The sequence below is a fragment of the Mobula birostris genome, chromosome 2 (assembly GCF_030028105.1).
Source record: "Mobula birostris isolate sMobBir1 chromosome 2, sMobBir1.hap1, whole genome shotgun sequence".
Taxonomy (NCBI): domain Eukaryota; kingdom Metazoa; phylum Chordata; class Chondrichthyes; order Myliobatiformes; family Myliobatidae; genus Mobula; species Mobula birostris.
In genome coordinates this window covers 239,623,054-239,881,650 of record NC_092371.1, presented here as the reverse complement: position 1 = coordinate 239,881,650, position 258,597 = coordinate 239,623,054, and the positions used below count along the sequence as shown (strand labels likewise).

Genomic DNA, 258,597 nt, shown 5'->3' with positions numbered 1-258,597 from the left:
AGTATTTGTTGTTGAGGGGGATGGCCACAGGAGTGCTCTCCTCTGTCTGACATTCTCCCTTTCCTCTCCTGACAGTCACCCTTTTATCTGTCTGCTGTAGGCTTGGGGTACTACCTCCCTGTAGCTTTTGTCTATCACTTCTTTACTTTCCCTAACAAGCCCAAGATCATCAAACTGCAGCTCCAGTTCCCTTACACGGTCTCTGAGGAGTTGCATCTCGATGCACCTGGTGTAGATGTGGTCATCGGGGAGGCTGGGAGTCTCCCGGAAATCCCACATCTGACACCCAGAACAGAACACTGGTCCTGTAGACATACCCTCTATTCTCTCAAGATGTAAATAAGAAAAAAGAAATAAGGAATGAACTTACCTACTTACCTTGCCTCCACCTGCTGAGCCAAAACCTTACCCCTCCTACTCAGACCACTCCCATGATGACCGCTTTGCTGGACGGTACCCCTCTTTTATGGAGACTGCATTTCTAAAGCTCTTCGCCCAGCTTGCACAGGAACACTTCTACTGCACCTGCGCTGTACTCCAATCAAATATTCTATTGTATTTCTTTGTTCTACTGTGAATATCTCCAAGGAAAATAATCAGGTAATCTACATACTGACATACTGACAAAGGGATGAGGTCCTGAAAGGAGAATATAGGGAGCTAGGAAGGGAGTTGAGAAAAAGGACCACAAAGGTAGTAATCTCGGGATTACTGCCTGTGCCACGCGACAGTGAGAGTAGGAATGCGATGAGGTGGAGGATAAATGCGTGGCTGAGAGATTGGAGCAGGGGGCAGGGATTCAAGTTTTTGGATCATTGGGACCTCTTTTGGCGCAGGCGTGACCTGTACAAAAAGGACGGGTTACACTTGAATCCTAGGGGGACCAATATCCTGGCAGGGAGATTAGCGAGGGCTACTGAGGTGACTTTAAACTAGAATGGTTGGGGGGTGGGAATCAAATTAAAGAGGCTAGGCGAGAGGAGGTTAGTTCACAATAGGGGGATGGGAACCAGTGCAGAGAGACAGAGAGGTGTAAAGTGAGGGTAGAAGCAAAAAGTAGTAAGGAGAAAAGTAAAAGTGGCAGGCCGACAAATCCAGGGCAAGCGTTAAAAAGGGCCACTTTTCAACATAATTGTATAAGGGCTAAGAGAGTTGTAAAAGAGCGCCTGAAGGCTTTGTGTGTCAATGCAAGGAGCATTCGTAACAAGGTGGATGAATTGAAAGTGCAGATTGTTATTAATGATTATGATATAGTTGGGATCACAGAGACATGGCTCCAGGGTGACCAAGGATGGGAGCTCAACGTTCAGGAATATTCAATATTCAGGAGGGATAGACATGAAGGAAGGGGAGGTGGGGTGGCGTTGCTGGTTAAAGAGGAGATTAACGCAATAGAAAGGAAGGACATAAACCGGGAGGATGTGGAATCGATATGGGTAGAGCTGCGTAACACTAAGGGGCAGAAAACGCTGGTGGGAGTTGTGTACAGGCCACCTAACAGTAGTAGTGAGGTCGGAGATGGTATTAAACAGGAAATTAGAAATGTGTGCAATAAAGGAACAGCAGTTATAATGGGTGACTTCAATCTACATGTAGATTGGGTGAACCAAATTGGTAAAGGTGCTGAGGAAGAGGATTTCTTGGAATGTATGCGGGATGGTTTTTTGAACCAACATGTCGAGGAACCAACTAGAGAGCAGGCTATTCTGGACTGGGTTTTGAGCAATGAGGAAGGGTTAATTAGCAATCTTGTCGTGAGAGGCCCCTTGGGTAAGAGTGACCATAATATGGTGGAATTCTTCATTAAGATGGAGAGTGACATAGTTAATTCAGAAACAAAGGTTCTGAACTTAAAGACGGGTAACTTTGAAGGTATGAGACGTGAATTAGCTAAGATAGACTGGCAAATGACACTTAAAGGATTGACGGTGGATATGCAATGGCAAGCATTTAAAGATTGCATGGATGAACTACAACAATTGTTCATCCCAGTTTGGCAAAAGAATAAATCAAGGAAGGTAGTGCACCCGTGGCTGACAAGAGAAATTAGGGATAGTATCAATTCCAAAGAAGAAGCATACAAATTAGCCAGAAAAAGTGGCTCACCTGAGGACTGGGAGAAATTCAGAGTTCAGCAGAGGAGGACAAAGGGCTTAATTAGGAAGGGGAAAAAAGATTATGAGAGAAAACTGGCAGGGAACATAAAAACTGACTGTAAAAGCTTTTATAGATATGTAAAAAGGAAAAGACTGGTAAAGACAAATGTAGGTCCCCTACAGACAGAAACAGGTGAATTGATTATGGGGAGCAAGGACATGGCAGACCAATTGAATAACTACTTTGGTTCTGTCTTCACTAAGGAGGACATAAATAATCTTCCAGAAGTAGTAGGGGACAGAGGGTCCAGTGAGATGGAGGAACTGAGCGAAATACATGTTAGTAGGGAAGTGGTGTTGGGTAAATTGAAGGGATTAAAGGCAGATAAATCCCCAGGGCCAGATGGTCTGCATCCCAGAGTGCTTAAGAAAGTAGCCCAAGAAATAGTGGATGCATTAGTGATAATTTTTCAAAACTCGTTAGATTCTGGACTAGTTCCTGAGGATTGGAGGGTGGCTAATGTAACCCCACTTTTTAAAAAAGGAGGGAGAGAGAAACTGGGGAATTATAGACCGGTTAGCCTAACGTCGGTGGTGGGGAAACTGCTGGAGTCAGTTATCAAAGATGTGATAACAGCACATTTGGAAAGCGGTGAAATCATCAGACAAAGTCAGCATGGATTTGTGACAGGAAAATCATGCCTGACGAATCTCATAGAATTTTTTGAGGATGTAACTAGCAGAGTGGATAGGGGAGAACCAGTGGATGTGGTATATTTGGATTTTCAAAAGGCTTTTGACAAGGTCCCACACAGGAGATTAGTGTGCAAACTTAAAGCACACGGTATTGGGGGTAAGGTATTGATGTGGATAGAGAATTGGTTAGCAGACAGGAAGCAAAGAGTGGGAATAAACGGGACCTTTTCAGAATGGCAGGCAGTGACTAGTGGGGTACCGCAAGGCTCAGTGCTGGGACCCCAGTTGTTTACAATGTATATTAATGACTTGGATGAGGGAATTAAATGCAGCATCTCCAAGTTTGCGGATGACACGAAGCTGGGTGGCAGTGTTAGCTGTGAGGAGGATGCTAAGAGGATGCAGAGTGACTTGGATAGGTTGGGTGAGTGGGCAAATTCATGGCAGATGCAATTTAATGTGGATAAATGTGAAGTTATCCACTTTGGTGGCAAAAATAGGAAAACAGATTATTATCTGAATGGTGGCCGATTAGGGAAAGGGGAGGTGCAACGAGACCTGGGTGTCATTATACACCAGTCATTGAAAGTGGGCATGCAGGTACAGCAGGCGGTGAAAAAGGCGAATGGTATGCTGGCATTTATAGCGAGAGGATTCGAGTACAGGAGCAGGGAGGTACTACTGCAGTTGTACAGGGCCTTGGTGAGACCACACCTGGAGTATTGTGTGCAGTTTTGGTCCCCTAATCTGAGGAAAGACATCCTTGCCATAGAGGGAGTACAAAGAAGGTTCATCAGATTGATTCCTGGGATGGCAGGACTTTCATATGAAGAAAGACTGGATGAACTGGGCTTGTACTCACTGGAATTTAGAAGATTGAGGGGGGATCTGATTGAAACGTATAAAATCCTAAAGGGATTGGGCAGGCTAGATGCAGGAAGATTGTTCCCGATGTTGGGGAAGTCCAGAACAAGGGGTCACAGTTTGAGGATAAAGGGGAAGCCTTTTAGGACCGAGATGAGGAAAAACTTCTTCACACTGAGAGTGGTGAATCTGTGGAATTCTCTGCCACAGGAAACAGTTGAGGCCAGTTCATTGGCTATATTTAAGAGGGAGTTAGATATGGCCCTTGTGGCTACGGGGATCAGGGGGTATGGAGGGAAGGCTGGTGCAGGGTTCTGAGTTGGATGATCAGCCATGATCATAATAAATGGCGGTGCAGGCTCGAAGGGCCGAATGGCCTACTCCTGCACCTATTTTCTATGTTTCTATATACATACTTCGATAATAAATTTACTAAGAAATTTGAACTTCGAACTTTGATTTACCCACTGCAGCATTCAAGGCCTGTGCATTGTCAATGGGATTGTCCATCTGAGACATATGGCCAGCCAGGAAGATATCTCCAATCGCTCCATGTGTAATGTGGATGATTCACGTGGCTGCTCACATCCTCAGGTCACTGGCAAAATCTGTCAACACCTGAGCTGAAATGATCTCTCTTCAACAGACAGTTTTGCAAATCCAAGGCTCTCTGCCTTTTCAGCATCTGCAGACTCACACTGTCTGCCCCGTGTTAATTTTATTCTAAAATCTGGTGTGCAGGGATTGCAAGACCGAGCATCAGTGTCAGGTGAAAAAAATACAGCTGCCTGATGTTAACCTGACACAGAGAGCCCCTGGACGAGGGGATGAATATTCACAGTCTACTTTCTGCTGTTTTTTTGCAGCCATGGCATTTCAAAGTTCAAAACAAATTTATAATCAAAGTACATATATGTCACCACATACAACCCAGAGATTCATTTTCCTGCAGGCAAAATCAGCAAATCTATAGAATAGTAATGTTAACAGGATCAACCTGAGTGCAGAAGATGACAAAATGTGCAAATGCAAATGTAAGTAAATAGCAATAAAAAACGAGAACATGAAATGACAAGACAAAGAGTCCTTAAGGTGAGATCATTGGTTGTGGGAACATCTCAATCATGGGGCAAGTGAAGTTTAATGTAGTTATGCTCTTTTGTTCAAGAGCCTGATGGTTGAGGGGTAGTAACAGTTCCTGAACCTGGTGGTGAGAGTCCTGAGGCTCCTGTGCCTTCTTCCCGATGGCAGCAGTGAGAAGAGAGCGAGGCCTGGGTGGTGGGGATCGTGCTGAAGGATGCTGCTTTCTTCCAATGCTGTTTTATGCATTTCACACACACACACAAGTTAAGAAAGTTTCTCTTAAAAGCACAACACTGATTTGAAAAATTCTAATTCTTAACAGATTTTGCATCGAAACCAAACAAATATTGAAAGCCCTAGATAGAGAGGATGTGAAGAGGATGGTTCCAGTAGTGGGAGAGTTTAGGACCAGAGGGCACAGCCTCAGAAGGGCAGCCCTTTAGAACAGGGTTGAGCAGGAATTTCTTTTGCCTGAGAGTGGTGAATATGTGGAATTCTTTGCTGTGGATGACAAGTCATTGGGTATACGTAAAGTGGAGGTTGATTGTTCTTTGATTAGTCAAGGCATCAAAGGTTACTAGAAACATAGGAACATAGAAAACCTACAGCACAATACAGGCCCTTCGGCCCACAAAGTTGTGCCAAATATGTCCCTACCTTAGAAATTACTAGGCTTACCCATAGCCCCCTATTTTTCTAAGCTCCATGTAACTATCCAAAAGTCTCTTAAAAGACCCTATCGTATCCGCCTCCACCACTGTCGCCAGCAGCCCATTCCACACACTCACCACTCTGCGTAAAAAAACTTACCCCTGACATCCCCTCTGTACCTACTCCCCAGCACCTTAAACCTGTGTCCTCTTGTAGCAATCATTTCAGCCCTGGGAAAAAGCCTCTGACTATCCACACGAACAATGCCTCTCATCATCTTATACACCTCTATCAGATTACCTCTCATCCTCCATCGCTCCAAGGAGAAAAGGCCGAGTTCACTCAACCCGTTTTCATAAGACATGCTCCGCAATCCAGACAACATCCTTGTAGATCTCCTCTGCACCCTTTCTATGGCTTCCACATCCTTCCTGTAGTGAGGCAACCAGAACTGAGCACAGTATTCCAAGTGTGGTCTGGCCAGGGTCCTATACAGCTGCAACATTACCTCTCAGCTCCCAAACTCAATCCCACGATTGATGAAGGCCAGTACACCGTATGCCTTCTTAACCACAGAGTCAACCTGCACAGCTGCTTTGAGCGTCCTATGGACTCAGACCCTAAGATCCCTCTGATCCTCCACACTGCCAAGAGTCTTACCATTAATACTATATTCTGCCATCTTATTTGACCTACAAAAATGAACCACCTCACACTTATCTGGGTTGAACTCCATCTGCCACTTCTCAGCCTAGTTTTGCATCCTATCAATGTCCCGCTGTAACCTCTGACAGCCCTCCACACTATCCACAACACCTCCAACATTTGTGTCATCAGCAAATTTACTAACCCATCCCTCCATTTCCTCATCCAGGTCATTTATAAAAATCACAAAGAGTAAGGGTCCTAGAACAGATCCCTGAGGCACACTACTGGTCTCAGACCTCCATGCAGAAAATGACCCATTCTTTGCCTTCTGTGGGCAAGCCAGTTCTGGGTCCACAAAGCTTTTTGGAATCCATATACACTACAGCTACAGCTCTTCCTTCATCAATGTGTTACTGGGAGAAGGCAGGAGAATGGGGTTTGGAGGGATAATAAATCAGCTATGATAGAATGACAGAGCTGACACAATGGGCTGAATGGCCTAATTCTGTGCCTATGTGTTATGGTCTTATGGTCTTGTATCTTAAGGAGGGCTTGGTCACTTTAGGTTCTACTTACAATGACAAAACCAGGACACAAACATTTCCAAGGGAGGGGGGGGTTAATTCTAAACCTCTTCATTTTAGGCCGTCTCTGGGATTGAGGGCGATTTCCCTGGCTGTGAGACGGCTCTATCTCAGCAGTTCAGAGAAGGGTTAGCTACTGAGATACGGTTTTCACAGAATGACAGACTGATTCTGTGCAAAATGTACTGTATGTAGACCAGGCTGTTCCACACAAAATTAGTTCACGCACATATGTAGACACACCCACAGATACACTCGAGTACACACACACACACACACACACACACACACACACACACACACACACACACATGCAAAGTGCACAAGCTCACCCACACACAGGAGCTATTTGACTACACACCAGTGAGTACTGACACACGATGCCCTCTCAGTGGGTTATGAAATTCATTTTGCAATTTGTTTCTATACTGTAACTCACGTTATATTTCTCCTTGACAAATTACCTTTGCAGCCCCAGTCTGATCCCTTCCCTCCATCTGTTCTCCTCGCCTCTGTCTTCTTCACCAACTACCTCTGACTCCCTGTCTCTCTGTCCTGCTCCATCTCAGCTCCCTCTCCCTTCCACGGTTCCCCCCACTACCTCGGCTCCCCCCTCCCTTGCTCAGCTTCCTCTCCCTTCCTCGGTCACTTCCCACTTAGCTCCCTCGTTCAATCTCCTGCTGCTGTTCTGAGCAACAAATAAGTCACACACTGGCCTGTATCACTCCCCAAGCCATAATTCACATACCTTCTCCAGTAAAGCTCTGCAGAAGTTTCCACCAGCTGCCTGGTACAGTGCGATGTTGACATGATCACGGATTTCTGACACTCGGCGGGCTGGTGGGGAACTCCTGACACATAATGTCCTCTCCAACATGGAGAGGTTCATCCTGGGGTGGTAGGAGGATTTCACTCAGCTAATCACGTCCCTCAGCATATACATTGACTTTAAACTCGTGGGCCTCCACTTCATGCTCAAAGACAAGCAACATGGACAGGAAAGTGACTTGCTTTCGAGCGCAAAGTGATGGCCCATGAGTTTAAAGTCATTACATATTCTCCTGACCAGCCCTCATATCTCTTTCTGCCTCCTGCTCTCATGGACATCCTGTTGATCATTTGTCAACAGAACTAGGTTAGGAAACTCACTTAGCAACTCGTAATTAATCAAAGCTCACAATTTATTATCTCCGTACAAACAACAACGTAACTATGTGGACCTTGAGCCAACAACTTAGAACATAAACCTTATGGTTCCCTCTGTACTAATACTCACTCAGACCACTTCTCCAATTTATAACACCAGAATAGGGGATTTCCATTCGCCAGATGATTTAGTCTTTCTTCACCAGCCCCTGGCATGGGGGTTCTTCCTTGCGATAGTGGGTCTCTATCGCTGATAACATACTCAAAGTGTCCACTTTTATACTCGTTCCTTACCAATTCAAATATTGTACTCCAGTGTCATTGGCTGTAGGTCATCTGATTGACCTTTAACACCTTTTTATTAACTCTGATCCAGAAGCAACAACTAGTAATTTATGGCTCTTTGTTCTCTTCAGTAACCAGCTCAAATCACCCCAGGCAGGCACTGACCCCCAAAGTTCACAAACCTGCATGTTATGTTCTATCAAAAGACACGTCACAAACAACTTCTTTGGAAACAATCTCTAGTTCAGCAGATTATCTGAAGTATCATTGTGTCTACTTTAAAACACAGAAAGCAAAGCAACTCCATCTTACAAAATGGAGGATGTAAAACAGTTCCACGAAATGGCAGCCTCCATCTCCAAGCACATGGCAGGAACAAAGACAGTTGATCTGTCTGCTTCCACTGTCCTTGACCCATTCGAGTTCAATGTTTTCTTCCATATTTTAAATCCGCCATGGCCAACAATCTGATCCCAATCCCAGGATCCACTGACCTGAGATAGCCCAACATCCACACTATCCTTTGCCACCTATCCACGTTGCTTGCTTTTGAGCATGAAGTGGAGGCCCACGAGTTTAAAGTCAATGCATACACTGAGGGAGGCGAGCAGCTGAGTGAGATTCTCTACCAGCACAGGATGAACATCCCTACATTGGAGAGGACATTGTGTGCCTGGGTTGTGATAGCCCAGATGAAGAGTCTCAACTCCAGACATTGATAGTCCCTTTCTTTGGTGTGGGGGCCCGAAGACACAGGATTGAACGAGAATGCGGTGGAGAGAGATAATAAATCAGTCATGATGGAATCTCATAGCAGATTTGCAGGGCTGCACGGCCTAATTATGCTCCTATATCTTATGCTCTAATGGTCTTAAGTTGTAAACCCGGTAAACTCTGTCATAGGCACAAACCTCCCCACCGTTGAGGGCATCTTCACAAGGCAGAGCCTCAAGAAGGCAGCATCCGCCTTGAAGGAGCCCCTCACCCAGGACATGGCCCCTTCTCAATGCTACTATCAGGTGGGAGGTACAGGAGCCTGAAGATGCACACTCAGTGATTCAGGAACAGCTTCTTCCCCTCTGCCATCTGCTTTCTGAACAGACATTGAACCCATCAACACTTCCCCACTATTCCTATTTTGCACTATTTTTAAAAATTGTAATTTGGAGTAAATTGTATGCAACCGGGTAACTGTCGGATCTTATTCAGTATTGTTAAAAGTGTACTTAGGCATCCATCCAGGTAATGCTAGAATAGTTGTCTGTGCCTTTAAGGGGAGACGGTGATGTCATTATGCACATGCGGGATAGTGGGAAGACCATTTTGCTTTCTGCTGAAGATGTGGTAGGGCGTTGGAATTGGGTTCCTCCCAGAGTGTGCTGGGCATGGTGAGGAAAGATGTTCTCAAGTAAATAACTCAATGCTGGATCGCGTGGCTTGGGCAAAGTTCCTCGCTATCCAAGCAAAATTGCCACTACCGTATTATTACCGTATTAGTTCTGGTATTTTTTATACTGCATATGCAGTTCTGTCCATACACAAGGGTGTGGATCGAAAGTTAAACTGAGATTGTAACGGCAAGAACTGGTTGCAAATTCTTTCGTTTTGTTTTGCGACCCTTAAACATGGAAAACCGATAAAGGAATTAAAACCCAAAAAGGTATTTGTTGTCCTGAGCGAGTACTTTTCCCCAGGCTACAAAATGTAATGTGGAGTGTACTGATGCCACAAAAGCAACACATTTCATAAAATGTCAGTGATAATAAAGCTGATTTTGATTCTGATTTTCCGCAGACGCTGCCTGATCACTAACTACTTCCAGCATTTTGCAATAAATATCACCACGATCCTACACCAGGTACGGCAACATCATTAACTCCTGCTTCTACCTACATCACTTCTGCTTACAGCTCCAGACCTGCTCCACATCAAACTGGGCAGTGATAATCCAAGGAAAAAGGACAAGTTCACACACATCGCACACACTTCCCCACTCATATTTAGACATTCAGTGTACAGGAGGTACCTAATTCCGTTGGCCAAAACAACAGAGGAAGCAGCTCACATCGAGAAGGATTCTCGCAGGTCAGCAGCATTTGTTTAAACAGAGAGCTTCACGTGCATTTGGCATCATTCCGGCAGCCCAATCAGCGGTGGGAGCAGTGCAGAGAGGTGTAAATAAAAGTACAGAAGTGACAAGAGGAGAGGCCATTGCTGGGACTGAGCCAGTGGTGAGAGTGGGAGAGTCAGGCTTTGGCTCAAAGGAGGCTTCAGTGCGGAAGAGGTATTGGCTCTGGGTAAGTTGTCCGGATAAGTTTCTATTAAGTTTCCCTTTTTTCCTTACTGTGTCAGGGGTACTTAGTGTAGTTCATGCCGGATGTTGGAGTCCTGGGAGACCCAGCGTCTTCCAGGGAACTACATCTGCGTGAAACGCATCCAGCTGTAGCTCCTGGAAGACCGTGTTAGGGATCTGGAGCAGCAGCTGGATGACATTTGGCTTGTACTGGAGAGTGAGGAGATCATCGACCAGAGTCACAGGGAAGTAGTCACCCCGAGGTTGCAGGAGGCGAGTAGCTGGGTGAATAGGCAGTTAGCGCAGTGCACCCCTGTGGCTGTTCCCCTCAATAATAAGTATATCAGTTTGGATACTGTCGTGGCAGAAAGCCTCCCAGGGGAATGTCACAAAGACCGTGTTACTGGCACTGAGCATAGGTCCATGGTGCAGAAGGGAAAGAGGGAGAAGAGGGGAGCGGTAGTGATAGGGGACTCAATAGTCAGAGGAACAAAAGGAGATTCTGTGAAGGTGAACAGGATACCCGATTGGTATGTTGACTCCCAAGTGCCAGCGTCAGGGGCTTTTCGGATTATGTCCACAGCATTTTGGAGTGGGAGGGAGAGCAGCCGGATGTCTTGGTACATGTTGGTACCAATGACACAGGAAGGAAAAACAAAGAGGTCCTGAAGAAAGAATTTAGAGAGCTAGGTAGAAAGCTGAGAAGCAGGTCATCCAGGGTAGTAATTTCTGGATTCCTACCAGTGTCAGTGAGGATAGAAACAGGATGATTTGGCAGATTAATGTGTGGCTGAGAAGCTGGTGCAGGGGGCAGAGGAAGGGTCTCGGATCATTGGGATCTCTTCTGGAGGGAGGTATGACCTGTACAAAAGAGATGGGTTGTACCTAAGCTAGAGGGGGTCCAATATTCTCACAGGCAGGTTTGTTAGAGCTATGGGGGAGGGTGGGTTTCAACTAATTTGGCGGGGGGGGGGTGGAAACCAGAGTGAAGGGTGTCAGAATAGAATGGATGTTAAAAAAGCAAAGACAGCATGCAGTCAGACTGTCAGAAAGAGCAGGCAGAGGATAAGATAAAATTGCAGTCAGCCCGGTGAGTATCAGTGCATTAGGGATACAGAATCAAAAACGGTAGAAAATACAGAACTCAAAGTGCCATATCTCAACACATGGAGTGTAAGAAAGAAGGCGAATGATCTTGTTGCACTTCTACAGATTGTCAGGTATAATGCTGCGGCCATCGCTGAATCGTGAGGAAGGATGGTCGTAGTTAAGAGCTGGATGTCCAAGTTTACTATAGAGATAATACATAAGGTTACTATGTGGATACTATGGAGAGAGTGCAGAGGAGATTTACAAGGATGTTGCCTGGATTGGAGGGCGTACCTTATGAGAATAGAACATAGAACATAAAACATAGAATAGTACCGCGCAGTACAGGCCCTTCAGCCCATAATGTTGTGCCAACCCTTAAACCCTGCCTCCCATATAACCCCCCACCTTAAATTCCTCCATATACCTGTCTAGTAGTCTCTTAAATTTCACTAGTGTATCTGCCTCCACCACTGACTCAGGCAGTGCATTCCACGCACCAACCACTCTCTGAGTGAAAAACCTTCCTCCAATATCCCCCTTGAACTTCCCACCCCTTACCTTAAAGCCATGTCCTCTTGTATTGAGCAGTGGTGCCCTGGGCAGAGGCGCTGGCTGTCCACTCTATCTATTCCTCTTAATATCTTATATACCTCTATCATGTGTCCTCTCAGCCTCCTTCTCTCCAAAGAGTAAAGCCCTAGCTCCCTTAATCTCTGATCATAATGCATACTCTCTAAATCAGGCAGCATCCTGGTAGATCTCCTCTGTACCCTTTCCAATGCTTCCACATCCTTCCTATAGTGAGGCGACCAGAACTGAACACAATACTCCAAGTGTGGCCTAACCAGAGTTTTATAGAGCTGCATCATTACCTCATGACTCTTAAACACTATCCCTCCACTTATGAAAGCTAACACCCCATAAGCTTTCTTAACTACACTATCTACCTGTGAGGCAACTTTCAGGGATATGTGGACATGTACCCCCAGATCCCTCTGCTCCTCCACACTACCAAGTATCCAACCACTTATTTTGTACTCTGCCTTGGAGTTTGTCCTTCCAAAGTGTACCACCTCACATGTCTCCAGGTTGAACTCCATCTGCCACTTCTCAGCCCACTCCTGCATCCTATCAATGTCTCTCTGCAATCTTCAACAATCCTCTACACTATCCACGACATCACCAACCTCTGTGTCGTCTGCAAACTTGCCAAACCACCCTTTTACCCCCACATCCAGGTCATTAATAAAAATCACGAAAAGTAGAGGTCCCAGAACTGATCCTTGTGGGACACCACTAGTCACAACCCTCCAATCCGAATGTATTCCCTCCACCATGACCCTTTGCTTTCTGCAGGCAAGCCAATTTTGAATCCACCTGGCCAAACTTCCCTGGATCCCATGCCTTCTGACTTTCTGAATAAGCCTACCACGTGGAACCTTGTCAACCGCATTACTAAATTCCATATAGATCACATCCACTGCACTACCCTCATCTCCTAGTCACCTTTGAGTCACCTCCTCAAAGAACTCTATCAGGCTTGTTAGACATGATCTGCCCTTCACAAAGCCATGCTGACTGTCCCTGATCAGACCATGTTTCTCAACATGCCCATAGAACCTAGATCTAAGAATCTTTTCCAACAGCTTTCCCACCACAGACATAAGGCTCACTGGTCTATAATTACCCGGACTATCCCTGCTATCTTTGTTGAAGACAAGCTTGCTGGCTTGTCCAGGTGGGCGTAGACACGGTTCAGCAGGAAGACGATGGCATTCTCAACTCTTAGTCGGGGCTGGTAGGCGAACTGGAGGGGATCTAAGTGTGGCCTGACCATAGGCCGGAGCAGCTGCAGAACAAGTCTCTCCAGGGTCTTCATAATGTGGTAGGTCAATGCCACCGGTCTGTAGTCATTGAGGCCGCTGGGGCGTGGCGTCTTCAGCACAGGGACGAGGCAGGACGTCTTCCACAGTACATTGGTAGGAGGCAGCGATAGGGAGTACAAGGATCCTTTTCCGGTTGGCTGCCAGAGACTAGCAGTGTTCCGCAGAGGCTGGTGTTGGGACCATTCCTTTTTATGCTGTATATAAATGATGAAGATGATGGAATAGATGGCTTTCTTCCCAAGTTTGTAGACGATACAAAGATTGGCGGAGGGGCAGGTAGAGTTGAGGCAATAGGAAGGCTGCGGAAGGACTTAGACAGATTAGGAGAATTGGCAAGAAAATGGCAAATGAAATATAATGTTGGAAAACGCATGGTCATGCACTTTAGTAGTAGAAATAAATGTGCAGACTATTTTCTATATGGGGAGAAAATCCAAAAATATGAGATAGAAAGGGACTTGAGAGTCCTAGTGCAGAAGACCCTGAATGTTAACTTGTAGATTATGTTGGTGGGAAGGAAGGCAAATGCAATGCTAGCATTCATTTCAAGAGGTCTAGAATACAAGAGCAGGGATGTGATGCTAAGGCTTTATAAGGCACTGGTGAGGCCTCACCTTGAGTATTGTGAACAGTTTTGGGATTCTCATCTGAGAAGAGATGTGTGGTATTGGAGTGGGTCTGGAGGAGGTTCAGAAGGATGATACTTGGAATGAAAGGGTTATCATATGAGGAACAGTTGCTGGCTCTGGGTCTGTACTCGCTGGAATTTAGAAGGATGAGGGGGGATTTCATTGAAACCTTTTGAATGTTGAAAGGCCTAGACAGAGTAGATGTGGAAAGGATGTTTCCCATGGTGGGGGATTCCAGGACAAAAGGGCACAGTCTCAGGATAGAGGGGCATCCATTTAAAACAGAGATACGGAGAAATTTCCTTAGCCAGAGGGTGGTGAATTTGTGGAATTTGTTACCACAGGCAGATGTGGAGGTCAAATCATTGTGTGTATTTAAGGCGGAGATTGATAGGCTCTTGATTGGCAATGGCATCAAAGGTTATGGGAAGAAAGCCAGAGTGGGGCTGAGGAAGGGGAACTAAAAGATGGTGTCCCAGGACGGGTTCTCCGGGCCTGTGCAAGCGAGCTAGCTGGAGTGTTTGCTGACATCTTCAACTGCTCCTTGCTTCAGTCTAAGTTCCCCTCGTGTTTTAAGAAGGCAACGATAATCCCAGTGCCAAAGAAGAGCAAGGTGGCATGCCTGAATGACTATCAACCTGTGGCTCTGACATCAATTGCTATGAAGTGCTTCGAGAGATTGGTTATGGCACACATCAACCACAGCCTACCGGTCAACCTTGACGCTTTGCAATTCGCCTACCGGAGCAACAGGTCAACGGCAGATGCCATCTCTCTGGCCCTACATTCCTCCTTAGAACACCTGGAGAATAAAGACGCACATGTAAGGCTCCTTTTCATTGACTACAGCTCTGCCTTTAATATCATCATTCCGAATAAACTGATTCCTAAGCTCCAGAACCTGGGCCTTAGCACTCAGATCTGCAGCTGGATCTTCAACTTCCGCACAGACAGGACCCAGGCTGTAAAATTAGGGGACGAGCTCTCCTCTACAATCACTCTGAGCACCGATGCTCCACAAGGCTGTGTACTCAGCCCCCTGCTGTACTCACTGTACACCCATGATTGTGTAGCCAAGTTTCCATCAAACTCAATATATAAGTTTGCTGATGACACAACAATTGTAGGCCGTATCTCGGGTAATGATGAGTTTGAGTACAGAGAGGAAATTAAGAACCCGGTGGCATGGTGCGAAGACAATAACGTATCCCTCAACGTCAGCAAGACGAAAGAATTGGTTGTTGACTTCAAAAGGAGTAGCTGACCGCACGACCCAATTTACATCAGTGGTGCACAAATGGAACAGGACAAAAGCTTTAAGTTCCTCGGGGTCAATATCACAAATGACCTGACTTGGTCCAACCAAGCAGAGTTCACTGCCAAGAAGGCCCACCAGCGCCTTTACTTCCTGAGAAAACTAAAGAAATTTGGCCTGTCCCCTAAAACCCACACTAATTTTTATAGATGCACCGTAGAAAGCATTCTTCTAGGGTGCATCACAACCTGATATGGAAGTTGTCCTGTCGAAGACCGGAAGAAGCTGCAGAAGATCGTGAACTCGGCGCAGCACATCACACAAACCAATCTTCCGTCCGTGGATTCACTTTACACCACACGCTGTCGGAGCAGTGCTGCCAGGATAATCAAGGACACGACCCACCCAGCCAACACACTTTTCATCCCTCTTCCCTCCGGGAGAAGGCTCAGGAGCTTGAAGACTCGTACGGCCAGATTTGGGAACAGCTTCTTTCCAAATGTGATAAGACTGCTGAACGGATCCTGACCCGGATCTGGGCCGTACCCTCCAAATATCCGGACCTGCCTCTCAGTTTTTTTGCACTTCCTTACTTTCCATTTTTCTATTTTCTAGTTATGATTTATAATTTAAATTTTTAATATTTACTAATTTTACTATTTTTAATGTTTTTAATATTTAATATTTGTAATCCAGGGAGTGGGAAGCGCAGAATCAAATATCGCTGTGATGATTGTACGCTCTAGTACCAATTTTTTGGCGACAATAAAGTATAAAGTAAAGTATAAAGTATAAATCTAACTGTGTTCCTTTCTGTCTCATCTGCTCACCTGGACTACTGTTCCCTCTGAGCTGTGTGGGTGTGCAGCCGCACAGTAACTAAAATGCTCCCGTGCTCATAGCCTTTGTTGCCGCATAGCGAGAAAATGTTTACCAAATGTGAAAGATTTTGTTTGTTGTTCTGTATTTCATTATACCCTTCAATTAATAAGTAAAATTAAAAGTGTGTGAGTTTTCATTTTTCATCCTGTGTTCATAACATGTATATAACAAATGAAAATCATTTGAAGTGCTGTGCCATGCCGTTTTCAGGCCGTGTAAAAATATCCTGCTCAGAGCAAAGGCTGGTCTGTGCAGCTGTAAAAAAATAGAGGAAATGTTAGTCTGAACTCCCCTTGAGTTTAACTGTACATATATCAATCACTCCCTGTCTTCGTGAGTTCTACATTTTCACCACTCTTTGGGTAATGAATGATTGTTGTTGTTAAATCCCCATTACAGTGATTCCCATCAGCACAACAGATTCTGCAGATGCTGGAAATCCAGAACAACACACATAAAATGCTAGATTTACTCAGCAGGTCAGGAGGCATCGATGAAAATGAATAAGGAGTCTATGTTTTGTGCCGAGACCCTTCATCAAGATTTACCCCTTTTGAGTGAGTCTCACCCATTCTCACTCAATAACAAATATGCCCACACCTCATTAATGCCTGAGAATTTGCTAAGGTGTGGACTCTCCTGGCAATTACTAGGAACTGCTAGCAGCACAATGGCCAGGGTAGTTAGTGAGCCAGATATAAAGGCATCAGTTAGTCTTGCGAGACAATAGATCTGCACCTGGAAAGTCTTCACTCTCCAGGGCGCAGGCCTGGACGAGGTTGTATGGAAGAGCAGCAGTTGCCCATGCTGCAAGTCTCCCTTCTCCACGAGACCAATGTTGTCCAAGGGAAGGGCATTAGGACCCGTACAGCTTGGCACCAGTGTCGTCGCAGAGCAATGTGTGATTAAGTGCCTTGCTCAAGGATACAACACGTTCCCTCGGCTGGGGCTCAGTTCCCTCAGGTCGCTAGTCCAATGCCTTAACCACTTGGCCACGTGCCCACTGAGCCAAATGTATTTTTATTTATTTATATAACTTTTATGACTTTCTAATTAAATTACATCAAGTTCCACTCCCTATCTGCCCTCTACTGATTAATTACTGCTTATCAGACCGCTGGAAAACAGTGCTGGCGAGGTAGTAATAGTGGACGACGAAATAACGGACAAACTGAATAAGAATTTTGCATCAGTCTCCACTGTCGAAAACACTAGCAGCATGGTGGAAGTTCCAGCTGTCAGGAGTCATGAAGGGTGTGAAGTTACCATAACTAGAGAGAAGGTTCTTGGGAAACTGAAAGGTTTGAAGGTAGCTAAGTCAACTGGACCAGATGGTATACACCCCCAGAGTTCTGAAAGAGGTGGCTGAAGACATTGTGGAGACATTAGTAATGATCTTTCAAGAACCAATAGATTCTGGAATGGTTCTGGAAGATTGGAAAATTGCAAATGTTACTCCACTCTTCAAGAAGGTAGAGAGGCAGAAGAAAAGAAACTACAGGCCAGTTTGTCTGACTCAGTCGTTGGGCAGATGTTGGAGTCGATTATTAAGGATGGGGTCTCAGGGTACTTGGAGGCACATGATAAAGTAGGCCATAGTCAGCATAGTTTCCTCAAGGGAAAACCTTGCCTGACAAATCTGCTGGAATTCTTTGAAGAAATAACAAGCAGGATAAACAAAGGAAAATCAGTTGATGTTGTGTACTTACATTTTCAGAAGCCCTTTGACAAGGTGCCACCCATGAGACAGCTTAGCAAGCTACGAGCCCATGGTTTTACAGGAAAGATTCTAGTATGGATAAAGCAGTGGCTGATTGGCTACAGGCAAATATTGGGAATGAAGGGAGCCTTTCCTGGTTGGCTGCTGATGACTAGTGGTGTTTCACATGGGTTGGTGTTGGGACCAATTCTTTTTACATTATATGTCAATGATTTGGATGATGGAATTGATGGCTTGGTTGCAAAGTTCACAGATGACATGAAGATAGGTGGTGGGACAGGTAGTTTTGAGAAGAGAGGCTTCAGAAGACTTGGACAGATTAGGAGATTGAGCAAAGAATTAGCAGATGGAATTCAGTGTTGGGAAGTGTATGGTCATGCACTTTGGTAGATGAAATGAAAAGGTTAAGTATTTTCTAAATAGAGAGAAAACACAAAAACCTGAGGTGCAAAGGGACTTGGGAGTCCTCATGCAGGATTCCTAAAGGATAATTTGCAGGTTGAGTTTGTGGTGGGGAAGCCAAATGTAACGTTGACATTCATTCCAAGAGGACTAGAATATAAAAGCAAGGATGTAATGTTGAGACTTTGTAAAGCACTTGGAGTATTGTGAGCAGTTTTGGGCAATCTTAGAATGGATGTGCTGAAACTGGAGAGGGTTCAAAACATGTTCACAAAAATGATTCCAGGATTGAATGGCTTGTCATATGAAGAGCGTTTGATGTTTCTGGGCCTGTATTGACTGGAATTCAGAAGAATGAGGGGTGACCTCATTGAAACTTATCAAGTGGTGAAAGGCTTTGATAGAATGGATGTGGAGAGTATGTTTCCTGTGGTGAGCGAGTCTAAGACCAGAGGACATTGCCTCAAAACAGAGGGGCTTTCGTTTAGAACAGAGATGAGGAAGAATTTCTTTAGGGAAAGAGTGGTGAATCTGTGGAATTCTTTGCCATCAACAACTGCTGAGGCCAAATCTTTGTGGATATTTAATGCAGAAGTTGATAGATTTTTAATTGGTCAGTGCATAAAGAGATATGGGGAGAAGGCAGGAGATTGGGACTGAGAAGATCAGCCATGATGGAATGGCAGAGGAGACTCACTGGGCCAAATGGCCTAATTCTGCTCCTATATCTCATACTCCTATGCTCTTATACACAATAATAAGGGGTATTTGATAAGGTAAATGCAAAGCAGGCTCTTTCCACTGAGGTTGGGTGAGACAGCAACCAGAGGTCATGGGTTAAGGGTGAAAGGTGAAAAGTTTAAGAGGAACATCAGGGGAAACTTCTTCATTCAGAGGGTCATGAGAGTGTAGATGAGCTCCCAGCACAAGGTGTATAGGTGGGTTCGATTTCAATGTTTAAGAGAAATTTGGAAAGGTGCATGGATGGGAAGGGTATGGAGGACTATGGTTCTGATGCCGGTCAAAGGGACTAGGCAGAATAACAGTTTGGCATGGACTAGATGCGCCAAAGGGCCTGTTTCTCTGCTGTAGTGTTCTATGATTCTATGACTCAATACATTTTTATTTCATAATCAGAAATAAATGAACATATTGACAAATGCAGTGTGCAATCTAGTAAAATAATAAAGTGCAATAAAATCATAAAACAGAAGAGCAGAATTAGGATATTCAGCCCATCAAATCTGCTCTATCATTCCATCATGGCTGATTTATTATCCCCCTCAACCCCATTCTCCTGCCTTCTCCCCTTAACGTTTGATGCCCTGACTAACCAAGAACCAACCAACCTCTCTGCATTAAAGTTATATTTATTAAAGTACAATAAATAAAAATCAATGAAATACAATAACTAAAACAATGCTAAAATTAGTTGATTCCTATTTTTGGTAAAGTTTTCACTAAATAGTCACTTGATGCCCTAATGGCTTTCATATAATAGTTCTCAAGTCTATGACAAATAATATACTTTTCAAAAAATAACTGCACCGATATAGAGATGAAAGTGAAGCAAACAGGCATGGGTTGAAAGAAACATAGAAACATAGAAAGCCTACAGCACAATACAGGCCCTTCAGCCCACAAAACTGTGCTGAACATGTCCTTAACTTAGAAATTACCTGGGTTACCCATAGCCCTCTATTTTTCTGAGCTCCATGAACCTGTCCAGGAGTCTCTTAAAAGACCCTATCGTATCCACCTTCACCACCATCGCCGGCAGCCCATTCCACGCACTCACCACTCTACATAAAAAACCTACCCCTGACATCTCTTCTGCATCTAGTGCCAAGCACCTTAAAACTGTGCCCTCATGTGCTAGCTGTTTCAGTCCTGGGAAAAAGCCTCTGATTATCAACATGATCAATGCCTCTCATCATCTTATACACCTCTATCAGGTCACTTCTCATCCTCCATCACTCCAAGGAGAAAAGGCTGAGTTCACTCAACCTTTTCTCATAAGGCATGCTCCCCAATCCAGGCAACATCATTGTAAATCTTCTCTGCACCCTTTCTATTGCTTCCACATCCTTCCTCTAGTGAGGTGACCAGAACTGAGTGCAGTACTCCAAGTGGGGTCTGACCAGGGTCCTATATAGCTGCAACATTACCTCTCAGCTCCCAAACTCAATCCCACAATTGATGAAGGCCAGTACACCGTATACCTTCTTAACCACAGAGTCAACCTGCGCAGCAGCTTTGAGTGTCCTACGGACTCAAACCTCCAGATCCCTCTGATCCTCCACTCTGCCAAGAGTCTTACCCTTAATACTATATTCTGCCATCATATTTGACCTACCAAAATGAACCACTTCACTGGTTGAACTCCGTCTGCCACTTCTCAGTCCAGTTTTGCATCCTATCAATGTCCCGTTGTAACCTCTGACAGCCCTCCACATTATCCACAACACCCCCAATCTTTTGTGACATCAGCAAATTTACTAACCTATCCCTCCACTTCCTCATCCAGGTCATTTATAAAAATCACGAAGAGTAGGGAGTCCCAGAATAGATCCTTGAGGCACACCACTGGTCACAGACCTCCATGCAGAATATGACCCATCTACAACCACTCTTTGCCTTCTGTGAGCATGCCAATTCTGGATCCACAAAGCAATGTCCCCTTGGATCCCATGCATTGGATACATTTTCAAATACTTTACTGAAATCCATATACACTATACTTATTGCTCAACTTTCATCAATGTATTTAGTCACATCCTCAAAAGATTCAATCAGGCTCATAAGGCACGACCTGCCTTTCACAAAGCCATGCTGACTATTCCTAATCATATTATGCCTCTCCAAATGTTCATAAATCCTGCCCCTCAGGATCTTCTCCATCAACTTACCAACCACTGAAGTAAGACTCACTGGTCTATAATTTCCTGGTCTATCTCTACTCCCTTTCTTGTATAAGGGAACAACATTCGCCACCCTCCAATCTTCCAGAACCTCTCCTGTCCCCATTGATGATGCAAAGATCATTGCCAGAGGCTCAGCAATCTCCTCCCTCATCTCCCATATTAGCCTGGGGTACATCTTGCGCGGTCCAGGTGACTTATCCAACTTGATGCTTTCCAAAAGCTCCAGCACATCCTCTTTCTTAATATCTATATGTTCAAGATTTCCAGTCCACTGAGTCATCCCTACAATCACCGCTGTCACACTTGATTAGTCCTATTCTCTCACTCCTCTCATGTCTTATCTTCTTGCTCTTCACATACTTGTAGAATGCCTTGGGGTTTTCCTTAATCCTGTCTGCTAAGGCCCTTTCATGTCCCCTTCTGGCTCTCCTAATTTCTTTCTTAAACTCCTTCCTGCTAGCCTTATATTCTTCTAGATCTTTATCATTACCTAGTTTTTTGAACCTTTTGTAAGCCCTTCTTTTCTTCTTCACAACTTCTTTTGTAGACCACGGATCTTGTACCCTACCATCCTTTTCCTGTCTCATTGGATTGTACCTATGCAGAACTCCACACAATTATCCCCTGAACATTTGCCACATTTCTTCCATACATTTTCCTGAGAACATTTGTTTCCAATTTATGCTTCCAAGTTCCTGCCTGATAGCCTCATATTTCCCCTTACTCCAATTAAACACTTTCCTAACTTGTCTGTTCCTAACCTTCTCCAATGCTATGGTAAAGGAGATAGAATTGTGATCACTATCTCCAAAATGCTCTCCCACTAAGAGACCTGACACCTGACCAGGTTCATTTCCCAATACCAAATCAAGTACAGACTCTCCTCTTGTAGGCTTATCTACATATTGTGTCGAGAAACCTTCCTGAACACACCTAACAAACTCCACCCCATCTAAACCCCTCGATCTATGGACATGCCAATCGATATTTGGGAAATTTAAATTTCCCACCGCAACAACTCTGTTATTATTAAAATTTCCAGAATCTGCCTCACTATCTGCTCCTTGATGTCCCTGCTACTATTGGGTGGTCTATAAAAAAACATCCAGTAGAGTTATTGACTCCTTCCTGTTCCTAACTTCCACCCACAGAGACTCCGTAGACAATCCCTCCATGTCTTCCTCCTTTTCTGCAGCCATGACACTATCTCTGATCAACAATGCCACACCCCCACCTCTCTTGCCTCCCTCCTTGTCCTTTCTGAAACATCTAAAGCCTGGCACTCGAAGTAACCATTCCTGCCCTGAGCCATCCAAGTCTCTGTAATGGCCACAACATCATAGCAATGATCATCCAGATAATTGATATAGATAACAAACAATAACAAACCAGCACTAATCCCTGTGGCATACCACTAGTCACGGGCCTTCAGTCAGAGAGGCAACCATCTAAAACCACTCTCTGGCTTCTCCCACAAAGCCAATGTCTAATCCAATTTGCTACCTCATCTGGAATGCCAAGCGATTGAACATTCTTGACCAACTTCCCACGTGTTGCTAAGGTCCATGTAGACAACATCCACCGCCTTGCCTTCATCCACTTTCCTGCAACTTGCTTGAAAAATCTATGAGTTTGATTAGACATGACCTACCACATACAAAGCCATGCTGACTATTCTTAATCAGTCCATGTCTATTCAAATACTCGTATATCCAGTCCTTTAGAATACCTTCCAATAACTTTCCCACAACTGATGTCAGACTCACTGGCCTATAATTTCCTGCTCTACATTTACAGCCTTTCCTAAACAGTGGAGCAACATTGGTTATCCTCAAATTGTATGGTCCTTCCCCTGTCGCTAAGGGTGATTTAAATATCTCTGCTCAGGCCCCGGCAGCTTCTGCATTTGTCTCCCATAGGGTCTAAAGGAACACCTTGTCAGGCCCTGGGGATTTATCCACCCTGATCTGCCTTCGGATGGCAAACACCGTCTCCTCTGTAAGCTGTCCTGGAAGTCGATGCCTCTTTGCACCACTTCAATAGAACACTATTTAAAATCTCCCCTATCCATTTTTTTTCTCCACACATCCTGATTTCCCAGAGGACCAATCTTTTTTGCTCTTACCATATCTGTAGAATCCCTTAGGATTCTCCTTCACCTTATCTGCTAGAGCAACCGTATGCCTTCTTAAGTGTTCTTTTGCATTTCTTGTACTCCATAAGCACCTCATTTTTGTTCCTACCTGCCTATACCTGCTGTGCGCCTCCTTTTTTTCTCTTAACAGGGCTTCAATTTCTCTTGAAAACCAAGGTTCCCTGTACTGAAGAGCCCTGCTGAAGGGTCTCAGCCTCAAATGTCGGCTGTACTCTTTTCTACAGATACTGCCTGGCCTGCTGAATTCCTCCAGCATTTTGTGTGTGTTGCTTGGATTTCCAGCATCTGCAGATTTTCTCTTGTTCCCTATCCTTGTTCTCTTGACCTTTAATTTAGACAGGCTTTTATTTGTCAAAATAAATTTTCAATGCTGAGGTTCAGTCATATTGATGTTTTGAAGTATTCTTCTTCTGCCAATATACAGTATATCTCTGAGTAAATAATAATTTCAGCAAATCCCGGATCCAGAGGATTTATTCCTTATTGAAATACATAACTAGATAATCGGCACTCAATTGAATGAATTCCTGGATGATGGTTTTAATCAATGTCACTGTGGACTCATGCATTCCTTGCCATACAAAGCAACTACTGTATTGTTATTTACGAATCATATGAAATCGGTGAGAATAGATGCCATGTGGCACAGTTGTTTAACTAGGTATTTGAAACTACTCAGTCTCATGATGTTTTTTTAATTAATGTAACTAGATACAGTGGGAGAAGCTAACCTGCTTACATGTTGTCCATTATGTCACAGGCATTTAGGGCAGGAATGAAGGTTCTCCATCTCTGGTGGTGTTCAGGGCTTCCTTCATCATGTCAGTAGCTTCCTCTTGCTTTTCACTCCTGTCAGTCATGCAAGTCCCGGGTGGAGACTCAGGAATACCTTCACACTCAGATGTAGATGGATTCTTCATTACTGTTTCCGTAACAGTTTTATTTTACCAGCGAGGGTTGTTAGCCCCGAGCTGAACCCCTGAACCTGGAGGACCGGTGGACTACTCTTAGTCTGGCCTGTTTGTCATGGGTGGCCCAAGAGCCAAAGAATACAGTCCTCACTCCAGCCGACGCGGCTCTCCAGGTCATTGAGGCACGCAAGCCTTCAAACCACGACAAGGTTGAGTCCATGGTAAAGAAGGCAAATGCAATTTTGGTATTCATTTCAAGAGGAATAGAATATAAAAACAAGGAGATAATGCTGAGGTTTTATGAGACCATACCAGGGGTGATTGATAAGTTCACGGCCTAAGGTAGAAGAAGTCAATATTAGAAAACCTAGCACATTTATTTTTCCTACATTTACACACTTAGTCCAGCGTTCGTGGAGCATACGGGTCCCTTCTTTGTAGAAATCGGTGTCTTGGACCTCCAGAGGTGGTCCATAGCAGGGGTGATTGATAAGTTTGTGGCCTAAGGTAGAAGGAGATGAGTTATTAACTTCAAACTTTCTGCATAATCGCACAAAGCGTTGAACTGCACGTGCATGTAACGAGAGCTGTATAACTCATCTCCTTCTACCTTCGGCCTCGAACTTATCAATCACCCCTGCTGTGGACATTTTCTGGAGGTCCAAGATCCGTATGCTCCACGACCGCTGGACTAAGTGTGTACATGTAGGAGGTGACTATGTTGAAAAATAAATATGCTAGGTTTTCTAAAATTGACTCCTTCTATCTTAGGTCACGAACTTATCAATCACCCCTCGTACTTCTATTGTCAACAGTTTTGGGTCCCATATCTCAGAAAAGATGTGTTGTCTTTGGAGAGAGTCCAGAGGAGGCTCACGAAGATGATTCTAGGAATGAAGGGGTTAACATATGAGGAGCATTTGGCAGCTTTGGGCCTGTATTCACTGGAATTTAGAAGAATGCGGAGGGGATCTCATTGAAACCTACTGAATGTTGAAAGGGCCAGATAAGGTGGATGTGGAGAGAATGTTTCCTATGGTGGGGGTGTCCAGAAATAGAGGCATAGCCTCAAGACTGAGGAGCAACCCTTCAGAACGGAGGGAAGGAGGAATTTGTTTTAGTCAGGAAGTGGTGTATCTGCGGGATGTTGTGCCCACTGACAGCTTTGGAGGCCAAATCCGTGGTTATATTTAAAGCAAAAGTTGATCATCTCAATTGACAAATCAGTCAGGGCACCAAAGGTTATGGTAAGAAGGCAGGTGTATGGGGTTGAGTGAGATCCGGGATCAGCCATGATCTTTGAAAGTGCACTTCCATACACAAGGAAGACCCTTAAATAAAGAAGCCAGGGATATTGAGGAGGAAGACAACATAAGCAAACAAGAGGTTAGATTAGAAAAAAAATATTAATACTTTGGTATGAAAGAAATGAGAGGGGAAAAAACTGAGTACCTTGCAAGAATTTGCAGTACATATTACAAATGCAAACAAAATCAATCTGTTTACAGGGAGTTAGGAAGGAAGTTGAGAAGCAAGACGACAAATGTAGTAATCTCGGGATTACTGCCTGTGCCACGCAATAGTGAGTATAGGAATAGACTGAGGTGGAGAATAAATGTGTGGCTGAGGGATTGGAGCAGGGGGCAGGGATTCAGATTTCTGGATCATTGAGACCTATTTTGCGGCAAGAATGACATGTACAAAAAGGACAGGTTGCACTTGAATCCCAGGGGGACCTATATCCTGGCGGGGAGGTTTGCTAAGGCTATTGGGGAGAGCTTAAACCAGGATTGCTGGGGGGTGGGAACCAAACTGAAGAGACAGAGGAAGAGGCAGTTGACTCACAAACGGAAAGCTTGGAGACAATGCGAGAGGGAGGATAGGCAGGTGATCAAGAAGGGACACGCTCAGACTGCTGGTTTGAGATGTGTCTATTTTAACGCAAGGAGTATTATGAACAAAGCAGATGAGCTTGGAGCGTGGATCAGTACTTGGAGCTATGATATTGTGGCCATTACAGAGACTTAGATGGCTCAGGAGCAGGAGTGGTTACTTAGATCTCCAGGCTTTAGATGTTTCAGAAAGGACAGGGAGGGAAGCAAAAGAGGTGGGGGCGTGGCACTGTTGAACAGAGATAGTGTCACGGCTGCAGAAATAGAAAAAGTCATGGAGGGGATGTCTATGGAGTCTCTGTGGGTAGAAGTTAGGAACAGGAGGGGGTCATTACCTCCAGTGAGTGTTTTTTATAGTAACAAGGGCATCGAGGAGCATACAGGGAGACAGATTCTGAAAAGATGTAATAATAACACGGTTGTCATGGTAGGAGATTTTAATTTCCCAAATATCAATTGGCATGTCCCTAGAGTAAGGGACTTAGATGGGGTAGAGTTTGTTAGGTGTACTCAAGAAGGTTTCTTGACACAATAAGGCTACAAGAGGAGAGGCTGTACTTGATCTGGTATTGCGAAATGAACCTGGTCGGGTGTCAGATCTCTCAGTGGGAGAGTATTTTGGAGATGGTGATCACAACTCTATCTCCTTTACAAACAACAGGAATTCTGCAGATGCTGGAAATTCCAGCAACACACATAAAAGTTGCTGGTGAACGCAGCAGGCCAGGCAGCATCTCTAGGAAGAGGTGCAGTCGACGTTGGAAGGGTCTCGGCCTGAAACGTTGACTGCACCTCTTCCTAGAGATGCTGCCTGGCCTGCTGCGTTCACCAGCAACTTTTATGTGTGTTGCTTCTATCTCCTTTACCATAGCATTGGAGAGGGTTAGGAACAGACAAGTTAGGAAAGCATTTAATTGGAGTAAGGGGAAATATGAGGCTATCAGGCAAGAAGTTGGAAGCATAAATTAGGAACAGATGTTCTCAGGGAATTGTACGGAAGAAATGTGGGAAACGTTCAGGGGATATTTGCGTGGAGTTCTGCATAGATACGTTCCAATGAGACAGGGAAAGGATGGTAGGGTACAGGAACCGTGGTGCACAAAGTCTGTTGTAAATCTAGTCAAGAAGAAAAGAAGAGCTTTCTAAAGGTTCAAAAAACTAGGTAATGATAGAGAGTAGAAGATTATAAGGCTAGCAGGAAGGAGCTCAAGAAAGAAATTAGGAGAGCCAGAAGGGGCCATGAGAAGGCCTTGGCAGACAGGATTAAAGAAAACCCCAAGGCATTCTACAAGAATGTCAGGAGCAAGAGGATGAGATGTGAGAGAATAGGACCAATCAAGTGTGACAGTGGAAAAGTGTGTATGGAACCAGAGGAGATAGCAGAGATACTTAATGAGTACTTTGCTTCAGAATTCACTACGGAAAAGGATCTCGGCGATTGTAGGGATGATTTACAGTGGACTGAAAATCTTGAACATGTAGATATTAAGAAAGAGGATGTGCAGAAGCATTTGAAAAGCATCAAGTTGGATAAGTGACCGGGACCGGACAAGATGTACCCCAGGTTACTGTGGAAGGTGAACGATGAGATTGCCTCTGGCCTCTGGCAATGATCTTTCCGGAGGATTGGAGGGTTGCAGATGTTGTTCTATTATTCAAGAAAGAGAGTAGAGATAGTCCAGGAAATTATAGACCAGTGTGTCTTACTTCAGTGGTTGGTAAGTTGATGGAGAAGATCCTGAGAGGCAGGACTTAAGAACATTTGGAGAGGCATAATATGATTAGGAATAGTCAGCATGGCTTTGTCAAGGGCAGGTCATGCCTTCTGAGCCTGATTGAATTTTTTGAGGATGTGACTAAACACATTGATGAAGGTAGAGCAGTAGATGTAGTGTATATGGATTTCAGCAAAGCATTTGATGAGGTACCCCATGCAAGGCTTATTGAGAAAGTAAGGAGGCATGGGATCCAAGGGGACATTGCTTTGTGGAACCGGAACTGGCTTGCCTACAAAAGGCAAAGAGTGGTTGTAGACGGGTCATATTCTGCGTGGAGGCCGGTCACCAGTGGTGTGCCTTCGGGATCTGTTCTGGGACCACAACTCTTCGTGATTTTTATAAATGACCTGGATGAAGAAGTGGAGGGATGGGTTAGTAAGTTTTCTGATGGCACAAAGGTTTGAGGTGTTGTGGATAGTGTGGAGGGCTGTCAGAGGTTATAGCGGGACATTGATAGGCTGCAAAACTGGGCTGAGAAGTGGCAGATGGAGTTCAACCCAGATAAGTGTGAGGTGGTTCATTTTGGTAGGTCAAATATAATGACAGAATATAATATTAATGGTGAGACTCTTGGCAGTGTGGAGGATCTGAGGGATCTTGGGGTCCGAGTCCATAGGACACTCAAGGCTGCTGCACGGGTTGACTCTGTGGTTAAGAAAGCATATGGTGCATTGGCCTTCATCAGTCATGTGATTGAATTTAGGATCTGAGAGGTAATGTTGCAGCTATATAGGACCCTGATCAGACCCCAGTTGAAGTACTGTGCTCAGTTCTGGTTGCCTCACTATAGGAAGGATGTGGAAACCATAGAAAGGGTCAGAAGAGATTTAAAAGGATGCTGCCTGGATTGGGGAGCATGCCTTATGAGAATAGGTTGAGTGAACTCGGCCTTTTCTCCTTGGAGCGACAGAGGATGAGAGGTGACCTGATAGAGGTGTATAAGATGATGAGAGGCATTGGTCCTGTGGATAGTCAGAGGCTTTTTCCCAGGGCTGAAATGGCTAGCACGAGAGGGCACAGTTTTAAGGTGCTTGCAAGTAGGTACAGAGGAGATGTCAGGGGTAAGTTTTTTTACACAGAGAGTGGTGAGAGCGTGGAATGGGCTGCCGGCGACAGTGGTGGAGGCGGATACGATAGGATCTTTTAAGAGACTCCTGCACAGGTATATGGAGCTCAGAAAAATAGAGGGCTATGGGTAACCCTAGGTAAATTCTCAGGCAAGGACATGTTCAGCACAGCTTTGTGGGCCGAAGGGCCTGTATTATGCTGCAGGTTTTCTGTGTTCTATGTTTCTATGAGTTATAGAGTCATAGAAAAGTACAGCACAGAAACAGGCCCATGTAATCAGCGCCAAACCTTCTAAACTGCCTACTCCCATCAACCAGCCCCCAATACCTCTGCTATCCATGTACCTATCCAGACTTCACTTAAACATTGAAATTGAGCTTACATGGACCACTTGTGCTGGCAGATTGTTCTACACTCTCACGACCCTCCAACTGAAGAAGTTACCTCTCATGTTCCCCTTAAACCTTTCACCTTTTTTCCTTAACCCATGACCTCCGGTTGTAATCCCTCCTTACTTCAGTGGTAGAAAGTCTGCGTACATCTACCCTATCTATACCCTTCATCATTTTGTATACCTCTATCAAATCTCTCCACAATCTTCTACAATGGACTCAAATGGACTGAATCAGGGTTAACAGCAAGTTAATAATGATAGTCATAATAACTTATCTATAGGGCACTTTTCACACACATAAATTAGCTCAAAGTGCTTTACAATGGGATAAAGTGCAAATATGAAAATAAAATCAAAAATAAAAATAAAAGACAAGAAGATGTTAGTTAAAATCAAGGGTAAGTAAATTGGTTAAGTTGGGAAATTTAAGGATAATGTGCCCACAAAGAAAAGTAGAAAGATCGACTATTTCTTAGATAATTGACAAATGTCTAAGAAAGGGAGGTACCTGTGCAAATATTTGCAAATCATTTCACGTGAGTATTCCAAAGAAAGAATGACAAATGATTTTATTTCTGCAGGCTTTTTATAAACTGTTCATTAGTTGCCTTTGTGAAAATGTGCTTTTTTGGGAATGATTTGAGGTCTTCAGTATAAAGGACAAAAGGGAGTGGGAAATAACAGACATCTGATCGCTGTGGAGAATCCCTCCCTCCACCCTTTCTGAAACAGGCACACTGGCTTAGAATGGAATGTCTTCACTGCTTGTGGCAGAGGCACATTATTGGGTTTGCGCATGTGAAACCTTACTCAGCAAGTAATAAGTCGAGACATTGCTTTGTTAGCAGGAGCCTTCCCCTTTGATAAGCACAAAATATATTTACAACATGTATCTGCTTGCTTACCGAGATCCATTCTTGATTATGCAGTGCTGATCCTGCTAACTCAAAGGGGTTTAATAATTGCTTATTACAATAACTATTCCTGCCTGAGATCTTTTACAATCCTCTTAATGTTTGCCAAAACTCCATTTTCGAATCGTCAGCAAATTTGTATCTCTGCAGAACGACATTACTAATCCTTCTCTAATGCAAACAATATTAAATAGTCCCATTTTTCTCTAGAAAGACCTCATTCAGTCTTTTTAGAAAACACCCTGCAGGACATCTATTGAATATCTGTATAAGAAACATATTTACTGCATTCCTTCCCTCTAGCTATCTAAACTCTCATTTCTTCAAAGCTTCTATTAACTTTGACAAATGTGACTTGGTTTTGTCAATTTTATGCAGCTCGAGCTAATCTTTGCTATGCTAATTTAATATCACATTCTGCATACTAAGTGGATAGCTTTAAACCTCAGGAACAAGTGAACTGGACCACACAGGCAGTCGACTGTGTTTGTCTCTCATTCATATTGGGGCTGGGGAAGGGGTTGGTGGAGCTGGGGGGAAAAAAGCAGGGAATTCAGTCACTTAAAGAGACTAAATCTCCATTTCTGTTTTCATTCTTGAGAAATATTTGCTGAGTATTCCAGGGTTTAGGAATCCCAAAAGTAAAAGGGAGATGAAGAGGAACAGATCCTGGTACATTGCCTCTGGAGCAAGGTGAGCAAGGAACACAATGGTTGCTCCCTTGCCCTAACAAGCACAATTTCCACCATCTCCATTGCTAAAGGGGAGTTTAGATTTTTCTTGACAAGCCAACTTTATATAGCAAGTTTGGTATACCATGCAAAAGCAAATTCAGACAGGTAGATGGTGAGAAGGTGTTTTACAAAGCTGGTGTTACAGTGACAGGAATGCATTGACTTTTGGATGTTGGCTTCCAATCACTTATCTAGCCTGTATCTGAATGCACGAGATTCTGAGGAGGCTGGAAACCCCCAAAATGCTGGAGGAACTAAGCAGGTCAGGCAGCATCTATGGACAGGAATAAACAGTCAATATTTCAGGCTGAGGACCTTCACCAGTCCTGATGAAGGGTCTCTGTCTGAAACTTAAATGGTTTATTTCTTTCCAGAGATTCGGCCTGACCCACCCTTAAATCCTGCCCTTATCTGAAGCTACTTTGTCAGTTACATGGAGATAGCGAGATGTGTCTAACTTCACTGTTAAATGTTTGCAGGAAAGCCAAATGCGTTGCTGCCATCGGAGAGGAGGTACAAGAACCTGAAGGTCCACACTCAACCTGGTCCATCATGTCCATCACGACATCTTCAAAAGGCGATGCCCCAAAAAGGCGGCATCCACCCTTAAGGACCCTCATCACCCAGGACATGCCCCACCAACAAGCAGGAGGTAGAGGAGCCTGAAGGCACACACTCAAAGCTTCAGGATCAACTTCTTCCCCTCCACCATCAGATTTCTGAATGAACTAAATTCATGAATACACCTCACTATTATGTCCTCTCTATTTGCACTACTTGTTTAATTTTGTTTATATATTTTTAATGTAATTTATAGTTTTATTATTATGTATTGCAATGCACTGCTGCTGCAAAAGAACAAATCTATCATCAGGGACCCCCAGCACCCAGGACATGACCCCTTCTCATTACTACGAGGTACAGGAGCCTGGGGAGGGGGTGACACACACTCAAAATGTTAGAAATGGCTTTTTTCCCCTGCACCATCAGAATTCTGAATGGTCCATGAATCCACGAACACTACCTCACCGGGCAGTCCTGATGAAGGGTCTCGGCCCAAAGCATTGACTGTGTGTTCATTTGCCTGACCTGCTGAGTTCCTCCAGCATTTTGTGTGTGTTTACCTCTTTCACACCGTTTATTTATTTCTGTGGCTTATCATATTTTTATGCTTTATGGTGTACTGCTGCTGCCAAGCAACAAACCTCACAACATATGTCAGGACAATGAGCCCACTTCTGCTTCATATCTGCTCCTTGCAAATGTGGCTTGTATCAAATGGTCTCCGAGGCTGGACCCTGGAATCGATTTAGGTCATTAAGATGCCACATTAGCACAAATTCTTGCTGTTTTGAGGCCCGCGGAGAAGCCACTGTGCAGATTAAAAGAGAAAAAGAAAATCACAGCCAAAATAATTCATTGACGGGTTGACAAAAGCTTCGGAAGAAAACATAACTGACATACTACTGAAAGATGATGATCAATTATAAGCGACCACAGATGTGCTCCTGTGGTAAACGAACATTTCTGAGGAACACGTGGCTGCCAGAAGCTGCAACCACCTACCCACGTTCGAAAACATTGCATGATTTCCAGGCAAGAGAAAGACTTAACAGCACCACCATGTGATGGTATGGAAAATTAATCTCTTCAAGTCTGTACTGTGGTTTCAACATCAGCTACTATCTGTCGAGAATGTGACATTGGCCACCGGAGAGATATTGAAGCTAGTGATATTAAAGTCTGCACGCATCACAAGAAGACGTTCTCCTGGAAGGTGGGTAGGGTTCTATACTTAATATTTCAATAATATTTCAGTAATCATGCATATATTGGCTGATTAAGCCTTCTCTTTCATTTAAACAAATGAGAATGGGGCAGCACAGTAACGCACCAGTTAGCACAATGCACCATCAACCCGCAATCCCGCTGCCTGTAAGGAGTTTGTTTGTCTTCCCGGTGACCACGTGGGTTTCCTCCAGGTGCTTCATTTTCCTCCCACAGTCCAAAGACGTGCTGGTTGGTAGGTTAAAAGCAAAAACAACAGGAATTCTGCAGATGCTGGAAATTCAAGCAACACACATCAAAGTTGCTGGTGAACGCAGCAGGCCAGGCAGCATCTGTAGGAAGAGGTGCAGTCGACGTTTCAGGCCGAGACCCTTCGTCAGGACTAACTGAAGGAAGATTGAGTAAGGGATTTGAAAGTTGGAGGGGGAGATCCAAAATGATAGGAGAAGACAGGAGGGGGAGGGATGGAGCCAAGAGCTGGACAGGTGATTGGCAAAAGGGGATACGAGAGGATCATGGGACAGGAGGTCTGGGAAGAAAGACAAGGAGGGGGGGACCCAGAGGATGGGTAAGGGGTATATTCAGAGGGACAGAGGGAGAAAAAGGAGAGTGAGAGAAAGAATGTGTGTATAAAAATAAGTAACAGATGGGGTACGAGGGGGAGGTGGGGCCTTAGCGGAAGTTAGAGAAGTCGATGTTCATGCCATCAGGTTGGAGGCTACCCAGAGGGAATATAAGGTGTTGTTCCTCCAACCTGAGTGTGGCTTCATCTTTACAGTAGAGGAGGCCATGGATAGACATGTCAGAATGGGAATGGGATGTGGAATTAAAATGTGTGGCCACTGGGAGATCCTGCTTTCTCTGGCAGACAGAGCGTAGATGTTCAGCAAAGCGGTCTCCCAGTCTGCGTCGGGTCTCGCCAATATATAAAAGGCCACATTGGGAGCACCGGACGCAGTATATCACCCCAGCCGACTCACAGGTGAAGTGTCGCCTCACCTGGAAGGACTGTTTGGGGCTTTTCATGGATGAGGCTTTTCATTTTAGGACGGGGGAGATGTCTTCCTTTTTTAAAGAAAGGGGCTTCCCTTCCTCCACTATCAACTCTGCTCTTAAACGCATCTCCCCCATTTCACGTACATCTGCTCTCACTCCATCCTCCCGCCACCTCACTAGGAATAAGGTTCCCCTGGTCCTCACCTACCACCCCACCAGCCTCCGGGTCCAACATATTATTCTCCGTAACTTCCGTCACCTCCAACGGGATCCCACCACTAAGCACACCTTTCCCTCCCCACCTCTCTCTGCATTCCGCAGGGATCGCTCCGTACGCAACTCCCTTGTCCATTCGTCCCCCCCATCCCTCCCCACTGATCTCCCTCCTGGCACTTATCCGTGTAAGCGGAACAAGTGCTACACATGCCCTTACACTTCCTCCCTTACCACCATTCAGGGCCCCAAACAGTCCTTCCAGGTGAGGCAACACTTCACCTGTGAGTCGACTGGGGTGATATACTGCGTCCGGTGCTCCCGATGTGGCCTTTTATATATTGGCGAGACCCGACGCAGACTGGGAGACCGCTTTGCTGAACATCTACGCTCTGTCCGCCAGAGAAAGCAGGATCTCCCAGTGGCCACACATTTTAATTCCACATCCCATTCCCATTCTGACATGTCTATCCACGGCCTCCTCTACTGTAAAGATGAAGCCAAACTCAGGTTGGAGGAACAACACCTTATATTCCCTCTGGGTAGCCTCCAACTTGATGGCATGAACATCGACTTCTCTAACTTCCGCTAAGGCCCCACCTCCCCCTCGTACCCCATCTGTTACTTATTTTTATACACACATTCTTTCTCTCACTCTCCTTTTTCTCCCTCTGTCCCTCTGAATATACCTCTTGCCCATCCTCTGGGTCCCCCACCCCTGTCTTTCTTCCCGAACCTCCTGTCCCATGATCCTCTCGTATCCCCTTTTGCCAATCACCTGTCCAGCTCTTGGCTTCATCCCTCCCCCTCCTGTCTTCTCCTATCATTTTGGATCTCCCTCTCCCCCTCCAACTTTCAAATCCCTTACTCACTCTTCCATCAGTTCATCCTGACGAAGGGTCTCGGCCTGAAACGTCGACTGTACCTCTTCCTAGAGATGCTGCCTGGCCTGCTGCGTTCACCAGCAACTTTGATGTGTGCTGGTTGGTAGGTTAATTGGCCATTGTAGATGGTCCTGTGATTAGGCTAGGATTAAATCGGGGGATTACTGGGCAGCAGGACGCCAAAGGTCTGGGAGAGCCTATTCCACGCTGCATGTCGATAAAATAAATAAATGCTAGTAATATCTAACAATACGCTAATTGCATATGTCATCACGCTATCGTACGGTACATGCACACCTCGTTTAAAGTAAAGACGAAGCCAGACCTGCATTTTGGACTCTTGTGACCTCCTTGGAATTAGCGTAATGTTTTGAAGTTACAAAATATAAAAAGTAGGTAGGGGTGGAGGGAATGAAGTGAGAAACTGGGAGAGGACGCACGCACGTACACGCAGACGCACACGCACATGCAGCCACACATGCACAGACTCGCACGCACGCAGGCACACGCAAAAAAGAAAAGAAACTGGGAGGGGATGGGCAGAAGAGCTAAAGGGCTGAAGAAGACCATAAGACGATAAGACATAGGAGCAGAATTAGGCTATTTGGCCCATCGAGTCCACTCCACCATTTCATCATGGCTGATCCAATTTTCCTCTCAGCCCAATCTCCTGCCTTCTCCCCGAATCCTTTCATGCCCTGACCAATCAAGAATCTATCAACCTCTGTCTTAAATATACAGTGCCTATAAAAAATATTCACCCCATCCCTTCCGGAAGTTTTCATGTTTTATTGTTTTACAACATTGAATAACAGTGGGTTTAATTTGGCTTTTTTGACACTAATCAACAGAAAAAGACTCTTTTGTGCCAAAGTGAAAACAGATCTCTACAAAGTGATCTAAATTAATTACAAATATAAAACACAAAATAATTGATTGCACAAGTATTCACCCCCTTCAAGTCAGTATTTAGTAGATGCACCTTTGGCAGCAATTACAGTCTGTGTGGATAGGTCTCTATCAGCTTTGCACATCTGGACACTCACTGCAATTTTTCCCCATTCTTCTTTACAAAACTGCTCAAACTCTGTTGGATTGCATGGGGATTGTGAGTGAACAGCATTTTTCAAGTCCAGCCACAAGTTCTCAATTGGATTGAGGTCTGGACTCTGACTTGGAGAGTCCAGGACATTACTTTTGTTGTTTTTAAACCATTCCTGTGTAGCTTTGGCTTTATGCTTGGGGTCATTGTCTTGCTGGAAAACAAATCTCCCAAGTTGCAATTCTCTTGCAGACTGCATCAGGTTTTCCTCCAGGAGTTCCCTGTATTTTGCTGCATTCATTTTACCCTCTACCTTTACAAGGCCTACTGCAGTGAAGCATCCCCACAGCATGATGCAGCCACTACCATGCTTCACAGTAGGGATGGTGAGTTTTTGATGATGTGTGGTGTTTGGTTTCTGCCAACCATAGCATTTAGTCTGATGGCCAAAAAGTTCAATTTTGGTTTCATCAGGCCATAGAAACTTCTTCCAGCTGACTTAAGAGTCTCCCACGTGCCTTCTTGTAAAGTCTAGCTCAGATTTCATGTGAGTTTCTTTCAACAGTGGCTTTCTCTTGGCCACTCTCCCATAAAGCTGCGACTGGTAAAGCACCTGGGCAACAGTTGTTGTATGCGCAGTCTCTCCCATCTCAGCCACTGAAGCTTGTAACTCCACCAGAGTTGTCCTAGGTCTCTTGGTGGCCTCCCTCACGAGCCCCCTTCTTGCACGGTCACTCAGTTTTTGAGGACGGCCTCCTTTAGGCCATATCTTTCCATTTCTTGATGATTGACTTAACTGTACTCCACGAGATATTCAGTGACTTGGAAATTTTCTTGAATCTATCCTCTGACTTGTGCTTTTCAGTAACCCTTTTGTGGAGTTGCTTGGAGCGTTCTTTTGACTTACAATGTAGTTTTTGCCAGGATACTGACTCACCAGCAGTTGGACCTTCCAGAAACAGGTGTATTTTTACTACAATCAATTGAAACACCTTGACTGCACACAGGTCTCCAAAAACAGATCTCCATTTAACTAATTATGTAACTTCTAAAACCAATTAGCTGTACCAATGACACTTTGGTGTGTCATATTAAAGGGGGTGAATACTTATGCAATAAATTATTTTGTGTTTTATATTTCTAATTAATTTAGATCACTTTGAGGAGATCTGTTTTCACTTTAACATGGAAGAGTCTTTTACTGTTGATCAGTGTCAAAAAAGCCAAATTGAATCCACTGTGATTTGATGTTGTAAAACAATAGAACATAGAACATAGAACATAGAATAGTACAGCACAGTACAGGCCCTTCGGCCCACAATGTTGTGCCGACCCTCAAACCCTGCCTCCCATATAAGCCCCCACCTTAAATTCCTCCATATACCTGTCTAGTAGTCTCTTAAACTTCACTAGTGTATCTGCCTCCACCACTGACTCAGGCAGTGCATTCCACGCACCAACCACTCTCTGAGTAAAAAACCTTCCTCTAATATCCCCCTTGAACTTCCCACCCCTTACCTTAAAGCCATGTCCTCTTGTATTGAGCAGTGGTACCCTGGGGAAGAGGCACTGGCTATCCACTCTATCTATTCCTCTTATTATCTTGTACACCTCTATCATGTCTCCTCTCATCCTCCTTCTCTCCAAAGAGTAAAACCCTAGCTCCCTTAATCTCTGATCATAATGCAAACTTTCTAAACCAGGCAGTATCCTGGTAAATCTCCTCTGTACCCTTTCCAATGCTTCCAATAAAACATGAAAACTTCCAAGGGGAGGGTGAATATTTTTTTTAGGCACTGTACATACAGACTTGGGCTCCACAGCTACCTGTGACAAAAAATTTCATAGATTCACCACTCTCTGGCTAAAGAAATTCCTCCTCATCTCCATCCTAAAAGGACACCCCTCAATTCTGAGGCTGTGTTTTCTGGTCTTTGACTCTCCCACCATAGGAAACATTCTCTCTACATCCACTCTATCGAGGCCTTCCACCATTCGATAGGTTTCAATGTGGTCACCACTCATTCTTCTGAATTCCAGTGAATACAGACCCAGAGGCATCAATGCTCTTCATACTACAAGCCATTCAATACTTTATTTTCGTGCACCTCCTTCGAACCGTCTCCAGTTTCAGCGCATCATTTCTAAGATAGGGGCCCAAACCTGCTCACGATACTCCAAGCCAGGCCTCATTGGTGCTTTATACAGTTTCAACATTACATCCTTGCTTTTATATTCTAGTCCTATTGAAATAAATGCTAACATTGTATTTGCCTTACTCACCACAGACTCGACCTACAAATTAACCTTTAGAGAATCCTGCACAAGGATTCCTAAGTCCCCTTGTATCTCAGATTTTTTGTACTTTCTCTCCATTTAGGAAATAGTCAACCCTTTCATTTCTTCTACCATAGTGTATGACCATACACTTCCCGACACTGCATTCCAACTGCCCATTCTCCTAATATGTCTAAGTCTTTCTGTAGCCTCTCTACTGCTTCAAAACTACCTGTCCCTCCATCTATCTTCATATCATCTGCAAACTTTGAAACAAAGCCATCAATTCCATCATCCAAATCATTGATATATAACATAAAAAGGATCAGTCCCAATGCAGACCCCTGTGAAACACCACTAGTCATCGGCAGCCAGCCAGAAAAGACTCCATTTATTCCCACTCTTTGCCTCCTGCCAATCAGCCACTGCTTTATCCATGCTAGAATCTTTCCTGTAATGCCATGGGTTTGTAGCTTGTTAAACAGCCTTAAGTGTGGCATCTTATCAAAGGCTTCTAAAAATCCAAATACACATCAATCAATTCTTTGTCTATCCTGCATGTTATTTCTGCAAAGAATTCCAACAGATTTGTCAGGCAAGATTTTCCCTTGAGAAAATTATGCTGACTATGGCCTATTTTATCATATGCCTCCAAGTACCCTGATTCCAACATCTCCTCAACCACTAATGTCAGACTAACCGGCCTATTGTTTCCTTTCTTCTGCCTCTCTCTCTTCTTGAAGAGTGGGATGACATTTGCAATGTTCCAGTCTTCCAGAACCAATCCAGAATCTGCTGATTCTTGAAAGATTGTTACTAATGCCCCACGATCTCTTCAGCCATCTCTTTTCAGAACTCTGGTGTATACGCCATCTGGTCCAGATGACTTATCTACCTTCAGGGCTTTCAGTTTTCCAAGAACTTACCCCTTCCCACCCCTTACCTTAAAGCCATATTCCCTTATATTGAGCAGTGGTGCCCTGGGGAAGAGGTGCTGGCTATCCATTCTATCTATTCCTCTTAATATCTTGTACACCTCTATCATGTCTCCTCTCATCCTCCTTCTCTCCAAAGAGTAAAGCCCTAGCTCCCATAATCTCTGAAGCTTGCTGTACTCTCAGATAGGTACTCTAACCCAGAGCTTAAGTTTGCATTCCAAATCCCACCAAGCATTCCAGTACAACCCTGTCCACTCATCACTCTCCACTGATCTCCCTCCTGTCATTTATCCCTACAAGTAGGACAAAGCTGTGTCTCTATTTTCTTCTCCCGCGAAGTCAGAACTCAGGATGTTCGCTGGTGATTGGTGTTCTATGGTATTTATGAGCCCTCTGAATATGAAGCAGTCCTGCATGCAGCAAGATGTGAACAATATTCAGAAATGTTATGGAGAGGAGGGAAGGCAAATAACAAGAAATGATTATCCCTAACTGAGAGAGCAACTCTCCTGCACTATCTGCATCAGGAAACTCAGTGGGTTCCACATCGGGACCAGTACATTTTGGTCCAGTTAAGCAGCTGCCCAACTAGCTAAAGTTTCATGGAGATAGATAAAAAGATTAAGAAGATAAACTCTAGTTTAACTGACAAATAAACTCTTCTTGGGGTTCCAGCCGGGTACAGGTATTGATTTTAACAAAGTGTCTCAATGACCAACTCCACCATCTTTGTCAGGGATGATGCCTGGGCATATCTAGTCTGGTGGTATTTATACCCTCGTCATCCATCCCTCCCGATTGATCAGTCCTCATCCAATCAGGTTTCTGCTATCCCACCTTGCTTACAATTGAATTCCAGTTCTTACTTAGAGCGAGATCTTTGTCTTTGTTAAAATTCTGTTCCTCTCATTTTATTTCAATGGCCTCCTTCACCAAACAGTCCCAAAAGCCATTGGAGCAACACAGTAGTTTTGTGCTGTCAATCCTATGGCCATTGCGAATGTAATGTTCTGCCGCCTCCAATTTCTCCGGGTAACCAAAACGAATACATCTCCTGTGCTTGTTGGTACGGGTTTCCACCGTGCATCCCATTTGACTGATAAACGCTGCCATGCGTTCACAGGGAATCCGGTAATCGCCAGCCGTCCTGAGTCCCAGGTCATCTTTGACCCGCATCAGCTGTGATTTGTGCTTCCTTGCGGGTTTGTGGACAGTATTAATCCAGTGTTTCTTCAGGATCCTTCCAGAAACCGTGGAAATATAGGGAAGACAGGCAATAGCGACGGATTCCTCCACCGGACCAGGCATCATCCCTGATGAAGATGGCAGAGTTTGTCATTGAAACATTGGTTAAAATCAATACTGTACCCAGCTGGAAGCCCGAGAAGAGTTTATTCATCACATACACCAGGAAAGCACTAGATCCTTCTTTATAGTTTAACTGAGAAACAAATTCTGTATTTCAACAAAATGCAGAACAAATCAGAACATTATCAATACTACTAAAACACTCCACTGAGTAAAAAAACTCTTCTCATCTTGGTCGTAATGGTCGAAGTGCTGGGTGACAGCCTCCTTTGGGAATCACTCAGGATCTTAGTTGTGCACGAAGCAAATGGACTGCATCACAGAAACATAGAAAATAGGTGCAGGAATAGGCCATTTGGCCCTTTGAGCCTGCACCGCCATTCAGTATGATCACGGCTGATCATCCAACTCAGAACCCTGTACCAGCCTTCCCTCCATACCCACTGATCCCTTTAGCCACAAGGGCCATATCTAACTCCCTCTTAAATATAGCCAATGAACTGGCCTCAACTGTTTCCTGTGGCAGAGACTTTCACAGATTCACCACTCGCTGTGTGAAGAAGTTTTTCCTCATTTCGGTCCTAAAAGGTTCCCCTTTATCCTTAAACTGTGACCCCTCGTTCTGGACTTCCCCAACATCGGGAACAATCTTCTTGCATCTCACCTGTCCAATCCCTTTAGAATTTTATACGTTTCAATAAGATCCCCCCTCAATCTTCTAAATTCCAACAAATATAAGCCTAGTCGATCCAGTCTTTCATCATATGAAAGTCCTGCCATCCCAGGAATCAATCTGGTGAACCTTCTTTGTACTCCCTCTATGGCAAGAATGTCTTTCCTCAGATTAGGGGACCAAAACTGCACACAATACTCCAGGTGTGGTCTCACCAAGGCCTTGTACAACTGCAATAGTACCTCCCTGCTCCTGTACTCAAATCCTCTTGCAATAAATGCCAGCATACCATTCGCCTTTTCACCGCCTGCTGTACCTGCATGCCCACTTTCAATGACCGGTGTACAATGACACCCAGGTCTCGTTTCACCTCCCCTTTTCCTAATCGGCCACCATTCAGATAATAAGCAACACACATCAAAGTTGCTGGTGAACACAGCAGGCCAGGCAGCATCTCTAGGAAGAGGTACAGTCAACATTTCGGGCCAAGACCCTTCAAGTTTTCCTGTTCTTGCCACCAAAGTGGATAACCTCACATTTATCCACATTAAATTGCATCTGCCATGAAATTGCCCACTCACCTAACCTATCCAAGTCACCCTGCATCCTCTTAGCATCCTCCTCACAGCTAACACTGCCACCCAGCTTCGTGCCATCCGCAAACTTGGAGATGCTGCATTTAATTCCCTCGTCTAAGTCATTAATATATATTGTTAAAAACTGGGGTTGTTTACAATATACATTACAAGGCACTGAGCCTTGCGGTACCCCGCTAGTCACTGCCTGCCATTCTGAAAAGGTCCTGTTTATTCCCACTCTTTGCTTCCTGTCTGCCAACCAATTCTCTATCCACATCAATACCATACCCCCAATACTGTGTGCTTTAAGTTTGCACACTAATCTCCTGTGTGGGACCTTGTCAAAAGCCTTTTGAAAATCCAAATATACCACATCCACTGGTTCTCCCCTATCCACTCTACTAGTTACATCCTCAAAAAATTCTATGAGATTCGTCAGACATGACTTTCCTTTCACAAATCCATGCTGACTTTGTCCGATGATTTCACTGCTTTCCAAATGTGCTGTTATCACATCCTTGATAACTGACTCTAGCATTTTCCCCACCACTGATGTCAGGCTAACCGGTCTATAATTCCCCAGTTTCTCTCTCCCTCCTTTTTTAAAAAGTGGGGTTACATTAGCCACCCTCCAATCCTCAGGAACTAATCCAGAATCTAACGAGTTTTGAAAAATTATCACTAATGCATCCACTATTTCTTGAGCTACTCCCTTAAGCACTCTGGGATGCAGCCCATCTGGCCCTGGGGATTAATCCCTTCAATTTACCTAATATCACTTCCCTACTAACATGTATTTCCCTCAGTTCCTCCATCTCACTAGACCTTCAGTCCCCTATATTTCCAGAAGATTATTAATGTCCTCCTTAGTGAAGACAGAACCAAAGTAGTTATTCAATTGGTCTGCCATATCCTTGTTCCCCATGATCAATTCACCTGTTTCTGACTGTAAGGGACCTACATTTGTCTTAACCAATCTTTTTCTTTTCACATATCTCTAAAAGCTTTTACAGTCAGTTTTTATGTTCCCTGCCAGTTTTCTCTCATAATCTTTTTTTCCCCTTCCTAATTAAGCCCTTTGTCCTCCTCTGCTGGACTCTGAATTTCTCCCAGTCCTCAGGTGAGCCGCTTTTTCTGGCTAATTTATACGTTTCTTCTTTGGAATTGATACTATCCCTAATTTCCCTTGTCAGCCATGGGTGCACTACCTTCCCTGGTTTATTCTTTTGCCAAACTGGGATGAACACTTGTTGTAGTTCATCCATGCGATCTTTAAATGCTTGCCATTGCACATCCACCGTCAATCCTTTAAGTGTCATTTGCCAGTCTATCTTAGCTAATTCACGTCTCATACCTTCAAAGTTACCCTCCTTTAAGTATCATTCACAATGGGCTGAAAGGCCAGTTCCTGAGCTGAATAACTCTGTGATCTGAAAACTAGTGTTAGCACAGCTGAGAAATAGTACCACCAAATAGAACTTCTTGGCCAAATAACCAGAGAAGTTGTGGTTACTAATGATATATTTAATTTGTAATACTTTTCGAGTTTTATCTGGATTTTAAATCATAAAAAAAGAAACGGCATGAGTTTATTCCTTGCTAAAAAGGGTTAAGTCTTTGCCAGCAGGTGGCACCATTGCAAAGACATGGAGTACCCCTGATATTAATCACAAAAGACTAGGGTTGTCCTATAAAACTTTAAGATATAGGAGCAGAATTATGCCATTCAGCCCATCAAGTCTGTTCCACCATGATGGCTAATTTATTATCCCTTTCAACCTCATCCTCATGCCTTAATTCTGTAATCTTTGATGCATTTATTAATCAAGAACCTTTGCTTTAAATATACCCGATGACTTGATCTCCACAGCTGTGTGTGGCAATGAATTCCACAGATTCACCACCCTCTGGCTAAAGAAATTCCTCTTCGTCCCTGTTCTAATGGTACACCCTTTATTCTGAGACAGTTGGCTTTGGTTCTAGACTCATTCACTATTGCAAACATCCTCCCCACATCCACTCTATCTAGTTCAAGTTTAAGTCTATTGTCATTCAACATATACATGTATACCGCCAAATGAAACAACGTTCCTCCAGACCAAGGTGCACAACATTAGATTATGAAGACACGCAGTCCTCTTTTATTGTCATTTAGTAATGCATGCATTAAGAAATGATACAATATTTCCTCCGGTGTGATATCACAAAACACAGGACAGACCAAGACTGAAAAAACTAACAAAACCACATAATTATAACATATAGTTACAACAGTGCAACAATACCATAACTTGATGAAGAAGTCCATGAGCACAGTAAAAAGTTCAAAGTCTCTCAAATGTCCCACATCTCACACAGATGGGAGAAGGAAGAAAAACTCTCCCTGCTATGCCGACCACAATCCGACTCTGAGTCATCCGAGAATTTCAAGTCTCCGATCAGCTCTCCGACACCAAGTACTGAGCGCCATCTCTGTCCGAACGATTCTACCTCAGTCTCGGTCACCAACACCAGGCAAAGCCGGGGATTTTGAGGCCTTCCCTCCGAAAGATTCCCGATCGCACAGTAACAACAGCAGCGAACTAGCATTTCAGAAATTTCTCCAGATGTTCCTCTGTACTTTCACGTCCCTCTCCATCAAATCAGAATCGTCCACAGCCCCTATTTAACAGATACGATATCAGTTTTCACCAGAGGGCTGCGCATGCGTGGCGCACTGCTCTCTCTCCTCTCGCCTTAGTACATATAACTTACATACATAACACATAAAGTAATATTACCACAAATACATTAAAGAATAATAAAACTTATTCTAAAAGATTGACATTTAGTATAAGATGCATTTACAACGAGTCAAGAAGTAAACAGTTTAACACTGAAGTTCAAGAGAGTTTAATTTTAGTTTACATCAAAGTTATTGTTCATTCGTTATGTGCTGTGTTGCATGATGTGGGGAAGCACAGTCTTTCCATGACCATGATTGTTCTGGGCAAATTTTTCTACAGAAGTGGTTTGCCATTGTCTTCTTCTGGGCAGTGTCGCCAGCCATTATCAATACTCTTCAGATGTTGTCTGCCTGGCATCAGTGGGTGCATAATCAGGACTTGTGACCTGGCTGCTCATACCACCATCCACTCCCATGGGTTCACATGACCCTGATCGGGGAGACGAAGCAGGTGCTACACCTTGTCCAAGGGTGACCTGCAGGCTAATGGGGAAGGGACCCTTACACCTCCTTTGATAGAGATGTATCTCCATCCCACCACCCAAATGAACTTATAAAACATGCAAAAAAAACATTTTCAAGAATTTTCTAAAACACAGCAGAGTAAACCTCCAAATTTTTAATACAGGACATTCTGCAGATGCTGAAAATCTTGAGCAACACACACAAGTGCTGGAGTTGCTCAGCAGATCGTGCAGCATCAATGGAAAGGAATAGAGTCGATGCTTCAGCCAAGACCCTTTAACAAGATTTACTCCTTTTGAGTGAGTCTTATCCATTCTCACTCAATTACAAATATGCTCACATCTCATTCATGTCTGCGGATCTCATGAGGTGTCAACTCTCCTGGGGGTTACCAGGAACTGCTAGCAGCATGAAGTCCAGGGTAGTTAGTGTACTGAATATAAAGTTATTCATTTATATAACTTTTATGAACTTTCTAATTAAATTATATCAAGTTCCACTCCCTATCTGTCCTCTACTAATTAATTACTGCTTAGCCAAGTTCAAAGTTCAAAGTATATTTATTGTCAAAGGATGTATACTTTATGCAACCTTGAGATTCATCTCCACAAAGCAAAGAAACCCATTTTAAAAAGACCGTCAAACACCCAGTGCGCAGAGAAAAAGGAACATTGTGGAAACTACTAATGTAAGCAATCAGCATTTAGAACTGAAGTTTACGAAAGTGATTGCATAGATGTGAAGCCAGGCATCTCTGCAGCTGATCCAGGAACATGTTAGTTACGGGCCACAACCTCAGTTCTGAGCGCGAGCTGAACCAGCCTGTCCCTCCCCTTTGCCCCGACACCCTGACTGCTTCAATTCCGTCCAGCGCCTAAATCGATCAAACCCTGGGTCTTTCCTCACTCTCAGGCCCGGGCTTCACCACGACTCTGCCTCGCCTCGCCTCAGTTCCCACACATCGAATTGCCTCCAAGTCTGCTCCAACAATGGAACCCAGTTATGAGGGGTATAAGATCAAGGTTTCGGGACAAGATCTTTCTTCGGGACCAGGAATGAAGGGAAAAAGCTGGGTGAATGGAAGGAGTGTTAGCTGACGGGTGCTAAGTGAGCCCAGGAGAGAGGGTAGGTGGGTGGATGGGGCAAGAGGGTATTTGAAGTAAGAAGCCATGAGGAATCCTCTATTTCCTGAGGAGACTGAAGTCCTTTAACATCTGCCGGACGATGCTGAGGATGTTCTACGAGTCTGTGGTGGCCAGTGCTATCATGCTTGCTGTCGTGTGCTGGGGCAGCAGGCTGAGGGTAGCAGACACCAACAGAATCAACAAACTCATTCATAAGGCCAGTGATGTTGTGGGGATGGAACTGGACTCTCTGACGGTGGTGTCTGAAAAGAGGATGCTGTCCAAGTTGCATGCCATCTTGGTCAATGTCTCCCATCCACTACATAATGTACTGGTTGGGCACAGGAGTACATTCAGCCAGAGACTCATTCCACCGAGATGCAACACAGAGCGTCATAGGAAGTCATTCCTGCCTGTGGCCATCAAGCTTTACAACTCCTCCCTTGGAGGGTCAGACATCCTGAGTCAATAGGCTGGTCCTGGACTTATTTCCATCTGGCATAATTTACATATTATTATTTAACTGCTTATGGTTTTATTACTATTTATTATTTATGGTGCAACTGTAACAAAAACCAATTTCCCCGGGGATCAATAAAGTATGACTATGACTATGACTAGGAATCATCCCAGAGCACCAGGGTCACCAGTGTAGGCTTTCACAAATAAAACAAAGTGAGGCATTTTCTGCTTAGCGAAACCCATAACACATTTTATTGAACTCCAAAACTTACAACAAAAACGCACTAAAAGTCCTTATGTAACAATATCATCATATCAGACCAGCCTCTTGAAGCAAAACCCAAATTAAATTACCCTGCACAGCTCCCCGACCCCCAGAATTCACAACAACCGCATTGTGAGTCTGTCTGGAGCTGGGACGAGCCGCCTGGCTTGGGTCCTGTGTTCCATGGCTGGAAGAACAGCAGGAGTCTCTGGCTTGTCCAGAGGTGCATTGACACACTCATGGTCACGTTGTGACACCAGGGGCATGGCAGCAGAATACTCCAAATCTTGGTGGGCCAGTCTATGGCAATCTACCAAAATATCTTCAGGTTTACCCCTCTTTTCGTGTGGGCACGTGGCCAAGTGGTTAAGGCATTCGACTAGCGATCTGAAGGTCGTGAGTTTGAGCCCCAGCCGAAAGAACATGTTGTGTCCTTGAGCAAGGCACTTAATCACACAGTGCTCTGCGATGACACTGGTGCCAAGATGTATGGGTCTTAATGCCCTTCCCTTGGACAACATTGGTGTCGTGGAGAGGGGAGACTTGCAGCATGGGCAACTGCTGGTCTTCCATACAACCTCGCCCAGGTCTGCGCCCTGGAGAGTGAAGACTTTCCAGGCACAGATCCACGGTCTCTCAAGACTAACAGATGCCTTACCTTACCTACCCCTCTTTTCTATGATCAAAGTCTTTTCTCTCCATTTCAAAATGTGGAACAGACCATTGTAAGTAGGCCTAAGGGGATGCTGGTGTGCATCATGGCAGAGAAAAATAAATGAGACAGAATGTAGGTCAACAGGAACCCAAGAGTGCTGTATGCCATAACGGGAGGTAGGAATAGGTGAAAACGAATTGAATTGCCTTTAAGCATATGATATGGGCATAAGTTCAGCAGCTCGCGGAATGAAGTGGTGATAGAAATTCACCACGCCTATAAACTCCTGCAGTGTTTTAGTAGTGCAGGGTGGTGGGAAATCCATAATAGCAGCTACTTTTGATGGGAGGGGTTTCACACCTTCTGTGGAGATGCAATGGAGATTCTGTGGAAATGCAATTGCATCTTCAAGAGTCTGTAAGAGGTGAGCTTTCAGTGATCGGTATCTATCATGATCAGGCGGGTGTTCAAGCAGACTCACCACTCTCACAGCCATGGAACTGCTGAGCGACGTTACCACGTCGCTGAATTTGGTGTCGTCGCTGGTGATTCCTCACAGAGTGAATTGGGCTTCAGCTGGTACAAACCAAGCAATGCCATTTTGCTCCCAAAACTCTGGCTGTTTCAAAGCCAACATGTTCATCAACTCTGGAACGGCCCCAGAGCATCAGGGTCTCCAATGTAGGTTTTCACAGATAAAATGATGTGAAGCATTCTATGTTTTATGAAACTTGTATCACATTTTATTGAACTCCAAAACCTAAACTGTCATGGTCCGGTCCGTGAAATCTGCATTCCGGTTCACAGTCTGGTCCATGCTCCTTATTCCAGGTTTTCCGGTTTTCCCCAGTTTCTGTTGCTGCAGCTGATTCTCGTTTGTGCTGGCTTCATAAATAGCTTCAGGATGCAGCCTTGGGTTGTGGAGTGGGAGTGGGAGTGGGAGTGGGAGTGGGAGTGGGAGTGGGAGTGGGAGTGGGAGTGGGAGTGGGAGTGGGAGTGGGAGTGGGAGTGGGAGTGGGAGTGGGAGTGGGAGTGGGAGTGGGAGTGGGAGTGGGAGTGGGAGGGACGGGACATCAAGAGCCAAGCTGTTGAAGGAAGTTTTTGGTGAGAGTGGAAGTGAACTAGAGATGGAGGTTGGTGGGAAAGAGGAATGGAATGGAAAGAGGAAGAAAAGAAAGCAGAGGTATGGGATATCAAACTCTGAGGAGGCAGTGGATGATCAAAACAGGACAGCAAAACAATGGAAAGAAGATGAGATTAAAGCAATTATAAAACTAAGTGAAGACGGGGCATCTTTTGGTGATTGGAACCTGATTTGTTTGGTGAAGATGCTCAACAAAATTATAGGTGAGATTAAAGGAGAAAAGGTTTTATGAAATGGATTGCTATTAGTGATTTGTTGGGATAGTGCTCAGCAAGGTAAAGTGATAAGATTATGTAAAATAGACAGCAAAGAAGTACAATGCTCAATACCCAACAATAGAAAGCAGACTAGAGGAGTTATTTTGAGGATACCAACAAAAGTTACTATGGATGAGATTAAACAGAACATAAAAGGAGCAAAAATTATTGAGGCAAATGTTTGAAAGTTACAAGAAATGGGAAAAATTGTGATAGTTTATTGGTAATGATTAACTTTGATGAGGAGAGATTGCTGACTAATGTTTACTTAGGGTATATGTGTTTATGCGGTTAGCATATACATACCACTGCCTTTAAGATGCTATAAATGTCAGAAATTTGAGCACATTGTGGTGGTCTGCAAAGGAAAACGGATGTGGGAGATGTGCTGGAGAACATGAATATGGGAAATGTGAAGTGGGAGCTAGGCTGAAATGCTGCAATTGTGGTGAGGAACACATGCAGCTTATCGAGGGTGCATTTATAGCAAGAAGACAGCTGAGATTCAATATGTAAAAGTAACTCAAGGAATCAGTTATGCAGAGGCAGTGAAAGAATTTTTTAAAAAAGGCTGTCAAGCAAACAAATACAGGGAATAATAAACTGGTGAATTGTGAGAAATAAGTAATATGAAAAATAAGGATACACTTAATGAGTAGAAAGGATTTTGTGCTTTTTATGGGGATGCAATTAATTGTTCAGCACAAACAAGCAAAAGAACTGAGAAAATTAAAATTATCGTCAAGTCTGCAGAAGAGTATCTTGGTATTAAAGGGATGAGGTGGGAAGAAGTCAAAGAAACGCTGAATGGAGGATCCAACAGTTCACAGGCAGGGGAGATGGAATCTTAATGGCAGTATATTTATCGCAAATGGTCAAGAATTTAAGAAATGTTTCAGAACTTAAGGAAAATCCTCAGATTTTATGGTTGAAGCCCAGGGTAAATGTCCAGAACTCCAACAACAAATAGAAGTACCTGACAAGAACAACGGTGAGTTGGAAAGAGATCAGAAAATGGAGGAAATTATTACAAGAATACAAAAGAAAAAAAGAATTTGTTGCAAAGTGAATTATCTACATTCAGATTATAAAATGAAAACATGGAAGCAAATGAAGAAGAACTCCGAGGTCTCAGTAAACAGCTGCAGGCTGCGATCCAAGAAAAGGAAAACCTGAAAAAGCAGATAGATTTGGAAAAGCAGCAATTTTAAGAGTATAACGTGCGATAATTACTATTCTTTAACAAGACGATTTTAGTTTTACAAGTGATGTAGATGAAATCAATGTAATTGAGGTAATGCAACTACACGAAAACATGTGACGAAGTTAGGGAAGAATAGCAGTTTGTGGCATTATCTAATGAGCTTATTAAGCATTCACGAGGAATTGCAACTACAGAGTGATGCTAATAGAGAACTGCAGGCTGAACTAGATTGTCTAAAGTAGAGAACCCCAGGACATATTTGGTTGGAACACCAGAAGTCTAGCAGGTGGCAGTAATGCACTGAAAAACTGGTTGCCAACCGCCATAAAACAAAAAAGAAGAAGAAGAAGCATTAGGTTGCTGGATCGTTCCTGTCCATGCTCCCCTGTCTGAATCCTTTCTGTTCCCCTGTCTTCTGCTGCCTTGTCTGAAGTCTTGCCTTGCCTGTAAGATAAGGAACTGTCTATTGTTGCTTTGAACTGTGTCCATGCTTCACTAGGTAGGTCTGGCCATTTGCTGCTACCTAGTGTTGGGAACTGTCTGTGTCCATGCCTTTGCTAGGTAGGTCTGACCATCTGCTGCTGCCTTGTGCTGGGAAGCATCTTGTCGTATTCTGCATTCTGTGTAATGAGTCCTGGCCCTATGTCCTGTTTCCAAGAAGGGGTCCCGGCCCTGTGTTCCATGTTCCTGTCTCTCCTCCAACCAAGGCTCTGTTCTGCGTTCCTGTCCGCCCCAACACCAAGGCCCTGTGTTCTGCATTCCTGTCATCCCAAGTCCAAGGCTCCGAGGTCCCTGTCATCCCAAGTCCAAGGCTTGGCTGTTCCTGAGTACCAAGTCAAGGCTTCGTGTTCTCGTTGTGTCCATGTGCCTCGTCGTGTTCATGTGCCGGAGTTCCCTCGTCTAGTCCTGTCTCCCTAAACCACGTCACGTCTTCACCTAGTTCCGGAGTCCGAGTCAAGACCCAGGTTCTGGGTCTTTGTCCAGTCTCTGGCTCTGAGTCCGAACACAAGCCTCGTCATATCCTCGCCTCGAAGAACCCAAGCCTCGTCATGTCCTCACCTAGTTCCAGGGTCCAAGCCCGAGTCAAGACCCAGGTTCTGGGTCCTTGTCCAGTTTCTGGCTCGGAGTCCAAGCCCAGGCTCCTAGTTCCCAGTTCCTCGTCCAGGTCCCGCTTTCCTAGTCAAGTCCTAGCCCAGGTCTGTGTTCTTGTCCCAGCTCTCTAACCAAGTCCTGTTCCTTGTTCTTCAGTGTCTGTGTCTTGCATTTGGGTCTGCCACCAATGCCCCCTTATGACATAAATGGAAAAACATAGTAAAAATCCTTGCGTATCAATGTCATTGTGTCAGTCAAGCCTCTTAAAGTGAAACCCCAACTCCATGGTGGTGGTTGTGAATTATGTACATTTCCAGCAATACGTTGACCTGCTGAAGGAATCCAATAGGAGAGGAGAGTGGGCCATGTAAAGCAAAGGGAACCAGATGGACGTGATGAGCAGGTGGGTAGAAAAGGAGTGAGAGGAACCAGAATGGGGAATGGGAAAAAGAAGGTGGGAGGGATGAGACCAGAAGTTGAAGAAATTGATGTTCATACTGTCAGCTTGGAGGCTATGTGCGGGCACGTGGCTAAGTGGTTAAGGCATTCGACTAGCGATTTGAAGGTTGTGAGTTCGAGCCCCAGCCGAGGCAACGTGTTGTGTCCTTGAGCAAGGCACTTAATCACACATTGCTCTACGATGACACTGGTGCCAAGCTGTATGGGTCCTAATGCCCTTCCCTTGGACAACATCGGTGTCATGGAGAGGGGAGACATGCAGCATGGGCAACTGCTGGTCTTCCACACAACCTTACCCAGGCCTGCGCCCTGGAGAGTGAAGACTTTCCAGGCACAGATCCATGGTCTTGCAAGACTAATGGATGCCTTTGGAGGCTACTCACAATGAGGTGTTGCTCCTCCAGCCTGCGTTTGGCCTCATCATGGAGGAGGCCATGGATAAACATATCGATGTGGAAACAGAAAGCGGAATTGAAATGAGTGGCCACCGGGAGATCCTGACTGTTGTGACAGACAGAGCAAAGGTGCTCAACAAAGCAGTCCCCTCATCTACTTCGGGTCTCGCCGATGTAGAGGAGGCCGTGGCGAGAGAGACCAGATACACTAGATGACCTCACCTCCGATGGACTCACAGGTGAAGTGTCACTTCACCAGCAAGGACAGTTTGAAGCCCTGAATGGTGGTGAGTGAACAGCTTTAGGGGCAGGTGTACACCATACTTGCAGAAATAAGTGCTAGGAGGAAGATCCATTGGGGGAACCAGCAGACAAGGTTGCATTAGCATGGCCGGTGGGATTTAGAATACAATCACTTAATTGAGAGCTTGTTGGAACTCCCCACAGATATTATTTCAAGGGGTGAAACTTGGCTACAGGAGGGGCAGGACAGGCAGCTTAATGTTCCAGGGTTCTGATGTTTCAGACGTGATAGAGGCAGAGAGATGAAGGGTGAGGTGGCATTGCTAGTCAGGGAAAATGTTACAGCAGTGCTCAGGCAGGACAGATTAGAGGCCTTGTCTACTGAGGCCATATGGGTGGAGCTCAGAAACAGGAAAGGTATGACCACATTAATGGGGTTGTATTATAGACCACCCAATAGTCAGCAAGAATTGGAGGAGCAAATCTGCAGAGAGATAGCATACAACTGCAGGAAACATAAAGTTGTGATAGTTGGGGATTTTAATTTTCCACATATTGATTGGGATTCCCATACTGTTAAAGGTCTAGACAGGTTAGAGTTTGTAAAATGTGTTCAGGAAAGTTTTCTAAATCAATATATAGAGGTACCAACTAGAGAGGATGCAATATTAGATCTCCTATTAGGAAACCAGTTAGGACAGGTGACAGAAGTGTGTGTAGGGGAACACTTTGGTTCCAGTGATTATAACACCATTAGTTTCAACTTGATAATGGATAAAGATAGATCTGGTCGTCCAGTTGAGGTTCTAAACTGGAAAAAGGCAATAAAATGAGAAAGGATCTAAGAAGTGTGGATTGGGACAGGTGGTTCTCTAGCAAGGATGTGTGGTAAGTGGGAAGCCTTCAAAGGAGAGATTTTGAGAGTGTAGAGTTTGTATTTTCCTGTCAGGATTAAAGGCAAAGTGAATAAGAATAACGAGTCTTGGTTCTCAAGGGATATTGGCACTCTGATTATTTAAAAAAAAAGAAAAGAGATGTATGATATGTGTAGGAAAATGGGGAGCAAATAAGGTGCTTGAGGAGTATAAAAAGTGTATAATAAAAAAAAACGAAAGAAATCGGGAGGGCTAAAAGAAGACATGAGGTTGCTTTGGCAGTCAAGGTGAAGGATAATCCAAAGAGCTTCTACAGGTATATTAAGAGCAAAATGATAGTAAGGAATAAAATTGGTCCTCTTGAAGATCAGAGTGGTTGGCTATGTATGAAACCAAAATAAATAGAGGAGAATTTAACTGGGTTTTTGTCTGTATTTACTAAGGAAATTGGCATGGTGTCGATGGAAATAAGGCAAACAAGTAGTGAGGTCATGGAACCTATACAGACTGAAGAGGAGGAGGTGCTTGCTATCTTGAGGAAAATCAGAGTAAATAAATCCCCAGGACCTGACAGGGTATGCCTTCAGACCTTGAAGGAGACTAGTGTTGAAATTGCAGGGGCCCTGGCAGATGTATTTAAAATGTCAGTATCTACGGGTGAAGTGCCGGAGTATTGGAGGATAGCTCATGTTGTTCTGTTGTTTAAAAAAGGCTGTAAATCCCAGAGTGTTTAAGGAAGTAGCCCAAGAAATAGTGGCTGCATTAGCGATAATTTTTCAAAACTCTTTAGATTCTGGACTAGTTCCTGAGGATTGGAAGGTGGCTAATGTAACCCCACTTTTTAAAAAAGGAGGAAGAGAGAAACCAGGGAATTATAGACCGGTTAGCCTAACGTTGGTGGTGGAGAAACTGCTAGAGTCAGTTATCAAAGATGTGATAACAGCACATTTGGAAAGCGGTGAAATCATCGGACAAAGTCAGCATGGATTTGTGAAAGGAAAATCATGTCTGACGAATCTCATAGAATTTTTTGAGGATGTAACTAGTAGAGTGGATAGGGGAGAACCAGTGGATGTGGTATATTTGGATTTTCAAAAGGCTTTTGACAAGGTCCCACACAGGAGATTAGTGTGCAAACTTAAAGCACACGGTATTGGGGGTAAGGTATTGATGTGGATAGAGAATTGGTTGGTAGACAGGAAGCAAAGAGCGGGAATAAACGGGACCTTTTCAGAATGGCAGGCAGTGACTAGTGGGGTACTGCAAGGCTCAGTGCTGGGACCCCAGTTGTTTACAATATATATTAATGACTTGGATGAGGGAATTAAATGCAGCATCTCCAAGTTTGCGGATGACACGAAGCTGGGCGGCAGTGTTAGCTGTGAGGAGGATGCTAAGAGGATGCAGGGTGACTTGGATAGGTTAGGTGAGTGGGGAAATGCATGGCAGATGCAATTTAATGTGGATAAATGTGAGGTTATCCACTTTGGTGGCAAAAACAGGAAAACAGATTATTATCTGAATGGTGGCCGATTAGGAAAAAGGGAGGTGCAACGAGACCTGGGTGTCATTATACACCAGTCATTGAAAGTGGGCATGCAGGTACAGCAGGCGGTGAAAAAGGTGAATGGTATGCTGGCATTTATAGCAAGAGGATTTGAGTACAGGAGCAGGGAGGTACTACTGCAGTTGTACAAGGCCTTGGTGAGACCAAACCTGGAGCATTGTGTGCAGTTTTGGTCCCCTAATCTGAGGAAAGACATCCTTGCCATAGAGGGAGTACAAAGAAAGTTCACCAGATTGATTCCTGGGATGGCAGGACTTTCAAATGATGAAGGACTGGATGAACTAGGCTTATACTTATTGGAATTTAGAAGATTGAGGGGGGATCTGATTGAAACGTATAAAATCCTAAAGGGATTGGACAGGCTAGATGCAGGAAGATTGTTCCCGATGTTGGGGAAGTCCAGAACGAGGGGTCACAGTTTGAGGATAAAGGGGAAGCCTTTTAGGACCGAGATTAGGAGAAACTTCTTCACACAGAGAGTGGTGAATCCGTGGAATTCTCTGTCACAGGAAACAGTTGAAGCCAGTTCATTGGTTATATTTAAGAGGGAGTTAGATATGGCCCTTGTGGCTAAAGGGATCAAGGGGTATGGAGGGAAGGCTGGTGCAGGGTTCTGAGTTGGATGATCAGCCATGATCATACTGAATGGCAGTACAGGCTCGAAGGGCTGAATGGCCTACTCCTGCACCTATTTTCTATGTTTCTATGTTAAAAGTAACCTGGGAAATTATAGGCCGGTAAGTTTGACGTTGGTAGTAGGTAAATTATTGGAAGGAGTACTAAGAGATAGGATCAACAAGTATTTGGATGGATAGGGACTTATTAGGGAGAGTCAATATGGCTTTGTGTGTGGTAGGTCATGTTTAACAAATCTAATGGAGTTTTTTGAGGAGGTTACCAGGAAAGTGGATGAAGGGAAGGCAGTGGATGTTGTCTACATAGATTTCAGTAAGACCTTTGACAAGGTCCCGCATGGGAGGTTAGTTAGGAAGATTCAGTTGCTAGGTATACATGGAGAGGTAGTAAATTGGATTAGACATTGGCTCAATGGAAGAAGCCAGAGAGTGGTAGTGGAGGATTGCTTCTCAGAGTGGAGGCCTGTGACTAGTGGTGTGCCACAGGGATCAGTGTTGGGTCCATTGTTATTTGTCATCTATATCAATGATCTGGATCAGCAAATTTGCTGATCATACAAAGACTGGAGGTGTAGTGGACAGTGAGGATGGTTTTCAAAGCTTGCAGAGGGATCTGGACCAGCTGGAAAAATGGGCTGAAAAATGGCAGATGGCGCTTAATACAGACAAGTGTGAGGTATTGCACTTTGGAAGGACAAACCAAGGTAGAACATACAAGGCAAATGGTAGGGCACTGAGGAGTGCAGTAGAACAGAGGGATCTGGGAATACAGATACAAAATTCCCTAAAAGTGGCGTCACAGGAAGATAGTTGTAAGGAAAGCTTTTGCTACGTTGGCCTTTATAAATCAAAATATTGTGTATAAGAGTTGGAATGTTATGACAAGGTTGTATAAGGCATTGGTGAGGCCAGATTTGGAGTATTGTGTGCAGTTTTGGTCACCAAATTACAGGAAGGATATTAATAAGGTTGAAAGAGTGCTGAGAAGGTTTACAAGGATGTTGCCAAGACTTGAGAAACTGAGTTACAGAGAAAGGTTGAATAGGTTAGGACTTTATTCCCTGGAGAATGAGGGGAGATTTGATAGAGGTATATAAAATTATGATGGGTATAGATAAAGTGAATGCAAGCAGGCTTTTTCCACTGAGGCTGAGAGAGAAAAAAATCAGAGGATGTGGGTTAAGGGTGAAGGGAGAAAAGTTTAAAGAGAACATTGGGTGGGGGGCTTCTTCACACAGAGTGGTGGGAGTGTGGAATGAGCTGCCAAATGAAGTGGTAAGTGCGGGCTCACTTAACATTTAAGAAAAACTTGGATGAGAGGTGTATGGCGGGATATGGTCCCGGTGCAGGTCAGTGGGACTAGGCAGAAAATGGTTTGGCACAGCCAAGAGGGGCCAAAAGGCCTGTTTCTGTGCTGTAATGTTCTATGGTTCTATGGGTGGAAGCCCAAGTTAGTTATTTATACTCATTTTAATTCTTCTAGATAATCAAGCATGAATTTACATTTATAAAGCAGCTCTTGCATAAAACAATTCACTTTATCTCCTGATTACATATACTTTTCTAAGTTTTCACCTCTGTAGTCACTGGAATTTGGAGTAATGGGGGTGGGGTGGGGGGAGTCCATTCGTACCTATGGAATGTTGGAAGGTCCTGACAGTAGATGTGGAGAGGATGTTTCCTATGGTGGGGGAGTCTGGGACCAGAGGGGAAGTCTCAGAATAGAGGAACTGCCATTAGAATGGAGGTTAGGAGGAATTTCTTTCACCAGAAGGTGGTGAAACTGTGGAATTCATTGCCACAGACAGCTGTGGAGGCCAAATCATTGAGTATATTCAAAGCAGAGGTTGATAGATTCTCGATTAGTCGGGGCATGAAGGGTTATCGGGAGAAGGCAGGAGAGTGGGACTAAGAGGGAAAATGGATCTGCCATGGTTGAATGGTAGAGCAGACTTGATGGGCTGAATGGCCTAATTCTGCTCCTATATCTTACACTCATAATTTAACAATTTATCTGACATTTCAAACATGCTATGCCTTCTTCTCATTTGAGTAATAGTATAATATTTCCAATTAATTTTATGCTGTTAATTGTTTTGTAATGAAAATCATCATCTTCCTGGCCCTACCTTTATCTGTGGAACGTCTGGACAGTAAAGACACCAACTTAGACTATTGTTTATGGACAACAGCTCCATTTTCAATACCATAATTCAAAGCAAACTCATCTCAATCCTGGATTTGGGATTGAGCACCACTTTTTGCAACTGGATCCTTGACTTCTGACCAAAAGACCACAATCTGTAAGGATAGGCAGCAAGCACCTCCACCATGACATATTTCGTTTGGAGTATATTGCATTAGAGGCTATCTTTCATCAGGAAGTTTGAGGAGATTTGGTATGTCACGGAAGACACACACAAATTGCTACAGATGTACTGTGAAGAGTATTCTAACTGGCTGAATCACCGTATGGCATGGCGGGGGGAGGGGAGCTAATGCACAGATAAAGGTCCGGAGGAGAGGGAATCCGATAGGAGGGAGCAGGAGACCATGGGAGAAAGGGAAGAGGAGGGGGAGAACTAGAGGGAAGTGATGGGCAGGTGAGAACGAAGTTGAGAGAAGGAAATAAGAATAGGGAAGCGTGAACAGTATTGGAGGGGGGCAATTACGGGAAGTTAGAGAAATCGAAGTTCGTGCCATCAAGCTGGAGGCTACCCAGACAGAATATAAGATGTTGCTCCTCCAACCTGAGAATGGGCTCATTGCGGCAGAAGAGGAGGCATGGACCGACATGTCGGAATGGGAACGGGAACAGAATTAAAATGGGTGGCTATCGGGAATTCCCGCCTTCTGTGGTGGACGGAAGGAAGGTTTTCTGTGAGTAGCCTTACCTTTTTATAACATTCTGTACAATGTACTCGGCCAGCAGCTCACAAAATCTATTTACCATGACAGCATCTGAACAGATCTGAATTAGTTGCCGCTGTTGAAGAACAGTGATTGATTACTAATTATCTTGGCACATGTTTTCCGATGAGTCTAACCAGCTGCCGAGACGTGATGCACATCTCTACTGGAGACTAATTACTCGGGAGTGGGATGCGTGATTAGCAGCCGGGAATCTATTTATGCGGTCCACTCCGGTGTGTGGTGCGAGCTGAGGGACAGTGAAGATGATTCGCGCCCTAGCAGGCCAGATGAAAATAAATTCGGTGCTGTGCGGGCTGTACCGGACCACAATAGGCAGGCAGGCTCCGCTCGTTAAAAGTCTGGGGACTCTTGGAAAGACTTTCACGCCTAATTTACAGATCATGACTCTGAGAGGAATTCGCACCGGTAAGTATAGTTTAATATCTACCCTACTGAGAATCTGTGCATAATCCAATCCATTTCGCTTATCAGTTTCTTGTCCACTGACATTTTTTCCACACCATAGCAGTCCGTTCTAAATGACTCAAATCTTTTCCTTCAAAATGTTTTAAAAGTTTCGAAGTTTTTCACTTCGCGCACGAAATGTTCTCTTGCACGCCGGCTGATTTCAGCCAGTTTCAACTCGGGGAAAAGTAAAAGGATTAAAAATTGAAGTTGGGTGAAACGCGTTTCGGCGAAGGTTTCGCGGGGCAGCGGAGTTTGGGAGGGGGGTGTATTTGGACAGGGTAAGATACACCGTCTGATTTAACTTGGTTGAAATGCCCAGAGAGTTGTTTATACACTCCGGGTACATTTACAGACCGATTTTGAATTAATTTAATATGTAATTCCTTGACTAATCCGAATGTTTGCTACAGACGTTAAGCATTCACTGAAAGAAAGTACCCTGCACTCCGCTATCCGCGAAGTTGGAAGGATTTTCTGAAGAAGTGCTGAAGTTTGAGACAGTAGAGTCCAGCGCCACTGGGATAGGAACGAATTTTAAACCCATTCCCTCGCCCAATGATTATCAATCCTACATTTATGGACAGAATATTACAATATAGAAATGGGCCAAAGAGAACAAAACATGGGTTTTTTTTAAATGTTTTCTTATCTTGCTCTCTTCTACGAAATAACTACACGCAGCAAAAGCATTTCGTAAAACAATTTGCAACTTTAAAATAATTACCCATAGGCGATGTTGTATCTTCTGCCCATTACGTAAGCAACGTTACAACTTGGAGGAATACGGCAATGAGAGACCTTTCAACCCAGCCAGTCCGCGCCGACCGCGGTGCCCACCCAACCTGTCCCATTTTCATGCCTTGGGCGTCTCAGCCCCGTTCCTTCATGCACTTAATGAAGTGCTTTTGAAATGATGCTGTTCTACCTCCCTGGGCATTCATCTCTGTCCACAAAGAACAGAAATGTGGTTTTAATCTAAAAAGAATTCTTGTATATTTGTTCATCTAAATTACTGGAATATTTAGTTGGCTATGAACTACTGTAAATGGTAATACCTGATATATTATTAGTGGTAATATTTTTCAGTATGCACGTGTATGGTCGAATGACAGGGTGGAGGTGTAAGGTGCTCCTACTCTCTGCCAGCCTGCAGGTCACCCTTGGGCAAGGAGTAGCACCTGCTTAGCCCCCGATCAGGGTCATGTGAAGCCATGGGAGCAGGTGGTGGATGGTCGTATGAACAGCTGCTGCATATCACAAGTCCTAGTTATACAACCACTGACACCAGACAGACAATCTCTGAAGAGTACTGATAATGACTGGGAGCACCGGTCTTGTAAAGACCCTGCCCAGAAGAAGGCAATGGCAAACCTCTTCTTTGGAAAAATTTGCTAAGAATAATCATGGTCATGGAAAGACCATGAATGCTCATGTCATACAACACAGCACATCATGATCAAATGAAGTAGTGGTAAAAATAAATTTTGTAAACTAGAGGCATTGATTCAAAATTTGCAGTTAAAGTAAATTTATTATCAAAGGCACCATATACAACCCTGGGACTCATTCTCCAAGAGGCATTCACAGTAGAACAAAGAAATATAACCACATCCATGCAAAACTGCACCTAATCACTGAGAAGCAACCAAAGAACAAAAGGTGTACTATGCAAATATAAAAAAGATTATAATAGTAAATAATTAAATAAATAATACAGAGAGTTGCAGATCCTTCAAGGTGTCAGCAGCAAGAGGACAAATACACAAATAAGCAAATAACTAAATAAGTGATACTGACAACATGTGTTGTAGAGACCTTGAAAGTGAATCCATGGGTTCTGGAATCAGGTCAGTGCTGAGGTGAGTGAAGTTATCCCTGACAGTTCAGGAGACTGATGGTCGAAAGGTAATAACTGTCCCTGAACCTTCTGGTGTGGGACCTAAGGTTCTTGTACCTTAATGGCCAGCAGATAGTCAATTGATTAATGACATGGAACAAATGATTTTAAAATTTCCATTTCATATCAAAAATTAGAATTCAGTAACTTATATTTACTTTTTAAAACTCTTAAGGTGATTGGAGGCTGCTAGAAAAAGTATTTCAGTGTGTTTAATAACCAGTACCAACTTTATCCTTTAATTTGGATCTTAAGTTAGGTTGTGAATCTGCAGATGAGGTCTGACTGTTGATGTTGCCCTGCACATTGAATCGCAGGGATAGGAAGGTAGACAGAGGGAGTGGTGTGGCTCTGCTGATAAAGAATGGCATCAAATCAGTAGAAAGATGTGACATAGGACCAGAAGATGTTGAATCCTTCTGGTTGAGTTAAGAAACTGCAAGGGTAAAAGGACCCTGATGGCAGTTATATACAGACCTCCCAACAGTAGCTGGCATATGGACTACAGATTACAGTAGGAAATAGAAAAGACGTGTCAAAAGGGAAATGATATAGTCATGGGAGATTTCAACATTCACATCGATTGGGGAAAATCAGGTTGGTAGCGGATCTCAAAAGTGAGTTTGTTGAATGTCTACAAGATTGCTTTTTAGAGCAGTTTGTCATTGAGCCCAGTTGGGGATCAGTTATACTGGGTTGGGTGTTATATAATGAACTGGAGGCAATTAGGGAGCTTAAGGTAAAAGAACCCTTGGGAGTCAGTGATCACAATATGATTGAATTCAGCTTGAAATTTGATAGGGAAAAAGTAAAGGTTGACATAGCAGAGTTTCAGTGGAGTAAAGGAAATTGTAGTGGTGTGAAAGAGGAGTTGACCAAAGTAAATTTGAAGGAGAGGCTGGAAGGGATGACAAATACACAAATAAGCAGTTTTGGTCCCCTAACCTGAGGAAAGACATTCTTACTATAGAGGGGGTACAAAGAAGGTTCACCAGATTGATTCCTGGGGTGGCAGAACTTTCATATGATGAAAGACTGGATCGACTAGGCTTATACTCTGAAATTTAGAAGATTGAAGGGGGGATCTTATTGAAACGTATAAAATTCTAAAGGGATTGGACAGGCTAGATGCAGGAAGATTGTTCCTGATGTTGGGGAAGTCCAGAACAAGGGATCATAGTTTGAGGATAAAGGGGAAGCCTTTTAGGACCGAGATGAGGAAAAACTTCTTCACACAGAGTGGTGAATCTGTGGAATTCTCTGCCACAGAAAACAGTTGAGGCCAGTTCATTGGCTATATTTAAAAGAGGGTTAGATAAGGCCCTTGTGGCTAAAGGAATCAGGGGGTACGAAGAGAAGGCAGGTACAGGGTTCTGAGTTGGATGATCAGCCTTGATCGTAATGAATGGCGGTGCAGGCTCGAAGGGTCGAATGGCCTACTCCTGAACCTAGTTTCTATGTTCCTAAGCAAATAACTAAATAAGTAAAACTGACAACATGTGTTGTAGTGACCTTGAAATTGAATCCATGGGTTCTAGAATCAGGTCAGTGCTGAGGTGATTCAGAGCAGAGCAGCAATGGGTTGAGTTTTTGGGAAAAATGCAGGATAGATGTATTCCAAAAATGAAGAAATACTCAAATGGCAAAATAGTACAGCAGTGGCTGACAAGGGAAGTCAGAGCTAATGTAAGAGCAAAAGAGCGGGCATACGACAAAGCAAAAATTCGTGGGAAGACAAAGGAATGGGAAGCTTTTTAAAAACCTATAGAGAGCAACAAGAGTCATTAAGAGGGAAAAGACGAAATACAAGAGAAAGGGTGTGAGGGAAGAGAAGTCAATGCAGTTACTATTACAAGGGAGAAGGTGCTCAGTAAGCAGAAAGACCTAAGGGTTGTGAACCCTAGGGTTCTGTAAGAGGTAGTGGTAGAGATTATGGATGCAATAGCAAAGATCTTTCAAAAATCATTGGACTCTGGCATAGTGCCAGAGAACTGGAAAATTGCAAATTTTTTTTTGTTCTACTGTTTAGGAAAGGAGGAAGGCATCATTATTTTTTTAAGTAGATTTTTATGTCATTGCTGCCACAATGTAAGTTGGTGATAATAAATCTGATTCTGATGCCTGAGACATTTGTTTTCTTTGAAAATATCACACTTACACACTACGCTTTGTTCTTTAGCAGAGGTTCGTGCAACCCAGGAAATTCCAGGCCACAGACCCTCAAAATTTGACAGAATGATTCTTCTCTGGTCTGGCCGGTTCAAGAAAGAGGAGGACATTCCTGCCGTAGTTTCGTATGTTCTTCTATTTCAATGGTTAAAATTTTGAATATTGAAACCGAATCTCTAGCAATATTTTTCACAATTAACTGTGCCATCACTGAAACAGCAATGAAACATCTATTGCTTAGGGCTCATACCAGTATACTGACAGGTATGATGCATGATACCAGAAACCCTGTCATATAATGAACTAGATACTTAAACAGTGAACAACCTGCTTCAGTCCTTAATATTGCCAACCTTCCTCTCAACTTCAGCTCTTTCTTCAGGAATTAGACCACAAGACATAGGAACAGAATTAGATGATTTGCCCATCGAGTCCGTTCCACCATTTCATCACGGCTGATCCATTTTCCCCCTCAGCCCCTATCCCCTCCCATCTCTCTTCCCTCTCATCTCCTCCCCTCATGCCCCGTCTTATCAATAATCTATCAACCTCTGCCTTCAGTACACCCAATGACTTGGCCTGCACAACCATCTGTGGCAATGAATTCCACAGACTCACCACTCTCGGGCTAAAGAAGTTCCTCCTCATCTACATTCTAAGGATACATCCCTCTATTCTCTGCTCCTAGACTCCCCCACCAAAGAAAACATCCACTCTATTGAGGCCTTTCAACATTCGATAGGTTTCAGCGAGATCCTCGCCCCCCTCATTCCTCTGAATTTCAGTAAGGAGAGGCCCAGAGCCATCAAGCACTCCTCATGTGACAAGCCTTTCGATCCTGGAATCATTTTTGTCCGAACCCGCTCCAATGTCAGCGTATCCTCTCGTAGACAGAACTCAATCTTCACACCTCCCTTAAGTATCTGGTATCCAAATGATTGCTTAATTTAATTGGGTTGGTGGGAGAGGAAGAGGCAGAAATTAACTCTCAGTGGATCCATCTTCTGGTATTCATGTATAATGTTATTAATTAACTTATAATTAAAATGTGTAGGCAACAAATAATAAACAAATAAATCTTATTCAATATACTTTATACAGTGTATGTATGTTGAATAGATACAAAATCGTGCAAAAAAAAAAAATACTATATATTTAAAAAAAAAAAAAAAAAAAAAAAAGTGAGGTGGTGTCCAAGGGTTCAATCTCCATTTAGGAATCAGATGGCAGAGGGGAAAAAGCTGGTCCTGAATCGCTGAGTGTGTGTCTTCAGGCTTCTGTACCTCCTACCTGATGGTAACAGTGAGAAAAGTGTTCTACAATCCAATATTATTCATTTACCTCTATTTTAGTATTTGTACGATTCATCTTCTCTTGCACATTGGTTTTTTTGTCCGCCTTTGTTATTTGTAGTTTTTCTTAAATTCTATTGTATTGCCTGCAAGAAAATGAATCTCAGTATAGTATTTAGTGAAAGATATGTACTTTGATAAAACATTTGCTTTGAACTTTGAACATTGAGCATGAAAGATAATTTACTCCCTTGCAGGGTCAGACACCCTGAGCCAATAGGCTGGTCCTGGACTTACTTCATAATTTACTGGCATAATTTACATATTACTATTTAACTATTTTATTATTTATGGTGCAACTGTAACGAAAAACAGTTTCCCCCGGGATCAGTAAAGTATGACTATTTAAGCTAGACTGTGGCACTTCCATCAATACTCTCTGATAAAGTCTTCCAATAAAACCCCTTACTCTTCTCTTAGAATCCTAATTGGAAATTATATTGCTCCTATCTGCACCCAAGGTTACTTAACAAAGTCAAAGCAAGCCTGAGCCCTAGGACATAGCATCCTTCAATATTTTGTATGTCCCAAGCATTAGTATCTGGACACTGACTCCAGTCGATGCAGGCAGAATATGACACACTTCAATTCAGTATCATGAGGGAAGGGCCTCAAATGGCTTCCACTGTTAAGTAGTGGTACATTTTTTTAGACCCTCTGTGGGCACTTCATTAGGTATCTCCTGTACTTAATCAAGAGATCACTGCGTGTATGTTTGTGGTCTTCTGCTGCTGTAGCCCATCCACTTCAAGGTTCAATGTGTTGCGTGTTCAGAGATGCTCTTCTGCACACCACTATTGTTTTTCATACCATTCCCTGTAAACTCTAGAGTCTATTGTGTGTGAAAATCTTAAGAGATCACCGGTTTCTGAGGTACTCAAACCACCTTGTCTGGCACCAACAATCGTTCCACGGTCAGTCACTTAGATCACATTTCTTCCCCATTCTGATATTTGGTCTAAACAACATCTGAACCTCTTGCCCATGCCTGCATGCTTTTATGCAATAAGCTGCTGCCATGTGATTGGATGATTATATACTTGCATTAATGAGCAGGTGTACCTAATAAAGTGGCCACTGAATGTAAAGTCTAGAGCATTCGCACATATAATATACACTGCCTGGCCTGACCTGAGCCAAGCATGAGAACGGAACTTTCGTAAACCTAGTCACCATGCAGCCTCTGCCCTGCATCTAGTATTCCTCTGTAAGAAAGGGGTCCCATCTAGAATACGGTATTAATACTCATCTAATGATGTACAAATAGTCAAAGTGCATCTGTAGGGTTACAAGAACCCAGAATCACTCTTTGAAATTCCTGGGTCAATTTTTTTTGTATTGTGAGATCACCATCCAAATTTAATTTAATCTGGAGATCAGGCATGGTAACAGTCTCATCTGGGCCAATGCACTGGTGTCATCCCATGAAATGGATTTACCTGCTAACCCGTACGAGACCAAGCAACTTTATATTTTAACAGCAATGTCTTGCATTATAATTCACGTAAACTTGTGTTACTTGTGCCCATATAAAATGATTGGAATACTTCGACAGAGTCGGACCATTTTAATGTTGCAGGTTGCAGCCCCTGCTTGAGTATGTGAAGGGGCTGCCCCTCAGGTTTTGGTCGAACTTCAGCCCCGCGCTCCTGATACCTGGTATGAGAGCAGCGGGTCACTTGAAGGATCAACCGCTGGGTTTGCTCCTAGGCCTAGCCAAGATGGCCATTCATGGCTCCAGGTGGCGGGCGGTCGAGGGCTCTGCCCGAGCCAAGTGCCTGCCCCTCTTCCAGGGCTACCTTCGCACCCAGGCATCCTTAGAGAGGGAGCATGTGGTTACTCTGGGGGATTTCTGGGATGATGACCCCACCCTGTGGAATTGAGTGATTTGTAGATATTTTAATTTGTAAGTAAATTTGAAATAATTTGAAAGTTTGTACGTTCTTCGTGGTGTGCGTGTGGATTGTCTCTGGATTCCTGTTGCAGTTCAAAGATGTGCCGGTTAGTAGGTTAATTGGTCATTGTAAATTGTCCTGTGATTAGGCTGGGGTTAAATCGGTGAGATGCTGGGTGCTGCGGCTTGTTGGACTGGAAAGGCCTGTTCTGCACTATCTCTAAATACTGTAAAATAAAAATTATTAACAGTTTGTAAATCCCTGATGTTTGGATTTTGTGAGTGAATAAACCTCTAGTTATGTTTATCAAAAAAAATTCAGCTGGCTGGCAAAATGAGTGGATTGAATTAGCATAGGAATAGATCTATTACTCATACTCATTTAAAAGTTTACTTCACATTAAAATGTGTCATTTGTGTCTTTGGATTGTTGGCTACGTGACCCTGTATCTGTGCAGCAGATGTTCCAATATTGTATTTTCTATCAGCTTGACGTTGACATTTTTCACTGGAAATGATCGGAGATTGTCAAAAGCAATGTTCCCAAGAACGTCTTAGTTACTAAATGCATCTTTCCACGTCCTGTGGTTGAATCTGACCTTGGACAATGCCTAGGGCAGTTGGATTAGTTTTGGATTGCTTTGCAAAGATCCAGCAGAGACACAGTGAATCCCATGTCTCCTTTCTGTGGTACAGAAGTCCAGGACCCTAGATTTTAAATCATTTTTTTGTCTATTAACCTTGACTTTTAGAAATATTTTGAAGTTTTTCTCATGGTTTGTCTTGCAAACTGATGGCTACCAGAGATCCTGGATACTATTAACCAGCTATTTATTTATTACAATAGTATTCATTGAGGGCGCCTTGTTGGGCCAGAAGCATCTGTTCCATGTTGTAACCCTAAATAAATAAACAAATAAAATAAATAAATACATACATTTCTTCATTCTGTATACTTAGTAGGAATTGGAAAATAATCTTTTATTGTATTACCTGTATTTCCCTTCACACACTTGCAACTGTAACTGACTCTGACACCTAGAGTCAGAGAGAAATAAAGCACAAACAAGCCCTTCAGCCCATCTAGTCTATGCCAAACCATTTAAACTGCCTACTCTATTGACATGCAAATAAGCCATAGCCCTCCGTACTCCAACCATCCATGTACCTACCCAAACTTCTCAAACATTGAAATCAGTCTCACTTGCACCACTTGGCTGGCAGCTCGTTCCACACTCTCACTGCCCTCTGACAGAAGAGTTTCCCTTCATGTTCCCCTTACACTTTTCACCTTCCACCCTCAAGCCATGACCTCTAGTTGTAGTCCTGCCCAACCTCAGTGAGCAAAGCCTACTTGCATTTAACCGATCTTTAAATCTCATAATTTTGTGCACCTCAGTCAAATCTCCTCTCAGTGTTCTACGTTCCAAGGAATGAAGTCCTAACCTATTCAATCAGGTCCTCCAAACCCACAACATCCTTCTCAACTTTGTCTGTACTCTTTCAACCATATCTACATCTTTCCTGTTCGGTGGGTGACCAAAACAGCACACAATTTCAACATAACATCCCATCTGCTGTATTCAATACTTTGATTTATGAAGGCCATTGTGCCAAAAGCTTTCTTCACGACCCTATCTACCTGTGATGACATTTTCAATGAGTTTTCCTCAGATCTGTTAATGTCCATATTCAAAATTAATATGGATATTCAATTATGAATTTGATCCATATGACTTGCACAGGGCATTATTTAGGGTATGTGTGACTATTCATACTTTAAGACCACTTTATTTCATTGGACAGTAAGGATAATATATACAGGATTTACTAATCAATACATTAATAATTACGGTTATGTTGTTCGGATGAAAGACGAGCATCTGCCGAAACAAATCTTCTACTCCCAGCTTAGAGAAAGTAAACATAAAAGAGGCGGACAACAGAAGAGATTCAAAGATGTCTTGAAAGCCAACATGAAGAAATGTAATATCGACATCAACAATTGGGAAACCAATGCCAAGGACAGGAAGCTCTGGTAAGCCATCATCTGAGACGGAGCAACAACAGATGCGCAGAATTAGAAGTAAAGAGAAGAAAATGGAAAGAGAGGCAGCAACAGCCAAAGCCCGATCTGCCATCTGGAACTACCTGTCCTGAATGTGGAAGAACTTTCAAAGCCAAGATTGGACTCATAAGCTACTTGAGAGCCCATAAGTAGATCAACAGAACGAAGACCATCATCCTCGCACCCGAGGGATAGCCATGACGATGATGATTAATCAATTATATTTAATCAGTATTAATAGTGATAATATTAAATATTATGAAATACTTAACAACAATGTGCAGTACTGTAGTATTAATACTTTATTATCAGAATCATTTAGTATATTGACATGCAAATTGAAATTTGCTGTTTTATGGCAGCAGTACATTGCGATAAGTAGTAATAAAATTTATAAATTACAATGAGATTATAAAATATATATATTGAAATAAGACATGCAAAAGGAGAGAATAAAAAGTAGTGAGGTAGTGCTCATGGGTTCAATGTCCATTCAGAACTCTGATGGCAGAAGGGAAGGAGCTGTTCCTGAATCGTTGAGAGTGTGTCCTTAGGCTCCTGTACCTCCTTCCTGATGGTAGCAATGAGAAGAGGACATGTCCTGGGTGATGGGGGTCCTTTAATCAATACTTTGTTAATTAATAATACTGTCAATTAATAATTGATAATATTAGCTAATAACATATTGCTTATTCAATCCTGGGTTAAGCTAAGTTCAAGAATTGCTAATAGGCCTCCCAAATGCATGAGCTCTACCACGTGAAGATAAAGACAACAGGTGTGTGGAAAAACCACCCACTGTGGCATTTCTGGCACAGATCAGATGGGCCAAAGGTAATACAGGGCACATAGACCAGTACAGCACAGGTACAGGCCCTTTGGCCCACAACGTTGTGCTGAACCAATTAAGTTATTCAAATGGCCAACTACACTCCTCCTATCTGCTTACACAATATCCATTTGTAGTGCTCTCTGACTCTCTGGATCTCCCTCCCTAATTGTACACCACTCTGATTTGAAACTATGTTACTGGTTCCCATTGGGTCCAAATCCTGAAACTCCCTCCCCAACAGAATTACAGGAACATCTCTACTGGAAGAATAGCAGGAATTCTAAAATATTTCTCACCGTCACCTCCTCAAGCGTAATAGGGATGGCCAACAGATGATGGCCTTGCCAGCAATCCCCAGATCCAGGAAAAATGGGCACAGTGGTACTGAATAGGAACAAAAGCCGGTTTGGCCTTTGACATTGATAACGCAGGTGCCAGTTGGTTCTACGAGAACAGGATTTGCTATAATAGCCTCAAAGCATGATTAACTTGCCAGCGCTTGCAGTCTAAAACAAAACACAAAGGATGGACAACTACTGGGGCTGAAGGAATGGCCATAGAGGCCTGGAATCACTTGTGATATATACTGTATGAGCCAGTGTTTTGTAGAGAACAGCTGAAAAAAAAATTCAGTATAAACAAACAAAAAGTTCTGAGAATTATAAAAGAACCATAAAGAGATAAAAGGTAACAAAAATCGTAAACTGCAAATGACATTTCAAATGTGACTGTTAAGATTATTTGAGCATATCAGATTAATAAGCAATCAGTGTGTTTGAAGCATGTGTTTATATTATACTTCACAATATAAATTTATAATATTGACTCCTGCTTATTGACTTCCATCCACTCCCAACGGGGGATGCCATGTGGCATCACGCCAGGATCACCAGACTGAAAAATTTACTTTTCCCAAGCAGTAAGGCTGAACAACACCTCCACCTACTAATCCAGCCCACAACAATACCTTCATTATTTCCTGTTAGAGTCATCTTATGTACAGATACTCTTGAGCCTAGTGTTATTTTATGGACAAATAATCTATATATATATATATATATATATATATATATATATATATATCTTATGTATTTAGACATAGAATAGTACAGTACAGGCCCTTCAGCCCACAATGTTGTGCCGACCCTTAAACCCTGCCTCCCATATAACCCCCCACCTTAGATTCCTCCATATACCTGTCTAGTAGCCTCTTAAATTTCACTAGTGTATCTGCCTCCACCACTGACTCAGGCAGTGCATTCCATGCACCAACCACTTGCTGAGTAAAATACTTCCTCTAATATCCCCCTTGAACTTCCCACCCCTTACCTTAAAGCCATGTCCTCTTGTACTGAGCAGTGGTGACCTGGGGAAGAGGTGCTGGCTATCCACTCTATCTATTCCTCTTATTATCTTGTACACCTCTATCATGTCTCCTCTCATCCTCCTTCTCTCCAGAGAGTAAAGCCCTAGCTCCCTTAATCTCTGATCATAATGCATGCTCTCTAAACCAGGCAGCATCCTGGTAAATCTCCTCTGTTCCCTTTCCAATGCTTCCACATCCTTCCTATAGTGAGGGAACCAGAACTGGACATAGTACTCCAAGTGTGGCCTAACCAGAGTTTTATAGAGCTGCATCACTACCTCGCGACTCTTAAACTCTATCCCTCGACTTATGAAAGCTAACACCCCATAAGCTTTCTTAACTACCCTATCTACCTGTGAGGTAACTTTCAGGGATCTGTGGACATGTACCCTGAGATCCCTCTGCTCCTCCACACTACCAAGTATCCTGCCATTTAGTTTGTACTCTGCCTTGGAGTTTGTCCTTCCAAAGTGTACCACCTCACACTTTTCCAGGTTGATTTATATTTATTGTATTTATTTATCATTGTGTCCTTTATCTTACTGGGTTATTTTGCACTGCATGTATCAGGAGTAACAATTATTTCATGCTCCTTTACACTTGTGTACTGGAAATGATATTAAACAATCTTGAATCAGAAATCTTGAATTAAAATGATGAACTTTCTGTACCCGTAGTCTGTGACATCAGTAATGCTTGCCCTAGGCAAGTCATTAATTTCTGAACTCACTGTTCTGCAAAGGCCATTAATCACAACTACATTTTTTTTAACCAATTAGAGTCTGTAATTTGACAAGATTATCTTTATTACAAAAAACCTGCTGTTATAAGAAGCACTAATATTCCTTCAGTAAATCAACTACTCAAAAATAATATCTTCCTGCCAAGACTGTCTATCACAAAATACAATTTCAGAGGTTTAAGGCTTTGATGTGATTTCACTTAAAAGCATTTTGAGGTGATAATGGGTGGATTGTGCATTAAGCTAGGATTGCTGGCTGGTGAATAGAAATCTGTTTTCTTGTTTAAATTGCTTTGAACAGAGAAAAATGTAATTATTTATACAGTACTAAAACAGAGATTGCTGTCTGATTCTTTCCTAACTCTAATCACCAAATCAAATTGTGCATAAGTGCAAGATACAAAATACACGCTGTGGCCACTTTATTCGGCACCTCCTGTACCTAATGAAGTGGCCACTGAGTATGGCTGTGCTTGTGGTTTTCTGCTGCTGTGGCTCACCAGCTTCAAAGTTTGATGTGTTGTGTGTTCGTGCTGTAAAGCATAACTATTTGAGTTACGGTCGCCTTCCTGTAAGCGTGAAATGGTCTGGCCATTCTCCTCTGATCTCTCACTGACAAGCTTTTTTGGCTACCGAAGTGCTGGATGCTTTTTGTTTCTCGCATGATTTTCGGTAAACTCCAGAGACCGTTGAGCGTGAAAGCTCCAGGACGTCAGCAGTTTCTATGATACTCCATCTGGCACTGGCCATCATTTCCACAGTCAACGTCACTTAGATCATGTTTCTTTTCCATTCTGATGTTTGGTCAACTGAACCTTTTAGGATTTCTTCACCTAAGTTACAGAGAAAGGTTGAACAAGTTGGGTTTTTATTCTTTGGAGTGCAGAAGGTTGAGGGGGGACTTGATAGAGGTGTTTAAAATTATGAGGGGATAGATAGAGTTGACGTGGATAGGCTTTTTCCATTGAGAGTGGGGGAGATTCAAACAAGAGGACATGAGTTGAGAGTTAAAGGGCAAAAGTTTAGGAGTAACATAAGGGGGAACTTCTTTACTCAGAGAGTGGTAGCTGTGTGGAACGAGCTTCCAGCAGAAGTGGTTGAGGCAAGTTCTATGTCATTTGAAGTTAAATTAGACAGCTATACGGACAGGAAAGGAATGGAGGGTTATGGGCTGAGTGCAGGTCGGTGGGACTAGGTGAGAGTAAGCCTTCGGCACGGACTAGGAGGGCTGAGATGGCCTGTTTCTGTGCTGTAATTGTTATATGGTTACATGGTTATATATGATTTTATGTACTGTTGCTACCACACTGCTGATGATTGGGTATTTGCATTAATGAGGACAGATGCGCAGGTGTACCTAAGAAAGCAACCACTAAGTGTACTTATTTTCAAGAGTGTAAACTGTATCCTCAAGTGGTTGGCCACCATTAAAATGTCCTGATCAGTAGAATGTTAATAAAAGGGCCAAACTAAGAACGTTAGCATGGTCAGTAAAATCAAATCAAAGTTGAGTTTATTGTCATCTGCACAAGTACAGGTAAACACAGATGCAATAAAAAAAAAACTTGCAAATGAATCACGTAGCATCAGATACACAATATTCATGAGAAAAGCATAAATTAAATATAAATTATGAACAAGTTTTACAAGAATGAACACATTTAGAGCTAAAATTTTAAAAATGTAATGGCTAGAACAACTCTTTCTGGTAGCCTGCTGTAAGAATCAGAATCGGGTTTAGTATGTGCCATGAAATTTGGTAACTTTGTGACAGTCGTACAATGCGATACATAACAATAGAGAAAAAAATCTATATGCCAGGTAGTTTGGGAAAATCAGGTTGGTTCTGGGTTACAGGAGGGGGGATTCCTATAGCACCTATGAGATGGCTTTTTAGAACAGCTCGTGGTTGAGCCCACTGGAGAACCAACTATTCTGGATTGGATGTTGTACAATAAGCCAGATTTGATCAGAGAGCTTACGGTAAAGGACCAGTAGGAGTGAGTGATCATAATGTGATTGAATTCAGCCGGAAATCTGAGAAGGAGAAGCTAAAGCCAGATGTATCAATATTACAGTGAAGTAAAGGGAATTAGAGATACGGGGGGGGGGGAGGAGAGGGGGAGTTGGCTAGAATTGATTGGAAAAGAACACTGGCAGGGATGATGGCAGAGCAACAATGGCTGGAATTCCTGGAAGCAGTTAGGAAGGCTCTAGGTATATATATCCCAAAGAGGAAGAAGTATTCTAAAGGAAACGTGACACAACCCTGGCTAACAAGAGAAGTCAAAGCCAACATAAAAGCCACATATAACAGAGCAAAGATTAGTGGGAAGTTAGAGGATTGGGACCAACAGAAGGCAACTAAAGTCATTAAGAGGGTAAAGATGGAATATGAAAGTAAGCTAGCTAATAATATTAAAAGAGGATACCAGAAGTTTCTTTGCATATGTTGTTCGTCCATCAATGACGTCGATGAGGACCTCGACACCATATGATGGTGTCGAGACTAGCGCGTGATTTGGATTTAAGTGAGGGAGAGGTGCGCAGCGTCAGCCTCACTCTCTCTTCCCAATTCCCATCTGGGTCCAGTGGCAAGACAGAGTATATTGTAAAGGAGAGGCGAGAGTAGATATTGAAAATGATGCTGGAGATGTAGTAATGAGGGACAACGAAAGAGCAGATGAACTGAATAAGTATTTTATATCAGTCTTCACACACTTCATAACCCCTGAGACATGGAAATTCCACCATACTGCTAGTGTTTTCCACTAGTTACCATAAATAGATAGAAGGTTCTTGCGAAACTGAAAGGTACTCTGGGTACTTGGAGTGACATGATAAAATAGGCCGTAGTCAGCATGGTTTCCTCAAGGGAAAGTCTTGCCTGACAAATCTGTTGGAATTCTGAAAGAACTAACAAGCAGGATCGACAAAGGAAAATCAGTTGATGTGTATTTGGATTTTCAGAAGGCCTTTGACAAGGTGCAACATATGAGGCTGTTCAACAAGCTATGAGCCCATGATATTACTGGAAAGATTCTAACATGGATAAAGCAGTGGCTGATTGACAGGAGATACAGTGGGAATAAAGGGAGCTTTTTCTGGTTGGCTGCCGGTGACTAGTGGTGTTCCACAGGGGTCTGTGTTGGGACCGATCCTTTTCACGTTATACATCAATGATTTGGATGATGGAATTGATGGCTTTGTTGCAAAGTTTGCAGACAATATGAAGATAGGTGGAGGGGTAGGTAGTTTTGAGGAAGTAGAGAGGCTACAGATGGAATTAAACAGATTATCAAAATGGGCAAAGAAATGGCAGATGGAATATAGTATTGGAAAGTGTACGGTCATGAACTTTGGTAGAAGAAATAAAAGGGTTGACTATTTTCTAAATGGAGAGAAAATTAAAAAAAAAAACTGAGTCGCAAAGGATCTTGGGAGCCCACGATAAGATTTGGGTTCTATTCCCACTGATGACTGTTAGTAGTTTGTACGTTCTCCTTGTGATCACATGGGTTTCTTCCGGTGGCTCCAGTTTCCTTCCACATCCCAAGGACAACGTCAACCAATCTTTTCCACGGATGCTGCCCGACCTGCTGAGTTCCTCCAGCGTGTTGTGAGACATACTAGAGTTAGTGAGTTGGGGACATCCAGTGTTGTCACCAGAAGTGTGGCAGTAATTGTGGGCAGCCCCTGGATAATCCTTGAAGACTTGATTTGATATGAAGACTCATTTCAGTGAATTTTTGATGTACATGTAACATATAAAGCTAATCTTTAATCTCTGAAAAAGAAATCTATTTTAGTGCAGAGTGGTCAATGTGGTCAGACTCTTGCTATAGTGAGGTACTTGGGGTTGTGTAAGTTGGTTTTAGAACTAAATAAGACCATAAGACAAAGGAGCAGAAGTAGGCCATTTGGCCCATCGAGTCTGCTCTGCCATTTTATCATGAGCTGATCCATTTTCTCCTATTTAGTTCCACTCCCCTGCCTTCTCACCATAACCTTTGATGCCCTGGCTACTCAGATACCTTTCAATCAGATACCTATCAATCTCTGCCTTAAATACACCCAATGACTTGGCCTCCACTGCTGCCTGTGGCAACAAATTCCATAGATTCACCACCCCGACTAAAAAAATTTCTTTGCATTTCTGTTCTGAAAGGGCACCCTTCAATCCTTAAGTCATGCCCTCTCGTACTAGACTCCCCCATCATGGGAAACAACTTGGGAAGTAACTATTCTGGAATCTGCTGGTGTTGGACTCCAGTTTGAACTTTTCAAGTTTTTGGGGATGAACTTGACCGAGGAACTCCCTTGGTCCATCAGCACAACCTTGATAGTTGGAAAGGCACAACAGTGATTATGCTACCTGAGATGCTTAAGGAGAGCTAATCTGCCCCAAAAATAACTGGCCAACTTTTGTTGATGTGCAATAGAGAACACTGACGTACGTAATGACAGTGTGGTACTTCAGCAGCAGCAAGACAGATCACAAAGTTCTCCAAACAGGAGATTAGGATGGTTCAGCGCATCATTGGCACTCAACTACCGGACTGGGAGACAATCTACAGATCTCAATGCCTGTCGTGCCTGCCGATGGAAAAGGTAAAGGGTTGAAAATGAAGGAATTTAATAGGAGAGAACATAGAAGAAAAGGAAGGAAGACAGGAACCAGAGGGAGGGGTGAAGCCACCGGAGCAGATGGTGGATGGTCGTGTGAGCAGCCGGTGTATATCACAAATCCTGGTTATGTGACCACTGACACCAGGCAGACAGTCTGAAGAGTATTGGTAATGGCTGGGGTCACCCGTCTTGTAAAGACACTGCCCAGAAGAAGGCAATGGCAAACCACTTCTGCAGAAAAATTTACCAAGAGCAATCATGGTCATGGAAAGAGAAAAGACAGATGGGAGACCATGATTGCCCACATCATCCAACATGGCACATCATGATGGTGATGATGATTGTCTTTGCTCAGTTTGTCATCTTTTATACATTGTTTGCTTGTCAGTCTTTGTGTGTAGTTTTTCATTGATTCTATTTTATTTCTTTGTTCTACTGTGAGTGCCTGCAAGAAAATGAAATATATGTACTTTGATAATGAATTTACATTGAACTTTGACATTACAAGGGGAATTGGTCATTAGTTATACAGTGCATCAGAAAGATAGGTTAGTAGGCAGAGGGGGTGGTGTTGCTCTGTACATAAGAAATAATATTAAATCATTGGAAAGTGATGACGTAGGATTGGAAGGTGTAGAATCTCTATGGGTTGAGTTAAGGAATGGCAAGGGTAAAATGACCCTAATGGCAGTTGTATACAGGCCTCCAAACAGCAGCAGGGATGTGGATTACAAATTACAGCAGGAGATAGAAAAGGTGTGGCAGAAGGGCAATGTCATGATAATCATTGGGGATTTTAACATGAAAGTGGATTGGGAAAACCAGGTCAGAACTGGACCTCAAGAGAGAGAACTTGTAGAATGTCTAAGGGATGACTTTTTAGAACAGCTAGTTGTTGAGCCCACTAGGGGATTGGATGTGTTGGATTGAGTGTTGTACAATGATCCGGAGGTTATAGTAGAGCTTGAGGTTAAGGAACCCGTAGGGAACAGTGATCACAATAAGATTGAGTTCACCTTGAAATTTAAGAGGGGAAAAAATAAAATACAATGTGTCAGTATTTCAGTGGTATAAAGGAAATAACAATGGCATGAGAGGGGAACTGGCCGGAGTTGACTGGAAAGGGGCATTTGCAGGAAGGACAGCAGAGCAGCAATGGCTGGAGTTTCTACGAAAAATGAGGGAAGTGCAAGATAGATATATTCCAAACAAGAAGAAATTTCCAATGGGAAGAAGGACACTACCATGGCTGACAAGTGAAGTAAGAGCCAAAGTAAAAGCAAAGGAGAGGACATACAAGGAAGCCAGAACTAGTGGGAAGATGGAGGATTGGGAAGCTTTTAAAAACTTTCAGGAGGAAACTAAGAAGGTCATCAGGAAGGAAAAGATGAATTATGAGCAGAAGCTGGTGACTAATATCAAAGAAGATACTGAAAGCTTTTAAAGTATATAAAGGATAAAAGAGAGTTGAGGATAGATATAGAACCAATACAAAATGATGCTGGAGGTATTATAATGAGAGACACAGAGATGGCAGAGGAACTGAATGCATATTTTGCTTCAGTCTTCACAATGGAAGACATCTGCAGTATACCGGACATTCAAGAGTGTCAGGGAAGTGAAGTTTGTGCAGTGAAAATTACGACTGAGAAGGTGCTCAGGGAGCTTAATGATCTGGTGGATAAATCTCCTGGACCTGATGGAATGCACCCTTGGGTTCTGAAGGAAGTAACTGGAGAGATTGCGGAGTCAGTAACGATGATCTTTCAAGAATCGATAGATTCTGGCATTGTACCAGAAGACTGGAAAAATGCAAATGTTACTCCACTATTTAAGAAAGGTGGGAGGCAGCAGAAAGGAAACTATAGACCTGTATGCCTGACATCAGTGATTGGGAAGTTGTTGGAATCGATTGTTAGGGATGAGATTACACAGGCACGTGACAAGGTCGGCAAAAGCCAGCATGGTTTCCTGAAATAAAAATCCTGCCTGACAAATCTACTGCAATTCTTTTAGGAAATTACAAGCAGGGTGAAAAAAAGAGATGCAGTAGACATGGTGTACTTGGATTTTCAGAAGCCCTTTGATAAGGTGCCAAACATGAGGCTAATTAACAAGACAGAAACAGGTGAATTGATTATGGGGAGCAAGGACATGGCAGACCAATTGAATAACTACTTTGGTTCTGTCTTCACTAAGCAGGACATAAATAATCTTCCGGAAATAGTAGGGGACAGAGGGTCCCGTGAGATGGAGGAACTGAGGGAAATACATGTTAGTAGGGAAGTGGTGTTAGGTAAATTGAAGGGATTAAAGGCAGATAAATCCCCAGGGCCAGATGGTCTGCATCCCAGAGTGCTTAAGGAAGTAGCCCAAGAAATAATGGATGCATTAGTGATAATTTTTCAAAACTCGTTAGATTCTGGACTAGTTCCTGAGGATTGGAGAGTGGCTAATGTAACCCCACTTTTTAAAAAAGGAGGGAGAGAGAAACCAGGGAATTATAGACTGGTTAGCCTAACGTCGGTGGTAGGGAAAATGCCAGAGTCAGTTATCAAAGATGTGATAACAGCACATTTGGAAAGCAGTGAAATCATCGGACAAAGTCAGCATGGATTTGTGAAAGGAAAATCATATCTGACGAATCTCATAGAATTTTTTTGAGGATGTAACTAGTAGAGTGGATAGGGGAGAACCAGTGGATGTGGTATATTTGGATTTTCAAAAGGCTTTTGACAAGGTCCCACACAGGAGATTAGTGTGTAAACTTAAAGCACACGGTATTGGGGGTAAGGTATTGATGTGGATAGAGAATTGGTTGGCAGACAGGAAGCAAAGACTGGGAATAAACAGGACTTTTTCAGAATGGCAGGCAGTGACTCGTGGGGTACCGCAAGGCTCAGTGCTGGGATCCCATTTGTTTACAATATATATTAATGACTTGGATGAGAGAATTAAATGCAGCATCTCCAAGTTTGCGGATGACATGAAGCTGGGCGGCAGTGTTAGCTGTGAGGAGGATGCTAAGAGGATGCAGGGTGACTTGGATAGGTTAGGTGAGTGGGAAAATTCATGGCAGATGCAATTTAATGTGGATAAATGTGAGGTTATCCACTTTGGTGGCAAGAACAGGAAAAAATCATTATCTGAATGGTGGCCGATTAGGAAAAGGGGAGGTGCAATGAGACCTGGGTGTCATTATACACCAGTCATTGAAAGTGGGCATGCAGGTACAGCAGGCGGTGAAAAAGGCGAATGGTATGCTGGCATTTATAGCGAGAGGATTCAAGTACAGGAGCAGGGAGGTACTACTGCAGTTGTACAAGGCCTTGGTGAGACCACACCTGAAGTATTGTGTGCAGTTTTGGTCCCCTAATCTGAGGAAAGCCATCCTTGCCATAGAGGGAGTACAAAGAAGGTTCACCAGATTGATTCCTGGGATGGCAGGACTTTCATATGATGAAAGACTGGATCGACTAGGCTTATATTCGTTGAAATTTAGAAGATTGAGGGGGGATCTTATGGAAACATATAAAATCCTAAAGGGATTGGACAGGCTAGATGCAGGAAGATTGTTCCTGATGTTGGGGAAGTCCAGAATGAGGGGTCACAGTTTGAGGATAAAGGGGAAGCCTTTTAGGACTGAGATGAGGAAAAACTTCTTCACACAGAAGTGGCGAATCTGTGGAATTCTCTGCCACAGGAAACAGTTGAGGCCAGTTCATTGGCTATATTTAAGAGGGAGCTAGATATGGCTCTTGTGGCTAAAGGGATCAGGGGGTATGGGGGGAAGGCTGGTACAGGGTTCTGAGTTGGATGATCAGCCATGATCATACTGAATGGTGGTGCAGGCTTGAAGGGCCGAATGGCCTACTCCTGCACCTATTTTCTATGTTTTCTATAAGAGCCCATGAAATTACAGGGAAGTTACTAGTGTAGGTGAAGCATTAGCTGGTCAGCAGAAAGCAGAGAGTAGGAATAAAGGGATCCTATTCTGGCTAGCTGCTGGTCCCACAGGGGTCGGTGTTGGGGACCACTGCTTTTTACGATGCACGTCAATGATTTGGAATATGGTATTAATGGATTTGTGGCTAAATTTGCCGATGATACAAAGATAGGTGGCGGAGCGGGTAGTGTTGAGGAAACAGAGAGCCTACAGAGAGACTTAAATAGTTTAGAGGAATGGGCAAAGAAGTGGCAAATGAAACACAATGTCGGAAAGTGTATGGTCATGCATTTTGGTGGAAGAAATAAATGGGCAGACTATTATTTAGATGGGGAGAGAATTCAAAATGCAGAGATGCAAAGGGACTTGGGAGTCCTTGTGCACAATGCCCTAAAGGCTAACCTCCAGGTTGAGTTGGTGGTGCAGAAGGCGAATGCAATGTTGGCATTCATTTCTAGGGATATAGAATATAAGAACAGGGATGTGATGTTGAGGCTCTGTCAGGCACTCGTGAGACCACACTTGGAGTATCGTGTGCAGTTTTGGGCTCCTTATTTTAGCAAGGATATACTGACATTGGAGAGGGTTCAGAGAAGATTCACGAGAATGATTCCAGGAATGAAAGGGTTATCTAATGAAGAAAGTCTGGCAGCTCTTGGGCTGTATTCCCTGGAGTTCAGGAGAATGAGGGGGGGATCTCATAGAAACATTCCGAGTGTTAAAAGGCCTGAAAAGATTAAATAAGGCAAAGTTATTTCCCATGGTATGGAAGTCCAGGGCATGACTTCAGGATTAAAGGACATCCACTTAGAACAGAGATGCGGAGACATTACTTTAGTCAGAGGGTGGTAAATCTGTGGAATTTGTTGCCATGAGTGGCTGTGGAGGCCAAGTCATTGGGTGCATTTAAGGCAGAGATACCTGTAGATAGGTTCTTGATTAGCCAGGGCATCAAAGGGTATGGGGTGAAAGTAGGGGAATGGGGATGACTGGAGGAATTGTATCAGCCCATGATTGAATGGTGGAGCAGACTCAATGGGCCAAATGGCCTACTTCTGCTCCTATATCTTATGTTCTTTATGGTCTTATATGGAAAGGCTGGGAGATCTGGTGGTGTTTGTGTAACAGTAAGTTTTAAGGGAGATTTAATGGAAGGCTCCAAAATTATGAATGCCTTTGAAAGTAGAGATAAATGGAAAATTCCTGTTATGGAGCAGGGTCGGGAACACAGATGTAACAAATTCAGTAAAAGGTTCACAAAGAAGATGAGGGAAGGTGCTTTTGCCCTGAGCTGCTGGATATGAAAGTTGATAGACAGAAATGCAGGTGTAAATAGCTGGTTCCAGACTGCTGGTATTTCCATGTATAAGAGTTAGTAAATCTGGGATTTCCATGCACATAACTAGACTTGCCACAGAGTGCTCTTTACCACTGAAATAAGCGGCTACAAGGAATTCTGGAACAGTGATTTAAGTTTTTGTCGTAGTCATAGAGAAGTCAGGAGAGGGAAGGGCAAGAGTACGTTACTAGGGAGTACCCCTGTGGCTGTCCCCCTTAACAATAAGTACTCCTGTTTGAATACTGTTGGGGGGGACAGCCTACCTGGGGTAAGCAGCAGTGGCCACATCTCTGGCACAGGGTCTGGCCCTGTGGCTCTGAAGGGTAGAGAAAGGAAGAGGATGGCAGCTGTAATAGGGGACTCTATAGTTAGGGGGTCAGACAGGTGATTCTGTGGACGCAGGAAAAAAACGCGGATGGTAGTTTGTCTCCCAGGTGCTAGGGTCCTGGATGTTTCTGGTCACATACATGATATCCTGAAGTGGGAAGGTGAATGGCCAGAGGTCGTTGTACATATTGGTACCAACTACATAGGTAGAAAAAGAGAGAAGGTCCTGAAATCAGACTACAGGGATTTAGGAAGGAAGTTGAGAAGCAGGACCTCAAAGGTAGTAATCTTGAGATTACTGCCTGTGCCACGTGACAGTGAGTATAGGAATAGAGTGAGGTACAGGATAAATGCGTGGCTGAGGGATTGGAGCAAGGGGCAGGGATTCAGATTTCTGGATCATTGGGACCTCTCTTGGGGCAGGCGTGACCTGTACAAAAAGGATGGGTTGCACTTGAATCCGAGGGGTCCAATATCCTGGCAGGGAGGTTTGCAAAGGCTATTGGGGAGAGTTTAAACTAGAATTGCTGGAGGATAGGAACCAAACTGAAGAGATGGAGGAAGGGGTGGTTGGCTCACAAGTAGAGAAAGCTTGAAGACCGTGCAAGGAGGAGGATAGGCAGGTGATAGAGAAGGGAGGTGCTCAGACCGATGGTTTGAGATGTGTCTATTTTAATGTGAGGAGTATTATGAACAAAGCGGATGAGCTTAGAGCGTGAATCAGTACTTGGAGCTATGATGTTGTGGCCATTACAGAGACTAGGATGGCTCAGGGGCAGGAATGGTTACTTAGAGTGCCAAGCTTTAGATGTTTCAGAAAGGATAGGGAGGGAGGCAAAAGAGTTGGGGGCATGGCACTGCTGCTCAGAGATAGTGTCACGGCTGCAGAAAAGGAGGAATTCATGGAGGGATTGTCTATGGAGTCTCTGTGGGTTGACGTTAAAAAGAGGAAGGGGTCAATAACTCTACTGGGTGTTTTTTGTAGACCACCGAATAGTAACAGGGACATCGAAGAGCAGATAGACAGACAGATTCTTGAATGGTGCAATAATAACAGGGTTGTCATGGTGGGAGATTTTAATTGTCCAAATATTGATCGGCTTCTCCCTAGAGCAAGGGGTTTAGATGGCGTGAAGGTTGTTAGGTGCGTTCAGGAAGGTTTCTTGACACAATATGTAGATAAGCCTACAAGATTAGAGACCGTACTTGATCTGGTATTGGGAAATGAACCTGGTCAGGTGTCAAGATGGCACCTTTGTTGTGGATGTGACTAAAGACGTTGATGAAGGTAGAGCTGTAGATGTAGTGTATGTGGATTTCAGCAAGGTATTTGATAAGGTACCCCATGCAAGGCTTATTGAGAAAGTAAGGAGGCATAGGATCCAAGGGGACCTTGCTTTGTGGATCCAGAACTGGCTTGTCACAGAAGGCAAAGAGTGGTTGTAGAAGGATCATATTCTGCATGGAGGTCGGTGACCAGTGGTGTGCCTCAGGGATCTGTTCTGGGACCCCTACTCTTTGTGATTTTTATAAATGATCTGGATGAGGAAGTGGAGGGATGGGTTAGTAAATTTGCTGATGACACAAAGGTTGGGGGTGTTGTGGATGGTGTGGAGGGCTGTCAGAGGTTACAATGGGACATTGATAGGATGCAAAACTGGGCTGAGAAGTGGCAGATGGGTTCAACCCAGTGAAGTGGTTCATTTTGGTAGGTCAAGTATGATGGCAGAATATAGTATTAATGGTAAGACTCTTGGCAGTGTGGAGGAACAGAGGGATCTTGGGGTTCGAGTCCATAGGACACTCAAAGCTGCTGCGCAGGTTGACTCTGTGGTGAAGAAGGCATATGGTGCATTGGCCTTCATCAACCATGTGATTGAGTTTAAGAACCGAGAAGTAATGTTACAGCTATATAGGAGCCTGGTCAGACCCCACTTGGAGTACTGCACTCATTTCTGGTCACCTCACTACAGGAAGGGTATGGAAACTATAGAAAGGGTGCAGAGGAGATTTACAAGGATGTTGCCTGGATTGGGGAGCATGCCTTATGTGAATAGGTTGAGTGAACTCGGCCTTTTCTCCTTGGAGCAGCGGAGGATGAGAGGTGACCAGATAGAGATGTATAAGATAGAGGCATTGATCATGTGGATGGTCAGAGGCTTTTTCCCAGGGCTGAAATGACTAACACAAGAGGGCAATTTTTAAGGTGCTTGGAAGTAGGTCACAGAGGAGATGTCTGGGGTAAGTTTTTTTACACAGAGAGTTGATGGTGGAGGCAGATACGATAGGATCTTTTAAGAGGTTCCTGGATAGGTAAATGGAACTTGGAAAAATAGAGGGCAATGGGTAACCCTAGGTAATTTCTAAAGTAAGTACATGTTCGGCCCTGTATTGTGCTCTCTGTTTTCTATGTTTCTAAGTACAGCACAGAAACAGGCCCCTTGGCCCATCTAGTCCATCATCATCATCATCATCATCAGGTGCCATGCCTAGTTTGAGCTTTGACTGCCATGGCCCACACACTCCTGTTTCGGGTCAAGTGGATCAATTCATTGGTATTCATTTCCAGTTCTCTGGCTGCTGTCTCCATCATCATTTGTCTTTGTCTTCCTCTTGCTTTCTTCCCTTCAAACTTTCCCATAATTACTGTGCATTCTAACTCCTCTTTCCTAATCACATGTCCAATGAAGTTACATTGCCTTTTCATGATCTCATACATTATTTCTCTTTTTGTGTTTGTTCTGTTTATGATATCCTTGTTAGATATTAATTTCATTTATGATATTCTTTGCATCTTCTTCAAAAACCACATCTCTGCTGCTACAATTCATTTCCTCATGCCACTAGATATTGTCCAGCATTCTGAGCCATATAACATAACTGGATAAACGTAACATTTCTGTACTCTGAGGCGGGTTGTCATGTCTAGTTTGGTATTGGTCAGTATACTCTTCATTCTCGTAAAGGTGTCTTTTGCCATCCCTATTCTTCTTTTGATGTCCAAGTCGCACCTGCCATCTGATGTCACCCAGCTTCCTAAGTAGCAAAAGTTCTGTACTTGTTTTATGTCTTCCTCATTTATTCTCAGCCTGCAGATAGGATTCTCCTCCTTTTTGGATATCACCATACATTCTGTCCTTTTGCAAATGATAGATAGACCCATTTTTGCACTTTCTTCAACAATTATATCAATTAGGTTTTGTGGTTCTAGTCCATACCAAAGCCATTTAAACTGCCTACTCCCACTGACCTGCACTGGGACCATAGCCCTCCATATCCCTACCATCCGTGTACCTATCCAGACGACTTTTAAACGTTGATATCATGCTTGCATGCACCATTTGTGCTGGCAGCTCGTTCCACACTCTCACCACCTTCTGAGTGAATTGTCCCCTTTTGTTCCCTTTGGATATGTCACTTTCACCCTTAACTCATGACCGCTGGTCATAGTCCCACCCAACCTCAGTGGAAAAAGCCTGCTTGCAGTTACCCTACTAATGTCCCTCATTATTTTGTATAACTCTATCAACTCTCCACTCAGTATTCTACACCCTAAGGAATACAGACCTAACCTATTGCAACTTATAACTCAGATTCTCCAGTCCCAGCAACATCCTTGTAAATTTTCTCTGCACTCTTTCACCCTTATTTACATCTTTTCTGTGGGCAAGTGACCAACATTGCACACAATACTCAAAATTAGGCCTCACCAATGTCTTATACATTTTCAACATAACATCTCATGTCCTGTAATCAATACTTCGATTTGTGAAGGCAATGTGACAAAGCTTTCTTTACAGCCTTGTTTACCTGTGACACCACTTTCAATGAATTATGTACCTGTGTTCCCAGATCCCTTTTCTCTACCACACTCCTCAATGCCCTACCGTTCACTGTGTAACACCTACCCTGGTTGGTCCTATCAAAGTGCGACAAAGTCCCTCTTGTCTGCATTAAAATCCATCTGCCATTTTTCAGCCCATTTTTTCAGTGATGCAGATCCCTCTGCAAGCCATGATGGCCTTCCTCACTGTCCACTACAACCCAATCTTGGTGTCATCCACAAATTTGCTGATCCAGTTAACCACATTATCCTCCAGATCATCAATATAGATGACAAACAAAGGACCCAGCAATGATCCCTGTGACTCTCCACTAGTCACAGGCCTCCATTCAGAGAGGCAACCATCTGCTACCCTCCCTGGCTTCTTCCCCAAAGCCAATGTTTAATCCAATTTACTATCTCATCCTGCATGCCGAGCGATTGGACCTTCTTCACCAGCCTACCAAGCGGGACCTTGTCAAATGCCTTACTAAAGTCCATGTAGACAAAATCCATTGCCTTGCCTTCATCCACTTTCCTGGTAACTTCCTCAGAAAACTCTATAAGATTGGTTAGACATGACCTACCAAGCACAAAGCCACGTTGACTATCCTTAATCAGTCCATGTCTCTACAAATGTACATATATCTGGTCCCTTAAAATACCTTCCAATAACTTTCCCAGAACACATGTTGACTCACTGGTGTATAATGTCCTGGTTTACATTTAGAGCCTTTTTTAAACAGTAGAAGAACATTGGCTAGTTTCCAATCCTCTGGTACTTCACCTACCACTAAGGATGTTTAAATATCTCTGCTAGGGCCCCAGCAATTTCTGCACCTGCCTTCCACAGGGTCCGAGGGAACACCTTGTCAGTCCCTGGGGATTTATCCACCCTGATTTGCCTCAGGGTAGCAAACACCTCTTCCTCTGTAATCTGTACAGGGTCCAAGAAATTGATGCCACTTTGCCTCACTTCTGCAGACTCCGTATCTGTCATTTGAGTAAATGACATCTAAGATCTTCCCATCTGTTTTGGCTCCACATGATTGCCATTCTTGTCTTCCAGAGGACCAATTTTGTCCCTTGCAATCCTTTTGCTCTTAATATATCTGTAGAGTTCCTTAGGATTCTCCTTCACCTTGTCTGCTAAAGCAACCTCATGCTGCCTTTTAGTCCTCCTGATTTCTTAGGTGTTCTCTTGCATTTCTTGTACTCCATTAGTACCTTATTTGTTCCTACCTGCCTAGATCTGCTATGCACCTTTTTTTCTGTTAACCAGGGCCTCAATATCTCTTGAAAACCAAGGTTCTCTACACTTGCTATCTTTCCCTTTTATTCTGACAGGCACGTACAGGCTATGTACTCTCAAAAGGCCTTCCACTTTCCAAGTACACCTTTGCCAGAAAACAACCTGTCCCAATCCACACTTGCCAGATCCTTTCTGATACCATCAAAACTGGCCTTTCTCCAATTTAGAATCTCAACCTGCAGACCAAACCTATCTGTATTTTGTATCTGATTCTGTCTGACTTTACACAATTTTATCCATTTAGTATTTCTTAAAAGACTAATTTAAATAACATATACAGTAAATGATTATCAGAAATATTCAAAGAGTTGGAGGTGGTTGTTTGCCCATTTTGTTGTACACATTTTTTATTGATTCTGTTGTGTTTCTTTGTAGATACTAATGATGCCCACAAGAAAATGAATCTCAGGCTTCTACATAGTGACAGCGCTCCTTGGAGGGGAAGGGGGTCTTTGTATATTTGAATATGTACTTTGATAACAAATTTGCTTTAACTTTTGAACTTTTGGTGACAAGGCCTGAAACCTGACACAGTTTCAGTTTTGTTTTTTCACAATGTGGCTTGTTCTAAACAATTGTCCCTCCTCATTCCCCCTCCCTCTACCATATCCACAGGAAGTTTGCACTGTAGAAGGATTTTCTGCCATGCAAGGTTCTTCTCTCAACCTGTTCCCAGTAGTACTGAAGGCTCATCATTTGACTTTGATCCTTCATTTTGTAAAGGAGGCTTAACTAATGGCCAATTCTGGGACAATTACCTGGAGCAAAGGAGGATGAGAGAGAACGTGATAGATGTTATAAGATTATAAAAGATATAGATAGGCACTGGCTGTCTACTCTTTCTCCCAGGGTGGAAATAGCCAATATGAGAGAACATAATTTTAAGGCCTAATTTTGTACCAAGATGAGGCCACCCTTAGCATGGAGGAGCAAAGCCTTATTCCATCTGGGTAGCCTCCATCCTGGTGGCATGAATATTGATTTCTCCTTCCAGTAACCAAGCTCTCCCCTGCCCCCTCCCCTATTCCACACTCTGACCTTTCACTCCTTCTCACCTGCCTGTTACTTCCCCTGGACCCCCTCCTAGGTTCCCTTTCTCCCATGGTCCACTCTGCTCACCGATCAGATTCCTTCCTCTCCAGCCATTGACCTTTCCCACCCACCTGGCTTCACCTATCACCTTCCAGCTAGCCTCCAGCTAGCCTCCTTCCCCTCCCCCCACCTTCTAATTCTGGCATCCCCCCTCTTCCTTCTCAGTTGTAAAGAAAGGTCTTGGCCCAAAACATTGACTGTTCATTCATTTCCAAAGCTGCTACCTGCCAGCATTTTGTGTGTGTTGCTTTGGATTTCCAACATCTGCAGAATCTCTTGTGTTTATAAATTATAAGGGTGACTGGAGGAGAGTACTGGGGGGGGGGGGGACGTCAAAGGTCATTTTTCTTTACACCGAGAGTGGTGGGTGTGTGGAACGTGTTGCCAGTGGGTAGTGGTAGAGACAGATACTTTATGGATGTTTAAATGACTCCTAGGTAAGACAAATACATGGATAAAAGAAAAATGGAGGGTGTTAGCTTGATATTGGAGTAAGTTAAAAGGTTAGCAGAACATTGTGGGACGAATAACCTGTACTGTACAGTTCTATGTAAAACAGAATGAGGTAAACAGCTGCAAGAATATTGGGAAATGATAAATTAGGTGGATCTTTCAAATAGCCAATATGGATTTGATGGGCCAAATGTGCTGTACTATTATTTCTATAATATTAGTATGTGCTGAAGAATATCTTGAAACTTCTGCGGGGCAGTTAGCACGTGCTTTACAGCAGTGGTCCCCAACCACCGGGCCGCGGAGCATGCGCTACCGGGCCGCGAGGAAGCCATATGATTTGGCGATAGGAGTCAGCTGCACCTTTCCTCATTCCCTGTCACGTGCACTGATCAGCCATTACGCACGTGAGGTCATGACCCGCGCGTCATCCGTGTCAGGGCGGGAAGGAGATCAACTCCTCGAGCTTGTAAATGACGACGGGCTGAAAAGTATGTTTGACATAACATCTCTGCCGGCATTCCGGATCAAAGTCAAGGCTAAGTATCCTGCGATAGCCACGAAAGCACTGAAAACGTTGCTTCCATTTCCAACATTTTTCTGCAATGAAGGCAACGAAACTTGAATTGCGGAATAGACTGGACATGAGGAACCCCCTTCGAGTATCGCTGTCTCCCGTCACCCCTCGATGGCACCGTCTTGTTGCAGGGAAACAAGCCCAGGGCTCCCACTGATTCAGCGATATTGGGTGTGTTGCAATGATTTTATATAATTATACGGGGAAAATATGTGCTGTGTGTTTAATATCCAAATGTTACTTAAAATGTTATGATGCTATTGACTTACTTATATAACCATATAAGAATTACAGCACGGAAACAGGCCATCTCGGCCCTTCTAGTCTGTGTCAAAGGCTTACTCTCACCTAGTCCCACCGCCCTGCTCTCAGCCCATAACCCTCCATTCCTTTCCTGTCCATATACCGATCCAATTTTTCTTTAAATGATAATATCGAACCTGCTTCTACCACTTCTACTGGAAGTTCGTTCAACATTTCAAGCGCTTCAAGGGAAGGGGGAAGAAATCGGCAGGTCATGACGCGCATGCGCACTAGTGCCCGCGCAAGGCTTCATGGTCATTGTAGTCTCTGGGTAAAGGTATTTGACTGCTACTCTTGTCCGTTGGCAACCCTACCCCCCCCCCCCCCCCCCCGGTCGGCCGGTCGGCAAGAATATTGTCCATATTAAACCGGTCCGCAATGCAAAAAAGGTTGGGGACCCCTGCTTTATAGTACCAGTGACGGGTGTTCAATTCCCACTGTTGCCTGTGAGGAGTTTGTACGTTCTCCCTGTGACCGTGTGGGTTTCCTCCGGACGTTCCAGTTTCCTCCCACAGTCGAAAGGCTACCGGTTGGTAGGTTAATTGGTCATTGCAAATTGTCCCATGATTAGGCTAGGGTAAAATCGGGGGTTGCTGGGAGGTGTGGCTCAAAAATGCCGAGAGTGCGTATTCCGCGCTGTACCTCAATAAATAAATATAGAGCGATGTCCCAGCAACAACCTTCCACTCAACATCAGTAAGACCACAAACACGAGGAGATCTGCAGATGCTGGAAATTCAAGCAACACACATAAAAGTTGCTGGTGAACGCAGCAGGCCAGGAAGCATCTCTAGGAAGAGGTACAGTCGACGTTTCGGGCCGAGACCCTTCGTCAGGACTAACTGAAAGAAGAGCTGGTAAGAGATTTGAGAGGGGGAGGGAGAGGGGAAGATTCAAAATGATAGGAGAAGACAGGAGGGGGAGGGATGGAGCCAAGAGCTAGACAGGTGATTGACAAAAGGGATATGAGAGGATCATGGGACAGGAGGCCCATGGAGAAGGAAGGGGGAAAGCCCAGAGGATGGGCAAGGGGAAAGGTGAGAGGGACAGAGGAGAAAAAGGAGAGAGCGAGAGAAAGAATGTGTGTGTATATGAATAAATAAATAACAGATGGGGTACGAGGGGGAGGTGGGGCATTAGCAGAAGTTTGAGAAGTCAATGTTCAGTAAGACCAAGGAGCTGATTGTGGACTTCAGAAAGGGTAAGACAAGGGAACATGAGCCAGTCCTCATCAAGGGATCAGAAGTGGAGAGAGTGAGCAATTTCAAGTTCTGGGTGTCAAGATCTCTGAGGATCTAACCTGGTCCCAACATATCAATGCAGCTATAAAGAAGGCAAGACAGTGGCTATAGTTTATTAGGAGTTTGAAGAGATTTGGTTTGTCAACCAAAGCACTCAAACTTCTACAGATGTACTGTGGAGAGCATTCGGACAGTCTGCATCACCATCTGGTGGGGGGAGACTACTGCATAGGACCGAAAGAAGCTACAGAAAGTTGTAAAATTAGTCAGCTCCATCTTGGGTACTAACCTCCGTAGTATCCAAAACACCTTCAAGGAGTGATGCGTCAAAAAGGTAGCATCATTAAAGACCCCCATCACCAAGGATATGTGCCCTCTTGTCATTGTTACCATCAGGGAGGAGGTACAGGAACCTGAAGGAACAAATTCTTCCCCTCTGACACCCAGTTTCTGAATGGACATTGAGCCCATGAACACTACCTTATTTTTTAAAAACTATTATTTCTGTTTTTGCACTTTTTAATTTAACTATCCAATATACATTAATTGATTTACTTGTTTTTCTCTATATTATCAAGTATTGCATTGTATTGCTGCCGTTAAGTTAACAAATTTCATGACATAGACCTGTGATATTAAAGCTGATTCTGATTTTGAATAAATAAATATTCTTCTCCGTCAGTGCACAACTCAACTTCAAGTATTTCTAGTAACACATTAAAACTGCATCTGTCAGTGTCATGATATTCCATATTTTTAATCGAGCCAGTCGCGAGTGTCCCACCTCGAGTCCATGCTCTTGTGCATTTTAGTTTCCATTAGATCACTGTCAGCTGGAGTGCAGTCGAAACAAGGGATTTGGAAACTATTGTCATGACACTGAGTTCACATCTGTATTTATAATTAAAATTTCCTTTGAGAGTTTAGGGAAGATTCACATGTTATTTATTAAAACTGTTTGTGTGTGGTAACTATTAGAGGCCACAATAATCATCTTCCAACTTCTGTCATAATACATTCAGTGGTCACTTTATATTCAGAACTGTTCAAAAGTCACAGGCATGTATATATGTGACTAGGGTGCCGAAGACCCTTGCACAGTACTGTACATCGGTTAAATTAGAAAGGTGGTTGGGAAACAGAAGTAAGAGTATTTAGCTTTGTATTAGCTCAGTAGTATTAAGTGTTAGTAACTGGAAAGACATAGTATACAGTATTGTTCAAAGCTCTTAGGCACCCTAGCTACATATATGTGCCTGTCTTGTCCACAGTACTGTACATCCTACACTTAATATTTAAGTGGCCGCAGAGTGTATGTTTGTTGTTTTCTGCTGTAACCCATCCTCTCCAAGGTTCGATGTGCTGTGTGTTCAGAGATGCTCTTCTGCACACCACTGTTGTTAGGTTATTGAGTTATTGTCACCTTCCCATCAGCTTGCCCTAGTCTGGCCATTCTCCACTGACCTCTGTCATCAACAAGGTGCCTTTTCCCACAGAACAGCCACTCACTGGATGATTTTTGTACCATTCTCTGTAAACTCTAGAGACTGCTGTGTGTGAAAAGCCCAGGAGATCAGCAGTTTCTGAGATACTCAAACCACCCTGTCTGGCACTAGCAGACTTTCCACACTGAAAGGCACTTAGATTACACTTCTTCCCCATTCTGATGTTTGGTCTGAAGAACAACTGGACCATGTCTGCATGTTTTTATGCATTGAGTTGCTGCCAATGATTGGCTGATTAGATATTTGCATTAACGAGCATGTGTACAGGTGTACCTAATAAAGTGGCCACTGAGTGTAGGTGTGATTTCCAATGGGCTCTCTTGTTCGGTCATACTTACGTCAGATAGTCCTGGTCTTATTAGAAGCTTTGAAATGATCGAGTGTGATAATAACACACACAAAATGCTGGAGGAACTCAGCAGACCAGACAGCGTCTATGGACAAGAGTACAGTCAATGTTTCTACCACAACCCCCAGTGTGTCCGGTTTGACTCCTATAACAGAGCCTGCCTTTCTAATCAGTCTATTGAGCCTGTTGGCATCACCTGTGTTATTGTCCCAGCACACTACCACACAGGAGATTATACTGGCGACAACAAACTGGTGGAACATGTGAGAGAGAGGCCTGCATACTCCAAAGGATCTCAGTCTCCTCAGGAAGCAGAGGAGACTCTGGCCGTTCTTGTACACAGCCTCTGTGTTAGTGCTTCACTCAAGTCTGTTGTCCAGGTGCACCCCCAGGTACTTGTAGATCCTCACCACATCCACATCCTCACCATCAATAGTAACAGGGATCAGTGCTGGTTTAGTCTTCATAAAGTCCGTCACCATCTCACTTGTCTTACTGATGTTGAGCTGCAGATGATTCAGCTTGCACCTTTTGACCAAGTCCTCCAACAGGGCCCTGTATTCATCCTCCCGCCCTCCTTTTATACACCCAACAATTGATGAGTCATCAGAGAAATTCTACAGATGACATGACTCAGTGTTGTATATAAAGTCCAAGGTATACCGGGGAAACAGGTAGGGAGCCAATACAGTTCTCCGTGGGGCCTCACGTCTGACACACAGCTATGAAGGCATAACTTATGAAGATCCTTTCCCTTTAGGTAACAATCAAGCTCCCTTTTGAACAACAACTTGAATCTACCTCTGCTTTTACCCTAGAAGCCATTGCAACGACTATTCTCTCACTGTGTAAACAAATACTTTCCTCCTGGCAGATTAGATTTGTTTCATCTTAATTAATAGCTTATTTATTGTTATTTATTTAGAGATACAGCGCTGAGTAGCCCTTCTGGCCCTTCGAGCTGTGCTGCCCCAGCAACCCCCAACAAACCATATTAACCCTAACCTAATCACGGGACAACTTACAGTGACCAGTTAACCTACCTGGTACATCTTTGGACCGTGGATGGAAACTGGAGCACCCGGAGGAAACCCATGCATTCCACGGAGGGGACGTACAGAACGGAGCCGGAAATGAACTCCGAACTCCGGAACACACCCAACTTGTAACAGCGTCACGCTAAACTCTGTGCTACCCTGGCTCTTGAATAACTTGATTTCCGTAAGACCATAAGACATAGGTGCAGAATTAGGCCATTCAGCCCATTGAGTCTGCTCCGCCATTCTATCATAGCTGATTTATTATTGCTTTCAACTGCAACTTCCTCTCTTCTCCCAAAACCTTTCACACCTTAATAATCAAGAACCTATCATCCTCTTTAAATATACACAATGACAATTGGGTTAATGGCAATGAATTCCACAGTTTCACCAACTCTGTGTAAAGAAATTCCTCTTCTTTTCTGTTCTAAATAGAATACCTCTATTCTGAGGCTGTGCCCTCTGGTCCGAGACTCATCCATTACATTAACCCTTTCATGCCCAGGATCATTCTCGTGAACCTTCTCTGGACCCTCTCAAATCTTAATTCATACAGTTAATCTTCAAGTATCATACACAACTGGATACATTTCTTCAGTTGTAATCCTTAAGGTTGGGGCAGGTATTGGGGTCAAGCTCCCACCACCTATTAAAGCTATTAAAGCTATTAAATGCTCCCAATGACATGTTCCTCAATTAGCCTCTGACAAGCAAGTCAGGCTCCTGGCCTTCATATGTGGCTTAGCTACTAATCCCGGTGGAACAATTTCTACTGACAGGAGAAGGGGCAAAGGTGGGTTACTGGTACCTTAAAACCAGTTGCTTCGGGCAGATGGGGCTCGTCAGCCATGGTTGGCAGCTCATCTAGGAGAAGGAACTCTGACCTCAAACCTTGTGGCTAAACCCACTGATGGGGAAGGCTTCAAAAGTAAATTCCAAGGGTAAAATCCTGAACTGGAGTCCTTGAGGCAGTTCTGCATTGAGTTCAATGCTGACTGGCAACTCCTGCGATGCTGCTCATACCAAATTGTGTCGGTCTCAGCCATTCCTTTGGATTTATCAGATGCATGGAGAGGGGAATCTTTCTGCACGGGCTTCCTCTCCATAATCATACTGCCCAGGCTCGCGTATCCGGGCAGCTAGGATGCAATATCCCTGGTCACCTCTAACTGATGGAGGCCAGAGAATCACACCAGCATTTTATAAAGGTTCATCATGATGTCCTTGCTCCTGTACGTCAGCTGGGATCCTATATCAGGTACATCTTACACCAGAGTGTAGCTAGCGGTTAGCACCACACTATGACATCTCGGGGCATCAGAGCTCAGAGTTCATTGCCAGCGTCATCTGAAAGGAGTTTGCACGTTCTCTCTGTGAATGTCTGGCTTTCCATCAGATAGTGGTCAGTGTAACGCTGTTACGGGGTAGTGGTTGGGGAAGGGGAGACTTGTACAGATTGGATGGGTCGCACCTGAACTCGAGGGGGAGCAATATCCTTGCAGGTAGGTTTGCTAGCGTGGTTCGGGAGGGTTTAAACTAATTTGTGAGGGGGATGGGACCCAGAGCGATAGAGCAGTGAAAAAAGTGCATGGAGTAAAGCCAGATCTAACATACAGAGAGGCTTTGAGGAAAGAGAAGCAGAATAAATGGTGTAAAGACAGTAAGGTAGAAGGGCTGAAATGTGTGTACGTCAATGAAAGAAGCATCAGGAACAAAGGTGATGAACTGAGAGCTTGGATACATAGATGGAATTATGATGTAGTGGCTTTACAGAGACTTGGCTGGCACCAGGACAGGAATGGATTCTCAATATTCCAGGATTTCAGTGCTTTAACAGGGATAGAGAGGGGGGAAAAGGGGAGGAGGGGTGGCATTACTGGTCAGGGATACTATTACAGCTACAGAAAGGGTGGGTAATGTAGCAGGATCCTCTTTTGAGTCAATATGGGTGGAAGTCAGGAATAGGAAGGGAGCAGTTACTCTATTGGGGGTATTCTATAGGCCCCCTGGTAGCAGCAGAGATACAGAGGAGCAGATTGGGAGGCAGATTTTGGAAAGGTGCAAAAATAACAGGGTTGTTATCATGGGTGACTTTAACTTCCCTAATATTGATTGGCACCTGATTAGTTCCAAGGGTTTAGATGGGGCAGAGTTTGTTAAGTGTGTCCAGGACAGATTCCTGTCACAGTATGTGGACAGGCCGACCAGGGGGAATGCCATTCTAGGTCTAGTACTAGGTAATGAACTGGGTCAGGTCACAGATCTGTCAGTGGGTGACCATCTGGGGGACAGTAACCACCACTCCCTGGCCTTTAGCATTATTATGGAAAAGGATAGAATCAGAGAGGACAGGAAAATTTTTAATTGGGGAAAGGCAAATTATGAGGCTGTAAGGCTAGAACTTGCGGGTGGGAATTGGGATGATGTTTTTGCAGGGAAATGTACTATGGACATGTGGTCGATGTTTAGAGATCTCTTGCGGGATGTTAGGGATAAATTTGTCCCGGTGAGGAAGATAAAGAATGGTAGGGTGAAGGAACCATGGGTGACAAGTGAGGTGGAAAATCTAGTCAGGTGGAAGAAGGCAGCATACATGAGGTTTAGGAAGCAAGGATCAGATGGGTCTATTGAGGAATATAGGGAAGCAAGAAAGGAGCTTAGGGGGCTGACAAGAGCAAGAAGGGGGCATGAGAAGGCCTTGGCGAGTAGGGTAAAGGAAAACCCCAAGGCATTCTTCAGTTATGTGAAGAACAAAAGGTTGACAGGAGTGAAGGTAGGACCGATTAGAGATAAAGGTGGGAAGATGTGCCTGGAGGCTGTGGAAGTGAGCGAGGTCCTCAGTGAATACTTCTCTTCGGTATTCACCAATGAGAGGGAACTTGATGATGGTGAGGACAATATGAGTGAGGTTGATGTTCTGGAGCATGTTGATATTAAGGGAGAGGAGGTGTTGGAGTTGTTAAAATATATTAGGACGGATAAGTCCCCAGGGCCTGACGGAATATTCCCCAGGCTGCTCCATGAGGCGAGAGAAGAGATTGCTGAGCCTCTGGCTAGGATCTTTATGTCCTCATTGTCCACGGGAATGGTCCCGGAGGACTGGAGGGAGGCGAATGTTGTCCCCTTGTTCAAAAAAGGTAGTAGGGATAGTCCGGGTAATTATAGACCAGTGAGCCTTACGTCTGTGGTGGGAAAGCTGTTGGAAAAGATTCTTAGAGATAGGATCTATAGGCATTTAGAGAATCATGGTCTGATCAGGGACAGTCAGCATGGCTTTGTGAAGGGCAGATCGTGTCTAAAAAGCCTGATAGAGTTCTTTGAGGAGGTGACCAGGCATATAGATGAGGGTAGTGCAGTGGATGTGATCTATATGGATTTTAGTAAGGCATTTGACAAGGTTCCACACGGTAGGCTTATTCAGAAAGTTAGAAGGCATGGGATCCAGGGAAATTTGGCCAGGTGGATTCAGAATTGGGTTGCCTGCAGAAGGAAGTGGGAGGTGGTGGAGGGAGTACATTCAGATTGGAGGATTGTGACTGGTGGTGTCCCACAAGGATCTGTTCTGGGACCTCTACTTTTCGTGATTTTTATTAACGACCTGGATGTGGGGGTAGAAGGGTGGGTTGGCAAGTTTGCAGATGACACAAAGGTTGGTGGTGTTGTAGATAGTGTAGAGGATTGTCAAAGATTGCAGAGAGACATTGATAGGATGCAGAAGTGGGCTGAGAAGTGGCAGATGGACTTCAACCCGGAGACATGTGATGTGGTACACTTTTGAAGAACAAACTCCAAGGCAGAGTACAAAGTAAATGGCAGGATACTTGGTAGTGTGGAGGAGCAGAGAGATCTCAGGGTACATGTCCACAAATCCCTGAAAGTTGCCTCACAGGTGGATAGGGTAGTTAAGAAAGCTTATGGGGTGTTAGCTTTCATAAGTCGAGGGACGAAGTTTAAGAGTCGCGATGTAATGATGCAGCTCTATAAAACTCTGGTTAGGCCACACTTGGAGTACTGTGTCCAGTTCCGGTCACCTCACTATAGGAAGGATGTGGAAGCATTGGAAAGGGTACAGAGGAGATTTACCAGGATGCTGCCTGGTTTAGAAAGTATGCATTATGATCAAAGATTAAGGGAGCTAGGGCTTTACTCTTTGGAGAGAAGGAGGATGAGAGGAGACATGATAGAGGTGTACAAAATAATAAGAGGAATAGATAGAGTGGATAGCCAGCGCCTCTTCCCCAGGGCGCCACTGCTCAATACAAGAGGACATGGCTTTAAGGTAAGGGGTGGGAAGTTCAAGGGGGATATTAGAGGAAGGTTTTTTACTCAGCGAGTGGTTGGTGCGTGGAATGCACTGCCTGAGTCAGTGGTGGAGGCAGATACACTAGTGAAGTTTGAGAGACAACTAGACAGGATAATGGAGGAATTGAAGGGGGGGGCTTATATGGGAGGCAGGGTTTGAGGGTGGGCACAACATTGTGGGCCGAAGGGCCTGTACTGTGCTGTACTATTCTATCTACCTATCTAACACTATTACAGGGTAGCAGTCAGTGTAATGCTATTATGGGGTAGTGGGCAGTGTGGCACTATCACAGGGTAGTAGTCAGTGTAATGTTATTATGGGGCCAGCGATCCCGGTTCAGTTCTGTCACTGACTGTAAGGAGTTTGTACTCCTCTGACAAAGCTAAAACATTGTTTACATTTACATTTACATCATTTATTATTATATTGTAATTTGTCCTTTACTGTGCCTATTGTCTTGTTTATTAATTATTGTACTGCCTTGCACTGTTTTGTGCACTTTATGTAGTCCCATGTAGGTCTGAAATCTAGTGTAGTTTTGTGTTGTTTCAGGTAGCACCATGGGCCTGGAGGATCATTGTTTTGTTTTTACTGTGCACTGTACCAGCACATGGTTGAAATGACAATAAAAGCAACTTGACTTGACTTGAGTGGGTTTCCTCCCACACTCCAAAGGCGTACGGGTTAGTAGGTCAATTGGTCAAATGGGTGAAATTGGGTGGCGAGGGCTCACTGGACTGGAGGGCCTGTTACCCTGCTGTCTCACTAAATCTAAATTATCCTAGAATGTTGTATTGCAAACAAATTAAATTGCATTTGCCTGCCTTTATCTCACTCAGTAACAGAACATTAGAGCTTGGTCTGCAATCTGTCTGCTTTCGATGCTTGCCAAGCAAGCCAGGCCAGAAACTCCATCTGTCCATTCATTTACTATTACAGAAATCAATTGGATCACAAGTCTTCGATTAATAATGCCTGTAAGCTATGGAAAAGACCAAATATTTATTCATTTCTGATTGCTTATAACTAGGTCAGGAAGTAGCAAAGATCCTTCACGATACCATCACAATGAGAGGCAGGAAGATGGATTAGAAAATCTAGGGTTCTTTTCATTCAAAGAAGGATTCTTTGTTACCATCAGGTAGGAGATACAGAAGCCTGAAGGCACACACTCAGCGATTCAGGAACAGCTTCTTCCCCTCTGCCATGATTCCTTAATGGACATTGAACCCATGAACACTACCTCATCACTTCTTAAAATTTCTATTTTTGCACTTGTTATTTAATTTAACCATGTATATACACACATATACACACACACACACACACATAAATACATACACTTACTGTAATCCATGTTTTTTCTCTCTCAATATATTACAATGTACTGCTGCCGCATAGACGACAACTTTTGCAACAAACTGTACGTCATTGATATTAACCCTGATTCTGATCACATGTTATGAATTACAAATGTATGTGGAATACAAATGACTAAAAGACAAAAAGAAATTTTTATGTTTTGGATAGTGAGGAAGATTAGGGTTACAGCAGTATATAGATCTGTTGGCAAATTGGACAAGTGTGAGGTGATAGATTTTGAAATAAGAGATCAAAAAGGGATTAGGGCATATACAGTAAAGCATAATGTTAAAAAGCAAACCAAGTTAAGGGACCAAGTTCATTGTTCCCTGAAATTGGCAACGCACGTCAATTGGTTTGTGAAGAAGGCATGTGGCCTACCTGCCTCATAGGTCCAGGCATAAAGTACAAGAGCTTGCCATTATGTTGCAGCTTTATAAAATCTTGGTTAGGCTGATAATTGTGCAACTCTGATTGCTACATTATTCCCACTCCTTGCTTCCTGTCTGCCAACCAATTCTCTATTGATATGGATAGAGAGTTGGTTGGCAGACAGGAAGCAGAGTTGGAATAAACGGAACCTTTTCAGAATGGCAGGCAGTGACTAGTGGGGTACTGCAAGGCTCAGTGCTGGGACCCCAGTTGTTTACAATATATATTAATGACTTGGATGAGGGAATTAAATGCAGCATCTCCAAGTTTGCGGATGACACGAAGCTGGGCAGCAGTGTTAGCTGTGAGGAGGATGCTAAGAGTATGCAGGGTGACTTGGATAGGTTAGGTGAGTGGGCAAATTCATGGCAGATGCAATTTAATGTGGATAAATGTGAGGTTATCCACTTTGGTGGCAAAAACAGGAAAACAGATTATTATCTGAATGGTGGCTGATTAGGAAAAGGGGAGGTGCAATGAGACCTGGGTGTCATTATACACCAGTCATTGAAAGTGGGCATGCAGGTACAGCAGGCAGTGAAAAAGGCGAATGGTATGCTGGCATTCATAGCAAGAGGATTCGAGTACAGGAGCAGGGAGGTACTACTGCAGTTGTACAAGGCCTTGGTGAGACCACACCTGGAGTATTGTGTGCAGTTTTGGTCCCCTAATCTGAGGAAAGACATCCTTGCCATAGAGGGAGTACAAAGAAGGTTCAGCAGATTGATTCCTGGGATGGCAGGACTTTCATATGATGAAAGACTGGATCAACTAGGCTTATATTCGTTGAAATTTAGAAGATTGAGGGGGGATCTTATGGAAACATATAAAATCCTAAAGGGATTGGACAGGCTAGATGCAGGAAGATTGTTCCCGATGTTGGGGAAGTCCAGAACGAGGGGTCACAGTTTAAGGATAAAGGGGAAGCCTTTTAGGACCGAGATGAGGAAAAACTTCTTCACACAGCGAGTGGTGAATCTGTGAAAGTCTCTGCCACAGGAAACAGTTGAGGCCAGTTCATTGGCTATATTTAAGAGCGAGTTAGATATGGCCCTTGTGGCTAAAGGGATCAGGGGGTATGGAGGGAAGGCTGGTACAGGGTTCTGAGTTGGATGATCAGCCATGATCATACTGAATGGCGGTGCAGGCTCGAAGGGCCGAATGGCCTACTCCTGCACCTATTTTCTATGTTTCTATGCATCATCCTTATGTGCCAGGCTGTGCTATGCTGTATGATGTGGGCATCATGGTCTTCCATCTGTTTTTCTCCCTTCATTATTTTCTCTATCCACAACCATGATTGTTCTTAGCACGTTTTTCCAGAGGAGTGGTTTGCCGTTGCCTTCTTTGGGCAGTGTCTTTACAAAAGAGGTCCAACAGCACCTATGGAAATAATTGCTGATGTTTCTAGCAGAGATCCTTTTTCAGGACTGAGAGTGTCTTTACAAGACAGGTGATCCCAGCCATTATCTCTTCAGAGATTGTCTGCCTGGCATCAGAGGTCACATAACCAGGACTTGTGATATGCACCTTATGCCAAATATGGTCACATACCAGTCCTGATGAATGGTCTTGGCCTGAAAGGTCGACTGTTTACTCTTTTCCATAGTTGCTGCCTGGCCTGCTGTGTCCCTGCAGCATTTTGTGTGTGTGTGTTGCTTGGGTTTCCAGCACCTGCAGATTTTCTCTTACTTGTACCAACTGCTTATACAAACGTCCATCACCTGCTCCCATGGCTTCATGTGACCCTGATCAGGGTCTGAGCAGGTGTTGCGCCCTGCCCCGAGAGTGATCTGTAGGCTAGCGGAGGGAAGGAGCGCCTTATACCTCCTTTGGTCGAGAGGTATCTCCAACTGCCACCCAACACAGTATAATAAAGATATGCCACACACAAAATGCTGGTGGAATGCAGCAGGCCAGGTAGAATCTACAGGAAGAGGTACAGTCTCCCTCCCCCTCCTGTCTTCTCCTATCGTTTCGGATCTCCCCCTCCCACTTTCAAATCTCTTACTAGCTCTTCTTTCAGTTAGTCCTGACAAAGGGTCTCGACCCAAAACGTCCACTGTACCTCTTCCTATAGATGCTGCCTGGCCTGCTGCGCTCCACCAGCATTTTATGTGTGTTGATTGAATTTCCAGCATCTTCAAATTTCCTGGTGTTTGCAATAATAAAGACATTATTGTGCTGGTAGGACATTACACGGGGTGGCGGGGGAACAGGGGGAAGAGATTGTATAAGCTGGGCTTGTTTTCTCTGGAATGACGGGGAGGGGGATGAGGTGGTGATAGAATTATAAAATTAAGAGAGGCAATGAATCAGGTAGATAGTTATTTTTTTTCCCCCTGGCATTGCAAGTTAACAACAAAAGAGCATTGGTTTAAGGTGAGAGATAATTATAGAGGATTGGATTGGCAAGATTTTATTTCTAAAACATTACCATGTTTTGGATGCCATTTAGAAGGACACTAAATAAGTAAGGTATTAATCTGAGCAAAGGGATTAGTGCAGATGGGCAAAAAGGATACACAGACTGAGGAATCCAGCTCACGATTATTGTCATTCAACTGCACACAGGTATACGGCCAAATGAAACAATGTTCCTCCCGACCAAGGTGCACAACACAGTAGATTTAACTCTCACACAACACATGAAGTAATATTAGCACAAGTAACTTAAATACTAAAATATATTCCAGAAGATTGATAAGTAACATTAGGTGCATTTATGACACAAGTTCAAAAGTAAACAGTCGAACACTACTGTATGATGGCCAAGAGCATTTAATTTTAATCTACATTGAAGTTACCATTCATTCATTATGTACTGTGTCTTATGGTGCTTCTGGCACTTAATACATGAGACCTGGGTGGTGGTGGTCTCCCAGCCTGGAGGAAGAAGCTGTTTGCCAGCCGAACAGTCCTTGTCCTATTGTTAATGTATCTCCCACCTAATGGTAGGGGGCCAAAGAGATTGTTGCATAGTTGGGAGGGTTCATTGGCAATGCTAAGGCCCCGTGTATGCAGCACTCCTGATAATCCTCTCAACAGTTCTCTCAATCCTTTGTCGGGTCTTGCAGTCTGATGCTTTGCAGTTCTCATACCAGACAGTGATGTAGCTAGTCAGGACACTCTCGCTGGGGCTCCTGTACAAATTGGTTAGAATGGAGCTTCAGTCTCCTCAGCAAGTGGCGACACTGCTCTGCTTTATTGATTAAAGAGGCTATATGGTCTATGACCCTATAAAGGGTTTTGGAAGTAGATCAGAAAAGAAACTATTTCAGCTGGTTGGCAAGTACTTTACACTTCATTGTCGCCAAAACAATTGATACTAGAACGTACAATCCTCACAGCAATATTTGATTCTGCACTTCCCACTCCCTGGATTACAAATATTAAATATTAAAAATAGTAAAAATTAAACATTTAAATTATAAATCATAAATAGAAAATAGAAAAATGGAAAGTAAGGAAGTGCAAAAAAACCAAGAGGCAGGTCTGGATATTTGAAGGGTACGGCCCAGATCTGGGGCAGGATCCGTTCAGCAGTCTTATCGCAGTTGGAAAGAAGCTGTTCCCAAATCTGGCCGTACGAGTCTTCAAGCTCCTGAGCCTTCTCCCGGAGGGAAGAGGGATGAAAAGTGTGTTGGCTGGGTGGGTCGTGTCCTTGATTATCCTGGCAGCACTGCTCCGACAGATGGCAATGTTAACATAATTATTACAGTGTTGGGTTGATAGGACACTCTACCATAACAATAGAAGCCAGTTTCATAGTTTTTTACAAAATTAATGAGCGAGGAAAGAACTTAAATGGAAATCCCTTGAATTCAAGAAAAATATCACAAACACGAGTCACATAGGGTTTAAATCCAAGCTTTAACTCAAAGAATATCTCAACTTTGTCGACTTTATTCAAAATGGAGAAAAGCAACTTGCTACCACACTTAAATGGCTGGCATCATTTAAAAGTATACATTTGCTAGAATATATACACCATAATCACTTAGAGTATTGTGTGCCATTTTGGGCTCCTTATTTTAGAAAGGATATACTGCCATTGGAGAGGGTTCAGAGAAGATTCACGAGAATGATTCCAGGAATGAAAGGGTTACCATATGAGGAACGTCTGGCAGCTCTTGGGCTGTATTCCCTGGAGTTCAGGAGAATAAGGGGGGGATCTCGTAGAAACATTCCGAATGTTAAAGGGTTTAAACAGATTAGATATGGCAAAGTATTTCCCATGGTGGGGGGGGGGGGCAGTGGTGGTTCTAGGACACGAGGGCACGACTTCAGGATTGAAGGACGTCCATTTAGAACTGAGATGCGGAGAAATTACTTTAGTCAGAGGGTGGTAAATCTGTGGAATCTGTTGCCACGAGCGACTGTGGAGGCCAAGTCACTGGGTGTATTTAAGGCAGAGATAGACAGGTTCTTGATTAGCCAGAGCATCAAAGGGTATGGGGAGAAAGCAGGGGAGTGGGGATGACTGGAAGAATTGGATCTGCCCATGATTGAATAGTGGAGCAGACTCGATGGGCCAAATGGCCTACTTCTGCTCCTATATCTTATGGTCTATAAGAAGCCAACATAGCAATGTAATCTTGAAAAACGATATTGGCTAACTTTGATAAATAGCAGCATATGTACTGCTCCACAATCAAACATCACAGGGATGGCTTTGGATCATGTCTAGGAGATACTTGGCTCAAATAATTCTGCTGTATACTATCAAAACCAGTTGTCTCTTCTAGAATACTATCCAATGTTAGAGTGGATGTTGAGAGGGGGATTGAGGGAGTCTAGGACCAGAGAGCACAACCTCAGAATAGAGTGACATCCATTTACAATGGAGATGAGGTGGAATTTCTTTAGCCGGAGGTGGGTGGTGCATTTTCGGAATTCATCGTGACAGGCGGCTGTAGAGGCCAAGTCATTGGGTGTATTTAAGGTGGAGGTTGATAGATTCTTGATTAGTAAGGGCATGAAAGATTATGGGGAGAAGGCAGAAGAAAGAGGTTGAGGGGAATATGTATCAGCCCTGATCAAATGGCAGCACAGACTTGATGGGCTGAATGGCATAATTCTGTAATTATGTCTTAAGGTCTAATACTACATTTACCACCCTCTTGTGGCAACAATGTCTAGATCTTGTTTTGCAATTGTTGAAATCCAATTCAGTAATAAACTTAAGTAGTTTTTGGAGAATGAGCAAGGCTGCACATTATCACATGACTTACAGCCTCTGTTTCATTCATTCGAGTAGGTAATATACCAGTTGGATTGACCGAGATGTCCAGGCGTCTAACATTCTTTACTTGTTATGACAATGGATCACCCACAGAGTGGTGTTCTCGGATGGGTGGGAAACTACAAAAGTAACTTCAAGATAGTACGGTGCATTCCTTTGAATCAGTGTAAATTTCACACAGTCTCACTTTGATCTCATTAGATTTCAGATACTAAATGCTGCGAGAAACAGGGCTCGAATAAAGACTTGCTACATCATGATTGGTTTGACCATTTTGGGCTGCTTTACTATGATTGCATCTGGAAAACAGGTATGCAAAACATCGTTTAAAATAGGCATGCTGAATTATGCATGAAATTCTGGTGATCTTGGTGGAGAACTGAAGTTATACTGTTTATCATTTTATGCCAATAGATTAGCCAAAAATTTCCGTCATTATTCTCTCTTCCCGCCACCTTTTTAAACATCTTATTTTTCCTAAACTCACCTGGCATCCTTCAAATAATTTGGATCATATTTCTGAATTTTAATGGAATACGAGGAACTGTCTTTGTTGCAGACATCCTTGGATGTAACCCATTTTCTGTTCAGTCAGCAATTTCCTGTTTTTGTCGAAGCTGCTAAGTTTAAAGGATCTTTTACGTTCATTTCTCACTTGTTTGCACTTATTCCGTCACCGTGCTTAATACCTATTTCTGGATATAGTTTATTACGCATTCTAAATGCTATCTACTCGATTTACTCCATCACTCAGCGCGCATGTGCATGCACTGCGGCAGCGGTGAAACAGTTTTAAATTTATACACAAACTCCTTTCGAAGACAACTACTGAACAGCAACATTCAGGTTGGTCTCGCGTTTTTGTACACCCAAGTACAAAGGCATTAAGAATGTGTAGATTTATAACATAGAATAGTACAGCACATTACAAGCCCTTCGACCCACAATGTTGTGCCGACCCTCAAACCCTGCCTCCCATATAAGCCCCCACCTTAAATTCCTCCATATACCTGTCTAGTAGTCTCTTAAACTTCACTAGTGTATCTGCCTCCACCACTGACTCAGGCAGCTCATTCCACGCACCAACCACTCTCTGAGTAAAAAACCTTCCTCTAATATCCCCCTTGAACTTCCCACCCCTTACCTTAAAGCCATGTCCCCTTGTATTGAGCAGTGGTGCCCTGGGGAAGAGGCGCTGGCTATCCACTCTAGCTATTCCTCTTATTATCTTGTACACCTCTATCATGTCTCCTCTCATCCTCCTTCTCTCCAAAGAGCCCAAGCTCCCTATGTATGCTAAAAATTAACAAAAATTAAATAATTGCTTACGTTTAAAAATCAAGGAATTTCTCCACACCCACTAAACATCTCTGGACTAATCCTTAAAACTATTCTATAGATGTACAGTCCGTCATATCTTTATGGGAGATGAATCATAGTATTTACATGTTGGATTTAAAGATTCTCACGATGGCTATCATGAAAATTAAACACTGAACAATTTCTTTCCCCACTGGTGTACGCTTATTTTTTGCATTTCTTTATTTTTAAATTATGAATTAATGGCTATGTTGAGAACTTGTCTTCACTAAGGAACAATTTTCCCCCCTCAACCAACAGGTTCCTGAACCCAGTGTGGACATCTTCACTCACCTCAACTCTGAACTGATTCCACAACCTACTGACTCACTTTCAAGGGCTCTACAGCTCATGTTCTCAGTATTATTTTTGTTTGTATGTGCAGTTTGTATTGGTTGTTTGTACGTCTGTAGCTTTGCACTGATTCCATTTTGTGTTGAATGCCAATATGAAAATGAATTTCTGGTAGTAGATCCGGACATACACTTAGATAATAAATTTACTTTGAACACAGATATTCTATGTGTCCTCTCAAACGTGCTCACCCCTCCCCCACCGGTGTTTTGTGTACCAGTTCTGATAATGGATCATTGACCTTCAGTACCAACTGATTCCTTGCTGTTACCTGATCTATAGAACAAAACAGAACAGTACAGCACAGGCCTTTCAGCCCACAATGTTGTGCCAAACCAGCTAAAAAGGAAATCAAAAAGCCATCAAACTAATCTCGCCTAACTACGCAATGTCCATATCCCTCCATCTTCCTTACATTTATCTAAGGTATTTACCTCTACCACTATACCAGGCAGCACATTCCATACGTCCATCACACAGTAAAAATAAAACAGCCCCTCAACCTCTGGTATTTGACATTTCTATTCTGGGAAAAAGATACTTCCTGTCTACTCTATCCACGCCCCTCAATCTTATAAACCTCATTCAGATCTGCCCTCATCCTCCGACACTCCAAAGAAAACCCAGGTTTTTCAACATTGTGATTGTGTTTCAGATTTCCAGCAGCTGCAGTTATTTTTTACTCCAGTGAATATGAATTGTGCGTTTGTTCATCTTGCATTCTTTCCATATCCCAGGCTGCTAAACGACACGAATCACTTGCCAGCTGGAATCAAGCAAAAAAGGCAAAATGGAAAGAAGAAGCTCAAAAGGAGCAGCAAACCTCAACGGCCATTTCTGCGGCTAAATCCTGATAACCTTATGCAAAGAAACCGTAAAAGTCATACAGATGTTCTTAATTCATGCAAGGTAGAAACTTCCAAAAATGATTAACTCAAGACTTAAATGTATAACCCACATTTATATATTCTATAGCCATATTATACTGTCACATTATCCCCCACCATAAAAAAACTGCTAATCCACGGAGGTGAATTTTAATTTGATAGCTATTTTTTCCTTCCACACATGATTTTAAATTTACCTTCAAGATTTTCAAATCTTAAAAGAACCCTTCACTAATATACTGTCCATAAATCAAATACTCTTTAAATACAGGATTAAAACAAAAGTTCCTATCAGTTATAATTTTTAAGATTTTTCTAGTCTTTTATAAAAAAAATAATGGTTGGATCAATTGGGAATAAATAGTGTATGTAGAGATTAACAACCAATGCAAAATCCCAAGAAAATAGTTTTTGTTGTGCAACAATTAATAGATTCAAACCTTACTTTACAAGTTGAGCACATAACCTATGAAGACATACTGTAATATGCATTATGAACATAGATCCACTCAGTAAAGGAGTTAACTCCTTGGATGACACATTAAAGATGATGGAATTAAAGACCATAAGATACAGGAGCAAAATTAGACCATTCACCTCACAAGTCTGCTCTGGTATTCCATTACCCCTCTCAACCCCATCCATTATCTTTGACGTCCTTAAATATACCCAATGATTTGGCCTTCCCAGCCATCTCTCTCAATGAATTCCAGATTCACCACCCTCTGGCTAAGAAATTCCTCATCTCTGTTCTAAAGGGACATCCTCATATTCTGGGGCTGTGCCCTCTAGTCGTAGACTCCCCCACAAGAGGAAACATCTGCTCCATGTCCACTCTGTCTAGGCTTTCCAACATTCAATAGGTTTCAATGAGATTCCCCTCTTCATTCTCTAAACTTCAGTGAGTACAGAGCCAAAGCCATCAAATGCTCCTCATACCCTTTCATTCCTGGGATCATTCTTGTGAACACCTCTGGACTTTCTCCAGTGCCAGCTCATCCTTTAAGGGAACTGTTCAAAATGCCTTCTCAAAATGGGCGCTAACATTGCATTTGCCTTCCTTACCACTGACTCAACCCCCAAGTTCAAGAGCAAGATTCTCCCTATATTTCCAGTTATCACTCCTTCCTGAACTATCAGAAGCCAGGCAACTACTTTCTCTGTTGTTTGGGACATTAGTGCAAAATCCGGCTACTCCATTGTATAAAGACTATTAAGATTATAGGAGCAGAATTAGGCCATTTGGCCCATTGAGTCTGCTCTGCCATTTCATTATGGGTGATCCATTTCCCTCTCAGCCCCAATCTCTTGCCTTCACCCTATATCCCTTCATGCCCTGACTAATCAAAACTGCAATTAACTTGCCATATAATCAAGGTAACTGATATCAAAAGAATTCAATAAAGATATCGTACAAAGGCTCTTCATAGACTAAAAGATAGACAACCAGTTACAAATGCATAATTAATCTCTTTTTAAAAATAAATTGCTTTAGTGCATGGATCAAGTCAACAATAAGATATAGGAGCAGAATTAGGCCATTTGGCCCATCGAGTCTGCTCCACCATTTCATCATGGCTGATCCATTTTTCCTCAAATCCCTAATCTCCCTAATAACAAACAACCTTTTGGTATTTCCATGTCCCTCTGAAGACATTAGTCTTAGCATTTCTTTAAAAGATTAAAGCAACATAACACAAAAGCAGACACACAACTGAAAACAATGGAGTTAAAACAGCAAATCAAAATCATGTGAATGGATTTTTTATTTTTGCTTTCCAGATATTTCCAAATCCAATACACTTCAATGCAACTGAATAATCAATTAGCTTGTGTACGCTCACAAGATATTCACTAGAAAACTATTCCCCAGTCCAAAAGTGGAAGGAAAAAATGCAACATTCTTTGCACATATACAAAATGCACGAAACAGATTGGAAATCTTCTGCATGGTATTTTACCCTTGCTGATCTTGGCTCAATGTTCCTAATTCTATTCAAACACAATTTTCAAAAATCCAAACTGGAGAAGGGAAAGTTTCGGAACAAGGGGAGCAGGATTTTGGGACTGTTGATTCCAAGGCTGTTGCCAGCAACAGTAGAGAAAGTAGTAATTCCAAATGAAAGAAAATAGATCCAATAAAGAATGAATTTACTCATGTCAAATTGTACAGCTCTGGTCATTGTAAAAAAATATATACACACACACAAAAACATTAGCTTTAATGATGCAGATATGTTAATTTAGAGCACAGGTTTTTCAATTCTTTAGAAATTATGATTTATGCAACTATTGCTAGTATATATGTATTGTAATTGTCACTTAAATGCAGCTTAAACATGTCTGCTGATACATCTAGCACAGTATTAGTAGTTTTCAGATTCACATTATTTTGTATGACAACATAAGTACTGCAAGATGCAGCATGAGAGCTAATACAAAGTTTAACTCAAAAAATGAGGCATTGTGTTTTTTCATGTGGCTAATGTAGCAAACAGAAGCTACAACACAGTGCTACTTTTGTTATTTGGCTAGTGCCAAATAGCACTTGCATTGTGACTTCTTAATTCTATAGCAGGGATACTGACTGAGGGACCTAAACAAAAACAGCTTTATAAATTTGAGGCAAGAGAACATTTCAGTTAAGACAAAATAGAAAGTATCCCTTTATAGAATGTTTATATGCTTTGCTTTATCCCTATCAGATTTATTCCTCATGAAGTTTACTGTTAAATATCTTGGGGCAAAAATATTTTTAAATAATACTGTTGAGATTTTTAGCTAATATTTGGTCATGTTAAATACTGTGCAAATGAAACATCTGAGTCATCTTTCAAAAAGCAGTGACACGACTGTGATCAACTTTACACGTGGAGCATTGGTGACCTGTAACTATTGAAACAGTCATGCATAAAACAGTTTTTCACACTGCAATTTTGTATTGCTGTTCTACAAGTTTCAAGACTTTAGCTGAGTTCAAGCTTTCAGCTATAATGGTAATTAAAAAAAAAAATCCCTCAACCAATGAAGTGGCATGTATTACAGTCGATACTTTTCACTGAAAAGCATCAGCTGTAGTGAACAACGATATAATGCAAAGAAATCAGGACATTTACAATAAACTCATTTCAATACAGACATAATACTAATTAGAACTATGTATTTTAGTGATGGAGCAAGGAGTATTTTAAGTTTTTCCAAATAATTATTTCTTTATATACACACTTGCCACTGTACAGCAGTTACATTTAATTATAATGCAAATTTGGCATTTTTTTATACTTTCAAACCACACAGATTAACAATCTGTTCCCTTTCTCTTTAGAATTACTTATGGCAACATTAGTAAATAACCAATAACACACTTACGACAGGTGGGCTTCCTTTAAAATAACAAAACAAGGGTGGTCTATTAGCATGTTCAGCACTTATCTGCTATATCATTAATCATGTTTAAGCCATTCCTTCCTATTTCAGATCCAAGATGGTACAACAGAAAAATTAGCTTTACATTTTGATAATCAATAAAATACATAATAGTGAGATTTTCTAAATCAAAATCTGTGTTGAGTACAGGATAGAACTAAGTCATTAACTTAATATTTAACTAAAACTGTTTTCTGAATCATTAAACAATGGAGTCGCCCATTTTAAAAAATGGATTTTTAGTAGGGAAGTATTGTGAAAGTAGTGACGTTTGCATATTTACACTGAACCTGCAAGAGCACAATTCAAAATTTTCTTTACAAAAAAATCAAAATCACTGTACAACATTCTTCACACCAAAGGTTCTCGATTGCAGGCCCTAACTATCTGATAAAGAATTTTCTTTTAATGCTGCTGCAACACTGAAGAAATAGCATCTGAAACTGTGGCTGTGATTTTAAATTGCAGAATACAAGTAAAAGATTCCAAAGGATCACTTTTGCCACCATTTCCATTCTTTAATGTTAATGTGGTGACATGACCTTATTTTCTAATCAGCATTATTTTAAAACTTTAATATCAGGTACCTACTAACCAATTTAGTGATGAAAATAAGTTATTCTGTACTATTTTTGTACATAACTAGTTCTTTAAATGAACTGTATGGAGTACACAGAAATATCACCTCAAGGGACCATCAGTAGCAGTGCTACTTGAGAGGAAATATGAAGTGAATCACATGACCAAATAGCTTAGTTGTGAAGTTCCATTTATGCATTATTAATTAGTAATCAGCACTTATCTGGTTATCAAAAAACCTTATGTTAATACTTAAGAAATTAATTTCACAAATTGGTGAAGGATTACATCTCCCCTCAGTTCAATCCACTTTTCCTGGAAGGCAAGGGGATGGAAAATGCAAAAGAGTGGGAAGAGGGAGCAGGACGAGAGAGGAAGGGGAGGAGAAAGCTCACATATTGCTTCTGATCAGGTATTTCTTATTGGGTGAATCTACCAGGGAATTCTACACACACCTAATTAAAATAACAACATAATGTATAGTCAGCAGTGCTACAATTTCAAGTCTCCTGTTCAGAGTGCAATTATTAGTTTTCTTTTCTAGAAAGTATAAATACATTTACAGGTTTTCATATTGAAATATAAACTAGCAAATGCTGATAATTACTGTTTTTCACATTAACTTGTACTGTTAACAAATACGTTAAGTCAATGACTTTTAAACAATTGCGTCCTAATTTAAAGAGGTAGATTTATCAGCAGGGGGGTACCTATAAACTGCTTACATACACTAGTGTTGAAAGTGGCTGAGATAAGTTCAATTTGCTCAAACCATGCATTTTATTAATGGAAGTGAGAGAATACACTTTTTGGACTTTAGAAAGAATTTTGGTCAAGTAGTTTTGGAGTTCAATTCCATTATTCAACACAAAGGAAACCACACCCTGTAACAGTATTTTGAGGCTCTAGAAACAAAGAATAAATAAGTATTCTGCTTAAATTAGGGCTGTAAACAGTTAAATGAAATAGAACTATTTGGATGGCTGTAATTTCAGCTTAAATATTGATGTATCTGCCACTCCAACATCTTTTCTTCAGAGAAATTCAGATGCATGATCCAAATCATATGACAAGATACCTAAATGAACATTAAATATGCAACATGAAATCAACAGCCGCAGTTTAAATTACACCTTAAACTGCAAATAGAAAAGTGCATAAGCTGTCACACATTTTTGCTCTTTCAAAAACGTTCCTAATTTTTTTTTTAAACTCAACTACAACAGCTTCTTTAATTTTGGCTCTGAGGATTTTGTAGTTATGAATATGGTGGCATCGTGGGCAATTTCTCCAATCATGCATTTACAACTGGAAACCTTCCATCGGGGCCTCTTGTTGCTGGAAAATGAACTGCTGTTGGCTCTCATCTACCTGCGGTGCAATGCTCGAGTCCTCCTCTTCTATACCAAAATAATGCTCAATCAGGTCAAAGGCTTTCTGATAAATCTCCTGGTTTTCATGACTTTGAAGAAACTCAATTTTATCCAGCCCTGAAATCACAGAGATCACACTGTCATTTACAAGTAGCAACCATTGTTTCAAACGATTTTCATGAACCAGATCTCACACGTCACTAACATTGGCTTTAAACAAAATTCGCATCAAGATTCAAAAGGCCGGATATGCCAGTTCATTCAATCATTGTGCCTGTCAAACTGTGGTAAATGCCCACCTTGTCGGTATACATCACAGCAGTTTTTAAATATTACTTTATCTCTGCCAGGTTAGACTTACAAGATATCAAACTCACCCAATTTCAATGGGGATTGAAGATAAAAGCATTGGGAGGCATAACAGAATACAAATTTCTGCGCATCCTTTCACTTCCCTTTAATATTTCTTCATGTATTTTGGTTCATAGTTTGATTCAACATTTCTAAAAATCATTTAACATTTAAATATCTGAATATCAGATACTTAAAATTCTAAAGCCAGTCATATTTAAAAGCAGGAGTAGGGCTTTGCTAATTCTTAAGGGCATTTCAAGAGATTAGGGTTAAAGTTACACTGGACAGCTGGAGGTCCTGTAAGCAGAGACCACTCTACTGGATTCCAGTCAACATGGGCAATGCAATTGGTCTGTCACATCCAAACCAGAGAAGTATCATAAGACATAATTTATTTCCGAAAATTTTTTATTAAGTAGTACTTCCTCTATAAGGGACAGCAATAACCAAGTTCAGGGTCAAATCTTCACTCTGGCAATCCCAGGAAAGAATGAATTTTGAACAAGCATGCTGGAGAAACTCAGCAAGATAGGCAGCATCTATGGAGGAGAAAAAGCAGTCAACATTTCAGGCTGAGACCCTCAATCAGGATCAGAAAGGAAGGGGCAGAAGCCAAAATAAGAGGTGGGGGTGTATGGAGGGGGAGAGGAAGAGTACAAGTTGGCAGGCGATAGGTGAGACCAACTGAGTGGGAGGGGGTCGAGAATGAAGCAAGAAACTGGGAGGGGATAGGTAGAAGAGGTAAAGGTCTGAAGAAGTGTTGACAGATTATTCCCCTCCACAGATGCCACCTGACTTGCTGAGATCCTTCATCTTGTGTGTGTTGCTCAAGGTTTCCAGAATCTGCAAAATTTCTTGTGCTTACCAAATAACTTGTGCTGACTTGGGACTTGGTACTGTGCAACTGGGTTATCTGACCATTGTTAAATAAACTCTTCTCTGGCTTCCAGCCAGATACAGGTATCACTTACAACCGGTGCTTTGACGACAAACCCGCCACCTTCACAAGGAATGGTGGAATTTGTCATTAAGACATCAGTTATAATTGATACGGCTGGATTCTGATTCATCATATATGCCAGGAAAGCACTAGTCCTTTTTCACCCATTGTTAATTACCCCTCATTGTAAATGGAGGCCAAGGAGAAATTGATGGACATAAGACATTACATTGCAGGGATATAAGTGTAACACCCTGGGGAAGGTTTCACTGCTAATGTAATGGCCTTTCTGAAATAAGGCATGTGGCCAAGTGGATAAGGCATTCATCTAGTGATCTCAAGGTTGCTAGTTCATGCCTCAGCTGTGGCAGTCTGTGCGAGGAGTGGCGCCCCACACAGACTTCCAATCTGCACCTTGTAAGGCATGAAAATGCCCAACACAGGCCTCTCATGGTCTAAGTCGACGTTCCCTCCCCTGAAATAAGGAAAAAGGGAAATTAATTTGAACAAGAGCGTTTCGGAGTACAAAAATCTAGGTGGCACTCCAGGACATTACTGGAGCATTCTAATACTGGAGGCGTCAGCATCTCAGCTCTTTCTAGATGTAAAGATTGATGGCACTATGCCAAGACTGGATTTGCCTGCAATGTTCTCAAAGCACAATCCCGCTATTCCTCAACTGTCATGATTAAAGGAAAGTGGCTGTAGTAGGCTGTATATGCCTGGAATCCAAGGAGTGTTGTAGAACAGAGGGATCTTGGAAGACAAGTACATGGTTCACTTAAAGTGGAGTCACAGGTAGACAGCGTGGTCTTTTGGTATGCTGGCCTTCAGTATCCAGGGCACTGAGGTCATGGTGACATTGTACAGCGGGCTGAAGCTGCACTTGGGGTGCTGTAGCAATACACACAATGTGCTGGAGGAGCTCAGCAGGTCAGGCAGCCTCTATGGATCTATGGATGGGAATAAAGAGTCAATGTTTTGGGCTGAGACTCTTCATCAGGACCATGTACTGAGTTCAGTTTTAGTCTCCCTGCTATAAGAAAGGTGTTAGTAAATCGGAAGGGTCTAATCAGAAAAATTTACGAGAATGTTATAGAGAGAAGTTGGACAAGCTAGAACTTTATTCCTTAGAGCACAGGAGACAGAGGTGATCTTATAAGGATGTATAAAATCATCAAGGGTATACAGAGTGAATGCATTCAGTTTTTTTGCCAGGGTTGGGGAAATCAAGAATTAGAGGGCATAGGTTAAGGCAGGGGATCCCACCTGTTTTATACCATGGAGCCTTACCTTTAACCAACAGGTCCATGGACCCCAGGTTGGGAACCTCTGATTTAATGCGAGGAGGCAAAGGCATTGATAATAGCTTCACAGTACAACAGGTTACCTTTGGTTAGAAAGTGGTCATACTAATGCATCAACTGTCAGATGAATAGAAATTGATTCAGTCATGTTTTCATATGCCATTGAAACATTACAGCTGTTCCTGACATTGAGAAACATGAATGACATTAAGCAAAGTACAATTACATTAGATAAACAATATTTTAAAAAATATTCAGTTAGGCCCTTTATCTTAATTTGTTACTGGCCAAAGTTTCTTTCCCTTTCCACGTGGCTGGAAGAACTTATAACACACCAGTCTGTGGTTGAAAATAAGATTCAAGATTTGAATACAGCTAATTCAACAAATGCTCAGAAACATATCAAGCTAAGAAAGGTCAAAGGAACACTCAAATTTTTGGTTTACATCCAACATCAACAAGATTATCTGATGAGATATTCATTTTCTCTTCTACTTGACATTTCAGTAATTTTCTCACCATAGGCTTCCTCAATGAGAGCACAATACGGATTGATACCGGTTCCATTCTGCTTGGCCTCTTGTTCTCCTAACCGGAGAATATTTTCCAATCCATTCAAAGCAACCTGGACAATTTTGGAGTCCATGACTGTGAGTAAGTCACACAAAGGTTTGATACAGCCCAGTTCCACCAAATACCTTTGAAGAAAACAAAAAAGTTCCAGTTAAATGCTTTCAGCAACAAATCACTTAAGCAAATCTGAATATTCTCAAACTGAGCACTGCAAGGCAAACATTACTTTCAAAGACGAGCTACTTAGCACCTTTATTTAAATAGAGTTCTCCTGTCCCACCTAGTAAAGTTCCAAATTTGTTGTTTCTCCCTGCATCCCCCTTGTGGCACATTGGGCAGCAACCTTGTTGTTTCTTTAGCATTTGTTTTTTTTAAAATGTGGCTGACTTGCTAGCTCGACGCTCAACCCATCAGGGATGAAAAGTGTGCAAGGAGCTGGCCCGATTAGAACCTGGGACCATTTGCCTCGAAGTCCGTTGCTGATGCTACTGCACTACCAGACGGCTTAAAGTTCCAAATTTACTAGTCAACTAAACATGTTAAATACAAATTCAGTCATTCATAACAAGCATTCACAACACTCCTTTCTAGCAATAATATGAAGCTCAGATCTGAAAAAAATATTATCCTACTTCATTCAATTTTTGTTAAGGTAGACAAAGAAATGTTAGATAATTAACAGAGTAGAAGGAACAGTTTTGTATTCATGAATTTTATTTTATATGTGAAATTTGATCAGTGTCAATTTGAACTTGATGCCACTGAAACACAATTGAAGATTAAATTACCTAAAATTACTGACTAGACAGTAACTAAATTTTGCAGTCTGTGCTAAGGTTTTAAGCAACAGCCCATGCTCCCAACATCAAAGCCAAATTAAACCAGCTCCACTCCTGATGGCAAGATGAAACATTGCGACCTGAAAACAGTTCCCAAATATTGCTCAACAGTGAATAAAACAATTCAGAAATGGACACACAGTACGGGTAGTTCTCCATAGATCATTTGTATAATGCAAATTGGGTATCACGTATAGCAGTTACTTGAACAAATCAAAACCACTTAGAGATAAGTACGGGGGGTGGGTTTGATATTGTATGATGTGCTATCCAATAACAAGACTTCAAAGTCAAAGAATATGTTCCATCTTTTATTAAACTACCAAAACAAAATATCTTGAAGCGATAAACGCTAATGAAACTAAAACTAGTGATATGAACAGTCTTAGCGTATTAAACGTACTTAAGTCAAGCATTTCTAAAGGTATTCAGAAATATTCAAATGAATTTAAGTGATTTTAAGCAGTCAACAAAAAAAGATATTACCCCCTGCCCACTCCCCATCTCTACGCAAACTAGACTGAACTAAAGACAAAGCGTGAATATGTCAGTAAGCTTTTTGCATCTACTACACCCCAACCCACATGACTAACTACCATAATAAACATGCAACACACAATATAGACAAAATACAGATACATGGCTCCTACATAAAGCAATTGACGAATTAGCACTATTTGCATTGGTTATAATGCAGCTACCATGGAGTTCCCAAACCGTGGAAGTCAGTTTTATCGCAAGAGACCATTTAAATGTATAAAATGATGAGAGATATAGATAGGCGAATGTGCAGTTCCTCCCTCCACCCCTCCCCCAAGGTTGGAGAATTAAGAACTAAAGGGCATTGGATTACATGCCAACAGGAGTATTTAATAGGAATTTGATAGGAGAACGAGCACACACACACGTATTTATGTGCATTGAGTTGCAAGAGCAGAGGTTCCCAACCTCGGTTAATAGTAAGGCTCTATGGCAAAAAAAAAAACACGTATACATCAATATAGCACAGAACAAACCCTTCAGCGCACAAAACCTGTGCCAAACGTCATGACAATTAGAATAATCTCTTCTGCCTGCACTTGTTCCATATCCCTTATTCACATATGGACTGTATCTAAAAGTCTCTGAAACGTCACTGTCGTATCTGCTTTCACCAGCACCCCGGAAAGATGGTCCAGGCACATACTACTCAGTGTAAAAAATAAAGTTCAAAGCAAACGTTATTATCAAAGTGCTTGTATGTCATCACATACAATCCTGAGGTTCATTTTCTTGTGGGCATACTCAATAAATCCAATAACCATAACAGAATCACACCAACAGGGCGGACAATCAGTGTGCAAAAGGCAAACAGTGCTAGCTAATACCTGTTTACTTGTTTCCACTTTCAGGAGAGGTGTGGATTTGGACCCATCTACTTGTGTTAGATGTTCATGTGTGGACTTGGAGCTGTCTGCATGAGTTAGATGTTCAGGAGAGGTGTGGACTTGGGCCTGTCTGTACATCTCTGACATTAGGTGTCCTGCCATTTACTGTGTACTTTCTCCTTACATGGGATCTCCCAAAGAGAAACTTCAGATTAAACTCCATCTTTCATTTCTCTGACAATATCTAACTTATCTATATCCTGCTCTTAACCTTTGACAACACACACAGAATGATGGGTCGAGACCCTTTATCAGATTTTCTCATTTATCCTTTGACAACCTTCTTCATTGTCTACAATTCCACTAGTGTCTTTGTCATCTGCAAATTTAGTAACCAGCCCCTCAACATTTGTCCAAGTTATCCCAATACTGATGCCTGCAGAACACCAGTGGTCACAGACCTCCAGCTGGGATATCATCCCTCCACCTGTCCTATGTAGACAAGCCAATTCTGAACTAACTCTAGGTCACTAGGCAGACTCGTGCTCTTCACAAATTATTTCCCCCATCACCTCAGCAGACCAGGACAAGCTCTCTTCTCACTGCTGCAGTAGTCTCAGCTCCCACACAACAAGGTTCAGGAACAGTTACTACCCGTCAACCATCAGGCTCTTGAACCAAAGGGGATAATTCCACCCAACTTCACTTGCCCCATCAACCAATGGATTCATTTTCCAGGACTCTTCATCTCATGCTCTCAGTGTTTATTTATTATTATTTCTTTATTTTTGTATTTAAAGCTTGCCTTCTGCACTTCTGATTGAAGACCCAAGTTGGGTGGTCTTTCACTGATTCTGTTATGGTTTTTACTCTATAGGTTTATGAGTATGCCTAACAGAAAATGAATCTCAGGGTTACATATGGTGACATATGTACATTGATAGTAAGCTCACTTTGAACTTTACATTTTTGTTCTATTCAAACCTTCTAGGAGATGAGATGTTACTGATATGTTATATAACCTTTGATAACGGACTTAGAAGATATAGGAGCAGAATTAGGCCATTTGGCCCATCGAGTCTGCTCTGCCATTACATTATGGCTAATCCATTTTCCCTCTCAGCCCCAGTCTCCTGCCTCCACCCCACCATATCCCTTCATGCCCTGACCAATCCAGAATCTATCAAACTCTGCCTTAAATATACATAAAAACTTCACCTCTACGGCTGCCTGTAGCAAAGAATTCCACAGATTCACCACTGTCTGGCTAAGGAAATTTCTCCAAATCTCCATTGTAAAAACACACCCCTTTATTCTGAATCTGTCTCCTCTGGTATTAGACACTCCCAGCATAGGAAGCATCCTCTCCACATACACTCCATCAAGACCTTATACCATTTAATAGGTTTCAATGAGGTCATCCTTCATTCTTCTAAATTGCAGTGAATACAGGCCAAGAGACATCAAACGTTCTTCAAATAGCAAGCCATTTAATCCTGGAATAATTTGTGAAACTCCTTTGAACCCTCTCCAGTTTCAGCACATCCATTTCTAATATAAGCGGCCCAAAACTGATCACAGTACTCCAAGTGAGACCATACCACTGCTGTATAAAGTCTCATTACATCCTTACTTTTATATTCTAGTCCCTTTGAAATGAATGCTAACATCAGATTTGCCTTCCTCACCACTGACTCAACCTGCAAATTAACCTTTAGGGAATCCTGCAAAAGGACTCCTATGTTTCCTTTGGTGGGGATATCCAGAACTAGAGGGGTATTGCCTCAAAACTGAGGGGCAACCTTTTAGAACAGAGGTAAGGAGGAACTTTTCTTAGTCAGGGAGTAGTGAATCTGTGAAATGCTCTGTCAAAGACTGCAGTGGAGGCCAAGTCTGTGTGTATATTTAAAGCAAAATTTGATAGGTTCCTGATTAGTCAGGGCATCAAAGGATATGGCGAGAAGGCAGGGGTATGGCGTTGAGTGGGATCCGGGATCAGCCATGACGGAATGGGGCAGCAGTCTTGACGGGCTGAATGGCCTAATTCTTCTCCTGTCTTATGGACTCCCAAGTCCCCTTGCACCTCAATTTTTTTGTATTTTCTCTCCATTTAGAAAACAGTCCCCACTGTTTCATTTCTTCTACCAAAGTGCCTTACCATACACTTCCCAACACTGTGTTGCACCTGTCCTTTCTTTGCCCATTCTCGTAATCTGTCCACTGTAGCCTCTACTTCCTCAAAACTACCTGCTCTTCCACTCATCTTCATACAGTCAGCACACTTTGCAACAAAGCCATCAATTCCATCATCCAAATCTTTGACATATAATATAAAAAGAATCAGTACCAACACAGACTCCCAGACGCCGGAGCCAGCCAGAAAAGGCTCCCTTTATTCCCACTCTTTGCCTCCTGCCAATCAGCCACTGCTTTATCCATGCTAGAATCTTTGGACAAAGTACTTAAGTACCTTCTGGAAATCTTGGTACTAGCCAGACTACAAGTTCAATTCTGCAGCAACTTCCAGAAACTGTAAAACTAGTGTTACAAATAGCCAAAAAACAAAACAATTTTTCATATGATTACACTAAAAACTTAAATTGTTGGAAAAAGTATGCACACTTATCATCTGTTGTTAGAATTACCTGATCTGTTCTGGAGTTCCACCAGAAGTTGCATTTGTGATAGCCCAAGCAGCCTCCTTTCTGGTGCGGAATTCAGCCTTCTGAAGGACATCAATTAGCACTGGGAAAATATTTGCATCTATTACTGCCTGTTAAGTATAAAACAGAATAGAAATGTTAATTAGGACTCAACATAAATGGTTAAAGAAATGCTTGCTCAAAGCAAAATTCTGTCCGGTCTCATCACTCCTTATTAAAGGTGACCTTTGCAAATGCCAACATTTTGTTTGCAATCAGAAGTTTTCACAAGGATGAAAACAGTCCTGATGAAAGGTCTGGAACTGAAATGTTGACTACTTTTCCTTTCCATCGGGGGTTCCCAACCTTTTCTTTTTAAAATGACATGGACCAATACCATTAAGCAAGGAGTTTATGGACCCCAGGTTGCAAACTCCTGCTTTTCACACATGCTGCCTGACCTGCTGAGTTCCTCCAGCATTGTGCGTGTTACTCTGGATTTCCAGCATCTGCAGAATCTCATGTTTATAACATGTTCATCTTTCGTTGGAAATATCTACTCTACAGAGCTACTTTATGTTGGCAGATAGATATCTGCTGAGGTCCTCCAGCATTGCTCATCTCCTAACTGACATGAAAGACATGAAAACAATTTTCCCCATTTCCTTAACTGCCCAAGAGTAGTGACTGACTAGTAGTCTACGCAGTATTTTTCCCAACTAATTAAGGGCTTTGTGTCCAGACTAGTTTCAAAGTCTGCTTGATAATATTTGTGTTTGTTTTACCTTTTGTATTTAAAAAATAAAGCACAAGTTTCTTTTGAGGTATATTTATAAATGTTTTTCTTTGAACAATGAAATTTGTAAGACACAGCCGCATGTTGCAAAACAAGTTGCGAGCTAGTGAGATGCAGCCACAGTACTGCAAAAGTCATAGGCCCCCAAGATTTTTTTATGGTTTCAGATGGTACTGCCTCCAGAGTCCTGTTCTCAACAGAGGCTGTCTGGGATAACCTGGAGAGTCAGAGCCAAAGTCTGTAGAAGAACTGTGGCAAGCTCTCTAAAATGCTTGGAACAGTCTAGTAAAAATGCATGACAGTGTACCCAAGAGATCTGCAGTTTTAAAAGACAAAGGAGGGGTCACACCAAATATGGATTTCAGATTTTTAAAAACTGTTTCCTGCTCTTTATAATAATTTGTTATTTAGAAGTTTTTCATTTCATTATTTTGAAAGCATCTTCACTTTACAGATTTGCACAGTACTGTATGTAGGGAGTTTGAATTTGGAAAGCTGAGTTTTCAAAAAGCACAAAAACCTCAGTAGATACTTGAGTAGCAATGTTGAACTGAAGATCAAAACATTAAACTGAATGGTGCGAAAGATGCCTTGCGCCTCTGCAGAACTGGATCACGCCAATATCTGATGCCACTGCGTGCCTTTCAATCAACGCTACTAAACCAGTTTTAATAATATCAACTTTACTATTTGTGACAGTTTAGTGTACACAAACTAAAGCCTGCATTTAAGTAACTTATTAGCTATTAAGTACCACAAAGTAATTCTAGCACCAAAATAAGTGTTATTTTGATCCTTATCTGTCAATTATTCTGTTCTAAACAGATTAAATTATGAGTGGATCAAGTTACACTGCCCATTATAACTGGAGCTGGCCAATCTACCACTGAACCTGTTGCAGTCACAATATAGAATGACCTTTAGTAACCTTCTACAGGGCCTGTTCCTGTGTTGAAGTGTTCTTAAAGGCTCTAAATTAAGACAACATGTTAACAGGCTTTGCATTACCTTTGCAAATACAAAATAAAAGTAAAAGTAAAATACCTGGATTTGTGCTCTGTTTCCTGCAGTGATGTTTGAAACTGTCCAACAAGCTTCCTTCCTTATAGATTCTTTAGGACTGCTTAACAAATGAAGGAGACAGGGCAACGCAGAACAGTTCAAAATTACCTACGGAAAGCAATAATCTAATTACTTGTGAAGCACGTAAATAAAATTACCCAAAACCTATTAACTCCAACTAGGCAGAGAAAGAAACACGTACAAAATTATTTAGTCCTCATGCAAAAGATACTATTAATTTCTATTTTCAGTGTCAAACATGACAGCTCACCTGCACAAGTGTGTCCCTTACCGGATGCAGAACTTGCAATGGTATTTGCTTTTCGTTACTAACATCAAAATTGTTTGAAATTCAGGAATAATGAGGTTTTATTATCGATAAAATTAACAGAAGCAGGAAATCCTCTCCATAAAAAGTCAAATCCCATAAGTTATGCTTCTTACTCATCTCAAACCACATATTGTACAATAGATTTTGAAGTGTAACTATTTATTCATTATAAAATGTAAAACTATTTATGTTTGGAAACCAGGCAGCCATTTTGCACCAAATTCAACTGAATAAGTACATAAATTTATTTGTATGACATTGGTTGAGAAGACGAACTACTAGACTAGTACACCAGGGCAAAAGCCCATTCTTAAACAAAAAGGCAGACATTGGCTTAATATTTCAACTGAAGCAAATAAGAGCTCCCTTAAACAGATACATCAGTCCAGATCTTTGTGTTTCTTTTAAAGATGATGCATTCTTTTTCAAGCTAGAAATGTCTGTGGAATTGATGTGGCAGTTAAGAGGACACAGACAAGATCATAACCAGATGCTGGAAATCCAAAGAAACACAATGCTGGAGGAACTCGGGTCAGGATTCTGGAAATTAATAAGCAGTCGACGTTTCGGGCCGAGACCCTTCTTCAGGACTGGAAAGGAAGGGGAGAGATGCCAGATTAAAAATGTGGGGGTAAGGGAAGGGGGACAGCTGGAAGATGATAGGTGAAGTCAGGTGGGTGGGAAATCTAAAGGCTGGAGAGGAAGGAATCTGATATGAGAAAAGAGGGCACCATAGGAGAAAGGGAAGGAAGAGGGACCCAGGGGAGGTGATAGCAGGTTAAACAAGATCAGGCTGGATGACAGATTTTCCTTCCCTGAAGGCCATTATTGAACCAAATGGGATTTTATAATACTTCTTTTGGCAGAAAAACTAGCTTTAATTGCAAACCAATCACTCATGGGAAATTCTTAATTTACTATTTCTAATCAAATCACGATCTTCTACATCAAGTCTCCTTCTCACCCTCCTTTGCTTCAACAGGTTAAAGTTTAGTATAAACTCTTCAATCCTGTACTCTGCCTCTAGGAATCTTAAAGATTTACTAATCTCTCAACATGTCCTGTCACTTTAAAGCATTAATTCAGATGATCCCCCACTATTTTAGCTTTTACTATTTCTTTTTGCACATTTGACTTAAAGGTAAAAAAAAAATGAAAGAGCTAAATAAATAATAGCACCCAACAGGACCGATCTCTCTCACCTGTGTCTGGATGTCATCTCCGGTAACTATATTTCCTACGGCTCTCAGTGCAGGCGACACCACCTTATAATCATTATGCCTATTAAACAAACAGCACAAATTTGCACAACATTCATCTCCACATCCAAAAGCAAAATATAGTTAAAAACAGTTGCGTTCAGCAGGAATGCATACATAAACAAATATTAAAATATTTCAAGTCTAAGTAATTTAGATAACATAATGAACATTTATAGTAAACTATACAATGTATTGGGGTTTCCTGGGAGGGGTAGCTGATGAAGGAGCATATATTACCCAATCTGGGGAAGCATACTCACCTTTGATCCCCACCGGAAACTCAGCTCTAACCCATGGCTCCAAGTACACCACTTTAACAGGCGGGCTAAACCAGATGACGGTAGCCGGTAGCCTCGTACCCCATATCTGCCCTAGCATGCGAAGGAAGCTTCAACAGACTGGGCGGACGAGATCTACAGTGAGATCCAAGGGCCAAAGCACGTATTGCAACGCTCCGTGGAGAGCGAAGGGCATGACAAGGCACAGAAGACGTCATGGTCAGCCAATGCTACCAGGAAAGACCCGAGTTTGTGACACTTGTTTGTACCACTGGACCCGGACTCCTGAGGTTGAGAGTGGAACTGCCCCAGTGCAACGGCTTTTCCACTTTTTAAAACTCTCCTGCACAGGTTTCCCGTCATCGTTGGACACGACGGACAACCGCCACAGAGTATAACATTTACACAAGAGAAACATAGCTTTGCCTCATGATTACTGCATCTGTCACCTAGGATCACAAGTTCACAATTAACTGCATGTAATTCAAGAAATTGGAGATTTTGATTGGGAATAGGATGTGGGAAGAAGCACACTCCCCCCCCCCCAATGAAAAACCACAAATTTTAAATTTTAGATAAAAATATATTTTAGATAGAAAATCAAAGCTAATGAAAGGATTAAGTCAGCAAAAATGAGCCAAGACAATTCAAGACAGAAAATCCAGTTGCTTACATCAAAAGCTCCACTAATCTCCTACAAACTCCCGAATCAATGACTATTTGTATTTTCTCATTGGGTCCATCAGAAAGATAAGAAAGGGCCCAGCAGGCATCGGCCAAAACATCAGGATCACTGCTAAATAAGAGTCTTGATAACACGTTCAAACAAGGTGATACCTAAAACAGGTAACACAAATGATCAGTGAGAGATATACTCATTAAGCAACAACACAATGGATTACCGAAGAGATTGAAACTAATTATTTGAGATACAGTACAAAATAGGCCCTTCCCACCCTTTGAGCCCCACCACCCAGCAATTCCCAAATTTAGTCACAGCCTAATCATGGGACAATTTACAATAAACAATTAACCTACCAACCGGTGCCTTGACCAATTTGGATCTAAAGGACGTGCAGTAGAATGAAGAAATAGCATATGAACTTTGAAGAAACGGATTATTTCTGGAAAAATATGCTGCCTTCACCTTTGAAAAATATCAGTCAAAATGTAAACCCAGAACCCAAATTAGAACATAGAATATTACAGCATCCATTTTTCTGTTATTTTGCCCAAGAGTTGCTTATGCAATGATGCCTTTCCTGAGAACTGAACATGAACTGATTTCTCCACAAATCAAAAGTCTGTTTTCTTTAGCTATTTATACCACATTGCCCCAAGTACAGTTACGATAATTATTTTAAATGCTTGAATATTCACCTGAATACAGCCCATAATTAAACTAATGGATATTTATTTATTGAGATATAATGGGCAATGGGCCCTTCAAGCCGAACCGCCTAGTAACACTAATACCCACACCGTCACAGGGAGGACGGACAAACACCTTACAGACAGCGGCAGGAATTGAAGCTGGGTGACCTGTACAGTAGAACCCTGGGCTAACCACTACACTGTACTCAGTCATTAAAAATACCACCACTATTACCATCTTGAAAAAAGCCGCAATTTCAGAAAGTCCGGTTTCCTCAAGTCAGTTCATGTTAGTCAGGCAGCCTTTGTACAGAAACCCAGAGCTTTCAGTAAGCTACTTCAAGACACACTGTATTGCTCATTCATTATGTGCTGCGCCTAATGACATGGGCGATCACGGTTGCTCTTGGGCTTTGCTTTTGTGTGTGTGCGTGAAGTGGTTTGCCATTGACTTCTGCGCAGAGTCTTTACAAGATGGGTGACAGCAGCGATCATCACTATTCTTCAGAGGTTTCTGGTGTCAGTGGTCGTATAATCAGTGCTTGTGATATGCACCAGCAGGCTAGAGACTGTGTGGAGATACGCCTCTACCAAAGGAGGTGCAAGGCGCTCCATCGCTCCGCCAGCCCGCAGGTGACCCTTGGGCAAGGTGCAGCACCTGCTTAGCTAAACACCCACACCCCCCACCCCCAAATCAAGGTCATGAGAAGCCATGGGAGTAGGTGGTGAATGGTTGTATGAGCAGCTGGTGCACATCACAACGTATACCATTCTGAAATTAACTTCGACCTCCAAATCAGCCCAATCCTCAAAGTCTCACAGGCATTGTTCGATTGGAGTATAGAACTGTCATCTTTCTTGTAGTTTTAACTTTCCTACGCTTGCTTGTATTTTTATATAATCACCTATATATATGTAATTGTTCAGTGAATTTTCTATTAATTATGCTGCAGCTGCTTCTGTATTTTTCTAAAAACATTTTGGTTTTCAGTAGCAAGTATCATGCTACTTGGATCCAGCTATTTATTGGCAATTGCTATCACTGGAATTTTGTTATCTTTAGTCTGAGTGTGAGAAGACCATGACCACTTTTTAGTCTGTTTTCTTTGTTCTCTTGATGCTTCTTGTTCTTTGCTCTTGAAATACTTAACAAGATGACTGTAAGCAACAAGTTTCATGCCTCATTCTTGAACCTCCGGATGGCACAGATCCAGGGCAGTTTTGCGGAGTGCAGTATAACCCTTGCCACAAAACTAACACTGAGTGTTAGAATTCTAAACCCATTTCAAATAATTAAAGTATTAAAGACAGAAACAAATTCACAAACTGAAAAACATTATACTCAGATCCAGGATCCTGGACTTGAAACTGTTAGCTGTTTGAAGTGTTAGATGTACAAGGTAGGGTTAAGTAAATTGTGGGTATTCTATGTCAGCCTGGAAGTGCAGCGACAACCATCACGTTCTCAGATCGTGTTGGTCACTGATACAAATGGCATATTTCACTATTTGCCTTGATGTACAGATGACAAAAAAAAAGTTCGAAATTTTTTTTCTGTACACCCGACAATTAATTTGGGGCATGGAAATGCAAATTGCTGTCATTGTTGTGGGAACATAACAACAGCTTTACAGATAATTACCAAACCATTGTTTGCTCACATAATTATAATAAATAAGCAAAGATACTACCTTTTCAAAATCTGGGGGTGGATTCTTGCCCCTGCACAAGTTTGACAAAGCCCAAACAGCATTCCTTGTTGTAGTAAGTCGATTAGACTTGGTTAACAACCTGTAGGTAAAAACTAAGATGTATTAAATTGGAAAAAAAACCTTTGTACTCAATTCAGTTTTGCAAGATCCACAGCAATATACAGTACTGTGCGGAAGTTTTAGGCACTAATATAATGCTAGGGTCTGATACGGGACAATTGCCATACCATACTGAGATGCAGTTGGTGAGTATGCTCCCTATGGTACAGCAGTAAACATAGAACATAGAATAGTACAGCACAGTACAGGCCCTTCGGCCCACAATGTTGTGCCGACCCTTAAACCCTGCCTCCCATATAAGCCCCCACCTTAAATTCCTCCATATACCTGTCTAGTAGTCTCTTAAACTTCACTAGTGTATCTACCTCCACCACTGACTCAGGCAGTGCATTCCACGCACCAACTACTCTCTGAGTAAAAAACCTTCCTCTAATATCCCCCTTGAACTTCCCACCCCTTACCTTAAAGCCATGTCCTCTTGTATTGAGCAGTGCTGCCCTGTGGAAGAGGCGCTGGCTATCCACTCTATCTATTCCTCTTATTATCTTGTACACCTAAGTCTGTCAGTATCCTGGGACAGAAATGAGCTTCCTTGATACTCCGCAGGAAATAAAGGCGCTGTTGTGCATTTTTGATTAGGATGGAGAAGTTCAGGGACCAGGTGGGATCATTGGAAATGTTCAGATACAAGTGATGATAAACCTGATATGGTTCTCTACCGTGGACTGAGAGTGAGAAGAAAGCAAGGAAAGGGAAATCATGATTGGGAAAAGCAGGGAGAGGGGAGGGAGTGGGAAGCACCAGAGATGTATTCTGTAATCAATAAACTATTTGGAATCAAATGACCTTGCCTGGTGTCTCAGGGCAGGGTGTGTCTGCACCCACACCACCTCCCACCACTGGTACTCCTCTGCCACCTGTCCCACACCCTTCCCACAGTGCTCCACCCTCACCATTCCCGACATCTTTTAATCTGCCGGATTTACAAACTCTCCACTTCACGTTGACAAATACAGTACTATGTAAAAGTCTTAGGCACCCTAGCTATATGTGCACCCAGGTCTTTTGCACAGTACTGTGTAATTGTACATTTGAACAAAATGGACTCAATGTCACACTAAGTAACAACATTAATTCATTAGTTGACTTGAATATCATACGTAATTATTTACGGCAGTAACTGATTTAGAAATACTCTTAAAATTCATTGGAACTTTACAACAACATGATGCAAGCTCACAGCTTTAAGCCACTTTATAGCCATGTAGTTTTGATGGCTAACCTCTATAAACTTACTGTAAAAGGGGCGGAAGAATTCCACAGTTTAGCACAAAGTTTCGGCATTCAGCATTGTCACCTGCAATATTGCCTAATGCCCAGACTGCCTAGAAAACAATACAGAGGCATGAATATTACATCGGCAGTTACATTTCGGTTAGAATAATTAAGCTATATTGCCTCATTTTCTTTTTAAATGCTACATTAAAGTATCGACTTGTGACACAGACTCTTCTAGAATAAGCTTAAAACTTGAGCCAGTGGGCACCAACAGAAGGACAAATAAACATGATTATTAGTCTGTCTTTTTTCCAGTATGTTTTCCCAATGCAAAAAGCAGAACACATCCGGTACATCTTACTTTTCCACTAATAATTTGGAAAAACTATTTTAAACTCTACATAGCAGAAAATTTCAGTCCTTCAATAACCAAGCTGCATTTTTATATAATAAGATAAGAAAAACAAGCACTTAGTTTTATTTCTGTTTACACTTCAAGTTTAATTATATTCATAGGGGTAACAAAAGAACTAAACCTTTATCTGAAAATGAGGAACACTGAATAAGTATTTAGAACAAAGGGAATACCTGCTCCTGAACATCCTCGTATTCTGAATTAAGCAACTGAATGAAGATTGGTACAGCATCAGCTTGGATAACAACCTTAGTATGGAGAAATGTTCCAGAGGCTATGTTTGTTAAAGCCCATGCAGCCTCAAACTAAGGATATAAAATAATACAGGTTAACAATCCATAGAAATATCTTGATATTTTTCTCTCTATTACATGAATCTTAAGGTACAAGCTTCTCTTTCTTTGAGGTCATATTCATGGTGTTCAGGATAATATAAACACTTGAATTATCTGCAAAACAATGCAATTGTAAGAATATAAAATAGATCAGTTACATGAAAACGCATTTCTAGAGTACTAACATTTTACAGATCTACATTTTGGGCTGAACTATTATAGAACAGTACAACACAGAATCAGGCCCTTTGGCACACATAGCTGGTGCTGAAACACTAATCTGACTACTCCCATCGACCTGCACCTTGACTACAGCCCTCCATACCCCTCTCATCCATGTACCCATCCACATTTCTCTTAAATGCTGAAAAGTGGCACGCACCACTTGCACTGGCAGCTTGTTCCACACTCACTGAATGAAAAAGCTCCCCTCACATTCCCCTCAAACATTTCACCTTTCACCCTTAACACGCAACATCTAATTATAGTCCGCCCAATCATAGTGGAAAATGCCTGCTTGCATTTACCCTATCTATACTCAATTCTGTATACCTCTATCAAATCACCCCTCAGTCTCCTACATTCCCAATCTATTCAACCTTTCCCTATAACTCAGGCCCTCATGTCCTGACAACATCCTTGTAAATTTTCTCTGTACTCCTTCCATCATATCTACATCCTTCCTCTCAGGTGTTTAAAACTGTACGCAGTACCCCAAGTTAGGCCTCACATGACACCCCAAATCCTGTACATTGATCTATGAAGGCCAATGTGCCAAAAGCTTCTGACTATCTACCTGTGCCACCACTTCAAAAGAATTTTAGATCTGCATTCCCAGATCCCTTTGTTCTGCCATTCTCCTCACTGCCCTACTGCTCAGCATGTCAGACCTTCTCTGGTTGGTCCTACAACACCTCACACTTATCTGCATTACATTTCATCTGCTATTTTTTAAGCTGGTCCAGATCCCACTGCAAGCTTTGATAGTCTTCTTCACTATCCACTACACCCCCAATCTCGGTATCATCTGCAAATTTACTGAAAAAGTTTACCACATTATCATCCAGGTCATTGATACAGGGGACAAACAACAACGGACCCAGAACCAACCTCTGCAGTACTCTACTCGTCACAGGCCTCCAATCAGAGAGGCAACCATCTACTACCACTCTCTGGCTTCTCCCACAAAGCCAATGTCTAATCCAACTTATTGCCTCATCTTGAACACCAAGCGACTGAACCTTCTTGACCAACCTCCCATGCAGGACCTTGTTAAAAGTGCCTTGCTAAAATCCACATGGACAACATCCACTGCCTTGCCTTTATTTACTTTCCTGGTAACTTCCTTGAAAAACTAAGATTGGTTAGACACTATTTAACACTCACAAAGCCACTGTGACTTCCATACCAGTCCCTTTCTATCCAAATGCTCATGCCTGGATCTTTATACTACCTTCCAATAACTTCCCCACAACTGATGTCAGTCTCACTGCCTTATAATTTCTTGACTTATTCTTAGAGCCTTTCTTAAACAACAGAACAACATTAGCTATCGTCCAATTCTCCAGCACTCACCGGCTGCTAACAATGTTTTAAATTTCTGCATCGGCCTCCCACAGGGTCTGAAGAAGTACTGTGTTGGGCCCTGGGGATTTATCCACTCTAATCTGTCACAAGACAGCAAACACCTCCTCCTCTGAAATTTTTTATAGGGTCCAAGACCTAGTTGCTGCTTTGCCTCACATCTATAAATTCAGTGTTCATCTCCTGAGTAAATACAGATGCACTCTTTAGGCTTGACACACAGAATACCACTGATTTTCCAGAGGACCAATTTTGTCCCTTGCTATCCTTTTGCTGTTAATCTGTAGAAACCCCTAGGACTCTCCTTCACTTTTTGTCTGCTAGAGCAATCTCCTGCCTTCTTTTAGCCCTCATGACTTCCTTCTTTAGTGTTCTCTTGCATTTCTTATACCCTGGTACCTCATTTGTCCCTGCTTGCCTGTACCTGCTATGCACCTTTTTCTTAACCAGGACCGCAGTCCCTTTCATATCAATGTTCCATAAATCTGTTATGCTTGCCTTTTATTCCAACAGGAACATACAAACTCTGCATTCTCAAAATTTTATTTTTGAAGGCCTCCCATTTACCAAGTACACCTTTGCCAGAAAACAACCTTGCCACACCTCCAAGATCGTTTCTGATACCATTAAAATAGGACTTTCTCAATTTGGAATCTCAGCCCGAGAACCAGACCTATCCATCACTCGCTGCAAAGCATCTCCTACAAACTTCTGTCTCCTGCCCTGTCTCATTCTTTCTCATTCCAGTATTGCACTCTCTCTAGTTGGGACTTCTACGTACTGATTAAGGAAGTTTTCCTAAAAATATCTGACAAACTCTTTCCCATCCAGCCCATTTACAGTCTGGGAGTCCTAGTTAATATGTGGAAAGTTACAACCACCTATCACAACCTTGTTTCTTTCAAGTCTGTGATCTCTCCCCAAATTTGCTTCTCTAAATCCTGCGGACTATTGAGTGGTCTATAACATAATCCCACTATGTGGTCATACGTTTCTTAATCATCAGTTCTACCCATAAAGTTTCACTGTCCTGACCACTGCCGTGACATTTTCCCTGACTAGTAATGCCACCTCTTCCTTTTAATCTATCATATCTTAAACAACACAACACCAAAACATTGAGCTGCCAGTCCTACCCCTCCTGCAAACAAGTCCCACTAATGGCTACAACATCATAATTCCACATGCTGATCCATGCCCCGAGCTCATCTGTCTTTCCTACAATACTCCTTGCATTGAAGTATACTCAGCTCAGAACATTAGTCCTGTCGTGCTCAACCTTTTGATTCCTAACCTTGTATAAAAGGCTCAACCACATATTTCTCAACAAACACCCCACCATCTGTTCCGGCGCTCTGGTTGCCACCACACTGCAACTCTAGTTTAAAAGCCCATGCAGCACCTGCAAATTAATTTAAATACTCCCCATCTAGCAAACCTGCGCACAGGTCCCGCCTTCCTGGTAGAGTCCAGTGATCCAAAATTCTGAAGCCCTCCCTCCTGCAGTAACTCATATGAAATTGAAAAATAAATGTGAAAGAAAAATTCAGGTCAGTGCAACATAAAAAATGCTTGTAGCTAAACTGAAGCATGAAAAAGCATACATTTTTCTATACCTTCAAGCAGTTTTTCTCCTAACTTTTCACTCGTGCACTTTTACTGTCACATGTAATGAGGTGCAGTGCAGCATCAAGTAAACTGAGGTAGCGGAAGAAATCAATGCACAATATATAGAATAGCAGCCATAGAGAAAGCGCAGTGTAGGTAAACAAAGTGTAAAGGCCATGACTAGATTGGAAGATCAGAAATTCATCACTAGCATTTGAAAAATCTATTCTAGAGTCTGAAAACTGCAGGATAGCTGTCCAATTCTTTACTTTCTACATCCAAATCCATACTCGAATATGTACCTTGAATACTTAATATTAATGCACTTCAGTTTGTTACTTGTGTGATTCATCTGTAGATTTTATCCTTACCGTCATAAGTTTGTGCGTTTTGTCTACTACCGTGCTTTATACCTTGGTTCAGAGAAAACATTGTCTTGTTTCTATATACATTATATGGTTACATATGTTATACACACATAGATAGTTAAAAGACAACAATCTTGACTTGACAAGATTTATACAGCACTTGGGCAAGGACTGATACCTGACAAGTACATTCAACAGCTCTGTATCTTTACGTCTGTCACATCAACATCTTGGGATCTCCATGACTGGAAACTCAATGGGTCCAGTAGCACCAAGATCATCAAAAACTGGTTTTCTGCAGTCTGGGCATCACCTCCCAACATCCTAAAATCTTTCCATCAAGGCACGAATTCAATTTTCTTCACATGGCTGTCAAGTATATAGCTTCAACAAAGCTACATATATACAGGCAAGTGAATCGTGTTTTTGATTTGTGTTTTGAAGGCGATGGAAAAATTTTCAGATTTATAATTAGCTCACTGAACTGGTAGGAGGTACTACGATAAAACAAAGTCTTGAAGTAGAGCAAGACAATAAATCTCCTCAATATGTTCAATTGTAGCATGTGATAAGGATACATCAACATTTTTCCGTGCAAACATTTGCTACATTAAATAGGAAACAAGGCTAACTGTTGTATGCCAAATACTGTTACAAAATTTATTCTGATATTAACAAATGCACTCTCATCCTGCAGAGCCAGTGGCTGTAGAGTTGCCCTGCTACACAGAAAAGCAGCAAGACACAAAAAAAACACTGGTAAAGGAAACAAATTCTACACTTCAAAATATACTCACTTGGAGGGTAAAATTCTCGTTACGCTTCAAAAATTCCACAAGTCTTGGCACAATGCCTGGTGTATTTATAACCTCATCTATAGGAGGATTAGGCTCTAAAGAGAAAAATGGCAAAACCAAAAATTAAAATCTCTCCACCATTCCAATTGTTTTATGACCAATAGATCACAAATGTCAAAAACATACCAATGTATACTGTAAAAATATACATGTATATACAGTGTACACTGTGGCCACTTCATTGGGTACACCCACTCATTAATGCAAATAACTAATCAGCCAATCATTGACTCAATGTATAAAAACATGCAGACATTGACAAGAGGTTCAGTGTTGTTCAGACCAAACATCAGAATGGGGAAGTATAATCTGAGTGGCTTTCATTGTCTGTTAGTGTCAGATAGGGTGGGATCTCCTGGGATATTCACACACACACACACAACAGTCTCTAGAGTTTACAGGGAATGGTACAGTAGGATTAAAAAAAAATCCAGTGAGCGGCAGTTCTGTGGGTGAGAATGCCTTGTTAATCAGAGAGGTCAGAGGAGAATGGCTAGACTGGTTCAAACTGACAGGAAAGCAACAATAACTCAAATAACTGCGTGTCACAACGTGTGCAGAAGTGCATCTCTGAATGCACATGTTGAACCTTGAAGTGGATGGGCTACAACATAAGACCACTCTAGGTTCCAACCCTGTACGTAATAAAATGGCCAATGACTGTAGGGTAAACAGAGAAACTTACTCAATGTTTTAAGCAAAAAAAAAAATCTTGAAGTAATTACAAGATATGCAATTACATGGGAATCAATACTATACTGAATGCATATTAAAATGTATGTAATAAGACCTGTGAATCAAGTGTTGCTGAAGAAAACGCAGAAGCTCTTACAAGTCACAGAACTAAGGATCGACAAAAATGCTACTTTTGTCACGAACAGCAGATCTTGAAAAAACGACTAAAACATCAATGTCAAAATGTAAGTTAGGATTTCATTGCTAAATTTAGGGTTATAATTTAAATTTGCAGAATCCATCCAGAGTATGGGACAACTGGCCAATTCTTATGAAGAATGCCGTTTCCTCCATTAACAAATGGAGAAGGTTTGTGACAAATGTCAGGTACTGAAGAACAGGAAAAACAAAAAGGAAAAACTGGAAAGGCATACAACTAGGAAAGGGCAGCGCATGATAAGGTAGCTAGTTTTGGAAAGAAAATGGCTTTTATAAATATGAGAAGTAAAATAATTTAAACAATGGAGGGAGAGAATCAGTTTGAGATGCTTAATGAGGATGAAGCTGACATGAACAAGGATCGAGACAGGAAAAGAACTAGGAAAATATAGATGGAAAGGAAATAGATAAATTCTTAAGGAAACTCATAATCTTCTGATCCCAGATGCATTGTAGGATGGCAAGGGAAAGTAAGATTTCAAGTTGTCCAGAAAATAAAGTTGGCAAAAGACGTTGGTAACCAGATCTTAATCTGACAAGACACAGTTAGATCACTCAGGTTTAAGCAAATAAACGAGCGATTTAAAAAAAAATTCTTGACCTGTATGCCCATAGTATTTGTTTAGCGATGTTGTTTGCTTGGACTTTTAGAAGGCCTCTGACAAGGTGCCACACATGAGGCTGCTTAACAAGATAAGAGGTATTACAGGAAAATTACTGGCATAGATAGAAGATTAGGTGAATGCTAGGTGGCAAAGACTGGGAATAAAGGAGGCCTTCTCCGTTGGCTGCTGGTGACTAGTGGTGTTTCACAGAGGTCGGTGTTCAGACCACTTCATTTCACAATGAATTAGATGAATGAATTGATGGCTTGGTGTCCAAGTCTGCAGATGATATGAAGATACGCCGAGGGGCAGGTGGTGTTGAGGAAGCAGCGTGTCTGCAGATCTGGGAGAATGGGCAAGGAAGTGGCAGATGAAACAGTGTAGGGAAGTGCATGTTATGCACTTTGGTAAAAGAAATAAAGGCAGAGACTATTTTCTAAATGGGAAGAAAATTTAAAAACTCAGGTGCAAAGGTACTTGGAAGACCCTATGAAGGATTCCTTAAAGGTTAACTTGCAGTTTGAATCGGAGGCAAGGAAGGCAAATACAACGTTAGCGTTCATTTCGAAGGGACTAGAATACAAAATCAAGGATGTAATGTTGAGACATTGGTCAGACCACACTGCTGTATTCATATTGAGAGTAGTTTTGGGCCCTTTATCTAAAAAAAAAGTGCAGGCATTGAAGGGGCTCTATGCCTGTACTTGCTGGAGTTTAGAAGAATGAAGGGGAATCTCATTGAATCCTATGAATATTGAAAGACCGAGATAAATTTGATGTGGAGAGTATGCTTCCTGTCGTGGCAGAGTCTTGGAACAGAAGGCACAGCCTCAGAATAGCGGGTCATCCATTTAGAACAGAAATGAGGAAAACTTTCTTTAGCCAGAGGGTGGTGAATTCATTGCCAGAGATGGCTGTGCAGGTCAAGTGATCGGGCATACTTAAGGCAGAAGTTGATAGGTTCTTGATTAATCAGGGCATCAAGGGTTATGGGAGAAGGTAGGAAAACAGAAGCCGGGGTGTGAAAGGATCATATTATGAGACTGCTCTGCCATGATAGAATAGTGGAAGAGACTCAATGGGATGAGTGGCCTAACTCTGCTCCTATGTCCTAAGGTTTGAATAAATAATGTCACTGCAATGGGAACCTGTAATATGACCACTTTTCTTAGCGATTTCTTATAATAAGGCTACTACCCAATCCTATCAATGCACAACATTAAGTCAGTCTCTTCCCCAGATTGGTTCTTCATATTGATGCTAGGAACTGTTTCAAAAGTGTACATTAAATCTGTACTCCAAACTCATTTTAGAACATTGACTTCCCTAGTTTACACAAAATGTGATACATGTGGTAACTGAAATTTGATACAAATCAGGAACACAGAATGGAGAGCATCTAAAAGTACTACAAAAGCTGATAATATAAAATAAAAGCAGAAAAGGCTAAAGTCAAAAGTCAGACAGCATCCGTAAAGGGATTGATCTTTCGAGCAGACAGTTTGAAGCATAAACTCGTCTACCATCCATCAACTATCTCCAGCATTGTTTTTATTGGAGAGAGACAGAACACAATCTAAGTGGTTACTCTTTCTACCGGAGTACCAGAGAAAAGTGAACAGAGGACAGACATGTCATATCCTTTCAGATGGCAGAAGTTAAGGGGGTAATTTAATAACTATGGGATATTTTATAAATTAGAGGCATTGATCATAAAACGAAAACATTGGAAACCTTTAAAATGAACTGCAAGACCTCAAGTTGGAGTACTGCATATACTTCCAGGTGTCAAATTAACACCATTAAGATACAGGAGCAGAATTAGGCCTTTGGCCCATCGAGTCTGCTCTGCCATTTCATCATTGTTGATCTATTTCTGGCTCAGGCTCAATCTCCTAACTTCTCCCCATATCCCCTCATGTCTGAATAAACAAGAATATCAACCCCTGCCTTAAATATATTAACACTCGGCCTCCACAGCCACTGGGGGCAACAAATTCCACAGATTCACCACTCACTGGCTAAAGAAATTCCTTCTCATCTCCGTTCTAAATGGACATCCCTCTACTCTGAGGCTACATCCTTTAGTCTTCAGATTTGCCCACCATAGGAAACATCCTCTCCACATCCATTCTATTGAGGCCTTTCAATTCAATAGGTTTCAATGAGATCCCTTTCATTCTTCTGAATTCCAGTAAGTAGAGCCCCAGAGCCATCAAATGCTTCTCATGATAGCCTTTCAATCACAGAATCATTTTTGTGAACCTCCTCCAATTAAGAACGGCTAGCGAGGTTACAGAAAAGTTACTGACGAGATTTAACTGCAATAATCAGAAATAGGTGTCAAAATGGTTGCTGTGATGTGCCGAGTATGGTAGTGTAGTGGGTGGTGCTTATCGCTCTGGCACTTTCAGCTTCCACCACTGGCTAGCAGTCTTGTGAAAAGGAGAGCTGAATGCGTAAGTCTCTGCCTGCCAGCATATAGCCTCTCCAACAGCAAGCCTTGTGTAGTGCCTCCTCGCTGGTGATACATGGAAAAGGAACTCCATTTTGGATTTAGGCCGAACTACAGAGGAAGGGGAGGAGGTCTGGCCCCTGAACACACAGCACGCAGGCCCACTGGCATGTGGACATGCCCTGGTGCTCGTGAACCAGATCCCCAACTATGGGTAGACAGCCCCATTGCCTTGTGGGCAGCCTCGGGAGAGACTAGGGCTACGGGAGTAAACCCAGACAGAAAATCCAGAGTGGAGCCCCTAAGGCAGCTGGATGTCATTGAACATCCTTCCGGCAGCTCCTGCTGCCAAGATGATATTGCTTTATAAGCCTTCCTTTGGACTACACTGGTGAGGCTGAGAGGGAGATCCTGATGGCTGGGCATCTCAGGATCTCCATACCTTCCACCCAGGCTTGCAATGAGATCATCATCACCCACTGTCCTTTAAGACAAATCAGAAACATACCATGTTGTGTATGGAGAAATTGAAGCTGAAACTGCTCTTAGACTACACAACTTAGAATCCGTACTGATATTCAAATTTGGTGTTAATAGCTTTTTCCTACTTTATATGCTCTATCACTTATGTCTGTTACAAAAAACTGCAAATTTAAAATATTCACCAAGGGCAAGAAATTAATGCATACAGAAGTTAATAACCTAGAACTCAATTCCTGAAAGGGTGATGGAATCAAAATGCAAAGGAACCTTAAAAAGGAAATAGATGGATATATATTGAAGAAAAATAATGAACAGTTGTGAGGGAAAGGTGTCAGAAAAATAAACTGGCTTGATGTTTCAATTGTTGAAGTTCAGGACAGATATACTGTGGGATTCTATAAGGGTTATAAAATCAGCTGTACAGCATCATCTAGTGGTTAGGCGACCATTCACATTAACTGGAGAATCCCACGGAGGCAGGTTTTGTCATCAACAGCAATTCAGCGATGCTCGTGACAGACCTCAAGATGACTCTGGTTATCCTCCCCCCAGTGGAAATGCAGAAACCACTTGGAAGATTTTCATACTATGTAAATGCATATCACTCAAGAAAAAGTACTGATATGCAGATAAATAACTCTCACCCACCCCCCCAAACAACCAAAGATCTATAATGAATTTTCAAAGCTTCAAATACCTCAAAAATCTGAAAAAGCTTTGAGCAAGTTAAAAAAAATACAAACATGAGAAAGTCTGCAGATGCAGGAAATCTAAAGCAATGCTGGAGGAACTCAGCAGGTCAGGCAGCATCTATTGAAAAGAGTGAACAGCCAACGTTTCAGGCACAGACCCTTCTTCAGGACCGAGAAGTACAGGGTGGGGGGAAGATGCCAGAATAAAAAGGTGGCGGTTAGGAAAGGAGGCTAGCTGGAAGGTGATAAGGAAGCCAGGTGGGTGGGAAAAGTCAAGGGCTGGAGAAGAAAGAATCTGATAGGAGAGAAGAATGGACAATTGGAGAAAGGGGAGGAGGAGGGGCCCCAGAGGGAACTGATAGGCAGGTGAAGTGAAAAATCAGAGTGCAGGAAAGAATTGGTTAAATTAAAATATAATTAAATAGTAAATTAATTCTTTTCCATTCAAGGGAACACCACTTGTGATCTGATGCAGAATTCTGCAGTACATGGACATTGCAAGTGTAGGGTAATTAATTCAAATTCACTCTCCATTCCTAAACCTCACGGAGGAATTCAAGGTCAGAATATAACCTGCAGTCCAGCTGTCAGTGGAAGCATTGCTGAACTGTACATGGACATCTGCAGCTGTTGTGGTACACTTCAGAAATCCTACAGCTGCCATCACACTACGAAACATGCCCAAATGGCTGTTAATTATATAGTGAAATGATGGAGAACACTGATGATCTGCCATAACCACCCTCCAAAACTTGATCACTTGAGTCAACTCACTCTTCAAAACTCAACCTCCAGCAGTTACAAGGCATAGCTGTCCAGTGTTATCTCACATGATTACCATCTCCAATTCCAGACAGTCCTTCAAGGTTTACAACACTTTCAGGTAAACAATTTACAGTATTCAGAATGTACTCTCACTCATGTTTTATCTTCAGCATGACATCTTCTTTCTGTATTTAATTCTCCTAATGAATAACATGGTTAGCTTTGAGAACTAGTTATATTTTCATTCTAGCCTTTTTTAAAACAAAATCAAAGATCCCCTTGCATCAAGAGCTCTATATCCAGCTACCATTTAGATAGCAGTTTTTCTGCAAAATGGGCAGTCTGCTGTGTTCCCATACTATATTCCAATCAATTCTTCATCCACTTCCTACTTTATATCACCTTGTAACCGCATGTCCTCCACACATCTTCGTAACATGACCACCTTCATCCAAATCACTTACATCAGCAAATTCCTAATACATGTAAACGTACATTCGGTGGCCACTTTATTAGATACTCCTTCTGGTTAATGCAAATATCTAATCAGCCAATCATGCGGCAGCAACTCAATACATATAAACGTGCAGACATGGTCAAGAGGTTCAGTTGTTGTTCAAACCAAACAACAGAATGGGGAAGAAATGTGATCAAAGAGATTGCAGAATGATTGCTGGTGCCAGACAGATTAGTTTGAGCATCTCAAACTGCTGATCTCCTGAGATTTTCTCACACAAGTCTCTAGAGTTTATAGAGAATAGTGTGGAAAAACAAAATATCCAGCGAGTGACAGTTCTGTGAGCAAAAACACATTGTTCAAACTGATAGGAAGATAACAGAAATTCAAATAATAATGTGTTACAAGTGGTGTGCAGAAGCACACGTCAAACCAAGAAGTGGATGGGCTACAGCAGTAGAGGACCATGAATTTACACTCAGTGACCACTTTATTTAGTGTGAGAGGTACCTAATAAAGTGGCAGAGTGTATACAGCAAATAAATTTGATCCTTGATTAATCATAACAAGTTAAAGCTCCAGTGTTGACCCATGGTACAAAACTCATATCTTGTTAAACATGCAACTATGCCTATTCTGTTTCCTGTCAGCCATCCAATTTTCTATCCACTTCAATGCATTACCCACGCATTGTGCATTCATGGAAGATTTGACTCATTCTAAAGCACTATTTTGTTAGCCAGCTGTGTCAGAGGACACGTTTGTGACTTGGGTGTGAAATGACCCAAGTCACTACCGGGATTTGTGTCCAAAAGATTCTCTGGCAGCACCATGCCTCTCCTTTGAGGATAGAATCAATTGTACAGAAAACTGATTCTGGGAGCTGTAGCAGGCAAGCAGACACTTTTTCCCTCAAGGATTGGTGTAAAATATATGTTCCTCATTACAAAATCCAAACCACAGTAGGATTTCTTCACAAAACAGATTCTTACCTTTCGAAAGTAATTTCCGAAACTTCTGTGTTGCTGCAAGCTGCTGATCTGGATCGTCTGAAAATATCATCTGTACCATTTCTACTGTGATTACACCTTCCTATGGATGTACAAGAGTTAAATAGAACAGAATAAAGAGAACAGCCCCTTCAAGCCATAATGTTGTGCTGAACCAATTAACAGTTTTAGTTTAATCTTAAACTGAAGACAACATTTTAATTCCTTCCACTTACTCCAGGCATAGATACCACAGTTGAACTTATGTCAGGATCCTGAATGGGGCTTTCAAACATGACTTCATCATCACCAGGTACAGCCACATTTCTGCGTTTGAACAACTAGAGCATTAAGAAAAAACACACTATTAGATATAAAATGTGATTAATCATCCATTAGTATTTTCAAAGCTTTCTTCACTACGCACCTGCTCTTCCCTTTTCTGTTTTCGTAATTGAATTCCCTCTTCCTCACGTCGCCTTCGCATTTCTTGAGTGTTTAATGCTTTGTTCTTGTAGCTTCTCATTCTGTAATTGTCTTTCACAGGGCTTGCCATGTCTGCAATGAAACATCCCCTAAATTATTAAAGTCAACACTGCAACTGTGGAAAAGGAAGAAAACCAGAACCGATGGTTTTCCCCCACACAAACACAGTAAATCACAAACTCATGACCAGCAGAAAGACGTGCTTGCATTGGAGAGGGTCCAGAGGAGGATCATGAGAATGATTCCAAAAATGAAAGGGTTAACATACAAGGAGCATTTGATGGCTCTGGGACTGTACTTGCTGTAGTTTTGAAGAATGAGAGGGGATCTCACTGAAGCACATTGAGTATTGAAAGGCCTAGACAGCACGGATATGGAGAGGATGTTTCCTATAGTGGGGGGAGTCTAGGACCAGAGGACAGAATCTCAGAGTAGGGGGACAACCATTTAACATGGAGATGAGGAGGAATTTCTTTAGCCAGAGCTGGTGAATCTGTACTACGGTTGGGTTGATTTGTTCTCTGATCTTGGCAATCCATTTGCAAATGTTTTGTTATCATACGAGAAGACATCAGTGTGTTGTTCACCTGTGTATCCTTCGAATACTTGGTCTTTATACACTTAACAATTAGTTGATGGATCATCATTATGGAAACTCAATTGCGACATGGGAAGGGGGTCTTGTTGCAACCAATCAGCGACGAACCCCCCCCCCCCCCACAATGTCATGATTGAGTTTATCAACTGACTGATAAGTATATAAAGGCCAAGCATTCGGAAGACACACAAGTGAATTGTGCGCTGATGATGTCTCCTCATCTGGCGTCAAAACATTTGCAATGGATTGCCAAGATAAAACAACTGAACCCAACCATCAACCAGCTAAACTACACATTTTCCAAGTTATTTCCAATCTGTTTAATTCATTGTCACAGGTGGCCGTGGAGGCCAAGTTATCGGGTATATTTAAAGCAGAAGTCAATAGGTTCTTGATTAGTAAGGATGTTAAAGATAACAGGGAGAAGAGAGGAAAATAGGGTTGAGAGGGATAATAAATCAGCCATGATGGAATAGTAGAGCAGATCCAGTGAGCCAAATGGCATAATTTTGCTCCCATGTCTTATAGTCAATCCAACTTTACATAGCTTAGTTTAACAAATTCTACTGAAGTACAATTATCAAATCCATGTCATCACTTGAAGCATTTGTTCTTGCAAGTTTTGGATTTAAAAAGATTTTGCACCTTTGCAATCATTTCTCTTATGTTAACAAGACCCGCACACAGAGATTAAATATTTTCCCTGTAACTAACGTTTTGTATAATGGTTTAAGCAGAATCACTACAGCTCCATTTGACAAAAAGTATTCATCATTAACTGCCATGCTGCATTCAATTTGAATCATTCAACCATATATGAATGATCCTGAATACAGCCAAACAAAACAGTGCTACTCTGGGGTCAGGGTGCAAAACACAGAACTAACAGTCACAAACAGCACAAAGCACACACAAGCTATCCAGCACAATCATGTATGACGTGGGCGATCACAGTCTTCCATCGGTATGACCATGATTGTTTTTGGTAAACTTAGCTACAGAAGTGGTTTGCCATTGCCACCTTCTAGGCATTTAAAATTTAATACAGTGAACATGTTTAATACTGCACTTCAACTACCACTTCCTTCTGGACTTAAGTTGCACAAGGTCTTGATATTACACTTTTCAGTTCAACAAAATCTTGTGGATTTTGAAAAAAACTTCATCTTATTTCAAATACTTGTGAAAAAACCAATGCTGTATCATGAAATACCGCCATTTACAGCTATTAAAAAAAATAAGTGCAGAATAATTTGAAATATTTCCAAGGACCCTGTGCAGATGGGAAATTTTTGCTAACAAGTCACTGTTTTAAGACTGTAAAAGGTAGAATGACTATGAGAATATACCTAATTTTCTGGGCCAGAGTGTGAACTCTGAATACAGAATTAAATAAATATCATAGTAGGTCACGTGTTTAACTGAGAATGCGGATGCTGGTGGAGATGATCGGAACCTACATTTGCAGTATGAATAGCTTGAGGACCTTCGACTCAGTAGTCTGAGATTCAGGCACCAATGCATCAGGAAAGGATTAAAGCAAAGTGGATATTTGAACATGGTGCAATCACAGGAACTACAGAACTGACCAGCCAACAGCAACAGGAAGGGGTAACCACCAGGGTTGCTGTTGTGGGCAACCTTCACACTTCAAGCAGTAGGTTTTCCAGACCGTGACAACAGAAGCACAGTTTAATTTACAGGACAAGCAAACTGACCACAGCACTATGCTGCATGGGGATAGAAAGTGAGAAAGAATGTCTTGGCTCTAGGAGATAGAATGATTATTCAAAGTTCTAAGTAACTTTATTATCAAAGTACATATTTAGATTATGAGAACACTCAGTCCTCTTTTATTGTCATTTAGAAATGATTATATGCGTTAAGAAATGATACAATGTTTCTCCGGAGTGATATCACAGAAAACAGGACAGACCAAAGACTAACACTGACAGAATCATATAATTATAACATATAGTTACAGCAGTGCAAAACAATACCATAATTTGATAAAGAACAGACCACAGGCACAGTAAATAAAAGTCTCAAGTCCCGATCGACTCCCGAGTCCCCGATAGCAGGTGGCAAAAGGGAGAAACTCCCTGCTATAAACCTCCAAGGCACCGACAACTGCCGATGCCTTGGAAACAGCCAACCACAGCCGACACCGAGTCTGTCCATCCGAAAACTTCAAGCTTCCGACCAGCCTCTCCAATACAGCCTCCCGAGCATCATCCTCTGCCAAGCGCCTTCGACCTAGCCCGGTCGCCGAAACAAGCAAAGCCGAGGATTCGGGGCCTTCTGCTCCAGAGATTCCGGTTATCACACAGTAGCAGCGGCAGCGAAGCGGACATTTCAGAAGTTTCTCTAGATGTTCCTCCATACTCTCACATCTGTCTCAATCAAATCAGAATTGTGCACGGTCCCCAACTTGACAGATTACAGATATCATTCAGCGGAGAGGCCACGCGCGCTGCATATATACCACTATATACTACCTTGAGATTAATTTTCTTGCAGGCTTTCACAGTATAACAAAGAAATACAAGGGTAAATATTAGAGTTTTAGATGACAAGCTGAATCTGCGCAAACTTCAAAGAAAGTAAAGGCACTGTCCTGTCTTCTCTGCGATGGCACTAAAGTGCTAGTCCAAGGTCAAATCCTCTGATAAAATGACACCAAGAAATTTAACGTCATTGACCTTCTCCATCTCTGAAACCCTAATGAGGACTGGCTAATGGACCTGCGTTCCTCTTGTAGTCAACAATAAGCTCCTTGGTCCTACTGAGATTGAGTAAGAGGCTGTTGTTATGGCATCACTCAGCTAGATTTTCAACCTCCTCCTATATGCTGATTTGTCTGTAACTTTGATTCGGCAACGACAGTGCTGTCGTCAGTAAACTTAAAAATGGCATTTGAACTGTGCTTAGCCACAGAGTGATAAGTGTGAAGCCAGTAGAGCAGGAGACTAAGTGCAAAGCCTTGTGGTGCACCTGTGCGGATGGAGATTGTGGAGGAAATGTTGCCAATCTGAACTGACTGGTGTCTGTAAGTGAGGAAATCAAGAATTGAATTACACAGGAAATATCAAAGTCTAGGTCTTAGAGCTTGTTGATTAGTTTTGAGGGGATGATAGTATTGAACGCTGATCTGTAGTCAATGAAGAGCATCTGATGTATGCAACTTCATTATCCAGATATTCCAGAGATAAGTGAAGAGCTAATGAAATGACATCTGCTGTTGAACTGTTGGAACCTATAGGCAAATTGGAGCAGATCCAACCCACTTAAGGTATTTATGCTTCATGACCAACCTCTCAAAGCAATTCATCATAGTAGATCTAAATGCTACTGGACAACTGTCATTGAGACATGCAGATAGTTTTCTGCAGATGTGAGCAATAATCCTGAAAATATACCTACTTAATGCCCAGGCCAAGACCGCAAGACATTGGAGCAGAAGTAAGCCATTCAGACCATTGAGTCTGCTAATTTCATTATGTCAATCTTGAAAAACCAATGAGAATAGGCCCAACCCATTTTCATCACAGGAATCTGATGAACCTTTTCTGCACTAATTCTCAAAGCAACTACATCTTTAAACACAGAACAAAACTGCATATAATTAAGTCAGGGGCTCCCAACTTTTATGTGCCATGGAAGCCTACCATTATCCAAGGGTCTGTTAACCCTAGGTTGAGAACCCCTGAACGAAGCACTTCTCCAACTACAGTTTAACCAGAGCCCTGGAATAATGCAGCCAAACGCCCCCACCACCTACTTTTATACTCCATATCTATGTCATAAAGGCCAATAAACCAAGTTACTCACTGTATCTGCATTTCACCCCTTTGTTTCTAACACCTGGACTTTCAAAGCCCTTAAAACTAAAAATCTCAGTGCAGTTCAATAATAATTTGATTCTTTACATCCTTTCATACTAAATAACATTATTATTACCATTATATATTCCATCCCCAATCCCTTGTTCATTCACTTCAAGTTATACTTTGAGCTTGCAATGGTGTATGTTCCTTTCTTAAGATATAGGAGCAGAATTAGGCCATTTGGCCGATCGATCCTGCTCTGCCTTTTCATTATGGCTGATCAATTTCCCCCTTGGCACCAATCTCATGTCTTCTCCCCATATCCCTTCATGCCCTGACCAATCAAAAATCTATCAACCTCTCCTTTAAATATATCCACTGACCTGGTCTCCACAGCTGCCCATGGCAATGAACTCGATAGGAACCAATGAGATTCCCCCCCCCCCCCCCCCATTCTTCTGAATTCCAGTGAGTACAAGCCCAGGGCCATCAAATACGTCATATAACAAGCCTTTTAATCCCAGAATATTTTTTGTGAACCTTCTTTGAATCCTCTCCAACGTCAGCACATCCTTTCTTAGATAATAAATTGCTCAATTGCTCATTGTAACGGCAGCGGCGCGGCCACTTCGGTGATGAATATCTGTTATCTGTCAAGTAGGGGACTGTGCACAATTCTGATTTGATGGAGACAGACGTGAGAGCACAGCGGAACATCTGGAAAACTTCTGAAATGCCCGCTTCGCTGCCGCTGCTACTGTGTGGTAACCAGAATCTCTGGAACTGAAGGCCCCAAAATCCTCTGCTTTGCGTGTTTCAGCGGCTGGGGAGAGGTCGAAGGCACTTGGCAGACGATGGCACTCGGGAGGCTGTATCGGAGACGCTGGTCGGAAGCTTGAAGTTTTCGGACTGATGGACTCAGTGTCGGCTGCTTCGAAGGCATCGGCAAGTTGACGGTGCCTGGAGGTTTATGGCAGGGAGTTTCTCCCTTTTGCCGCCGCTATCGGGGACTCGGGAGTCGATCGACTTGGGACTTTGAGACTTTTTTTTTTAAACTGTGCCCATGGTCTGTTCTTCATCAAATTATGGTATTGCTTTGCACTGCTGTAACTATATGTTATAATTATGTGGTTCTGTCAGTGTTAGTCTTTGGTCTGTCCTGTTTTCTGTGATATCACTCCGGAGAAACACTATCATTTCTTAATGCATGTATGCATTTCTAAATGACAATAAAAAAGGACTGAGTGTTCTCCTAATCTAATAATACTCCAAGTGAGGCCTCAACAGCATCTTATAAAGCCTCAAAATTACACCCTTGCACTGCAACTTGCTAACCAAAGTTCATAAAAGGATCAACGTGATAACATGAACAGGAAAATGATAACCTGCCACTGTAAAAACCAGTGAATGCACACGCGAAAGCATACGTACCTCCTATTATAGTCAGAATAGGGGAAAGTGGAAGAAAAGCAAAGTTAAAGGCCCTTAATGGAATAAATGAATAAACACAGTATTTATAAAATATCATAAATGGCATGCAATCTTTGAGGCTGCAAAGTGACATTTGGGAATTAAACATTCCAGGATCCTTCTCTTATGTGAAACTACAGAAAATGGGAAAGGAGGCAAGCAACTACAATGATCAAGGCAGTAGAGTACACCATGTTGAGGGTTTCAAAGTGTTATCAGGCAGGAAGTGATAGAAACAAATGGGAACTTGCAACCATGGGGGAATGCCACAGGAAATTGGTGTTGAGGCTCTGCTGTTCACAATCGACTTCAATGATTTAGATGAGGACTTCAGGAGTAAATATTTACTGATGATACAAGGATAGATGAAAGAATTTGATGCGAGGTACCTTATGCATATAAGCAGAATAAATACATAGGCATGTGCTTGGCAGAAGAAACCGTGTGTAAAAAAAAAACCAGAAACAGGTTTATTGTCTCTGAAATGATATGAAACTTGCAGGCATAACAAATAAGTCACAATAAAAAAATGAGTAGTGCCCCTTTTTGTGGAAAAATATTTTCAAAAAATACAAGTTTAAACACTAAAATGCTGTTGGTATTAAGAGACACCCAAGTGTCTTTTACAGAAACCTTTAAAAGGTAATATCCACGGATGAGAAATAATGAGGAAGTTTTGCCCTTTATTCCACTGGACACAGATTGTGCTTCCTGAATAAGTTTGGACACATCTTATGGATCTTGGGCTGTTGATCATGAAAATCACCATGAAATTTCCCTATCACACACCAGTTTTGTTTTAAAATTTCCTATATTTGTTATTTCAATTCATAATTCAAGTCAATTAAAATGTTGCCCACAACGTAAGCTGAAAAGTTTTCCATCTTTTCCAAGAATGCTTAAACAGGGTGTATGCTGTGTGGCAGGACAGGTTTTAAAAGGCTATATAAAAGCATCATGCTCACACCATTCTATGCATTGTATTTACATGGATATCGGTACGCAATCACGATGACGCACATGCTTTATGTGCATAGCATACTGTGTGTATTCATTCTAATAAAGTAATTAGAATATCAAAATGTCTTGCCAATGTTGCATTAGCCGTGATACTTTGTTATATTTGTGACAAGTACACTCTTAAATTTCAAAGACGGAACATGACTACTCTTATTGAGAAAGCCTGTCAGCTCTACTTTGGGTGTAAAACTGGTGACCAAAACAAAGCCTGGGCTCCTCACGTGTTGCACACCATGCACTGTCAATCTTAGACCTTGGCTCAGAGGTACTCAGATGTCAATGCTGTTAGCTATCCCGATGATATGGTGAGAGCAGGAAGATCATGTGACAGACTGCTACTTCTGTCTGACCAGCGTAGCGTGTCTGGTTTCTCTGCTAAAAACAAGAAGTCCACTGAATACCACAATCTCCTTTCAGCCATGAGACCCTTCCCAAAGCCACCAGAAAGAGTCTACAGGAGGCAGGCAAAGATGTTATGATGCATGAGCCAGGAATGGAAAACACTGCTACAAAATTTGAACCTTTTATGTCAAGTGAGCATCATCTGATAACTCAATCTGAATTAAATGACTTGGGTTTGTCAAAGGCAAAAGTAGAATTACTGGATTCAAGACAGTAAGGATGGAATCTGCTGTCAGCAGGCACCAAATTTTCTGTGAAGAATTTCGATATTTGAGACAGAAGTCTCCCTAGAATAAATGATGCCAACACTAAGAAGGGCATTTTTGTTGGCCCACAAATCAAGAAGGTCAACAATGACAGGCAATTCGAAGAACTTCCAGTGGGACCGGAGAAAATCACTTGAAAGGTATTCAAGGATGTTGTGGAAAATTTTCTTGGCATCTACAGAGCACAATGCACTACATGCAGCTGCTTGACAACAGGCTTTAAGCATACAAAAACATGAAGTGCAACATGTCACTGAAGATTCATTTTCTTAGTTCCCATTTAGACTTCTTCCCTGCATATCTTGGCACTGTCAGTGATGAGCATGGTGAAAGGTTTCACCAGGACATTGTGGTCATGGAGAAACGGTATCAGGGCAACTGGAATCCATCAATGCTTAATGATTATTGTTGGACACTCATGCGGGAAGCCTCAGACACTGAAGTACACCAGAGATACTGAGTACAAATGAAATTCATCAACAAAAATTTTTGGCTTAGCATCGTTATGCAATTAAATAAAAGCTAATTTCCTAGAACATAGAACAGTACAGCACAGGCCCTTTCGCCCACAATGTTGTGCTGACCCTCAAACCCTGCCTCCCATATAACCCCCCCATCTTAAATTCCTCCATATACCTGTCTAGTAGTCTCTTAAACTTCATGAGTGTATCTGCCTCCACCACTGACTCAGGCAGTGCATTCCACGCACCAACCACTCTCTGAGTAAAAAACCTTCCTCTAATATCCCCCTTGAACTTCCCACCCCTTACCTTAAAGCCATGTCCTCTTGTATTGAGCAGTGGTGCCCTGGGGAAGAGGCGCTGGCTGTCCACTCTCTATTCCTCTTAACTTGTACATCTCTATCATGTCTTCTCTCATCCTCCTTCTCTCCAAAGAGTAAAGCCCTAGCTCCCCTAATCTCTGATCATAATCCATACTCTCTAAACCAGGCAGCATCCTGGTAAATCTCCTCTGTACCCTTTCCAATGCTTCCATATCCTTCCTATAGTGAGGTGACCAGAACTGGATGCAGTACTCCAAGTGTGGCCTAACCAGAGTTTTATAGAGCTGCATCATTACCTCGTGATTCTTAAACTCTATCCCTCGACTTACGAAAGCTAGCACCCCATAAGCTTTTTTAACTACCCTATCTACCTGTGAGGCAACTTTCAGGGATCTGTGGACATGTACCCCGAGATCCCTCTGCTCCTCCACACTACCAAGTATCCTGCCATTTACTTTGTACTCTGCCCTGGAGTTTGTCCTTCCAAAGTGTACCACCTCACACTTCTCTGGGTTGAACTCCATCTGCCACTTCTCAGCCCACTCCTGCATCCTATCAATGTCTCTCTGCAATTTTTGACAATCCTCTACACTACCCACAACATCACCAACCTGTGTCATCTGCAAACTTGCCAACCCACCCTTCTACCCCATATCTAGATCATTAATAAAAAAAAATAAATCACAAATGGTAGAGGTCCCAGAACCGATCCTTGTGGGACGCCACCAGTCACAACCTTCCAATCTGAATGCACTCCCTCCACCACCACCCTCTGCCTTCTGCAGGCAAGCCAATTCTGAATCCACCTGGCCAAACTTCCCTGGATCTCACGCCTTCTGACTTTCTGAATAAGCCTACCGTGTGAAACCTTATCAAGTGCCATACTAAAATCCATGTAGATCACATCCACTGCACTACCCTCATCTATATGTCTGGTCACCTCCTCAAAGAACTCTATCAGGCTCGTTAGACACAATATGCCCTTCACAAAACCATGTTGACAGTCCCTGATCAGACCATCATTCTCTAAATGCCCATAGATCCTATCTCTCAGAATCTTTTCCAATAGCTTTCCCACCACAGACGCAAGGCTCACTGGTCTATAATTACCCGGACTATCCCTACTACCTTTTTTGAACAAGGGGACAACATTCGCCTCCCTCCAATCCTTCGGTACCATTCCCATGGACAACAAGGACATAAAGATCCTAGCCAGAGGTTCCGCAATCTCTTCCCTCTCCTCGTGGAGCAGCCTGGGGAATATTCCATCAAGCCCCAGGGACTGGTCTATGCTAATGTTTTTAACTACTCCAACACCTCCTTTGCCTTAATATCAACATGCTCCAGAACATCAACCTCACTCATATTGTCCTCACCATCAAGTTCCCTCTCATTGGTAAATACCAAAGAGAAATATTCATTGAGGACTTTGCTCACTTCCACAGCCTCCAGGCACATCTTCCCACCTATATCTATCTCTAATCGGTCCTACCTTCACTCCTGTCATCCTTTTGTTCTTCACATAATTGAAGATTGCCTTGGGGTTTTTCTTTACCCTACTTGCCAAGGCCTTCTCATGCCCCCTTCTTGCTCTCCTCAGCCCCTTCTTAAGCTCCTTTCTTGCTTCCCTATATTCCTCAATAAACCCATCTGATCCTTGCATCCTAAACCTGCCTTCTTCCACCTGACTAGATTGTCACCCATGGTTCCTTCACCCTACCATTCTTTATCTTCCTCACCGGGACAAATTTATCCCTAACATCCTGCAAGAGATCGCTAAACATCGACCACATTCTGCTTCTCTTTCCTCAAAGCCTCTTTACATGTTAGATCTGGCTTTACTCCATGCACTTCTTCCACTGCTCTACCGCTATGGGACCCATCCCTCTTGCAAATCAGTTTAAATCCTCCAGAACCATGCTAGCAAACCTACCTGCAAGGATATTGCTCCTCCGAGTTCAGGTGTAGCCCATCCAATCTGTACAGGTCCCACCTTCCCCAGAAGAGATCGCAAAGATCCAAACATCTAAAACCCTGCCCCCTACACCAACTCCTCAGCCATGCATTCAACTGCCATCTCCTCCAATTCTTACCATCACTGTCACTTAGCACTGGCAGCAATCCTGAGTACGCCACCCTTGAGGTCCTGTTCTTCAGCCTTCTGCCTAGTTCCCGAAACTCTCACTTCCTGCCTATGCTGTTGGTACCAACATGTATCACGACTTCTGGTTGCTTTCCTTCTCGTACCAGGATTTCTTGTTTCTCCAAATTCTTACGCAGTACAAGTAGTCGGAAATCATATTTATGTTCAGCTTCAAGATGTCTATAATAACCAAAAAAATTTGAGGAAGCAACACTTTGGAAAAAAATTGTTTTCCAGTGTTTTGGAGCCCTAGTGAGACCATAAGATATAGGAGAAAATCAGGCCATTTGGCCTATCAGTTTGCTCCACTACTTCATCATGGCTGCATTATTTTTTCCCTCTCAGCTCCAAGCTCCTGCCTTCTATCCCATATCTCTTCATGCCCTGTCCAATCAAGAATCTATCAACCTCTGTCTTAAATATACATAAAGACTTGACCTCCACAGCTGCCTGTGGCAACAAATTCCACAGATTCACCACTCTCTGGCTAAAGAGGATTCCTCCTCACCTCTGTTCTAAAAGGGCACCCTTCTGTTCTGAGGCTGTCCCCTCTGGTCTTAGACTCTTCCACCATAGGAAAAATCCTCTCCACATCCAACCTATCAAGGCCTTTCACCATTCCATAGGTTTCAGAAAAATGAAGGGTGACCTCTTTGAATTCTACTGAATAACATAAGAACATAAGAAATAGGAGCAGGAGTAGGCCTGTCGAGCCCATCATGACTGATTTGGCCATGGACTCATCTCCACTTGCCTGCCTTTTTCCCATAACCCTAAATTCCCTTACTATGCAAAAATCTATCCAACCTTGTCTTAAATACATTTGCTGAAGTAGCCTCCACTGCTTCATTCAGCAGAGAATTCCACAGAATACAGGCCCAGAGCCATCAAACGCTCATGTGACAAGCCATTCAATCCTGGAATAATTTTCGTGAACCTCCTTTGAACCCTCTCCAGTTTCAGCACATCCTTTTTAAGATAAGGGGCCCAAACCTGCTCACAATACTCCAGGAGGCCTCACCAGTGCTTTTCAAGTTACAACATTACATCTTTGCTTCTATATTCTTGTTCTCTTGAAATGAACACTAACTTCACATTTGCCTTCCTCACCAGGATTAAAATGCAAATTAAACTTACAGGAATTCTGCATAAGAACTCCCAAGTCCCTTGGCACCTCAGTTTTTTGTATTTTCTGTCCATTTAGAAAATAGTCAACCCTTTCATTTCTAATACCAAAGTGCATGACCACACGTCCCAACATTGTATTCCATCTGCTATTTCTTTGCCTGTTCTCCTAATCTGTCTAAATCCTTCGGTAATCTCTCTACTTCCTCAAAACTACCCATCCTTCCATCTACCTTCATATTGTCTGCAAACTTTGCAACAAAGCCATTAATTCCATCATCCAAATCACTGACATATAACATAAAAAGAATCACTCCCAACACAGACAGATGCTAGAATTTTTCCTGTAATGCCATGGGCCTGTAGCTTGTTAAGCAGCCTCATGTGTGGCATCTCGTCAAAGGCCTTCTGAAAATCCAAGTACACATCAACTAATTCTCCTTTGTTGATCCTGTTTGTTATTTCTTCAAAGAATTCTAGCAGAATTGTCAGGCAAGATTTTCCCTTAGGGAAACCGTGTTGACAATGGCCTATTTTATTATGTGCCTCCAAGTACCCTGAGACCTCATCATTAATAATCAACTCCAACATCTTTCCAACCACTGAGGTCAGACAAACCGGCCTATAGTTTCCTTTCTTCTGTCTCTTTCCCTTAAGAGTGGAGTAACATTTACAACTTTCCAGTCTTCTGGAACCATTCCAGAGTCTAGTGATTCTTGAAAGATCATTACTAATGCCTCCACGACATCTTCAGCCACCTCTTTCAGAACTCTGGGGTGTACACCATCTGGTCCAGGTGACTTATCTACCTTCAGACCTTTCATCCTTCTCTCTCATTATAGTCAATTCACACACCACGTCCCCTAACACCTGGAGCTTCCACCATACTGCTAGTCTCTTCCACAGTGAAGACTGATGCAATATACTTATTCAGTTTGTCCACCATATCGTCACCCCCCCCCACTCCATTACTACCTCTCAAGCCTCATTTTCCAGCGGTCCGATATCCTCTCTCACCTCTTTTTTACACTTTTGAATCCAAAGCTTTTGATATTATTGGCTGGCTTACTTCACATTCCATTTTTACCTTCTTAATGACTTTTTTTCGATGCCTTTTTTTTTAAAAGCTTCTGAATTTTCCAACTTCCAATTAATTTTTGCTCTATTATATGCGCTTTCTTTGGCTTTTATGTTGGCCTTGATTTCTCTTGTTAGCCACAGTTACGTCATCTCTCCTGTAGAATACTACTTCTTCTTTGGGATGTATATATCCTGTGCCTTCTGAATTGCTTCCAGAAATTCCAGCCATTGCTGCTGTGCTGTCATCCCTGCCAGTGTTCTTTTTTCCCCAATGAATTCCCAACTCCTCTCTCATGCCTTTGTAATAATTCTCTTTAACCCCACTGTAATACTGATACATCCAATTTCAGTTTCGCTTCTCAAACTTCAGGGTGAATTCGATCACATTATGATCACTTGTCCCCAAGGGCTCTCTTACTTTAAGATCTCTAATCAAATCTGATTCAGCCCCCATGGGGGTGCCACTATAGCATGACACTATTACAGCTTGGGGCATTGGAGCTTGGAGTTCAATTCTGGGATCCTCTGCAAGAAAGTTAACACATTTTTCCCCTGAGCATGCGGATTTCCTCCAGGTACTCTATTTTCCTCCTACAAGGGTGTACAAGTTAGCAGGTTAATTGGTCAATGTAAACTGTCCTGTGATTAGGCTCGGGTTACATAGATGTGGAAGGTGTTGCTCTGGAAAGAAGAATGTGCTTGCAAAAAAGGTGCCAAGGATGGTAGATTGGTTGTTAGGTTACATAAGCATAACAAAGAAAGAGATCTCATAGAAACAGAAATTCTTTCGAAGTCTGACTGAATAGATGCAGAGTTGATACGTACTTATAGAGTGCCAGAATCAGAGTCACAACACAAGAGATCCAGCACATAGGTCTAAGTGATTTTTAATCTAGAGCAGCAATTCTTGGACTTCTTTATCCAACAGGTTGTGGACCAATAAAACAAGAGACCAGAATTTTAGATATTAATGGGTATTGCTGGAGATGGTAGGTGTAGTAAACCGCCAAATGAAAGATCAGCCTGAATCTTTCTGACAGGCAAAGTATGGAAAACGGTCTGAAAAAGCTTCTCTGGTTTTAATTATAATGTTAAAACGATAACTTATAGCCTACTCTTGGCAATCATCAATATTCTATACGAAGCTTTAGGAGCCCATGGCCTTTTCAGAAACCATCTCCAATAAAATCACTTTTTAAAAACTTGTACATTTAATTCCCTCAAAATTGCCACCATAGCATCCTTAGCCCGGCGTTCTCCACCTTTCTGATGGCATGACCAATAACATTCAGCAACGGGTCAGTGGAACCCAGCCAGTCTTTGGATTGCCAATATTTTCTCTTTTCGCTTAGTGACAGGTTTTAATACATTCCTAATCGCAACATTTTCGGAGCTTAATCCCATCGACACCTGTCAGTGACTGAATCTCGCTCGGAATATGAGCGCACATTTCTGGAATTTAGATCTGTGCGGTCTTGAGGTTTATCAACGTACCGTATCCATGTGCGTCCCGTGGGAAAAGTGACAATTGTGTAGTAACATGAAGGAGTAGTCAAAAACGCTGAAAAGGGGTCATTCATGATCAAATGGTAAAAGGGGGTGAAACAGGCAACAGCGCTAACAGTTCATACTCCAGAACGGAGGATTCTCAACGCCACGGGAGCAACCACACCCATAACTCCAGCACCAGACCTCCTCCCTCCCCTCAAATACCTATTCTCACACCTTCCTTCTCCCCTCCGGCGCACGGACTAGAAGCTAGAACTGGAGAAGAACGGATAATACTAAACAAGCACCCAAACACAGGAAAAGCCAAATGCGCGCAATTCCAGAAGCACCCAGTAACCCCAAACCCGACCACTGAACACGCGAGGAATTGGAAGGATGCCCGGGAAAGAAGGTTCCTCGCACCCACCCAGTCCACCCAGCTTTGGTGACGGACGAGGACGAGGCCCGGACCCGGGCGGGCCCCCCTTCCCGGCGAGGCCCGAGCGTCACTCGGCAACTCCCCGCTTTCGATGTGGGGACGGGGAGAGCCGAGATAACAACGGGTAACACAGCAGGCCGGACCAGGCGCGGTGCAGCGCGACAGCAAAGCGCGGGCCCCACCTGAAGGCTGCAGCAACTCGGCCGACGTTAACTGCAGGCTGGCGGACAAAATGGCGCAGGCGTCAGCGACGGACCGGCGCTTATCCCCGCTCTCCCATCAGGCGCCTCGTCACTCCGCACTCTGCGCCTGCGCGCCGCCTCGCGCAAACATTTTGTCAAGTTGATTAATAGAAAAAACTATAAACTCTCTTTTTCTGTTACCATATACCAGAAACATATTGGCTACAACTATAGAAAACCAACTCATCATAAGTCATGTTATCCCAGTTGTTATAATGAAATAACTGAGATTTAAAAGATATCGAATATCATAGCAGTTTTGGGGGATCCTTTTCGTTGACACACCGGTGAATGAGGTCTATTACCAAGCAGGGCGGCGATTGTGCGCACGCGCACTGGGAATAGGTGGGGGGACGGGGTTAAATGGAACACCGGAAACAATGGAAGTTATGTGAAATTGAGGAGAGGGTGATTCGGGATTCGTTCTAGTAGTTTTGTTCCAAATAATTATTGATTTTTGAGTGAATGGTGGAGTATGGTTACAGATAAAATTCTCTGAGCTCACGAAGCTTCTATTACTTAAGTAAGTATCTGAAATTTTCTGTATCTGAAAGTGAAAGCAAAGAGCTGGGAATAGAACAAGCGTTATCAGAACTGGAAAGTAGGGAAGCAGATTAGATTTTAGTGGGTATGGGGTATCAAGGAAAAAGGGAGAAACTAGACAGACTAGGTCTGCTTTCTCTGGAGTGAAGAAGAATGAGGGGTGACTTGATGTGGCTATAAGTAGTTATAAGATACATAAGCACCACATAAAATGCTGGAGCGACTCAGCAGGCCAGGCAGCATCTATGGAGAAAATACAGGACGTTTCGGTCCGAGACCCTTTAGCAGGACTGGAGGAAAAAAAAGATGGGGAGTCAGAGTTAGAAGGTGTGGGAGAAACACAAGGTGATAGGTGAAATTGGGACGGGGGAGGGGTGAAGTAAAGAGCTGGGAAGTTGATTGGTGAAAGAGATAGAGGGCTGGAGAAGGGCGAGTCTGATAGGAGAAGACAGAAGGCCCTGGAAGGAAGAAAAGGAGGAGGAGCACCAGAGGGAGGTGATGGACAGGCAAGGAGATAAAGCAAGAGGGGGAGGAAAAAAAAGAGGATGGGGAATTGAAAAGTGGGGGACGAGTATTACCAGAAGTTTGAGAAATCAGCGTTCATACCATCAGGTTGGAGGCCACCCAGACAGAATATAGGGTGTTGTTCTTCCAACCTGAGTGTGGCCTCATTGTGATAGCACTGGAGGCCATGGATGAACATGTCGCAATGGGAAATGGAATTAAAATGTGTGGCCGCTGGCAGATCCTGCTTTTTCTGGCGGACAGAGCGTAGATGCTCGGCGGAGCGGTCTCCCGATCTACGTTGGGTCTCACTGATATACAGGAGGCCACACCGGGAGCACCGGGTACAGTAGATGACCCCCAACAGACTCACTGGTGAAGTGTCGCCTCACCTGGAAGGACTGTTTGGGGCTCTGAATGATAGTGAGGAAGGAGGTGTAGGGGCAGGTGTAGTAGTTGTTCCGCTTGCAAGGATAAGTGCTAGGAGGGATGAATGGACAAGGGAGCAATCCTTGCGGAAAGCTGAAAGTAGGAGGGGGGAGAGAGGAGGGGAAGATGTGCTTGGTGGTGGGATCTCATTGGAGTTACGGAGAATTATGTGCTGGACGCGTCAATGGAGGGGAATAAACAGTCAGCGTTTAGAGCCGAGGCCCTTCATCAGCCTAGGCCTTAATTATTGCTTTCACTCATACTCCTCATACCCTTGGACTCCCTTGCAATTCAAACTCTTGTTAATCTGTGCCTTGAGTATATTGAATAACTCTGCTCACACATGCCTAGGGAATTCCAATGAGTCATAGTCCTCTAATAGAAGCAGCTGCTCCTCATCTCTGTCTATCCTTTTCAGAATTTTGTGTTTTAATAAAATTCTTCTCATTCTTCATGGCTTCAATATTTATTGGCCCAACCAAGCTAATCTGCCATCAACCCCTTCATCAGAGAGTCATGGACCACTACATAGACCCCTTCATCAGAGAGCCATGGACCACTACATAGACCCCTTCAACAGAGAGTCATGGACCAATACAGAGACACCTTCAACAGAGAGTCATGGACCACTACAGCACAGAAGAGGGGCCTTCAGCCCACCTTTTCCATGTTGAACTATTATTCTGTCTCGCCCTGTGAACCCGCGCTTGGTGCATAGCCCTCCATTCCCCTCCCATCCATGTACTTATCCAAACTCCTGTGAAGTGTTGCAGCTGAAGCTCACGCCACCGGGTGTTCCCAGGCGCTTTTCCATCCAAGCTTGCTTAGCTTCTGATCAGATGAGATCAGTTATTTTCTGGCTAGTATGGCTGTAGGCATCAACCAAGTGAATCATCACTGCAGTGCCTTCGATAATAGAATATCCTCAAAAATTGCATACAGTTGTCTCCATATTTAAGGTGCGGGCTCAGCCAACAGACGATGATAATGCATCAACACTCCTTACGTTTATACTCCATGCCCCATACTATAAAGGCCAATATCCCATTAGTCTAAGGCCCTCTGTTGGTCTGGGTCACCCTAGCTGTCCACGTGATACACAAGCCTGGGCAGCAAGCTGTTGCCCGTGCAACCATCTTCCCCTCTCCAAGCAGCTGATGATCCAAATGACAGAGGTGTTGCAGATGTTTCCAGTTGGCACTGAACTCAGCATAGGACTGTCTTACGGACTCCAGTCCGGATTTTCCTGAAGCCTTCCCCATGAGTGGGCATAGCCACAAGTCAGCAGAGGTTTGAAATCAGAGTTTTCCTTCTAGGTGAGCTGCCAACCACAGGTGATGAGCCCCATCTGCCTGAAGCGACTGGTTTTACGCCACCTGTAACTCACCTTTACCCCTTCTCCTGTAACTCACCTTTGCCCCTTCTCCTGTCGGTGAAAAAGGCTCTGCCAGGCTCAGTAACTAAGCCACACATGAAGGCCAGGAGCAGGGCTTGGTTGTCGGAGGATATTTGTGGCGCACGTCTTTAGGAGAACTTAATAGGTGGTGGGAGCTTGTCCAATTAGCACTCCCGGCTATAACAACCTTAAGGACCCAGTCTTTGCGATCATTTCTTATATTCACATACATGTCAGCTGTCTGTTTGATGCACTATCATCCGAGATGCCCTTATACTGTAGCATTAGTCATCTCAGATCTCAGCAAGTTTTCTCTAAAGTAATGGCTGATCTGCAGACTGTTGTCACCATTTTACTTTGGGCAGTCCTGGACTGAGGATCAGATCATAAGAGAGAGAAGCAGAATTACGCCATTTGGCCCATTGAGTCTGCAACACCATTTCGTCATGGCTGATCCAATTTTCCTCTCAGCCCCAGCCCCTTGCCTTCTCCCTGTATCCCTTCATGCCTTGACTGAAAAAGAATCTATCATCCCCTGCCTTAAATATACCCAGTGACTTGGTCTCCACAGCTGTCTGTGACAATGAATTCCACAGATTCACCATTTTCTGGCTATAGAAATTCCACTTCATCTCTGTTCTAAATGGATGTCCCTACATTCTGAGGCTGTGTACTCTGGTCCTAGACTCCTCTACCACAGGAAATATCCTGTCCACAGCTACTCTTTTGAGGGCTTTTCAACATTCGATAAACTTCTGAATTCCTACGAGGACAGGCCTCACATGGTAACCCGTTCATACCCAGAATCACTCTCGCGAAACTCCTCTGAACCCTCTCCAATGTCTGCTCAGCCTTTCTTAGGTAAAGGGCCCAAAACTACTCACAATATTCCAAGTGAGCTCTCATCAGTTCTCTATAAAGACTGAACATCACATCCTTGCTTATATATTCCAGTCCTCTCAAATTGAATGCTAACATTGCATTTGGCTTCCTCATCACAGACTCAACCTGCAAATTAACCTTTAGGGAATCCTGCATGAGGATTCCCATGTCCCTTTGCACCTCAGATTTATAAATTTTCTCTCCATTTAGATTGTAGTCTATGCTTTTATTTCTTCAACCAAACTGCTTGACCATACACTTCCCATTACTGTATTCCACATGCCCCTTCTCCTAATCTAAGTCCTCCTGCAGCCTCTCTGCTTCCTGAACACTATCTGCCCCTCCAGCTATCTTCATATCGTCCACGAACATGGCCAAAGAGCCATCAATTCTGTCATCCAAGTCATTGACATATAATGTAAAAAGAATGGGTCACAACACAGACCCCTGTGGAACACCACTAGTCACCAGCAGCCAGCCAGAAAAGCCTCCCTTTATTCCCACTCACGGCCTCCTGCCAATCAGTCACTGGTTTATCTATGCTAGAATCTTTCCTGTAATACCATGGGCTCATAGCTTGTTGAGCAACCTCGTGTGGCATCTTGGCAAAAGCCTTCTGAAAATCCAAGTACACAACATCAGCTGATACACATACAAGCAGAACCAACACTCGTGGCTAATTTGTTATCACCTGCCTTCACCCCATAATCTTTGAGACCCTTATTGATCAAGAACCCAGCAGGCTCTACACAATGACTTGACCTCCACAGTCATCCTTGGCAATGCATTCCACAGAGGACGTTCTTCCACTCTGGTTTGCGGGCTTATGTGGCCGTTGTGACAACGAAAGACTCTTGCACTATCGAGCAGTTGTCAGCTGGAGGGTGGGTAGTTTCCAAGTGTTCCACTACTTCCACTGCTTGTGCAGGTCGATGGGATTATGCAGTTCAGTAGTTTCGCACAGATCAGATGAAGAACCTGTTTCTGTGCTATGCTGTTCTAAGCACATTTTTGGGGGCTAATATTATATAATCTTATATATGAATATATAATATATATTCATATTGACAAGCAGATAGTTTTTACAATTTACCGATTTGTCTTTTTTCCCCTCCTTCATTTAGTTGTGAAAGAGATAGATCAAAACGACAAGATGTTCACTTGCGATATTTGTGGGCAAAGTGGCCTATCAGAACCAGATATGAAGACGCACATGTTCTTTGTCCATGAAGAGAATGAGAATAGCTGTCCAATCTGCGATTTATCTGGAATAAGTTATGACGAACTAATGTTCCACATGGAGACCTCTCATGGTGAGGTGAAACCTGACGATGGAATGACAGTCTCTTCCATTGATCAAGAAAAGGATCCTGATTTTTCACTTCGAGCCACTGAATGTAACAAGTCTCCAGAACAGAAAGTGTTTGAAGTGAAAGGGAAGGCAGAGCCAAAACCAGAAGAGCTTCATGTGGCTTGTTCTGCATCAGTTTCTAACGGTGAGAGACTGTTTAAACAGAACAATAGGAAGAGAGAACCTCGAAGGTTAATACCATCAGAAAATGTCAACGGGACATTTGCAGGAACAATTTGGATTCAGCCTGAGCACAAGCTACCTGATAAGAACAATGAAGAATTGAAAGACTATCAACTTTGTGGCAAACCTAATGAATCTGTAATCTTTGGTTCCCCTGAATGTCCTTTCTGTGGCCTAGTAGGAAGCTCTGGAGGAGACCTAAATGACCATGTGAAGATCAAACATGCAGCCATGTTGGAAACACCTCAGAAAGGTACCAGTTGAATGTGTGGTAAAATTATTTATAAAATAATCATTTACTTGCCCATGCAACACCCACAAAATGCTGGAGGAACTCAACAGGCCAAGCAGCATCTGTGGAAAAGAGTAAACAGTTGACGCTTCAGGCCAAGACCCTCCATCAGGACCTGGTGAAGAATCTTGGCCTAAAATGTTGACTGCTTATTCATTTCCATAGATGCTGCCTGACCTGCTGAGTTCCTCCAGCATTTAGTGTGTGTTGCTTTAGATTTCCAACATCTGCAGGCTTTATCATGTTGACAAAATAGCATGTTTGTTGAAATGCAAAGTACCCTGCAGATGCTGGGAATCTGAAATAAAAACTCAAAATGCAGAAATACCAGGCAAGTCAGCCAGCGTCTGAGGAGCAAGCAGAATTGTTGTTTCATCTCAATGGCAGTTCATTGGGGCGGCAATAAAGGGCTAGTGGCCTGGGTTCAATTCCTGCCACAGTCTATAAGAAGTTTGTATGTTCTCCCCGTGACTACATGGATTTCTTCCAGTTGCTCTGGTTTCCTCCCACATTCCAAAGACATATTGCAGAGTAGGTTAATTGGTCACTGTAAATTGTGTCGTGATTAGTCTGGGTGGGTTGCTGGGCAGTGTGGCTCATTGGGGTGGGAGAGCCTGTTCCACACTGTATATCTTTAAAAACTCTTGTCTTCACAGATGTTAACATTCTATGCATTTCTGTCATTTTCCATTCACTGAACTGGAGATTAACTTTCACTTTGTATTTGTTAGGTTCTGCAAAGCACAGGCTGTATTCGTGTCCCATGTGTAAACTGGTATTTGAAAACTGGCAGATACTGCAGGAGCATGTGGAGTTGCATTTAAGCGAGAGCAGAGCTGAAGGTAATACATTGTGAAAACCTGTTTACTCCAACAAGTTCATTTTGTTGTGCACAAGGCCAGTTCGTGACCCTGTTAGCTCGCTTGGCAAATCTGTAAAGCTTTGGCAAAATGATCTGTAAACATAAGAAACATTGCAGATGCTGGAAATCAAAACAGCACACAGAAAGTGCTGGAGGAACTTAGATCAGACAGTATCCATGGAAATGAATAAACCGTTGATGTTTTGGGCCGAGACCCTTCTACAGATCGGGAAAGGAAGGGGGAAGGGGCCAGAATAAAAAGGTGGGAGTAGGGAAAGGAGGACAGGGGAGCTGATAGGGAGGTGAGAAGAGGTAAGAGGTCAATGGGGAATAGAAGAATAAGGGATGGGGAGGGAATATGTTTTACTGGAAGGAGGAATTGATATTCATGCCATCAAGTTGGATGCTACCGAAACAGAAAAATAATTTCTGAATGTTCTGTTTTCGTGACTTGCCCCAGAGTTTATCCTGTTTCCTGCTTAGCTTGTAAGTTGATCTCCTACAAAACTTGCTTGGTGTGTTGCCATTAGTGAAAATGATTTTCACCTTATTTCAAGTTTTATGCCGTATACTGTTATTTGTTTTGCATAGGCTCTTGTGTGATTGATATTTAAAGTATTTCTTCAAGCAGAGAAGAGTACATTTTACTGTACACTTATTTTCTTGGCATACACATGTAATGGGCTGGCTTAATCAGACCAAAACTATCTGAGTGTGCAGGAGATGTAGTAATCAGCATACAAGCACAACAAAGTAACTAAAGCCTAATTTATTATCGCAAAACACTGATAAACTGCACTAAATACTACGTTGTAAGTTACAAAGATTTCAAGGCTCATGATTCTTAGTCACTGCACTCATGAAGTGTAGTATAGTCAGATGGTTAATGTTGTTGGGGAGCTCTAATTCTGACTGATTCGTGAAACCAGTCCCGAGTCCCAGGCACCCATCGTGATTCCCGGTCTAGGGGAAGTCCAGAGAACCCAGGAGAAGATACCCCAATAATATGAATTTCACAAGTGTAGTAAGATGCACAGAGACAGACAAACTCTTTGATCTTTTGTTTTCATACCGTTAATAGACAATAGATGCAGGAGTAGGCCATTTGGCCCTTCGAGCCAGCACCATTATTCACTGTGATCATGGCTGATCATCCACAATCAGTATCCAGTTCCTGCCTTATCCCCATAACCTTTGATTCCGCTATCTTTAAGGGCTCTATCCATCTCTTTCTTGAAAGCATCCAGAGACTTGGCCTCCACAGCCTTCTGGGGCAGAGCATTCTATATATCCACCACTCTCTGGGTGAAAAAGTTTTTCATCAACTCCGTTCTAAATGGCCTACCCCTTATTCTTAAACTGCGGCCTCTGGTTCTGGACTCACCCATCAGCGGGAACATGCTTCCTACCTCCAGTGTGTCCAATCCCTTAATAATCTTATATGTTTCAATAAGATCCCCTCTCAGCCTTCTAAATTCCAGAGTATACAAGCCCAGTTGCTCCAATCTTTCGACATATGACAGTCCCGCCATCCCGGGAATTAACCTTATGAACCTACGCTGCACTCCCTCAATAGCAAGAATGTCCTTCCTCAAATTTGGAGACCAAAACTGCACACAGTACTCCAGGTGTGGTCTCACCAGGGCTGTACAGCTGCAGAAGGACCTCTTTGCTCTTGTACTCAATTCCTCTTGATATGAAGGCCAGGTTTATTAAGTCAGCCTGGTTTATTTCATTCAAACAATACTTGTGTTCATTAACATAGTGTGTTCATAGTGTGACGAAGGGTCTCGGCCTGAAACGTCGACTGCACCTCTTCCTAGAGATGCTGCTTGGCCTGCTGCGTTCACCAGCAACTTTGATGTGTGTCGCTTGAATTTCCAGCATCTGCAGAATTCCTGTTGTTAGCTTCTATCAACACATGTTTGACATGAATAAACCTACAGTGTTTACCTTGTACAGACACGCCACGTGCTGCAAGCTCACAAAGAGTTAAATTGTCATTTTGAACTGTTCAGACATTCATTCAGTGGTTTTACAGAATTTAATACAACACAACACAGAATGAACATTCAACACCTACAGTGCCTTGTAAAGGTATTCAGCCCTCACAATAATTTTCACATTTTACAGTCTCATTTTCTGAATTTAAAATACATTGAAGTAGGATTTTTGTGCTAATCTACAAAACATTGTGCATCCTGTCAAATCAAAAGAAAAATTCCAAAACCTGTCAATAATTAAAAACCAAAATTGTGATGCTTTAAATCCCCTTTCATCCCCTTTGTAATCACTACTCTAGCTTTCTTTAAGAGTAATATACAGGTTTCCTCCGCCATCCGAAGGTAGAGCGTTCCTATGAAACGGTTCGTAAGCCGAAATGTCGTAAAGCGAAGAAGCAATTACCATTTATTTATATGGGAAAATTTTGTGAGTGTTCGCAGACCCAAAAATAACCTACCAAATCATGCCAAATAACACATAAAACCTAAAATAACAGTAACATATAGTAAAAGCAGGAATGATATGATAAATACACAGCCTATATAAAGTAGAAATACTTTTCCACAATCATTACTGAACTGTTCTCCGTAGTGAAAATCTCACGCAAGCGCTGTTGGCAAAAACACGGTGCAAGCGCTCTCCAGTAACCTTTAAACTATGAAGCTGCCAAATCATACCAAATAACACGTAAAAATACACAGCCGATATAAAGTAGAAATCATGTATGTACAGTGTAGTATCACTTACTGGAATCAGGACAGCGCTGAGCACACTGATGATGGTGTGTTAGGCTGAGTCGTTGCAGGTTGGGTGGTGCAATGGCCTCCACCCTCCGGGCCACCAACCGATATATTGCCGCGAAGCACGCAGAGGTGCAGTGGTAGCCGGGAGGCACCCAGCACATCTTTAAGAAAAAAGCCAAAATAAACATGCTAATTAATTACGTGCCGCCTGACACGTAATTGTCGGCCCAGATCAGTGCCGATTGCCGATTGCATCGCCTCTGATCTGGGCCGACAATTATGTGTGTGGCAGCACCTAATTAATTAGCATGTTTATTTCGGCTTTTTTCTTAAAGATGTGCTGTGTGCCTCCCAGCTACTGCTGCATTCTCCGCGAATCGGTACAGTATCTGTCCGCGGCGTGGGTGTTGGGGTGGTGGGACACTGGGGTGTCAGCTCGTCGTCTGTTTCCATTAGAGCAGGCAGCTCATCTTCTCCTATGACTGCCCGCCTGGATGTCGAAGGTCAAGGTTCGTTGTCTGCTGTGGCTGATGTGGAAGGCTTGCTTGACTGCTGAGCCTCGCGCATTTTTCTATCATACAGTTCTTTGTAAGGACTCAAAGAATCTTGCAAATATCCCCTAAACCTACATACCCTTTCAAAATTAAAGTTGTACTTTTTCATTACTCATTCGGTTTCGATTGTTATATTTTCCTCTTCCAATTGCATCAGCTCTTCATCTATCAGTTCTTGGTCATGGGATGCCAAAACCTCTTCAACATCATCTTCGTCAGCTTCCACAAGCCATACTCACTTTGTCCTTGCTTCGTTCACCACGATCGAAACACTTAGTTATGTCTAGTTTTACGCTAAGTGTAACACCCTTACGAGCTCTTTCAGGCTTTTCCGACACCATAGAACTCATCTTGCAAACGGCTGCTCACAGGTTCCTGTTAAAGCAATGCTGGCGAGAATGCCGTTCCGAATCCGGGGAGAGCGGCTGCTTGGGGCGCGCGCTGAATTTTTTTCGTAACAGTGAAAATACCTCCTGAAAGCGAAAACAGGGTACTAATGTAGGTCTTTCGTAACAGTGAGGTTTCGTAAAACGAACGTTCGAAAAGTGGGGGACACCTGTATTACCTTACTAACTCACCCAATTTCTTGATGTAGCAAATTGGAGGATCAACTGTTTTCAATGAATTTGTAAGATTAAGTATAGTATGGTAGATTTTCAACAGATTGAAGAAAAAGGAGCAACAAGGGAAGTCAGGGAGATGATAATATAGAAACACAACTCTGGGGAAGGGTACAAGACCATCTCAAAGGCACTGAACATGCTCTCGAGCTGAGTCCATTCCATCATGAAAAAGTGGAAAAAATATGAAACCACAGCCACAATGCCAAGGTCAGTCTGCCCTCTAAACCCAGTCATCAGAGAAGAATGGCACTTGTAGGTGGTGGTGGAAGTGGATGCAAAGGGGTCTTTCAAGAGCCTCTTAAATAGCTATATGGAGGTTAGAAAAATAGAGGGCTATGCGCTAAGGAAATTCTAGGCAGTTTCTAGAGTAGGTTACATGGTCAGCACAACATTGTGGGCCGAAGGGCCTGTAATGTGCTGTAAATTTTATGTTCTATGTTCATACCCACCATGCTGCAAAGCATTTACCATTCACAGAACTTGGCAGATAGCAGTCTGCTCTAGTAAACACAAAATAATCTGCAGATGCTGGGGTCAAAGCAACACTCACAACACGCTGGAGGAACTCAGCAGGTCGGGCAGCATCCGTGGAAAAGATCGGTCGAGGTTTCGGGCCAGAACGTCGACTGATCTTTTCCACGGATGCTGCCCGACCTGCTGAGTTCCTCCGGCGTGTTGTGAGTCTGCTCTAGGCGCTCTCTCTTTCCATAGTACAGCGATCACTCAAGACTAGTATGGTATTCTACTGAAGGGTTAGATTAGATTAGATTAATGAGGACACGCAGTCCTCTTTTATTGTCATTTAGTAATGCATATATTAAGAAATGATACAATGTTCCTCCAGAAGGATATCACAGAAACACAAGACAAACCAAGACTTAAAAAACTGACAAAAACCACATAATTATAACATATAGTTACAACAATGCAAAGCAATACAGTAATTTGATAAGAACAGACCATGGGCACGGTAAAAAAAGTCTCGAAGTCTCTTGAAAGTCCCATCAACTCACGCAGACGGTAGAAGGAACAAAAACTCTCCCTGCCATGAGCTTCCAGCACCGCAAACTTGCCGATGCAGCACCCTGGAAGCACCCGACCACAGCCGACTCTTGACTCCGTCCGAAAACTTCGAGCCTCCAACCAGCCCTCCGACACCAAGCACCAAGCACCAAGCACCATCTCTGCCGAGCGCCTCGACCCGGGCCCCGGCAACAGGCAATAGGCAAAGCCAAGGATTTGGAGCCTTCCCCTCCGGAGATTCTCGATCGCACAGTAGCAGTAGCAGCGGCAGCGAAGCGGACATTTCAGAAGTTTCTCCAGATGTTCCACCGTGCTTCTCACGCCCGTCTCCATCAAATCAGGATTGTGCACGCTACCTATTTAACAAATACAATATCATTACAGAGCGGCCACGCACGCTGCATCGCTCCACCATCTTCTCCTCCCCTCCTGAAGGTTATTCCCTTCAATGAGAATGCCTGTGCATGACTTTGTTTAACGTGGGGAGGCTGATGCACAGGCAGCCAGCACAAGGTCATTGACAAAGAGGGGTTTGTGTTCACTGGTATGGAGTACAAGATGACTGGGGTCTCTACACTCCTGCAGCTTTCTTCTATCTTCGCTGCCGTTGTGAGGTGTCATCGTCTTCCACAAGCGCCACTGTCGACGTCCTGGTTGGATCACTGTTTGTCTGGATCCTCCGCCTTGCCCTTACCCCCATGGGTGACCCCACCAGGAGATGAGCTCCAGGCAGCTTCGATCTCAGGAGCTCAGGAGCTCACCAGCCTCCTCACCACGACAAGGTCACGATCATCGGAGAAGTCTTGCCAGAGCGTCTGGCTGTAGCTTCACTGTTTTCCCAATCACTAGTGCATCACCTGAGGAGACTGAGGTCCTCTAACATCTGCCAGACGATGCTGAGGATGTTCTACGAGTCTGTGGTGGCCAGTGCGATCATGTTTGCTGTTGTGTGCTGGGGCAGCAGGCTGAGGGTAGCAGACACCAACAGAATCAACAAACTCATTCGTAAGGCCAGTGATGTTGTGGGGATGGAACTGGATTCTCTCACGGTGGTGTCTGAAAAGAGGATGCTGTCCAAGTTGCATGCAATCTTGGACAATGTCTCCCATCCACTACATAATGTACTGGGTGGGCACAGGAGTACATTCAGCCAGAGACTCATTCCACCGAGATGCAACACAGAGCGTCATAGGAAGTCATTCCTGCCTGTGGCCATCAAACTTTACAACTCCTCCCTTGGAGGGTCAGACACCATGAGCCAATAGGCTGGTCCTGGACTTATTTCCTGGCATAATTTACATATTACTAATTAATTACCTGTATTTATGGTTTTATTACTATTTAATTATTTATGGTGCAATGAAAACCAATTTCCCCCGGGATGAATAAAGTATGACTATGACTATGACTGTTTTCAGATTCTGCAGTGACCTGGTGCCCTGCTCAACCTGAGCATTAAAGTATGCCACACTTCTCAAAGTCCGCTCATTTGATTGTTCCTGAAGTATTCCTGTCTCACCATCACATGGTTCACTACCAGTTCTTCTCAGTATTTACTCAGACATATTTGAGCTGTTTAAAAGAAACAGAGTTCAGTGACCACAGCTGATTTACACTTATGATTACGTGACTATGCACAGCGCCAGTGCCATTTTCAAGTTTGCTGGTGACACCACTGTCGTTGGCTGAATCCAAGGTGGGTAATAGATCAGCAAGAGGGAGACTGAAAATCTGGCGGAGTGGTGTTATAACAACAACCAAGAACCAGTAAGACCAAGAAGCTGATTATAGGCTTCAGAGGCCCATGAACCAGTCCTCATCGGAGGATCGGAGGTGGAGAGGGTCAGCAACTTTAAATTCCTCTGTGTTATTATTTCAGAGGCCCTGCACAGAAGTGCAATTGTGAAGAAAGCACGGCAGTGCCTCTACTTAGGAATTTGTGGTGATTCAGCGTGACATGTCGAACTTCGACAAACTTCTGTAGATGTGTAGTGGAGAGAGTATTGACTACCTGCATCATAGCCTGGAATGGGAACACCAGGGCCGGCTGGTGGCGCATTGACATCGGCGCCGGACCCGGGAGCAGAGGTTCCCGGGTTCAAAACCAGTCGGGTCCGCTCCCGAGTACGCTTTCCATCCGTGCTGGATTGAGTGTCGAGATCGCAACTCAACCTTATAAAATAAAAGGGAAAAATACTGCCAAAATGTCTGCGTGAGGAGTAGCACGCCACACAGTCTCTCTCACTCTGTGCCTTGTAAAAACCATGAAAGAGACATTATCACGGATGCACGCACAGACGCGCACGCACACGCAGATGCGCAGACGCACAGACTCACACGCACGCAGGCACACGCCAAAAAAAAAGAATGGAAACACCAATATCCTTTAAAGGAAAATCCTGCAAAAAGTAGTGGATATAGCCCAGATGACCATGAGTAAAGCCCTCCCAACCATTGAGCAGGCCTACGTGAAACACTTGTAGCAAGGCAGCGTCTGTCATCAAAGTACCCCACCACCCAAGTCACGCTGTCTTCTCGCTGGAGGCACATGAGCCTCAGGACTACAGCACCATGTTCAGGAGTGGGTACCACCCCTCAACCATCCAGCCCTTGAACCAAAGGGGATAACTTCACTCAACTTTACTTGCCCCATCACTGAACTGTTCCCACGACCAGTGAAGTAAGGACTCCTCAGTTCATGTTCTCAATATTTATTGCTTGTTTAGTTATTATTATTATTTCTTCTTTTTGTATTTGCACAGTTTGTGATCTTCTGCTCTCTGGTTGAATACCCCATTTGGGCAGTCTTTCATTGATTTTGTTATAATTATTGGATTGATTGAGTATACCGTCAAGGAAATTAATCTCAGGGTTGTACATGGTGACGTATATGTATCATAATAATAAAATTTACTTTGAACTTTGATTTGGTTAGCAACATTTCTTTTTGTCCGTGTCTATGGTTTAGAGACTGGTATCACTTCAGATACTTTGCCTCTTTTTAGGAGCAGAACATTTGATGGGCCAGTTTATTCACACCTCCTCTGCCTAACGAAGTGACCACTGAGTGTACGTTCGTGGTCTTCTGCTGCTGTAGCCCATCAACTTCAAGGTTTGACATGTTGTGCATTCAGAGATGCTCTTCTGCACACCACTGTTGTGGTTATTTGAGTTACTGTCGCCTTCCTGTCAGCTTGAACCAGTCTGGCCATTCTCCTCTGACCTCTCTCGTTAACAAGGCTTTCTTTTCTGCCCACAGAACTGCTGCTCACTGGATGTTTCTTTTTGTTTTTCACGCCATTCCCTGTTGTGTCTAAAAATCACGGATCAGCAGTTTCTGAAATACTCAAACCACCCTACCTAGCACCAACAATAATTCCCCATTCGAAGTCCCTTAGATCACACTTCTCCCCCATTCTGATGTTTAGTCTGAGCAACAACTGAACCTCTTGACCATGTCTGCATGCTTTTAAGCATCGAGTTGCTGCCACATTATTGGCTGATTAGATATTTGCATTAATGAGTAGGTGAACACCTTTTTATTCTGGCATCTTTTCCCTTCGTCTCCAGCCCTGATGAAGGGTCTCAGCCCAAAACATGGACTGTTTATTCATTTCCATGGATGCTGTCTGACCTGCTGAGTTCCTCCAGCATTTTGTGTGTACATAAAGTACTGTGCGAAAGTCTTAAACACATACGTATAGCTGGAGTGCCTAAGACTTCTGCACAGTACGGTAGTAATTTTATGTACAGCACTGTACTGCTGCTCCAAAATATAACAAATTTCATGAGGTATGTGAGTGATAATAATCCTGATTCTGATATGGGTCTCTATTGTGGACTGAGAGTGGGAAGGGGGTGGGGAGATGGGAATCATGGTTGGGCAAAGGGGAAGGAAGTGGGGAGGGAGCGGGAAGCACCAGAGAGACATTCTGTAATGATCAATAAACCAATTGTTTCAGATCAAATGATCTTGCCTGGTACCTAAGGGCTGGTGTGTCTGCACCTGCACCACCCAACCGTCTTGGCACGCCTTCCCTGCCGCCTGCCCCATACCCCTCCCACGATGCCCCATCCTTGCCATCCCCAACATCCATTGCTCCCGCCCGATTTACAAACTTGCTCTCTGCTCCACATTGACACATACAGTACCGTGCAAAGGTGTTAAGCACCCTAGCTATCTGTACTTGCCTAAGACTATTGCACAGTCCTGTATATGTTATAAAACACCATAAGACATAAGAAATGCCTGTTCATCTCTGTTCTGGTGGGGCATCTTTGTACTCTGAAGGTGTGCCTTCTAGTCCTAGGCTCCCTCAGTATAGGAAACATCCTCGCGCTCAGCCTTTCAATATCCGATAGATTTCAATGAGATCCCCCTCCTCCTGCCCCATTCTCCGAAATTCGAGTATAGGCCATCAAATGCTCCTCATACGTTACCCCTTTCATTCCTTGGATAATTCTCATGAAATTAATGATTATCAACCAGAATAGATGTAAAACGATGTTTGTGCTGTATGCATGCATTTTGTGTGCAGATGTTTGTTTTCATTCAGTGATTTACCTCTAGAATGTGCATTGGCCGATCGTCAGTTTGCTCAACAACTACAGGAAGAGGAGAATCAGCAAAGCAGGTTATTTGAAATGAAAAGAGAGCAAGAGGAATTTCAAAAGCTTCAGGTATTTGTGGAAAACATGTATCAATATTCAAATTGTTGACAGCATCTAAGCATTTTTCAGTTACGGTACTGTGCATAAGTGTTAGGCACACTAGATCTTTTATATGGTGTCGGAGGCTGATCTCAACGTCATCAAGGCTGTCTGGGATTACCTGAAGAGACAGAAGCAAGCAGAACTCTGGCAAGTTCTCCAAGATGCTTGGATCCAACTACCAGTCAATTTTTTTATAAAGCTGCATAACAGTATTCCTTAGAGAATTGATGCAGTTTTAAAGAAAAAGAGTGGTCACACCAAGTATTGATTTAGTTTTTAACTATCTACTGCTCTTTATTGTTTTTTTGATATTTACAAACTTTTTATTTCATTATTTTTGGAAGTATCTACTACTTCGCAGATTTTTCTTTACCTGTGCCTAAAACTTCTGTGCAGTACTGTATATGTGACGAAACTGTGTTCGGCTATAATTATTTTAAAGCATGCTCACTTATAGCTTTTTGGAAAGCTTATCTGTCTGGATTTTGTTTTAGTTAATAAGATATTACATATTGCAGCGCTTAATTCTCTTCTTCCCAGCACCCCATCCTCTGCAAATTGGTGGACCTGGTAGCGTCCAGACTCTTTAAAAGCACCATTGCTGTAATGATCCAATGTACTAAAAAACGTATGATCTGACAACCATACTTAATGTCCTCTTGATAAATTGAAGGAAACCAGTGTGCTACAGTTTCAAAGTAAAATTATTATCGAGGTAAGTTTTACCATATTCACCCTTGAGATTCATCTTGCTGGTAGTCACAAAACAAAGAAACACAATAGAATCCACTAAAAACCCCGCAGAACCAAGACCTACAAACATCCTATGTGTGAAAAAAGAATAAATCATGCAAACAATAAAAAAGAAAATAAATAATACAAACACACACAAAATGCTGGAGGAACTCAGCAGGCCAGGTAGCATCTATGGAAAAGAGTACAGACAACGTTTCGGGCTGAGACCCTTTGGCAAGACTCACAACAGTGTTTCTTTCTCCCCTCCCCCCACCTTTTAAGTCTACTCCTCATCTTTTCTTCCTCCAGTCCTGCTGAAGGGCCTTGGCCCAAGACGTTGACTGTACTCCTTTCCATAGATGCTGCCTGGCCTGCTGAGTTCCCCCAGCATTTTGTGTGTGTTGCTCGGATTTCCAGCGTCTGCAGCTTTTCTCTTGTTTGTCAAATAATAATACACAACATGAACCACAGAGCCTCCAAAAGGGAGTCTACAGCCCCAGAGCCGGTTCAGTGCTGAGGGGAGTGAAGCTGGTCCAGGAGCCTGATGGCTACTCCTGAACCTGGGGGCATGCACCTAAGACTCTTGGACCATCTGCTTGATGGTACCAGCTATCTATTCAATCCCATTATCAAAGTTACAAATTTTAAAGTTAATTTATTTTCAAAGTATATATGTGCCACCAGATACAACCCTGAGATTCGTTTTTCTTGTGAGTAAATCCAAGAACCATAATAGAATCAATGAAAGACCACACCCAACAGGACAAACAACCAATGTGCAAAAGACAAGTGAAAGGCATCCGTTAGTCTTGCGAGACCATGGATCTGTGCCTGGAAAGTCTTCACTCTCCAGGGCGCAGGCCTGGGCAAAGTTGTATGGAAGACCGGCAGTTGCCCATGCTACAAGTCTCCCCTCTCCACACCATCGATGTTGTCCAAGGGAAGGGCACTAGGGCCGATACAGCTTGGCACCGGTGTCGTCACAGAGCAATGTGTGGTTAAGTGCCTTGCTGAAAGACACAACACATCGCCTCAGCTGGGGCTCGAACTCACGACCTTCAGGTCACTAGTCCAATGCCTTAACCACTTGGCCGCGTGCCCACAAAAGACAATCAACTGTTCAAATGCAGAAGAGGAAAATAATAATAAATAAATAAACATTAAATATCAAGAGCATGAGATGAAACGTCCTTGAGGGTGAGGCCATAGGTTGTGGGATCAGTTCAGTGATGGGGCGAGGGGAGTTGAATGAAGTTATCACATGTCTCATCAGTAGGTAGCTATAGGCCAGTTAGTTGAACTTCTGTAGCTGGGAAAATGCTTGAAGCTATTATTAAATAGCGAGGCTTCTGAAAAGAAATGGATCCATCAGGCAGACACAGGTGGGTCCTGTTTGACAAACTTAGTGCAGTTCTTTGAGGATATAACAAGTGCAGTGGATAGAGAGGAAGAGATGGATGTTATTTACTTGGATTTCCAGAAGGCGTTCAATAAAGTGCCACATAAAAGACTTGTCCATAAGATAAGGATGCATAGAGTTGGGGGTGATGTATTAGCGTGGATAGAGGATTGGTTAACTAATAGAAAGCAGAGAGTTCGGATGGGCAGGTGTTTCTCTGGTTCGCAATCAGGGTGAGTGGTGAAGCAAATTGTGCAGAGGATAAGGCGAGTCTGCAGAGAGATGTGGTTAGGTTAAGTGAGTGGGCAAGGGTCTGGCAGATAGAGTACAATGTTGGTAATTGCGAGGTCATCCACTATGTAAGGAAAAATGGAAGATCAGGTATATGGGGTGTCAGGGAGGGGTAGCACCTCTGGTGGGGGAACATGTCGCGTCCTTTTCGGGGCGGTTAGTCCACCTTTGGTCCCCACCTGGCACTCAGCTCTCACCTGTGGCTCCCCGTAGCTGTTTGCATGCGACAGCGGCCACACCCCAGGCAACGGCTTCGACAAGCCGGCTAAACCAGGTGAGGGTAGCCGACGGGTCTCAAACCCTCGGTGAGATAGGGAGTTGTCTATTCCAGCATGTGAAGACAGACTCCGGCGGATTGAGCGAACGAGACCAGCGGAAGGTCCAACGGTCAAGAAGGCGGTCTCTGCAAGCGTCGTGGAACGTGTAGAGCAGGACAAGACACAGAAGATGTCCTGGTCATCCATCGCGCCTAGTCCCATCTCCAGCTGTCTAGACTCTGTCTTGCCACTGGACCCAGACGGGAATTGGGAAGAGAGAATGAGGCTGACGCTGCGCGACTCTCCCTCACTTAAATCCAAACCACGCGCTAGTCTTGACACCATCATTATGGTGTCGAGGTCCTCATCGACGTCAACGATGGACGAACAACAAAAGATTACAGCATGCTGCTGTGCAGAAGGACTTAGGAGTGTGTGTGCATGAATTGCAAAATATTGGTTTACAGGTGCAGCAGGCTATCAAGAAGGCAAATTGAAAGTTGGCCTTCATTGTTAGAGGGATTGAATTTAAGAGCAGGGAGGTTATGCTGCATCTGTATAGGGTACTAGTGAGGCCACATCTGGAGTACTGCGTGCAGCTCTGGTCTCCTTACCTGAGGAAGGATATACTGGCTGTGGAGGCGGTGCAGAGGAGGTTCACCAGGTTGATTCCAGAGATGAGGGGGTTAGATTATGAGGAGAGTTTGAGTAGCCTGGGACTATACTCGCTAGAATTCAGAAGAATAAGAGGAGATCTTATAGAAACATATAAAATTATGAAAAGGATAGATAGATAGAGGCAGGAAAGTTGTTTCCACTGGTAGGTGAGACTAGAACTAGGGGACATGGCCTCAAGATTCGGGGGAGTAAATTTAGGACGGAACTAAGGAGGAACTGCTTTTGCCAAAGAGTGGTGAATCTATGGAATTCTCTGCCCAATGAAGTAGTGGAGTCTACCTCAGTGAATATATTTAAGACAAGGTTGAATAGATTTTTGCAAAGTAGGGGAATTAAGGATTATGGGGGAAAGGTAGGTAGGCAGAGATGAGTCCGTGGTCAAATTAGCCAAGATCTTATTGAATGGCAGAGTAGGTGCGATGGCCAGGTGGCCTACTCCTGATAGTATTTCTTAAATTCTTATACAGAAGGCCACACCGGGAGCACCAGATACAGTAGATGACCCAAACAGACTTGCGGGTGAAGTGTCGCCTCACCTGGAAGGACTGTTGAGGCCCTGGATGGTAGTGAGGGAGGAGGTGTAGGGGAAGGTGTGGCACTTGTTCTGCTTTCAAGGATAAGTGCCAGAAGGGAGATCAGTGCAGAGGGATGAACGGACAAGGGAGTCACGTAGGGAGCGATCCCTGCGGAAAGTGATGGGGGGGGGTGGGGGAAAAGAAGGATGCACTTGGCGGTGGGATCCTGCTGGAGGTGGTGGAAGTTATGGAGAATTATGTGCCGAAGGCTAGTTGGGTGGTAAGTGAGGACAAGAGGAACCCTTTGTCTGGTTTAGCTGCGGGAGGATGGGGTCAGGGCAGACCTCCGCAAAATGGAAAAGATGCAGGTGAGGGCGGAGTTGATGGTGGAGGAAGGAAGCCCCTTTCTATGAAGAAAGAGGACGCTTCATTATTTCTGGAATGAAAGGCCTCATCATCCTGAGAGCAGATATGGTGGAGTCAAGGAACTGCTGAAAGGGAAAGGTATTTTTACAAGTGACAGTGTGGGAAGAGGTATAGTCCAGGTAGCTGTGAGAATCAGTGGGTTTATAAAGGATATCAGCAGATAGACTGTCTCCAGAGATGGAGATAGAGAGATCAAGAAAGGGGAGGGTGGTGTCACAAGTAGACCAAGTAAATTTGAGGACTGGGTGGAAGTTGGAGCAAAGTTGATGAGCTCAGCATGGGTGCAGGAAGCAGCACCAATACGGTCATCGATGTAGTGTAGGAAGAGTTGGGGAGCAATACCAGTCTTGGCTTGGAACACGGACTGTTCTACGTAGCCAACAAAAACGACAGGCATAGCTGGGACCCATGCAAGTGACAATGGCTGCAGCTTTGGTTTGGAGGAAGTGTGCTTTTGTACGATTTTCCATTCAAGGGCATTGGTCTTTCCATATCAGGCTGTGATGCAGCCAGTCAATATACTCTCCAAACTGCCAAAGAAGCTCGAGTGCTGCAGTGCTTTCTTCTGTGTGCTGGTGTTTCCTTTAAACACCAAGGCGTTTGAAGTTGCTGACCCTCTCCATCTTCCCCTGGCTCATGGAACCTCTGGTTTCCTCCTGAGGTCAATCATCAGCTCCTTGGTCTTGTTGACATTGAGTGAAAGGATATAGACCAGTCTCAGTCTGAGAAAAGTGGTATTATTTCAGATTGAATTTCAATGGAACAAATACAAAATGCCGGAGGAATTCAGCAGGTCAGGCAGCATCTATGAAAATGACGGTCGATGTTTTGGGCCAAGACCCTTCTTCGGGACTGAGAAGGAAGGGGGAAGATGCCAGAATAAAAAGGTGGGGAGAGGGAAAGGAGGCTAACTGGAAGGTAATAGGTGAGGCCAGATGGATGGGTAAGCTCAAGGGCTGGAGAAGAAGGAATCTGAATGGAGAGCAGAGTGGACAATAGGAGAAAGGGAAGGTGAAGGGGATCCAGGGTGAAGTAATAGGCAGTTAGAGAAAGGGTCGAAGTGGGAAATGGGGGGGGGGGGTAGTATTTAGTCACTGGAAGGAGAAATCAATATTCATACCATCAGGTTGAGAGTACCCTGATGGAATTTAAAGTGTTGGTCCTCCACCCTGAAGGTGGCTTTATCTTGACACAAGAGAAGGCTGCAGATTGACACTTCGGAAAGGGAATCAGAATTAAGATGTTTGGCCACTGGGAAGTCGTGCTTGTGGCGCGTGGTGTGGAGGTGCTCGACGACGCAGTCCCCCAATTTACAATGGGAGAATCGTCACCTGTCTGCTCTTTTCCATGGATGCTGCCCGAGCTGCTGAGTTGTGTGTGTTGCTCTGGGTTTGCAGCAGCTGAAGAATCTCTCTTGTTTGTGATTGAATATCACTGCCGGTTCTCTCTTTTTAATAGTTAAAGTTCAATAATTTCAAACATTCCATCCACTTACATAACCCTGAAACCCATTGTATTTATAGATTTGTGATAGCCACACTTCCAGAAAATGAAAACCAAATGCATGTAATTTATTTTAATGGTCTTGGTTTGGCATTATGTAGTTACATTTTGTTAGTGCTGTGATGTCCAATTAATTCCATGTCTGTCTTCAATGTCTGCTTGGCTGCTGTAACAATTTTTCTTCTGGAATTAAGACACTTTGCAATTAGAACTGTCTGTACTTCTGTATATTGAGACAACAGTTTGACAATGATAAAATATATTGGGGTAGAGAGTAAATGTTTTTTGGGTTGAGAGGAAGTACCCTGATTATTAATTTGCTTCATTATAGGAGCAGAATTAGGCCATTCACCCATTGAGTCTGTTCCGTTATTCCATCATGGCTCTCAACCCTATTTTTCTGTCTTCTCCCTATAACTTTAAACGCCCTCTATTAATCACGAGCCTGTCAGCCTCTGCTTTAAATATATCCCATGACTTGGCTTCCAGAGCCATCTATAGCAAAGAATTCCACAGATTCGCCACCATCTGGCTAAAGAAATTCCTCCTCACCTCTGTTTTAAAAGGATGTCCCCCTGGTCCTAGACTCCCCCACTCCAGGAAACATCCTCTCCACAGCCTAGGATCTAGACCTTTCAATATTCGATAGTTTTCATCTTTTAAATCGTTTTATTAATTATTATTGAAAATCAACAACAGAAAAAAATACATCAAAATAATCAAGACAACATATCCATATGTAGAGTAAAAGTTAAACTATCGATCAGGCTGAACAGTATATCAATAATAATCAAAAAACAAAGTATTAAAGCTTTTTTTAATGGAAAAAAGGAAAGAAGGAAAAAAAAAGAACCCTTACTAACTAAAACAGAGAAAAACCCCTAATAAATAAAAAAAGAAAGGGAAAAAAAAACAACCCATTTGGAGCACAAACCTGGAGCTATGCACCATACAAGCTTCCATAAAAAAAAGACATCAAACCACCAACCAAATTCATATAACCAAGCATCAGAAAAGGACCATCTTAATTAACTCAAGTCGAATGATAATAACGGGCAAAAAAACCTCACCTTTTCTCAAAGTCAAATTTAGGATCAAAAGTTCGACTTCTAATTTTTTCCAAACTAAGACATAACATCACCTGAGAGAACCATTGTATCAAAGTGGGAGCAGAGGCATCTTTCCATTTTAATAAACTAGCCCTTCTGGCCAATAATGTGACAAATGCAATTACATATTGGTCAGATATAGAAATACCGTGAATATGTTGAGGAATTATACCAAACAAAACTGTCAATTTATTAGGTTGTAAATTGATTCTTAAAGCTTTAGGGATTATAGAAAAAATAGATTTCCAAAATTGTTTCAATACAGAACACGACCAAAACATATGTGTCACTGTAGCTATCTCAGTTTTGAATCTATCGCACTGATTATTTACATTAGGAAAAATTTTAGACAATCTCTCCTTTGTCAAATAATAATGATGTACAATTTTAAATTGAATTAGAGAATGACTGGCACAAATTGAAGAAGAGTTAACCAGCTTCAAAATTCGCAACCAATCCTCTGTTATCAAGGTCATATTAAGCTCTCTTTTCCAGTCTTGCTTGATCTTAAGTAAAGGATAATTGTCCTGTTGTAATAGTAAATTATAAATTTTCCCAATAAAGCCTTTCACTAAAAGGTTCATTTTTAAAACAATGTCTAACAGGTCAGAATCTTGTATATATGGAAAATTACTTAAATATTCTTGTAAAAAATGTCTGACCTGAAGATATTGCAAAAAATGTGAATATGAGATAGAGTATTTAGTTACTAGTTTCTCAAAGGACATCAATCAACCTTCTTGAAACAAGTCCATAAAGGAAAAAATTCCTTTATTCCTCCAAAGAGAAAAGGTAGGATCATTAAGTGAAGGTTTAAATAGATAGTTTCGATAAATTAAACTAAGAAGGTTAATTTTTTTAAGATTAAAAAACTTATGAAACTGATACCAAATTCGTAGTGATTGATTAATCATAGGATTTATATTAGAATAGAAATTTTGGCTAATTGTACAGGTAAAGGAGCAGTATACCAGACACTCAAGGGTGGCAGGGAACAGAAGTGTGTGCAGTCACAATTACAACAGAGAAAGTACTCAGGAAGCTGAATAGGCTAAAGGTCGATAAATCTCCTGGACCAGATGGAATGCACCCTCGTGTTCTGAAGGAAGTAGCTATGGAGGTTGCGGAGACATTAGCGATGATCTTTCAAAAGTCGATAGATTCTAGCATGGTTCTGGAGGACTGGAAGATTGCAAATGTCACTCCGCTATTTAAGAAGGGGGCAAGGAAGCAAAAAGGAAATTATAGACCTGTTAGCTTGACATCGGTGGTTGGGAAGTTGTTGGGAGTCGATTGTCAAGGATGAGGTTACAGAGTACCTGGAGGCATATAACAAGATAGGCAGAACTCAGCATGGATTCCTTAAAGAAAAATCCTGCCTGACAAACCTATTACAATTTTTTGAGGAAATTACCAGTAGGCTAGACAAGGGAGATGCAGTAGATGTTGTATATTTGGATTTTCAGAAGGCCTTTGACAAGGTGCCACACATGAGGCTACTTAACAAGGTAAGAGCCCATGGTATTGCGGGAAATTTACATACGTGGATAGAGCGTTGGCTGATTGGCAGGAAACAGAGTGTGGGAATAAAGGGATCCTATTCTGGTTGGCTGCCGATTACCAGTGGTGTTCCACAGGGGTCCGTGTTGGGGCCGCTTCTTTTTACATTGTATATCAACGATTTGGATTATGGAATAGATGGCTTTGTGGCTAAGTTTGCTGACGATACGAAGATAGGTGGAGGGGCCGGTAGTGCTGAGGAAACGGAGAGTCTGCGGAGAGACTTGGATAGATTGGAAGAATGAGCAGAGAAGTGGCAAATGAAGTACAATGTTGGAAAGTGTATGGTTATGCACTTCGGCAGAAAAAATAAATGGGCAGACTATTATTTAAATGGGGAAAGAATTCAAAGTTCGGAGATGCAACGGGACTTGGGAGTCCTCGTACGGGATACCCTTAAAGTTAGCCTCCAGGTTGAGTCAGTAGTGAAGAAGGCGAATGCAATATTGGCATTCATTTCTAGAGGAATAGAGTATAGGAGCAGGGATGTGATGTTGAGGCTCTATAAGGCGCTGATGAGACCTCACTTGGAGTGCTGTGGGCAGTTTTGGTCTCCTTATTTAAGAAAGGATGTGCTGACGTTGGAGAGGGTGCAGAGAAGATTCACTAGAATGATTCCGGGAATGAGAGGGTTAACATATGAGGAACGTTTTTCCGTTCTTGGACTGTATTCCTTGGAGTTTAGAAGAATGAGGGGAGACCTTATAGAAACATTTCGAATGTTGAAAGGCATGGACAGGGTCGATGTGGCAAAGTTGTTTCCCATGATGGGGGAGTCTAGTACGAGAGAGCATGACTTAAGGATTGAAGGGCGCCCATTCAGAACAGAAATGCGAAGAAATTTTTTTAGTCAGAGGGTGGTGAATCTATGGAATTCGTTGCCATGGGCAGCAGTGGAGGCCATGTCATTGGGTGTATTTAAGGCAGAGATTGATAGGTATCTGAGTAGCCAGGGCATCAAAGGTTATGGTGAGAAGGCGGGGGAGTGGGACTAAATGGGAGAATGGATCAGCTCATGATAAAATGGCAGAGCAGACTTGATGGATCGAATGGCCGACTTCTGCTCCTTTGTCTTATGGTCTTATGGTCTAGTAACGAAGCTAGATGAAATTATTTCACAGTTTTCAATTCCAAGTCAACCCAGGATGGTGGTTCCTTTTTATCGGTTCAATACAAACAAGAACACGCATAACGTATATTAACCGCCCAATAATACATCCTTAAATTAGGTAAGGTAAGACCTCCATCCTTTTTTAATTTTTGTAAATGACATTTTCCAATTCTTGGTCTTTTATTATTCCAAACAAAAGATGAAATAATAGAGTTAACTTGATCAAAAAACTTCTTAGAGAAATAGGAATGTTTTGAAATACAAATAAAAATTTTGGTAAAATCATCATTTTAACTACATGAATTCGACCTACCAAGGAAAGTGTAAGTGGATTCCATCTAGAAAAAAAATTGCTTCATAAAATCCACTAAGGGAACTAAATTAGCTCTATAAAGGTCTCCATAATTTTTCGTAATGGTAATACCTAAATATTTAAAAGAATCCGTAACTTTTAAAGGAATGTTATCATATATAGAAGCAGAATCATTTAAAGGAAATAATTAACTTTTATGCAGGTTTAATTTATATCCTGAAAACAATCCAAATTCATTTAATAATTTCAATAAGCTAGGAATAGATTCTTCGGGGTTCGAAATATAAACCAAAAAATCATCTGCATTAAGGGAGAGCTTATGAATAGTCCCATTTATAGAAATTCCTTGAATATTTTTAGCTTCACAAAGTGCAATAGCCAAAGGTTCCAACATCAAGTTAAATAACAGAGGACTTAACAGACATTCTTGTTTCGTACCCCGAGGAAGTTGGAAAAAGGGGGATCTACAGTTATTCGTGATAACAGTGGCAATAGGGCTTTTATATATCAATCTAATCCATTTATTAAAATTAGTACCAAAGCCAAATTTCTCTAAAACATTAAATTGATATTTCCATTCAACTCTATCAAATGCCTTTTCAGCATCTAGAGAAACAACACATTGGGGAGTCTTAGAGAGGGATGAGTATATAATATTTAACAATCTCCGAGTATTAGAAAAAGAATAACGGCTTTTTATAAAACCCGTTTGATCCTGAGAGATAATTTTTGCTAGTATATTCTCCATTCAATTAGCCATTATTTTTGAAAGAATTTTGGCATCCACATTTAATAATGAAATAGGTCTATATGAAGCACAATCAGTAGGATCTTTATCTTTCTTAAGGATTAAGGAAATAGAAGCTTTATAAAATGTGGAAGATAACTCTCCTGACATAAAAGAATCTTTAAGCATTTCCAACATATAAGGAGTAAACAAATGTTCAGATTTTTTATAAAATCCTACAGTAAAACCATCCAATCCAGGAGCTTTACCAGATTGCATTGAAAGAATAGCTTTCTGAATTTCTCTTTCAGTAAAAGGAGCATCAAGAACTTGCTGATCTTCAACAGATATTCTAGGAAAATCAATCTTTTGTAAAAAGGCATACATATTAGAAGGGTCAGCTGGAAACTGAGATTTATAAAGTTCACTGTAATAGTCTTGAAAAACTTTATTAATATGTTCATAATCACAAGCTAAACTACCATCTCTCTTACGAATTTTTAAAATTTGTCTTTTAGCTCTAACTGCTTTAAGTTGAGATGTTAATAGCTTGTTACTTTTATCTCCAGACATATAAAATTAACTTTTTAATTTAAGTAAATTTCTTTCAATCGGGTAAGTTAATAGTAAATTATATTGAAATATTCAACCCTTTGTTTAAATAGATCAACATTAGGAGAAACTGCATAAGTATTATATAGATCTTTAATAGTTTGGAAATTCTATCTAATTCTATTTTTGTTTGTTTCTTAAGTTTAGCCAAATAAGATATTATCTGACCTCGCAAATATGTTTTGAGTGTATCCCATGTAATCAATTTCAAAACATCTCCCGTATTATTAAAAAGAAAGAAATCTTTTATCTGAATCTCTATGAATTTAACCAAGTCCAAACTTTGTAATAAATTTTCTGGAAAGCGCCAAAGCAAGTTTACATTACTAACATCATTTAACTCAAGAGTTAAACTTAAAGGCGCATGATCCCAGACTGCAATAGCATCATATTCACATTTCTGAACTTTGGACAAAAATCGGAAATCAGCTATAAAATAATCAATTCTGGAATATTTATTATGAACATGTGAATAAAAAGAATAATCTCTGTCATTAGGATGTAAATTTCTCCAGATTTCCATCAAACCATAATCAGTTAAAAAGGAATTAATAAGTGTTGCCGAACGACTCAGAGGCTGCTGATTGGTTGAACTTCTGTCAATCAAAGGATTTAAGCAACAGTTGAAATCACCTCTCATCAGCAGCATATATTCATTTGTCTGGTAATAAACCAAATACATTTTTTAAAAAAGGATCATCTACATTAGGTCCATATAGATTTACCAGGACAATTTTTCTATTACAAATAGTTCCTTTAATAATTAAAAATCTACCATTATTATCTGAAACAATGTCTTCTTGAATAAATAAAATATTAGATTTAATAAAAATAGATACTCTCTTGGTTTTATTATGACAAGTAGCATGATATTGAAGGCCTTTCCATGTTTTAAAAAATCTATTTTGATCGCCCGTTCTGATAAGCGTTTCTTGAGCAAAAATTATATCGGGCTGGAATCGATTAATAACTTTAAATGTCTTCCTTCGTTTAATAGGGTGATTCCAGCCACGTACATTCCAACTAATAACGTTTATCTGTTTAAATACCATTGGATATTATTCTGAACACGACAATACACGCATACCATCGCGGGCTAATCAAAGATGGCGATGATGAACATAACCAAGTAGAAAATGCGCATGCTCCAGAGCTCCACAATGGGGAAAAAATACAAAAAGTGTGTGAAACAAAATTCCTACAATAAGCCCCAAAAAACAAAAATACCCTCAGACATCCCACCATCCCCAAGGAAGAAAATCGGGCGAAAGAGAGAAAGAGCCGGAACGCATCCCCAAGAATAATGATTAAAAGTTTTTAATCCCAATACCCCCTCCCCCTTACAAAGAAAATAAGTAACCTTAAGATAAAAAAAACCAGCAAAGAAAAAAAAGTTTATACTTAATCAATAAACATAAGCTAAAAGAATGCAATGACAGTCTCCAAAGGCGCCAAAACAATGCTATTAACCCAAACAATTTAATCTCTAAAGAGAGAAAAGCCACGCCATTATTCTTTAACTTATTACCTTATTTAACAAAAGAATTAAAGCTAATTATCTATTACTAAACACTCCAAAAAAAAGATCTATATAAACAGCAAGCAACCTATCACTTAATAAAGAAAAATGGAAACAGATAATCAAACCAGTTCACAATCTATCCGCTGTATTAATTCACTCCGTGTACTAAACAGTCTTCAAAAAAAGTCATTCTTCAATCAAACCAAGAAGGCCACCTCTTCTTTAAGTAATCCATCGATCAAAAGATATCTTCAGCATACCGAGATCTTCAAAAACCTGTTTTCTTTCGGAGAATTATTCAGAGACTCTAATATCTTTCATACATCAGACGATTCCACAATAGAATTGACAAAATCCAATGCCGCTTGGGGATCCAAAAAGACACAAGGAGTAGAGACTTTAGGGAATAGCTTTAATTTCGCTGGGTATCTCAGGGATGGAAACAGAGCTTTTTCGTAACCAATCTTCATGACCGGTTTGAATTTAATCCGTTGTTGCATAACTTCCCGAGGATAATCTTCATAAAAACGGATCTCGGAACCGTTAAATTTAAAAACTTTCTGTTTTCTTGCACATTTTATAATTTGGTCTTTAACTTTAAAGCGAAGAAAGTTGACTAAAATTGGTCGAGCTTTACCTGATCCAGTGAAAATTCTGTGAGCTCTTTCAATATCGGGAGGCTGAGATAGAATATCCGGGAACAGAGATTGAAACATATTGGCAAAATAATCCAATAGATCTCCAGATTCTAAACCTTCCGAAGGACCTAAAATACGAATGTTGTTTCTTCGAGACTTTGCCTCTAAATCGACAATTTTGCGTTGAGCCTGTTCCAGTCGGGTTGAAATATCCACAATCTGACATTTTGATTCTTTAAGCTCAGTATTCAAGGAAAGAATATTTTCCTCAATAGTCTGTAAACTTTGTTGGAACGACTTCAACTCAGAAGTGTTATTATCCATTTTATTATTGAGATCCATCAACATACATTCCAAAAGCTCAGCCCAGACAGGCATATCTTCTGATTTTTCTTTCGAAGTTTTTCCCTTTCCATTGCTGGGTTCAAAAGGCTGTTTTCCACTTCTTAAAGGATACGACATAATAACCACTATTTCCCTCCAAGATCCAGAAAATAGAAGTTGAATAATTCAAGGATTAAACTGGGGAAAAGGAGGAATTAAAGGCAGCCACGGGATTTGTATGTTACTCCATTGAGCAGCAGGCGGAACACCAATATTCGATAGTTTTCAGTGTGATTCAGCCCTTCATTCTTCTAAACTCCAGTGAGTACAGGCCCAGAGCCATCAAATGCTCCTCATACATCAACCCTTCCATTCTCTGGATCATTCTTGTGAATCTCCTCTGGACCCTCTCTAATGCCAGCTCATCCTTTCTTAGTTAAGGGGCCCAAAACTGATCACAATGCTCTTATAAGACCAATGCCTTATAAAGACTGAACTTTTCCTGTTGCTGATGTAATTTAACTCTAATATGTCACCAGAAACTTGATGGTAGATGAAAATATAAATTACATTCCTAAATATAATACATATGTTTAAACGTCATGCGTATAAAACTCTGTATCCCAATTCATTACCAGCCATTATGTTAATCTAATCAGTGCACAAAACTGAATCAATAATTGTCAACAATTATGCTATTTTGAAAGAAGTTAAGCCCTGTGCTATCAACTGTAACAATGATATTCCTGGATCCAATTACTCTGCTCAAGAACCTGCTGCACTTATTTCCATATTTGGCATCTGAGAAGCCCGTTCACCCTACACTACATAGCCATTTTATTCAGTACCTCCTGCACTTAATAAAGTGGCCACTGAATGTATGTTCGTGGTCTTCTGCTGCTGAAGCCCGTCCACTTCAAGGTTCGATGTGTTGGGTGTTCAGAGATGCTCTTCTGCACACGGTTACTTGAGTTAGTCACCTTGAACTCCTCAGCCCTCAGAACTGCCCCTCACGAGATTTTTTTTGTTTTGTTTTTCACATCATTCTCTGTCGTGTGTGAAAATCCCAGAAGATCAGCAGTTTCTGAGATACTTGAACCTCCCCGTCTGGAACCAACAATCATTCTATGCTCAATGTCACTGAGGTTACAGTTCTTCCCCATTGTTAATCGACAGCGAGAGGTGATGCCCTCTTGGCCATGTCTGCATGCTTTTGTGCATTGAGTTGCTGCTACTTGATTGGCTGATTAGGTATTAGCGTTAACAAGCGTGCGTACCTAATAAATAAGCTACTGACTGTATATGCTGCACTATTATCCACATCTCCTTGGCTATTCATTACTTGTTCACATAATCGATACCAGTTCACATTGCCTGACTAGAATTCTTAAATCAGCATCAGGTTTCATATCCCTGTATCACTGCTAAACGTTGTCAAATCTTTTGTTTGCTGCAGCAGTACAGTGTAATACATAAATTAAAAAACTATACAATAAGAAATGTATATAAAATAATTAATGCAAAAAGAGACTAAAAACAAACACTGAGATAATGTACATTGGTTCAGAAACCTGTTGGCAGAGGGGAAGGAGCTGTTCATAAACTTTGAGTGTGTGTCTTAGGCTCCTGTACTTCCTCCTTGATGGTAGCAATCAGAAAAGGGCATGTTCTGGGTGATTGGGGTCCTGAATGATGGATGCCACCTTTCTGAAGATGCTGGCAAGGCCAGTGCCAGTGATGGAGCTGGCTAAGTTTATACAACTTTCTGCACCTTTTTCCAATCCAGTGCTGTGGCCCCTCCAGACCAGGCGGTGATGTAACGAGTTAGAATGATCTCCACGGTACATCTGTAGAAATGCCGCGCCTTCTCAGTTATTGTAAAGTTATTTCAAAGTTAACTGACAGCTTAAATATTGGATTTTTTTTCCCTCACAGAAGCAGTATGGATTGGATAATCGTGGAGGGTACAAACAACAGACACTGGAAAATATGGATAGGGCTGTTTGCCGGGGTGAAATGAAACCTGCAGACTACCATCGACGGAGAACAGAAGTTATGGAAGCACTGGCATTGGGGGAAGATGATGGCAGAACTAAGACGTTGGGTATGATTGGTTCAATCTTTAAATTTTACATCTTAAGCAAAATTTTCATGGCTGCTTTGTGAAACTACTGCTGTGATAAACCACGTTTAGCCTCTGATGCATCGCTTGAGTCCTAGAAACAAGGCAATTTTTTTCTCTCCTGGTAGGTACCTGTAATAGGACTAACTCTGGTAATGCAGCACTTTTACGGCTTTAGCCATTTCAGAGTTCAGAGTTCAATTCTGCTGCTGCTCTGTACGTCACCCCCATGGAATGCATGGTTTTCTCTGGGTCCCGTAGTCCAAACACATACCCAGTAGGTTAATTAGCCATTGTAAATTGCCCCACGATTAGGTTAGGGTTAAAGCGGGTGTGCTGGGGGGTTGTGTGGCTCAAAGGCCAGAAAGGCTTACTGCACACTATTACCAAATAAATAAGTAGAAATTTCCACAGAGGTCCCAGTTGTGATTTTGGTGTTAGGGAAACTAGTTTGCTAGGGAAGCTTGATTAAAGTTGTTTGCAACCAAATTAGACATGGTCTTTGAAGTAAAGAGAGCTTTATTCACGATATCACGGGGAGTGGAACCGCCAACAGTGAGTTCAAGCTCCGAACAATACAGAGAGCACAGCTCCTTTTATGCCTGTACAAATCAATTGCAAAAACAAAGGCTGTTTGATTAACCTGGTGAATTGGAAAAGATATGATAGATTCACATGCGATTCCCTTATGATAACAGCCAAAACTTAAAAATTCAGTCCTGTGTACAACTTTGTATTAACGAAATAGTTGCCTCATATCTTTGAGTCTAATTCTTACAAGATGAGCAACTGCAAGTATTTAATCTAAGAATTATCTCTGCTGAAATTATCTTTCCTTCAATTATTCGAATAGCTTCGACTGGAGCATTTACCATTTCTGGGGTATTTTTCATCAGTCCATTTCAGTGCTGTTTGGGTGCTTGTCAAAGGGGGTCTAGATCCTATGGGTATAGATTTTCCCATCAATGCTTCAAAAGGGGTCAGATTAGTGGTCCTGTTAACGTGATTTCTCAAGGCATACAGAGAAATTGGCAGCACCTCAGGCCATTTCTATCCTGCCTTTTGGCGCCATACTTTGGCCAGAGTGTCTTTCAGTCCTCCATTCATCCTTTCCAGTATTCCCAATGATTGTGGTTGGTAGGGCACATGCTACTCCCAGGAGAATCCCAGGTCTTGTCCAATACTTTAGTTAATTTTCCCATACAGCACGTTCCTCTATCACTATTAAACTTACAAGGAATTCCAAATTGTGGAATAATCTCCTCCATCAGTTATTTACCTACTGTCCTGGTGTCATCTTTTCGTATGGGAAGGGTCTCTATCCATTTGGAAAACATGTCCACTATTACTAACGAATATTTATGTCCCCCACTTGCTGGCATATGTACAAAGTCTGTGTAGTCAAAGTGCAGATTCATAAATGGTACAGATATTCACAGTTTTACCCTCAGCTGAGGTGCGGGTTCTAGTGAGAGCAAATAGCTCAGCTGATGTTCCTGAAGGGAGGGAACCCACTTCCAATACCTCACGTCTCAAAATCATCAGGTTTACACCATGAACCATTAGTAAAAAGAATTAGAGCAACACACATCAAAGTTGCTGGTGAACGCAGCAGGCCAGGCAGCATCTCTAGGAAGAGGTACAGTCGACATTTTGGGCCGAGACCCTTCGTCAGGACTAACTGAAGGAAGAGCTAGTAAGAGATTTGAAAGTGGGAGGGGGAGGGGGAGATCCGAAATGATAGGAGAAGACAGGAGGGGGAGGGATGGAGCCAAGAGCTGGACAGGTGATAGGCAAAAGGGATACGAGAGGATCATGGGACAGGAGGCCCAGGGAGAAGGAAAAGGGGGAGGGGGGGAAAAACCCTGAGGATGGGCAAGGGGTATAGTCAGAGGGACAGAGGGAGAAAAAGGAGAGTGAGAGAAAGAATGTGTGCATAAAAATAAGTAACAGATGGGGTACGAGGGGGAGGTGGGGCCTAGCGGAAGTTGGAGAAGTCAATGTTCATGCCATCAGGTTGGAGGCTACCCAGACGGAATATAAGGTGTTGTTCCTCCAACCTGAGTGTGGCTTCATCTTTACAGTAGAGGAGGCCGTGGATAGACATGTCGGAATGGGAATGGGATGTGGAATTAAAATGTGTGGCCACTGGGAGATCCTGCTTTCTCTGGCGGACAGAGCGTAGATGTTCAGCAAAGCGGTCTCCCAGTCTGCGTCGGGTCTCGCCAATATATAGAAGGCCACATCGGGAGCACCGGGCGCAGTATATCACCCCAGCCGACTCACAGGTGAAGTGTCACCTGACCTGGAAGGACTGTCTGGGGCCCTGAATGGTGGTGAGGGAGGAAGTGTAAGGGCATGTGTAGCACTTGTTCTGCTTAAAAAGAATTAGATCTGGGTTATTTAAGGGGGTAGACTTAAATCAGGACCAGAGGAGGTAGTGATTTCTACAGTTATCGTGCCGTACGGTGTCACTGCGAGTGGTAACAAGGGTGGCCGGACTAAGGGCGGGTGCTATTTTAAAATCAAATTTAACATTGAGAATAGCAAACCCTGCTCACCTTTCTGCTGTAAAGTGTTGCGTAGCCGCTGAGTTGAGGAGTGGCGTTACTGTGGGAGGAGTCAATACTGTGCAGGCGTGCTCCAATATTGTAGGCGTCGGCTTTTCGACCATCACTGCTGTCACCGCCACAGCTCGTAGGCCGTCAGGCAGGCCACGCACCACGGGCGGAGACTGAGTGCCACCGGTCTTCTCAAGTCAGGACAGCGCTCGCAAATCGCTCCTTTTCCTTAGTAGCTAACTGGAAGGATTTGGAGTAGTCGGGAATGCCCAGGGCTGGTGCGTGGAGCAATTCCTTCTTTAGAACCTCATATGCCTGTTCCATTTCTGGGCTCCATTGTGTCCTGCAGTATAGCACAGCATTATAGGTTCTACGTTCAGGAACCCAGTGTCGACACTAATCTGTCATTCCGAGGAATGCATCTGTTTTTTGTTAAATTTTCTGGTCGAGGAGATTGTGCGATGGTGGACTCACGTTCAGGACCAAGTCTCCTAGTGCCTTGCTGCAGAACGTAGTCCAAATAAGAAACAGTTGTTTATCAGAATAATAACTTAGATAATGAGTCTCGGTGTCCATGGGCTGCCAAGTGGTTTAACAATTCTACAGTCTTTCTGGCAATCCGCCAGCGCCTTGGAGGCCAGCCGCAGATCATCAGCACATTGTAAAATGACACTAGTACCTGGTAACAGTAATGTGTTCGAATCGCCTCATGCAGCAGCCACATACACTGCTGGGCTCTCAGTCGAGCCCTGAGGCAACCTCGTCCAGGTAACACACACAAAATGCTGGAGGAATGCAGCGGGCCAGGCAGCATCTGTGGAAAAGAGTACAGTCGACGCTTTGGACCGAAACCCTTCGGCAGGACTCAGGTATACATTGGTATCCATTATAGGTAAAGGCAAACATGCATTGACTGTCCTCGTGCAGAGGGACCAAGAAGAAGGGGGAGTAAAGGTGTACTATCAAGATTCAGATGGTATAGAGACTGAAATGGCATTTGTGTCCAGTACAACTGGGGAAATGGGCTGTACTGTCCAGCTGACAGCCTGCAGATCTTGCGCAAACCGCCATGGACTGGTCAAGAACACTGAGGCTGTCTACAAGAAGGGTCAGAGCCGTCTCTATTTCCTGAGGAGACTGAGGTCCTTTAACGTCTGTCGGACGATGCTGAGGATGTTCTACGAGTCTCTGGTGGCCAGTGCTATCATGTTTGCTGTTGTGTGCTGGGGCAGCAGGCTGAGGGTAGCAGACACCAGCAGAATCAACAAACTCATTCGTAAGGCCAGTGATGTTGTGGGGATGGAACTGGACTCTCTGACGTTGGTGTCTGAAAAGAGGATGCTGTCCAGGTTGCATGCCATCTTGGACAATGTCTCCCATCAAATGTACTGGTCGGGCACAGGAGTACATTCAGTCAGAGACTCATTCCACCGAGATGCAACACTGAGCATCATAGGAAGTCATTCCTGCCTGTGGCCATCAAACTTTACAACTCCTCCCCTGGAGGGTCAGACACCCTGAGCCAATAGGCTGGTCCTGGCCTTATTTCCTGGTATAATTTACATATTACTATTTAATTATTTATGGTGCAACTGTAACGAAAACCAGTTTCCCTCGGGATCAATAAAGTATGACCATGACTATGACTATGCAGCCTGTCCAGCTTTGGGTTTGGCAATATTGTGCCTAAAAGAGCGAGTTTTAAGAGGATTTGTCACAATCGCTCCAGTATCAGACCAAAATAGGTTACGCCAGTGGGAAGGGTGCTCTGAATTTGCTCTTCTAACCATTTCACCATCGGAGCCAGATATTTAGGCTTAGAGGGAGCTTCATTCCCAGGGATACATGAGGCATGCAGTGGTCTCCTTCCTGGAAGTGTATAGCTGTAACTTGGCGGCTATTCCCTCAGGGCTAAAAAAAATACTTGGCCCTTAAAGCACAGATTATAACGCTCTCCATCCTGAGCTTCGGCTTTTTCTTGTCTCCATCATCAATTTGAATGAGTGTGTTACTTCAAGTCGCAAACAATTTAAAAAGGTTTACACCGTTAAAGGTCCATTCTGTTCCAGTTGTATTCCTGCACTATTTTCCCACGCATCTTTGAACTGGAAAATGAAATCTGTTACAGACTCACCCTTTTTCTGTCGGCATCTCGTGAACTCCCCAGAATCACCATGCTGACTGGCCCCTGCTAGGATTGTGTTCTAACCATGTCTGTCTGTATACCGGGGTTGCCTTCACCTCCATCTGCATTCTCTGCATTCGGGACCCAATCGCCATTTGTTCCCCGGGGTACAGCAAATCATCGTTTGAGGGTGGATCAAGCATCAGGACTGGCGAAGGGTTCCGGCCCGAAACGTTGACTGATCGTTTCCACGGATACTGCCCGACCTGCTGAGTTCCTCCAGCGTGTTGTGAAAGTACCTGCTGTCTCCAGTTTCCAGCTATACCGGATGCACCAGGAGCTCACCCAGAAGTTGCTTAGTCTTATACTGTTTTACCTTTTTCTCTGTATGTTTATGCATCAGAGCCTTTGTCGGTAGATCGACAGGCCTCGAGGCTGTGTCTCTTCTCTCCGGCATCGCACCGGTGGCTTTGGTGCATTTGCTTTCATCACTACCCATTTCTTACCTGTTAGTTTTAGGTCAACCTGTAATCACATTTAGTTAGTTTTCGATCACAATACAACTTCCTTACTCTTTTCCGACCAGAATTTATCTCAGTCTTCAAAGTACTTCATCCTTTAATTTGACTATTCAGTGGACTCCCTGTGGGTCTCGGACCCCGTCTTCCTTCTTCTATCTTGTCCCTCCCCAGGAGCTCAGGGATAGTCACCGGCCGGCCGGGCCCCTCATCTGCACCAGTCTTGCCCTACTGGTCTTGTCTCCCCCGGGTTCTCTCAGACATTCCCCAAGCATACCTCACATTGTCAGAGAAACTTACTATTGTCAGGGTTCGCTTGGATCCCGTATCTATAGGGATCCCAACCTCGTCACCAAATTGTTAGGGAAATTGATTTGCTAAAGAAATGCGATTAATGTTGATCGCAAGTAAATTAGACACGGACTTCGAAGTAAAGAGAGCTTTATTCACAGTGTCATGGGGAGTGGAACCTCCAACAGCGAGTTCAAACTCCAAACGATACAGAGAGCACAGCTCCTTTTATGCCTGTACAAATCCATTGCAAAAGTGAAAGCCATTCGATTAACCTGGTGAAAAGGAAAAGATAAGCTAGGTTCACATGCAGCTCTCTTGTGATAAACTATACCCATAGTAACAGTCAAAATTTGTATTAACAAACTGCTTGTCTCATATCCTTGAGTCTAATTCTTACAAGATAAGCAACTGCCAAGTATTTAATCTTTGCTGAATTGTCTCTGCTGAAAGTCAAGGTCATATTTATAACAAACTAAGCTGCAGACTGATTTCTACGCTCAAAGCCAATATTAACCCTTTGTCTATCAAAATTTTCAACACAATATTTTCCACCACACTGGGCCCAGACCACGACAGCATATTCTGCTCTGCTGCTTGAGCTGATGGTTTGTTTTGCACTGCTCTGGTTACGTTCTTATGGAGTTCCAGTGTAGGAACATCTTCCAAACGAAATGGCTCCAGTTAAACATGCTGCAAGCACAGTAGTCCCATGAAGATGAATAGTAGAAATCAGCCGGTGGCAGAAAATTTAGTGGCCAATATTTTATTATTTAAGGTGGTTGTAACTCAAAAAGTGGCCAGTATCTTAATACCTAAGTGAAATCAATGTTTCTTATTTTTAGAACATAGACCACCATGACATAGTACAGGTCATTTAGCCCACGATGTTGTGTCTCCTCACAGTGTGGTACATTTTCAGCACAGCAGTGGAGCATCAGGCAAAATTGTGTGCTGAAATTTCTAGGCGAAGAATTATACCCACCAGCAACCACTTGAGATGCAAGAATGCCAGCATAGAAGCTCAATTAAAATTGAATAGAAATTGGATGAGAATTTCCATAGCCTTAACTGCATTAATTGTATCTATTGTATTATTATTTTCAATTTGCTTCAAACTCCCCTCAACAGTAGTCGCAAAATTACTTTGAAAAATGACTTGCTGAGCTTATTTATCACTGAGTTCATAATTGATTTTGACATTTAATCCGTATTAAAATACAGATATAGAATACTACAGCATAGAAACAGGCCATTCAGCCCATCTAGTCCATGCAACCTGATCTTCTGCCCAGTCCCATCGACCTGTACCTGGATCATAAACTCCAAACCCCTCTCATCCATGTAACTATCCAAAATTCTCTTAAATGTTACAATTGAACCTGCATCTAAAATTTATGCTGACATCTCTTTCCACACTTATACCATGTTCTAGGCAAGAATGTTTCCCCTCAAATTCCCCTTAATAATTTCACCTTTCACCCTAAATCTTTGACTCTTATTTCTTGTTTCATCCAACCTGAGGAGAAAAAGCCTTCATGCATTCACCCTATCTATACCCCTGATCGTTTTGAATACCTCTATAAGATCTCCCCTCATGCTCCTGTATTCCACAGGATAAACCCCTAACCTGTTCAAAGTTAATTTATTATCAATGTACGTATATGTCACCATATACAACCATGAATTTTTTTTTCTGTGTGCATTCACAGTAGAACAGAGAAATACAATATAATCAATGAAAAACTACAACAAAAACAAAGGCTGACAGACAGCTAATGTGCAAAAGAAAACAATCTGTGCAAATACAAGTAATAAGACCGTAAGATAGAGGAATGGAGTTAGGCCATTCAGCCATTGAGTCTGCTCCTCCGTCCACCATGGCTGACCCCAGATCCTACTCTACCCCATACACCTGCCTTCTCGCCATATCCTTTGATGCCCTGACCGATCAGGAAACTATCAACTTCCACATTAAAGACAGCCACAGACTTGGCCTCCACCACAGTCTGTGGCAGAGCATTCCACAGATTCATACTCTCTGGCTAAGAAAATTCCTCCTTACCTCTGTTCTAAAAGGTTGCCCCTCAATTTTGAGGCTGTGTCCTCTAGTTCTGGATACGCCCACCATAGGAAACATCCTCTCCACATCCACCTTATCTAGTCCTTTCAACATTCAGCAGGTTTGAATGACATCCCTATGCATTCTTCCAAATTCCAGTGAGTACAGGCCCAAAGCTGCTAAATGCACTTCATATGTTAACCCCTTCATTCCCAGAATCACCCTCGCAAACCTCCTCTGACTCTCTCCAATAATAATAATAATGAAATAAATAATACTGAGAGCATGAATTAACCACATATGGACTCACTTTCAAGGACTCTTCATCTCTTGTTCTCGATATTTATTGTTTATTTATTTATAATTATTCTTTTCCCTCAGCTCAAGCTGGTACGGGCATAGCCAAGCACGCTCATTTGTTAATTACTAGGAACTTCCAGATTACTCTAATGGTGTTTAATATTGTGGCTTTCTGGAGATTTACATAGGTATTGCCATGCAGCCCTAATTATTTAATGCTAATTAAATTCGAAATTATTAGAAATTAAATTAAACAATTATTAGAAATTATTTAATGCTAATTATTTAGTGACTTTGGGTTGATACCTGTTGTAGATATTACTATCGGGACAATGTATACCCTGTTCATGTTCCATAGTCTTTCAATTTCCTCCTTTAATTCAGCATATTTCTGCTGTTTTTCACATTGATTTCTGTATGTTATGTATGTTTGGAACGGCTAAATCTAGTAAATAAGTTGTCCTTGAGCAAGGCACTTAACCACACATTGCTCTGCGACGACACTGGTGCCAAGCTGTATCGGCCCTAGTGCCTTTCCCTTGGACAACATTGGTGGCGTGGAGAGGGGAGACTTGCAGCATGGGCTGGTCTTCCATACAACCTTGCCCAGGCCTGCGCCCTGGAAACCTTCCAAGGCACAAATCCATGGTCTCACGAGACTGACGAATGCCTATTATATTATTATATTAAATAAGTTGTTCTTGCTTGTTTACCCTGTGTTATTACATCCGGATGATTATTGTGTTATTATTATTATTTCTGTTTCTCTTTTTTTTGTACTTGCATAGTTTGTTGTCTTCGACACAGTGATTGTCCGCCCTGTTTGCGCAGTCTTTCATTGATTCTATTATTGTTATTGGATTTATTGAGTATGCCCGCAAAAAAATGAATCTCAGTGTAGTATATGGTAACATATATGTACTTCGATAACAAATTTACTTTGAACTTTTGAGTTGTAGCGTCCTTGAAAATGAGTCCATAAGTTATGAAATCGCTTCATTGTTAAGGTTAGTAAAGTTATCCACGCTGTTTCAAGAGACTGATGTTTGAAGGGTAATAATTGTTCTTGAACCTAGTGGTGTGGGACTGAAGGGTCCTGTAAACTTCAGCAAATATGACATTGGAGTGTACTTTGCCTCACAGCCATGAGTGAAAAGCCTTCCCTGTTCAACCTTTCCCTGTAACTCAAGTCCTCAAGTCCTGGCAATATCTTTGTTTCTCTGCACTCTATCAAACTCAATTTCACTTTTTCAAGAAAGATGAATCTCAGGGTTGTCTATGGTGACATATATCTACCTTGATAATAAATTTACCTTGAATTTTGATCTTTGAAGTTTACTGATAACTTTCCTGTACGTAATTCTGGGGGAAGTATGACCTGTTCAAAAAGGACAGGTTATACCTGAACCCGAAGGGGACCAATATCCTAGTGGGAAAGTTTAATAGAGCTGTTAGGGAGGGTTTAAAATAACTTGGCAGGGGGATGGGAACCGGAATGACAGAGTGGAGGAAGGGGAAAACAGAAATAAACCTAAGATAGTGAGCAGTAAAGATGTCAGGAAAGACAGGCAGGTGATAGGACAAATTTGTAGCCATTGGGATGAGTTGCAGTGCAATAAAGTTGCAGTGAAATCAAAGCAAAAAGTATCAAATACTGGTCTTAAGGTGTTGTACTTAAATGCACGCAGCATAAGGAATAAGGTGGATGATCTTGTCGTACAGCTACAGATTGGCAGGTATGATATTGTGGCCATCACTGAGACGTGGCTAAAGGATGCATGTCCCTGGGAGCTGAACGTCCAAGGATACACGGTGTATCGGAAGGATAGGAAGGTAGGCAGAGGGGGAGGCGTGGCTTTATTGGTAAGAAATGATATTAAATCATTAGAGAGAGGTGATATAGGATCGGAAGGTGCAGAATCTTTATGGGTTGAGCTAAGAAATCGCAGGAGTAAAAGGACCCTGATGGCAGTTATTTATAGGCCTCCAAACAGCTGCAGTGATGTAGACTACAAATTACAACTGGAAATAGAAAAGGTTTGTCAGAAGGGCAGTGTTATGATAATTGTGGGGGATTTTAACCTGCGAATGGATTGGGAAAATCAGGTCGGCACTGGATCTCAAGAGACAGAATTTGTAGAATGTCTGCGAGATGGCTTTTTAGAACAGCTTGTTGTTGAGCCCACTAGGGGATCGACCGTACTGGATTGGGTATTGTGAAATGAACGGGAGGTGATTAGAGAGATTGAGGTGAAGGAACCCTTAGGAGACAGTGATCATAACATGATTGAGTTCACTGTGACATTTGAAAAAGAGAAGCCGAAATCTGATGTGTCGGTATTTCAGTGGAGTAAAGGAAATTACAGTGGCATAGAGAGGAACTGGCCAACGTTGACTGGAAAGGGACACTGGTGGGAAAGACGGCAGAGCAGCAGAGGCTGTTTATGCGAGAAGTGAGGAAGGTGCAAGACAGGTATATTCCAAAAAAGAAGAAATTTTCGAATGGGAAAAGGATGCAACCGTGGTTGACAAGAGAAGTCAAAGCCAAAGTTAAAGCATAGGAGAGGGCATACAAGAAAGCAAAAATTAGAGGGAAGACAGAGGATTGGGAAGTTTTTAAAACCTTACAAAAGGAAACTAAGAAGGTCATTAAGAGGGAAAAGATTAACTATGAAAGGAAGCTAGCAAATAATATCAAAGAGGATACTAAAAGCTTTTTCAAGTATATAAAGAGTAAAAGACAGGTGAGAGTAGATATACGACCAATAGAAAATGATGCTGGAGAAATTGTAATGGGAGATAAGGAGATGGCGGAGGAACTGAATGAGTATTTTGCATCAGCCTTCACTGAGGAAGTCATCAGCAGTATACCGGACACTCAAGGGTGTCAGGGAAGAGAAGTGTGCGCAGTCACAATTACGACAGAGAAAGTACTCAGGAAGCTGAATAGTCTAAAGGTAGATAAATCTCCCGGACAAAATGGAATGCATCTTCGTGTTCTGAAGGAAGTAGCTGTGGAGATTGCAGAGGCATTAGCGATGATCTTTCAAAAGTCGATAGATTCTGGCATGGTTCTGGAGGACTGGAAGATCGCAAATGTCACTCCGCTATTTAAGAAGGGGGCCAGGAAGCAAAAAGGAAATTATAGACCTGTTAGCTTGACGTCGGTGGTTGGGAAGTTGTTGGAGTCGATTGTCAAGGATGAGGTTACAGAGTACCTGGAGGCATATGACAAGATAGGCAGAACTCAGCATGGATTCCTTAAAGGAAAATCCTGCCTGACAAACCTATTACAATTTTTTGAGGAAATCACCAGTAGGCTAGACAAGAGAGATGCAGTGGATGTTGTATATTTGGATTTTCAGAAGGCCTTTGACAAGGTGCCACACATGAGGCTACTTAACAAGATAAGAGCCCGTGGAATTATGGGAAAGTTACATACATGGATAGAGCGTTGGCTGATTGGCAGGAAACAGAGAGTGGGAATGAAGGGATCCTATTCTGGTTGGCTGCCGGTTACCAGTGGTGTTCCACAGGGGTCGGTGTTGGGGCTGCTTCTTTTTACATTGTACATCAACGATTTGGATTATGGAATAGATAGCTTTGTGGCTAATTTTGCTGATGATACGAAGATAGGTGGAGGGGCTGGTAGTGCTGAGGAAACGAAGAGTCTGCAGGGAGACTTGGATAGATTGGAAGAATGGGCAAAGAAGTGACAAATGAAATAGAATGTTGGAAAATGTACGGTTATGCATTTTGGCAGAAGAAATAAACGGGCAGACTATTATTTAAATGGGGAAATAATTCAAAGTTCTGAGATGCAACGGGACTTGGGAGTCCTCGTACAGGATACCCTTAAGGTTAACCCCCAGGTTGAATCAGTAGTGAAGAAGGCTAATGCATTGTTGGCATTCATTTCTAGAGGAATAGAGTATAGGAGCAGGGATGTGATGTTGAGGCTCTATAAGGCGCTGGTGAGACCTCACTTGGAGTACTGTGGGCAGTTTTGGTCTCCTTATTTGAGAAAGGATGTGCTGACATTGGAGAGGGTACAGAGAAGATTCACTAGAATGATTCCGGGAATGAGAGGGTTAACATATGAGGAACGTTTGTCCGCTCTTGGACTGTATTCCTTGGAGTTTAGAAGAATGAGGGGAGACCTCATAGAAACATTTCGAATATTGAAAGGCATGGACAGAGTGGATGTGGCAAAGTTGTTTCCCATGATGGGGGAGTCTAGTATGAGAGGGCATGACTTAAGAATTGAAGGGCGCCCATTCAGAACAGAAATGCGAAGAAATTTTTTTAGTCAGAGGGTGGTGAATCTATGGAATTTGTTGCCACGGGCAGCAGTGGAGGCCAAGTCATTGGGTGTATTTAAGGCAGAGATTGATAGGTTTCTGAGTAGCCAGGGCATCAAAGGTTATGGTGAGAAGGCGGGGGAGCGGGACTAAATGGAAGAAGGGATCAGCTCATGATAAAATGGTGGAGCAGACTCGATGGGCCGAATGGCCGACTTCTGCTCCTTTGTCTTATGGTCTTATGGTCTAATGTAGCTGACCAGAATTCATCCTTTTCTAAGTGGAGAGAACATTCAAAAATGTGAGGTGCAAAGGGACTTGGGAGTCCTCGTGCAGGATTCCCAAAAGGTTAGTTTGCAGATTGAATTGGTGGTGAGGAAGGCAAATGCAATGTTAGCATTCATTTTGAGAGAACTAGAATATAAAAGCAAGGATGTAATGTTGCGGCTTTGTGAGGCACTGTAAGGCCTCATTTGGAATATTGTGAGCAGTTTTGGGCCCTTTATCTAAGAAAGGATGTGCCTATATTGGCGAGGGTTCAAAGTAGTTTAATGAAAATGATTCCAGGATTGAAAGGCTTATCATATGAGGACAATTGATGACTGTGGGCCTGTCTTCACTGGAATTCAGGAGAATGATAAAGGATCTTTTTGAAACCTTTCGAACATTGAATTGCCTTGGTAGAGTAGATGCAGAAAGGATGTTTCCTATGGTGGGGAAGTTTAAGGTCAGAGGCACAGCCTCAGAATAGAGGGGTGTCCTTTTAGAATGTAGGTGAGGAGGAATTTCTTTAGCCAGAGGGTGGTGAATCTGGAATTCATTGCCACAGGCAGCTGTGGAGGCCAAGTCATTGAGTATATTTAAGGCAGAGGCTGATAGGTTCTTGGTTAGTCAGGGCATAAAGAAATATGGGGAGAAGGCAGGGGATTGGGACTGAGAGGGAAATGGATCAGCCATGATGAAATGGTGGAGCAGACTCGATGGGCCAAATGGCCCTATATCTTATGGTCTTACAACACGCTGGAGGAACTCAGCAGGTCGGGCAGCATCCGTGGAAACGATGAGTCGCCGTTTCTGGCCAGAACCCTTCGTCGGGACTGAAGAGCGAAGGGGCAGAGGCCCTATAAAGAAGGCGGGGGAGGGTGGGAAGGAGAAGGCTGGTAGGCCCAGTTGAAAAATCAGTAATTTGAAAGACAAAGGGGTGGGGGAGGGGAAGCTGGGAGGTGATAGGCAGGAAAACAATGGGTAGTAGAAGGAGGCAGAACCATGAGGGAGGTGATAGGCAACTGGGGGAGAGGGCAGAGTGAAATAGGGATAGAGGAAGGGAGGGGGAGGGAATTACCAGAAGTTGGAGAATGCTATGTTCATACCAAGGGGCTGGAGACTACCTAGACGGTATATGAGGTGTTGCTCCTCCAACCTGAGTTTAGCCTCATCATGGCGGTAGAGGAGGCCATGTATGGACGTATCTGAATGGGAATGGGAAGCAGAGTTGAAGTGGGTGGCTACCAGGAGATCTTGTCTGTTGTGGCAGACGGAGCAGAGGTGCTCAAAGAAGCGGTCCCCTGATGTGCGTCGGGTTTCACCGATATAGAGGAGGCCACACCGGGAGCACCGGATGCAATAGGTGACCCCAACAGGCTCACAAGTGAAGTGTTGCCTCACCTGGAAGGACTGTTTGGGGCCCTGAATGGTGGCAAGAGAGGAGGTGTAGGGACAGGTCTAGCACTTACACTTACAGGGATAAGTGCCGGGTGGGAGATCCGTGGGGAGGGATGTGTGGACCAGGGAGTCGTGGAGGGACCGATCCCTGCGGAAAGTGGAGAAGGGTGGAGAGGGAAAGATGTGCTTAGTGGTGGGGTCCTGTTGAAGGTGGCGGAAGTTGCGGAGGATAATGTGCTGGATCCGGAGGCTGGTGGGGTGGTAGGTGAGGACAAGGGGAACTCTGTCCCTGTTCTGGTGGCGGGAGGATGGGGTGAGGGCCAAAGTGCGGGAAATGGAGGAGATGCGGGTGAGGGCATCATTGATGTTGGCAGAAGGGAAACCACGATCCTTAAAGAAAGAGGACATTTGAGATGCCCTGGAACGGAAAGCCTCATCCTGGGAGCAGATGTGGCGGAGACGAAGGAACTGGGAATAGGGAATGGAATTTTTGCATGTGGCTGGGTGGGAAGAGGTATAGTCGAGGTAGTTATGAGAGTAAGTGGGCTTGTAGAAGATGTAGAAGATTATTTTGATTGGTTGGATTAATGCTATTAAGATGATCATTTTGCCCAAATTTTTGTATATATTTCAATCGGTTCCAATTTTTATCCCAAAATCTTTTTTCGATAATGTAGATTCAAAAATTTCCTCATATATTTGGCAGAACAAAAATCCTAGGTTAGGTAAAAGGTATCTACAGAAATTTAAAAAGGAGGGGGGGCTTGCCCTCCCGAATTTTAGATTCTATTATTGGGCAATTAATATTCAATATTTAAAATTTTGGTTACGAGATTTGGATGTATCTTTAAATCCTCATTGGGTAAATCTTGAATCTAATTCATTACAAGGGTTTTCCTTGGGTTCGGTTTTAGGAACTTCGCTTCCTTTTACTTCTTTTAAATCGTATAAACAAATGAATAACCCAATAGTTAAGCATACTTTACATATATGGTTTCAATTTCGAAGATTTTTTGGGTTTAATCAATTTATTCTAGCAAGTCCCATTATATCAAATTTCCTTTTTCAACCTTCCACTATGGATCAAGCTTACTTTGATTGGAAAACCAAAGGTATAATATCTTTTCGCGATTTATTTTTGGATAATTGTTTTATGTCTTTTGATCAACTCTCTAATAAATATAACTTACCCAGATCTCACTTTTTTAGATATCTACAGATTAGAAACTTTTTAATTACTGTCTCTCCTAATTTTCCACACCCATATCCAATGGACACTTTGGAAAAAATTTTAGATTTAAATCTTTCTCAGAAAAGTGTAGTAGCAATTATATATATAATATAATTATGAATTTATGTCCTGATGCTTCTAATAAAATTAAAACTGACTGGGAAATAGAACTTGAGATTAATATACCGATTGAAAAATGGGAAAAAATTCTTCAGTTGGTTAATTCATCCTCTGTATGTGCTAAACATATGTTGATACAGTTTAAAGTAGTGCACAGGGCTCATATGTCCAAAGATAAACTATCTCGTTATTATTATTATATTAATCCAATATGTGACAGATGTCATTCCAAGATAGCTTCTTTAACCCACATGTTCTGGTCATGTCCCTTGTTGGAGAAATATTGGAAAGATATTTTTGATATTATTTCAACGGTCCTAAATATAGACTTACAACCTCATCCAATTACTGCTATCTTTGGATTATCAATGATAGATTTAAATAAGTTAACCTCTTCATCACGTAGGATGATTGCATTTCTTACTTTAATGGCTAGAAGGTCCATTTTGTTGAATTGGAAAGAGATTAACCCTCCTACTGTATTTCATTGGTTTTCACAAACTATGGTGTGTTTGAATTTTGAGAAAATTAGAAGTACAGTTTATGACCCTTTCATTAAGTTTGAAAAAACTTGGAGGCCATTCATTCAGCATTTTCATTTGATGTAATTTGATCATTTCCAAACTTGTTTTATCTCTCTGTACTGTTGTTGGAGGGGAATGGAGTCGTCGACACTAAGGTTTTCTTCTTTCCCATTTTTAAGTTGTTAGTACTGCCCAAGTCTTTTAGTTTAGTTGATTAATTCTGTTTTTTTGGGGGGATGGGGTTTGTCTTTTTTTTGTTTTGTTTTTTTTTCTTTTTCATGTTTTTTTTCCCAGTTTTTTTTTGCTTTGTATTATCCATTGTTAGTTTTATATGATTGGGAGCTTTGTTAATTTACACTATTTGGTTTTGCAATTACTTTTTTAAGTGTAACAATATATCTCCTACTATTTGTATTATTGCTATATTTCGTTTCTATGTTTTGAAATTAATAAAAAGATTGAAAAAGAAAGAAGATTATTTTGTGTTTATCTTATGGTCTTGTCTGCAATAGGTTTTGAGAGCCTCTGTAATTACTGAAATGCATCTTTGTTTTGCAGGTCTAATGAGGGTGCTAAATGAGTTTTATCAGCAAAGTGGCACAGATATAAAGCATGTGTACCTGAGTGCCGAAACAGATCATTACCATTCGTCAACAGGAGACAAAGGATGGGGATGTGGATATCGAAACTTTCAGATGGTTCTCTCCTCACTTATCAAGCTGGAACACTACAAGAGCCATTTACATGGTACAGATTTTAATATATTAAAGCATCAATGCTTTTAGCATGCTGAGAGAACATGCTCAACATGCTTGCTAGGTAGCAAGAAACATTTAATTTGGTGAAGCAGCCTCCCATTTGTGCTTGCTGGTCATTGGTAGTGCCTGACTAAGTTGCATATTTTCACTTTGGAAGATCACTTTAAAGTGTCGTGATTGATGTGGTTTGCACAAATTCCCTCCCCCCCCCCCCCCCCACCCAAGAGGATTGGCTGCCTGATAAATATTTTAAGCACAAGACATTCTGCAGATGCTGGAAATCCAAAGCAACACACACAAAATGCTGGAGGAACTCAGCAGGTCGGGTAGCATCTGTGGAAATGAACCAGCAGACAATGATCTGGTCTGAGACCCTTCATCAGAATCACCAAAAAATATTTTGATGCTAGTATTCATAGGAAATACTATATGACAAGCTACCAAGAAAACAGTAATGGACTTAAAAGGCACTGTACCTCCAGCAATATCAAAGATTTTTATGAGCTCTAGTCTGCAATGGGACCTAAATTTGGAGACTGACGTCTAAGTTTATCTATAAAGGATACAATCTAGCATGCAAAATCTTTGAATAGAACTTTTGCTGTACACTCTTGATCCCGAGAATGAAAGGGTTAAAATATCAGTTGTGTTTCATGGCCCTGGGCCTGTACTGGCTGGAGTTTGGAAGAATGAGGGTGAATCTCATTGGAACCCATCAAATATTGGAAGGCCTCAATAGAGTGGACGTGGAGAAGATGTTTCCTATAGTGGGGGAGTCTAGGATCAAAGGGCACAGCCTCAGAATAAAGGGACGTGAGGTGAGAAAGTTCTTTGGCCAGAGGGTGGTTAATTGTGGAAATCATTGCCACAGCCTGCTGTGCAGGCCAAGTGAATGGGTATATTTAAAGCAGAGGTTGGTGGTTCTTGATATGTAAGGGAGTCCGAAAGATTATGGAGAGAAGGCAGGAGAATGAGGGTTGAGGAGGATAATTACTCAGCTATGATAGGATGTCGGCACAGTTTCAATCGGTCAAATGGCCTAATTCTGCGCCTATTGTGCCTGGTCTTGTATCCAGATTTTGGCTATTACTTGCAAGACTGTGAAATGAGGAGATATAACCTGTATATTTTGCACCAGTTTCCTTTGTTTTCCACTTGGATGGATAACTGCAAACACGTTTTGGTCACTCTTTTTCCTTTAGGCCATGCGATTCCCATCATTCCGAAAATCCAGGCCATGATAGAAGAAGCTTGGAAGGGTGGCTTTGATCCTCAAGGTGCCGCGTCATTTGGAAGCAAACTGCAGGGCACTCGAGCTTGGATTGGGGCAACAGAGATCTACACCTTGTTAACCTTCCTAGGAATAAAGTAAGTGTGTTGATTAACAAAAAAGTAACTTGAAGTAGCGATGACATCATTGGCTCTCCAGCCAGTTCTTTAACCACAAGACATAGGAATGGAATTAGGCCAATGGGCCATACCATTATGGCTGATTCATCATCCCTCTCAGCCCCACTCTCCTGCCTTCTCCCCATTGCCTTTGACGCCCTGACTAATCAAGAATCTATTCATCCCTCGCTTAAGTACACACAGTTATGTCCTCCACAGCCGCTTGTGGCAAAGAATTCCACTTGCACGTGAGGGGAAGTGAAAGGTCGGAGTGCGGAGTAGAGGGGGGTGGGTGGGTGGGTGGGTGGATTTGTTCACCAGAGGAATTCATGGCCAGGTTGGACGGTACCCAGACAGGATATAAGGTGTTACTCCTCCACCCTGAGAGTGACATCATCTTGGCACTATTACTTCCCCCTGGATCCCCTCCTCCTCCCCTTTCTGCTATGGTCCACTCTCCTTTCCTATCAAATTCCTTCCTCACTAGCCCTTGACCTTTCCTACCCACCTGGCTTCACCGATCACCTTCCAGCTAGCTTCTTTCCCCTCTCTCCCACCTTTTTATTCAGGCACCTTCCCCCTCCCTTCTCAGTCCTGATGAAGGGTCTCAGCCCGAAACGTCAACTGTTTACTGTTTTCCATAGATGCTGCCTGACCTGCTGAGTTCCTCCAGTATTTTGTGTGTGTTGCTTTGGACTTGCAGCATTTACAGACTTCCCCCATGTTTGTGATTAATAAGAGTATCTTTGCCAGGAGGACTTAAGCACTTCTAAAAGATCGACATATCTTCCAAAGACTATGTCCTTCCAGTAGTGCGGTAACCAGAACTGTGGACAGAAGTTCAAAATGGCCTCACCTAAACAGTATACAGCTGCAGCACCAATTCCCAACTTTAAAACTCAATGTTCTGGATAAGGAAGGAAAGCACGCTGAATGCCTTCTTTCAGGAAGTTGCAGCCCAAGACCCGTCTGTACATCAGCTCTCCTGTAGGCCTTGTTATTTGCTCTGTACTTTTGCATTTGGCCTCCCAAAATGCATCATCTTGCATTTGTCCAAATTAAATTTCATCTGCTGTTTCTCTGCCCGCGTTCGAGACCATAACGTATAGGGACAGAATTAGGCTATATGGCCCATCGAGATTTGTGAGGCCACTACCCCACATAAAACCATGCTCGATATTCCTAATATGAATTGTTCTGGTTCCCCAGCATCTTCTCCAATAATTTCCCTGCCACTGTTATAAGGGAAATTAAGAAGAGAAAAATCCATAACAATAGAGAGCATAAAGGATGATGTATGCTGCTTTATAATTGTACCTCCCTAATAAATAACTATTCCTGATGGTGTTTGATAAGCCCTTTCATTTCTATAGGTGTCAAATTATTGACTTTCACCAGCCCACTGGCCCATCAGGCACTCATCCTCGTTTATTTGAGAGGATAAGGCAGTACTATTCTTCAGGCAGGGATGGAGTGTTACGATTGCAACCCAAGGTCATATGGACAAACAAACCACCAATCTATCTTCAGCATCAAGGTAAATATTTGAAAAAATCATATTGTGATGACTTGAATTTCCTAATTTAGTTTGTGATTCTCACAGCTGAGAGTTTGTCTCATTGAACATGGAGCAGGACGGGCCCTTTGGTCTACGATGTTGTGCCGGCTCCAAGATAAATCTAACCCCTCGCTCTAACAGATCTCCATTTTTGGTTACCACGTGCCTACCTAAGAGTCTCTTAAATGTCCCTAATATATCTGTCTCCACCACAACTCTTGGCAGCACCCTCCAAGCATTTACCACTCTCTATGTAAAATAAAACTTCTGACATCTACCCTATACTTTCATCCAGTCACCTTAAAATTATACCCCCTTGTGTTAGACATTTCCACCCTCGATCTATGCCTCTTATCATCCTGCACACCTCTTTCAAGACACCTTTCATCCTTCTTCGTTGCAAAGGGAAAAGCCTTAGCTTGCTTGCTTCACTTTTCCTCATAAGACTTGATCAGCATCCTGGTAAATCCCCTCTGCACCCTCTCTAAAGCTTCCACATTCTTCCTATAATTTTTTTAAAATGTACTTGTTGAGACACAGCACGGAATAGGTCCTTCCGGCCTTTCGAGTCTCAGCACACAGCAATCCCCGATTCAACCCCGGCCTAATCACGGGACAGTTTACACTGACCAATTAACCTACCAACTAGTTTGTCTTTGGACTGTGGGAGGAAACCCAGAGCACCCGGGGAAAACATACAAACGACTTGCGGACAGTGGCAGGAATTGAACCCGGGTTGCTGAGACTGTAAAGCATTGTGCTAACCACCACACTACAATACCGCCCCTCTACACTACCGGGGTGCGGGAGGGAACCAGAAATGAACACAGTGCTCTCTGTGGTCTAACCATGGTTTTACAGAGCTCCTGAACTCAATCCTCAAAGAAATGAAAGCCGACACCCCTTCTTAACAAACTTGTGCAAAATTTAGGAATTGAAGTTTAAACTAATGGTAGGGCAGAACTTAGCATTGAAATGAAGAAAGATTGTGCGTGTGGAATTGGCAGAGGTAGCACAAGAGGAAGATGTAGTAAGAGTTTGTTTTAGAGTACACTGGACTCAAAGAGCATAAGAAAGTTAAGTTTACAGAGTATGTCCATCATTGTGTATTTTCGAAGCTGGGTGACGGCACGGAGATACATCTCTACCAAAGGAGGCATAAAGCACTCCTTCCCTTCGCTGGCCCGCAGGTCACTCTTGGCAAGGTGTATCACTGGCTTAGCTCCCCGATCGGGGTCACGTGAAGCCATGGGAGCAGGTGGTGGATGGTTGTGTGAGCAGCTGGTGCACATCACAGGTCTGGTTATGCGACCATTGAAGCCAGGCAGATGATCTCAGAAGAGTATTGATAATGGCTGGAGTCACCAGAAGGCTGCAACTCCTGTAGAAAACTTTGCCAAGAACAATAATGTTCATTGGACCATAATCAATATGACATAGCACATAAAATCGGACAAGATTGGTTTTCAATTATTGGGGTACATATTAATTATGCAAATTTGGTAAGGAAAACAAATTTGTATGGGTGAAGAACTGGTCAGGATGTTGTGGAGGGCATTAGCAAGAATAGAATAGTAGAGTAGTCAAGAATAGAATTGAATTGATTATACTTAAAGTACAGGAGGTCCCTATCACCACAGGCAGTATTCTGTGGACTGCCATCTAGTGGTAAGGATACAAAGCAGTAAGTTCATTGTATGTGCACAATGGAGATGTGCAAATGCTATAGAATAGTGATAACGAGGGACTTTGACCATCTTGTTACTGACTATGGAAAGAATGCAAGTGGAAAGTGAGGGGGAGGGAGTGGGTGCAGTCTGCAGCAGATGGAGGAAATATATTCCCGTTGGTGGAATGCTCTGGTACTGGTGAATGGGTGTAAAAATGAACTTTGACCTAAGGAGACAATAGAATTGGCTGATTAAAGTCTGGACTGCACTCACTGTTCCCTCTAAGCGGTATGGGTGTGCGGCTGCGTAGTAACTGAAACGCTCCCACACACATAGCCTTTGTTGCCACACAGCTGGGATTTCCTTTTATATTTCCTTTTACATATTAATATGGTTGTGAAATTATTTTAGTATAATTTTAAAATGCTCATGTAAATGTGAAGTTATCCTAATATAATTTTGAAAATATGCTAATGTAATTATGAAATACCATGTAATTAATTATGTATTAATTAATATAAAGCATAAATTTTCTAAATCATAAACGGACTACAACATTTGAGAGTTTCAACATATTTACATTGTCAGTGTTTCAAGGTACAACAAATTGTAACAATCAATACAGAATGGAAGTTGGTAGCTCATTGTTAATGAACCACCAACCCGCTGAACAAGTTTAAAAGTTTACGAAAAGTGAAAGATTCTCTTTGTTGTACCGCATTTCACTGTGGCCTTCAATTAATACATAAAATCAAAAGTACATGATTTTTCAATTTTCATTCTGTATTATTATATAGTTTTCTTAGTATTCGTATTATTAAAAAAATTTAATATGCCACCCAGTTTCCGGGCTGTGTAAAAATTTCCTGCTCAGTTCAATGTTTGGTCTGTGCAGCTGTAAATAAAAGCATTAGAGGGGACATTGATTGCACTGCTGACAGAGTCATGGAAGCTGGCGTAATCATAATGTACAAAAGAGAACTGGTTAAATAGATGGAAGGTTACTTGAACAGGGCAGTGGACTGGGACAATATGGATTTTACTTGAAGTAAGATATCAATGGGCTGAATGCCCCCCTCCCTTCCATGCTGTAACAGTTTGGTGGTTTTATGATTCAGTGATATATATTTAATGGAAGGAGGAAGCAAGGAAGCACTTCTTTCTATTGCATACATACACACAGTAGCAATGCTGGGTCGCTGGAAGGCGGTGCTGTCACTCTGTTTACACAAGAGTAACGGAAGGTGAAGACAAGAATATAGAAGCCAGAGGATTTTATGAAATGTCTTGAGGTCTTTGTGGTTGGTGTTGAATGGGAGGGAAGTAAATGGGGTGGGGAATATCAGAGTTAAATATTTTACACAGAGTGTGGTGGGTACGTGGAGTGCACTATCAGAGCTGGTGGTAGAGGCAGATATGTTAGGAACATTTGAGAAACTCTCCAATAGGCATATGGATGATGGAAAAAATGGAGGGTGTTCCCCAGGGGTCAGTGTTGGGACCGGTACTTTTCACAGTGTTTGTCAATGATTTGGAGAATGGAATTGATGGCTTTGTGGCAAAGTTTGTGGATAATACGAAGATAGGTGGAGGAGTAGGTAGTGCTGAGGAAGCAATGCAATTGCAGCAGGACTTAGACAAATTGGAAGAATGGGCAAAAAGGTAGCAGATGGAATACAGTTTTGGGAAAATGTATGATAATGAATCTTGGTAAAAGGAACAATGGTGCGGACTATCGTCTAAATGTGGAGAAGGTTCAAACATCAGAGGTGCAGAGGGACTTAGGAATCCTTGTGCAAGACTCCCCGAAGGTTAATTTTCAGGTTGAGTCTGTGGTAAAGGCGGCAAATGCAATGTTGGCATTTGTTTCGAGGGGAATAGAATATAAAAGCAAGGAGATAATGCTGGGGCTTTATAAGATATCAGTCAAGCTGAACTTGGAGTATTGTCAACAGGTTTTGGCCCCATATATCAGAAAGGATGTGTTGTCATTGGAGAGAGTTCAGAGGAGGGTCACCAGGAAGATTCCGGGAACGAAGGCTTTAACATATGAGAGGCACTTGGCAGCTTTGGGCGTGTACCCAGTGGAATTTAGAAGAATGCGGGGTGGCGGGGGGGGGGGTGTCATTGAAACCTACCAAATGTTGGAAAAATTAGATAGGGTGGATGTGGAGAGGATGTTTCCTATGGTGGGGTTATCCAGAACTAGAGGGCACAGCCTAAAATTTGAGAGGTGACCCTTTAGAACAAAGGTAAGGAGGAATTTTTTTAGCCAGAAGAGTAGTGAATCTGTGGAATGCTGTGCCACAGACCGCGGTGGAGGCTAAGTCCATGCGTTTATTTAAAGCAGAAGTTAATAATTTCCTGATTGGTCAGGGCATCAAAGGATATGGCGAGAAGGCAGGTGTATGGGGTTGAGTAAAATTCAAGATAAGCCATGATGGAATGGTGGAACAGACTCAATGGGCTGAATAGCCTAATTCTGCTCCTATATCTTATGCCCTTACGGTAGAAGTGAAGAGTTAGATTAATCTTAGTGTAGGTTAGATGGCAGGAACAACATTGTGGGTTGAAGGGCTGTAATGTTCTATAGTCAGGGGTTCCCAACATTTTTTTTATGCTGTGGACCCCTACCATTAACCAAGGGGTTGGTAGATCCCCTTGGCTCATTGAGTCTACACTACCGTTTCATCATGGCTGATCCATTTTCCCTCTCAGCCCCAATCTCCTGCCTCCCCCCCACTGTATCCTTTCATGCCCTAACCAAGTCTTGGCCTCCACAGCTGCCTGTGGCAATGAATTCGACAGATTCGCCATTCTCTGGTATCTAAAAGGTTACCCCTCTACTCTGAGGCTATGTCCTCTGATCTTAGACTCTCCCACCATTGGAAACATCTTCTCCACATCCACTCTATCAAGGCCTATGACCCTTTAATAAACTATGAGTAATTTCCAGGCCCCTTTATAAGTGAAGACATGCTATTAAGTGATCAAGAAAATGTTCCCCATTGTAATACAAAGTTAAAAATTGTAATTTCCCAAAGAACATTGAATTCAATAGCCAACTGAGCAAATCTTTTACACTCATTAAAACAATTTAATTTATTCTTAATGTCTTCAAAGGGGTGAATTTTAAACTCATTATAGTTTAACCTGTTGGGAATACCAGACCCAACTTTGAAACATATTAATCTTTCAAATGTTAGGTCACAGTCGGACTATTGTGGGCATTGAAGAAAGGAACAATGGAACACTTTGCCTGTTGATTCTTGATCCCGGTAACCGAGAAATCCAGAAACTTCAGCGCACCAATCTGACCGGAACGAGTCTTAAAATGATTCGTAGATTCATCGGGAGTCTGAAGCACAAACAGTATCAAATTGTGACAATAAGTGGTACTCTGTCAGTGGAAGAGAAAAATGTGAGTTACCTTTTAATAGCCTTTTTGAAAGATGTATGCTTTGCACCGCATCTACTTTAGTTTGAAACATTTCTAATTTATTTTAGCAGGCTAGAGTTGAGATCTTAGTCTGTATTTTGCATCCTTCAAAGAAAGCTGCCCACGTGATCCCTGTGGCACGATCACCACCTTTTCTTTGTTGACTGCTGTCAGACGTGCATTCTGGGTAGTCCGGCAACAGTGACATCAGTAAGCTGGCTGAGCGGCCAATTGGGTACAGTATCAGAAAACTGCAAAGTTCAATCAACGTCTTACAGAGCAGGAAATTAAAATTGGAATAAGTCTGATGTATTGAGAAATACACTCAGTGGCCACTTTATTAGGCTCCTGTACACCTGCTTGTTAGTGCAAATTTCTAATTAGCCAATTATACTTGCTATTGTGCCTGCCACCTGCTCTCAGTACTTTGTGCGCAGTGCCAAAGTAAATATCGTCAGTGCTCTCCTCCTTCATACAAGCATAATTGTTAGGGCTCATTTGATTCATTTTCTGCACTTCCACTTAATAAGTTTAAAATTAATGTTTGCTGGTGTAATTTTGAAATGCAGTTTCAATCTCCACACAAGTATCACTGGACCACAGTTTTTTTCGGAACAATTGCTATTGCTTCCTCATGATTTTTTTTTGTTAATGATAGACTACTTGAAGCTGAACACAGATACAATTTCGGATTACTTGTATCACTTTGGAATTTGGAGAAGCATGAAATTAACTTTTATTGAATATAATGCGTATAAATTGCATAATGGTCCTGAAGCTTCGCAATTGTTCAGCTAAGCTAAAAATGTTTTATTGATGATTTTCATTTGTACTCAGTGTCTGAGGCTTCTCACGTGTCCAACAATAATCAGCCAGCATTGATGGATTCCAGTTTTCTGATATCGTTTCTCCATGAGCACCATGCCCTGGTGAAACCTTTCACCATGCTTGTCACGGATAGCACCAAGATTTGCAGGGAAGAAGTCTAAATGGGAATGTAGAAGATGAATCTTTAGTGACACGTTGCATTTCATGGTTTTGTATGCTTGAAGCACATTGTCAACCAGCTGCACATAAGTTTGCTGCTCTGTAGTTGCCAAGAAAATTTTCAACAATATCCTTGAATGCCTTCCATGTGGTTTTCTCCGGTCCCATTGGAAGTTCTTCGCATTACTTATCATTGATAACCTGTTAGATTTGTGGATCAACAAAATGCCTTCCTTTAACCTTGGCATCAGTTATTCTGGGAAACATCTATCTCAAATATCAAAACCCTTCGCAGAAAGTTAGAGCCTTTCTAAAACCTGTCCTGTCGTGCTGCACCCACCCTGTCTCAGCATGCCCAGTTATGCCTGGACAGGATGGAAAAATTTTCATGTTGCATTGTGGGCAATATTTTAATTGATTTGAATTATGAATTGAAATAACAAAATAGTGGATTTAAAAAAAAATTGTGCCTGATTGAGAAACTTAATGGCAATTCTTCTTTCAGTTAGTCCTGACGAAGGGTCTCGGCCCGAAACGTCGACTGTACCTCTTCCTAGAGATGCTGCCTAGCCTGCTGCGTTCACCAGCAACTTTTATGTGTATTGCTGGCAATTTTCATGATCAGCAGCCCAAAATCCATAAGATACACCCAAAAATATTCAGGAAGCAAAATCTTTGTTGTCAAGTGTACTTAGAATAATCTAGAAATACCTCTGCATTTTTTGTTGGTCCAAAGAGTGTTTGGCCTGAAGACATGGATTCACTAGAATGCCTTTCCACAGAGTCTCTTAGCATTGAAATGACTGCTTTGTCTCACCATATCCATGCAACCTCTCACATACCTATCTAAAGCCCCTTTACATCAGCTAGTCCATGGTATTCTACCCCATTGTAATCTTGTGCGAGTAGCGGAGTCCACCACCCCCTCAGGCAGTGAGTTCCAGGTTCCAATCATCTGCATGCTTCCGATCAAGAACTGCTCTGCAGGATCTTCATATGAGTGAAGCAGTTTATAAATTGATTAAATATTTAACGTTTTTAAAGAACGGGGTTTCTGTTCCTACACCATTGGTGCTGCCCTCCATTTCCAGAACATCCGCACTCGCCCCATCGTCCTGCTGCCTTAACAGTGTTAGAGTTCCTCTTGCCCTTAGTTCCTACCCCTCGAACCTCCACAACCAACACACCATTCTCAGTAATGTCCACCATTCCCAAAGGGATCCTTCCCCCACCACTCCCTGCTTCCCGCGGTGATCGCTCCCTCTGTGATTCTCTTGTTCATTTGTACCCCCCTATTAATTTCCCTCCCGGCACATCCCGGCATCGCCGAAGTTCTACACTTCCCCCGTTCACCTGTGAATCTGCTGGGTTTGTCTGTTGTACCGGGTGCTCCCGATGTGGCTTCCACTACAATGGTGAGACTCGTCATTAATTGGGTGACTGCCTTGTCGAGCACAAGTGAGACTTCCCGGCGGCCCAACATTTTAATTCCGGTTCCTGTGCCGTCCTCGTGGTCCATTGTCTCCTCCTGTGCCATGATGAGGCCACCCTCAGGGTGGACGAGAAACACCTCATATTCTGTCTGGGTTGCCTCCAACCTGATGGCATGGATTTTGATTTCTCCTTCTGAGAAAAAAAAAATTCCCTCCCTCCCCTCTTCTTCTATTTCCCACTCTAGCCTCTTTCTTCTACCTACCTGCATATCACCTCCCCCGGTTCTCTTCCTCTTCCTTCCCTTTCTCCTGTGGTCTACTCTCCTCTCCTATCAGATCCTTCCTCTTCAGCCCTTTACCTTGCCTTCGCCCGCCTGGCTTCACCTATCACCTTCTCGTTATACTCCTTCACCTCCCACCACCTTTTTATTCTGGCATCTTCCCCCAACCTTTCCAGTCCCGATGAAGGGTCTCATCACGAAAAATTCAACTAGTTGTTGATTTCAGTGATGCTGCCTGACCTGCTGAGTTCCTGCAGTATTTTGTCTGCATTGATTTAACATTTACTACGTCTCTTTGTGGGCGGCATGTTAGGGCAGTGGCTGGAGTAACACCCAAACAGTGCCACTGCTACGGGTTCAGTTCCCCCACCACCTGGAAAGAATCGGTACATTCTCCCCGTGGACTGTGTGGGTTTCCTCAGGTTCCTGTCACGTTTCAGAGACTTAAAGGTTAGAAGCAACACTCACAACACGCTGGAGGAACTCAGCAGGTCGGGCAGCATCTGTGGAAAAGATCGGTCGACATTTTGGGCCGGAACCCTTCGTCAGGACTGTGGAGGGAAGGGGCAGAGGCTCTATAAAGAAGGTAGGGGGAGGGTGGAAAGGAAAAGACTGGTCCCCCCACCTTCTTTATAGGGCCTCTGTCCCTTCCCTCCACAGTCCTGACGAAGGGTTCCGGCCCGAAACGTCAACCGATCTTTTCCACGGATGCTGCCCGACCTGCTGAGTTCCTCCAGGGTGTTGTGAGTGTTGCTTTGACCCCAGCATCTGCAGATTATGTTGTATAAAGGTTAGAAGGTTTATTGGGCGGTGTGGTGTCATTGGGCCCGGAAGACCTGCTACCGTACTGTATCTCTAAATAAAACAAAAGTAAATCTATCTATTTCCTTCACAGGCCCGTAAGCATGCATCATCAGTGCTGACAGCAGAAAGGGTGCCATAGTGCAATTCTCGGACCTAGAATTCAGCAAGCAGTCTATTTTTCAGGTTCCTTACATTTCCTTTTACTTGAGTCATATGTAAATCATAGTTCACTAATTCTGCTTTCATTTTTGATTTATAAACATGATCAATTTAATTGGAGGTAATATATTTTCTCTTAATTTTGCGCATTTCTTGTAAGATTGGCAATGTCGCCTATGAGGTGTAAAGTAGGATGTAACTACTAATATCCCACATGCTGATGAACATTTGTAATTAATAATTTCACAAGTGCCGTTCAACATTCTACTAATGTAGGATTTTGGTCCTGGTTCTGCCTTGTTTTCAGTTGGAACTATAAGCATTTTTCTGAGAGTTCCCTTGTGTAGATAGAATTATGCTACAGAAAATGTGTCTTGAACATCTAAGAGTAAAAAGGCTAATACATCTATTTTTCAGATTGCTCCTGTGCACATTTTGTTGCTTTTTTCTACTATGTAAGTTATTGCTAATAAACATTTTTTAAAGTACTCTGAAAGTTGAAAGTTAATTTTCACTCTAGGTTACACTCAACATTCCCTCTAATTTTTTGTACAGCTGTGCGGACCAAACATTCCTCTGAGCAGGAAACCTTTACACAGCCTGAAATTTGCATGGCTCTTAATTATCTTTTACAATACGCACATCAAACAAACACAGTCCACAACTTACAACACAAGTAAACAATGTCAGACAGGCAAAACAATTGGCAGACACAATGGTAAAAGTAAAATGTTGACTAGAAACATAGAAAACCTACAGCACAATACAGGCCCTTTGGTCCACACTGCTGTACCAGATATGCACCTACTTTAGAAATTACCTAGGGTTACCCATAGCCCTCTATTTTTCTAAGCTCCATGTACCCATCTAGGAGTCTCTTAAAAGATCCTATTGTATCTGCCTCCACCACCGCCATCAGCAGTCTATTCCACGCACTCACCACTCTCTGCGTAAGAAAACTTACCCCTGACATTTTCTCTGTACCTACTTCCAAGCACCTTAAAACCCTCTCGTGCTAGCCATTTCAGGCCTGGGAAAAAGCCTCTGACTAGCCACACGATCAATGCCTCTCATCATCTCATACACTAGCTTGCATTGGCGTTCAGCGGACCAGTGGTCTGTTCACTTCCATTCTGTGTTTATCGTTATAATTTGTAACAGTGTTGTAATTTTAAACACTGACAATGTAAATACTTCGTAGCTCTAAAGCAGCGGTCCCCAACCACCGGGCCGCAGAGCATGTGCTACCGGACCGTGAGGAAACGATATGAATCAGCTGCACCTTTCCTCGTTCCCTGTCACGCACTGTTGAACTTGAACATAGGGTTGCCAACTGTCCCGTATTAGCCGGGACATCCTGTATATTGGGCTAAATTGGTTTGTCCCATGTGGGACCGCCCTTGTCCCGTATTTCCCCCGCTAAGGTAGAGGGTTTCTATGAAACTTTTCGTGCCGAGATGGCGTGAAACGAAGAAGCAATTACCATTAATTTATATGAAGAAAATTTTTGAGTGTTCCCAGACCCAAAAAATAACCTAACAAATCATACCAAATAGCACATAAAACCGAAAATAACACTAACATATAGTAAAAGCAGGAATGATATGATAAATACACAGCCTTTATAAAGTAGAAATAATGTATGTACAGTATAGTTGGGAAGATGAAGGCAAAACCGATCTATGGGGGAAAAAATCGGCACGTATGTACATGCGCACGTCACGCATGCGCACACAGGTGCCCGCGCAAGGCTTCATGGTCATGGTAGTCTTTCCTGGGGTAAAGTGTCCCGGGATTTGACTGCTACTTTTGTCCCTTATTTGGGAGTGAGAAAGTTGGCAACCCTAACTGTAAAAGACATGTTGAGGTGAGTTTAACTCTAGTTGAACAGCAGCCTCCCCCGGTCGGCCAGTCCACAAGAATATTGTCAATATTAAACCGGTCCGCGGTGCAAAAAAGGTTGGGGACCCCTGCTCTAAAGTAAAGGTTTAGATGAAGAGAGAGGACACTCAGATTACTCTGCTGTACCATTCGTTTTACAACCGGTATTTGATGCATTTACCAATCAGTGCACTAGAGATCTGGGGTCTTAGTACGTGTGACTATCCGTACGATGTTTACTTGTCATTGAAGCTGGAGTTTTCGGAGGCAGGTGTGGGAGTAGCTGAGGTCCTTGGTACATTAGTGTTGGTTTGTCCGGACCCGGTCGAGAAAGGTGGAGCTTCAATTCTTGTGGGGACGAATACGCCTGTTGTGAGGAGGCTAGTGGGAGCCTGCAAGAAGAAAGTTGGAGAGAGCTTTCTGAAACCATTGTCCATTCACCCTGTGTTCCAAGCTGCTTTCGAGGAAGTGCATGGTCGCATTGGGCTGGATGATGAGCAGAAACGAGGGACTGTGTGGTACACCCAGTCCAAACCAGTCATGTTACAGCCCGGGGAAGTAGCTAGAGTGACAGGAACCCCAAATTTCCCAGAATGCCCGATGCTGAGACCCTCTTGGTGGATGTTCCAGAAGACCACGAAGAGGAGTCATGCTTACCTGCTGGGATACTGGTGAGGCCCGAACTGCAGAAGCTGTTGGTTGTATCGGTGATGACAGTGATTGTCAGGAACACTTCAGAGAAGGAGGTCACCCCCAGGCGGAGGATGCTAGTGGCGCACCTCTTTCGGTGATAGTAATGTCGAGAGTCCCTGTAAGACAAGCTGGGGAGAAACTCTCTCCAAAAGAAAAGGGAAGTTGACTGCTGAGCCATTCAACTTTGGGGTCTCTTCGGTTCCTGGAGATAGAAACATAGAAAACCTTCAGTACAATACAGGCCCTTCAGCCCATAATGCTGTAACGAACATGTACTTACTTTAGAAATTACCTAGGGTTACCCATAGCCCTCTATTTTTCTAAAGCTTCACCTACCTACCCAGGAGCCTCTTAAATGACCCTATTGTATCTGCCTCCACCACAGTTGCCGACAGCCCATTCCACACACTCACCACTCTCTGCGTTAAAATAAAACTTACCCCTGACGTCTCCTCTGTACCTACTTCCAAGCACCTTAAAACTGTGCCCTCTTGTGTTAGCCATTTCAGCCCTAGGAAAAAGCCTCTGACTATCCATATGATTGTCGGCTGGTGGTGTAGTGGCATCAGCGTCGGACTTTGGAGTGAAGGCTCCCGAGTTCAAATCCAGCCGGCTCCCTTGCACGCTTTCCATCCTTGCTAGATTGAGCGTCAAGCTAGCAACTCGGCTTCGTAAAAATAAGAAAACCTGCTAAAAAAAAAAAGCCGCCATGATGGTGTCCCGATGACTCGACCCGGAATTAAGGGCTTTCTTCTTCTTCTTATCCACATGATCAATGCCTCTCATTATCAGGTCACCCCTCATCCTCCATCGCTTCAAGGAGAAAAGGCCGAGTTCACTCAACCTATTCTCTTAAGGCATGCTCCCCAATCTAGGCAACATCCTTATAAATCTCCTCTGCACCCTTTCTATAGTTTCCACAACCTTCCTGTAGTGAGGTGACCAGAACTGAGCACAGTACTCCAAGTGGGGTCTGACCAGGGATCTATATGGCTGTAACATTACCTCTCAGCTCTTGAACTCAGTCCCACAGTTGATGAAGGCCAATGGACTGTATGCCTTCTTAACAACACAGTCAACCTGTGTGGTTAAGAAGGCATTGGAAGAGGAGGTCGATTGGCTCTTATTCGTTCAGGGAGCAGACCGATTAAGTTATATTCTGCAAATTTCTATGATATACTAACAGATAAATACACATGGCTAAGGACAAAGTAAAATTCATTTCTTTTAATGTCAATGGGCTGTTGAATCCAGTCAAGCACAGTAAAATTCTATTAAAAATGAAAAAAGAACAAGCCCATGTAGTATATTTACAGGAAACTCACTTGTGATAATGAGCATGGAAAATTAAAGAGAATGGGCTTCACTAATTTGTTTTTCTCCTCATATAAATCAGGACGTAGAAGAGGAGTTGCTATTCTCATCTCAAACAAGCTAAATTTTGAAAAAGTATTCAAAATAGGAGATAGGGAGGGCAGATATATTCTGGTAAGGGAGAATATAGATGGAAATCCAGTTACTTTGTTGAATATATATGCACCTCCAGGAAATGATATTAGTTTCTTCCAGAAAATTACTAATATTATGGTAACGGAAACAGAAGGTCTCTTGATATGTGGGGGAGACTTGAATTTACAATTACAACCAAAGTTGTTTCATAAGTTTTTCCCTTCCAATAGAAAAACTTATGAAACAAAGTCCTTACATAAGGACTTTGAGGTTGTTGGTCTAATTGATATATGGAGGGACCTTTCCCTGACAGCAGAGATTACACTCATTATTGTGCCCCCCATTTCGTATATACAAGAATAGACTATTTCATAACATTTGGAAAAGATAGAGACAAAATAGTCACCTGTGGAATTGGGACAATAGATGTAAGTGACCAGGCACCTATATATTTATCTGTTGATTTTGACCTGCAACCAAAGAATACTATTCGGAAACTAAATTCAAGTCTACTCAGTGATCCCTATTTTAAGGAAGAAATTAAAAAAGAAATTGTTCCTTACTTAGAATTCAATGATAATGGAGAGGTTTCACCTCCCATTCTATGGGATACTCTGAAGGCTGTCTTGAGGGAAAACTATAGCGATATCTTCATATAAGAAAAAATAAGGAATAAAACATCAGAGGAATTACAAAATTAGCTGAAGAAACTAGAAAAGAAGCACAAATTGAGTTTAGCACAGGATACACTAGAGGAAATTTTAAAAATAAGGAATGAAATTAATAGTTTAGCTACACAAGAAATTAGAAAAGAATTAATGTTTCTGAAACAGAGACACTATGAAAGTGGATCTAAATCTATGAAAATACTGGCGTGGAAATTGGAAAAAAAAAGATAGCAGAAAATACAATTCATAGAATTAGGGATCCAAGAACAAAAGTGATAAAAAATAAGCTAAGTGAAATTCAAGAAGCTTTTGAAACATTTTACAAAACCCTATATTCCAAAGTTCCAGGGGGAAACATAACCCAAATTGACACCTTCCTGAATTCTTTAGAGTTACCCACTTTAAGCAAAGAACAAAATAGAACGATGACTACTGACACAACTGAAGCTGAACTAAAGACTGCAATTAGTAGGCTTAGATTAAGCATGTCACCAGGATCAGATGGATATACGGCAGAGTGGTATAAAGAGTTTAGAAGTGAGTTAATTCCTATTTTACTCCCCACACTGAACTGCACCCTAAGAAAGGCGCAAATGCCACCCAGCTGGAAGGAGGCGATAATCTCAACTACACCGAAAGAAGGCCAGGATAAAATGGAATGTGGGTCATTTTGACCAATATCTGTTCTTAATGTAGATTATAGAATATTTACCTCCATTATGGCCAAACGATTAGAAGAGTTTCTACCCACACTGATACATAATGATCAGACAGGTTTTATACAACAACGCCAAACACAAGACAATATACGAAGGACACTTCACATTATGGATCATATATAAAAAAAATGAAACTGAAGCAATAGTGATAAGCGTGGACGCTGAAAAGGCATTTGATTTGGTTAATTAGAATTTTCTTTACAGAGTTTTACATAGATTTGGTCTACATGACACAATTATTAAAACTATACAGGCACTATACGACAATCCTACTGCCAGGGTTAAAATCAATGGATATTTATCTAATAGTTTTACCCTAGAAAGGGGCACGAGACAGAGTTGTGCATGGTCACCACTACTCTTCGCATTATATCTGGAACCATCAGCTCAATACATCAGACAAAATGAAGATATCAGGGGAATTACTATTAAAGGGACAGAGCATAAATTGGCCTGTTAGGCAGATGACATTTTGATCTGTCTAGGGCAACCAACATACTCTTTACCTAAATTGATGCAATCCTTTGAACAATATGGCCAATTATCAGGATACAAGATCAACATTGATAAAACCCAACTACTTCCATATAACTATAGCTCACCAAGAGAAATTGAAAGTAGATATCCTTGGGCATGGCAAACAGAGTCTGTCAAATATTTGGGCATCATTATGCCAAAAGATTTGGCAAAATTATCAGAATGCAATTATCAGCCTATATATAAAAAAATTAAGGAAGATATAACAAGATGGAACCTAATTCCTTTTCTTGGTCTCAGTTCAAGGACTGAGTCTATTAAAATGAATATACTGCCCAGACTACTATATCTCTTTCAGACCCTACCAATAGAGATTAACCAAAATCAGTTCATGAATGGAACAAGATGCTATCAAGATGTATATGACAAGGTAAAAGGCCGAGGGTTCATCTCAAAACTTTGCAATTAGCCAAGGAAAAGGGGGGATGGGGCCTACATTCTCTTAGAGATTATTATTTTGCAGCACAGTTGAGAGCCATGATGTGCTGGTGCAACCCATGATATGGGGCTCAATGGAAAAACATTGAGGAGAGGATACTCTCCATCCCCATACAGGCAATTTTGGCTGATAATAGCTTACCAAGTTACATAAATACTATTGATAACCCGTGGGTGAAATGGACTCTTAAACTATGGAAAACTATTATAAAAGAATATAAACTAGTGAGAGACATTGCAATTCTTAAATGGTGTGCTTATGACTCAGAGTTTACGCCGAATAAACTGGATGCTAGATTTAAGGACTGGACAGCTATAGGAATAACAGCTATTTGCAATTTAATGAAAGAAGGAACACTCTTCAGTTTTGAAATGCTCAAAGAGAAACACTTATTAGAAAAACAAGACTTTTACCGGTATTTACAGATGCAACAGTATGTTAATAGGACAGTTAAAAATGTAACCAAGGCAAGTACATGTCTGACAGAGCTATTTAGAAAAGCATATAATTCAGACAACAGTAGTAGAATAATTTCAAGCGTTTATAAGGGTTTGTCAAATCTTAAAACACATTCGACTTCATACATTAAAACAAAATGGGAGAAGGAAGGAGGGTGTGAGGGGGTCTTTAATGATGTACCGTGTCTTCTGGAGGCATCGACTCTGAAAGAAGTCTTGGACAGAAGGTAGGGAGACCCCAATAACCTTCTCTGCTCCCCAAACCACCCTCTGCAAGGCTTTTTTGTCGACAGCACTGCAGCTGGAGTAGTACCAGGTTGTGATGCAAAAGGTCAGCACACTCTCAACCACACCTCTGTAGAATGTAGTTAAGATGTTAGTGGGGAGTGATGTTTGTTTAATTAGAAAGGCCCCTTTTTGTTTTTCATTCTTTTCTTTACGAACCCTTTAGTTAGGTATGATTCATGAATATAATTCCTTTAATCGTATGCAGTGTGCTGTCTGTAGTTTCTTGGCACTGAGTTGTAACAGGGTAGCAAATCACACAGCATCCACACAAACTGGGGTTGGGGTGGGAGAGCCAGCACGATCTCACGGGTTTGGCGGGACCGGAGTGTGTCTTCCCTAAACTTATGCAGCCAAGGTGAGCAAGTGGTTTTATATATAGAAGAAATTCCGAGCTGTGAGTTAAGAAAGGCTATATTTCCGTTGTCGTGCGGCTGCACACCCACACAGCTCAGCGAGCAGTGGGTGTACAATTAACACTTGCATTAGTTCTGTTTGAGATTGAGGCCATCTTCATCTTCTCACATGGTGTGAGCAGAATTATCTGCAGATTAATGTGAAAAAGACTAAGGAGCTGGTGGTAGACCTGAGGAGAGCTAAGGTACCGGTGACCCGTTTCCATCCAGGGGGTCAGTGTGGACATGGTGGAGGATTACAAATACCTGGGGATACGAATTGACAATAAACTGGACTGATCAAAGAACACTGAGGCTGTCTACAAGAAGGGTCAGAGCCGTCTCTATTTCCTGGGGAGACTGAGGTCCTTTAACATCTGCCGGACGATGCTGAGGATGTTCTACGAGTCTGTGGTGGCCAGTGCTATCATGTTTGCTGTTGTGTGCTGGGGCGGCAGGCTGAGGGTAGCAGACACCAACAGAATCAACAAACTCATTCGTAAGGTCAGTGATGTTGTGGGGATGGAACTGGACTCTCTCTCGGTGGTGTCTGAAAAGAGGATGCTGTCCAAGTTGCATGCCATCTTGGTCAATGTTTCCCATCCACTACATAATGTACTGGGTGGGCACAGGAGTACATTCAGCCAGAGACTCATTCCACCGAGATGTAGCACTGAGCGTCATAGGAAGTCATTCCTGCCTGTGGCCATCAAACTTTACAATTCCTCCCTTGGAGGGTCAGACACCCTGAGCCAATGGGCTGGTCCTGGACTTATTTCATAATTTACTGGTATAATTTACATAGTAATATTTAACTATTTATGGTTCTATTACTATTTATTATTTGTGGTGCAACTGTAATGAAAACCAATTTCCCCCAGGATCAATAAAGTATGACTATGACAGTAGCCAGCAGTTTGTGTTTTAGAAACATAGAAACATAGAAAATAGGTGCAGGAGTAGGCCATTCGGCCCTTCGAGCCTGCACCGCCATTTATTATGATCATGGCTGATCATCCAACTCAGAACACCGCCCCAGCCTTCCCTCCATACCCCCTGACCCCCGTAGCCACAAGGGCCATATCTAACTCCCTCTTAAATATAGCCAATGAACTGGCCTCAACTGTTTCCTGTGGCAGAGAATTCCACAGATTCACCACTCTCTGTGTGAAGAAGTTTTTCCCAATCTCGGTCCTAAAAGGCTTCCCCTCTATCCTCAAACTGTGACCCCTCGTTCTGGACTTCCTCAACATCGGGAACAATCTTCCTGCATCTAGCCTGTCCAATCCCTTTAGGATCTTATACGTTTCAATCAGATCCCCCCTCAATCTTCTAAATTCCAACGAGTACAAGCCCAGTTCATCCAGTCTTTCTTCATATGAAAGTCCTGCCATCCCAGGAATCAATCTGGTGAACCTTCTCTGTACTCCCTCTATGGCAAGGATGTCTTTCCTCAGATTAGAGGACCAAAACTGCACACAATACTCCAGGTGTGGTCTCACCAAGGCCTTGTACAACTGCAGTAGTACCTCCCTGCTCCTGTACTCGAATCCTCTCGCTATAAATGCCAGCATACCATTCGCCTTTTTCACCGCCTGCTGTACCTGCATGCCCACTTTCAATGACTGGTGTATAATGACACCCAGGTCTCGTTGCACCTCCCCTTTTCCTAATCGGCCACCATTCAGATAATAATCTGTTTTCCTATTTTTGCCACCAAAGTGGATAACTTCACAGTTATCCACATTAAATTGCATATGCCATGAATTTGCCCACTCACCCAACCTATCCAAGTCACCCTGCATCCTCTTAGCATCCTCCTCACAGCTAACACTGCCACCCAGCTTCGTGTCATCCGCAAACTTGGAGATGCTGCATTTAATTCCCTCATCCAAGTCATTAATATATATTGTAAACAACTGGGGTCCCAGCACTGAGCCTTGCGGTACCCCACTAGTCACTGCCTGCCATTCTGAAAAGGTCTCGTTTATTCCCACTCTTTGCTTCCTGTCTGCTAACCAACTCTCCAGCCACACCAATACCTTACCCCCAATACCGTGTGCTTTAAGTTTGCACACTAATCTCCTGTGTGGGACCTTGTCAAAAGCCTTCTGAAAATCCAAATATACCACATCCACTGGTTCTCCCCTATCCACTCTACTAGTTACATCCTCAAAAAATTCTATGAGTTTCGTCAGACATGATTTTCCTTTCACAAATCCATGCTGACTTTGTCCGATGATTTCACTGCTTTCCAAATGTGCTGTTATCACATCCTTGATAACTGACTCCAGCAGTTTCCCCACCACCGACGTTAGGCTAACCGGTCTATAATTCCCCGGTTTCTCTCTCCCTCCTTTTTAAAAAGTGGAGTTACATTAGCCACCTTCCAATCCTCAGGAACTAGTCCAGAATCTAACGAGTTTTGAAAAATTATCACTAATGCATCCACTATTTCTTGGGCTACTTCCTTAAGCACCCTGGGATGCAGACCATCTGGCCCTGGGGATTTATCTGCCTTCAATCCCTTCAATTTACCTAACACCACTTCCCTACTAACATGTATTTCCCTCAGTTCCTCCATCTCACGGGACCCTCTGTCCCATACTATTTCTGGAAGATTATTTATGTCCTCCTTAGTGAAGACAGAACCAAAGTAATTATTCAAGTTTTGGGTCTCATCTTCCACGTGTTGACTATACACTTAAACGTGTATCTGTTACGTTCACAAGGAAGTGCCAGCTGATTGCCTAGTATGTCTTCCAAGTTGTTGCTGGCGTTATGTTGGTGCCCTGTTTCATGCAGCTCAAAAAACTACCAGTTATTATACTAAATATGCTTTTACTGGACTACGATCACTGCTGCCATGGAATTTTCTTTTAATCAAATAATCATCTGACTCCGTGCTTCAGTCCAGGAACTTAATTAACTATACTTGGTACCAAGGACTTGTAATCCTCCACCATGTCCACACTGACCCCTGGATGGAAACAGGGGTCGCCGGTACCTTAACTCTCCTCGGGTCTACCACCACTCCTTAGTCTTTTTCACATTAAGCTGCAGATAATTCTGCTCACACCGTGTGACAAAGTTTCCTACCGTAGCCCTGTACTCAGCCTCATCTCCCTTGCTGATGCATCCAACTATGGCAGAGTCATCAGAAAACTTCTGAAGATGACAAGACTCTATGCCGTAGTTGAAGTCCGAGGTGTAAATGGTGAAGAGAAAGGGAGACAAGACAGTCCCCTGTGGAGCCCCAGTGCTGTTGATCACTCTGTTGGACACACAGTGTTGCAAGCACACGTACTGTGGTCTGCCAGTCAGGTAATCAAGAATCCATGAAGTCAAGTGTCATGTTAGGCAAGTTAGGCATTGAGCCAGATTAAAAAGATTAAGTCATCAAGGCCAAAGGTGGAGAATGAAACAGTGCTCAGCTTACTTCTCAGTGTCAGCCAAGATCCACCACCTCGACACGCTTTCAGGATCTCTGCGGTTCAAACATTTGTTTATTTTTTTATTGTTCACTCATTGGATGATTCTCCATACTGTTTGTGGATTCTGCTGTGTTTCTCTGTCTTGTGGCTGCCGACAAGAAGATGAATCTGAAGGTTGTGTGTGGTACACATACTTCGATAATAAATTTACTTTGAAACCACAATTGTCAAATTAGCAAGACGCAAGTTCTGCAAGATTTGTTGACGTGATTCGTTTAAGTATTAAAAATCGTTTTAATATTTCATGAAGGTGTTAATTTTTTAATGCTCTTGTGTCAGTATAAGAAGACATCAGGGCTCAATAAGAGCATAAGACATAGCATAATTTGGCCATTCAGTCTATCAAGTCTGCGCCACCATTTCAAAGGTTTAAAGGTCCAATTTAATGTCAGAGAAATGTATACAATATACACCCTGAAATGCTTTTGCTTTGCAACCATCCACGAAAACAGGAGTGCCCCAAAGAATGAATGACAGTTAAATGTTAGAACCTCAAAGTCTCCCCCACTTCCCCCCTCCTGCGCGTAAACAACAGCAAACAACGATCCCCCCCTCCCACCACCGGCAAAAAATAGCATTGGCACCCACCATCGAGCACTCAAGCGTGAGCAAAGCAACAGCAAAGACACAGACTTGCAGTTACTCCAATGACTTCACGTTTTACCCGGTATACGACATACCACAAGCTTTCTCTCTCCCTAATAAGGGAGAAGGAGATGTCTCCATTTTTCCCAATGAGCGGAGAGACTTAACAAACATCCCGCTGGGATGTTAAAAGTCCGTTACGTTGCTTTTTTCAAGCTCTATGCCAGAAGGTCTCGAAGATCTTGGGTCTACAGGCACACAGCAGATATCCCAACTCCCCTGACAGCACATGGGTCTCCTGTCATGACACCGACCCTCGGTTCACCCATCTCCAGACCCCCAAGATCCTAGGCTTCCAAATCCGAGCCGGACTCTTAGGCCGAGCTCTTGGTGTGCCGAACAACAACAGTTGGTTATGAAACCCCGAGAGTAAGTCCCATTCCCGCAAGAACCAAAGTCAGCGTGTAACTCCAGGTAAGGATCTTCTAAAGAACCCTGAAATGGGAAAATAAAGATATTAAAGATGGAAATAGAGCTGTTTCCGAAGATGCAAGCAAAGGAGTGGCTGTTTAGCGCCATCATTTGATCACCATTTGATCATAGCTGATTTATCTTTCCTCTTGACCCCATTCTCCTATCTTCCCCCCTGTAACTTATAACACCGTTACTAATCAATGTCTACTTGAAATGTACCCAGTGATTTCACAGATTCCCCACTCCCTGGCTAAGGAAATTCTATCTCATCTCCATTCTAAATGGATGGCCCTCATTCCTGAGGCTGTGCCCTCTGGTCCCACTATAAGAAACATCCTTTCCACATCCACTCCATCTAGGCTTTTCAATATCTGGTAAGGTTTAATGAGATTCCCCCTCAGTGATGGCTGGGTTTTGCCGTATTGTCTGGAGGGCCAGTTGTTCTCCTTTGCTGATGTTCAGTTTTGCAAACGGCTCCTTTGAGGGCCACGCAGACCTGTATCCTTACCTCCTCTGTGGTACATGTCCGAGAACAGAAGGCAACCGTTCTTCTCTAACTTCATACCTTGCTAAGCATTTAACGAACATGCTGTCTCCCTTTGTTGGGGCTGTGAGCATCACATCACGAGTTCGACCAACTTCTTTAAAACGATAACCAACATCCAGCTGAAACCGGAGGGCATAATGGTCAGCTTTGACGTGGTGCCCCTGTTCACAAGAGTTCCCATTCAGGACAGTTTGGTCCTGCTGCGGTCAAAGTTTGATAAGGGTACCATTCACCTTTCTGAACAGACCCTTGCATTGACGTACTTTCTCTATAAGGGGCCCTACTGTGAACAAACGGAGAGAGTGCCCATGGGATCGCCCCTCTTGCCAGTTGTTGCTAATTTCTACATGGGGGACTTTGAGGAGAGGACTCTGAGTTCATCACCCGTACGTCCCAGATGCTTCTTCAGGTTTGTGGATGACACCTTCGTAGTGTGGCCTCATGGACTGTCCAGGCACTCCAACAGTTCCACGGCCATCTGAACAGTATACATCCGAACATTCCGGTTAAATGGTGACGGAGAAGAATGGTTGCCTTCTGTTCTCGGACATGGCGTTTGTCGGAAACCCAGCTACATGGACTTGTACCTCAACAATAGCAGCCAGCAAATCACCTCCCAATGTAGAGCGGTTCTTTCTACTTTGAGAACTATTTTGGATCCAGAGAGTCTCTGAGGAAATAAGACAATTACACACGACGTTCCTACAGAATGGCTACAAGGTGAGGGAAATCGATCACCTTTAAAGGGCCAACAGAAAAACTAGGAAACCTAACAACTCGGAGGAACCTGTTGCTGCTGCTTGTCCTCCCTATATTTCCACAGTTCCTGGAAGGATCACCAGGATCCTGAAGAAATACCAGATTAATACCACCCACAAAGCCCTAAGGAAGCTCAAGTCACAGCTTATGCAGGTCAGAGATGGCCTGGGACTCTGGTCGGCTGGCGTTTACTGGATTCCCTGTGAATGCGGAACAGCGTACTGTATATCAGCCAGACGGACACGCATCAAGGAGCACAGGAGGTGAATCCAATTGGGTTACTCAGAGAAATCAGCAGTAGCAGAACATTGCATTCGCAACGCCCATAGGATTGATTTCAACAGAACAAGACTACTGTTCCACGCCAATGGCTTTTGGGAACGCCTGGTGAAGGAAGCCATTGAAATAAAACTAGAAGAAAAGAATTTTAACAAAGTCGAAGGTCTTGCTCTAGGTAAGAACTGGGATTTGATTGTAAGCAAGGTGGGAGAACAGAAACAATATTGGATGAGGACTAACCAATCAGGAGGGACAGACTATGGCGGTATAAATACCAGCAGACTAGACATGCCCAGGCATCATCCCTGTAGAAGACGGTGGCGTTTGTCATTGAAGTGTTGGTTATAATTGACATCTGTACCCGGCTGGAAGCCCAAGAAGAGTTTGGTGATGAAACATACCAGCTCTCGCTTAGAAGCAACCTGGATCTACTCCAATTACAAACAGGAGAAAATCTACAGAAGCTGGAAATCCAAGCAACACACACAAAATGCTGGAGGAACGCAGCAAGCCAGGCAGCATCTGTGGAAAAGAGAACAGTCAACGTTTAAAAGAGTATTGAATTGAATTGACTTTATTTCTTACATCCTTCACATACATGAGGAGTAAAAATCTTTACGTTATGTCTCCATCTAAATATACAATGTGCAATCATAGTAATTTATAATATATAATAAATAGAACAGTCATTGTAATATAGAGTACACTCAAATCAGCGTGAGTTAATCAATCTGATAGCCTGGTGGAAGAAGCTGTCCCGGAGCCTGTTGGTCCTGGCTTTTATGCTGCGGTACCGCTTCCCGGATGGTAACAGCTGGAATAGATTGTGGTTGGGATGGCTTGGGTCCCCAGTGATCCTATGGGCTCGATTTACACACCTGTCCTTGTAAATGTACTGAATCATGGGAAGTTCACAACTACAGATGCGCTGGGCTGTCGGCACCACTCTCTGCAGAGTCCTGTGATTAAGGGAGGTACAGTTCCCATACCAGGCAATGATGCAGCCAGTCAGGATGCTGTCCTGCTGAAGGGTCTCAGCCCGATACGTCGACTGTACTCTGTTCCATAGATGCTGCCTGGTCTGCTGAGTTTCTCCAGTGTTTTGTGTGTGTTGTTTGGATCCACTCTAATTTGCCTATTGGCACAATAGGTCCACAGCAAATGCCATTTCATTGGCTCTTTAATCAACCCTGCAACATCTGGCCAACAAAGATGCATATATCACCCTACTCTTTATTGACAACAGCTCAGCATTCAATACTATCATCCCCTCAAAATTTATCAATAATCTTCAAGACCTTGGCCTTAATACCTGTTTGTGCAATTGGATCCTTGATTTCCTCACTTGTGGACCACAGTCAGTTCAGATTGGCAACAATATCTCCTCGGCAATCTCCATCAGCACAGATGTACCAAAAAGAATGTGTGCTCAGCCCCCTGCTCTACTCGCTTTGCCTTTCAGGCTGTGTGGGTAAGCACAGCTCCGGCGTCATATTCAAGTTTGCTGATGACACCACTGTTGTGGGCCATATCAGATGCCCAGTCCATCATTGGTCAAACCCTCACCACCATATCTGCATGGAGCATTGTCTCAGGAAAGCAGCACCCACTTCCCAGGCCACGCTGTCTTCTCACTGCTGCCATCAGGAAGGTGGTACAGAATCCTCAGGATCCACACAGTTAGGTTCAGGGACAGTTTTTATCCCTCAGCCATCAGGCTCCTGAATCAGAGGGGATAACTTCACTTCATTTACCCCATCATTGAAGTGTTCCCACAACCTATGGACACACATTCAAGGACTTTTCATTCGATATTCTAGATATTTATTGCTTATTTATTTATTATTATTTCTTTCTTTTTGTATTTGCACAGTCTTTTGCACATTGGTTGTCTGATGGCCCTTTTGGGTGCAATCTTTCATTGATTCTATTATGGTTATTGAATTTATTAAGTATGCCTGCAAGAAAATGAATCTCAGAGTTATATGTGGTGACATACAGTATATGAATGAATGCAGCCAAGTGAAAAAATATTACTCCAGGGCTAAGGTGCAAAACGTACCAACAATCAATACGTAGTGCAAGGCACATACAGCACATACAGGATAGCAAGTAAACATACAGTCACACACAAAAAACATACATAACCCATGCCCAGAGTGACATGTTCTGTAAATTAATGGTGCATGGGTGTTATCGGCTGGAACAAGCAGTTCTCAGCCATCCGCAGATGCACACACCCAATCCAGCTTGTCAGGCCAGAGGCTGAACACTGGGGGCAGCACTGACATGACTGGCCAGCCTCCAACCCAGCATGGACAGCGCACTACGCTGCCCCTGGCACCACAGTTTTTACTGTGGAGAAATTTTGGGAGCTGAGGAAACAGGGGACGTAAGTTCTTCAACACACATAAATTCCAACGGCCCAATCCGTGGCAGGAGCAGGCCACGGTGCCGAGGTTTCTCGCAGGTCAGCGATGCTTATCTTAAAGTACAGAAGGGACATGTGGGGCGGCCATTGTCAGAGTAGGCCAGTGATGAGAGACGGAATGTCAGGCTTTGACTCGAAGGAGGAAAGAGAGAGAAGAAGGGGCAGTAATGAAAGCAGTCTCAATAGGTGAATAGACAGGAGATTCCATGGATGTGAATGGGACACCAAGATGGTATGTCGCCTCCCAGGTGCCAGGGTCAGGGATATCTCAGATCGTGTCCACAGCATTTTGGAGGGGGAGGGAGAGCGGCCAGGTCTCTTGATACATATTGGTACCAATGAACGTAGAACATAGAATAGTACAGCACAGTACAGGCCCTTCAGCCCACAATGTTGTGCCAACCCTTAACCCCTGCCTCCCATATAACCCCCCAGCTTAAATTCCTCCATTTACCTGTCTAGTAGTCTCTTAAATTTCACTAGTGTACCTGCCTCCACCACTGACTCAGGCAGTGCATTCCACACACCAACCACTCTCTGAGTAAAAAACCTTCCTCTAATATCCCCCTTGAACTTGCCACCCCTTACCTTAAAGCCATGTCCTCTTGTATTGAGCAGTGGTGCCCTGGGGAAGAGGCGCTGGCTATCCACTCTATCTATTCCTCTTATTATCTTGTACACCTCTATCATGTCTCCTCTCATCCTCCTTCTCTCCAAAGAGTAAAGCCCTAGCTCCCTTAATCTCCGATCATAATGCATACTCTCTAAACCAGGCAGCATCCTGGTAAATCTCCTCTGTACCCTCTCCAATGACATAGGAAGAAAAAGCAAAGAGGTCCTGAAAAGAGAATTTAGAGAGCTAGACAGAAAGCTGAGAAGCAGGACTTCCATGGTAGTAATTTACGAATTGCTACCAGTGCCACAAGCCAGTGAGGGTAGAAACAGGATGATTGGCAGACAAATGTGTGGCTGAGAAACGTGCAGGGGGCAGGGTTTCAGCTTCTTGGGTCACTGGGATCTCTTCTGGGGGAAGTTATGACCTGTTCAAAAGAGATGGGTTGCACCTCAAACTGAGGGGGACTAATATTCTCACGGGTAGATTTGTTGCAAGGGTCTCAACTAATTTGGCAGGGGGTGGTGGGAGCCAGAGTGAAAGGACTCAGGATAGAACAAATAGTAAAAAGGCAAAGATAGCATGCAGTCAGACTGTCAGGAAGGGCAGGCAGATGATAGGACAAAATTGCAGCCAGCAGGGTGAGTATCAGTGCATTGGGGATGCAGAATCAAAAAGGGTAGCAAATACAGTACTCAAGGTGTTATATCTGAATGCACAGAGTATAAGAAATAAGGTGGATAATCTTGTTGCACAATTACAGAAAAGTTACAAGCATGGTTAGAGCATTGGCTGATTGGTAGGAAGTAGTGAGTTGGAATAAAAGGATCCTTGTCTGGTTGGCTGCCAGTAACTAGTGGTGTTCCGCAGGGGTCGGTGTTGGGACCACTTCTTTTTATGCTGTATATAAATGATTTGGATGATGGAATAGATGGCTTTCTTCCCAAGTTTGCAGATGATACGAAGATTGGTGTAGGGCCAGGTAGTGTTGAGGCAATAGGAAGGCTGCAGAAGGACGTCAGAAGATTAAGAGAATGGGCAAGAAAGGGGCAAATGAAATACAATGTTGGAAAATGTATGGGCATGCACTTTGGTAGTAGAAATAAATGTGTGGGCTATTTTCTAAATGGGGAGAAAAATCCAAAACTGAGATGCAAAGGGACTTGGGAGCCCTTGTGTAAAACAACCTAAAGGTTAACTTGCAGGTAGGGACTGTGGTGAGGAAGACAAATGCAATACTACCGTTCACTTCAAGAGGTCTAGAATACAAGAGCAGGGATGTGATGCTGAGGCTTTATAAGACACTGGTGAGGCCTCACCTTGAGTGTTGTGAACAGTTTAGGGCTTCTCATCTGAGAAAATATGTGCTAGCATTGGAGAGGGTCCAGAGGAGGTTCACAAGGATGATTCCAGGAATGAAAGGGTTATCATACAAGGAACGTTTGATGGCTCTGGGTCTGTACTTGCTGGAATTTACAAGTATGAGGGGGGGATCTCATTGAAACCTTTCAAATGTTGGAAGGCCTAAACAGAGTAGATGTGGAAAGGATTTTTCCCATGGTGGGAGAGTATAGGACAAGAGGGCACAGCCTCAGGATAGAGGGGCATCTATTTAAAAAAGAGCTGCTGAGAAATTTCTTTAGCCAGAGGGTGGTGAATTTGTGGAATTTGTTACCACATGCAGCTGTGGAGCCCAGGCCGTTAGGGGTATTTAAGGCAGGACTTGATAGTTTCTTGATTGGACACGGTATCAAAGGTTACGGTGAGAAGGCCGGGGAGTGGGGCTGAGGAGGAGGCAAAAAGGATTGAATGGCAAGCAGACTCGATGAGCCAAATGGCCTATTTCTGCTTCTATGTCATATGGTCTATAGGCTTATGGTCTAAGTGCTGGAGGAAATCAACGAGTCAGATAGCGTCTGTGGAGAGGAATAAACAGTCAATATTTTGGGCCAAGGATTGAAATATTGGTTGTTTATTCCTCTCCATAGATGCTGCCTGACCTGCTCAGCTCCTCCAGCATCTTGTGTGTGTTACTCAAGATTTCCAGCACCTGCAGAATCTCTTGTGTTTATGATACTAGTTGTGATGCGCATGTACAAAATAGAGGGGAAAGTCATTAGAGGCCTGAAAGTGCATGAAGGTGGAGGAATTCCCTCAACCCTACCTGGCGAATTGCTGAAACAACAGAAAATCTGCAGAAGCTAGAAATCCAGAGCAACACACACAAAGTGCTGGAGGAACACAGCAGGTCAGGTGGGAGGAGAGAGAAGCAGCGCACCGCGCGTGCACAGCCCTCCAATGAAAAATGATATCGTATCTGTTAAATAGGGGCCGTGGACAATTCTGATTTGATGGAGATGGACGTGAAAGCACAGAGGAACATCTGGAAAAATTTCTGAAACACTCGTTCGCTGCTGTCGTTACTGCGCGGTCGGGAATCTTTTGGAGGGAAGGCCTCAAAATCCCCGGCTTTGCCTGCTGTTGGTGACTGAGAAGGAGGTCGAATCGTTCGGATAGAGATGGTGCTCAGTACCCAGTGTCGGAGAGCTGATCAGAGCTCGAGGTTTTTGGATGACTCAGAGTCGGACCGTGTCGGTTATGGCAGGGAGAGTTTTTCTTCCTTCTCTCCGTCTGCGTGAGACGTGGGACATTTGAGAGACTTTGAACTTTTACTGTGCTCATGGACTTCTTCATCAAGTTATGGTATTGTTGCACTGTTGTAACTATATGTTATAATTATGTGGTTTTGTTAGTTTTTTTCAGTCTTGCTCTGTCCTATGTTTTGTGATATCACACCGGAGGAAATAGTGTATCATTTCTTAATGCATGCATTACTAAATGACAATAAAAGAGGACTGCGTGTCTTCATAACCTATGGAAAAGAGTAAACAGTGGATGTTTCGGGCTGAGACCCTTCAGTGGGACTGGAGAACAAAAACTGAGGAGTGGATTTAAAAGGTGAGGGGAGGGGAGAGAGAAGCTCAAGGTGCTAGGTGAACTTGAAGGTGGGGGGATGAAATAAAGAGCTGGGAAGTTGATTGGTGAAAGAGATACAGGGCTGGAGAAGGGGGAATCTGATAGAAGAGGATAGAAGGCCATGGAAGAAAAAAAGAGGGGAGGAGAACCAGAGGGAGGCGATGGGTGGGCAAGGAGATAAGGTGAGAGAGGGAAAAGAGAACGGGGAATGGTGAAGGAGAGGTGGGTGTGTGGGGGAGGGAAATTACCAGAAGTTCGAGAAATTGATGTCATGCCATCAGTTTGGAGGCTACTCAGACAGAATATAAGGTATTGTTCCTCCAACCTGATTTATTTGTGGAAACAAATAGCAGAGCAAAATTGATCATTAAGCTACGACGAAGATGGACTGAAAGTGGGTGAGTGAATAAGGGAATAAGACCATAAGATATTCGGCCCATCGAGTCTGCTCCGCCATTCAAACATGGGCTGATCCAATTCTTCCAGTCATTCCCACTCCCCTGCCTTCTCTCCATACCCTTTGATGCCCTGAATAAGCAAGAACCTTTCTATCTCTGCCTTAAATGCGCCCAATGACTTGGCCTCCACAGCTGCTTGTGACAACAAATTCTACAGATTTACCACCCTTGACTAAAGTAATTTCTCCACATCTTAGTTCTAAATGGACGTCCTTCAATCCTGAAGTCGTGCCCTCTTGTCCTAGAATCCCCTACCATGGGAGATAACTTTGCCATATCTAATCTGTTCAGGCTGTTTAACATTCAGAATGTTTCTATGAGTTCCCCCCTCATTCTCCTGAACTCCAGGGAATACAGCCCAAGAGCTGCCAGACGTTCCTCATACGGTAACCCTTTCATTCCTGGAATCATTCTTGTGAATCCTCTGAACCCTCTCCAATGTCAGTATATCCTTTCTAAAATAAGGAGCTCAAAACTGCACACAATACTCCAAGTGTGGTCTCACGAGTGCCCTATAGAGCCTCAACATCACATCCCTCCTCTTATATTCCATAGCTCTAGAAATAAATGCCAACATGGCATTTGCTTTCTTCACAACCAACTAAACCTGGAGGTTAAACTTTAGGGTATCCTGCACAAGGGCCCCCAAATCCCTTTGCATCTTTGCAATTTGAATTCTCTCCCCAGCTAAATAATTGCCTGACTGTTTATTTCTTCCACCCAAGTGCATGACCATACACTTTCCAACATTGTATTTCATTTGCCACTTCTTTGCCCATTCCCCTAAACTATCTAAGTCTCTCTGCAGGCTCTTTGTTTCCTCAACACTACCCACTCCTCCACCTATCTTTGTATCATCGGCAAATTTAGCCACAAATCCATTAATCCCATAGTCCAAATCATTGACATACATCGTAAAAAGCAACGGTCCCAACACCAACCCCTGTGGAACCGGCAGCCAGCCAGAGTAGGATCCCTTTATTCCCACTGTCACGACCCCCGTGACGGGAATAAAGAACCAGCAGAGATGGAAAACATTTTGGAGTCCAGTATTGCTATAAACTAATAATATTTGTTAGTAACTACGCAATACAGTAATATAAATGTGGATAAATCAAACAAGTTAGCAATGATTACATATATAAGTAAGTATATCAGTAAGTGTGGAAATATATATGTATGAAAAACCAAGCTTCTTTAAGTCTAGGGGTAAAAAGATACAGTCTTACGATGATGAGTAAAGTTCAGTTCAGTTCAGTTCAGTTTGTGGTATTTAGTTGAGTAGTGATGGAGAGAGAGGGAGAGATTTTAGTCTTATGGTGAGCTGACGCCGTCGATCTTCCCGTTGTCCTTCGAAATCCTTTAAAAGTCACCGACTGTGACTTTAACAAAGGGGACCGGTTTTCTGTGGTGGAGCTATCCCCCAGGCCAGGGTGGACACATGGACAACTCCTCACCAGTCAACCCTTTTCCTCTTTCCACTGCAAGAGCGATGGATCGATCCGCCTGATCAATCCTCCAAAACCCACTTTTCCTGCGGGCACAACAGTGCTCATTCAGTGTCCAGAACATGTGTCTGAGGTCTATCATCTGACCTCCTATTTTATCTTGTCGTGCTGAGCATCAACTGTCATTCAAATAACTCCTCCTTTCTCTCTCTGTGAAAGAAATGCAAGCAGGCAAAAGTCCTTGAAGAAGTATCAACAACCTGCCGAAAATCATAACATCAATTGTCCATTTAATAACACCCTCGGTCACTATAGCAACTTACGAGCTGTTCGGTGCTGTCTCCAACTCAGCAGAAATCCAAAAGTTAACCAATTCTTTCTCGTGCCTTAAAGTGGCAGTCCACAGTTAGTCTTCGTCTCTGTCTCTCTCTCTCTCTCTCTCTCTTTAAAAACAAGATGTCAGTGTTAAATAGCTCTCTCTCTCTCTTTTCAAAAGCACAGTTAATAGGGGTCATTGAGCACAGTTCATAGGGGTAATTCAGGACTTCGTCACACTCCCCTTCCTCAGAGAAAAAAAATTGATGAAGATGATTTTTTTTGTCTAAATGTAAATTACAGAGTTTGAAACAATACAGGTAAAAATCATCAGATGACAGAGCAAAAATGTGTACAGTTTCCAACTTAACATCTAGATAAGCAATCCACTATAATATTGTCAGTACCTTTCACATGTTTGATTGTTAAGTCACATTCTTGCGATATCAGACTCCAATTTAACAACCTTCTATTCTTATCCCTAATCTTAGTTAAAAACACCAACAGATTATGATCCGTGTAAATCACAAGGGATCTTTGAGCAGGACAAGTATAAAATGTTGTAAGGCCAGAATAAGTGCTAGTAATTCCTTTTCAACAGTTGAATAATTTTTCTGGTGTACATTAAAGTTCTTTGAAAAATAAGCTACTGGATGTTCAAGGAAGTCATTTACTCCTTCCTGTAACAGTACTGCCCCAGCAGCTTTGTCACTAATGTCTGTTGCTATAGAAAATGACTTTGAAAAATCAGGTGCTTTGAGCACAGGATGATAACACAGGATGATTTTCAGACGTTCAAATGCCTCCTGGCAAAGGTCATTCCATACAAATCTTTCACTCTTCCCCAGGGGTTTTGTTAGGGGGAGAGCGATATCAGCAAAGTTCTTACATAACTTATGATGATGCCCAACCATTCCTAAAACCCTTCTCAAAGCTTTCTTGCCAGTCGGAACAGGAACTCCAGCAGTAGCTTGAACCTAGTCCTGTACAGGAGCCAGTTGGCCGTGGCCTACTACGTAGCCAAGATAAGTAACAGTAGCATGACCAAACTCACTTTTAGCGAGGTTCACAGTAAGATTGGCCTTGGAAAGTCTGTCAAACCATTTTTCTACAGCTGCAATCTGCTCCTCCCACGTGTCATTCCAGACCACTAAATCATTGATATAAACTCCTGTGCTTTCTAACCCTCCAATCACAGAACTGATCATTCTTTGAAATGTCTCTGGTGCATTTTTCATCCTGAAGTGTAAAACATTGTCCTCATACAGTCTAGACGGTGTCACAAACGCTGATGTCTCTTTAGCCCTCTCTGTTAAGGTAACACTCCAGTATTCTTTTAACAAGTCAATCTTAATAAGGTATTTAGCCTTCCCCACTCTATCAATACAGTCATCCATTCTCTTTCCTTGTTCCTTCTTGCTTCTATTTTCTTCTTCAACCATTTTACTTTCCTCAGAGTTCTCTCTGTGAAGATGCTGTTTCATGGGCTGGGCTGAATTTATAATGACCTGATGCACAGCGCCTGGGCACCGCTTCAAAATGTCAATCAGTCCTTTCACATGTTTTTGCGGTTTTGGGTCCAACTGATGGACCTTATCAGTAATATTTTCCAAAACAATGGAATTCGGACATTTTGGTGAGACTAGATTCAGTGGGTAAACATGTTTTCCCACTCCGTTATCAGATTCCATGACTCCATTTTGTTCCATAACAATTCCCCCAGCTGCAATTCTAGCAAACAAGTGTTCTATTTTGATTCGACCATCTTGTAAACTTTCCTTTGCAAAGACACAAAGCTTATAAAACCCCTTCCAGAGTTCTCTGAGTAGGGTCAAAGGTCCTTTTGGCCTGTAACTGAATACAGGTTTCAACAAGCTACCCTCTAATGCCTTCCGAATCGAATCTCCAACAATAAATAACCTGCTCATCCCAATTTTTCCCATTTCTCACACCATATACTTGAATCATGGTCTTAAGAGTTGAGTTGAGCTGTTCCAAGTCTCCCTTGGACTCTGTGTGATATGCAGATCACACCATGTGCTTAGCTTCCAATTCTCTAACTATCCCCTGGAATGTTCTTGAAGTAAAGGTACTGCCCTGGTCAAATTGAACTCCTTTGGGCAGACCTACCAGTGTGAAAACTTACTGAATGCTGTTACCACAGTCTTGGCCTCAGTGTTTTCAAAAGCCACTGCTTCAGGGGACCTAGACACAGCACACATAGTTATTAACACATACTGATAACCAACTGCAGTCCTTTGCAATCAGCCTACACAATCCACCATGACCCTAGGAAAAAGTTCACTAAAAGCAGATATCGGTTTAAGTAGTGTTACCTGAATAACCTAATTAGATTTCCCCTCAACTTGACAGGTATGGCAAATCCTGTTACAATTCACAACATCCTTTCTTAAACTAGACCAATAAAATTCTTTCATAATCCTATTCACTGTCTTTCTCACTCCATGATGTCCACCTAAAGTCACACTGTAAGCCAAGTTTAAAATTTCAGCCCTGTAAACTTTCAGAACCACCACGTGACTTGCAGGCACAGTGGCTGGTCTCCACTTCCTCATCAACACCCCATCTTTAAGGTAATGTCCCACTGACTCTCTCTGAACCTCCTCTCCTGTGAGAGCTACCTCCTTTAAAGCCACCATTTCAGAATCTCGCTTCTGTTCCTCTATAAATTTTTTCCTCAATAAGGACAAACCTTTCCTTTCCTCTTTGCTCTCCTCAGCCTTACTACCCTCTAAGTCCTGCTGAAATCTGGAAGTTAGAAAAGTCTGTGTCACATCTTCATACTCTAAACCTCTGGTTTTGCTATCATAGGCCTCAACAGCAGCTTTGCTCATCAGCTGAATTGCTGAAACACTCTTATCGTGAAGAGCTGTCAACATTCCTCCATTGTTTACTAAACTCAGCACCATCACCAGGCTTATAAGAACCATGTATACATTATGCAAGAGATCAAACAATCCATTCATCTGATTACAACTTTCACTTCGACTTGCTTCCATAACATCACCCTGAATAACAGCATGACCTTGCAAATGTTCAAATGTCCAAACAAAATTCAACAGAGTAGCACATCCTTTCTCAGCCTAACCATCAGCCTGCAGAAGACTTCAATTCTACTTCAGCCCGCACCCAATACCAACCCTGCAGAACCACAAATTGAGATTGAAGGCACATAGCTCAACAATGTTGATGCCTTCACCTGCCTCACCTCCTCCTGCAGCCTAGATCGTGAGGTCTCAAACAGACTCCCAAAAGCTGGGGCAGGCTTTGGACACGTGTGTGGGGAGAACGTGGTATGTGGCTGGAGACCAAGATGGCAGCCTACAGAGCAGTCATCTTGACTAGAGGTGTTGAGGGGAATGATCAGGTTGATTGTTAGGCCAAGAAAGGAGCTGGTGGTAGACCTGAGGAGAGCTAAGGTACCGGTGACCCCTATTTCCATCCAGGGGGTCAGTGTGGACATGGTGGAGGATTACAAATACCTGGGGATACGAATTGACAATAAACTGGACTGGTCAAAGAACACTGAGACTGTCTACAAGAAGGGTCAGAGCCATCTCTACTTCCTGAGGAGACTGAGGTCCTTTAACATCTGTCGGACGATGCTGAGGATGTTCTACGAGTCTGTGGTGGCCAGTGCGATCATGTTTGCTGTTGTGTGCTGGGGCAGCAGGCTGAGGGTGGCAGACACCAATAGAATCAACAAACTCATTCGTAAGGCCAGTGATGTTGTGGGGATGGAACCGGACTCTCTGACGGTGGTGTCTGAAAAGAGGATGCTGTCCAAGTTGCATGCCATCTTGGACAATGTCTCCCATCCACTACATAATGTACTGGGTGGACACAGGAGTACATTCAGCCAGAGACTCATTCCACCGAGATGCAACACAGAGCGTCATAGGAAGTCATTCCTGCCTGTGGCCATCAAACTTTACAACTCCTCCCTTGGAGGGTCAGACACCCTGAGCCAATAGGCTGGTCCTGGACTTATTTCATAATTTACTGGCATAATTTACATACTACTATTTAACTATTTATGGTTCTATTACTATTTATTATTTATGGTGCAACTGTAATGAAAACCAATCTCCCCCGGGATCAATAAAGTATGACTATGACTATGACTAACGCCTCCTCATCAAACGTTCCCTTATCTATATAATGCTGGGCTATTATCATCTGCACCTGAGCTTTCCTCATTATAGTGGTCACCTTTAGTTTTAACTTTTGAGCAATTCCCAACAGCACAACCCTCGTAGCATCCTCCAATGCTTCCGGGGTTGGTTCCAACATAAACTCCTCAACACTAACACCCATTTCTGCTGTATTTCCATACAACCAAATCAAAAGGGATTTTTCCCCAATCAATTCAAACAAACCTCCCACAGTTTGTTCATATCCTGGACGAGCCCACAAATTTGTCACGAACCCCGTGACGGGAATAAAGAACCAGCAGAGATGGAAAACACTTTGGAGTCCAGTAATGCTATTAACTAATAATATTTATTAGTAACTAGGCAATACAGTAATAGAAATGTAGATAAATCAAACAGGTTAGCAATGATTACATATATAAGTAAGTATATCAGTAAGTGTGGAAATATATATGTATTAAAAACCAAGCTTCTTTAAGTCTAGGGGTAAAAAGATGATGAGTAAGTGATGGTGAGTAAAGTTCAGTTCAGTTCAGTTCGTGGTGTTGAGTTGAGTAGTGATGGAGAGAGAGAGGGAGAGATTTGAGTCTTCAGGTGAGCTGACACCGTCGATCTTCCCATTGTCTTTCGAAATCCTTTAAAAGTCACCAACTGTGACTTTAACAACGGGGATCAGTTTTCTGTGGTGGAGCTATCCCTCAGGCCAGGGTGGACACATGGACGACTCCCCACCAGTCAACCCTTTTCCTCTTTCCACTGCAAGAGCGATGGATCGATCCGCCTGATCAATCCTCCAAAACCCACTTTTTCCTGCAGGCACAACAATGCTCATTCAGTGTCCAGAACATGTGTCTGAGGTCTATCATCTGACTTCCTATTTTATCTTCCCGTACTGAGTATCAACAGTCATTCAAATAACTTCTCCTTCCTCTCTCTGTGAAAGAAATGCAAGCAGGCAAAAGTGCTTGAAGAAGTATCAACAACCTGCCAAAAATCATAACATCAATTGTCCATTTAATAACGCCCTCGGTCACCATAGCAACTTACAAGCTGCTCGGTGCTGTCTCCAACTCAGCAGAAATCCAAAAGTTAACTAGTTCTTTCTCGTGCCTTAAAGTGGCAGTCGAACAGTTAGTCTTCGTCTCTCTCTCTCTCTCTTTCAAAACAAGATGTCAGTGTTAAATCTCTCTCTCTCTTTTCAAAAGCACAGTTAATAAGGGACATCGAGCACAGTTCATAGGGGTAATTCAGGACTCTGTCACACCACTCTCTGTTTTCTGCTGATCAGCCAATGCTCCACCCATGCTAGTAACTTCCCTGTAATTCCATGGGCTCTTATCTTGCTAAGCAGCCTCATGTGCGGCACCTTGTCAAAGGCCTTCTGAAAATCTAAGTACACCACATCTCCCTTGTCTACCCTGCTTGTAATTTCATCAAAGAATTGCAGTAGGTTTATTGGGCAGTATTTTCCTTTCAGGAAACCATGCCTATCTTGTCATGTGCCTCCAGGTACTCCATAATCTCATCCCTAACAATGGATTCCAACAACTTCCCAATCACTGATGTCAGGCTAATAGGTCCATAGTTTCCTTTCTGCTGCCTCCCACTCTTCTTAAATAGTGGGGTAACATTTGCAATTTTCCATTCATCCGGTACAATGCCAGAATCTATCGCTTCTTGAAAGATTTTTGTTAGAGCAGAGCACCCCTGTGGCCATTCCCATGAAAAATAAGTATACCGTTTTGGATACTATTGGTGGGGATGACCTACCAGGAACAAGTTGCAGTGGTCCTGTCTCTGGCACTGAGGTTGGACCCTCGACTCAGAAGGGGAGGAGGGAAGAGAGGACAGCAGTAGTGATAGGGGATTCTATAGTCAGGGGAGCAGATAGGAATTTTGCGGGGGAGATCAGGAGTCTCGGATGGTATGTTGCCTCCCTGGTGCCGGGGTCCGGGACATCTCAGATCGGGTGCAGGTTATTCTCGAGAGGGAGGGCAAGAATTCAGATGTTGTGGTCCATGTAGGGACCAACGACGTGGGTAGGAAGAGTGAGGGGTCCTGCGTAGTGAATTCAGGGAGTTAGGTGCGAAGCTGAAGGAACAACATCCTCCAGGGTAACAATCTCAGGATTGCTACCTGTGCCACGTGCGAGTGAGGAGAGGAACAGAAGGATTATACAGATCAATATGTGGCTGAGAGGATGGTGCAGGAGGGAGGGCTTCAGGTTTTTAGATAATTGGGCTTTGTTCCAGGGAAGGTGGGATCTGTTCCGACGGGACTGTTTACACCTGAACTGGAGGGGTACTAACATTCTTGCAGGAAAGTTTGCTAGTGCTGCTTGGGGGGGTTTAAACTAAATTTGCAGGGGGCAGGGATCCAGAATGTGAGAGAGGATAGCGAGATGAAGTATAAAGGACAGGTGAAGTTAATACGGTTCTGGAATATTAAGTGTGAAGTAGAGAAAGGTGAGGCGGAACGAGTGATAAGGAGGATACATGTGCAGAGGGATGGTCTGACGGAGCATGGAGTTAAGTGTGCAGAAAGAGTAAGTCAATTTAAGAAGGACAACAAAATTCAAGGGGCGTATAGCCCGGTGAGAGTTCGGGGAGCTGGGTTATGCACAATAGGCAGTGATTTAAACAGAGAGAGGAGAAATGGGTTAAAAATTCTATATCTGAATGCACGAAGTGTCAGAAATAAGGTGGATAAGCTTGAAGCTCAGGTGCGAATGGGTAACTATGATGTTGTTGGGATAGGCGGAGACATGGCTGCAGGGGAATCAGACCTGGGAATTGAATGTACAAGGGTATACGTGCTATCGAAGGGACAGAAAGGTGGGCAGAGGGGGTGGGGTGGCCCTGTTGGTGAGGAATGAGATTCAGTCCCTTGCAAGGGGGTACATAGAATCAGGAGAAGTAGAGTCAGTGTGGATAGAACTGAGGAAGAGTAAGGGCAAAAAGACCCTAATAGGTGTCATCTACAGGCCCCCAAACAGTAGCATGGATATTGGGTGCAAGTTGAATAGGGAGTTAACAATGGCATGTGGCAAAGGAAATGTCGCAGTAGTTATCAGGGATTTCAACATGCAGGTGAACTGGGAAAATCAGGTTGGTACTGGACCCCAGGATAGGGGGTTTGTAGAGTGACTACGGAATGCATTTTTGGAGCAGCTTGTATGAGAGCCAACCAGGGATAAGGCTATTCTGGATTTAGTGTTGTGCAATGAACAGGATTTGATAAGTGATCTTGAGGTAAAGGAGCCATTAGGAGGTAGTGACCATAATATGATAAGTTTTTATCTGCAAGTTGAGAGGGTTAAGGGCAGATCAGAAGTGTCAGTATTGCAGGTGAACAAAGGAGACTATGGAGCCTTGAGGGAGGAGCTGGCCAAAGTTGACTGGTCGGATATCCTAGCAGAAAAGACAGTGGAACAGCAATGGCAGGTATTCTTGGGAATAATGCACAAGGTGCAAAATCAGTTCATCCCCCAGAGAAGGAAGGATTCAAAGGGGGGAAAGTGGCCACAGTGGTTGACAAAGGAAGTCAGAGATAGCATAGCATTAAAAAAGAAGTATAACAGAGCTAAGGTGAGTGGGAAGATGGATGATTGGGAAATTTTTAAGGAGCAACAGAACTTAACTAAAAAGGCAATACAGGGAGAAAAAATGAGGTATGAACGCAAGCTAGCTAGGAATATAAAGGAGGATAGCAAAAGTTTTTTTAGGTATGTGAAGAGAAGGAAGATAGTTAAGAACAATGTTGGGCCCTTGAAGAATGAATTGGGAGAAATTGTTATGGGAAGCAGAGAAATGGCAGACAAATTTAATAAGTACTTTGGATCTGTCTTCACTAGGGAAGACACAAGCAATCTCCCAGATGTATGGATGGGCCAAGGACATAGGGTAACAGAGGAACTGAAACAGATTGACATTAGGAAGGAAACGGTGATGAGTAAACTGATGGGACTGAAGGCTAACACATCCCCAGGTCCAGATGGTCTGCATCCTAGAGTACTAAAGGAGGTGGCTCTGGAAATTGCGGATGCATTGGTGATCATTTTCCAATGTTCCTTAGATTCAGGATCAGTTCCTGAGGATTGGCGAATGGCTAATGTTATCCCACTTTTTAAGAAAGGAGGGAGGGAGAAAACAGAGAACTATCACCCTGTTAGCCTAACATCAGTAGTGGGGAAGATGCTAGAGTCCATTATTAAAGATGAAATAGCAGCATATCTTGATAGCAGTGATAGGATTGGGTCGAGCCAGCATGGATTTACCAAGGGCAAATCATGCTTGACTAATCTATTGGAGTTTTTCGAGGATGTAACCAGGAAGATAGACGCAGGAGATCCAGTGGATGTGGTGTACCTTGACTTTCAGAAGGCATTTGATAAGGTACCACATAGGAGATTGGCGGGTAAAATCAGAGCTCATGGCATTGGGGGGAGGATATTGACATGGATAGAAAACTGGTTGGCAGATAGAAAGCAAAGGGTAGCAGTGAATGGGTGTTTCTCGGAATGGCAGGTGGTGACTAGTGGGGTGCCACAGGGCTCGGTATTGGGACCACAGCTGTTTACGATTTATGTCAATGATTTAGGGAAAGGCATTGTGAATAACATCAGCAAGTTTGCTGATGATACTAAGCTGGGTGGCAGTGTGACATGTGATGAGGATGTTAGGAGAATTCAAGGTGACTTGGATAGGCTGGGTGAGTGGGCAGAAACTTGGCAGATGGTGTTTAATGTGAGTAAGTGTGAGGTTATTCACTTTGGGAGCAAGAACAGGAAGGCAGATTATTATCTGAACAGTGTGGAGTTAGGTAAGGGAGAAATACAAAGAGATCTAGGAGTACTTGTTCATCAGTCTCTGAAGGTGAATGAGCAAGTGCAGCAGGCAGTGAAGAAGGCTAATGGAATGTTGGCCTTTATTACAAAGGGAATTGAGTACAAGAGCAAGGAAATCCTTTTGCATTTGTACAGGGCCCTGGTGAGACCACACCTGGAGTATTGTGTGCAGTTTTGGTCTCCAGGGTTAAGGAAGGACATCCTGGCTGTGGAGGAGGTGCAGCGTAGGTTCACTAGGTTAATTCCTGGGATGTCTGGACTGTCTTACGCAGAGAGGTTAGAGAGACTGGGCTTGTACACGCTGGAATTAAGGAGATTGAGGGGGGATCTGATTGAGACATATAAGATTATTAAGGGATTGGACAAGATAGAGGCAGGAAATATGTTGCAGATGCTGGGAGAGTCCAGTACCAGAGGGCATGGTTTAAAAATAAGGGGTAGATCATTTAGGACAGAGTTGAGGAGGAACTTCTTCTCCCAGAGAGTTGTGGAGGTGTGGAACGCGCTGCCTCAGAAGGCAGTGGAGGCCAATTCTCTGGATGCTTTCAAGAAGGAGCTAGATAGGTATCTTATGGATAGGGGAATCAAGGGTTATGGGGACAAGGCAGGAACCGGGTATTGATAGTAGATGATCAGCCATGATCTCAGGATGGCAGTGCAGGCTCGAAGGGCCGAATGGTCTACTTCTGCACCTATTGTCTATTGTCTATTGTCTATAATGCCTCCGTAATCTCTCCAGCTACTTCTTTCAGAACCTGAGAGTGCATTCCATCAGGTCCAGAAGATTTATCCACCCTCAGACCATTAAGCTTCCTGAGCACCTTCTCAGTCATAATTTTCATCGCGCAAACTTCACTTCCCTGACGCTCTTGAATGTCCAGTACAGTGCAGACACCTTCCTCTGTGAAGACTGATGCAAAATACGCATTCAGTTCCTCTGCCATCTCTGCATCTTTCATTACAATATCTCCAGCGTCATTTTATATCGGTCCTGTATCTACCCTCAACTCTCTTTTACCCTTTATATACTTAAAAAAAGCTTTTAGTATCTTTTTGGGGGAGTCTAGTACGAGAGGGCATGCCTTAAGGATTGAAGGGTGCCCATTCAGAACAGAGATGTGAAGAAATTTTTTTAGCCAGAGGGTGGTGAATCTATGGAATTTGTTGCCACGGGCGGCAGTGGAGGCCAAGTCATTTGGTGTATTTAAGGCAGAGATTGATAGGTATCTGAGTAGCCAGGGCATCAAAGGTTATGGTGAGAAGGTGGGGGAGTGGGACTAAATGGGAGAATGGATCAGCTCATGATAAAATGGCGGAGCAGACTCGATGGGCCGAATGGCCAACTTCTGCTCCTTTGTCTTATGGTCTTTGACGTTAGTTGCCAGCTTCGTTTCGTAATTCATATTTTCCTTCCTAATGACCTTTTTAGTTTCCTTCTGCAAGTTTTTAAAAGCTCCCCAATCCTCTGTCTTCCCACTAGCTCTGGCTTCCTTGTATGTCCTCTCTTTTTCTTTTACTTTGGCTCTGACTTCACTTGTCAACCACGGTAGTGTCCTTCTTCCCTTTGAAAATTCCTTCTTATTTGGAATCTATCTGTCTTGCACTTCCCTCATTTTTTACAGAATCTCCAGCCATTGCTGCTGTGCTGTGCTTCCTGCAAATGTCACTTTTGAGTCAACTTTGGCCAGTTCCCCCCTCATGCCATTGTAATTTTCTTTATTTCACTGAAATACCAACACATTGGATCTTATTTTTTCCCTCTCAAATTTCAACGTGAACTTGATCATATTGTGACCACTGTTCCCTGAGGTTTCCTTTACCTTAAGCTCTCTTATCACCTCTGGATCATTGTACAACACCCAGTCCAACACAGCCAATCCCCCTAGTGGGCTCAACAACAGGCTGTTCTGAAAAGCCATCCCTTAGACATTCTACAAATTCTCTCTCTTGAGGTCCAGTACTGACCTGGTTTTCCCAATCCACTTTCATGTTAAAATCTTCAATGATTTTCATGACATAGCCTTTCTGACACGCCTTTTCTATCACCTGTTGTAATTTGTAACCCACATCTCAGCTGCTGTTTGGAAGCCTGTATACAAATGCCAATTAGGGACCTTTCACCCTTGCCATTTCTTAACTCAACCCATAGAGACTCTACACCTTCCAATCCTATGCCATCCCTCTCGAGTGATTTAATATTATTTCTTATACACAGGGCCACACCACCCCCTCTGCCCACTAACCTATCTTTACGAAACACAGCATATCCTTGGACATTCAGCTCCCAATGGCAGCCATCCTTTAGCCAAGTTTCAGAGATGGCCACAACGTCATATTTGCCAATCTGTAGCTGAATTTCAAGGTCGTCCATTTTATTCCTTTTGCTGCGTGCATTCAAATATAACACTTTCTGTCCAGTATTTGTTGCTTTCTGTCTTAACTGCACCGCGCCTCTGTAACTCGTGCCACCGGCTGTGGTTAAACCTCCTCTCCTGCCTTTCTTTCTATAATCTCTGTACACGCAAACTTTGATTTGTTTCTGTTTTCCCTATAACTCCGGCTCCCATCCCCCTGCCAAATTAGGAATGTATTTGCATAATACAATTGATGTAAATATCTTTGTTGGAACACATTATTGTATCTTGTAGGTTTATGAAGACCTGGTATTGTGTTTGTTTTCTTTAAGGGGGAAAGATTTGTGTGCATAAGTAACTTCAGTTCCCGGTGTGAGATGCAGGTGGTTCACTCGGAACAGTTCCCTCCATCTCTGTTGTGTCTGAAACAACGGAACCCCGGAACATTGAGTTGTCAGTCCCGCTCCTCCTGCCACCAAGTCTCGGGCGTTGGTGAACTGAGGTGCAGAGCAAGAAGCCATCATGAATGCCGTGTCCTGTTAGTAAATGTATAAGCGCTTGAAACCCCGCGCAACGTTTGTCTCTTATCAAGAACAAACTTAACAACTCCCATAATGTAAAAGGACTAGATGACGAGATGGGACAGAGTTTGTCAAAATTTCCTAAATCAGCATGCAGAAGTTCCAGTAAGAAAGTATGTGATACTGCTATTAGGCAATAAGGCATGACAGGTGACAGAAATCTGTGCAGGGAAACACCTTGCATCTAGTGGTCATAATAGACCATAACACCATAATACAAAGGAGCAGCGAACACCTTGTTTCTGTTCACAGAAAAAATAATTTTTATCGTTCAAACGTGATGTTTTCATTTGGGACAAAAGACTCCTCAAATTTTGTCATCAGAGTGTCCATAGTAAAGTCTGTCTCACCAATTTGAAATCTGTTGCAGATGTCTAGAGCATCTTTGCCAATTATGTATAGAAAGTGGTTTTCAATATTTCCTCCGCCATGCCAGCTCTGCTGGTCACTAAGTATATATTGAATCGCTGTTTGAAGCGTTTTCAGTTATCTGTTAGGTTGCCGGTAAGCTGCCTATGTACGGGAGGGCTTAGGTTATCCATTACAGAACTTTGGGGCTCTCACCTGGTATTCTCTGTGTGAATCCAATGAGTTTTGACAGCTTCAAAATACCATGTGCTCTTTGGACGGCAGCTTCCCTTTGAACCTAGCGTCTCTTTCTTCGTCACTCGGGGTATTCAGTCACGCTTGGTATTCAGACCCCACGCCGACTTGTAGCCCCATTAACGTGGTCATACCTTTCCTATTCCTCAGTTCCAGACGAGTTCTCCGGTCTGTCCTGACTGAGCACTGCCGTGACATTTTCCCCGATGGATAACGCCACCCCTCCTTCTTTAATCCCTCCATCTCTGTTGTGTCTGAAACAACGGAACCCCGGAACATTGAGTTGTCAGTCCCGCTCCTCCTGCCACCAAGTCTCGTTAATGGCTACAATATCATAATTCCATAATTGCCCTGAGTTCATCAGCCTTTCCTGTGATATTTCTTGCATTGAAATACGTGCAGCTCAGGACAATAGTCATACCATGCTCAACTAACTTTGTCTGAGGTCTTACCAACATCTACCTCCACAATCTCTCCACTAACTGTCCTGACACTTTGGTTCCCACCCCCCTGCAACTCTAATTTAAATCCCACCGTGCAGCATTAACAAACCTTCCCACTAGGATATTAGTCCCCCTCCAGTTCAGTTACAAACTGTCCCTTCTGAAGAGGTCCCATCTTCGCTGGAATATAGCCCAATGAAACCCCCTTTACAAGATAGTCCCTGCCTTTATTCCTACTGCCAACGAACATGACCATGCACTTCCCTACCTTCCATCTGCCATTTCTTTGTCCATCGAGTCCACTCTGCCATTGCACCATGGCTGACCCCAGATCCCATAAACTCCATACACCTGCCCTCTCACCATACCCCTTGTTGCCCCGACCAGTCAGGAAGCTATCAACTTCAGCTTTGAATATACCTATGGACTTGGCCTCTACCGCAGACTACAGGCTATTTTATTGTGTGCCTTCAAGTGCCCCAAGACCTCATCCATAAGAATCGACTCCATCTTCCCAACCATTGAGGTCAGACTAACTAACCAATCCTTTCTTCTGCCTCTCTCCCTTCTTGAAGAGTGGAGTGACATTTGCAATTTTCCAGAATCTAGTGGTTCTTGAAAGATCATTATTAATGCCAGATGATCTCTTTAGCCTCCTCTTTTAAAACCCTAGGCTATACACAATCTGCTCCATGTGACTTGTCTTCCTTCAAACCTTTCATTTTCACAAGGATCTTCTCCCTCGTTACGATAATTTCATACACTTCGTGATCCCTGACACCCGGAACTTCCAGCACACTGCTAGTGTCTTCCACAGTGAAGACTGATATAGAACATAGAACATAGAAAAGTACAGCACAGTACAGGCCCTTCATCCCACAATGTTGTGCCAACCCTCAAACCCTGCCTCCCATATAAGTCCCCACCTTAAATTCCTCCATGTACCTGTCTAGTAGTCTCTTAAATTTCACTCACAACACGCTGGAGGAGCTCAGCAGGTCGGGCAGCATCCATGGAAAAGATCGGTCGACGTTCCGGCCTGAAACGTCGACCGATCTTTTCCACGGATGCTGCCCGACCTGCTGAGTTCCTCCAGCGTGTTGTGAGTGTTGCTTTGACCCCAGCATCTGCAGATTATTTTGTGTCTTAAATTTCAATAGTGTATCTGCCTCCACCACTGACTCAGGCAGTGCATTCCACGTACCAACCACTCTCTGAGTAAAAAACCTTCCTCTAATATCCCCCTTGAACTTCCCACCCCTTACCTTAAAGCCATGTCCTCTTGTATTGAGCAGTGGTGCCCTGGGGAAGAGGCACTGGCTATCCACTCTATCTATTCCTCTTATTATCTTGTATACCTCTATCATGTCTCCTCTCATCCTCCTTCTCTCCAAAGGGTAGAGACCTGGTTCCCTTAATCTCTGATCATAATGCATACTCTCTAAACCAGGCAGCATCCAGGTAAATCTCCCCAGTACCTTTTCCAATGCTTCCACATCCTTCCTATAGTGAGGTGACCAGAACTGGACACAGTACTCCAATTGTGGCCTAACCAGAGTTTTATAGAGCTGCATCATTACCTCGCGACTCTTAAACTCTATCCCTCGACTTATGAAAGCTAACACCCCATAAGCTTTCTTAACTACACTATCCACCTGTGAGGCAACTTTCAGGGATCTGTGGACATGTACCCCCAGATTCTTCTGCTCCTCCACACTACCAAGTATCCTGCCATTTACCTTGTACATATGCAAAATATTTATTTTGCCATTTTGCATATATATATGCAGAAAGATAGGTCCAGTCCACAGGCTAAGATTCTAAATTGGAGGAAGGCCAAAGTTGATGGTATTAGAATGAATCTGATTGGGACAGGCTGTTTTCTAGCAAAGATGTACTTGGTAAGTGGGAGGTCTTCAGAAGTGAAATTTTGTGAGTACGGAGCTTGTATGTGCCTCTCCGAATAAAAAAGTAAAGATAACATGTTCAGGGATCTTAGATTTCAAGAGATACTGAAGCTGTGGTTAATGATGTAAGGGATGTAAGGGATAAATTTGTCCCAGTGAGGAAGATAAAGAATGGTAGGGTGAAGGAACCATGGGTGACAAGTGAGGTGGAAAATCTAGTCAGGTGGAAGAAGGCAGCATACATGAGGTTTAGGAAGCAAGGATCAGATGGGTCTATTGAGGAATATAGGGAAGCAAGAAAGGAGCTTAAGAAGGGGCTGAGAAGAGCAAGAAGGGGGCATGAGAAGGCCTTGGCGAGTGGGGTAAAGGAAAACCCCAAGGCATTCTTCAATTATGTGAAGAAAAAAAGGATGACAGGAGTGAAGGTAGGACCGATTAGAGATAAAGGTGGGAAGATGTGCCTGAAGGCTGTGGAAGTGAGCGAGGTCCTCAATGAATACTTCTCTTTGGTATTCACCAATGAGCGGGAACTTGATGATGGTGAGGACAATATGAGTGAGGTTGACGTTCTGGAGCATGTTGATATTAAGGGAGAGGAGGTGTTGGAGTTGTTAAAATACATTAGGACAGACAAGTCCCCAGGGCCTGATGGAGTATTCCCCAGGCTGCTCCATGAGGCGAGAGAAGAGATTGCTGAGCCCCTGGCTAGGATCTTTATGTAACGTTCCGTTATATTGGCTCGTGAATGTCTAGGGGAAATCCCGCCCAGCACCTGCTTCAACAGTCCCCTCAGGGTCAATCGTCGCCCGAATCAATCACAAACATCAATCATCAGCCAGCACACCCAGTAAATTTTAACACATACACTTTATAGATATTACTAATTCTAGGGCATTAATATACATTTGATACAGAGAGGAAAGTAATGGGGAAAAGAAAAGGCGCCAACACTTATCAAAGTCCAAGTTCTTCGCGCGCTACCGTTGGAGCTCAAGTTCGACGTCAGACGACCACCCGAATTCCGTCGACCCACGGCTCGGGACCACCGTCCTCCTCGTCTCTCCTCCCGACTCCCCGCCAAAACTCAGTCCACAGTCATATCATACAGCACGGCATCCGAAAACAAAACGATACATAACCACCCATCGGCTAATAGAACCTGGTTATCTCATTTAAAGTAAAACAAACTGTTAGCGCAAACTCTCTGCAGCGTTAAAACACAACAAAGCTGCATTCCACAGATTAACATAACAAAATCGCCATTTTAAATGTAACAAAAGAAAGACCCCGTACACTTATATCCTCGTTGTCCACGGGAATGGTACCAGGGGATTGGAGGGAGGCGAATGTTGTTCCCTTGTTCAAAAAAGGTAGTAGGGATAGTCCGGGTAATTATAGACCAGTGAGCCTTACGTCTGTGGTGGGAAAGCTGTTGGAAAAGATTCTTAGAGATGTGATCTATAGGCATTTAGAGAATCATGGTCTGATCAGGAACAGTCAGCATGGCTTTGTGAAGGGCAGATCATGTCTAACCAGCCTGATAGAGTTCTTTGAGGAGGTGACCAGGCATATAGATGAGGGTAGTGCAGTGGATGTGATCTATATGGATTTTAGTAAGGCATTTGACAAGGTTCCACACGGTAGGCTTATTCAGAAAGTTAGAAGGCATGGGATCCAGGGAAGTTTGGCCAGGTGGATTCAGAATTGGCTTGCCTGCAGAAGGCAGAGGGTGGTGGTGGAGGGAGTACATTCAGATTGGAGAATTGTGACTAGTGGTGTCCCACAAGGATGTGTTCTGGGACCTCTACTTTTCATGATTTTTATTAACGACCTGGATGTGGGGGTAGAAGGGTGGGTTGGCAAGTTTGCAGACGACACAAAGGTTGGTGGTGTTGTAGATAGTGTAGAGGATTGACAAAGATTGCAGAGAGACATTGATATGATGCAGAAGTGGGCTGAGAAGTGGCAGATGGAGTTCAACCCGGAGAAGTGTGAGGTGGTACACTTTGGAAGGACAAACTCCAAGGCAGAGTACAAAGTAACTGGCAGGATACTTGGTAGTGTGGAGGAGCAAAGGGATCTCGGGGTACATGTCCACAAATCCCTGAAAGTTGCCTCACAGGTGGATAGAGTAGTTAAGAAAGCTTATGAGGTGTTAGCTTTCATAAATCGAGGGATAGATTTTAAGAGTCGCGATGTAATGATGCAGCTCTGTAAAACTCTGGTTAGGCCACACTTGGAGTACTGTGTCCAGTTCTGGTCACCTCACTATAGGAAGGACGTGGAAGCATTGGAAAGGGTACAGAGGAGATTTACCAGGATGCCGCCTGGTTTAGAAAGTATGCATTATGATCAGAGATTAAGGGAGCTAGGGCTTTACTCTTTGGAGAGAAGGAGGATGAGAGGAGACATGATAGAGGTGTACAAGATAATAAGAGGAATAGATAGAGTGGATAGCCAGCGCCTGTTTCCCAGGGCACCACTGCTCAATACAAGAGGACATGGCTTTAAGGTAAGGGGTGGGAAGTTCAAGGGGAATATTAGAGGAAGGTTTTTTACTCAGAGAGTGGTTCGTGCGTGGAATGCACTGCCTGAGTCAGGGGTGGCGGCAGATAAACTAGTGAAGTTTAAGAGACTACTAGACAGGTATATGGAGGAATCTAAAGTGGGGGCTTATATAGGAGGTAGGGTTTGAGGGTCGGCACAACATTGTGGGCCGAAGAGCCTGTACTGTGCTGTACTATTCTATGTTCTATAAAACAAGGGAGATGCATTGAAGGTATAGGCAACGGTTCACTTGCATTTCTTGTCAATTTTTTCACTTGACAAGAAATGCAAGATGTTACGTACCAGCAGCAATAGATCATACACTGAGTCAGGTTTTAATTTTAAAACCACTATCTTTATTAGTATCTACTTAAAATATAGTCACTTAAATGAAATAAACAGAAATTAACAGTGTTATGTGTATATGTGTGTGTGTGGCTCCCAAACAATAAAGCTTAAGAACAATTCTTAAAGACTTAAGGTTCAGATGACAAGGTAGAATAGAGGTTGGAAGAGAAATTTGTAATCCACATGGAAGTACGTAGAGAGAAGGCAATACAAAGAATCACAGGTTCCATGCTGGGAAATAACAATCGTCGAAGATCTTGTCTGTTGAGTCGTTCCGAAATCCACCAGGTGACAGTCACAGGAGTATGATCTTCAAGTGGCTACGACATAACACCCTGATTCCAGGTAAAGGCCCAACAAAAGTGACACCACAGGATACCCAACAAATCCACCCATATGGATTATTATGAAGTGACAGTCACACATCTGTTGTGCACTGCGTGCGGATAATCAACCCAACCTTTTGGGCATAGGAGAGTTCTCAACTTCAGTGACAGCTGAAGTTCCAACAGCTTGTGTCTGTCTGTCTCTCTCCCTTCTCCCTCTCCCCTCTCCCTTTTCTCTCTCATCCACAGCAGGCAGTCACAGCCTGTGACTGACGTCACAGTCCTGCCTCACTCTGGCACTCTTAAAGTAACACTCACAGTACGTGCCTCGTAACAAAGGGAATACTTAAGGAAGAAATCAGGAGGACTCAAAGAAGGCATGAAGTTGTTATAGCAGACAAGGTGAAGGAGAATCCTAAAGGATTCTACAGATATGTTAAGAGCAAAAGGATTGCAAGGGACAAAATTGGTCTTCTGCAAGCAGCATCTATGGAAATAAATAAACAGTTGATCTCAAAATTACAATTTAGAATCTCAACCTGTGGACCAGACCTATCTTTCTACATGTATACTTGGTAACTAATTTCATTACGATCACTAGATGCAAAATGGTCCCCTACACAAATTTCTGACACCTGCCCCATCTCATTCCCTAATAGCAGTTTGAGTACTGCACACTCTCTTATTGGGACTCCTACTTACTGATGAAGGAAACTTTCCTGAACATATTTGACAAACTCTATCCCATCTAGTCCTTTCACAGTTTGAGAGTCCCAGTCAATACGTGGAAAGTTTAAAAATCACCTACTATAACAACGTAATGTTTCTTGCAATAGTCTGCGATCTCTCTACCAATTTGTTCCTCTAAATCCCTTGGACTGTTGGGTGGTCTGTAATACAGCCCCATTAACATGGTCATGCTTATCTTATTTCTCAGTTCCACCCATGATTCCTCACTAGACGAGTTCTCCAGTCTGTCCTGTCATGCCATTTTTTCTGACTTGTAACCGCACTCGTCCTTATATTTGTGGAATTTGTTGCCACATGCAGCTGTGGACGCCAGATCATGGTGCATTTGAGGAGATTGACAGGTTCTTGATTGGACATGGCATCAATGGTTACAGGGAGAAGGCCGGGAACTGGGGTTGAGGCGAAGGAAAAAAAAGATCAGCCATGATTGAATAGCAGAGCAGACTCAATGGGCCAAATGGCTTAATTCTGCTCCTATGTCTTATGGTCTACTGGTGTTGTGATATTATATAGTATGTGTGAGTTTTAATATAATGGGGGGATTTCTACCCTTTAGAAGTTAATGTGAACACATATTAAATGTGGTTCCACTAAATTCAGTCTCAGAAATGAAATAGAAAACGAGACTTCCAACCATGTGACTCGCTGTTTTTCATTTCCTGCTGGAGAAGTTACATAAAAGACTTCTATGAATTCAAAACAAAGCTCGGGATTCTTTTGATTCTCCTCTAGTAACCGCATAGGCAACGAAACACACAATTACACAAATAGTTTAACTAGTTCTATTTGACAAAAGAAATTACTTCCACCGCATTAATAGGAGAAAGGCTGTACCATAGTGTGCAGAGGCAATTGGGGAGAGAAATAAAGCATTTAGGAAAGTTGAGAAGCGTCATTCTCTGAGTGACCTTATTAAGTATTAAAGGGCACAGACCGTGATGAGGAAAGCAGCAAAGGCAGCGGAAAAGGTTTACTGAAGGTCATATTGTGATAGCCTTGGAAGGGGAGCTAAACCGAGATGTTTGGGGAATGATTTAAAAAAAAACAAGGGGATTCATAGGGCTAATAACATTGATTAAAGAAGGTAATATGATCGTAACTGAAATAGAGAAGATTGAGTTACCAGCTCGATCATTTGCTGCAATTCATAATCAAGATAATGTAAATGAAGAGGTTAAACAATGTAGGGACAAGATTCTAAGTGAACGTGTTGGAAGCCAGCTGGAGCAGAGATAGTATTAGTGGTGTGAATTTAAGAAAGCTATTAATATTACAGGTCAGATGGCTCCAGGAAAGGATGATATATGTTATTGTATGCTGAAACATATGGCCGATAACTCTCTTAAGATAATAAAATTTTTGAATCATATTTGGAATTTAGGCCATCTTCCCTCCATGTGGAAAATGGCAATAGTAGTGCCTACAATAGGCTGGTCCTGGAC

General features: G+C 42.8%; 3 protein-coding genes across 6 annotated transcripts; 2 read left to right on the top strand and 1 right to left on the bottom strand.

Moving 5' to 3' along the window:
- The first annotated feature begins 58,249 nt into the window (after window positions 1-58,249).
- Window positions 58,250-109,021, top strand: LOC140194151 (protein FAM162B-like). Of its 2 annotated transcripts, none has more exons than XM_072251636.1 (4): window positions 58,250-58,585; window positions 62,707-62,818; window positions 104,427-104,535; window positions 106,676-109,021. In XM_072251636.1, the coding sequence occupies exons 1-4, from the start codon at window positions 58,423-58,425 to the stop codon at window positions 106,790-106,792; spliced, it is 501 nt and encodes a 166-aa protein (XP_072107737.1). In that variant the 5' UTR covers window positions 58,250-58,422; the 3' UTR covers window positions 106,793-109,021. The 2 variants fall into 2 exon arrangements, with proteins under 2 accessions (XP_072107737.1, XP_072107736.1); XM_072251635.1 differs by having other exon boundaries at window positions 62,704-62,818.
- Window positions 108,574-156,302, bottom strand: kpna5 (karyopherin alpha 5 (importin alpha 6)). The gene is made up of 14 exons (XM_072251634.1): window positions 156,196-156,302; window positions 141,313-141,443; window positions 141,122-141,226; window positions 140,889-140,988; window positions 133,486-133,580; window positions 128,967-129,098; window positions 128,397-128,485; window positions 127,020-127,119; window positions 124,628-124,791; window positions 123,617-123,695; window positions 122,066-122,191; window positions 120,229-120,356; window positions 115,324-115,502; window positions 108,574-112,320 (listed from the first exon to the last, which is right to left on the bottom strand). Exons 2-14 carry the CDS (start codon window positions 141,439-141,441, stop codon window positions 112,133-112,135), a joined length of 1,614 nt encoding a protein of 537 aa, XP_072107735.1. The 5' UTR covers window positions 141,442-141,443; window positions 156,196-156,302; the 3' UTR covers window positions 108,574-112,132.
- Window positions 156,303-156,632: 330 nt separating this feature from the next.
- Window positions 156,633-235,873, top strand: zufsp (zinc finger containing ubiquitin peptidase 1). Of its 3 annotated transcripts, XM_072251632.1 has the most exons (11): window positions 156,633-156,778; window positions 161,134-161,796; window positions 162,567-162,677; window positions 172,215-172,324; window positions 188,013-188,181; window positions 204,453-204,641; window positions 205,855-206,020; window positions 207,415-207,578; window positions 212,476-212,690; window positions 216,305-216,396; window positions 235,407-235,873. In XM_072251632.1, the coding sequence occupies exons 2-10, from the start codon at window positions 161,163-161,165 to the stop codon at window positions 216,350-216,352; spliced, it is 1,806 nt and encodes a 601-aa protein (XP_072107733.1). In that variant the 5' UTR covers window positions 156,633-156,778; window positions 161,134-161,162; the 3' UTR covers window positions 216,353-216,396; window positions 235,407-235,873. The 3 variants fall into 3 exon arrangements, with proteins under 3 accessions (XP_072107733.1, XP_072107734.1, XP_072107732.1); XM_072251633.1 differs by lacking the exon at window positions 216,305-216,396; XM_072251631.1 differs by lacking the exon at window positions 235,407-235,873 and having other exon boundaries at window positions 216,305-216,822.
- The last annotated feature ends 22,724 nt before the right edge of the window (window positions 235,874-258,597 follow it).

Excerpts from the sequence above, each read along its gene's own strand:
- LOC140194151 (XM_072251635.1), top strand. The coding sequence starts at position 58,423 with ATGATTCGCGCCCTAGCAGGCCAGATGAAAATAAATTCGGTGCTGTGC. Across the intron at positions 58,586-62,703 it reads TCTGAGAGGAATTCGCACCG|CAGAGGTTCGTGCAACCCAG; the intron begins GTAAGTATAGTT and ends TTTGTTCTTTAG. Across the intron at positions 62,819-104,426 it reads GACATTCCTGCCGTAGTTTC|ATTTCAGATACTAAATGCTG; the intron begins GTATGTTCTTCT and ends TGATCTCATTAG.
- zufsp (XM_072251632.1), top strand. The coding sequence starts at position 161,163 with ATGTTCACTTGCGATATTTGTGGGCAAAGTGGCCTATCAGAACCAGAT. Across the intron at positions 188,182-204,452 it reads TGGCAGAACTAAGACGTTGG|GTCTAATGAGGGTGCTAAAT; the intron begins GTATGATTGGTT and ends TTTGTTTTGCAG. Across the intron at positions 206,021-207,414 it reads TTAACCTTCCTAGGAATAAA|GTGTCAAATTATTGACTTTC; the intron begins GTAAGTGTGTTG and ends TCATTTCTATAG.
- kpna5 (XM_072251634.1), bottom strand. The coding sequence starts at position 141,441 with ATGGCAAGCCCTGTGAAAGACAATTACAGAATGAGAAGCTACAAGAAC. Across the intron at positions 124,792-127,019 it reads CACCCCCAGATTTTGAAAAG|GTATCACCTTGTTTGAACGT; the intron begins GTAGTATCTTTG and ends TACCTGTTTTAG. Across the intron at positions 120,357-122,065 it reads GAAACAGAGCACAAATCCAG|GCAGTAATAGATGCAAATAT; the intron begins GTATTTTACTTT and ends TATACTTAACAG.